Source organism: Rhipicephalus sanguineus, chromosome 1, assembly GCF_013339695.2.
Source record: "Rhipicephalus sanguineus isolate Rsan-2018 chromosome 1, BIME_Rsan_1.4, whole genome shotgun sequence".
Lineage (NCBI taxonomy): Eukaryota > Metazoa > Arthropoda > Arachnida > Ixodida > Ixodidae > Rhipicephalus > Rhipicephalus sanguineus.
In genome coordinates, this window is record NC_051176.1 from 5,807,067 (window position 1) to 6,078,590 (window position 271,524).

Here is a 271,524-nt window from a genome sequence, read left to right on the forward strand (position 1 = left end):
AGCCACACCTTCCACGACCAATTGTTGGGTCGTTGTTAAGTAGTCGTAAGGCGGCCTTTGCGGGACGCTGTGTGCACTGGTACTGGAAGTCGCTGTCTTCCTTCTGAGGATGAGACTGTATCAGTAAAATAGATGTTTGCATCCTACTGCCTTCTGTGCAGGGTGGCTTCTCAGGCTTGTGGCTGTTTTATTTGGAAGTACGGGTTCATGTGACATGGCACGAGGATTTTTGCTCCAACATCAGGTGGCATAAGTGTGGTTCCATTTTTACATACCTGAGGCATTGAGGGGTAACACAGTCATATTATATTCAATGGAAACATTTTTCCAGTGACTCTAAGTCTTATAAACACAGAGTGCCCTGGTGTGTTGCATCGAGTCCTTTGTGCTGGGCCATAAGTGTGGCCCCAGCAAGTTCCTCAAATGTGTTGATCATGCCTAGTTCGATGAGGCAGTCTGTGCTCATGTTTTTGGGCAGACCGAGTGCCACCTCGCAGGCAATCAAAATTATTCAATTTGCTTGGTAGATTTCAGTTTGTTGCGCATCTTGGAATGGGAGAGCGCAAGTTATTTTGCTCATGACGAAGGCGTGCCCTACTTTCATAGTGTCTATCTCCATTATTTCCTCTGTTGAGTGTGAAATTCTTAATAAAGTTAGTAACATTATACATTGTGTACTTCAGTTTGAAAAGGAATTTTTGAATTTTTTTCACATGCATTGCAAGCACTAGCAAGTGCAGACTCCTTGGATAAGTTCTCCATTGAGCAGTAGTAAATGTAGTGGTGGAGCTGTGTTGGTTTAGGGTTCTTGGTGGTCAAATATATTTTTATTTTGATTTTCTTGGAGTGCACTTCATAACAACCTCATCTGTGTATGATTCAACCTCGTCTAGGGCTCGTTGAATTCTGTCCTGTCTGTCACTGTACGAGCTTGTAGTGGCTTAGAGTGCAGATTGCCATGCTGAGGTCTCTGTCTTGCTACTGTACAGCAACTTGAACAGAGGCAGTATAAAGTTGCCTCGGGAAGTGAATACATATCCTTTTGCAGTAGCAGGTTTTGCGAACTGTTTGCTGGCATTAGCAAAACTGCTTCAAGTTCTTCAGCCGGACTATTCTTAAAGGCCAACTGCAACGAAATTTCGCACTCCGCAAAAAGTCAATGTATAGGTAGTCTAGCTGGAGATAATGCTACCTGCCAAATCTCACCATCGAAATACAAGTGCTTGTCTTAGAAAAAAGCTTGCAAACAACGCTATTTTTGAGACCGAAACTAGAAAAAACGACGCCATTACAGCTGGACGGAAGTGACGTAGATGACAGCCCGACCGATGCAGAGGAGTCGTCTGTTCTGCGCCTTCAAGCATGAGCATCGCGGCCGCGCCCGGTTTTTTTTTTATAGATGTTAATAGAAGAGAGCTGCGTGAACATGCACTGTGAAGGAAACACGGACGCATGCTCATAAGTTATTTGATATCGTTTCTCTCGCAGAACACACACCGGTGATCTGTCGTGTACAGCGGTTTCTCTGACGCTTGCGGCGCATACGAACTTGCAGGCTGTAGTTACAATCGGTACAACCAGTTCGGTTGCGCGGAATACGAAAAGTACGTTTTATTTACGATATGTAAGGCCCAAATAGCTTCATTGAAACCTCCGCACGCGACAGACAGCGAGTACTTCATGTGCCCTTGCTGTAGCAGTGCCCTTTCTGGCAAGAAGCTAAATAAATGAACGTCTTACACACAGAGACTTTATTCAATCTCGCCATTTGAACACCACCAGCTCTGGCTACTTTGTGTTCTTGCTCATTGTACAGGACTGGAGAGGGGGGGGGGTGAATCCTGCAAGGGTTGGGAAAATAGGAATAGAAAATTAGAACAACGCATGAATACACACAATGTTTCGCTGGCGCTATGTGCATATACTTGCCTAAAACCATTTGAATCCCTTGTACTCCAGCGACGGGAACGTTTTTCTTATTTTACGAACAACACAGCTGGGCAGGACGACGCGGTTTCCGGACCCAAGGCGGCCGTAGGCCCACCACACAAACTGCCTGTAGGCAGTGTACCTGTATCGTCTTGTAAAAAAACGAAGAGAACAGTCAGACAGGTCAACAGCTGATAAACATTTATGTGTAATAATTGAACTCTTACGCGTTTAATTCGACGACGTCATGAAAGCGCGGGTGATAATGCTGAAGTTTCCTATATTCAACCTCCAAAATGAAGGGAGTGAGGCAGTACGTCACGAACTCGGGGTTCTCCGTGACGCACACACGATTCTGCGGTATTTTGGCTGCGACGGCAGGTTTCTCGGCACAGCAGACGCACTCTGTACACGTTGCCATTACGGCGCAATGATAACAGCGGCACCTGAAAACAAATAAACGCAAAATTTAACTCGCCGGCGCGACGCACGTGTTGTTGTGCGTGCATACGTACCACTCTGTGTTCAGCAATCTGTTTCCGTCCGGATTTGGTTCCAGTGCCGAGTCTGGCGATTGCTCGGAATCAGCTGCTTCCCTCCTCGGCTCATAGAGATAAGGTTGCACGCCAAGCGAGATTGGCACGGTCTCATCATCACATGACTCATCTAAATCGGACAGGTTGGTGTCGGACATTGCCCTACCTCGTTGTCACGCACAAGCATCAGCGTAGTGTACACATGCGCGACTGACACGTGTCGACGCGTCCATGGAAGAAAGGAACGAAAAAAAAAGTGCTGCTTTGGGGGTTTGATTTAAAAGAAAATTAAATTTTCCCCTAGGAATTTCCCTCCAAAACTTGCTAAAACTTTGTTTACCGCCATGTCATCTCTTTTAGGACTTTTCAGTCTTGGCACAAGTGCTTGCAATGCCAGACAAAACAAGGTGATCATAATACTTTATTTCATGAAGTAAAAGCTTATAGCAGGCAGGGCCACAACTAGGGAGGGATTGAGGGGGTTCTGACACCTCCCCCCCCCAAATTTTTTCATGCTTTAATTTTTCGGGCGATACTAAAATATTTGCACGCCTTCAAAGCGAGCCCCCCCTTCCCCGAAAAAAAATCTGCGTAAGGCCGATTGCAGGTAAAAGAATTGCGTGGGTAAAGCTTAGTTTTACTAGTGCAAAATACTTGCGAAAAGCCTTTGCGACGGTAACAGTTCATAAAAAGTGAGGGCATTTTCACACAAGCAGAAGTTGCTAATAATGGCCTTTCAGTTCAAAAACTCAAAATATTACTTTCAATAACGAAAATGTAGCATTGCAAATGCCATCACAGGACACATGCCTTGCGCATTCAATATCAACAGAATGAATCCCCTTTGACATGCAAAACCAAATGACAAGCAGGTCAAAAACATGCTTGGTAGGATGGCCGAGGAATTGAACTAGCTAGCTGCACCAGCTACAGCACAGGAAAATTAGCAGTGGTTATCAGCAGTACCTGGGACTTATGAAATGTTGACTCTTCAGAATTAAAAGTCAGAGTTTTTTAATAGGTTTGCAAATATTATCTCATGACTATACGTGTCAGCATACATATATCAATTGCAGAAGATGTAACAATAAAGACATTTATTTATTTCAAAGTACATTTCGGGCCCCATGGGGAGCATAAGTAAGGAAGGCATCACCGTACAAATGATGTAAAGGAAACCCACAAATGAAAGCCAAAATTGTTTACAATGATTACATGCTTTAGCAGCAACAAATATTCACAGGTAGTACAGCGATTCAATAAACTGTGTTGTTGGGTGAGTTGGTCATACATTATTAAACAAGGTGCTGCGCAAAAAAAGAAACACTGACGAGAAGAGCCTGTCCTCATTCTCTTTTCATGTGCTTCTTTTTTGCACAGCCTCTTGTTTAATGTAGTACTGTGGCCATAAATATCACCACCAAACATTGGGCAATGAGGCACTAGCCTTCACTGGGAGTGATGACAAAGGGCCAGTTTGCACATACAAAACTTACTTTCATACATGGTGTTAAGATTTGACCCTGGATGGGATGCAGGAACATTGCACAGCACTGAGACCAGACAAGTTATGATAGACTCATGCACAGCATGAATCAAGGATATAATTTCAGCTTGAAGTTCAAGGCTTTGTCTAAAGGGCAGGAACACGGCACTATGATTAAATGGCCCCACTAGCAAAGCCAGTCATCCATTACGTGTATATAGGGCCACGGTCTTTTCTGAAACATAAGGTGACAAGTACGTTTATGTTGTAAACCACACAAACAAAAATGTTCCTCAAATGTATCAATGCCAAAGAAGTCGCTGTGTAAGTCGCTACATATGTTATATATAACAGCTGCTGGAGTTCCATGTCCCAAAACCATGCCATGATTATTAGGGACGTCGTAGTAGAGGGCTTCAGAAATTTAGACCATCTGGTGTTCTTTACGTGCGCCTAAATCCGAGTACACGGACCACCTCCATCTGAACTGCACGCAGTGCCTAAATTCAATCCCTTGACCTTCGGGTCAACAGTTCAGCACAACGACCACTAGACCACCATGGTGGGTAAGCTACACATGTAAGCAGCATTATTATGTACACCACAACATCTTCAGTCAGGCAGATTTCAAAGAACTCGACTCCAAGTAAATACGAGTCAAAGTAATGCTGCAGTTGATGAAAACAATGCAACAATGCTAGCCACAACATCACTAAGCTCTAGATACCATGTGCCATCATACAATGGGCAACGTTTCATCACAGCAACAGCACGCAAGGAATGAAGTCATGGCACTTGATCTCGCAAGGTGATATAGCGACTACCACAATTTGGTAAATACCCTAAATTGAAAGAATGGCTGTAAGTGGTGTATTAAATGTGTACCGTACCATAGATGTTTATGTTCTCCGATAATGGGACAACACTGCTTATTTTCTGCACATGGCACTGAAGCGAGGTGCACTGCACATGCAACACTATGCACTTGTGCTTCACAACAGTCATACCCAATCCACCCAAACAAAACAGTATGCTTTGTGCTACTAACAAAGTGCACTGCATCACATATCTGTGACAAAATATAAAATAGCTCCCTTTCATTGGTCCAAATAAATGTTAACCAGACTGCTTACAAATGACACTAAGCATGTACGGCCTTTGCAAATGCACATAAATATTAATTTGTTTCTGCATCATAAGCAGCAATGGAGGGTGCTTGAAATGCCGAGCCTTACAAGTTCTGACGCACAAGTTCTGAGATTTTCACCATAAAATGTTGCTGTTCAACGTAACTATTCAAGGCACTGCAAAAGAATTGTCACTTTCTCAAGTATTAGCTTCCAAGCAGCAGTCACTTGAAATAGCTTTGAGCTGCCATTTTGTGAGTGAACGTGCACCCAATGGGGATATGAGCAACCTTCAGACGTCCTCAACACGCCAGGCCCCCACCAGCGGCACAAAATCTTTTCTTCCATTTTATTTATTTTAAATACGAGGTGCGTTCAAAAAGAAACCAAACTTTTGAAATAGTGCGCCAACCACCAGAGGAAACGTGCTTCGGCTACTTAGCGCACACAGCGACAGGTTTAGACAAGAAACTGTGACTTGCCGCATTTCACTTCAACTGTTAGTTCACGAGCTACAGCCACTAAAGTGAGCACATAAACAAGCTGTTCTTCGGATTAGTGCTGAAGAGACATTGAAAAAGCTAGAAGAACAACATGTGGGTTTGAAATTTTGCTATAAACTTGAGAAAGCTTTCACAGAGATATTTCAATTACTTAGCCATGCATACAGGAAGGACTGCATGAGTCGCACGCAGTGCTATGAGTGGTTTAAGCATGTTGAACATGGCAGAATGTCGGTCTGTGATGACACCAAGCCTGGACGACCTTCCACATCAACAGATGATAACCACATCCAGCGTGTTTGTGCTGTGATTCATAGAAATCGTTTAACTGCTCGAGAAGTTGCTGATGGGAACGCATAGGATCATGTCATGGAATTTTGATTAACAAACTTGAGATGCGTCATATCATTGCAAAATTTGTGTGCATTTGTTGACCGACGATAAGAAACAGACCAGTGTTGAAATCAGCCAGGAACTGCTTGCCACTGTCAATGACAGTGAAAACTTCCTTACATCGTAACGGGAGATGAGACATGGCTTTATGGCTATGATGTTCAAACGAAGGCATAGTCGTCGCAGTGGGTGGGCAAAGGTTCTCCGTCCAAAAAAGCATGCATGAGTCTGTCAAAGATGAAGGTGATGTTCATTGTGTTTTTTGACTGCAAATGCATTGTCCATCAGGAATTGGTACCACATGATCAGATGGTAAACAAGGAAGTCTACCAGGGAATTCTAGTGCGTTAGAAATTCTTTGCACAGTAAGAGACCTGAATTGTGGGAAAACCAGACTCGGGTGTTGCATCATGACTACGTGCTGGCTCACGCGTTGTTCTTTGTCCGCATTTCCAAAACGTCATTTCCAAGCCATAGAGGAGACTCAGGATAGTGCAAGGAGGGACCTGCGCGCCATCACAGAAAGTGCGTTCCAGGAGGCTTTCCAAAAATGGAATGATATGAACAGTGCATTGTCAGTAGAGGGGGACAGTGCTTAAAATGTACAGTAAGCAGTAAAGGTGTTACAGAGAAGTAGCACAAGAGCATAATTTAGGAAAGATAGGTGTCGTCTGACATGTATTCCTATACTGCCTCCTCACACCTTTTGGTCTGCTCCTCTCTTGAATTCCTCCTCTTCTTTCATGTGTCCAATGGAGTCTGCTTCACTCTCTCCAGCTTTTTTGCTTACACCTTCTCGAGTAATGTTTGAACACATTTCGAATTGAGGTGCAGTCAGTTTGACCAGATGATCCCAGGTATGAAACAGTCTTGAGGATGCCATCCTGAGATGCCATTTTAACCACAGAATATGATCAATAAAACTGATCATTCGCAGTCCTAATTCCTTTCCAGATTAAAACATGGTCTTCAACTTGCATATCCGGTATACTGTATCTCTTGTTAAAATTCCTCTTCATGTGTTGTTGGTATGAGTCTCCTTGGCTCTCACTTTTCTTGACTTCCTTTAGAATGAGCGTCTCAAGTACGTCAAGCTTGTGCTAAGATAGGAGTGCAGGTACCACTCCTGAGGCAGGAAAAGGACTGCATCCAAAGCCACTGGTGTACAAGTGGTTGTCATGCCCAATTGCAGCCTCAATGCAGCATTTCCAGCCACCTGGATATGAACTGCAATAGGGTGCGTACTTGGGCCGGTTGGTACATGTTCAACGATACGAGAAACAGCGCGACACACGGGACAGTGAAAGAGACGGACCAAGCGCTGACTTACAACCAAGGTTTTATTCCGTACATGGGGGTATATATAGCACATGCACCGTGAAAGGAAGGAGAGGAGAACAGTGACGTGGAACTTTGTTCACGAATTCTATGAAAGCTTCTGAAAAAATAATAAAACAATCATCCACTAGACAGATAGGCAATTTCCCTGGTGAGGAGCGCTAACGAAGGCACGCTCACGCACATATCACCTTTTTTGTCAATGCAAAATGCCTCATAAATCTCACGTGCTCGTTGATCCCTGTATCGCCGAAGTATCTTACATTGATCGAACATTGCATGACAGCCGCATACGGAGCTGTGCGCAGCTAGGTGGCTGCCCACAGAACCCCGCATTAGATTGCGATGTTCCCTGAGGCGGTCATTAATACACCTACCAGTTTGGCCGATGTAGCAACGACCGCATGAGAGGGGGATTTCGTATACCGCGTTATGACGGCATTCAACAAACTTTTTGGCGTGTTTCTTGTCACACACGCGAGGCCCTCTGTCTTCTCTGTTCACCTTATTGCACATACCAGAGAACTTATTTTTTGCTGAAAAGACAACTCTGATGCCTGCTTTTTGAGCTACTTTTTTTAAACAATGAGACACCCTATGCAAATATGGAATTACCGCTGTTTTTGAAAGTGGGCTCTTTTCCTGACGACTAATCAGTTTTTTTGGCTGTTTTAAGCCTTCTAGAAGACCTTCGGCAATGGAACACAGTAGGTTGTCCGGGTCCGGGATGTGCACTAGCTTTGACTCGCAGGTGCGCAGACTGCGCATGGCAGGCTACCCGGACAACCTACTGTGTTCCATTGCCGAAGGTCTTCTAGAAGGCTTAAAACAGCCAAAAAAACTGATTAGTCGTCAGGAAAAGAGCCCACTTTCAAAAACAGCGGTAATCCATATTTGCATAGGGTGTCTCATTGTTTAAAAAAAGTAGCTCAAAAAGCAGGCATCAGAGTTGTCTTTTCAGCAAAAAATAAGTTCTCTGGTATGTGCAATAAGGTGAACAGAGAAGACAGAGGGCCTCGCGTGTGTGACAAGAAACACGCCAAAAAGTTTGTTGAATGCCGTCATAACGCGGTATACGAAATCCCCCTCTCATGCGGTCGTTGCTACATCGGCCAAACTGGTAGGTGTATTAATGACCGCCTCAGGGAACATCGCAATCTAATGCGGGGTTCTGTGGGCAGCCACCTAGCTGCGCACAGCTCCGTATGCGGCTGTCATGCAATGTTCGATCAATGTAAGATACTTCGGCCATACAGGGATCAACGAGCACGTGAGATTTATGAGGCATTTTGCATTGACAAAAAAGGTGATATGTGCGTGAGCGTGCCTTCGTTAGCGCTCCTCACCAGGGAAATTGCCTATCTGTCTAGTGGATGATTGTTTTATTATTTTTTCAGAAGCTTTCATAGAATTCGTGAACAAAGTTCCACGTCACTGTTCTCCTCTCCTTCCTTTCACGGTGCATGTGCTATATATACCCCCATGTACGGAATAAAACCTTGGTTGTAAGTCAGCGCTTGGTCCGTCTCTTTCACTGTCCCGTGTGTCGCGCTGTTTCTCGTATCGTTGCACCTGGATATCTGCGGTACATTTTTCAAGTATTGTTTGATGTCGCAAATGGCATGATCAGCAAGGCCACTTGCTGCAGGTTGATATGGCGAGGCAAATTCTATATGCATGCTCCAGTCTCATACCCGCTTAGCTAGCTTTGCACGAGAAGCCACCCTGCCCCCCTCCCGACTCTGGGCTATCGTGATACGCATGAATTATCTTGGACATTATTTTCAACAGCACACAGTATTTCCTATCAACATAGGTGCTTTTAGCGGTGCCTTCCCATAGCTTGATGCAATTCATTTCTTCAGGGAATTCGCTTGTCTCATGAACAAGTAATATGGACAATGTGTCTGCATCTCTTAGCAGTGGGCCAGGGCAACGATATATCTGTCTAATTGCTGCAGGTAGTTGACCCATCTAGCGATTCCACCCACTGGTTGTGCCATATTTAGGAGATTAATCAAAGCTTGATGACCAGTAAATAGGGTGAATTTAGCACTTCCCTGGTAGGCATCTGTCAATTTTCTTCCTTCGTTTCGTAGAACACCATAAAACACGAAATGTTGCAGTGAGAGTCCTAATCAACTTTTTGAGGAGAAGAAAAATCCATTCCCACAAGTGACCATAACTGCAAAAAGCTAAACATAGTTATGTAAACCAGTCTTTTGCACTTACACATATGGCAAAATCATCAATGTCCAATACAATATGACATACCAGCTGCATTGTGCAATGCTGTGCATTGTTCAATATGAATCAAGACTTGTAACGTACACCAATGAATGTAGAGAATGAAACACCAGCAACTATATTCAAAGTTGACAACCACACACCCTTGGTGCTTAGTGGTGTCATATACAAAACAACTCAAACTTCTGTAGATTCAATGAAGCCAGTGAGACAAATACACCAGCGTTATAAGAAACTGATTTTTTTAGAATAACAGAGCTGAGCTAGTTGGTAAGTATCCATTCTAAAAAGACAGGGCGTGCAAACACGGACACAAGAAAGAAGTCAGGACGGCGTTTGTGGTGTCCTGACTTCTTCCTTGTATCCGTGTTTGCACGCCCTGTCTTTTTAGAAAGAAACTGATGCGATAAAAACAAAGGAAGAGTTTTCACATGGTAAAAGTCTATGGTTTTTTTTTTCTGTCGTGCCTTCTCTAACAAACATTTTACGGCCGTCCTTTTGACGTTGCTACAGACCACCATGCTCTATGTTGGCTTTCTACCTTGAAAGACCCATCAAAACGCATGGGCCAGTGGGCACTTCGCCTGCAACATGTGATACTCGTGTCCAGGGGCGTAGCCAGATATTTTTTTCGGGGGGAGGGGGGGTGTGGCACCTCCTTGATCTGAAGTGGGTGTCGGGCAGGCAGATGTGATCGAGTGTCATTTTGAGCTCTGTATGCCATGGCAAAATTAAATTTTGGGGCGGGGGGAGGCGAGGACACGGGCCCGGTGTGCACCCCTCTGGCTACGCCACTGCTTTTGTCGTACATTTTTCCGGTTGCAAGAATGCAGACACTGATGCGCTCTCCCACTCACCAATAACACCAGATGTGGCTTCTCTATCACCCATTTAGCACCTCGTCACCGCTTAGCTCCCCGGACATGCTTTCGGAGCAGCACGGGTAGGTGTTTTTACCAAAAATAAATAATGAAAATACGTGTTTTTCTCAAATAGTCAAGGTTTTCAGCAAGTGCCCCCCCCCCCCCTCCACCCCCGAAAAATATTCCTGGCTACGGGCGTGCCCTTGTCATATGCGCTCAAACATCTCGTGAATTTCCATGCTCAAGCCGGCATACTAAAAGCTTGCGCACAAAGTTGCGTCAGCAATATTACTGGCGCGGAATGCACCGTTTTGCGCAGAAACGCGTCCAGCTTTGCGCTACATTTTAACAAGGCAAGACACCTCTACGACACCTTACTGGCACATTGCAGCCACTCCCCTGCTCAGCTCGCCCATTTAACTGTGTTGGTATTGACCTCTACGGCCCCCTTCCATGTAGTGGTTCTGGAAACCGGTGGATTATTGTCAGCGTCGATTACCTGACACTGTCCGCTAAGACTGCAGCTCTCTCCCAGTAGCGACTGCCCATGAAGTTGCTCTTTTCATCCTTCACACCTTCATTCTTTGCCATGGTGCTCCATGATAATTACTCAGTGATAGGGGTCGCGTGTTCCCGTCAGATGTCATTCAAGCCATTTTCGCTGAATGCAACATCATTCACCAAGTCGACCACCTACCATCCAAAGACAAATGATCTCACCGAGCGGTTCAATCACACACTCGGCGACATGTTGAGCATGTATACCTCCTCTGACCACACTAACTGGGACACCGTACTCCCTTTTACCTTTGCATACAAGACTGCAACACTAGCAACTACCAGCTTTCCCCCTTCTTTCTCTTGTATGGCCTGGAGCCTTCCCACCCACTGAATACCGTACTCCCGTACTGACCTGATGACTGTGAGCGCACTCAAATTTCTGAAGTTGCCCGACATGCCGAACACTGCCGTCAGTAGGCTCGTTCCCCCACTAGCGAAGCTCAAGGTCGACAAAAGACATGACATGACATGATGTTCATCACCCAGCTCCCACGTGTCCTGCTGGCTCCCTTGTTTGGCTACGGGTACCACCACACATCCCTGGCATCTCTTCTAAACTTCTGATGCAGCACTACGTTCCACACCGTGCCATTGGTGCCACCTTGCCAGTGAACTACATCATCGAGCCCCTCACACAATTGCCGAACTTGCGCTGTCATGGATTTGTGATCGTACACGTCAACCGACTAAGCCGTATTAGACCCCATCATTCTACCTACTCCATGAGTTGCCGGATTGCACGACAGCCTGTGCTGTTTTGCGAGCCTTGCAGTGTTTTACCGTGCAGTCATTCATCACGACCTCATCGTATCAATAAACCTCATCAATAATCCTCGTCGCACCAGGAGCAGATTGGTCATGCAATGACCACAAGGTTATAAAGATAGAACTACAACAGAATGCAATATTCATAAGGCAGACAACTTCTGATGGTTGACTAACTCCACCAGAGTGCTGTCTTTTCACAAGCCAGCTAACTGACCTAAAGAAGGAACGCTAACCATGGAGTTTCGTAACAGCTTCCCACAACGCAGCCAAGTGTGCACATAAGAGCGAATGGTTAACAAAGATCAGGAAATTTTTCATTTACAATTGTTTCTCCTAGCTCCAATTCTTTATCTTTTTGCATTAACCAATACACTTATTTTGCTACATAAGTTTGTACCACGAGAACTTCAGACTAGCGAAAATGAAATGCAAGCAAGGTGCTCAACATCTCGTTAGCCTCTCTTAATATAGCCGGTTGAAGCGGGAGCAATGCACTGCAATTAGGTCATCTTTCGAAGGCCTGTCACGTCCAGCAGTAACACATGGGGGAACAGATTCACCAATCCCACTGGCCTCAAGTGCTTCCTTGTAGCTGCTGTAGTTGGAGCAACGGTCCAGGACTTCTTGCAGGAGTGAGTGCACATAGCCTGCGGGTCCCAGATGAAAAAAAAAAATACCCGTTATTATGGCAACTTTCACACGTCATTTGCAGCTAAGCTGCCACTTGTGAAGTGAAAATCTGCATACAAAAATTGAGCGTTCACTCCATATGACCATATACAATAAATATAATTGTTGGGGCTTTACGTCCCAAAACCACGATATGATTGATGGACAGCATAGAGGAGGGCTTCGTAAATATTGACCATCTGGCCTTTTTAACGTACATCTAAATCTTAAGTAAAAACGGGCTTCTAACATTTCGATGGAGGCGAAATGCAGCCACCGCTGCTGGGATTCGATCTCGCGACCTTAGGGTCAGCAGTCAAGCACCAAGAGATGTCGTTGCGGGTGACTATGTACAATAAATAACCGCTTGCTTTCTTGAATATGAAATGTTACATAGCAGTAACCTTCAGTTGAGTGCCAACAGTGATTATGCAATCAAAAGTAACAGTAAAGTTAGGTAGAACCAGTAGTACCTAACATGTTACTATTCTCTATGTAGTTCCTTATGGGGGAGCAAACTCTTTTTAATATGCGCTCATGCATCAAATACTGTTCATGAATTCAGCTAATAAGAATAAATTTAAGCATTGTACGTCAATTCTTTCAATAATCATACTTTTACATTAGGGACAGCATTCAAACATATGACAACATATAGCCTCTCTATGTCATGACACCTATGGCAGTTCTGCAAGTAAGTTGTGAGAGTCTACTAACAGCTTAAAAGAACTTTTTGCTGGGCAAGTTGGTGTACATTCATATTTACAAAAGGTGCTTCTGCCATTAGAAGCTAGTAAAACGGCGTATTGCATAGCCACGTCTCGAATCCATCCTCAGGAAGTCATGCATACATACGATGCAGTCGAGTTTTGATAAAGGAAGTACTCGAGACAGAACAGAAAAGGGTGTTCTGTCTCGAGTCCTTTCTTGATGGTGACGAGTTTTTTTGGTATATCAGTAAGCATGTATGAACCACCCCAACAACAAGCGTTACTAATTAAATAAAAATGATCGCGCCCAAGCAAGCGCAATGTGGTACAGTCGAACTCGGATAAATCGAATCAGAAGCGGATCATACAAGAGTTGTATATACTAGGTAATTGAAAATATAAAATATTAACATTCACCATAGGATGGCTCTTCAATCACCGGAGAGAGGCTTGCCTCACCATGCCTGGCTTTTCGAAACCGTACTACCCATTTCCTATCACCACTAGCAGTCATTGCCTGCTTGCGCCCTCTGTTTTCGTTGTAGTGCATGGCAGCCATTTGCACTCTGCAAAAAAAAAGAAAGCAACATGATGAAGGAAAACACCTATATGTTACACAGTCGGAGTGCAAGCCTGAAAGATACCTGAGAGGCAGCAGCATATAACAAAATCACATTTAATTTGCGAGAAAAATATGATCAATGCTCAATTTTTTTATTATAATAAGGCGACTTTCAAAAAGTCTGAACAATCTGATGATTATGTGTGCAAGCATTTACCTGGCCTTCATTCCATTGTAGCTGTAATGGTATGTCTTGGGGGCAAACTGATTGATAAGACTATGAAAAGCCTCGCAGCTGTAGGTCTGCTTTCCTGTGGAAAGTTGCCCAATGTCCTTTTGAAGTGAAGGCGCATGCACGATTTCTGTCAGCTTTCGATGAGCATCACAACCTATTTAAAAAATTTTAAAAAGAAAGTTAATTGCTTCTGAAAATATTTGCCGAAGAATAAGGTCTCTACCTTCCTCCAGCCACAGTCTGTTCTCATCAGTGAGGTCATCGTGGGCACACCTTGGGAAAATAGGCGAGCGATGCTCATGGATATTAGCAACGTGGTTTGCAAGAGATAACCACTTGGGCAAAATTTGTTCCGCATGGTTGTCGCTCGATGCTGCACACCAGTACAAGTGGTTCACAACAGCCTGAGTTCATTTTGCAAGGATTTCCAGCCCACGACATTTAGAAGCGGCCAGGAGCGTCTTCTTTATTCCTGAAATGCAATGCAATGAAATTTGAAGGCTTTCTGGAAATAACCAACAGATGCTGGAAGACTGTGGAGTTGTGGTATGCTTGCCTTTTGCAACATGCCAGCAGTCAAAAAGATGATCAATTTCAGGATGCTCCCTTTTCAGATAAGCTCGTATGGAGCTGTGACGGTCAGTGACGATGCTGCTGATACATTGGTCCATGTCCAGCAGGAACTGTAGGCCTCTCTTCAGTCCTTCCAGCTCCATTCGGACACTGTTGCCCACTTCATTTACCTGCACAGCATGAATACGTATGAGTGGTATGTACATGAAATGACATTACTCAACTTGAGAAATGGCATTTACCTGCACAAGTTCTGTGTGGAGGATGACATCGCGGCTGGCATCGATGAAGGTGTATGTTAAGTATTTGGCACTGAATCCCGGGGAGTCACACCTCCCATCTCCTGCCAGGCTGAGGGGTTCTGATGCCTCAAGCAAATGCTTTTGTTGATCTGTCCAAAGCTGTTTTAACAAAAAGTTTAAGTAATTAGTACATCATACTTTCCATTGATTTGTGGTTCATGGTAAGTGCATACACTTTCCTACCTTGTACACTGATGGAAACAGCAAGGCAGATTGAATAACGAAGAAAAGGCGAAGCTTTGGCACCACCACACCAATGGTCGAAAGAAGGCGCAGCACCTTTTTTGGGTTTGAACCCGTGAACAAGATGGCACCTGAAAAGAGTCAACACGAGCAGGAGCATAAGAACTATGTCCAGACTGAGACTTCACTGAACAAGGGCGCTTTTTCATTTCACTACCATTGAAATGCCACTGCAGAAGCCAGGATATGATTCTGCCATCACATGCTCAGCAGCAGAGTGCTTCAGTCAACTGAGCCATCGTGATGAGTCATAGAGTTTCATACATTAATACCTAGAGGGGAATCTGGCGCTAGTGTCTACGCGGGCTCCTTGAGCGGTGCTTCAACCACCATGGGAATGATGGGAAGTACGGGCTTTGGATTTGGTTCGGATGGATTAGGTTCTTGAGATTCGCGACGCTTGTTTGCCGAGTGTAAAACAAAGCGATATGAATTTATTTCCAATGAAAACTTGCTTCATTCTTTTGTAAGTAAACTTATCGCAAAAAGTTTGCGTGACCGTGAGATGGAACTGAAACCTGGACAAATTCAACCACCAGGGTATGCATTGTTCTGCAATTGTGTTCCAGATTTGGCATCACAATATAATGAATTATTTTCTTTACAACACTTAAAACAAACACGCTTGTCTTTCCCTCGAAAGTACGTATTATCTATTTATGGAAATAACAGTACTGTATTGAGCGAGAAACACTTAACATGTCATCTGCTGCGATGCCAGGTGCGTCTGTCCAAGTGGTCAGACCCCCAACGCATCTCTCGTTTTGTTGTGAAGTCAGGTGAGGGTAACGGTGCGTCTACTTGGCTTCGCCGTCGTTTTGCAGTCGATTTGAAAGATTGCGCTTATAACAAAACGTGAACTCTATGCAATTTCCTGGACCGGCATGGGACGCTACATCTATGCGCAGCGGTGAGTGCACGACACTTTGCTAAAGCTTTGAAATACAACCTGTAAAGCTGCAACGTGGCAGCAAAGCAAGAACCCTAGCGGTCTTCAGCCTCTTTGAACAACAAATAATAATAATATCTGGGGTTTAACGTCCCAAAACCACGATATGATTATGAGAGACGCCGTAGTGGAGGGCTCCGGAAATTTCGACCACCTGGGGTTCTTTAACGTGCACCTAAATCTAAGTACACGGGCCTCAAACATTTTTCGCCTCCATCGAAAATGCAGCCGCCGCGGCCGGGATTCGATCCCGCGACCTTCGGGAGAGCAGCCGAGCGCCATCACCACTAGACCACCGTGGCGGGTCCCTTTGAACAACAAAGGCAATGCTTGAGTACTTTGCAACGCACCCCACTGCCCACGCCTCGCAAAGAACGAAACGGAAACTGTAGAAAATGATCCGTTGACAGTTCGCTAGCTAACGAAATCTAATCCGAAGCCTGTACTTCCCATCATTACCATGGTGTTCGCAGCGCCAGTTTCCTCTCTAGGTTATTGTATGAAACTCTATGTGATGAGTGAAATGAAGAAACAATGAACAAGGAAGAACCTGGAGCAAAAGTTTAGACAAGTGGGCTAGCTTTGTAAAATTTATAAAAATTTTGAAATGTTGGTTCTTCCTTCTTTTTAAGTGATTCCTTTTTTTTAACCTTACCATATTCTTGTAAAGCCTACGTCTAGCCATGAAAGGTACAACCTGCAGTTCATGCATGTAGTCACATACCCAGGCAACAACACTGGCTGTAACCATCGGCAAATTCATGCCTTAAGCATCGCAAAAAAAAAAACTAACCAGCAAGCAGAATGTTGCCCACAGCTTTCCTGTTCAACAATGGTTGGCTCTCCCACACCCACACGTTCTGCAGTGGGCATGTGGCAGTGATGCGCGGCAGGCTTCCATCAATTTCTTTCTGAACTCTGCAAACAGCCTGGCATGAACGGCACAGTTCAAAAAGAACCATAAGACAGCTGTCAAAGACAATGTATTTTGCCTCTGAGACTGGATCCACATTGAGAGGCTCTTCTGGGCTGCAGGAATGAAAAAAATTTGTTATGATTTAATGGAATCTGCACTGAAGACAAATGCTGATCAAAAGATCTGCCACATACATGCTTGATTCTGAGACAGCAAAAGTTGAGTCTGCTTCATTAACATCTGCATGTTGTATGATCTCATCATCCTCATCAGTGGCCATTTCGCTACACTCAGAGGCAGCCGATATGTCAGTTAGCGGCGTGGAGCAGCCGGGATATGTAGGCAGAAAGCTGGACTCCTCAGTCTGTACAGCTTCAAAAGTAAAGAAGTGAAATGTTGAGGTTGCATGCTGGAATGATTCCTGAAATATGATGCTTACCACAGCTTTTGAATAGGCCAGCTGTCATTGTTCCCTTATTTGCAGATGCACTTGGTACATACGCTTGGCTGAACTTCGAGGCAGTTTCAGCAATTCTGTGCCCACAGGTGGGGCATGCTGTGTCGCAAATGCCATCTGAAAGTATATGTATGAAACCACCAAACAGCAATTAGAGAAACCAGCAATAAGCCAACCTTTTAGGTGTACAAATTTTATTGCGTGCGGCTACCTGGTAATGTAATGACTTCGTAAAACGAAAAGTTCCAATACATACAACATTGCAAGAAAAATGTTGGTAGTAGACAGAGAAGGGTTGTACGCTTTACCGTGTACAAAGACAAAGTAGGCATTTACGAACGCCAACTTCAACTCCAGGCTCCGGGAAGCTGCTAAGCAGGGTGTCGGAACGGAACGAAAACCAAAAACGAAAAACGAAAAAAAAAACGATATTTTCGACCGGAACAAAAACGTAACCGAAACTTTATCTGTTATTTCGTTCCAGAGTGAAACCGAAATTTTTTCAATCGTTTTTCGGTTCACGAGAAAACTTCGCAATCCAGAGCAACTGAGCTCATGCAATGTGAGCATATCTCAGGGTACAGTATTAGCGCGTACCTCAGGCAGGAATTCCAAGGCAAAGATGTTGAGATTGTGCGAGAAACGAAAAGAGTGGCAACCAGAGATGTTTATATTAACGCAAGTGGACTTTTGCGCGCCTGTCACGCAGGCCAGCGTAGAGAGGGCTTTGTCGGCGCTGAAGTTTGTTACAGCGAAAGCTGTTATGAGATCACAACAGCTGATTTTGGCGCCATAGTTGTCCGCTGCCGCAGGTGTCCGTTATATAAGAAAAATATCGCTTGATATAATATATGGCGTGATATAAGAAAAAATTAACTGAGAAACAAATTTGTAGGATCGGATGTTTCAACCCGCGCCCTCTGCATGGCAGTTGGGTCTTCCACCACAGTGCCAAGCTGACGCTTGCAACTCCTTCGCGAAAATACTCTATACAGGCGTCATGTCGGGCAAGGAATCGTGTTAATATATGTAATACAGCGTGGCAGAAGAGTAAAATAACAACCACTCATCACACAATGCTAATCGCACAAAGAGTGTGTTGTTTAATGCTTCCCAACAGTGTTGCGGAGTTGCCCCACCATAATTGGAATGACTCCGGAATCATTCCGCATTTTCGCGACCCCGGAATGGAATGGGGACAACGCATGGAGGAATGGAATGAGAATGGAATTAAGCGCCTTTTGCACGGAATGAAATGGGAATGGAAGTACGTCTTTTTTCGAAAATAGAGCAGTTTTCGTCTATGTGCTGTTTTTCATACTTCAAACATTAGTAAGTTAGAGCCTCGAAATTAACGATAAAGCAGCATTTTTAAAATGGCTTGGCTGATCACAAGCACGGTACATTTATAAGCAACGCACCTACTAGAAACCGAGGCGTAAGTTAGTGTAAAAACAGATGCATTATCCCAGCAGATGCCGAAGGGAGAAACATCTTACCCCTGCGCGTTCGTTTCCATTGATACCCCCACATGAAAGTGGCGAATACTCTATACACAGCCTGATCTTTATCTCACGAGCAGTTTAGTACCTGACACACGTAAATACCCTTTGCGACAAGGAAGACATTGCATACCTGCGCACAGGCGAACACAGAAAGTTCTCCTTACCCCATCCATGCTTGCAAGGCGCGCTTGACAAGCGTGAGTGCTGACTAGCAGTGCGGCCCAGTGTTCCGTATTTGGTACAAAGGCACAAGGTGTCCGAGCGGTGTACTGTTCCAACTAATACCAGCAGATCTAGAGCGTCCTATTCCCCATTAACCAAATCTTAGTTTTCTCCATATTCACGACCGCTCCAGACGCGTGGTAAAACTGCTTAGTCTTCTTGAATACTACTTTTGTCAGCATAAAAATACGCTATCTCGCCATTTTAGCATTAACACATTTAAGCATAAACAATATTAAAACACCACCATTCGTTCAAACGCGCTGACCACGCAAATACTATAGGTAGCGGGAGAACTGCCCCTATGGGAATTAGTAGGGTGGTTGTACTGCGTGAGATATGTCACCAAGCTACTATCCCTCGACCTTGGTAACGTGTTTTGCGTACTATTGCAGTTCTTAATGCATCTGATGAGATCAGCTTTATGGGGCGTTCATTCTTAACTCGATAAAACTATCAAGATGCCTATCCTACATTGAGCAGTTACAGGAATGGAATTGAACTGCCCGGCCATTGTCAGAGTGCGATTGGGCTAAGTTTTTTCATTCCGAGAAATTGAAAAGAATGGAACTGCGGCAAGTTGTAATTCCCCGCAATGGTATTGAAATCCAATGGAGGCGCCTATTCCGAAACACTGCTTTCCCACCCACTGAAAAGTGCTCAGCCATAATTCTTTATCATCATCAGTCACAGCACAAAGTGCATATAGTGCCTTACAGATGTGCAGCGTGTACCACGAGACTCCGAAGAATGACGAAAAATGGCGTAGTGGGAACTTCTCTACTTCAGAAAAATTGGGATGATTTATGGCGTAGTAGGTACCTTGCATGTGTACTTGTATCAGTTGCTCCAAGAGCTCTACAGCGGGCTCTACGAAGTTCGCTCTTCCAGCTTTCGTGGTGACTGTGCTGCGTGTTCCGCGCAGGCCTGGCGATCTTTTTATCGGAACAGCGGTCTCGCACATCAGAGAGTACACTAAATGACGTGCTGCTTCTGAGATCGTGCTCACTCCCTTGACACAAAGCATTGAGCCCACCAAAAAAAAAATCGTATTTGTCTTTCGAGAAAATAAGTACTATGACTTTGAAATTATACTGGTTTGTGCTAATTGGTAGGAATTCGTGGTACAATTACTTCCCCTCCTCTGAAGAACGTGTTTTACCCTTGTCCCACTTTCCTAAGAGGAGGGCAAATAACTACATCACAAATCCAATGTTCTTTATGATTACCTTAACTTCGAATTTTTGCATACAAAAAAAAAAAAACGTTACGAACCGTTATGGAACATTTTTTTTTTGGTTCCGGAACAGAAATGCAACGGAACTTTTTGCGGTGGAACGAAACTAAAACCGAAACGAAAAACATTTCGTTCCGACACCCCGCTGCTAAGTAAACCGCCCATGGAAAGACTGACAGCCGCCTGCGGATCTTATTTCGAGCACAACGCCTTAGTACCGAAACTGCTAGAGGGTTCACACGCCGCTTACCGTCCACATCAGCCATCCCAAGGTCCGTGGCATTGAAATCACTGCTCACATTACTGTTTCCCACCTCGGCGTCGCTTGTGCTACTGTCCGTCAGCTCCGTCACCTCAGAATTCGTCATCGGCGAGCACATCGCACTGTCAGCCTGGTTGCCGTCAAGCGCCTCGGTACTCGTCGACGGCGTGCACTGTCCGTCCGAAGCGAGGGCAGCTTCGGAACTCACCAGTGCATTCCTTACGACCTAAGAATCGTTACGTACGTGCGAGTGTCACACAGTGATACTTTTAGTGTCGCTTAAAATAAATGAGGAAATACGAATACCTCTTGTCGCCGGCGCTTCTCGAACGCTGGTCGGGGCTTCCCGCTGTTGGGTTTGCAGTGGCTGAATCTTGAAGGCACTGCGTCAGGCTTCAATATTCTTTTCATATTTAGCGGCATTTGGGCGCAGAGGGACCGCTCGTACACAAAGTCGTCATCTTTGAAGTGTGCCGAGCAAAGCACGGCTCTCTTCGATGGCTCCCAATCCTTTCGCCTAATTGCGATAGTCCACAGCTTCCGGAGCTTTACGCCTTTAGGAAAAACGTGAAAGCTGGTCCCGGCCGTGGCATACGTGTTAAAGCAGCCCACGGCCACGCATTTCGTTGGCATCGTGCTTCAAAACTTTCTGAATCAGCCGGCTCGCGCACGGGCGTCACGCAGAAGAGAGATTCAGCCAATAGACCGATCTCACCGCGAGTTGCACTACGCCACCGCTGCCGCAGTGCATGCCGGTACCTAGAGTACTCGGTACGTTCAGCTGCATATAGCTAATGCATCGGCGAGCTGCATTATCAAGCTTTAGGGGCCGTATTTGGATGAATCGCGATGGTTGGGTTCACGTGCTGCAAGCTGAGATGTTACAACAGCAAACTGAAGCAAAAGGACTCGGATTTTACGTGTTTTCAAAGGATGTCAAGCTCCGACAGAAATGTGTGCGACAGTCAACGAAGTCGGACGGAGCGGCAACTACGGCGCACTTTCAACATGTTGTTCACCGTGTTTGTGAATTGTGTGTGTAATGCATAGTAATTTAGCAACAATCTATTGCGTCATAACAAGCTTTCTGCGCTACTGATGTGCCGGTCAGCGACAGCAAAACTTCATACAACGTGTGCTCGATCCCCTCGTCGGGGCGATCGCCGCCAGCGGCGACAGGTTGGATACAACGTGTTTTCCGGGCAAAACAGAGATCGCTCAAATATATAGCGACACCTAAACCGACATCTCATCAAAAGCGATCACGACTGTGAAGTGTCTAGCGTGAACGATACCTGTGATACAAGCCAAAGGTATGTTTACAGCTCGCGCCATGGAGTGCACGGCGAAAATTCGACCGTGCCGGCATCGCAGCCAACTTCGCCGCCGGGATTTTTCCATTCTTTTCGAAATGTGATATTATCGCGAACGCAGCGTAAAGAAGCAACAGCGGTAGCAAAGCTTAGCTTCTTATATAAGCGTAGACGGCTCTTAACGTACGTATACATACCTATACACTGCGGCTTCGACGCAGTATAGGCCTAGCGACGATATCGGCGCCGAGCAATCAGCTGAGGCTGCCGCCGCCGGCCTCGGGGGGCACTGCTCATCCGCCACATTGTGTGCGTCACCAAAGCCTCTTACTGACTTATCCATCCCTTCTGCAGCAGGAGATATTTTGCCGTGCAGAAGATTTCCGCGACGTTAAACTTTTACAAACGGCATGCGGCCAGTCGTCGCCCCGCGGGCGTGCTTCTAACCTGCTTCACGGTGACCATCTCATATTCATTCACGTTTAACGCATCACTGTGCTCGAAGTCCTGCGCTGACAACACAGTGTACGTACATTGAAAGTACTGCTTGAACAAAAAATAAGCGCAAAAAGCTTTCTTTTTTTTCCTCCCGTCGGTTTGTTTCTTTCCCGTCTTCGTAGTCGCGGAGAGCTCTACGTTTGGGCAAGTTGTTTTCCGTACACTGTAACTTGTATCGCTCGCGTGCTGACGTTCACTAAAGATGTTTGCTGTCATGACGACAGCAACATGATTTCTCGTCTTTTTTTTTTTTACCTTATACTTATTCAGCAAAGCGACGCGCGCCCATCAACATGAAGAGACCGACCTGGTCACATGTAAACGTTGTCTACTGTTCTTTTTTTTCCCTTAAAGCTAGGATATGCAGTGTAACCTGAAGTAAAATAACATACATGAGCGGTCCGGACACAGTTTAACACAGCGTTCAATTGTCTTCTGTGCCGAGGATTCATGCCAAACGACAATATACCTGAGACACACAGCAAGCAGCCGCACCAGCAGCGCTCAGAGTACTCCAGCTAAGATGGCGGCGGTGCCGCTGTCGGAAACTCGCGCATGCGCAGATCATCTGGTGAGATCGGTCTATTCAGCGGCAACAGCGACGGGCTCTAATGTACGTCATGTCCGGTTGTGTCCGATTTGCCTGGGCACACCGCTAGAGCTCCGCGTCGTCTGCAAGCTGGCAATTAGAGCACCGATTATAAATTAAATACGCGACTACAAGCTGTTTCACTGTCACTATCATAACTTGTCGTATATGTACTACGTTTTTCTGGCCGATTCCGCCCGAGCCAAATTTCGTTGCAGTTGGCCTTTAAGGGTAGGTGGACCTTTGCCGTGGTCGCAGTCATACATAGGATGTAGTGGTTGCTACATAGATTTCCTACAAGTTGCTCCAACTAACATTTGGTAATGGTGGAATCTGGCAGTGTCTGCAGCCACAGTGTTGCCCATCCTTGTGGGAATTCTTGGGGATTTAAGCAGCAGGAACTCATAGGCCTGGGTGGTTCCCTTGTTTATATCTCGCTTCCACCCCCCCCCCTTTGTTGTACTATGCATATGTCCTCAAGGAGAATTAGTCGGTCCCTCTGTGCCATCCAAACTAGCACAACTGTCTACAGGTGCTTCACTTAATTAGTGCAAATGCAAAGTAGTGCATGTTATGAAGCCACGTTACTCATGCGCTATTTATTTATTTATTTCTTCATTCGGTGGCTACCTTTCACCCGAGGGCATTGCAGAAAGAGGGTTCCAGCAATAATAACAACATTTGCACTGCACAAAGTGAAACAGTGCTTGGAATCGCAGTGTTATGAGTCGAAACGTTGCTTGCGGAACATAATACATGGTCTAAATGTTACTGACCACTTTGAAAAAGAAATATGTAGCATCCAAGTGATAACAAACACAAAGTACACACAGATACACTGTTGAATATGGTAGTGGATGCACACGATATACAGAAATATTCAGCCATAACATTATCTGCAGATAATTCACTGTAAACAAAATCTGTGTGACACGTAGCTTGTACAACTTCAATCAGTAGTTTATTCTGGTGATTTATAGCATGAAAGCACAATAAATTTGGCTAAGCCGTGACCACCTGGGTTTGTTGGTTTAACACAGCGGACGGCAACAAAAGCTATTCTTATTTAGTTAATCATTGCAGGGTGATGAGACATGCCTCAGAGTATAAAGTTATTGATCTCTTTTAACCCTTTCAGACGCCACCTATGAAGAACTGTCTGTAAATGTGTCAAATAGATACAATGTTATTTCAAGGCAATCGGTATTATATTGCAACAAAAATAATGCCGTAATACGTTCATTTATGTGTGTTATAGTAATCATTCCTAATTACTTTGTAATTAAATATCTGTTTATTCTGAACCCATTCATGCTTTGTTTTTGCATAGATAGAATGAAATCTCAGGCTAGAAATATAGTGCAAATTTGTTTTCGTACCATGTCCATGTTGAACAGAGAAAAATTATACTTTTGACGTTTCCCGCGACCCACGTCACCATCAACAGTCACTTTTGAAAACAATCTGTAAGACCATATAGCGATGAAAGAACATCAGTGGGCAACCAAGGAAAAATAGGTTGTGCAAAACTTTTCAAATTCCTTTTGAAAATTTTGTTGAATATGCAGTCGCCTTAAAATCTTTTACATCCAATGAGCAAAATTGTTAGCACTAATACTGGTGTCACACCACACAGTCACTTAATGGTCGCGGTCGGGCCTGATCTGGATCGAATTTCTTTATCGACGTGGCTGCTTTACGCTAACTGTAAAAGGAAGCCAATCACTTTTGAGAAATTTGACAGGGGCGTGCGAATAGTGAAATTTTATCTCGAATCGACTTGAAATCGAATAGTGCCGAATAGTAGCCAAAAATCTCCAATCGAATAAAGAATATTTTATTGAAAATTGCAAGAAAAAACCAAGAAATGAAATCTGCTGATGATCTCGAGCACCTAACGCGGTGAGTGACTGCTACCCAAAGGGTACAAATTGTCATGCAGAAGCACAAGCTGTTCCATGTGACCTGGCTTCAGGCTCTCTCACTGTGATGTTACAGTGTATTCTGTAGTTGAAAACACACGCTCACTGGGCACCTCAGTAGTAGGGATGGGAAGGTGTCGCAAAGCAATTTTGGAGATTCCTTGATAGCTCTTTCCAGTATTTCGAAGGATCATCCGTTCTTGTGATCAAGGACTCATTGGAGTATTTTTCAACCTCTTGACTGTAAGGTCTGAGCTCAGTGTGCTGGTTAGTTTTTTACACTAACAGTTCGACAGTCTCACAGACTGTTCCCTGGCCTTCTTTTGCTGGAGCCATTACGTGCGGAAATGACATAATCTCCTTTAAAATAAACAAGTGCTCGCTTATGAACCTGGATATCGGCAAAGGTGTTAACGAAAGGCCTACTGTAACGACGTTAGCGTTAGTTTTAGCCACCCCACCATAAGTTGGACCATTGGCCTTTGTTGTGTTAAAATATTCCTCCTGTCGAATCCTTAAAAACTTCGAATACTACCTATTCGAAAGCTGAATCAAATTATTCGTTTCGAATTCAAAACTCGAATATTCGCACACGCCAAAAATTTGATCCCAAGCGGGCTTAATAGCGATTGACCGTGTTACATGCTGGAACACCAACATGAGCTTACCGAGAAGCTTCTGCAATGATACTTCGGGCCCTATAATATACTCTAATATTGTGGTGCACTGAACTATGAGGTTTAGCCCAATGGCATGATGCAGTCATAACGGCACTGCACATGGCCTGAAATCCTCCATGTATTGCGGCTTAAACCTTACAGTGTATGCTCATGGACTATGGGTCGTTATTTCCAACTTCCTTTCTAAATTTATTTGATTGCATACAATCACACTATCGTGCTCTGTTAGCAGCAATGGGTCAATGCTTTTTCAAAGGGGAGTACTAACATGTGTACTTTTTTTTGCGTTTTTGATGGGACCACGTTTCACTAACTTGAAACTGCTGCACGTTTTCACTCGTCGCAAGCGACACCTTATGTATCGGAACATTCTTGAACGGTTTCCATATTTGAACCCTTTCCCTACCAAAGACGAGCCGAGCTCTTCGACACGGTTTGTACTGCTCCCACCAAAAACCAGGTGGGCTCGTCTACACTGAAAGATACGTTTGGGGCGCTGTAATTAAGCTACTCTGATTAATTTTGCTGAGTTCTCTGTGGCTTGAGGAAATAGTGCAATAAAAATATAGAAATGTGCTGCTAGAATGCATTTTGATCACGAAAGGACTGGATTCTGGAAACCGCAATTAGAAAATGGCATCCTCCTCTGTGCGCAAGCGGCGTGCGCATGCCGGCAACAGCTCTGTTAAGAAAAAAAAGAAGAAAACGCATGTTTGCCTAAGTTTTGTAAAAAGAATTTCAGTTCTTCTGTGAGTGTGGCGACGACTACACAGAGCAGCATACTTTTTTCTAAATTATCAGATTCAGACGACAACTGCTTCTCAACATGACTAAAACGTGTATCGGCAGTGGACGCCGACAGATGTAAACAAACCCCCACAGGTGCATCCATAGGTCAGCAAAAAAACCGGAGCTCACTCAGACTCACTCACGAAATATATTTTGTTCTGAGGGCTCACTCGGACTCAGACTCACCAAAAGTTTCCTCAACTGGACTCACTCAGACTCAAACTCACCAACATATTACTCAGCCTGAGTGAGCATGAGACGTCGACTCATGAGTCCGTTGGCATAAAATTAGCTTTATCAATCATGGTGTCAATCCTCTCTAACGCCAATATCTCGCATAATCAGTGCTCTGTGATACGCATTTTTATCTTGTACCTTAAAATACGAGTTATCATCATATATCATCATTGTCATATATTCATCCAGTAAGGACATTTTTAGAAAATACGCGACTCACACGAGATATTTTTATCAACTTCCCATGAAAGAGTTTGCGGAGGGAAGTCATGGCACCCCTTCCCCAACTCACCGCTCTGATCAATAAACATTGCCACGCCCACTTCTTGTTTTATTTTGATGCATTCGGGTTTCACCAGCAAGGACGGTTATCAACGCTCCACGCTGTCCGCGAAGCAGTGTTCGAGAAGCTTCCCGATTGTAGTAGATCGTTTTGTTAAGATTGCGCGCCGCACGCGAACGTTCCAGCTTTGTCTAGAGATAACGCCGCCACCAGCGATATCGCTGGAAAGTTCGATAGCGCCTGTATAAAAGCCGACGCGCTTGACCGCTTGTCAGTTGATCGACGGACGACGCCCTGTTCGCCGCTATCATTGTACAGCGTGTATTGCTGTAGTTCTAGTTCTCATTTTCCGGCCACAAGTTCGGCCAAATAAACAGTTTCACCCTGCAAAGGCCGACTGCTGTCTTCGTCGACGTCACGACCACGTGACATCTGGTGGAGGTGCTGGGTATTGATCCGGACGACACCGCGGAGTGCTGACCCAAGCCCAAGCCGCGAAGAAGACGACTCTAAGGACAACCCGGATCCTCGAACAAGCCGCCGGCAGAAAGGACTACCCCCCCAATACAGACCCCTACCGGATAAGCCAAAAGCCACGGTGACAAGAACAACAGGCACGATGACGGCCGCAGCGAACCCTGCCGCGATGGTGATGCAGCCGCCCAGGGAGCCGCCGACATTTCGTGGTTCACCATGTGAAGACCCCGAAACCTGGCTGGACACGTTCGAAAGGGTCGCAACATTTAGCTGGAACGCCGACGACAAGCTGCGCCACGTGTACTTCTACCTGGAAGAAGCAGCAAGGACATGGCTCGAGAACCGGGAGTCCACGCTTCGAACCTGGGATCTCTTTCGCAGTGCTTTTTTGGAGACGTTCACGAGCGTCGTTTGAAAGGAAAGGGCCGCAACCTTGCTGGAGACACGGGTTCAGCTCCCGAACGAAAACGTGACCATCTTCGCGGAGGAAATGACCCGGCTGTTCCGCCACGCTGACCCCAACATGCCTGAAGAAAAGAAGGTTCGTTTCCTCATGCGAGGAGTAAAGGAAGAGCTCTTCGCTGGCCTTATGAGGAATCCGCCGAATACCGTCCAAGAATTTGTCTCCGAAGCAACAACGATCGAGAAAACGCTTGAGATGCGAACACGGCAATACAACCGCAGCTTCTCGACAACAAGCTACGCCGACGTTCAAGCGCTAGGATCCGCCGACCCGCGTGAGACGATTCGAGCAATCGTGCAAGAGGAGCTGCGAAAACTTCTACCTTCGTCGCAACCTCAAGTAGAATCCATCGCCGACGCCGTGCGCCAGGAGATCCAGCATTCACTCGGTGAGCCTCAGCTAGTAGAGCCGCAGCCGCAAGCTATGAGCTATGCTGCTGCAGCCCGCCGTCATGCTCCTCCTCCACGCCCACGCCAAGACGACACACCGCCGCAGTACCGTCGCCAGACGCCGCCGCCGCCACCGACGCCCTACCGCCCACCTGTCGGCCAGCGCTACACCCCGAGGAAGACCGATGTCTGGCGCGCCCCTGACAACCGCCCGCTCTGCTACCACTGCGGGGAGGCCGGTCACACGTACCGCCGCTGCCAGTACCGTCAGATGGGGCTACGCGGATTCGCCGTCAACGCGCCGCGCCCGCAACCAGGGGAATGGCCTCGCGACATCGACGACTGCCTCACCGGAACACAGTGGCAAGAACGACGACCTTCCCGCTCGCCGTCGCCCGGCCGTTACATGTCACCGCACCGCCGGCAGTACACTGGCCCAAACCGGGGCCGGTCGCCTAGCCCGTACCGGAAAACTAAGGGCAGCAACCGATGGAGGTGCGGTTGCTGAACGACGAAATGCTGAAGATTCTCCGCCGTCGACGACGACGCCGCAACGAAGTTCCGAGCCCCCGCCACACGCCGAACGACGTCTTGAAGACAAAACTTTGCGACCGGAAGCAGACCTGACGACGCAACGCGGAATCAGCGGTGCAAACCGACGTAACCGTGACCCGACGCCGCGACGTAACCGCAAGGCAAGACGGCGGACTAGCGACCTCGACGTTCTGATCGACGGCCACAACGTCACCGCTCTCGTCGATACGGGAACCGACTATTCCGTCATCAGTGGGCCGTTCGCAGCACAGTTGAAGAAAGTTAGGACTGCTTGGGAAGGCCCCGAGATCCGGACCGCTGGAGGCCATCTGATAACGCCGATTGCTGTCTGCACGGCGCGAGTCACTATCAATAACCGGACTTATCCTGCGAGCTTTGTAATCCTACAAAACTGCTCCAGGGATGTGATACTAAGTGACCACGGCGCCGTTATCGACCTGAGGTCCGAGTCGATAACACTGACCTCAGACAAAGCGCTCCCGCCCCACGCGATGTCAGGCAACCATACATTGAATGTGATAGAAGAGCAGGTGACCATTTCGCCGCGCTCCAGCGTCATTATTTCCGTCGGCACCGAAAAACTTGCGAACCTTGAAGGCGTCATCGAGGGCGATCAGCACCTACTCCTGGACCGTCAAATTTCCGTCGCACGAGGTATAGCCGAGCTGCGTGACGGTAAAGCAAAGGTAGTGCTGACAAACTTCAGCCACGAATATAGGCACCTCAGCTTTGGTACGACGGTTGCCTACATCGACGAATATGTAACCGCCAGCGATGCTTTCGCCCTCTTCGATGCCGCCGATCCTGCTTCGACGAATAGTTCCCGAACCGGACTTCGACGTCAACCCGAGCCTTCCGAAGGCCAAGCAAGACCAGCTCAACACCCTGCTCCTGCAATACAAGGATTGTTTCTCGTCGTCATCGCGGGTCCGACAAACGCCCCCTGCGAAGCACCGCATTATAACAGAAGAAAATTCTCGACCACTCCGTCAGAGCCCCTACAGAGTTTCTACTCGAGAGCGCGACGCGATAAAGAAACAAGTCGACGAGATGCTACGCGACAACATCATCCAGCCGTCCAAGAGTCCGTGGGCGTCACCCGTGGTGTTAGTGAAGAAAAAGGACGGCACACTGCGCTTCTGCGTTGATTATCGGCGCCTGAACAAAATCACGAAGAAGGATGTGTGCCCTCTCCCACGAATAGACGACACCCTGGATCGACTTCACAACGCGACGTACTTTTCGTCGATGGACCTCAAGACCGGCTACTGGCAAATCGAAGTCGACGAGAGAGACCGAGAAAAGACTGCCTTTATAACACCCGACGGCTTCTTTGAGTTCAAGGTCATGCCTTTCGGTCTTTTCTCGGCACCTGCGACGTTCCAGCGTGTCATGGACACCGTACTAGCCGGATTGAAGTGGCAAACGTGCCTTGTGTATTTGGACGACGTCGTCGTGTTTTCCTCGACCTTCGACGAACATCTCCGGCGGCTTGAGGCAGCACTTCAAGCAATCAAGGCCTCTGGACTGACCCTGAAGCCAGAAAAGTGCCGATTCGCGTACGACGAGCTTTTGTTTCTGGGTCATGTGATCAGCAAGTCTGGAGTGCGCCCCGACCCGCGGAAAACAGCTGCCATCGCCGACTTCGCGCCACCCACCGACAAGAAGGCCGTGCGCCGATTTCTCGGCTTATGCGCCTATTACAGACGCTTCGTCAAAAACTTTTCACGTATCGCCGAACCACTGACGCTTCTCACAAAGAATAACGTGGAATTCAGGTGGGAAACGGCGCAAGTGCAAGCCTTTCAAGAACTTAAACGACGCCTGCAGACGCCACCCATACTTGCGCATTTCGACGATTGCGCCGATACGGAAATACACACCGACGCAAGCAGCGTAGGACTCGGTGCCGTCCTTGTGCAAAAGACTGACGGGCTTGAAAGGGCTGTCAGTTATGCTAGCCGGTCACTATCCAAGGCAGAAGCAAACTATTCTACAACAGAAAAGGAATGCCTTGCCATCCTCTGGGCAACGTCAAAATTTCGCCCCTACCTCTATGGCAGGCCCTTCAAAGTTGTCAGTGACCATCATGCCTTATGTTGGATAGCTAACTTGAAGGACCCTTCAGGTCGTCTCGCACGATGGAGTCTGAGGCTTCAAGAATTCGATATTACCGTCGTGTACATGTCCGGACGAAAACACTCTGACGCCGACTGCCTGTCTCGTGCCCCCGTCGACGCGCCGCCGCAAGACGACGACGATGACTGCTTCCTCGGAACTATAAGTGCCGACGAATTCGCCGAAAGGCAACGGGCCGACGCGGAACTGGGGGGCCTTATTGAGTACCTCGAGTGCAAGACCGCCGTTGTTCCGAAGGTATTCAAGCGAGGACTGCCGTCGTTTTTCTTACGGAACGGTGTTCTCCTGAAGAAGAACTTCTCGCCCCTTCGAACCGCCTACCTTCTCGTCGTGCCCTCATCATTGCGACCTGAAGTCCTCCAGGCTCTACACGACGACCTGACGGCTGGACACCTCGGTGTTTCCCGCACGCTCGCCAGAGTACAAGAAAAATACTACTGGCCACGCCTTGCTGCCGACGTCACCCACTACGTTAAGACTTGTCGAGATTGCCAGCGACGGAAGACGCCGCCGACTAGGCCAGCGGGATTTCTGCAGCCAATCGAACCACCTCACCGGCCGTTCCAGCAAATCGGGATGGACCTACTGGGGCCGTTCCCGACGTCGACTTCCGGCAACAAGTGGATCGTCGTAGCAACTGACTACCTCACCCGCTACGCCGAGACAAAGGCCTTGCCCAAAGGCAGTGCCGCCGAGGTAGCCAAGTTCTTCGTGGAGAACATCGTCTTGCGTCATGGCGCCCCAAAGGTCCTCATCACAGACAGAGGTACCGCCTTTACTGCGGACTTAACTAAGGCGATCTTCAAATACAGCGAGACGAGCCACCGCCGCACCACCGCCTACCAACCACAGACCAATGGCCTCACCGAACGTCTAAATAAGACCATCGCCGACATGCTGGCCAGTTACGTCGACGTTGAGCACAAGACGTGGGACGCCGTCCTTCCGTACGTGACCTTCGCCTACAACACGGCCGTCCAAGAAACAACGCAGATGACGCCGTACAAGTTGGTCTACGGAAGAAGCCCGGCGACGACGCTCGACGCCATGCTACCGAACGTCACCGACGAAGAAAACCTCTACGCCGCCGCTTACTTACAACGTGCCGAAGAAGCTCGACAGCTCGCCCGCCTACGCATCAAGACCCAGCAGTACACCGACAGCCGTCGCTACAATCTTCGACGACGGTTCGTGGAATACCAGCCCGGTGATCGTGTTTGGGTTTTGACGCCGATACGCCGACGTGGGCTTAGCGAAAAACTCCTTCGGCGATACTTCGGGCCGTACAAGGTTCTTCGACGTCTCGGCGCTGTTGACTACGAGGTCATCCCGGACGGCATTACAAACTCCCAGCGACGCCGCGCACGACCTGAAGTCGTTCATGTCGTGCGCCTTAAGCCGTTTTTTGCGCGTTAGCGAACCTGGGGACTCTTTTTTCTTTTGTTATTGTAATTTATTTATGTATGCACTTGTTTTTTTTCTCTTTGTTATTTCACAAGCATCGGGACGATGCTTCTTCAGTGGGGGACAATGCCACGCCCACTTCTTGTTTTATTTTGATGCATTCGGGTTTCACCAGCAAGGACGGTTATCAACGCTCCACGCTGTCCGCGAAGCAGTGTTCGAGAAGCTTCCCGATTGTAGTAGATCGTTTTGTCAAGATTGCGCGCCGCACGCGAATGTTCCAGCTTTGTCGAGAGATAACACCGCCACCAGCGATATCGCTGGAAAGTTCGATAGCGCCTGTATAAAAGGCGACGCGCTTGACCGCTTGTCAGTTGATCGACGGACGACGCCCTGTTCGCCGCTATCATTGTACAGCGTGTATTGCTATAATTCTAGTTCTCATTTTCCGGCCACAAGTTCGGCCAAATAAACAGTTTCACCCTGCAAAGGCCGACTGCTGTCTTCGTCGACGTCACGACCACGTGACAATATTGAGGTGGCCCATGAATGCTAGTGTGCTGAGATATGTGTGAATAGAGTTGAGTATAAACGTAAGCCGATATACGGCTGACAGTAAGGCTGAAGATGAGTAGATAGGACCATAAGCCGGCAACAAAAGGTTGAGCTCACTCAGACTCACTCAAGATCTATATTTTGCGCTTAGGGTTCACTCGGACACAGGATCACCAATATTTTCCTCAACTGGACTCACTCGAACTCAGACTCACTATAATTTTCTTCAACCGGACTCACTCGGACTCAAACTCACTAAAATATTACTCAGACTCACGGGTCGATCTGAGTCTGAATTTGTCTGAGTGAGTTGACTCATGAGTTTGCCGACATATAGGCGCGTCCAAGGCTTTTTCACCGGCTCGCTTGTCCCTGTACATTACTTTTTAAATTTCAAAAAGACATTTCCTGCATCGAAGGCTGGAGAGGTTGGGGCACTTTCTGCTGTGCAGTGCAGTGAAGCCAATCGTCTGCATATTCGCAAAAAATATTGTGGTTGTTGTATAAAGACACATATAATCAAATAGGCAAATAAAAGCGTCGGTAGTTTTGCATCGTTTTTGGCCAAAAGCTTGGAAGGGAAAGGGTGAAAAGATTACAAGCACGATGTAAATAGCATAGTACATTACCAAATACGAAAGCACGAGCGATCGTGCTGAAATGTAGTGCGACTCATTAATGAAAGCCTGGCACATTTGGTTGCTACATCATACTCTTGACAACTGTACTCATCACTGCAACGCGTCTTGGTAGCTTAGCAGGCAAAGTGTCACACTGCTAAGTTTGAGGAAACTAGTTTGATTGCTGGTGATGGCGGCTGCATTTCGATGGGGGCAGAGTTCAAGAGCACCAGTGTATTATCGTGAGCAGTATGAGAACAAAAGATTTGAAAGAGGCTAGGACTTTCTCATATATGGGTCATTTTTGAATTGCTGAAGGGGATTTGGCATCAGAGGATGCGAACATCATATCGATACCGATCTGCAGAATGACTAAAATCTGAATGCTGATCTGTATATAGAGTTTTTGTTGCGCTGCATGGGATGCCTTATGAAAAAAAAAAAACTTTTTGAGGCCAGTCACGTCTGCATAGCCATACCCGAACAAGGCGTTACTAATCGCAATAGATGAGAAAACAATGCGATTGCAATTTAGCAAAGTCACAAAAATTCAGTCACAAGTCATAAAAAATATGGGACAAAGACAGTCACGTGCGGGCCAGGTCTGCGGGCCGCAGGCCACGTGTTTGAGACCCATGGTTTAGAGGAACCATGGTGCCTTTTCCACATTGTTTCCGTCAGCTGCCGCTATGAATCGCCCAACAGCGGGTTCAAAGCTATTTGCCATGCGCTCATGTGGCAAATAGCGTTTCCTGTCACAGTGCTCACGATAGTCTATTCACAGTCTAACGATAGTCTGTTATACAGTGCTTATATTATTTTTAGGTGAATGTTAAAGAACCCCAAAGAATTAATCCAGACTACCCCTAACAGTATGCGTTATAATCATTATTGTGGCTTTTGCACGTAAGGTCACAGAAGATATCTTGCTTTGTTAGGCTCACATTTACCCAATAAAGACTTCATTTATAATTTACCGTAGTAAAATGCTTTGCTTGGCGCGTTGGTTCATATAGTCTAAAATAGATTTGAGTGCGAAAGGATGAGACACAAGAAGACAAGACGACTAAACGAGCGCCCACTACGAACTCATTTAGTCGTCTTGTCTTCTTGTGTCTCTTCCCTATGTGCTCAAATCTATTCTAGACTATACTTTACCGGTTTGGCTGCTGCATTGTTCACAGTCGCATCCTCATGACGATATAAAATTTTCGTGAAACTACAATCTGGATGGCACTCCCCTATGACTGTGATTATCTGAACACACCTTACTCTGTTCTCAAAACAAATAAGTGTGCACCAAGTCGCCCGGCAATTTCAATTACTGATTTTGATGCTTACACACATGTAGCCTTCTACGAGAACACGAATATATGTAAAACGTTAAAATTAGCTACACAGTCCTCACAAAATATGTGCTTATCTGTCATCTGCTCTCACAAATGCCTGCACTAACCACCTGCACATTTCGGGTCTGAACACAAAACCTTACACTTTGTTTAGTCATGAATATCTTGCGGTTCAAACTAACATCCCCGTAACAAAAATTAAGGCCACCCAAAATTCTCATTAAAAACACCTCCTACGGGTCGTGTCCAGACCTATCAGCACGTGTCCAGACCTATCAGCTCACTAAAAGATGTACCTGAACAAGTGCACAGGTAACTTTTCAGGCAGACAGTAAGTGTGAGAAGCAGATAAATCCATGTGATAAGCAGATAAATCCAGCTTTTATAGTTTGACACACAGGAACACGTGACTGATTGCTTGCATGGTTCACTTCGTAACACAAACACATTGCACGATGCACAACACATAAATCACTTAGCACCTAGAACCGTTGCAACACTGCAGATACACATCTAAGGGCGCCATTGTTCGCTCGAACGCTACACGGTCACCACAGAGCACAACAAACGGCAAAACAGCTCAGGCGCAATAGAACATGTACGACGGCGATGAAGAGGCAATGAAAATTGTAGCTACTGAGTGTATCATCACTCTCGCCCTTGCAGTTCGCTGAAAGTATCAACATACAGGTACGCATTTGGCTGCGAACACAGGACACACACAAATAACATGTGCTGGATGCAGCGAGCGAACACGTTTCATGCTAAAAAGACAGGGCGTGCAAACAAGGACACAAGAAAGAAGTCAGGACACCACAAACGCCGACTAACAACTGAAGAGACGCACAACGGCTGAAAAGGAAAGAAGGCACGAAAACTTATCTGCGCATGCCCATGCAACTGGCGAACCTATCAATCCGGCACGCGTGGCGGTCTACGTTGAAGATAACTGTTAAGGCATTTGATTTCATCTTTGTGCAAGTTAATCGACGGTTGGCTCCCGCATGCGCTACCACTATTCTCGATATGCCATGCTTCAATCATCAGGCGCGTTTCTTCATTTCTATGACGGTACAACACTGCGCATTCATCGAATTTTGGCGTGCACTTGCAATCTCGACTATGTAAAGATAGATTAGAAGGTAAGCCTCCTGTTAGCGATCTCTTATGTTCCAACAATCTCTGGTTAATGCATCGGCCCGTTTGTCCTACGTAGAAGCGACCGCAGCTGAAAGGGACCTTATACACCACACTTGTACGGCAATCAGTGAATTTGTTGGTGTGTTTTACGAAACAAATATCGGTCCGCTTCTTGTCTTTTACTCGCTCATTCTTCCTCTGCACAGCGGCACAAATCTTACCTAGCTTATTGGCAGCCGTGAAAACAACATTAACGCCGTATCTACTTCCTACTTTCTTTAGCCTGTGAGATACGCGATGAATGTACGGTATACCTAAGGCACGTTTCTTCCTATCGCTTTCTGCAACCATGCTCGGACTTAACACAATAGACTTCTTTAAACGTTCAGCGACCCTGGCCACTGCATCACGAGGATACCCTACATCTAAAAGACGTGTAACCTGTGCGTTAAAGCTATCACTCATTTTGTGCTCACACGGCTTGGTGAGGGCTGATTTAAGGCAAGACATGGCGTTACCGTTTTTTACAACCTTCGAGTGCTTCGACGAAAAATTTAAAAGCGGTTTCGAAGATCTAGGAGAATGCTGCCAGCACACGTGGTTCTTCTGGAGCGTTAAGGAAATGTCTAGAAATTGTATTCCATTATTCTGAGGCACCTCTTTAGTAAAGCTCAGCCCACCTCCATTAATTTCAAATTTTTCGCTCACGGAAGTTACCACCTTTTCAAAGTCCTCACCACTACAAATGATCAAGTAATCGTCCACATAACGAAAAACCGTAATAACCGAATTACCTAAGGCGCCTTCCAAAAGACTGTCAATCTTGCTAAGGTATAAATCACCAAGAACCGGAGCAACCTTAGAACCAATACATATCCCTGATTTCTGCACATAAACGCCTTCCTTCCAACCTACAAGCGTCGACTTTAAATACATGGAAAGGATTTCTAGAAATGCCCCGGTAGAAACACCACATTTATCGGTGAAAACCGTCTGGTGCGCTTGTTCGTTAATACATTCATTAACACAATTTAACAAGTCCTCATGTGGCAAAGAATAATACAGGTCTTCAATATCCATACTAAAAGCTTTACAACAGCCGGGGTTCTCCTCTGAGAGGAACTGAACGAGCGCCTGAGAATTACGCATACGAAAAGGGTCTGAAAAACTCAAAGAGGTTAAGCAGTTCTGCAAATAACTAGATACAGCGACTTGCCAGGTCCAAATAAACTCCTTTTATGCAGCTGGCGACTAGGCCACTGCTCCCACTTCGTCACTTCATGCAGGTGTCATGTTTACATCGAACAGACATGAAGACGTCAAATTGTCACTGCCTTTTTTTCAGCCAACCAGTGAAAGATACGTGTAACAGCACTAGCAAAATAGCTCACGTGAATGTTTTGCTGGTAAGAGTCGTTTTAAGACATTATCCAGCACCAGCTGCAGACAGAATTGGCGATCAAAGAGTACCTAAAGGAGCGTCTAGGCAGACTAATTGGGTAATGCGTGTCAATTTTGTTTGCACTAAAATGAAGGATCATAGAAAATAGGTATGCCACAAACGATAGAATGAACGAAGGCAGATCTGCAAGGTAGTGGAAAGCTTTGATTTGGGCAACTGCCAGCTTTTGTAACATGACCGCAGTTAGCCTGTGAGGGCAAACTGTCAGCAAAGTTTCGAGCAAGTTAGGGTGCCAGTTGTACGTCATCGAATTCTACATCGAACTCACAATTTTGGTTAGAGTATTGCTTTACCGTTCTCTTACATGCATAGGGCTTTTGATTTTAAAATTGAAATTTCTAGATAATTAAAGCATTTCTCCTCCACATGACCATCAGTAAGCAGTCTCTGTGGTTGGGCACCAGCAAGAAGTCGCTCGCATCACGACTTGCTTTATCTGAAATTTTGTTTGCATTATTTTTCACATGATAGAAATGAAGGCTACCTGAAGTTGTCATTCATAACTCAGCATTCTCGGGCATATCGAACGCAGCACTCTATGAAAGCAGAATGTTCAAAGTGCACAAAGAACTTTAAAGCATCTATACGCGAGCTAAACAGAAAATTCAAGTTTGATGGAGCTTCTGTATCGAGATGGCTGATACACAAGAAAACTGCACTGGCAGCGCACATGTACGGCACACTTCAGAGCACACACACGCCGCAGAGAACACTTTTACGTCTAGCACCGCAGCAGCAAATCGCAGGCTCATACCTCGACTTGTATCTTGTGAGCAGACTTCGTCAACTGAGGACACGATCGAGCACTTCGGACGCGACGCGCTCACCACAGCGCATCGCAAGCGGCAAAGCAGCGCACTCGTAGCAGAACATGTGCAATGACGGCAATAAAACTTATCGCTATTGAGTGCATCATCACTCCGTACTTCACACAGGACTGGCAATACACGTACGCATTTTGCGGGAATGAACCCCGAACACGGAGCACATACAAATCGCATACGCTGTTTGCGGCGATCTTGTACGTTCTTGTTTGTACGTTTGACGTTCTTGTACGATGAGCATGTGACACACAGATTACGCCTCCATATGATGACTTTCTAGTTCCCAAAGCAAAGCGAACGACGGCACGAAAGACACGAAATCGGTGGCCTCCGATCCTCGCGTAAACACAAGCACACTCCGTCGGTTTCCGTCGGCGATCGCAGGCACCGAGGAGGGCAGGAAGGTAGCGCCGGCTTGCTACCTTTCGATGAATATCTCCGTGGATGATGATTAACTCTAGCACTAATCACAATAACACCCAAATGAACTTTTTTTACGCGGCTGCTAGGCCTCGGTTCTCTTTCGTCGCTTCACCCGGGCGCCATGTTTCTCGACGTGCAGGCGTGAAGACGTCATAGGTCACCGTTTTTTTTTTCTGCCAATCAGCGACCGAGAAAGCGAGCGGGACCGGAGAGTTTGGCCGGTACGAAAACCGCCGCCGCCTCCGCACTGCGCGAGAGGCGGAACGGAACACGAAAAACGGAGCGGAAACGGACGTGCGGTGGCAGCGCGGTGAGGCCTTAAATTGAACGGGAGCATGACCGCCTGCCGTAGCTCAGTCGTATAACATCGGACGCGTTATTTGAAGGTGGCAGGTTCGGTCCCTGCCGGCGGTAAGTTATCTTTTCGTCCACTTTTTCTCTTCACATTTATATTCTATATACTACACATAATACCCCCTATACTTTCCTCGGCGTTATTGCCTGTTAGTTCTCATTAATATTGTTACTGAATAAGAGTGACTCGTTCCATAGAAGTGTTGTAGACGACACTGAGCGGAACATGATCTCCCGGTGCTTTTCATTTTTGCTTTGATTTCACTGGCACACTTCCTGATGGTGAACCAGCGCAATTTGAGGTATGGAGCCTCCGTACAATGCTCCGCGCATTCCTTGTCGCGCCTTCGTTTTTTACTGCGAAAGCTCTTATAAGATCATTTCAACGGCCGTTTTTGGCGCCGTAGTTGTCCGCTGCCGCCGGTGTCCGTAACCGCTATCGCACGAAATGAGAAAAAAAAGAATAAGAAAAAATATCCAGGATGGAACGAGGTTCGATCCTGGGCCCTCTGCGTCAGAGCCCAGTGATCTACCTCAGGGCCATGCCGGTGCTTGAAACTGCGTTGCAAAAGGACCCTATACAGGCTTCATGTCGGGAAGGAACCACATTAGCATATGCAATATAGCGTGGTTGAAGAGTAAAATAACAAGCAGGCGTCACACAAACGCGAATTCTGTAACCGGGCGTCATACAATGCGAATGCGCAACGAGTGGGTTGTTGAATGCTTCCAACCCATTACAAACGCCTCTGCGATAATTCTTCATCGTCATCAGCCACAGCATCAACAAAGTGCACATAATGCCTTACAGGTGTTTAGCAGGTACCACGGTGCTCCGCAGAATGACGAAAAATTGCATAGTGGCTGCTTCCCTGCTTCTCAAAAATTGTGATGATTTGTAGCGTAGAGGGTTCCTCGCAAGTTCACTTCTATTGGTTGCCAAGAAAGACCATAAGGCCCTCATGATCCATTTCCTCAGGCTCTCAATAAAGTTAATTCTCTCTCTCTCTCTCGCTCTCCGTTTCTCCGGTTAACGTATGTTATAAAGCGTGATGGGACAGTTAAATAACGACCGGGCGTCACACAATTTGAATTACGTAACTAGTGGGTTGTTTAAAACTTCCAACCCATTGCTTCCTACCCATTGCAACAAAGTGCTCAGCCATAATTCTTCATCGTTATCAACCGTCGCATCAACAAAATGCACATAATGCCTTAAAGAAGGTACCTCGCTTCTCCGCAGAATAACGAATAATGTCGTGGTGGCTGCTTCCCAACTTCCCAAAAGTTATGATTTGTGGCGTTGTGGGTACGTTGCTAATGTACTTGTATTAGTAGCCACAACAGAGTTTATAACGGGCTCTAGAAATGCCGCTCTTCCAGCTTTCGCTGTGACTGTGCTGCGCTTTCCGCGCAGGCCTGGCGTTTTTTGCACGCGATGAAGAAAATAACGCGCAAAAGAATAATCATCTGAGGTGTGAATACTGCGTCAATGGTGATTAAATCTTGGAAATTGCGTAAACAGTAAGCTTTACGTAATTTGCTGGCGCGAAAAGTCGTGCATATTTCTCGCGGACTCCTAAGGGCTTTTGTTGTATACATCGCCGCCACTCCTGCAATAGGCTGTAGTCGCGTGTGCATTTCGTGCTCGTCACTCGTGCCCTCTCTTGCCTTTATTTCGTGTTCGGCGAGTTGTGTGCTTCATAGAGACTACGAACGCAGCTCGGTCATTCCATGCCAAACATCCCAGTCTTTTTGGCGGCTATCTCAAGTGCAATTTAAAAGATCGTGCTGACTTATTGCACTGAAAACAGCAAATTGCTAGAATATTCAAGAGAGAAAAATATTTTTGGTCACGTCGGAGTCTTCCCAATTTCAGGGTGCTATTCTGTACTTCCGCCATTTTCTGTCGAATTTGACGTAGGCGTGACGTGTAGACAATGGTGATGCAAACACATCAATTTCTTGCGCAACATGACGCAAACAGGACATAAAGTACAAAGAAACGCGCAGTTAAGTAACATTTTGTTTCTGTAATTGTAAATACAACAACAAAAAAATACAAGGAAAGTGAAGCGCTTAGTTTTAAAGTCGTGAAGCACACGATATCGTCTGCAATTTAGCACCAATTTTGGAGATGAGCGACGAAGCCATAGTATCTTTTCTAACCAATAAGCGAGCCAGCCAAGCCAGCGTCGACATTGCCGGCATCGTTATTTCTCTGGTTGTTTTGTGTAGGTGTTCTGTGGTTATGTCGGCAGATCGCCGAACAGTGAGCCGCGACGTTGGATATTTTTACCGATCGTCCCCGTATGGGGAGGGTGATTTGCGACTTACTACCGAAGGTACGACAAGAGCCGTGACAGACGATGACAGAGCGCCTTTACTGGCTGGGCCCCAGCAGCAGGCCGCCGCAGCAGTGACGGCGGCTATGGCGAAATGAGGTGGCGGCAGCGCGAGCCCGAGGCGCGGAATCACAGCGCAATGAGGTAAACTTGCGTTTCACTCGGGTGGTGTTGACGTTTCAGCTATGCACATGCGTACTGCAGGACAACAGGCGGATGGCCGTTTGATTTGGCGACGCACGCTTCGGTGGACGACGCCCGCATCGTTACAATTAGGCCCGTCGACTCCGTGTTGGGCTGCAGCGGCCCTTCGTTCTGAAGCCCCGCGGCGTCCGGAAGCGGTGCCGATAGTATAGAGATAAGGAGCTGCACAGCATTGAAAGTATTAATAATGCCCCTTCTGTTTCTTCTGTCTTTTTTTGTTGCGGTTTCGGTTCCGTGTCTAGTTTATGTGAAGTAATACACCAACTAGCCCAACAGCCACTTGTGCTATTTATAACGTCTCCAATGCGCGAAGTATGTTCCTGAACTGTCGTAATCATTAAGATGATGCTATATGTTTTGCAAAGGATGCGTAAGGACTACTATAAATAAAAGTTACAATCACGTAAATATACAGAAGCAGAAGAAATAAGAGTTAAGTTTCAGGACCTCAAGTTGTGCACAATCAATTAAATCTCAAAGATAAAGTCTAGGCGACTCTCAATCGACAGAGGTGATGCATCCCCGAAGGTGTTAACGATGGAAGGTACTTCTACATTGCTTACAACATACGGATAAGAAGTGCGTAATGGCCACAGTTAAAGAAGAGGAATTGTATTATTTCACGCAGCTCATGTTACATTGGACTGGCAGCACTAAGAAGTGCGCAAACTGCATGCAAAGAGATGTCTTTTTTCTAATTGTCCTTGTTTCAAAGCTGGCTGGCACAATATTAGAGGCATCCTTTTTTGTTGGCAGCAGTGAATGATAAGACAATGATGTAAACAATGAAACAACTTGACTGTATTTTATTATTGCAAGGATGAACCATATATGGTTGCTCTAGAGCTATGAAAAAACAAGGCAATATCTGCAAAACAGTTGGAAAATTATTACAGAAGATGAATTGACTCACAATACATCCTGAAATATAAACTTGCATAGTCCACCAGAGAAACCAGGACAGAAAGGAGCAACGCAGCACTGTGTACACGTTGCCCCTTTCGGTACTGGTTCGTTTTGTGCACTGTAAGCGTTTACATATATTACCAACCACAGTAAGCTTGTGCTCTTGCATGTACGAGTGGCTACTACATGAACAGAGCTTTGTACAGCCCCTTCCAGACTCGTACAGTCATCACACAATGTGAAATGTCCTTCACTGGGTTCGCATTGTGAATAAAGCGCTGAAAACAGTGCCCTGGAATGGCATTCAAGGTTGCATGCACTGCTGCAAGATAACACAGGCTGTTTCCAGAGTTACCATGGTCTCAACAAACTAGTCCTGCTAGGATTGGCGGCAGAAGCTGAGCACACTTTTGTCTAACTGCCTGGTACAATTAGCATTGAACGAACACAATGAACGAACACTGAACGAACACAATGAAGCTTTTGTCCGAATACAATTCCTGCAAGAACACGAGTACAGGGGATAGGTATAGGATCGAGCACAATGCAAGTGGCTACTTTGCCAGGAGAAAAAAAAAGAAGAGCTTCTTGTGTTTCATGTTTCTGTGCACATTTCGCAGGAATGTAAACCCCATTACACCGAGTGGTGCCCAGCTGTGAACCATTGCAGAGCGTGATCCCGCCTTTGCCTACCCGCCTGGTACATGTCTACTGTTGCCAGACCGTCGCTATTGTTGTTGCAAAAGTCCGCATGTTCTCATGAGAGTTCTTCAGTGCAAGGGATGTCGTCTGGCTCAGCCAGCTGCTGACGAACACCGAGGCTGTGAAGCACCACCTGAACTGCGGCGATCTTCGACGTGAAGATTACAGTGCTCTGTACCTCTGCAGGCACTGAAAGCGGGCCTTGAGTGCTCCAATGCACAGTTATACGACGCACCGCAGTGACGAGTGGATGCGGTTGAATCGGGCATCAGGGGATCCTGGAGGATGCGCTCCAGGAATGGGGTTAGGCAGCGAAGGTTGCAGCGGGTGGGCACTATCACCTGCGGAGGACAGTGTTCCAATTAGCATAATATGAACATATACATGAATATGTACTATTCCTTTCTCACTTCTTTGAACTTATTCGAAGACATCGTGTCACTGATATGCAATGCTTTCCTTTTTTTACAGCTAGACATAATGACGAAATTGTTTTTTTGGTTAGGTCACCCAATTACGACTTTTGAAAGGCTCCAACGAAAAAAATTGGTTTATTTCCACGTCGTTTGGAACCAAGTCAATGCCTTCACCAGGAGGAATGACAACAAAGATATTTAACTGCAACCTCTAACTTCTTTCATTGAAAAGATGGGGCGAGTGACAGAAGGTGCGTCTTCTTTGGTGGTAAGGGTGTTGTGATTTCCTTTGTTTGCATGGGACTGATGTGCGGGGTGCGGCTGCAGACGGTCAGTACACTAAAGGCTTGGCTTACCTTAGTTTTTTTGTGATTAGGCCGTCAATGTAAAGTGACAGCAGGTTTCTTTTGCAATCGTTTCAGTTGTTTTTTTAGTGCTTTATATGAAGCATGACTGAAATACCACTGAGTTGCCAGCTGCATTATTTTATTGCTATGTAGCACTTGGCTGTGCTTGCTTAGTTGTATTTATTTTTTATACAAGTTGTCCTTTCTATACATAATTGTATTTATGAATGTACAACATTTAGGGCAGCTGCATTTGATGTATTCTTTTCATTAACATAGCCTCAGAGTGTAGCATTTTCTGTATCAACGCATGCTTACTATTTAATATTTGACCACTTGATAATAAAGGATCATGCAATGTCTTCATGAAAGTTTCTTTCATGCTTGCCCTTTCTATTGCACTAGTAGTCTTTCCCATGCACATAGAAACTCAAGTTGCAATTATACACTGAGAGCAAGTCTGTTTATACACTGAGAGCGTGCTGCCTCGGGTCTCAGAATGACTTGTTTTGTCATTTGTGTGCATGAGAGAACTTTCATTCAAGGGAACACCAGTGCCACTAAATTAGAGAGTGTTGAACCAAGGTATGCTGCCAGTAATAAAATATGGGGCAGAAATTTAGACAAAGAGACTTGAGTAGTTAAGAACCATGGAGCGTGTAATAAAATTACCATGAGTAGTGTCTTTGCTACACTAAGGCATCACACAAGTATTCTCACGCTTGCATACCAAGCAGCTATTCACCGCCCTGGCCACGGAGGCCTCGGCCCAAGTCGTGGCTCACGGTGAATATCCTCCACATGAAGGCGTCGTGCACAGGCCCCGGGTGCGAGGGCAGTGATCGGCAGGGTTGGCCGCATACCTGCAGAGTTTTTCCTTGGGAAGGAAGTCGGCAACAGCAGTACACCCAGCTGCATGCAGTACAACTGAAACTGTGTGTTGCAACGTACTTATTTCTCTCAAGTTGCTTTTGAAGCATAGCTTCCATAGCTTTATCTTTCAAATTATATGTAGCAGTTACTGCATGTCTGCATATCACTGTTTATGAAATTAGAGCGCAACCAGTACGTTTGATTTCCTTTCATGCATTACTTTTCTTAAAAGCTACCACGATCAAATGTGAAGCTCGATGAACTTTTTATGGTGTCGTCAAGTCACCCTGCTAAAACTAAATAGTGACGGAAACTCCATTTACCGCAACTACTGCGTTCTTTTTTATCACTGCAGTTGGAGCCACTGCAAATGTTAAATATTGGGGAGTGGCGAAAAGCTGTCTTTCACGTTCCTCCTCTGCATTCCACTAACAGCATGCGCGAGATTGAATAAGATGAAATTTGTTCTCACCACCATAACGCTGAGGGCGTGAAAGTTCTTGCGGCAAACGTAGGCAGCCTTGTTGCCGTCGTCCTTTTCATACGGCACACTTATGCACACAAACGTGTCGTCGACCACCTCGACACAGCCTTCAAGTCTTGCATCCATGTGGACAAAGCCTTCCTTTTGGCAGGGAGGGCGATCCACTCACTGCCGAGGCGCTCGACGATCGCTTCCATGATAGCATGAATCGTGAGACCTACATTGGTCGGGCTTGTCGCCACGTTCTCGTTGTTTGCGATCGCGCCCTGGTAACTGCCGGTGGCGAAGAAGCGAAGGGCGCAAAGTAATTATACATCAACAAGAACAACAACAATAACGGTAGGGGCTGTTCTCGTGTCCGTACGCCGCTTCTCCAGGTCCTGGCGAAGCTCCCCGCACAGCCATCGCACAATGTCTTTCGTCAGCCGGCACCAGAGTTGAAACAATTTATCGGTCATTGCAAAAGCATCGCGGTACTCGTGGAATTCTCTTCCTGCAGCTGCAGCCACTACACGACAAAGGGAAGCGCCGTTTTTCTTCGCTTATATAGCGTTCTCTTGCGTCGAGAACCGCAACTTCGAACAAGCCAAATTAAATAACAACCTTTTATTTTTACAAGCAAGCTTCATGTACAACACTTTATAATATTACTGACCGAAAACGTGCTTGTAAAGTAACTCACGGAATGACATCTACACATACGTATGTGAGGCTGCACATCGAACAAGCAACTCAATTTACAACAATATGGCGGCCAATTTTGGGCATTTCATTGTTCTCGCATTTTAAGCTGCAAATTTGTCAGGATGCAACGTCACGCAACGTCATATTGACGCTACAAAGAGTGTGGTCCTGTGACGCAATGGGCGCCATCAGTGCAATGTCCAATCGTGTTGCAGACATGGCGGCTCTTCGTCAAGCGAGAAGTAGTTTCGACAAACCGCAAGTTGACCGTAGGTACACCTTAGTACCATATTTCCGTTTCGTTGTTCAACCCAAACCTTTATTTCTACATGACAGAGTACGGCGAAGCGTTACTTCGGAAAAAAAATTAACTATTTTTTGTCACGTTACGTCATCGCGGATTCCTGTGTCGTAACGCCATTGCAGCGCCACAATGCGAACGATCTCGCGTGACCAATCAAATCAGCAACATGGCGGAATTTGACAACATGGCGGAATTCGACAGAGTCCAGAATAGCACCCTCACAGAATGTCGTCCAAGTGTACTCTGCCAGAAAAATTATTCTGAGAGTATCGTTTCTTGTTTCAGTGCCAAATTTGGTTTAGATATTGCCACGTGCGTTTCTTATTATCACTTTTGCTGTATTCGGTTTTCGCCCACAAAGAATGTCAGCAACGCTCAGCGCAAGGCGCACCTCATCGTTCGAGAAGCTTCGCGATTATTGTAGATCGTTTAGTTTCGATAGCGCGCCGCACGCGAATGTTCCAGTCGAGAGATAACGCCGCCACCAGCGATATCGCTGGAAAGTTCGATACCACCTGTATAAAAGCCGACGCGCTTGACCGCTTGTCAGTTGATCGACGGTCGACGCCCTGTTAGCCGCTATCCGTGTATACCTTGTGTATTGCTGTAAATTAACTTTCCGCTTCCCGGCCACAAGTTCGGCCAAATGAACAGTTTCATCTGAAAACGCCGACTGCTGTCTTCGTCGACGTCCCGACCACGTGACATCTGGTGGAGGTGCTTCCCCGTCCATGTACCGAACACCCCCCTCCAACCGTGAGCCAAGCCCACACCGTCAAGGGGGCTCCGGTGCCACCGCTGACCAGCGGGCCAGCCGCAGACAGCAAGGTCTCCCACCAGAATACGGACTCCTACCGGACAAGCCAAAAGCCACGGCAACGAAGACAACAGGGACGATGTGTCCCCAACGGTGTCCCCAACGATCGCCGCAGTGTCCCCAACGGCGATCGTGATGCAGCGACCCAGGGAGCCGCCGACCTTCCGTGGTTCGCCATGTGAAGACCCCGAGACTTGGCTCGAGACCTTCGAAAGGGTCTCAACATTTAATAACTGGAACTGCGAGGACAAAAGCTGCGCCACGTATACCTCTGCCTAGAAGACGCCGCGAGGATGGGGTTCGAGAACCGAGAATCCGCCCTACAAACATGGGATCTCTTTCGGACGACGTTCCTAAGCACGTTCATGAGCGTGGTCCGCAAGGAACAGGCCGCAGCTATGCTGGAGACCCGTGTGCAGCTGCCCAATGAAAATATTGCCATCTACACGGAAGAGATGAATTGCCTGTTTCGACACGCCGACCCAAGTATGCCTGAAGAGAAGAAAGTGAGGTTCCTCATGCGGGGTGTCAAACAGGAACTCTTCGCTGGATTGATAAGGAACCCGCCGAAGACGGTCGCTGAATTTGCTTCGGAGGCTTCGACAACCGAGAGAACGCTTGAGATGGGAACGCGGCAATACAACTGCACCTTCTCGGCCACAAGCTACGCCGACGTTCAAGCACTAGGATCCGCCGACCTACGCGAGACGATTCGAGCAATCGTGCAAGAGGAGCTGCGAAAAATTCTACCTTCGTTGCAACCTCAAGTAGATTCCATCGCCGACGTCGTGCGCCAGGAGATCCAGCATTCACTCGGCGCGGCTCAACTAGCAGAACCGCAGCCGCAAGCTATGACCTATGCTGCTGCAGCCCGCCGTCATGCTCATCCTCTACGCCCACGCCAAGACGCCACACCGCCGCAGTACCGTCGCCAGACGCCGCCGCCGCCACTGACGCCCTACCGTCCACCTGTCGGCCAGCGCTACACCCCGAGGAAGACCGATGTCTGGCGTGCCCCCGACAACCGCCCGCTCTGCTACAACTGCGGGGAAGCCGGACACACGTTCCGCCGCTGCCAGTATCGACAGATGCGGCTACGCGGATTCGCCGTCAACGCGGCGCGCCCGCAGCCAGGCGAGCGGCCTCTCGACATTGACGAATACCTCACCGGAACACAGTGGCAACCACAACGACCTTCCCGCTCGCCGTCGCCCGGCCGCTACATGTAACCGCACCGCCGGCAGTACACTGGCCCAAACCGGGGCAGGGCGGCTAGCCCGTATCCAGGAAACTAAGGGCAGCAACCGATGGAGGTGTGGTTGTTGTACGACGAAATGCCGAAGATCCTCCGCGGCCGCCGACGACTACAACGCGACGAGACCTGCAGAACACGACGCAATCCGGACGGAGCCCTCACGACGAAACTTCGCGGCCCGAAGGAAACCTCACGACGCAACGTCGAAACAGCGGGACAAATCGACGAAGCCGTGATCCGACGCCACGACCTAACCGCAACGCAAGACGACGAACTAGCGACCTCGATGTTCTTATCGACGGCCACAGCGCCACAGCTCTCGGCGACATCAGAGCCGACAATTCCGTCATCAGTGGGCCATTCGCCACCAAGATGAAGAAAGTAAAGACCGCTTGGAGTGGACCCGAAATCCGGACAGCTGGAGGCCACCTGATAACGCAGATTGGTGTCTGCACGGCGAGAGTCACAATCAATAACCGGACTTATCCTGCGAGCTTTGTAATCCTACAAAGCTGCTCCAGGGATGTGATACTTGGAATGGACTTCCTAAGTGACCGCGGCGCCATCATCGACCTGAGGTCTGAGTCGATAACACTAACCTCAGACAAAGCGCTCCCGCCGCACGCGACGCCAGGGAAGCATGCACTTGATGTGATAGAAGAGCAGGTGACCGTTCCGCCGTGCTCCAGCGTCATTATTTCCGTCGGCACCAAAAAACCTGCGAACCTTGAAGGCGTCATCAACGGCGATCAGCAGCTACTCCTGAACCGTCAAATTTGCGTCGCAAGAGGTATCGCCGAGCTGCGTTACGGTAAAGCTGATTGGTATTGCTGACAAACTTCAGCTACGAATACAAGCACATGAACTAGGGTATGACAGTCGCATTCATTGAAGAAATTGTGGAAGCCAGCAATGTCTTCACCCTCACAGATTAACCCGAAGCTTCCGCGAAAACGCCAGGGCCGCAATCTGCTTTTGACGTCAACCCAAGTCTTCCCCAGCGCAAGCAAGAACAGATCAAATCCCTGAGCCAACGATACAAGGACTGCTTCTCGTGGTCATCACGAATTCGGCAAAGTCCAGTGGCGAAACACCGAATTATAGCGGAAGAATGTGCGAGGGCCCTCCGTCAGGGCCCCTAGAGAGTTTCGACTCGACAGCGCGACGCGATAAAGAAAGAAGTCGACGAGATGCTACGCGACAACATCATCCAGCCGTCCAAGAGCCCGTGGGCGTCACCCGTGGTGTTAGTGAAGAAGAAGGACGGGACACTGCGCTTCTGCGTTGATTATCGGCACCTGAACAAAATCACGAAGAAGGACGTGTACCCCCTCCCACGGATAGACGACACCCTGGATCGACTTCATAACGAGACGTACTTTTCGTCAATGGACCTCAAGACCGGTTATTGGCAGATCGAAGTAGACGAAAGAGACCGAGAAAAGTTCGCTTTTATAACACCCGACGGCCTCTTTGAGTTCAAGGTCATGCCTTTCGGTCTTTGCTCGGCACCTGCGACGTTCCAGCGCGTCATGGACACCGTGCTGGCCGGAGTGAAGTGGCAGACGTGCCTTGTGTATTTGGACGACGTCGCCGTGTTTTCCTCGACCTTCGACGAGCATCTCCGGCGGCTTGACGCAGTACTTCAAGCAATCATGACCTCTGGACTAACCCTGAAGCCAGAAAAGTGCCGATTCGCGTACGACAAGCTCTTGTTTCGGGGTCATGTGATCAGCAAGTCTGGAGTGCGCCCAGACCCGCGAAAAACAGCTGCCATCGCCGACTTCGCGCCACCGACCGACAAGAAGGCCGTGCGCCGATTTCTCGGCCTGTGCGCCTATTACAGACGCTTCGACAAAAATTTTCACGGATCGCCGAACCACTGGCGCTTCTCACGAAGACTAACGTGGAATTCAGGTGGGAAACGGCGCAAGTGCAAGCCTTTCAAGAACTTAAACGACGCCTGCAGACGCCACCCATACTTGCGCATTTCAACGATTGCGCCGATACGGAAATACACACCGACGCAAGCAGCGTAGGATTCGGTGCCGTCCTTGTGCAAAAGACTGAAGGGCTTGAAATGGTTATCAGTTATGCTAGCCGGTCACTATCCAAGGCAGAAGCCAACTATTGCACAACAAAAAAGGAATGCCTTGCCATCATCTGCGTTACGTCAAAGTTTAGCCCCTACCTCTACGGCAAGCCCTTCAAAGTTGTCAGTGACCACCACACCTTATGTTGGCTAGCTAACTTGAAGGACCCTTCAGGTCATCTCGCACTATGGAGTCTGAGGCTTCAAGAATTCGACATTACCGTCGAGTACAAGTCCGGACGAAAACACTCTGACGCCGACTGCCTGTCTCGTGCCCCCGTCGATGCGCCGCCACAAGAGGACGACGACGACAGCTTCCTCGGAACTGTGCCGACGACTTCGCCGAAAGGCAACGAGCCGACGCGGAATCGGGGGGCCTTATGGAGTACCTCGAGTGCAAGACCGCCGTTGTTCCGAAGGTAATCAAGCGAGCACTGCCGTCGTTTTTCTTACGGAACGGCGTTCTCCTGAAGAAGAACTTGTCGCCACTTCGAACCGACCACCTTCTTGTCGTGTCCTAATCATCGCGACCAGAAGTCCTCCAGACCCTACACGACGACCCGACGGCTGGACACCTCTGTGTTTCCCGCACGCTCGCCAGAATACAGGAAAGATGCTACTGGCCACGCCTTGCTGCCGACGTCGCCCACTACGTTAAGACTTGCCGAGATTGCCAGCGACGGAAGACAGCGCCGACTAGGTGAGCGGGACTTCTACAGCCGATCGAACCACCTCACCGGCCGTTCCAGCAAATCGGGATGGATCTACTGGGGCCGTTCCCGACGTCGACTTCCGGTAACAAGTGGATCGTCGCAGCAACTGACTACCTCACCCGCTACGCCGAGACAAAGGCCTTGCCCAAAGGCAGTGCCGCTGAGGTAGCCAAATTCTTCGTGCAGAACATCGTCTTGCGTCATGGCGCCCCAGAGGTCCTCATCACAGACAGAGGTACCGCCTTTACTGCGGACCTAACTCAGACGATCTTCAAATACAGCGAGACGAGCCACCGCCGCACCACCGCCTACCACCCGCAGACCAATGGCCTCACCGAGCGTCTAAATAAGACGATCGCCGATATGCTGGCCATGTACGTCGACGTTGAGCACAAGACGTGGGACGGCGTCCTTCCGTACGTGACCTTCGCTTAGAACACGGCCGTCCAAGAAACGACGCAGATGACGCCGTACAAGTTGGTCTACGGAAGGAGCCCGGCAACGACACTCGACGCCATGTTACCAAACGTGACCGACGAGGAAAACATTGACGTGACCACCTACCTAGAGTGCGCCGAAGAAGCGCGACAGCTCGCCCGCCTACGCATCAACAACCAGCAGACGACTGACAGCCGCCGCTACAACCTTCGACGACGCCACATGGAATACCAACCCGGTGACCTTGTATGGGTATCGACGCCAATACGCCGACGGGGACTTGATGAGAAGCTTCTTTGACGACACTCCGGACCGACGATACTTCGACGCCTCGGCGCACTCGACTACGAGGTTGTTCCTGATGGCATTACGAACTCTTAGCGGTGCCGTGCTCGACCTGAAGTCGTCCATGTTGTGCGCCTCAAGCCATATTACGCGCGTTAGTGAATCTGAGGGCTGTACTTTTCCTTTATAATTGTACTTTCTTGCTTGTGCTTATTGTTTATTGTACTTTCTTGCTTTATTTTGCTATTTCTTCTTGCATGCGTTGCCCCCCCCCCCCCGGGTTCTGTTTTAAGCATCGGGACGATGCTTTTTCAGAGGGGGGCATTCCTGCGTGCGTTTCTTATTATCACTTTTGCTGTATTCGGTTTTCGCCCACAAATACTGTCAGCAACGCTCAGCGCCAACCGCACCTCATTGTTCGAGAAGCTTCGCGATTATTGCAGATCGTTGTAGATTGCGCGCCGCACGCGAATGTTCAATCTTTGTCGAGTGATGTCGCCGCCACCATCGATATCGCTCGAAAGTTCGATAGCACCTGTATAAAAGCCGACGCGCTTGACCGCTTGTCAGTTCATCGACGGTCGACGCTCTGTTCGCCGCTATCAGTGCATACCGTGTGTATTGCTGTAAATTAACTTGCCGTTTCCCGGCCACAAGTTCGGCCAAATAAGCAGTCTCATCTTGTAATAATAATATCTGGGGTTTAACGTCCCAAAACCACCATATGATTATGAGAGACGCCGTAGTGGAGGGCGCCGGAAATTTCGACCACCTGGGGTTCTTTAACGTGCACTTAAATCTAAGTACACGGGCCTCAGACATTTTCGCCTCCATCGAAAATGCAGCCGCCGCGGCCGGGATTCGATCCCGCGACCTTCGGGTCAAGCAGTCTCATCTTGAAAACGCCGACTGCTGTCTTCGTCTACGTCACGACCACGTGACAATATTTAGCAAATGCGTTTGTCTAATGTTTTCAAAACTCACTGATATTGCTGCAATTTTTGTGCCATATATGACCCCGGAAATTTCGCCAACATATTCTATGTTCGCATTTTTTCCCTTGTAATACTGTGCTAGGTGTGAATATCTGAGTAATGAATGGTTACTCTAGACGAGGTATATTTTGCGTTAAAAATGTTTTGAGAGCGCTGAATTTTCTAATTTTGCGAGGGAAAAATTACGAATTTGAGAAAATCATCATTTTCGGCCTACATCGTGGCGTAACCATCTGATGCTTCAATTAAAAATCAGCCTTATATCTCAGCCAAAAGAAACTAAGAAGGTCTTATATGACAAGTGTTATCACAATATTTATTGTTCTAAGGTAGAAAATAATTTTTGAAGTTCCCCACGGACGGCCATCTTCCCATTTGGTCATATGGTAGCTTCATGCGGACATACGAGCGCAATGGGACGAGGACATAGACAAGAGGCACACAGGACAGGCGCTCACCTGTGTGCCTCTTGAGCGCCTGTCCCGTGTGCCTCTTGTCTACGTCCCCCTCCCATAGCGCTCGTATGTCCGCATCAAGTATGAACCAACTTGCCCAAAAAACACAAGTCCTGGTAGCTTCATCGTTGAAGTTTCCCATTGCCGTCAAGTGGAAGTTGCAAAATTATTTTCTTCCTTAAGACGAAAGTTCTTATTATAAAACTTGCCATGTAAGAACCATTTATTCCCTTTCGAATGAGGTGTAAAGCTGAATTTGAACGGGAGCATCACATGGTTCAAATTACGTTACAATGTGGGCCCAAAGTAATGATTTTCTGAAATTCGTGATTTATTTGTTTGCGTAAACTTAAAAGCATCGGTGCTCTTAAGATACTCTTAACGCAAAACGTAGCTTCTGAAGAGTAAGTATCCATTACTCAGGTATTCATACATAACAGAGTATTATAAGGAAAAAATGCAAACAAATCATTTTGGCAAAATTTCTGGGGTCGTACACTCTAAGAAAAAAAAGAGTATGCGTGACCCTTTTCGGAGAGTTCCGACTTGCCACGTATAGGACTCTCTTTAAATAGTCACGGTGACTCTCTTGGTGGGTCAGGGTCGGCTCGCTCTAGGAGAGTCCCCTGATCCTCATGGAAGAGTGCAAAGACTCTCATCGGGATGATCACGTTACCACTTATAGGGAGTCAGACGACTCTTGCCGGTAACGCTCCTAGGGGGGTCAAGGGACCCACACCGAAGCATCAAGCGACTCCACAAGTATTTTAAGCTACTCATTTGATCCTTGCTCTATTTTTGTGCGACTACTGTTGAAAATAGTGGAGTATTCATTTTAAGCAAGTCCAATAATACTTGCCGTTCTGCCCAGCGACTGTAAAAAAAGAATAGTTCAGTTTTAGCATTATTTTAATAAAACTCGTCAAAACAACACATATTTTCCAGCAAAGTTATACAGAAAGCGCGAAAAGATGGTCTGTGATTTCCAATTAAGAAGTTTGGGTATTCCTCATTTACATGCTTCTATGAATATAGCGAACTAAAATGTGTGACTGTGATGTGCACAGTGTCATATGGTGCTAAATGAACAGCAGAAATCGCCATCATGTTTCCATATTTATTCCTTGTGATTAAGAATAAATCAAAAAGTGGTGACGGCTTGAGGCATCAGACTTGTGGCTTGCTAGGTTGTCGCTCCTGCCCAGCGTGAGCACCATGAAAAACGGTATCTGAAAAGCAGAACGTGATATTATGATGAGAAAATGAAATTGCAGTAAAGGTTTGCAAAACCTACACAATAAGTGGTTTACACAGACATAATAAAGGCTAACAACAAAACAACAAAGCACATCCTCCGGCAGCCAGGGGCATGCCGTGAGCGGTTATTGACCGCATGTTTTACAAACGTAAACCATCCTTAAATACTCAGATAAACAGATGCGAGTACTAGGGCCAGTACGACACTCAGCGCGTGCGTACGCCGTCTACGTCGAGATCAGACATGTCATATGCTAGAATTAGCGCACATAACTCCCCCAATCACGTACACTCACTCGATTCTGTAATAACGCCCAACGTCATCGCAGTGTATGCAAACCACGAAAACAGCAAACAGAAACGAGGGAAAAGAGTGCATGCCGGCGGCCGCAACAACGCGCGCCGTCGAAAGTCTAGAGCTTTTTCACTTTACCGGCGAGGCGTGTCCAACTTGAATGACTACCGCGTACGTTCTGGAAGCCACCGTACTATATCTGCACCTGAAACTACCGCCTTTAAGGCAACAAAAACCATTACATATAGTGCGTCTGAGCGTTCTGTACACAGGCTTTTTTTTTCACGTTCCCACGCGTGGAAGCACGCAGCACACTCAAGGTCGATGGAACTGTTATTATGAAGTAGACTAAAGTGCATCTCAAAACGACATCTTGCACCTTCAGTAGTGCAGACACGACGTGCGATCAGCAAGAAATGACCCTCGATTATTCTTTCCATCGCTCACTTTATGGGAGCTTGTACAGCAACGCGCATAACGGTGGCAGCTCGTTAACTGACAGCTTTAGTTGGGCATCCGCAACAGCCCCGCGGATACAAGCTACTGTTGGAAATGGCTGGCAGGTTTCGCAGAGCTGCTGCAGACGCCCAGCTAAAGCTGTATAATTAGTACCTACGAAAGCAGTACACTCACCGTTAACTGGCGCCCGTTGTCGGTGTCCGCAGTTCCATGAATATTCCGCCCTCCAAGCGTCACTTCGTGCACGGCTCGAGCCGGCGTCAACACCACCGAAGACGCGCAACCTACGCAACCACGCAACGCATTCCAATAGACCAGGAGACTGAGACGACTAAGAGAGGAGAGCGGCGCGCCACCCCGGCGCCAACCCCGTCTACGTTGCCGAGCAAGGCGCCACAACGGCGCCAAAGGGCGAGAGTGCGATATGTATGGCGTATACGGCGGCTGTTCCGTATACCGAAGCCAATCGAGACGCGCTTCAGGAGGGTCCAGTGACTCCTTCCCAAATACGAACTCTTTTTCTCTGCCTGTACCTTCCAAAAGGGGTCAGATGGACACCCGAAGAGAGTCACGATTCCATGACCCACTTTTGACTCTCTTTTTTCTTAGAGTGTATATGGCAGACAAATTGCAGCAATATTGTAACGCGGCGCTGAAATAAGGAGGAAGAAGGGCGCGAGGGATTGCTGACCGGCGGTTTGCGACCGTCTCGTGCAGCTCATACTTCGCATTGTAAATAAACCCATCACATCCGTAACAGCTTTGGTGGAGAGGTGCTGCGTAATCCGACGCCCTGGACAACCCATTCGCAGGAGACTTTCGAAGAAGCAGACGTCTAGCCGGTCTACCCCCGGAAATCGCCGACATGAGCGACACCGAAGCAGGCAGGCCGGCGAGCAACGCCGCTGCATCAACCAGGGCCACGGCCTTAGAACAAGTTGGCCGCAGACCAAGACAACCCAACTGCTGGGCGCCTGAACCACGCACATTCTCAGGTAAAGCAGATGAAGACGTGGCTGAAGCACTACGAAAGAGTGAGCCGCTATCACGAGTGGAGTACGCCGGCGAAACTCGTGAACGCAGCATTTTAACACGAAAGTGTTTTATGCCAGGGTCCACCAAGACTTCAGTGACGTGTTTCCGTCACGGAAATGACGTCGAAAAAATGTACACAATCAGATGGCAAAGAAAAAAGTTCCGTCAACGGGCATCGAATGCACGACCGCTCGGTCCGCAACAACAGATGCCGGGCACACTATCCACTGTGCCACGGTCACAGACTCTAGAGGCTTTACAAACGCGCCTTTTATATCTACGACTCTCCCGGTCGGCGGGGTGGAATTGCCCTTTGCGAGCGGCAAAGTAGAGTAATTCATCATTACTGTAGCTTCCGCGATTAGTACCTGCAACGCTTTACACGTTCGTCGCATTCAGCGCGTTTTCAATAGAAGTGCAATTTTGTCAATGCCTTAACGTACCGCGAGGTGACGCAAGCGTCGTAAAAGCGTCGGCCTCGCTCATAGCATCACGCTAATCAAACCAAAAAATCACAGCATATCCACGGAGTGAATGATGATGAGTGGGCGAAGCTGCGGAGGTTCATCGCTAAACCGTGAATCTTCCGTGAATTCTGCCCAGTACATCATCACCGACGTGAGATCGGGCGCGTTTATACTAAAGGTTCGATGAGTTATGACGACTTGCAGCTCACTTTAATTTTACATGTACGCTGTGAATTTTCATTGTTTAGAAAACCATTGCTTTAGAAAACATCTGGCGTCTTTCGTTAAGCAGCTGGCGTCTTTTCGTTTTGCTTTAGAAACATCTGGCGTCCTTTCGTTTTGCTTTTAGAAAACATCTGGCGTCTTTCGTTGGTTTATTTCATCAATCAACGGCGTTTTGAACAAAATTTTTATTGTTTAATCACGCACAGGAGAAATCTCACCAGGCACTACCTTGGAGGTAAACAATGGCTGCTAATGGGAATGAGAGACAGAAGAAGTCGGCTTTTAGCTAACACTTACACTTCTACTAACGTTGCCTACTGGAACATGCCCATGGCTGCTAATGGGGAATGAGAGACAGAAGAATTCGGCTTTTAGTTAACGCGCACGCTGCGAATTTTTTATTGTTCAACAACGCACAGGGAAAATCTCCCACCGGCACCACCTTGGAGGTCAAGATCTGGTACTAGTGTTACGACTGGTTACGCACTACTACGACTACGAGGGACGAACAGGTGCCGCCTTAAGGAGCTTGGCCCCTAAAACCTGAGCAAACGCTTTCGCGTAGAGCTCAGTTGCCGGGCGTAACATTCGCGACATACGCCGAAGAGATATTGAAGCTTTGCGGGATTTTAAACGCGAATATGCCTGACGAAAACAAAGTCGGACATTTGTTAAAAGGCATCGCCGGAGACGTGTACAATTTCCTGATCACGAAGGAAAACCTGAGCATTCCTTCCGAATTTATGCAGCAGTTTGGCGCATCCGAGGCACTGAAGACCCGAAGGATTATGCCCAAGTTCGGGCGCTTGGACAACGTTCCCAGCGTTGCAAGTAGGGACGTCGCCTCCTGCGAAGACACTCCCTTGATTGTCCGTCGGGTAGTTTGAGAGGAGCTAGGATGGCTCCAAGCGGCGGATGCCCACTACCAATGCTCGTTCGACGATTGCCCCAAACCACCATCATACTGGATGCGAGAGCGTCGCGTCGAGTGCAGACTGCATAGTGAAGAGGCATATTTCAACACGAGCCTCCAGTCTCTACTTGCAGATCACAGTCACCACCGTATATCACCATCTCGGTTGGTTGCTGCGGAATACCACTCATCACCAACAAGGCGTATTCCTGAAGAGTACTACCAGGCGTCACGACGTGCTTCTGCCAAGCACTACCCAACTTCGCGCACCTCTGCTCCCGCTAATGTAAGCCGAGAACTACCTGTGTGCTGCGCATGTGGCCTCCGAGGGCATATTTCGCGCTTCTGCCGCCGCCAGCCGCGAGCACCACGCTTTTCGACGTACCCTGCTTGTGTGCACGAAACCTCGACCTCTACACCTGTTAGCCACCCTCTACGACAGCAGTGGCCTAGCCGATTCCGCAACGAGTCCCCCGCCTCTAAGCGAAGCCTTACGCCGCCTCCGACGCGATCACGCCATTCGCCGTCCCCGCGTCGTCGGTTGCCTTCCCCGCCTCAGCTGAGAAACTAGCTGGTGCGACCGATGGAAGTGCGGTCGCAGGACGGTCAGATTCGCCACTTCGTCCTTCTGTTGTGATGCTAAAGAACAAAGTGAGTGTGCGTATAGACGGTGTAAATACCATCACCCTTGTAGACACTGGTGCTGCAATTTCGGTAATGAGCCTTCGTTTCAAAGATTGTTTTACAGCGAAAGCTGTTATGACATCATTTCTACGGCCGTTTTTGGCGCCGTAGTTGTCCGCCGCCGCCGCCGGTGTCCGTAACCGCTATCGCACGAAATAAGAAAAAAAAACAAAATAAGAAAAAATTTTCAGGATGGAACGAGGTTCGAACCTGGGCCCTCTGTGTGGGAGCCCAGTGATGCCGGTGCTTGAAGCTGCGTTGCAAAAGGACCCTATACAGGCTTCATGTCGGGAATGAACCACATTAACATATGTAATGTAGTGTGGTAGAAGGGTAAAGTAACAACCAGGCGTCACACAAACACGAATTCTGAAACCGGGCGTCACACAATGCTAATTGCCCAACGAGTGGCTTGTTGAAGGCTTCCAACCCATTACAAAGGCCTCTGCGATAATTCTTCATCGTCATCAGCCACAGCATCACCTAAGTGCACATAATGCCTTACAGGTGTTTAGCAGGTACCACGGTTCTCCGCAGAATGCCGAAAAATTGCATAGTGGCTGCTTCCCTACTTCACAAAAATTATGATGATTTATAGCCTAGAGGGTTCCTTGCAAGTGCACTTCTATTGGTTGCCAAGGAAGCCCATCAGGCTCCCATGATCAATCTCCTCAGGCTCTCAATAAAGTTAATTCCCTCTTTATCTCTCTCGCTCTCCGTTTCTCCGGTTAACGTATGTTATAAAGCTTGGTGGGGCAGTTAAATAATGACCGCGCGTCACACAATTTGAATTACGTAACTGGTGGGTTGTTTAAAGCTTCCAACCCATTACAAAGTGCTCAGCCATAATTCTTCATCGTCAACAACAGTCGCATCTACAAAATGCACATAATGCCTTACAGATGGTACTCGCTTCTCCTCAGAATAATGAATAATGTCGTGGCGGCTGCTTCCCAACTGCCCACAAATTATGATTTGTGGCGTAGTGGGTACGTTGCTAATGTACTTGTATTAGTAGCCGCAAGAGTGTTTATAACGGGCTCTAGAAATGCCGCTCTTCCAGCTTTCGCTATGACTGTGCTGGGCTTTCCGCGCAGGCCTGGCGTTTTGTTATGCCACAAAGTTATGTTCGCGTGGGACCGCAAAGAAACTTTTCGTGGAGTTGGAGATGAAATGCTGCGCCCTGTCGGTCTTTGTTCAGTTCTTCTTACTATTGGAGGACAAAGTTTCAGAGCCGAATTCATTGTGTTGTGACTTTGGAACTGGAGATGTTCTTCTGCAAAGCACGTTGCCAACTGCCGCCATTGATGGCTTTGCAAATCACCCAACTGACGTGCTTTCAATTTCTAAACATCTGTCGACCCCTGGTCAAACAGCAGTGGTTGTTCCCATATGCTCTTCTCGCGCCCGGTTGGGACCCTGCACCGGACTTGTACAGCCTGATCGCACCAGCGCTATGAAGAAGAATGCTCGGGTCCCGCGGTGTGTTATTCGAGCCATCGACGGACATGCTTTTTTTGGACGGTCAACGCCTCCCTAGAGCCTGTTGCTCTTCCAGCCGGACTTAAATTGGGAACATTTGAAGAGCAGACCGCAACTGACATCAGAATAGTTGTAGAGTCCCCAGGCATCAGTCGGACAACGCCCAAGTATACTCAGCCGAATTGCGACGCATGATTAACAAGTCGCTGTCTTCTTCCGAGCAGCATGTTCTCGAAGAAGTGCTTGCACGCTATGCGGCAGTCTTTGATTTTGCTCAAGGCGAGCGTTGTCTCACGTTGGCGAAATCCCGTATTCAACACCGAATCAACACGGGAGATGCTACGCCGAACGCCATAAACCCTATAGCGTACCCCCTTCGGAAAGGAAAGTGATCGCCGAACAAGTCGACAACATGCGGCAGAAGGGCGTTATTCAGCCGTTATGCAGCCCCTGGGCAGCTCCTGCTATACTCGTAAGAAAGAAAGACAACTTGTGGAGATTTTGTGTTGACTACCGCCGCGTTAGCGCCGTCACAACGAAAGATGTGTACCCTCTACCACGCATCGACGATGCTGTTGATTGCCTGCATTCCGCCGCATACTTTTCATCGGTTGAGCTAAGGCCTGGGTACTGGCAGATGCCAATGCATCCGTATGACAGAGAGAAGACTGCTTTCGTTACGCCCGATGTTTTTTTAAAGACGGTAGTCTTTCTTAGGATACTTAAACGGAGAAATTTTGGTCTGTCTGTCTTTCTGTTTGTCCGCACTTCACTCGTTTCAGCCACTCGGCAAAAGTTGAACCACTTGCCCAAGGGCCAGCCAACTTGAACGGCTGACTAGGTTCATACTTGTGTACATAGGCGATCAAAAAGCAAACATTACGCATATCTGAGGCGCAACATCACTAGGTAAGTATTAAGTGGTGCGTTCCTTTAATAGAAAATGCATACATACATAATTCTAAAGACCCTAGTGTCTTAAGCTGCGCTGAAAATGCGACTGCGTTGAAACTTGCCTTCCTCCGTGCCCTCTGCACGAGCTCATTGTTGTGTTTCGGTTTCTGTTCTGTATTGCACTGTACGAATGCCATGGGGCGCCGCTCTGGCATTCCTGTTTTACCCAGACGACGTGTAAATAAAAGAGTGTGTGGACAGTACTCGTTGAGTGCGGACGTTTCTTCTGCTTCAGCGCTTCGCGCCAAACCGCGTGTTCGGGCTGGCTGGCGTCCCCACCGGTCGCGTTGGTCACCGCCGGTCATCGCCTGCTGCTGCGCCGGGATCACGGTATATATCTTACACCGTGGCCGGGACTACCAGCCTGCAACACAGCACTCATGTTTCCCGACGTATTGCCAGATGGCGTCCATATATCACGCAGCGCCTCTTCTATCGTCTTTAGACGACATTTGCAGCGAAGCACGCAGATACGCGGCCATTTTTTTTTAATTGAACGTTATGCCGTTCGGCCTATGTAATGCCCCAGCAACCTTTGAGAAGTTTATGGATTCCATCCTTCCCGGTCTCAATTGGGAGACGTGTACGTGTTATCTGGATGATGTGATTATATTCGCACGGTCTTTCCACGAGCACAACCAGCGGCTCAGCGTTGTTGTGGATTGCGTCAAACAAGCTGGGCTCATCTTAAACGCAAAGAAGTGCCATTTTGGTGAGCGCCAAGCCCTAGTTCTCGGCTGTCTCGTCGACAAGTACGGCATACGACCAGATCCCCACAAGATTACTGCAGTCCGCAACTTTAAGCAGCCGACGACGGTGAAGGATCTTCGTAGCTTCCTGGGCCTGTGTTCTTATTTCCGCAGGTTTATTAAGGAATTCGCCCAGCTTGCTCATCCACTGACAAAGTTGCGCCGGAAGAACACCCCATACCAGTAGACCGTTCAGTGTGAGACTGCCTTGGAGCTGAAGGTTTTGCTCACTTCCGGGCCACTTTTACGTCATATTGACCCGGGGGCACTCACAGTACTGCACACAGATATCTGCTAGTGAATTCGAGAGTTCGACGGAAACCCGTCTGGTCGGGAGGAAACACGATAAAGGGAACGAAGTACACGGACCAAATAAAAGCTTAAAAGAAAACGACGTTTCGGCTTCCCTACGGAAGCCTTTTTCATGATTGTGAACAAGGCTTCCGCATGGAAGCCGAAACGTCGTTTTCTTTTAAGCTTTTGTTTGGTCGGTGTACTTCGTCCCCTTCATCACAGATGCTAGTGGTGTCGGCGTTGGCGCTGTGCTCGTTCAGTTTCATTACGGACGTCAACACGTCGTTGCGTATGCAAGTCGTACTTTGACGAAGGCTGAGAACAATTATATAGTCATGAAACTTGAATGCCTCGCGGTTGTTTTCGCCATCCAAAAATTCAGACCTTATTTGTACGGCCGACATTTCAAGATCGTCACAGATCACCATTCTCTGTGTTGGCTTGTCGGACTACGCGACCCAGCGTGTCGATTAACTCTGGACATATCTACTAGCGCGTAAAGCACAAAGGACGAGGTAAAGACGGCAGACAGGGCGCAGCGCTGTCTGCCGTCTTGTCTGCCGTCTTTACCTCTTGCTTTGTGTGTTTTTCGCGCTAGTAGATATCTCCACAGTTAATACGCACCAACTAGCCCAACTCGCTTCTATAATCGATTAACTCGTTTGGCATTGCGGCTTCAAGAATACAACTTTTCTGTTACAAGAGTTGTCGCTGCCACGCAGACGCCGACTGCTTATCTCGTCTTCCATCTCAGAATGTGGACACTGATGACGACGATTTCGACAACTACCTCGCTGCGATTTCCTCCAACTTCCCTAGTTTGGACGCCTTCGGTCACGAGCAACAGCGCGACCCTTCAGTGAGACAAATTATCAATGCGACCCGCAGCTCTGAACGCGCAACGCCATTTGTAATTCATGACGGCCTTCCATATCGCAAGAATTACTCCAGCGATGGCGCCCCACTGCTGCTGGTCGTCCCCGAATGTCTGCGTCTTGCGGTCTTCCGCGCAATGCATGACGACATCACGTCTGGGCACCTTGGATTTGCCCAGACGCTTCACCGTGTCCGACAACGTTTCTACTGGCCTCGACTGTGGAAGACGACCAAGCACTACGTCACGAGTTGTGATGTCTGCCAGCGCCACAAACAACCTAATACTCACCCGGCAGGCACACTGCAACCTGTTAAGCCACCGACTTCACCTTTTGAAAAAGTCGGTAAAGACTTACTCGGCCCCTTCTCCAAGTCTGCCACCGGCCGCCGCTGGTTTATCGTGTGCGTAGATTACCTAACGCGGTATACTGAAACGATGGCAGTTGCTTCAGCCACCTCATCATATGTGTCGTGGTTTCTGCTGCACTCGATTATCCTCCGTCACGGAGCCCCTCGTGTGGTGATCAGTGATCGCGGCCGGCATTTCACCGCTGATGTTAAAGAGTTGCTACAGCTCTGTGGGTGCCAATATCGGCATTCCTCAACTTATCATCCGCAAACCAACGGCCTAACAGAGCGCACCAATTCTACAATCATCAACATGCTTTCAATGTATGTCTCAGCGGACCATAAGAACTGGGATGCTGTATTACCTTTCGTTACATCCGCCTTCAATACCGCAAAACACAAGGTCACAGGATATACGCCTTTTTTTCTTCTCTATGCTCGTCATCCTCAAACCTTTCTCGACACCATACTTTCTTTCTCGACAAACGAAAATGCCAGCGTTGCGCAGACTTTGCGTCGCGCCGAAGACGCGCGTTGACTTACGCGACTTAGAACTCTCTACTCCCATGCTCGTGCCGTTACGACGCAATACCTGCCAGTCACCTTCGCCAAAGGTGATTTTGTCTGGCTATGGACGCGTGTTCGAAAGAAGGGACTCTGCCAGAAGCTCCTTTCCAAGTACTCCGGTCCCTTTGTCATTACCCAGTGCTAGAGTGACGTCACTTACGTCGTTGCGAAAGTGACAGCTGAGAACCGCCATGCGCGCAACACGCAGGTTGTGCATATTGCATGATTGAAGCCCTACAACAACCGATCACTCTCACTCGCTCGGAGCGCTTCGTCTTGGCCGGGGGAAAATGTAACGTGGCGCTAAAAGAAGGAGGAAGAAGAGGGACTGGCACGAGGGATTGCTGACCGGCGGTTTGCGATCGTCGCTTGTGTTTTTCTCCAGCTTTTACTTGTCATTGTAAATAAACCCATCACATTCGTAACAATATTATTGAGCTTCGAACACCTTAGACAAACGCTATTGCTTAATATCTAAACCGAATTTGGTTCAAATACTCAAATGTGTTTTTTTCCGACAGACAACATTCAGACGACATTTGCGGAATTCGAAAGGCTCCCACGTGTAGAAAAATTTTTTCTCTGCCAAATATTCTAGCAATTCGCTATTTTCTATGCAATAAATCCGCACGATATTTTAGTTAACTTAAGATGGCCGCAAAAATGGCTGGGACGTTTGGCGTGGAATGGCCCAGGTGTGCTGAAACTATTGCCACGCCCGCTTCTTCTTTTATTTTGATGTGTTCGAGTTTGACCAGCAAGGACGGTTATCAACGCTCGACGCTGGCCGCGAAGCAGTGTTCAAGAAGCTTCACGATTTTAGTAGATCGTTTTGTTAAGATTGCGCGCCGCACGCGAATGTTCCAGCTTTGTCGAGAGATAACGCCGCCACAAGCGATATTGCTGGAAAGTTCCATAGCGCCTGTATAAAAGCCGACGCGCTTGACCGCTTGTCAGTTGATCGACGGTCGACGCTCTGTTCGCCGCTATCAGTGTATTGCTGTAGCTTTCAGTTTCTCGGCCACAAGTTCGGCCTAATAAAGAGTTTCATCTCGACGTGCTGACTACTGCCTTCGTCGACGTCACGACCACGTGACATCTGGTGGAGGTCCTGCTTCTTCCATGATCCGGACGCCCCCGCGAAGCGCTGACCCAAGCCCAAGCCGAGACGAGGACTACGACAAAGAAAACCCGGATCGCCGAACAAGCCGCAGGCAGAAGGGACTACAGCCAGAGTGCGGGCTCCTTCCCGAAAAACCAGGCAGCCCCAAATCCCAACATCGACCGTAACGACGATGACCGATCCCGTGCAGCCTGCGCCGATCCTTCTCCGGCAGCCCAAGGAGCCGCCAACCTTCCGCGGATCATCACTCGAAGACCCGGAAAGCTTGCTTGAAGCCTACGACCAAGTCGCCCTTTTTAATGCCTGGACCAGCGAAGACAAGCTACGGCATGTGTATTTCGCTTTGGAAGACGCCGCTCGGACCTGGTTCGAGAACCAAGAGCGAAGCCTGACAACGTGGGACATTTTTCGCGCCAGGTTTCTCGCCACATTCACGAGCGTCGTCCGCAAAGAGAGGGCTGAGGCTCTGCTCGAGACCCGCGTGCAGATGCCGAACGAAAACGTGGCGCTCTTCACGGAAGAGACGACCAGGCCGTTTCGCCACGCAGACCCTACCATGCCCGAAGAAAAAAAAGTTCGCCTTCTTTAAGCAGGAGCTCTTCGCTGGGCTCATGCGGAACCCACCCAAGACCATCCAGGAATTTGTTTCCGAAGCCACAACCATCGAGAAAACGCTGGAAATGCGAACCCGGCAGTACAATCGCCGCGCATTCCAAGACAGCGCAGCAGTTCATGCCCTCGGCTCCGACGACTTGCGCGAAACGATCCGAGCCATCGTGCGAGAGGAGCTGCGAAAGCTCGCACCTTTTGCAAAGCCCGAAGTGACGTGGATTGCGGACGTTGTACGCGAGGAAATCCAACAGTCGCTGGGTGTTCCTCTGCCGGCACCGCCGCAGATGCAAGCAATGAGCTATGCTGCTGCAGCCCGACGCAACGCCCCCCCCCCTCCTCGCCCACGTCAAGACGCCGCGCCGCTCCAGCAGTTCCGCCGCCACCACCGACGTCATACCGCCCGCCAGCCGGCCAGCGATACACACCGAGGAAGACCGACATTTGGCGCGCCCTCGATCATCGTCCACTCTGCTACCGCTGCGGAGAAGCCTGCCACACCTACCGCCGCTGCCATTATCGACAGATGGCACTGCGTGGGTTCGCTGTCGACGCGCCGCGTCCACAGCAGGGTGAACGACCACGTGACATCGCCGACTATCTGGCAGGAGCGCAGTGGACCCCCCGAGAACCTTCCCGATCGCAGTCGCCAGGCCGCTACGCCTCTCCCCAGCGCCGACCATACACTGGCCCAACCCGGGGCCACCTAGCCGGTCACCTAGCCCGCATGCGGAAAACTAAGGGCAGCAACCGATGGACGACGAAATACCGAAGACCGAAGAAACTAAGGGCAGCAACCGATGTACGACGAAATACCGAAGACCCTCCGCCGCAACGCCGCCGCCACGACGAAGGCTTCAGGACACGACGCGAACTCCTGACGACGAAACCTCGCGGACCGAAGTACACCTGACGACGCAACGTGGAAGCAGCGGAACAAACCGACGTAGCCGTGACCCGACGCCACGACCTAACTGCAACGCAAGACGACGAACTAGCGACCTCGACGTTCTTATCGGCGGCCACAGCATCACAGCCCTCGTCGACACCGGAGCCGACTATTCTGTCATCAGTGCCCGTTCGCCACGAAGCTGAAGAAAGGACAGCCTGGGAAGGCCCCGAAATCCGGACAGCTGGAGGTCACCTCGTAACGCCGGAGGGAATCTGCACAGCGAGACTCACCATTAACAACCGGATTTATCCCGCGAACCTCGTAATCCTGCCGCGTTGCTCGAGAGATGTCATCCTTGGTATGGACTTTTTAGGCCTTCATGGTGCAATCATCGACCTGAGGTCTAAGTCAATAACACTGTCCACGGAAAAGGCACTACCGCCGCACACTCCACCAAGAAACACGCCTTGAATGTGCTGGAAGACCAGGTCACCATTCCCCCTAGCTCCAGCGTCATCATTTCCGTCGGTATCAGAAATCAGCAGACCTGGAAGGCGTTGTTGAAGACGACCAGCACCACTTGATTAACCGAAATATTTGCGTCGCAAGAGGAGTAGCAGAGCTGCGGGCAGGGAAAGCAACAGTTATGCTCACGAATTTCAGCAACGAGTACAAGCACGTAAGCAAAGGCACGACGGTCGCCTACATCGAAGAAATCGTAGAAGCCAGCAATGCTTTCGGCCTCACCGATTCTCCCGAGACTACTCCGACGAATAAAGCGCCGCAACCAGCTTTCGACATCAATCCCAGCCTTCAGAAGCACAAACAAGAACAGCTCAAAACACTGCTCTTGCAATACAAGGACTGCTTTTCGTCGTCGTCAAGAATTCGGCAGACTCCCGTGGCAAAACATCGCATCATAACAGAGGAAAGCGCCAGACCACTCCGTCAGAGCCCGTACAGAGTTTCGACGCGAGAACGCGAGGCCGTGAAGAAACAGGTCGACGAAGACCTTGTTGGTAAGCTTTCGCAAATCACGGGAATCCTTCATTCAATCTACTACCTTCTTCGTTTTATCAAATGCCTAGTACACAACTCACTTTTTATGAGCCATTTAAATTATTGTTGCCTAGTCTGGGGAACAACTTCCGAAACTAATATAAACAGGCTCTACGTTCAGCAAAAAAAGGCTCTTCGGGCTATTTGTAATAAACAATACGATTATCCATCCGCGCCTTTATTTCAGGATCTCAAGATACCAAGAGTAATGGCTGTGTTAAAGTATCGCTTACTACTTGCATACAAAACTGAGCAGAAAAAAAATGTTACACACATTGTTACTATGGCTAACCTGATACAGCATGAAGCCGCCTATAATACTAGGAAACCAGAATATTGGCGAGTACCACATTCTCGTACCAACTACGGATCTAAGATGTTGCGCTCAAGATTGCCTCGTTTGCTTAACGACCTGATTGTAGGCAATATTGATGTTTTGTTCTGTTCTTCTCAGGCCATTCTTGATTTTTTAACACGAAAGTGTTTTATGCCGGGGTCCACCAAGACTTCAGTGACGTATTTCCGTCACGGAAATGACGTAGAAAAAATTTACACGATCACATGTCAAAGAAAAAAAGTTCCGTCAACGGGCATCCAACCCACGACCGCTCGGTCCGCAACAACAGATGCCGGGCACGCTATCCACTGCGCCACGGCCACAGACTCTAGAGGCTATACAAACGCGCCTTTTATATCTACCACTTTCCCGGTCGGTGGGGCGGTGTTGCCCTCTGCGAGCGGTAATGTAAAGTAATTCGTCATTAATGTGGCCTCCAGGATTAGCACCTGCAACGCGTTACACGTCCGTCCCATTCGGCGCGTTTTCAATAGAAGTTCAATTTTGTCAATGCCTTAACATACCGCGAGGTGGCGATCTTAGACCAAGCGTCGCAAAAGCGTCGGCCTCGCTCATAGCTCTGTGACGCGCGCCTGCCTCACCAGGCTGTAACACAGCGTTCACCGCTAACGTGCTCGCCCCGAGCAAAATCGCGGCTGAGCTACCGGGGCAGCAGGACGCGCATTGCGTGTCCCTCTAGTCCGGCCGCGGTGTTCAGTAACATTTTAACATGCCGCGGGTAGGCGACCTAGTTCAGCGACCAATATGCGACGCTCTTCTGGCTATCACACCTCGTTCTCTGATTATGCTTTCACCGTTAACTACTACAGCTACCACAAGGGTTTGTTTACTCAGTTAACATGGACGTTAGTCGTCGGGATGGAGATGCACCACCAATCATCGAAGTGGGTGCATCCACGTTAAACGGTGCTATAATATCTGGGGTTTAAAGTCCCAAATCCACGATGTGATTATGAGGGACGCCGTAGTGGAGGGCTTCGGAAATTTCGACCACCTGGAGTTCATTAACGTGCACCTTAAGCTAAGTACACGGTAAACGGTGCTATAGCTGCCAGACATCAATATACATTGTGCAAACTCTCTTATATCAATTGAGTTACTTCTGTAAACATTCAGTCACTTCTGTAAGGGCACGCTTTACTTTCGTGTTATTCCGATTCCTATAAAGGAGGGATCAACCATCTTTTTTTATTTCGTGTAAGTAACATTCCTTTCATTTCTGTTATGCAGTTTAGTGACAAGCTTTCTTTGTATTATATATAATATGTGTAATGTATATCTATGTGTATTATGCAACCTGCTGAAAAAACTATATTCCGCTCTGCTGTTCCTGTATTTTTTTTTCCTGTATATTTTTGTAAGGGTTTTGGGGCTGGTCAAGCGGGTATGAGCCGCTTTTTCCCCACTCGCCCTCCACAAATCTGTAATGGTGTTGTGGAAAATAAATACAAATACAAAATATGAATACAAATGCTACGCGACGACATCATCCAGCCGTCGAAGAGTCCATGGGCATCCCCGGTGGTGCTAGTGAAGATGAAGGATGGGACTCTACGTTTTTGCATCGATTATCGTCGCCTGAACAAAGTCACGAAGAAGGACGTGTATCCCCTTCCCCGGATAGACGACACCCTGGATCGATTACACAACGCAAAGTACTTTTCGTCGATGGACCTCAAGATCGGTTACTGGCAAATAGAAGTCGACGAGAGAGACCGAGAAAAGACTGCTTTTATAACACCAGACGGCCTGTTCGAGTTCAAAGTCATGCCCTTTGGTCTCTGCTCGGCACCTGCGACTTTTCAACGGGTTGTGGATACAGTACTGGCCGGCTTGAAGTGGCAGACGTGCCTCGTGTACTTGGACGACGTCGTTGTGTTTTCCTCAAACTTCGACGAACACTTTCGGCGCCTTGAAGTTGTACTTCAAGCAATCAAGACCTCCGGACTCACCTTGAAGCCTGAAAAGTGCCGCTTCGCGTACGAGGAGCTCTTGTTCTTGGGTCACGTGATCAGCAAGGATGGTGATCGCCCGGACCCGCGGAAAACAGCTGCCATCGCTGACTTCCCGACGCCCACCGACAAGAAGGCCGTACGCCGTTTTCTCGGCTTGTGCGCCTATTACAGACGTTTCGTCAAGGACTTTTCACGGATCGCCGAGCCACTGAAGCAACTCACGAAGGCCGACGTCGAATTCAGGTGGGAAACGTCGCAAGTTCAAGCATTTCAAGAATTGAAACGACGCCTGCAGACGCCTCCGATACTTGCGCATTTCGACGAATACGCCGATACGGAAATCCACACCGACGCAAGCAGCGTAGGACTCGGCGCCGTCCTTGTGCAAAAGACCGACGGATTCGAAAGGGTCATCAGTTATGCTAGCCGGTCGCTATCAAAGGCAGAAATCAACTACTCCAGAACAGAAAAGGAGTGCCTGGCCATCATCTGGGCTACATCGAAGTTTCGCCCCTACGTCTACGGCCGGCCCTTCAAAGTTGTGAGTGACCACCACGCCTTGTGTTGGCTAGCTAACTTGAAGGACCCTTCAGGTCGCCTCGCACGGTGCAGCCTACGACTTCAAGAATTTGACATAACCGTCGTTTACAAGTCCGGAAGGAAACACTCCGACGCTGACTGCCTGTCCCGCGCCCCCGTCGACCCACCGCCGCAGGACGACATGGAGGATGGCTGCTTCTTGGGAACCATAAGTGCCGAAGACTTCGCCGAACGACAGCGAGAGGACCCAGAACTCAGGGGCCTTGTGGAATACCTCGAGGGCAGGACCACCGTTGTTCCCAAGGTATTCACGCGAGGGCTGACGTCGTTTTTCTTGCGCAACGGTGTTCTCCTTAAGAAGAACTTCTCGCCGCTTCGAGCCGATTCCCTTCTCGTAGTGCCCTCGACATTGCGACCAGAGGTCCTCCAGGCTCTCCATCACGACCCGACGTCTGGACACCTGGGTGCTCCTCGCACGCTCGCAAGAATACAGGAAAAGTACTACTGGCCACTCCTTGTCGCCGACGTAACTCGCTACGTCAAGACCTGCCGGGACTGTCAGCGACGCAAGACACCGCCGACTGGGCCAGCCGGACTCCTGCAGCCTATCGAGCCACCTCGACGGCCGTTCCAGCAAATTGGGATGGACTTACTGGGGCCGTTCCCGACGTCCAATACCGGACACAAATGGATCGTCGTAGCTACCGACTACCTCACCCGCTACGCCGAGACAGGGGCCCTACCCAGAGGCAGTGCCGCCGAGGTAGCGAAGTTCTTCGTTGAGAACATCCTCCTGCGTCATGGCGCCCCAGAGGTCCTCATCACCGACAGAGGTACGGCGTTTACTGCTGACCTAACTCAGGCAATACTGAGATACAGCCAAATTACAAGCCACCGCCGGACCACAGCGTACCACCCACAGACCAATGGCCTCACCGAGCGGCTAAACAAGACCATCGCCGACGTGCTGGCCATGTATGTCGACGTCGAACACAAGACGTGGGATGCCATCCTTCCGTATGTGACCTTCGCATACAACACGGCCATGCAAGAAACCACGCGAATGACGCCGTACAAGCTGGTCTACGGAAGGAGCCCGGCAACGACGCTCGACGCAATACTACCAACCGCCACCGACGAAGACGATCTCGACGTTGCCGCCTATTTGCAACGCGGCGAAGAAGCTCGACAGCTCGCCCGCCTGCGCATCAAGAACCAGCAGAGGGTCGACAGCCGTCACTATAATCTTCGACGACGCCACATGGAGTACCAACCCTGTGACCGTGTGTGGGTCTGGACGCCGATACGCCGACGTGGGCTCAGTGAAAAACTTCTTCGGCGATACTTCGGGCCATACAAGGTGCTTCGACGTCACGACGCTCTTGACTACGAGGTCGTCCCGGACGGCATTACGAACTCCACGCGACGCCGCGCACGACCTGAAGTCGTCCATATCGTGCGCCTTAAGCCGTTTCTTGCGCGTTAGCGAACCTGGGGACTCTACTTTTCCTTTTGTTATTGTAATTTATTTGTGTATGTAGTTGTTTTTTTTCCTTTCCATGTTCTGTTGCAAGCATCGGGACGATGCTTTTTCAGAGGGGGGCAATGCCACGCCCGATTCTTCTTTTATTTTTATGTGTTCGAGTTTGACCAGCAAGGACGGTTATCAACGCTCGACGCTGGCCGCGAAGCAGTGTTCGAGAAGCTTCGCGATTTTAGTAGATCGTTTTGTTAAGATCGCGCGCCGCACGCGAATGTTCCAGCTTTGTCGAGAGATAACGCCGCCACCAGCGATATTGCTGGAAAGTTCCATAGCGCCTGTGTAAAAGCCGACGCGCTTGACCGCTTGTCAGTTGATCGACGGTCGACGCTCTTTTCGCCGCTATCAGTGTATTGCTGTAGCTTTCAGTTTCTCGGCCACAAGTACGGCCTAATAAAGTTTCATCTCGACGTGCTGACTGCTGCCTTCGTCGACGTCACGACCACATGACACTATATATTTTTCTGCATGGGCTACAACTATGAAACTACGAGCGAGGTTATACCGCTTCCGTGACGCGGCTGTTGCGCTGAGCTGCAATGAGGCCTCGCCTTTTGTGTATGGCTCCCTCGCAACTTCATTTCTGCTAGGCTGCAGGATTTGCTCGTTCAGTAAACCACAGGCCCCTGTAGTCATTGAAGGTAAATCTATTTCGCCTTTCTCGCTTCACGATCGAGTTTTCGCCCATCTCACACTCTCCCTTTTAGTGTTATATATATATATATATATATATATATATATATATATATATATATATATATATATATATATATATATATATATATATATTATTCAAAGGTCGCAGGTTATCTTTGCGTCCACTTTACTTGCTTAAAATTTGTATCCTAATCACTACAAATAACATCCCTTGTACTTTCCTTGGCTTTATTGTATGTTAGTTCTCATTGATATTGTGTCTAACAAATAAAAACGAGCACTGAAAAGTCACCTTTTTTCCTACATTCATAGCGAGGGTCTCGTTATGGCAGACTTGATGCCTTCATGCCTTCAGATAGTATGCGAGCGTTTTGCAGCTGCCAGCTCGCAAAACGATCACGTGCTACGTGACGCCAACAGGCAGTAAAAGAGTGTTCCACACTCGCCGCCATGGCTGCGATCGGCGCTCACTAACACTCCTAGGTGTAAATCCACATATATACCCCATAAAGTGGACGGGAGGATAACCGCCGCCGTAGCTCAGCGGTAGAGCATCGGACGCGTTCTTCGAGAGTCGCAGGTTCGGTGCCTGCCGACGGCAAGTTAATTTTTCGTCCACTTTACTTTCTTCCCATTTATATCCTAGTTACTACAAATAACATCCCCAATACCTTCCTTGGCTTTATTGTCTGTCAGTTCTCATTAATATATATAAATATAAACACTGTTCCCTCCTATTCGTAGCAGGTGGGACTGAGCGTTGTTGTTCAGAAATACGCGCCACACTAAAGAGATGATAGCTTTCCTGTCTACTGGCAGGACGTCTTGCAGTTTTTCGTATAAACAGAGGCAAATGTCAACGTTTCCGCTTCACTTTTTTTTATTTCGGCCCATGAAACGACAATACGTTAAGTTCGGTTGCACCTCAAGCAACAGTTGACTACTTGCACTACTACATATGCGTGTTGCGTGTGTATGTCTGTCATTTATTGATTTATGTGCCCGCCGCGTCCCACCTTGTCTCGTTTCACCCAGTATGCCCCGTTCTCTCGTTTTGAAGTGCTTGCAAGAATTGAACGTCGGGACAATTTGTCAGCCCGCCTCGGGGCCGACAGTGACGAGGGTCCCAGGACAGGGCGTGGGCATATGTTACCCTTCTTCACTCAGCTGGCAGTGCAGAATGTTAATATATGCCACTGCCCCCCGCCGGCCCGCCTTGGGGTTTTCGACCACTAAGCGTGCTTCATTTCTAACGCTCATTTGGAGCGGCGTTACTTGACCTAGCGCCCATATATTAAGAGTGTTCCTAAACACCTCATTGCTTAGGGCGTTCCTAAACACCTTGGAAGAGTGTTGCCCATGCGACAAATGAAAAACACTTTTAAGGGTGTCAACATTTCCAGGGTGCATTGCACGTCAGCAAGCCACCCTTGTCCAGCCTTATTCACACCAGCGAACATCTGGAAAGCACACGTTGTGGCATATCTGATTTTAACACAGCCCGGGCAAGAATAATGCGCCGCTTCGATTGACGTGTTATTTCTCATTGCCTTTATTCGGTGGTCCGAGCGGCGCTCCACCTAGGTTATCACCGTGATTAGCCGTATGATAACAAACAATCAGAAACAATTTAACGAGAGACGCAGATAAACTACACGGAGATGTTCATGGGATAAAGTAATAACCAATTTGCTACCCTGCATGAATGAAGGGCTAACGGGACCAAGTGTAAGGGATCCTTGCATTATACCAATCCGCGTGTTCACAACTTCTTCTGCCCGAAGAGCGCCACCCTACCATGCAACACTCGGGAATAGGCGGTGGTAAATAAATGCACCCTAATAAAAGTCACGTTGCGAGATATCGATGTAGGCGCATTTTTCTGGCGCAAGGCCATGGAATATTTTGGGGCTTTACGGGGTCGTGATATAAGAAACACCGCAGTGGGGTACACCGGAATAATTTTGAATACCTTTGAAGCGTTCCTAAATCTAAAAGACATTTTACATTTCGCAATTCAAGGTGATGCATTATTGAAGTAACGTGTGTTAAGCGACAATCGAGAGTACACACTCATTTCTATGCGGTCACTCCCAAAGTGTGGTAACAACTACATTGGGGTTTCTGTAATCATTTCGTCAAAGATTAACTCACGATGCAGCACAAGGCGCAGTAAGAACGTCATTCCATTCTGTAAAGATGCTCAGTTTCGTTTGAAAACCATATTGGCTGGATTTGTTTAATTCACGGGTCATCCCACCCTCTACAACATGTGATGGCTCATTCTCGCGACGCTTATTTTCTCACTGATTCCTAAGAACCCTAGCTAGTGGCGACGCAGAGCGCTCCGACGGACAACGACACAGACAATGTCACACGAACAAAACCAAACCACAGCCACGCTTAGCTAGCGCGTAACTTTAACGAGGCTTGACGACTCGACAGCGCCCAGGCTGAAACAGCGAGAGAAACCTGGTTCCAGAATCATTTTATTACTTAAGCGAGGGTGTAAAATGCGCTTTATTTTCATCTTTAACACGTCTCGATTAATAAATACAGAAATGGCAGTAGGGCATCCTCGTAAATCTGTCAAAGTCAGCGAACACTGATTTCTTTAAAACAAAAACAAGCAGTCTATGCAGGGCGTGGATTCTTCAAGGGGTCAAAGCACACCATAAACGAGATTAACACGAAACAAAGCTACCAGCATATGCACTATTTTACTACCTCGTGTGTTGATTTGAACTGGCCGCCTTAACGACTCAAAATGGCAGTAAAGCCGCTCACAAAGGCTGGCTTTCCTTTAACACCGTAGGCAGTGACTCGAGATTCTAAAAAAATATACACATATATGTTCGGACTCAAGAACAGCCTTCCATATTGTAATGTTAGGAGAGTAGCACCATGCTACTTCCGACTTCATGTTCCAGCTCGTGGTTTCGCTCTCTACATTAACACAAAGCTGTACTGACACATACTGCTGAAAAGGAAGCAGAGTGATTATGGCAAGCATTCTAAATAGCCTTTATTTTTATATTCTGAAGTAGACTACAAAATTTGCACTCTCTGCACAACTGTGTAGCTCCTATGAGTCGGGCATTGCATCTCCATCAAAAGGCCAAATTACAGGAGGGAAGTTTGCGAAAAGCAACCAAGGGAGCTTGCCCATTTCGCTCAGGATGGAAAGCATTAGAGCTTATTTGGAAACACACGATAATGTGCAAGCAGCAGCGTGAAAAAAAATTATGCCAGTCAATACTGCTTTGTATTTTACAATAGTCGATGCGCTGTCGAATCATCATCAAGCAGTTGCGAAAAGCACCAAGGTAAAAAAGAAAGAAAAACCAGCGGTTAGTTGGCCGCGCCACTTTTAGTTCTGTCGTCATCATTCGCATTTGACTGTGCTGTTTGGATCTCCCCGGTCCGTGTTATGCAGCAGACACCAGTGCGGCACAGCACCACTCCTGAGAAAGGAAGTGGGTGGCAGTGGTGTGCACAAGGAGATCATCGCAGCCAGTCGTATATGTGTTGCTCGGTGATGGACTTGATCTCTTCCCTGCCGTCCATGCTGGGCGCCCTTTCCAGACCCGCCGTCCTGACGACCCTAAACGTCTGCATTCTCATGTGGTCCGAGGTGATCCTGCTCTGGCTACCTGGCAGGTCTTCCAAGTACTGCCGCGAAGAGCGCTCCACGAACGTGCGACTGGCACCCTGGGCCCCACCTGGTCCCAACCTCCCGCTGTCGAAAGTAGCGTCACTGCGAGCGTCCTCTGTGTCGACTGGTGGGGCGGCAATCATCCTCTCGACAACAGGCAGGTATCCTTCGATAGAAGCGCGGCCTTCCACGCTGGGAACGTCCTCGAGATACTCGGACGTGGCGCGGTCGGTGATGCTGAGACCCGTCCGCACAGTGTCATCACTGGAGATCGACTCACGTTCGAGACGCGAGAAGTCTACGTCGATCTCAGTCATCGACCTCATGTCGAAGTCGCCAATTGAAGTCGACCTATGCGACTCTGGCAAGGACCTCAGATCAGCTGGAATGCCAGCGCCCGAGAGCACGTGCGGTAGTGACGATTTTCGTCTCTGCTCTTGGTTCTTGCGATAGCGCGCTGGTTTCACCTCAGCTGGGGCGTGGATGGGCGGATGGTCTGGGTGCGTGAGGACGCGAATAATAACGTCCCACACGCGGCGTTCGAACATGGCCTCGTACCGGAAATCGTGGCTGATTCGGACGTACTCCTCCGTCGTCGTGGCCTCGTGCACGAGCGTCCGGAAGACGTCGTCGACGGTGACCAGCGTCCTCCACTTGGTCTTTACGTCAGGTGTAAGTTCTTCCACGCCTTGGACAGGCGGAGGCGTGATCACCCTGTTCAGTACGTCCCACTGGGGTGGTGATGTGGTGCGCGGGCTGCGAGGTGGTTTTGGCTCCGGTGAAAAGCTTGTTCGAAGATGGTGGTCAGCAGTGGTTGTGGCAGTGGCTCGAGTTATTTCTGTTGTATCTTCTTCCCAGGTTCGTCTATCTGTGTACAGAGGCTGTCCAGAAGGCGGAGTTGGTGATCTCGGTCCGGATGGTGCCTCGTCCTCCGGCGCGTAGTGCCTGATAGTCACATCCCAAGAGGGCGGAGTCGTCGGAGATTTCACAAGCTGTTCTGTGGTATCTTTTGTCGTCTTTACGACGTGCTCAGTAGCAATCGTCTCGTGTTCTGTGGTGACAAACACCTCGTCAATATTCTTTACGGTGATTTTCGGCTTACGCGGAGCCAGCGCCGTTTCCGGTATGGCAGTGATCTCCGACACAGAAGTATCTGGAGCCTGAGACGGAACTGCAAGCGAACGCAACGTGTCCTGGAGGCGCTTCGTCACTTCTTCACGAAGATCTGTGTCGTCCTGTTTGGTGACAAGATAGTCGGTGAGAACCTGTGTGGTGCGTTTGGGCTTGCGAATGAGTGGCTTCATGTCAGCCGCAAATTCCACTTCCGAGTGAGACCAGTCGTCGTTATCAGGGATGCTGCCATAGAGCGACGGCGGCCGATGCTCTTCCTTCTTACGAACCTTGGTGTACACTGGCGGCTCAACCTTGTAAGCGGTCGGCGGTGCAGCGACCACGCGCGACACAGCGGCGTAGCTCTTCTCTACAGTCTCTGTGTCAAGCTGGTCCTCGCTTTCTGTTATTGCCTGTAGTTGTTGTTGCTTCGCCGAAGCTGGCTTAAGAATCAACTGCGCCTGCTGCAGAGATGACACTGATTCGTCGCGTTCCTGATCCACTGGATAGGGCTTCGCTTTAGCCCTGGGTATAGACGGCTTGTAGACGGTCGCAATCTGTACCGAAGACAGTGACTCGGCCCTTTCGGCATCCACTGGGTATGGCTCGGCAGCAAAGGCAGCGTTATCGTACTGTTTCTGCACAGGGACAGCCGATACAACGACGTGCCGCTGCTCCACGACCTCTTCAGCGTCCGAAGCTGAGGACGGCGACTCACTCGGGTAATCTGATGGTATCGTCTCGGACCGCTGTGCTGAAAAAGGAGTAAGCAGAGCAGCTTCTGAACCAGAAGTGGAGGCGGCCATTGGCCTTGGTATGCGAATAGGATCGAACATGGACAGCGTCCCCATGGTTGAGCCGCTCAGTTTGGTAATCTCCGAAGCTGGTGCAGAAGAAATTCCCTTCTTCTTCTTCACCACCTTGATGTTGCGTTTCTTCAGGCAGTAGTAAGCGATTCCTATGCCCAGGAGTAGAAGCGTCAGGAACAGCAGAGCGCATATGATGAGCAGCAGTTCCACCTCGGACAGTTTCGGATGCTTGGTAGCCGGCAAAATTGGTGGTGCTTCGATACTGCAAGGAAAAAAATGAAAAACCAATGCTTGCACATTGCGAAGCAGACTATTCAAAGACGCTCGAAAGAGTGCACGCAACGCAGCAGAAACTTTTCAAAGTGGCGAAATGGTTGAGCTAACTCTTACTTTCACTTGAGCCTGTCCTCAGAAGTTGCACGCAGAGCAGGCTCAAATGAAAGCATAATTTTTATCGCATCTGCGAAGGGCAGAAATGTTAAGGCAGCGTGTAAACGATATTATTTGTAGAGACAAGCGTGCCTAGTTGCACAGAGTATTGTTGCACGGACTGTTGTTCCTTTTTATTCTGGGAGATACCGCTAAATAAAGGTACAGTTTAAGTCGCTTAAGGGAATGTTAGGAAGCTTGTTGACAATCAAGATCAGGCATCAGAAATTTTATGCGTTGAACTTTCAGCATTACTTACAACAGTGTTTCCCGACCTATTTTCATATTTTATACGTTAATGTCAATAATTGGTCACATACCGTTAGGAAATTATCAAAATTTCATACTCACATAGGTGCAATCACGTTGTGTGGCGGTGGCGCCAAGGGAGGCGGATAGCGGCAGATGATCGTCTTGATTTCGTCTTCTTCGAGCTCCAGAGACCGATGGAAGCGTACGATGATATTATTGATGAAAACTCTCGGGGCCTCCTGCAATTGAAAAGGAGTCGTGAAGCGATAGAAACATGAAGCCAGATAACAGAATTCGTCAAGGGAACTGCGAAGAGAACACGATTACACTCAAACAAGATTACATTTTAAGACTAAAATACAAGCGCTGTTTTATCGTTCCTAAAAATAGTGACGTCGCAGGGGTGTCGCACTGTTTCACGTGCAAAGTGATCTAGGCCATTTGCATCTGCATCCTATTTAAGAGCAACGCATTTCTCTTCAATTTGCAGGCAAAAATATTGCAGATGAGGTCATTCCAATCATGGAACTAAGGCCCGTATTCACAAACCAACCTTATGCTTACCTTTTGCCCTCCTTACCTTATCGGCACCTTGACGCGTTTCATAAACAAACCTTATGCCGCAATCCAACCTTTTCTTAACCTTATCGCCGTGAAAAGGTGGCGTTCGATAAGGGAGCCCGGCAGGTACATTAAGGCGCCACCTATGCGGCGCGTTATGGCTGATTACGCAAGAAACTTTACAAAATGATTAAAGCAAAGGTGACGTACGCTACCGGCCTCCATATGTGAAATTAACGCTGCGAGTGCTCGGGAACCGTCAGCATTCCATGGAAGATTTCAGCGGCGGTGTGTTGCTGAGCAGATTCCGCTTCTCGAAGCGAGCACTTCATGTCCCCGAGTTTGTCGCTCGAAACGAGCCCCCACTAGGTCGGTTTTCCCGTGTCACCTCTCCTTCAGCTGCTGGTGGCGCTCGGTTTCCACGGGGCAGGCACTTTTCAAGTTGTGAAAGGTGACTTCCACACTGCCCCGCATTATTAAACGTTTGAAAAAAAAATCAGTCAGGGTACAGCGCGGAAGCCGACGTGTTTCACTGCAGGATGGGATATTTTTACCCATTTTTGCACTCACGCAGCCGCTGCTCGGTGGGCAGCCGCATGGACGTCGCTTTTGCTGCTTTGAGCTGCTCCCACTTTCTCGTGGCGCCCTTCACTAACACCGCGTGCCATCACAATGCGACGCTGTCAAGTCGATGAGCAGCGATGTGAAATTTAATTTTCGCTTTTGTGTCGCACTCAATAGCAAGCGTATGCATGACCCACGCAAACAGCCACACACGCACGCAGGCAGACGGACAACAACTCGCAACTCCACGCGCAGCTGTCGGTGCCAGTGTTGCGAAGTTTCCACTCCGGATTTAGAATGACTCCGGAATCATTCCACATTTTCGCGATCCCGGAACGGAATGGGAATGAAATGGCGACCACGTTTGATGGAATGGAATGGGAATTGAATTATGCGCCTTTTGCACGGAATGGAATCGGAATGGAATGGCGCCCTTTTCCGAAAATATAGCACGTTTTCGCCTACGCGCTGTTTTTCAAACTTCAAACATTAGTAAGTCATAGCCTCTAATTTAACAATAAAGCAGTATTTTTTAAATAGCTTGGCTGATTACAAGCACGGCACATTTATAAGCAACGCGCCTACTACAAACCGAGGCATAAGTTAGTGTACAAACAAATGCATTATCCCAGCAGGTACCGAAGGGAGAAACAAACTACCCCTGCGCGTTGGTTCCCATTGATACCCACCCTCACGAAAGTGGCGAATACTCTATGCACAGCCTGATCTTTATCTCGCGACCAGTGAAGTACCTGACACACGTAAATAACATTTGCGACAAGGAAGGCATGCATACCTGCGCACGGGTGCACAGAAAGGCGCACAGGCGCACAGAAATACCTGCGCACAGGCGAACACACAAAGTTCTCCTCACCCCATCCACGCTTGCGAGGCGCGCTTGACAAGCGTGAGTGCCGCCCAGTGTTCCGTATTCCATGCAAAGGCACAAGGTGCCCGAGCGGTGCACTGTTCCAACTAATCCCAGCAGATCTAGAAAGTTTTGTTCCCCATTAACCAAATGTTAGTTTTCTGCATATTCACGACCGCTCCAGACGCGTGACAAAACTGCTTAGTCCTCTTGAACACTACTTTTGCCAGCAAAAAATACTCTATGTCGTAATTTTAGCATTAACACACTTAAGCCTAAACAATATTAAAACAACACCATTCGTTCAAACATGCTGACCATGCAAATACTATAGGCAGCAGGAGAACTGCCCCTATAGACCGGATGGATGGATGGATGCTATGAGCGTCCCCTTTATAACGGGGCGGTGACATGTCTGCCACCAGGCTCGAAGGATAAAAAAAAGAAAAAAAAAACTTCCTTGTTTCATGTCCTAATGCCTCATCTACATTGATTAAATCTATGTTATTATAACAAAAAATATAAATTCACAGTCCATCTCTCTGCCTCTTAAGGCAGAATAACCTTTTTTTCCCCCAATTATTTATTTCCCCCAATTATTTAGACCTTATGCAAAATCTGCTGCCATCTAGCGGCCGCCGTGCGCATTTCCGCCATGTTGAAGGCTAAGCTCATGTGCACTCACGGAGCGTACGTATCGACGTGTGGCGGCTGATAGGAACGGCCATGGAGACTTATTTTCGTGTGCCGTGTTGTTCAGATTAAAGAAACTGAGGTGAGGAAAGGTTTACAGGAAACTAACCTCCATGTTATTAGATTTCCTCGCGGCCGACGAGAAGCGGCAGATCATTCCGTTGCTCCGGCTACTTGCTTACGAGTAACGCCGTGTTTGCGTTCGCCGTTCGCTGCGTTATGTGACAGCATGGGCACTTAACGTTCTTTCGTGTCAGCCAGACAGCTCTCGCGCCGTGGGCTTGCAGGCACAGACAAACCACCTTCGTGCACGAGTTCAAAGCTGCATCGCGGTTACTGTTGACACTATTGCTTTGTTTATTGCATTGCGATTAACAGTTACACGCTAGACAGGTAGGTCGTGTTGTACTTGTCTCTTTTTGTTTTCATTTGTACTTCTTGAACGTCCCGTGCGCAGTCCAGACGCTTTTCCAGGAAAGCCCCACAACTCCTCGTCTGCCGGCATCGAGGGGCTGAAACCGTGAGACCGCGCCCCCCCTCCGCTGACATTGCCTCGGCGGGGCAACCTTTGACCGCGGTGTTGACAGAAGAAGAGCAGTGCGTCGCTCCGCGTGTGTTGTGCTCTGGTGAGGGTGGTGTGCGGTTACGTCTGCAGGAGGGGACGGACTGCGTGCCTGCGTGGGAGAGACGCTCATAGGATCTTGTAGAGAGCGGACGTGTGTCCAAAGGCTGAGATGTTTCGTACTCTTTCTTTGTTTAATCTCTAAGAAAATAAGTTTTTCATTTCTAGCCAAATTTGAGTTTTGTCTTTCTTCAATCGTTCACAGGTCGAGCGCCTCATCGATCCTTAGCGAACGGACCGATTGTGCTTTAGCGTGTTGTTTGTAGTTTGTTTTCGATTGTGGAGTTTAACAAGGTCGCATTTAGTGGGATGCTTTGCGCGCCTGTTGCTTCACTCTGCCTTTTTTTTTCAAGCATTTCATGCGCTATATCACAGCCAAATTCAGAGGGGCGGCCTGGATAACATGACCGCCCCCCCCCTTACTTTTTTTTGTAAATTTATACTCCAAGAAGAGCACATACCAGGCTCTCCCTGAAACTGATCTCCCTTCGGAAAAATCCTGTATCCACCCCTGTGTGCTATGCATTGTTAACAGATGCTTTTGTATGGCACTTTTCTTATGAAATTGAAAGAAATACTGTTACGGGAAGTGCGTTATACTCGACCGTGGGTGTGCTGACCCGAAGGTCACGCGATCGAAGCCCGGCCGCGGCGGCTGGATTTTCGAGGGAGGCGAAAATGTTTGAGGCCTGTGTACTTAGATTTGGGTGCACGTTGAAGAACCCCAGGTGGTCGAAATTTCCGGAGCCCTCCACTACGGCGTCTCTCATAATCATATCTTGGTTTTGGGACGTTAAACGCCAGATATTATCATTATTATTCGACCGTGGGTGCACTACTGTTTGTTACGCGCTGAGGTGGTTTCGCAAGAGTTTAGTCGGCGAAGCAAAACTGCCTTGCGGAAACGCGTTGAAATTGTAAGGCGCCAGTAGGCCCCGAAAGCGACGATGTGAACTAGAATATTCTTGTCGTTAACTGTAGAAACAGCTCTAAAAGACGGGACGAGGAAAGGACACAAAGCACGGCGCTGACTAACAACCAAATGTGTTTTATTCTTCCAGTCTGCATATATATACTCCGCCACAATCTCGAAGAAACAAAAAGCACAGCAACAAAGAAAAATGATTAGCCTGCGCAGAGGCCAAAAAATCCTCAATCGGACAGAAACGTTCACTCCTTCGGAAGGAGGGAGATCGAGGGGAGGCTGACACATGACTCTCCGCCATTATAGATATGATACACGCTTCAGAAATGACACGCGCTCGTTCATCATGGTACTTCGACAGGAAAATGGAATCTTTAAAAGATGGCTGGCAACCACATTCGTTACAGTGAAGCGACAATTGACTATCTCTGGCTTGTTTACGGACGTTGTTCGCATGCTCGCGCATGCGGTCATTAGCGCACCGCCCCGTTTGGCCAACATAGTAACGGCCGCAAGAAAGAGGTATCTTATACACAACACTATCAAAACATTCAACGTACTTCTGGCGATGCTTCTTGCTGCATCTTTTCGTCTTGGTCTCTCGATTTACTTGCTGACACAGGCTACCAAGCTTATTTTTGGCAGAAAACAACCGTCTAACGCCTGCCCTGCTGACCACTTTCTTCAGATTATGTGCCACCTTGTGCACATAAGGAATAACCACTACTTTTTTCTGCGGGTGTGTCACTGATTGAACAGTAGGTGAGCACTTGCTTTTAAAACCGGACACGAGGCTTTCTGAGTTACTGGTCAAAAGCCTCTGCGCAGGCTAATCATTTTTCTTTGTTGCTGTGCTTTTTGTTTCTTCGAGATTGTGGCGGAGTATATATAGGCAGACTGGAAGAATAAAACACATTTGGTTGTTAGTCAGCGCCGTGCTTTGTGTCCTTTCCTCGTCCCGTCTTTTAGAGCTGTTTCTACAGTTAATCATGAACCAACCAGCCCATATGCGTACCTTATTGCAATTCTTGTCGTATCGTGTTATTTACGAGCACATGTCGAAAGGATATTCAATAAAATATCAGCTAGCCGGTGCCTATTTCTTGGAACAACTAACCCTTTTCATGTTCACTTTTCACGTGCATGAGAAGTAGAAATTTTTTAGATTTTAATCGTGCGGTAATTGTATACATAACGTACATCGGTGACTATAGCAGCAAAATATTTTTTGCTTGAAAAATAAGGAACAACATTTTACTTAAAATATAGGCCGACATATCAAAGGTTGTCCCTTATGAACTCGGTCAACAGCACTTTCTTACTCTCATCGCTGTGCCTAGCCGTGTCGCGCGCTGAAGCCTACTCCCAACCATTCTACACTACACGCATGATATTGAGATAGTCCACAACGCTTTTATTCGTTACACCGAAAACAGAGAGACAAAATTTATAACCTAGGGCTATGCTTCACTCTCGACGACGGCGTGTGACTCGGTGACAAACTTGTTCTCGTTGTGAGGCAGTTCTTTGCAGGTAATAACTGTCAACGTGTACAGGTCCTTACACACTCGTCTGATGTTTTTGTGCCCCCGTTGCCCACTATCAAAGCAGATACAAGCAAGACGCTAAAGCAGCGACAGCAATACGATTCGGACACAAGCCTCCAACATGGCGCCGAATCGGTAGCTTCGTCAAACCTCCGACAGGTGGCAGCAATTTTGCATAAGGCTGTAAAGACAAATGAGGCTGTAAAGGGTGATATGGGATGGACAAACATTGAAGTGCGGGAAGCTCAGAGCAAAATGAGATTCGATGAGAGGCTGAGGAAAATGAAGAAGAGTAGATGGGCAGAGAAGGTTTTCAGGTATTTGTATAGAAAAAGCGTTGACACGCAGTGGAGAAAAAGAACTAGGAGGCTCACTAGTAAATATACGGCTAACAGTGCGGGCGATATGGCAACAAGGAGCATTAAGCGGAAGGTCAGAGAGGCGGAGAGGACTTATTGGATGGCAGTGATGGAAAAGAAGCCGGCTCTGAGTAACTACCGAAAGGGAAAAAACGAAATAAGGAGGGAAAGGTTTTATGATAATTCAAGGGGAAGCGCTTTACTGTTTGAAGCAAGGTCGGGCTGCCTTAGAACGCGTAGTTATAAAGCGAGATTCAGTAACGAAGAAGAACAATGTACATGCTGCGGGGGAACTAAGGAAACGATGGAACATGTACTGATTGAATGTGGCGATATTCACCCAGCTATACGTGTGGGCACGAGTCTACATGAAGCCTTGGGTTTTAGGGACAACAATGGAAAGCTGAACACGTCCGCGATAGAAATAAGTAAGAGACGGTTAGAGTATTGGTGGCAGAAAAGTAGAGATAAAGAACAAAAATAAATAATGGGGGGAAAAATAAGGTCATTCTGCCTTAAGAGGCAGAGAGATAGACCGTGAATTTATATTTTTTTTGGTATAATAACATAGATTTAATCTATGTAAATAAGGTATTAGGCCAACATAAAACAAGGAAGCTTTTTTTTTTCTTCTTCTTCGAGCCTGGTGGCAGACATGTCACCACCCCGTTACAAAGGGGACGCTCATAGCATCCATCCATCCATCCGTCTACATGGGAATCAGTAGGGTGGTTGTACTGCTCGAGATAGCAAATGTCATGAACCTACTATTCCTCGACCTTGGTAACGTGTTTTGCGTACTTTTGCAGTTCTTAATGGATCTGATGACATCGGCTTTACGGGTCGTGCATTCTTAACTCGATAAAACTATCAAGATGCCTTTCCTACGTTGAGAAATTACAGGAATGGAATTCAAGTGCCCGGCCATTCCCGGAGTGGGAATGGGCTAAGATTTTCATTCCGAGCAATTGAAAGGAATTGAATTGCGGCAACTTCTAATTACCCGGAACGGAACTGCGGCAACTTCTAGTTCCCCGGAATGGAATTCGAATGGAATGGAGGCGCCCATTCCGCAACACTGGTCGGCGCCCTCGTTGAAACCAGCGCTTCATGGACCGGCGCGTCTGTCTCCGCATGTGCCGGCGCGTCTACGCGAGCCGCCGGTTGCTATGACAACGCTAAAACGTTAACAAAGAGAAGGAGCAAACGGCGCGGCTAGACGAGGCGCGTTCTTACCGAAACTTGCACGGATATGCGTTCCTGCATTTTTCTTATTGTTTTGAGGAGCATACAGCTTTTTTTTCTTGCTAATAAACCAACAATGAGCCAGTAAATGTTCATAGCCTCGCTCCCATGCTTGTTCCTTATGAAGACAAAGCCGCCTTCCGTAAGGTTGCCTTAAAACCGAATAAGGCGAGTTTATGAAACGCACTGTGACCTTTTCTTGTCCTTACACTTTTCCCTTCCTTACGAAAGGCCGCCTTACAGCGTTAAGATAAGGTTGGTTTGTGAATACGGGCCTAAGACCTGTTTTAAACATGCAGCGCATGCGAAATACATAAAAGAGCCAAACTTTTAGCCAAGCTGTAACCATGACACTCGTTCGAGAGCATGTAAGTTCCATTGCTATACTGAATAGTTGGACTGAAATCGCAAAAAAGAAACTGGTACATGCTGAGCTAAGACATCGACGCAAGTGCTTGCGTTTTCTTCTCTAAGCCCACTAATGCTCACAGTATTGCGCGGCTTCCGGCTCTCACTCAAGAGTCTGAAGAGGTAGTCTAAATGAAACGAGGCTAAAATTAGTTGACGACGCAATCCAAAAAGGAACGACACGATACACGTTTTACGGCCGATATCACCAACTATGCCGATAGCTCTCGTAGCACATCTTAGACAATAATGCTCGGTCTTCGGTGCGGGGCGAAGTTATATGTAGACGCAAAAGTCAGATATATTCTTAGCCATTATCATTTTTCTCATCATTATTAGTCTTAACAGCTGCTGAGGTTACAAGTAGCGGTGGGCTCCGGATCGTTTCCACCACGTTACGTGAGGTCGCAGCACCGGTCGCTTTTCGCCTGCACCGAACTTTCGGGCAAGCAACGAGGCGCTATCCTCAGTAGATCACTGATCCACAACGAAATGTCTTCTTGTCTATCATTTAATATTTTAACGCGATAGCGTTAAAGAGCTCGTATCGCAGAAATTCCGACGTCGGCGTCGGCGCCGTTGGTTGTGAGCGAAAAATCATCTTGTCTGTGACCGAAAAATCGAAAAAGCCGCAAATAAAATAAATAATAAAAACGTTGGGTCCGAGTGAGAATCAAACCCAGGCCGTCTGCGTGGCAAGCAGGTGTTCTACCACACAGCCACGCCAGGGGCGTGGGTGTGTGCTCTTATACACCACCAATTTTTCGTGCTCTCATACACCACCGACCAGGGGCGTCACCCGGGGGGTGGATTTATTGGGCTTCAGCATCCTCGCCACCTCCCCCCCTTGAATTTTTTTTTTCATTCTATTATACACCGCCATCCGAAATAACCACCTTCGCCGCAAACCACCCAGGATGTCGTCTAAAATGTGTTGTTTCGAGCGCGACATTGCCGTGGACAGTTGAAAGGTTCCGGAAGGTGGCTTTTCTGCAAGATTTTTTTCCAACCGTGCAGTTTGTGAAACAGGGTATCACTCTTATTTCTTTCTTGAACAATAAAAAGAAAATTGACTCTGGTACGATTATTCCTATTTTTACCTTACTTTCACGCAGCCGGCGTCTGCCATTGTGTTCTTCCTAACCTAGAAGGTCTACAAGGCGACGCACGTTTAAGTACATTATTTTTTAAGGACTAACGTCCACGGGTCTAAGAGTTACTCTCCGTACAGTTACTTCTACAAAGCAAGGTGTGGGAGCGGGCTAGTTGGTATTCCATACTGCTAAAACTTAAGCGCAAAAAGTGCACAGCGGACAAAGAAACGACGAGTACAAGCGCTAACTTCTAACTATCGTTTATTAAAGCAACACGCAGATATATACTTGTCACATGTGATTACAACGATATCAGTCAACGCACAAGGGGAAAACCTAAACAAAAAACAGCAAAGCTACGCGGGACCAACAAGTGCGGGTGAATTTAAGTAATCTAGTTCCTTTTTTGTTAGTGCGATGGATGGCTTGCGAACGCAGCTTCCATTAGCAATCGCTGCCGCCTCAATGACGATCCTGGTGCTATCCTTAGGGTGAGTTGCCAACACTGTTGTACTGTCAAATAAAGGCACGCATTTGCATTCCGCGCAATGAGCCGCCAAGAAACCATCACAACCTTTTTTCACTGTCTGATTGTGTTCGAGCAATCTCCCATTCAGGCATCTGCCTGTCTGTCCGACGTAACTTTGACCGCAGGACAAAGGTATGTTATACACTACGCCCTTCACACATTCAACAAATTCATTTCGCTGCCTAACTTTACAGCTGTTGGAAGGCCTTCCTACCGGACTGGTTCTGGCACATAACTGCGACAACTTATTAGGCGCAGAAAACATAACTGCAATCCCCGCTCTTAGACCAATCTTTTTGAGATTGTGTGATATACCATGCAGGTATGGAATCACAGCCACCTTCTTACGAACTGTTGCCTGCGAATTAGTGCACGTGTCACTGATCTTCGAAAACTTGCGCAACTTCTCTGAAACAGATACCAGCAGGCGGCGTGGATATCCAGCTGCCTTCAGACGAGCAATTTGCCCGCAGAAGCTTTCTTGCATCGAATGGTAGTAAGACTTGGTCAATGCGTTGTGTAAACAGGCACGGGCAATTCCGCGCTGGACCAGCTTGCTGTGTGCAGAGGCAAAAGGCAACATAGGTTTTTTTGCACGAGGCTTATATCTCCAGCATACATGGTTACTCGAAAAGGTCTGAGCCTCAGGTCCAAGAACCTCAGGGATCCGTTCTTTTGTAGCTGTACTTCTACAAGACAACTTTTGGTCCTCACAGAACACCTCGCCAGACGAATAGTCGGTCCGCTCACACACTGCATGCGAATGATATTTTTATCCCCTGTTCAGACGTGCTCTTAATCCCCAGGGATTATTTTTCACATTTATTTAGCGCAAGGCGCGAATACTTTTTTTCGCGCGTTGTTTTCCGTGGTTACAAAAAATCGCGCGAAAAAGAACACGACAAAACAATATTTAGCATTCCGTGCCTCACTGTTTTCGCTGTCAGTGCGACAACTGAATACAAAACACTAAATACAACACGAATGGTGTTCAAGCTGCTGTTCGTGAGACATATCCAGCCGCACTCTACACTCACTGCACCAGTCACTCCCTTAATCTAATTCTGTGTGCGGCATGCTCCATCACTGACATCCGAAACTGTTCTGGGACTCTAAAGGCGACGTCAATCTTTTTCCGTAAATCTTCTAGCCGCTCACACGTTTTGCGAAAAATGATAAGTTTGAGCTGTACTGAGTCTACAAGGCAGCGCCTCTTGGGACTATGCGAAACGAGCTGCGTCGAGAAGCAGTGCTTTCATTTGTGAGCCTCTTTGAGCCGTTGATCGCAGCACTAGAGGAGATTAAGTTTAACGGAAATGGCTAAAGTCCAGTGCAGGCAAACAGTCTAATGTTGGCACTCTTGTCACCAGCGTTCCTTGTAAGCCTGCATGTGGCGGAGCACGTGTTAGCACTTACTTTGCCACTGTCCAAGAAGCTGCAGACGAGGAGTATCGACATCAGCGCTGCCATTGACGACATAGAAGCGGTACAGCAGTCAATTGAAAATGACCGCAAGAACGCGAATGCTTCTTTCTCAAAAATATTTGCACAAGTGCAGGCATTGGCAGAAACGCTGAATGTGGAGATCACCAGCCGTCGAGCCGGTCTCCGGAAGCAAAACCTTGGGAGTAGTTCATTCGATAGCGCGCAAGAATATTTTCGCGGAACCCTGTTCATTCCGTTCGTGGACCACCTACTAGCCTAGTTAGACCAACGGTTCGAAAAACACAGGGAACTTCTAAAGTAGGTTTCAGTAATTGTACCATCTCAATACCACCAATGCAAGATGATCGGGAGAAAGGAGCAGAAAATCTCCTGACAGTTTTTGCGCATGACGTCGACAAGAGGGCTCCTTTGGGAGAACTGCGACTATGGTGGACAAAGTGGGCGAACAAAGCAGCAAAGCATCGCCCCAGTACAGGAACCGATGCCCTATCTCATTGCGACAGCAGGTTCTATCCGAATGTGTACACGCTATTCCATATTCCAGTCACCCTTCCAGTGACCACTGCCAGCGCAGAGATAACGTTTTCAAGCATGAGGTTACTTAAGAACTACTTACGCTCCTCGATGTCTGAGGAACGCATGGTAGGCCTGGCACTTCTGTACGCCCACAGAAATGTCGATATCAGCGTGTCGGAAGTCATTGACCACTTCGCTAAGCTTCCTCGCCGGGTCATCTTTGTCCTCTGATACCGAGCAGGACAAAAATCAGCGCAAACGAAAGGAAAAGACACTGCTTTTCCAGAGTTCAGGTCAATGAGCCCGTAATTCTGACGCAATAATATTGTTCAACAACTTTTAAAGCTGTGAGGATTTTTTACCTTTTAGCAGTTAACACCGTGACCTAATATAAAAATACGAATACGGGCATCAGGTGGACATTAACAGCGAATCGACAGCTTCACCTTGTTCACTGAGAGGTCGGCATACGCGGCGTTACCAAACAAATACAGCTATTGGAAAGCCGTACTAGCGGCATTGTTTGTTACTTTCATTTGTCGGTTTTGTCCTTTCTTGCTTTTTGAACAAGACGCGACAACCCTCCTTGTATATTGAGTGCACAATAGCGGTTCGCACTTTTAAAACAGCTTTGAAATAGTTTCTTTCGTTATTTCTGCGCTCTTCCTTTATAGTTCTCTCCACATGGTGCGTCCGAGAGAGCAGCTTGGCCCAAGGACATATCAGTTTTTGTGATTGTGCAGCATGTTCTTTTGCCTCATTTTGGGCATTATGCATAGTGATCATTGCTTAGTTCTGTATAGTGATTGCATATTTAAATGTACATTTGTGATGTTTTGTGTAACCATACTGCCCACTGTTTCCGCTGACTTATGTTTTGCCCGTATTCGAGGTGTACTTTTCCATTCTTGTTTTTCCCTGGCCGCATCATTTGTGCCAAAAAAATGGACATTTTGCGTAAACAATCTACATTAAAGTATTTGATCTCGTCCTGGTTATTTTGTGGACTTCATTTTTTGTTATCAGGCGCCTCGTTAGTTTAAAACTGATGCAGTTCCAAAGTTGACGTGATATTTTCTGTACCTCTTACACACAAAAAATTAAAAATTTGGAAAGATTGAAGACAGTTATTCCTGAGAAGATTTTGCGGGCATGGTAACATAATATTTTTATGAAAAAACACATTTTTTTACTCGTTCTTGACAGTGCACACCATTCATGAAGTGATTTGCAGCATCTAATACAAATTGTCAACAAAAGGCACACACATTACTGCGCGTATTCCCTTAATACCACGGAGTGGGGGCATCGCAACTTGGAAAAATTGTCTCACGCATAATTGCTCCTGGTTTAAAGCATGCTACCCATTACATAAGACACACGCCTTAGTGCACGCATTCTGTAAAACACTCGTAGTGTTCGAAGTGCACACTAGGGGCAGGATATCGCTATCGCGTTCAACTCTTAAAGGCGAAGCTTAAGCGTCCCCCAATTTTCACTTTTCTCGCAGTCAACCGTCATAAAGGGATTGTTTAACAAAGCGGTAGTTTGAATGGTTTTTAAGCTTAGTGTACTAAGGAATCACCTTGAACAATAACCGCTTGTTTTTATACGAGTACTAACGGTAGTGCCTATATACACCGGGTACTCCTGGTGAAATCATTACCAGTGACAATATGCCGGCAGGTTGGGGAGGGCTGCGCAAATGGCTCTTCTGTTTAGGATGATTTGGCTGAAGTGATTCTTGCGCGCAGGTCTAGTCACCACAGACGCAACCGACAACTGAGCGAGTCGTCTTTGCTTGAGAGAAATTCAGGCTTCCCTGTCAAATTATTCGTACCTTCTATTTACGATAAACGTTTTCGACATTTTAAAAGGCATGCAAAAAGCCACGTGTGCCCACCTGCTTTGTGCCGCACCCCTTGAGCGGTATCCTGAGCTCGTAGTACTTCCTCCCGTCGCCGTAGAACTTGCAGGGACTGGTCTTGTCGTAGTCCACGTACGTGATGCCTCGGAAGGGCTCGCTGAAGTTGATTTTGACCACCATCTCGCCGGAGGCGCATGACAGGTACGCTGCAAAGGCCGAAGCATCGAGTGTGAAACGCGGAATCCGCCTTTTTCACGACGCTCCGGCGCATGCGCTCTCCCCTAGCGGACAAGTCGCGAAACGTCTCCTCATCTCGGAGGCTTTGCTTCTGGCAATACCAGTTCTCCCGGCCCCTACGAAACTCCTACCAGAACGGCAGAGGGCAGCACAAGAAAATGAAAGAGGCGGATTGTGCGGGTGGTACGCTCATTCGCCGAGATGTAATGGCAGCCGCGCATAACGCACGCCATGGCTCGCTGACGGCGCTACACTTGTGCGCGCTAAAACGTGAGCTTAATAGTTGCTAATCAGTAAGCGTTAAACTGTAACGTTACTTTAATTTGATTTAAATTAGGTAGTAGAGGCGCGTGGTAGGAAACCTGTAATGCCGACAAACCCGCACAAGTGAAAGAAAGCACAAGTCTCTCTCCTGAAATTTCTGCACCAGGTAGCCATGACATTTTGTATCTCTTGAGAACGTTCGCAAATGGGTTAGCCTGCTCTACAGCCTAAAGATACCACCGACTTAACAGCCAAGTTTCGAGATATTTGCACAGAGCTACGAGAACGAGGACGTATGAAAGGACGATTACAAATCACCAACTAGCCCAGGCTGCCGTTTTCTCAAGTTTCGAGAACATTTCTTGTGCTCAAAAGGCCAATTTACAAGAATATGCACGCATCAAAGCTCGTGCCATGGCGCTGACGTACCACCGCTTAGATTTCGGCGGTAAGCTTAACAATAAAAAAAGCCAACTCATCTTTTAAATTGACCTTCTTTTGCCAAATTACTAAGAAGTGTTTCTGTAGAGTAATCGGCGAGGGTAAAGCCGTTTATTGTGGCCTCTTTGATCTCTCGTTAAACTTGAAAACTCCCCTAAGGTCACTGAATAGATGAATGCTTACTGATCTCCGGTATAAACACGGATGCAGTACTTGCTGTTGCGGGGTGAGTTGGTGTTGAATCACACACCAGATATTTTTTTGCGCGGAATGAAAGAAGCATAAGAAATCGAAGAAGAACAGGGCAAGCGCTCAACAGCACCCTCTGAAAGGCAGCTGCCCCGTTCGTCTTTCGATGCCTTTATCTATTCAAGGCCAGGAGTTTAATGCTGTTAATGGCGTTCCGCCATCCGGCGAGAAGTGTTTCGTAGTTTGAGCAATGAGAGAGAAGTCAAACACAGAGCGGCGAAACCAAAAGCAGGTTTGCGGCTCTACGTGGTGGGATACACAACAGAAAGAAGGGCAGAGAGAAGAGCACTAACAAGCTACTCCACATGTCCTTCCTGTGGGCATAAGCAGCATTCGACAGTCGCGTGCATACATTTTGTCTTATCCAAAGCGCCAAGTGCTGCGCCTCCCTGCTGTTACGTATCTAGAATTTGCGTGTTTAGGAGAAGATGTGATGCGCCGCCCTCAAGCACCCCTTGCTGACATGTCCCTCACTCAAAGCGACATCCAAGCGTCGCCCTTCATGCTTTTATTGAGGGACCCCTACCTCTGGTGCGGTTGGTGAGGATCTCGCTGCTGAACTCGTCGGCGACGGCCTTGTGCACCACGTTCTCCACGTGGCTGTCGTCGCGGACGCCCTCCTGGCAGCGGCCGCATGGCGCCAGCTGAAAAGCAAGAATATATGAACACGAAACGCCGCTTCCAGCGGATTCACCATATGCAGCACAAGCAGGCCTGGTGCACTATGGGGGACTTAATAATAGTCCTGTTCTCTCATTGATTACTACATATTATACATCAATGACATAGTAAATATTGATGCATCTGCTAAGTGCGTAATTTACGCAGACGACACAAGCCTGTTTTTTGATGGTGACTCGGGCTTTGAAATGCCAAATCGAGCCAATTGGACGCTTGCAAGTATACACGCGTGGGCAACAAGTAATTATTCTAAGATTAAAGTAGAAAGAAAGAAAGGTAGTGCTGTTTCATCCACGTAACAAACAGTTTCAACTAACTCCCATTCAATTAAACAATACTGGGGTGCTATGCAGGATGGCCCGAGTTTGGCGAAACTCGGGATCTTTCTGAGCTCTGGCCACACCCTATTTTGAACGAGCCAAGAGTACGAGGAGGTGAAATTCATCCCTGAGCCATCCATGCCTGAGCCGTTCCATTGGTTACGATGGAACGCGGCGTCACGTCAAGGGCGGTCGAGAAGGTTGGGTGGTGTCTTCAAACTAGAGGGACCTTCTTTCATTCGTTTGTCGTTCCACTGAGTGCAGAAGTGAACCAATGCAAGAAAAGTGGCAGAAAGCCCTACTAACTATATTTTTTATGTGTGCGCGGGCCGTTTGAATTCACTTTCAAGCGTTTTATGTCTCCACAAAGTATCCTTTAGAATAATGAGCACTGTGGCCACTGAGATTCGTTCCGACTAAGCGCCTTACAACACCGCGGCTGGAGCTAATCGCCGAGGCCGCGTGTATAATCACCATGGTCGGCCTGTACATTCTAGCGCGTTGCTCGGTCGGCGCGCGCCTTCTTCGTCCTGTTCTTCGTCTGCTCGCTCTCCGAGCACGTGCGCCCGGCTAATTAGCTATTTGCCTGGGCTGTATACCTACCTAAGTAAGGACATGCTATGACGAAGCTGATTGAGCCAAATCATGCTAATGCCGAGCTAATTAGGCCACGTATTACTAAGACCACGCTAATGAAGCCGTCTAAAGCTAAGAACGAGCTAATTAAGATCATGCCAATTAACACGACGCTAACTAGGAGCGTGTAATTAAAACCAAGATAATCAAGACGTAACTCATCGAGATCGTGTTAAGATCGTGCTAATTACGACTACACTAAGTAAATCTGTACTATTCAGAAGCTTACGAATTAAACCTGAATAATTAATGTCGTTATATTTAAAACATTAACTGTTAAAGGGGTCATGAAGCACCCCTTGGGCTTGTTGAAAAAACACATCCTGCGGAAAGCTGACACGGCTATGAACTGCTCAGCCAAATATTGCAGTCGTGCGCGCCGCGTAAAGGCTACAAGCGCAACGCGAAGTTGCTGTTTTCTCAGGAGCCCTCTTTTCAAACAGAGGCCGGTTCTCACTCTCGGCGGTGCGCGGGGCGTCTGCCAGGAGACGTCGTGATCTGCATGGACGCGTCGCAAAAAAACATAGCATCCTCATTAGCCGATAGCCGACGTAAATCGAGAGCGGCGTTCGGATCAGATGCGCTTCTTGCCACGGGTTGCCGCCACTTGCCGGCGCCGCACTCCTCAGTACATGGTAGCCGCACTCGCGCAAGCGAATCACAGCGGGAGAGCGATCGCGTTTCGTGACGCGCGCTGACGTAACTTCTTTCCCCCGTGCCATCCCTCCCTATCTAGCTTCCAGTGCGCTCGTCGGCACGAGAAAAGAGAGAAAGCGCTGAGAGCGTGCGCCAAACCCCCGAAACTCCGCTAATTCTTGACGGATTCGAGAAATTCTTGCGGCAATCGATTCGGGAGGCAGTAAACTCCGATACTGAGGTCATTAGATCATTACTTGGAAAAGTGGTTTATGACCCCTTTAAGACAGAACTATTCAATATCATGTTAGTTAAGACCTGCCTAATCAATAGCACCAATATTGAGACCGAACTAACACGGTCATTACTGCGAAGCAGACCAAGCATACTGAGTAGACGAGCCACGTAAAAAGCTGGAAGAAGCTAAGTGGTCAGAAGTTCATCCGATGCCCCCAGCCTTGCACAAGTAGTGCAAGTTGACCAAATATTTTATACGCAAAGGAGCTGTTTATTAGCGTCAACCGCATGAAACACTTCACAGGCAGACTGGCACTATGACAGTCACGAGTTGAACTGGGGCCTTTTCATGATCAACGAGTTTGTGCCCGAGTTCGCGCGTCAATAAATTTGACTGACAGACGCCCGCGGCGAACATCGGGTCCGCCCACCACGTTTGCTCTTGCCGTGGAGCAGTGATCACGCCGCAGCGCCAGCGAGCGGCACGATTCATCTATGAGCTTAATCGCACAGACTATGCACACACACGCACGAAGAACTAAAGGTTATATCATCACGTGGCTACGATGTCTCGCATTCAGTTTCACCTCGCTCACGACGTACCACTCACCGCCATGAAGCAAGCACCCCTGGTGGGATTTGCGGCGAGAAATGTTACTATTTACTTGTTTGTGGAGACATTGTTTCTATCGATTCGTTACCACAGAAAAATCTTCACACGTGTAATGTAAGCATAGCAGTAACCTGTCCATTTATTTATCTGTAATATTCCAGAGAAGTGAAACGAGCTGCACCAGAGTGCTGCGTGTGCGCCCTTGTTGTCTTCGAGAGTGGAAATTTCCATGTTGCAGGTGGAACGAAAGAACTTTCCGAAAGAAGACAAACGCCCACGAACGCGCCCGTGGGACGCGCGATGATCAGTTGGCAAAAAGATAGCGCGACAATCACGCTGACATCGCTGCACTGTCAAAATGCTGACTGAGTGGCGGCCCTGACGCGTTCGCACGCGGTGTTCCTTTGAAAACCGCCGCAAATGCCGCACATCCGTTTGTGACGCCCATGCTCGTTTTTGTAGCCGTTTTTATTAACGATGCTATCGCGTGCTCCGCACCGTCTTCCTGTCATGACCGCCGTAGTGCGAGCTCGGAGCAAACTCGTGTGCCCGAGAAGCTCGGGCCATCCCGCATAGCACCCCTGAAATAGAAATACTACCGTCTTTCAAATCGCTTGGCGTATATTTCTCTGAAGCTATGTCATGGGATTGCCAAGTGAATCACATAGTAAATTATCTAGAGCAATAGGTACTATGCGTCGCCATTGTAACTATATTCCTACATCCATTAATATGCTTTTATACAATTCAATGTTTCTTTTTTTAAGTTCAATACGGAATTCTAGCCTGAAGGAAGACTTCAGCAGAAAACATTCAGAAATTGATGGTACTGCAAAAAAAGAGCAAGACGGCTTGCCTCCAGGTCGCCATATCTTTGCCATACTGCTCCTTTGTTTGCAAGGCTTAGAACTATGAAAATATGATCCTTGTGCAGATATAGGCTTTGTCGCATGTATATAATTGGAAAATTAGGAATAATGATTCTTTAACACAACTTGAATCCTTACAGCAACATAATTCCCTGTATAAATTACGTCAATTAAAACCTTGGATTCTTAACAAGAACACAACTAAATACGTTGACCAAATGCTACAGTTCTGTTTACCAATTTTTCTAAACGAATTACACAACCAATTACTTTTGTGCGGGAAGCGTTATGTAAGACAAACCGGGCGTTGTATTAATAACAGGCTGTTGGATCATAAAGCTTCACTGAAGAGACAGCCATGCTCTAAGCTTTCCTTGCACTGCAGAGAATGCGGCTGCGCACCTCAGTTTGCCGAGACGACGGTGGTTCAAAGAGAGGGTAGCGAGTGAAATTCGGGAAGCTGGCGATGCATGTGTCGCGAAGCCCTCCGTCACATTACTTGCTGCGGAGATAAGTTTTGCGGAAGCGTGTCGTTGAGACAATCGATGTGTGTACACGGGTTCATCTAACCGCATGTATATATGTTTTGTGTTTCAATAAAGTTTCAGTTGATAGTTTGCGCCGTGTTTCGTTTGCCTTCCTTCGTGTTTTCGTTCTTTCGCGCACCACAGCATTAAGAGGAGTTACCACCTCGCCCAGCAGTCCGTACTTCTCAAAGGAAATGGCTCCAGTGTATCTATTCTCTCGCTAAAAATGCTGCACCACATATTTATGTGACTGCTTGCGCTGCTATAAGTCCTTCTGCCTTTACTTTTCCTCTGTCTTCATCACTACGTTTTTTTTCGTTCAAGTGTGCGAAATGTTTCCATGATAACCTTGCTGATTAATTTCTGACCGTGGTTGTTCACTCATTTAGTTCACGTATTATGTATACCGTGTGCTTCTGTTTGACCTCTGTGAAGCCGCTCAGTGTGTGAGGTGGCCAGGTTCCCCTCAAGCTGCTCAATTCAGCCTCTTTGCCTGGTCGTCCTCGCAACCTTGTTGCAAATAAACTCAATTCAATTCAATACATTCTGTTTATTACGTTTTACGTTTATTACGTATTACGTGTTTATTACTGCGGAGCCTAGCGAGACTTGTTGATGCTGCGGTGCCACCAGCAAACAGTTGCGTGTTTTTACTATAAAATATGTGAAAATTGCTGTTTGCATAGACGCAGTAATAGATGAAACGCTTTCGCACCTTAAACATCCGCAAAACTTTGGTGTACTACCAATGATACGTTACTTTAGATCGCTTTCGGCGTTTTCCATTTGCAGACCATTGCGGCATCGCATGCGCTCGCTCGCGTTGCTCATCTCGCGCGGCGAAAGGTGACGACGAAACGCGGACGGCTGTACATATTGATAACCGAAATTCTTGCGCAGTTCCTACAACGTTGCCCGCTATCTGTGAAGAAATTGTCATCATTGTCTAACGTAGAAGGATTCATTGTTGGGCGAGTTGGTAATTCATGATGAAAGTAAATAGCACGAAAAAACGTAAGACAAGACGAAGAAGGCTACAGCACAAGCGCATACTAACAACTGAACTTTTATTAGAAAGACGAAAATATACAGGAAGCCCAAACCACATGTTGACCACGAACACAACCGAAAACCTCAGATGTGCGCATCCAGGTACGTTATCTCTGCCTTATTTAACGCAAGCGAAGGCTTTGCCACACAGTCATCTCCAGCTTTCAAAATGAAAAAAGCCTCAACGAGGCCGTCTGGTCCCTGTGACGTGCGAGCACTTTCGCATCAGACAAGCGAGGAGTACTCATGGCAGTGCAGGGCCAAATTAGACGACGGCTGCCCATTCAAAGATACTCCTCGCTGGTCTGATGAGAAAGTGCTCGCACGTCATAGGGACCAGACGGCCTCGTTGAGGCTTTTTTCATTTTGAAAGCTGGAGATGACTGTGTGGCAAAGCCTTCGCTTGCGTTAAATAAGGCAGAGATAACGTACCTGGATGCGCACATCTGAGGTTTTCGGTTGTGTTCGTGGTGAACATGTGGTTTGGGCTTCCTGTATATTTTCGTCTTTCTAATAAAAGTTCAGTTGTTAGTATGCGCTTGTGCTGTAGCCTTCTTCGTCTTGTCTTACGTTTTTTCGTGCTATTTACTTTCATCATTGTCAAACGTGTTGCTCACTTTCCATTCAGGTTGTTGCAGCAATCAGACGGATAAAGCAACCACCTTACTGACATTAAATGACAACGCATCGGCGCTGTTGGTTCCTGTCGGATTGGTGTTCAGCGGGACAGAACAGTTGGCTTGGGAACGCCTCATTTCTACTTTGCACAACATGAAGTTAATGGCGACAGTAACTGTAAACAAAAAGTAAGGTGCAAACAACTTAGTATATCAGTTTGAAATACACCTATGACGTATATAAGTACACGGAGATGTAGTACAAACAGCATTGCGAAAGCAGGCGGTTACGCAGCCAGCTGAGGTAAGCGAAAAAAAAATCCATGAATTCAGAAACAAGCGACTCATTCGTAAGCGTTATGCAAGCGAAAAAAAAATAAACTGGAATATTGAAAGTGCAATAACAGCGATAGTTGAAATTTATTTTACAAGTGCGAAGTATTTGTTATCATTTACTCTCCAGGGGCGGAAATGACTGGCTTGCAGCTGGACGCTTTTGCGACTCAAACGTGAGCTTACACATCTGCAATTCAGTACCAAGAAAAACATGAGCGAGAGAAATCGGTTCTTCAAATAAACAGAGGACAGACAAATAAGAGATGTAGGGAATGCTCTGGAGCGTCGAACAACGTGTGTCTAACCGAGAGTGTGCAGGGAATATACCGTGGACCTTTCTCTGCCTAACTGAAGGCGATGCTCATCGTTCACTTTCCAGATCTACGTACCTGAATTAGACAAGCTGCTACAACTTATGCTGTCTTTATTCATCTACAGTATCAAAACATTTCTGCACAAGAATCAACGTTTGGGCAAGTTAGAATTCGTAATGCATTTTTGAAATGGGCAGCGCGAAAACGTCTGGCGTGTTGTACTTCTGCTCGTGTTCTCGTTTTCGCGCTGCCCATTTCGAAAATGCATATTCAATACACATCTCATGGTAACGGTGACCTGTCTTGCACAGTAAAGCTTCGTTTCCATTCTCTTGATACATATAACTGATTGAATAAGTTTGGACTCTTAAATGGCTGCAAGCAAAACATGGGTCAATTTTTCCGATTTTTTGCAACCAGCTCGGGTATTCTTTAGCCCTCTATTGCATGGCGTGCCCAGCGCCTCCTCTATCCTTCTGTGCCTGGGCTAAGGAGCGGAGCGCTATGGGAACCGACCGTCGGCGTTAGTGCGGCTTTAAGCCGCCGGGCGCCGCCACCTTAGTAGACCTGCCGGCGCGTCGTCGCCCGCGGAAACGAATGCCGTGGCTGCATTCGAAGCTGCTATATGGTTCCGTTTTCGGCTGCATTCGCGTTGTTTAATGAACACTTGTAAACGGGAATTATGAAGCACTTGTCGTTCTGGGCAACTACCCATTTCGAAGGCATGTGTCTTTCGCAGCTATTTGATCGTCGTCTGCTAGCCCGATACCAGAGAGCGCATGCCAGTGATGCTCGGAAAACTGTTTTGTCACCGTTACGTTCGTTGACTGAGATTCGTTTTTTGACTGTCTGAAAGTCGATTTTCGAAAGCAGTATTTGCGAAGAGCTAATACTGAAAGCTTGGGCGCTTAAAGTTATCCGATGAGTGCTACCGTCTACTGGTGTAGCACACTATACGCAAGCCTGGAGTACGTGCGCTAAATAACACGAAATGTCACTAGACTGCTTCCAGGGATATACATGATCGGCCGTTTGCTTCGTAAAGCTTTTGAGAATTACATTTGTTGCCACCGGGAGAAAGCAACAGCTGGTGCCAGAAAAAGAGGAACTATGCCAAGTGATTCCACCATTTCAGAGCTTAAACCAGTTAAATCGTGGTGGTACGAGAAACAGACAAAAACAGCTGCATATGCCGCGCGCTTCCTGCAGCACTGACCGATGTGTGTGAACAGACGCTGTCGTTCAAGTATAAAGTGCCGACTCTCAACGAGGGGTAGCCAGAAATTTTTTTTCGGGGGGGGGGGGGGGCACCTCCTTGATCTGAAGTGGCGGTCGGGCTGGGAAATGTGATCGAGTGTCATTTTGAGCTTGTATGCCATGGCAAAAAAAATTTCGGGGGTATCACGGGCCCGGTGTGCCTCCTCCCCCCCGCCCCCTCCCGGCTGTCAACGCCACTGCTCTCAACTTGAGCCAATGTGAAAGGCGTGAAAAATCGCGCGGCCTGCTGTCAGTTGCTTCAGCTTGTCTTTGTATTTGTCGACGGTTTGTTGTAGCCTCAGTATCTGGTTCCTCAGGCATCTTTCTTTTCTCCTCCATTTGGCCTTTTCGGTAGTGAGCAAAGTAGAGGCCGAATAGCTGTCGACCTGGACGCTGAACAGGCTGCATGGAGCAGCCTGCTCAGCCTTGTGCACTCATTTATTGTAACACTGTACATAATGATTGTCGGTTGTTTCGCCGGTAGCCCATGTAGTGTCCATGGGCTCCGATTCTTCAGCTTCGGGACCTAATGTCAGCGCTGAATGCACATGGCGGCGATCGCGAGGCAGCGTTGCTACTGGTACTACATGTATTCGTTGACTGTTCGAACGCAACACGGTCACGTTTAGGTATACTTGATATGCTTGGTTCAGTTGTTATCTTGGGCTGCAAACGTGAAGGGTAGTCTGCAAAGAGTGACGCTACTGCATCCTTCTTAAGCCGTCCCTTCTTATATTCTATGATATATTCGGGTCGTAAACGACGGCTGCATATTCTAGTGTACATTGTAGATGCATTAGGAGACCAATTATCCCACCTAATTACTGCAAGCCACCTCTACCGAACACCAGCGGCAGCTCGAATTTCATGGAAAGACAACCGAACAGTGTGTTAAGGCGAAAGCATTAGATGCTTCATCAAACGCGAAAATTGACCGTCGGCGGCGTCAGCACGAGTGATGCAAAAAATAATTACGTGATGACGTCATCATATGACGCCACAGATCATAAAATTTTGTGACATCATCGTGACGTCACACAACCTGTCGTCGCCATATTACATGGTCAAAATGGGCCGATCACGGAGGCAGTGCATGCCTCCGCTGATGTGCAGAAAGCTTGCATTGCCTCCGATCCTTGAGGCGGCAAGAAAACCACGTTAGGCTCAGAAATATCTCGGAGGGGGGCAGGGAATGTTCAATACATTGACTGGAAGAAAAAGAAGAAGATGGCTTTCGCCTTTCGGTCGTCTTAGATGAATGCATAAGGGACCCTGTGAGATTTTTTTTCTTTATCAATAAAGGGAAATAAAAAAAGAAGACAATCGCGATTTCTTTCATTTCCATTTGCAGAGTGGAACACAACAGTATGACATTCTAAGGCATTGGCGTAGTTGCAATAGCCTGAAATAGAAAACAAAACGCGAATACTATCAAACTGGAGTGCAAGTATCGAACCGGCAGCACGGCCTGACAGACTGCCTGCGGAATACGTACAGCGAGAATGGAAAGACACGCGAGCATGCGGTATCTGCATCCTTTGCTGTTTCGCATTTATTTTCAAGTGGTTATAGCCTGGATGATTACTGAAAATACGACGTCATCCATGACACAATAAAAGACCATCTAGCATCTTTTTATTGCCACCACGATTAGAGCATGATCAAAACTGCACGCCGCTATGTTCGCGTACCTATAAAAGCCTGCGAGAAGCACAAATGCAATTAAACTCGGATGCAAACACGAATTCGTGAGCTTCTTAATACGCGCGGTCGTTAAGCGCCAGCTTTCCGTTGTCTACTTGCACAGCGCCACCACGCGGCAGCGGCGAGTGGACGCGGAGCGCGCGCTCGACGGCCCGAGGAGAGCGTTCGCCCAGGCACTGAAAAAATAGAGGAGGCGCTGGGCGTGCCATATTTGGCACATACCGTTTACCACTTTTTTTCGGTTGTGGGCTGCCTAGTTTTCTATGAACATTTTCACCGCACAAACGTTGAACAATTATTTCGTACTATTTTACGGTCTCATAAATTCAAGCCCATTAGTTTTCTCAAGTTTCACCGCAACTACAGCAGAGAACCCGAAATCGGTGTGTGCCAAATTTGGCACAGTATGAACTTGAAAGACAAAATTGGTATCGTGCTGCCATCTGTTCAGTGAAACGCAAGACATATATAAGCAATGCGTAGCCTCCGAGCTTGGGTCCGACCAATTCAAGCTCATATTGAGTTTATTCGATTTCCTTCGCAACTGCGGCTCAGCACCGTAAACTAGCATTTACCACGCTGGAATTTGCGCGGGAAAGGATATAGGTGTTCTGTGGTGAAGGTGTAGCACGGCAGCGCCATGAACGCGTCCACATTCTACGGCCCTCGCAAAGCTCGGGAGAAGACCACGGCCTGTGATATTCCATCAGGCAGTGAAGACTCGGATCTATCCGACTCAGATGATGACTACCCACCCGGTAAGTACTAATATTTCCCTTATCAGCCACTATCAGTGTGTTACAGGCTGCTAACAGCAGCCTGTAACACACAGCCTGTTTGCATCTGCAAAATCACTGCTCGTCTTGATTTTAGAGGTGTCTCTAGCCACTAACGATTGGGCTACGGCGTGTCTAATGTAGCAGTACAACAGTGGAGTAGCCGCGTCGGTTGGTAGGCACGTGCCCATCGACTGGACACGACGGTTGTTAGAAAGCATCAATACAGTCACGCATTTCTCTTCGTTCAAAATATTCTGACATTTTCGTGCTCTCATAACTGGGTACCATTGTTATATTTTAGTCGCCACTCTAACTGCCGTAGCGTCTCTTCGGTAACGCTGGTTTCCTATAGATTATTTTTGTTTCTTACAGATGTACAAAGCACGACAAGTGCTGCTTGTGGCGAAGACCATTCGGACACAGAAAGCGAAGACCGATTCTGACTCGGATACGGCCCCTAACGTGACGACTAAGAGAAATGAAAGCAAGGTTTGTAGACCAATTTGGAAGCATAAGGACATGCCATTGAATGATGTGGCATCTTAGTTTAGAGGGAACAGCTATGCCCCTACTTTGGCGCTGGAAACGCCGTATGATTTTTTCCGTCATATATTCACACCGGACTTCATTTCCACCATGACGGAACAGACGCGTCTGTATTCCACGCAGTCACGTCCACATAAGCCCCTTTCGGTTACGGAAGGAGAAATGTAGAAGGTCGTGGGATCCCTACTCTGGATGTCCCTGATTCGTCTGCCGAGTTCCCGGATGTACTGGAACCCGGAATTCTACGTACGTCAAATTGCAAGCCTGATGCCAGTGAATAAATGGGAAGAGCTGAAGTCATTTCTTCACTTTTCTTACAATACCACTGCGGTTCCGAAAGGACAGTTATGACCGACAGCACAAGATTCGGCCCTTGCTGACGACCATTAGAGAGCGCTGTCTCACAGTTCCATTTGACGAAAATCTCTCCGTTGACGAACAAATTTGTGCTTTTAAAGGCAGAAGTTGCCTGAAGCAGTATAACTCAAAGGAGCCACATCGGTGGGGCTGCAATTTTTTTGTTTTTTCGGGCGTCAGCGGATTTCCATATAATTTTGAGCTATACAGCGGGCAAGAAAATGTCGTCAGAGACGGCACACCTGATTGTGGCGCTAGTGGCAACGTTGTTGTAAGGCTCTGCGACCCTGTTCCCCGCAACGTGAGACACAAGGTCTACTTTGACAATTACTTCAATAGCCCGAAGGTCACTATATCACAAGACCGAATTTTGTCGCTTGGTACGGTGAGGGCAAATCGTCTACCAAACTGTCGCCTGAAAAGCGAAAATGAACTGAAATGTAAAGGACGTGGTGCTTCAGAGGAACTCGCAACCACGACAGATGATGTGGAGTTATCGTGTGCGTGCGTTGGCACGATAACCGCGCCGTGACATTCCTGTCGAGCTTTGTTGGGGGAGATCCAGTCGAAAAGACTGGTTTACCTCAGCCAAGGAGTTTCGCGAAATTTATTGCCCCAGCGTAGTAAAAGTCTACAACAGACAGATGGGCGGGGTCGACCTGCTGGACTCACTGCTTGGACTTTACCGCGTACATATCAGGTCGAAGAAATGGCACTTTCGAATTTTTACGCATATGCTAGACTTGTCGGTAGTAGCAGCATGGCTATTGCACAGGAGGGTGCAGGAGCAGCTTGGTAAGAAAGAAGTACTACCGCTGGCTCAATGCCTCACCTCGCACAACAAGTGCCTACCCAAAAAGCGACCAGGAAGGACTTCTAGTGAAGACATCCAATTCCAGGTTCAAGCCAAAAAAGCACGGGGACCGGCTGCCACAATCCCCCCAAAGACGTCCGATCTGACCAAGTCGGCCACTGGCCAGAATTTGATGAGAAGAGACAAAGATGTAAGCGGCCATCTTGCACAAAGTCGTCAGTAAGATGCAGGAAGTGCAACATTCACCTGTGCCTGAACGCAGCAAAAACCTGAGTTATGTTTTTCCTTGTTCGTTTTCTCCTTGATATGAATTGAAGTCCCGTCAAGGAGATGATCGACGTCGATGAAGCAGGAGGCAGGTTGGAGGTAATAAAAACTCGAAGGTATATTGCAGCAAAATATTTACAGTCATATGTACATCTTGCCGAAGCACACTGATGATAACATAGACATCAACAGTATCTTACTCTTCTACTGAACTTTTCTTAAGTTAGAGCCTAGAACACTGTTACTACATACGAAGAACCGAGTCTCACTGTTCGACCACCGAGTGGTTACGGCCCAGACAAAAGTTGCATCGTACGGAGTCTTACTGATCGATCAGTTAAGTGATTACAGCCTAGAGTGAAGGGAAACGAATTCCGTCCAGCTTTAAGTACCTTGCGGTAAACAAAGAAAAGGGGAGGTGGCCACTGGTGGTCCTCCTCGACATTCCCTTATCCAATCCGTTTATCCTCAGATTAAGCCACTCCCTACTGGGCTGTCCCTAATATCCACAGCAGTGTCTTTACAGTGCAGACAGGCGTTTTGGCACTCTTTCCCATCATGGCTCTCCCTCTCCTTATCCCACGCTCTCAGGGATTCTCACGGTCGAAATACCTGTATCGTAGCAGCCCTGCGGCGTTCGCGCCATCTTCCACGCTCATCGAGTCGAACCCCCGGTGACGGTCGTAAAGACGGTTCCGGGAAACCATTTGCGTGTCCTCGCCTTTCCCGCATTCGGACCGTGCATTGCTGCGACTCAACCCTGCTTTACAGTCGGCGCGCCGAAAGCGCATGCCGGTCGTTATTGGGGTCAAGCATACTGTCGCCTCGAGCGACGGCATACAGCAGAAGATGTTTGCCCTGCTCATTTTCCCACACGTTCGGGCTGCTTTTCCCGAAGCCGACCTCTGAGAACGGTCGCGTACCCGGAACCCCTGGGGGCCATCGTGGGATCGAGCTGCTCCCTGCAGTTTGCTTTCCGTTCATAATTGCACAGCCAAAGACCAGGCAGGGGGAGAGCCGAGAAAGAAGCTTTGTACGACGTACAGTGCCGCGCCGTCCCGTCTGCACGATCGACTTATGAGCGGCAAACATAACAAACTGTTTCATTTATTTTCAGACATCGCGCTAAGAAGACCGCCTTCCATGATGCTATGTTTTTCGCCCATGGCAGCAAGACTGCTCGGCCATCTTCATGGTGTGCCATATTTGGCACAAAGCTGTATCTTTATTATTATAGCCGTTATAACTCTGAAACTTTTTGTATACGTATAGGTTCATGCAATCAACAATAAAAGCTGAAAAAATAATTTTGAAATTGACTTTTTCTCAATTCATGCAGTAGAGGTTCAGGAAGAAGTGACGACGGAGGTAGCGAGGTGCAACTTTTAAACGTACTTCATGGTCTAGGTGGTTTGAGCTTCTGCACTGGCGACGCGTTAGGCTTGGGGAAGGTGGCCGGAGATGGCTCACCATTCGCTTCAAGCACGCTTTCCATCACTTTCTCGCCGCTAAAATCGTCAGTGTGGAGCCAGGGTAACTCAGGTTATGACGTGCTCAATTAGTTCGTTTACGCTTTTTGTTTTGGCACTGTACGGTGCCTCACAGTAGGAATATTTCGTTTTATAGGCGATCTACTGAGCTCTCTCTTGGTGCAGGGTAGCTGGTTTTGGATCGAAGGTTTCTCGTCACGGTTTGCGCACGACTTCCGTGCGATTTTCATTCAAGCGACAATTTCTCCTTGCACGCACGTAATCTTTGACTAACAAGCGTCGAAAGCTGGTCGAGTTGGTAAGGTTTCATCTTCTAGCAAACTGCGCGGCAGACGGGACACAAAGAAGGAACGAAAGAGACAGACGAGCGCAGACTCACAACTGATTTTATTGTAAACGTAGTCGACCTATATAGTGTCCAGCAAAAGGCAACGTGTCACAGTCAAAGTTTATCAGCGTACCGCAACGCCACACCAAACCCCCCCCCCCCAAAAAAAAAAGTAAATCTAAAAGGTGCACGTGCAAGGCCACGCAAGTCAACAGTAGCATGTAGAACTGAGATATGCGTACTCCTTATCCAGCAGGCTTATATATGGTTCACTGACGCACCCTTCTCCCTTTCTTCTAATGTGGAAAGCCTCTATTATTCTTCGCCCTATGTATCTACTATCTCTAGACATGATATTCGCATCTTGAAAAACAGGCTCGCAACAGCACTCCCTGCTATGCGCTGGCAAATGCAAACCCGGACTTTTGGATAGTGAACGCTCGTGTTCCCTTATTCTCATGTTAATGCACCTGCCGCTTTCACCGATATAAGACTTCCCGCAAGTCACGGGCACCTGATACACAACACCCACAGCGCATGGCACATGCTGGTCTTCTTCCTTATGTTGAACATGACACTTATTTCTTAGTGCCATGCTAGCAGGTTCTTTCCTTTCACTAACCATCCTGCAAACTTTTGACATCTTGCCTGGTGCTCAGAATGCTACGCGTACACCATACTTCATTCCTATCTTTTTCAGACCGTGCGAAAGGCCGTGAACATAGGGGAGGACTGCAAGTGAATGCTTGTGAACGCTTGTGCATGCTTGTGCCAGTGAATGCAAGTGCTGCAAGTGAATGCCTTATTACTATCCTCCTATGTCGTCCTTCCTTTCTCCTTAACAACACGCAACAGTTTGTTGCAGACCGTGGCTATCACATGGTCAGGATACCCTGAGATGTTGAGAGTGGGTGTTGTGTATCAGGTGCCCTTGACTTGCGGGAAGTCTTATATCGGTGAAAGCGGCAGGTGCATTAACATGAGAATAAGGGAATACGAGCGTTCACTATCCAAAATCTGGGTTTGCATTTGCCAGCGCCCTGCAGGGAGTGCTGTTGCGAGCCTCTTTTTCAAGATGCGAATGTCATATCTAGAGATAGTAGATACATAGGGCGAAGAATAATAGAGGCTTTCCATATTAGAAGAAAGGGAGAAGGGTGCGTCAGTGAACCCTCTATAAGCCTGTCGGATAAGGAGTACGCATATCTCAGTTCTACATGCTACTGTTGACTTACGTGGCCTTGCACGTGCACCTTTTAGAATTTTTTTTTGTGGGTTTTTGGTGTGGCGTTGCGGCACGCTGATAAACTTTGACTGTGACACGTTGTCTTTTGCTGGACACTATATAGGTCGACTACGTTTACAATAAAATCAGTTGTGAGTCTGCGCTCGTCTGTCTCTTTCGTTCCTTCTTTGTGTCCCGTCTGCCGCGCAGTTTGCTAGAAGATGTAATCTTTGACTCTCCAGCATAGGTCGGCAAAAAAATTGGAGCTCACTGACACTCACTCAAGAAGTATATTTTGCTCTGAGGGCTCACTCAGACTCACCCAAAATTTTCCTCAATCGGACTTACTCGGACTCTGTGTCACTAAACTTTTTCTGAGCCGGGCTCACTAAGACTCAATCTCACCAAGATATTACCCAACCGGACTCACTCAGACTCAGACTCACGGCTTCCCCTCAGCCTGAGTGAGTCGACTCATGAGTCCGTTGGCGTAAAATCAGCTTTTTCGATCATGGCGTCAATCCTCTTTAACGCCAATGTCTCACACAATCAGTGCTCTACGGTACGCCTTTTCATCTTTTATCTTCAAATACGAGTTATCATATATCGCATATTATTATATATCGATCCAGTTAGGACACTTTTATGAAATAAGCGACTCACACGAGATATTTTTATCAAGAACATCCCATGAAAGAGTTTGTGGGGGGAGGTCATGGCATCCGTTGCCCTAACTCACGCCTCTGATCAATAAATATTGAGGTGGCACGTGAATACCAGTGTGCTGAGATATGTGTGAATAGACTTGCGTATAAACATAAGCCGATATAAGGCTGATAGTAATGCTGACGTAGAGTAGATCGGACCATAAGTCGGCAACAAAAGGTGGAGTTCCCTCGGACTCCCACTCTCGAAACTATTACTCACCCGGACTCACTCAGACTCATTTGAGTCTGAGTGAGTCGACTCATGAGTGAGTTTGCCTGCCTATGCTCTCCAGTACAGAGCAAATTAGCCCTGCCAAGTTCACATGCACACACAATGAGCCCCCCGCTAGCTTCCTTTTTGTAAAAAGTTGCCTCGCTTTGTCACTCTCGGCGTGGACAGACGCGAGGAACGAAAGTACATTCCCTCAATTTCTCTGTTAATAACCTTGCCAGGAATGCGAGGCCAAAGGAAAGACAAGCTAAACGACGCGCCCGCTTTCGATCATTCTTCGTCCGCCTTCCCGACCGTGTGCAGTCTTTCACACGCAACAATTTGAGCTTGCTCTTTTATTTTTTTGCACCGCGTTGCGCTTTTCTCTCTCGCACATGCGGCTCTGATGGCAGATGCACAACAAAGCTACACGCGAGGGACAAGACATTGCGTGCCCGCGTGGGGCGCGCAAGCGCGAACATCATCTGTCATCGCCGACTCGCAACTCGCCGACCACGAAAGAAAATGGCCTCTTCTCGAGATTTTGTTTTTACCGCTTTGGTCAGGAACAGAACGGATCCGTCGGCGTACGATAAAGACGTCCGCGACTTTCACGCTGGGGCTCGCGGCACGAAGAGTGTCCCTGGCCATGCTCGGAGCCGCCGGCAGCGAGGGCGATGAGAAGACCAGCGCGGGACGCCGCAAATGTCGGTTACGCAGACGCTCGGGACGAGCGACGCTCGACCGGTCTCCCGTGAGGTTAGCGGTTTGGTCCGCGAGAGGTCGCGCGTTACCTCCCATCTTCTGCCCCCCCCCCCCCCTTATTCGCCTTCCTCTCGCAGCACGTCGTGACGGACACTGACCGTGCGCTACGGAACTGAGCTCAAGCAATTGTGCGCGCTGCCGGGAGCCAGCCAAATCTTGTCGGTTGTATCACCCATACCCCATCAGACACACAGTGAGCGCTTACATGAGATTTACTTTTTCCCCTTGCTGGGGTGGCGAAGTAACTTAAGTAAGCGGACTAAGACAGTTGCAGTATTCTCTTTCGTTTCAAAACACGGACCACAGCTGTGCCCCTCGAAGAATTCGTCGCCCTAACGCACACGCTCAGGTTTGGTTGTGTTAGCCCTCCCAAGAGGCTTGTCCCAGCATTTGGCCTCACACGAGACAGAGCGACGGGTGCCTGAAGGTCAAGTGTCGTGCGCGTGTGTGCTTCGTCTGACCGCGGCTGTCGCTTTCTTCGCATCAGTGCGGAACGTGTAATTGCGAGGCGTCCGCCCTCCAGTGACAGCGGTAAATTTAATCGTCAGCGCCATGTGGCATGCGATAGCGGTCTCCCACTTCTAGCGAGGGAACGCCGGATGACATTCTGCTTGAGTAGAAAGTGGTTGTTACTGTGCATCACAAATAACGGAGGCGTCGGGCTTCCGGCTTGGTTGCCTTGGGTGCCTTTGTTCTTCGCGATTCAAAGCTTAAGGACACATAACAGTGCCCCGCGGGTTGCTGTCCGAGGTCACCACTGTCGGCCACGGCTCCCTATGTTTTCGTACCTCCCCTCGGGTAAAGAATAATTAAAACACACACACACACACGCGAAAGAGAAACAGAAAACTGTCGTGCCTTAGCCTAACCCGCACGTCTACTCCGGCTGTCATCTCCGCTGAAACGTTTTCCCTGAAAAAAAAGTACTTGTTCTGCTGTGGGAGGAAGGAAAGAAAAACGGAAAAGACTCGGCTAACGATGTGTCGAGCTCGCGTATTTTTCGTCAACAGGTATGTGTCATTATGCGGATCAGCTGTTTTGTTTTTCGACCTGTTTTGTCCTGCCGAAGTCATACGAAAGAATGCTTCCTCACTGTGTTTTATATTAATGTAATGGGAAGAACATACTATAGGCGCCGAAAATTTACGGTTCTCGCTGTGCTCCGCATGAGCTCAATTTTCTCTGAGGTCGCGGGCTTCGTTTCTGTATGAATGAAACACTGCGTTCGCGACACATGATTAACAAGCTCTACCTTGGTATATCATTTATTAATCCAGATCAGGCGGGAATAAAAAGCTAATGATCTCAGGCGATGCTTCACTAAGTTGCCCTGTCATAGTAAAAAAAAAACAGCGCGAAAACACAAGGACGGGACAGATGAAACAGGACTAGCGCTGACTACCAACAAATGCGTTTATTTTTGCAGTGCAAATATATACGCTTCTGGAACAGGAAAAAGACGGAGGGAAAGGAGAGGATTTTTCCTAGCACCTCCAGGGCTTCAACTGTTCGCGCGCTTATATAGTTGCCCTGTATTACTGCTTCAAAAAAAAAAAACCTTTTTTATGCGCTTTATTTTTTATCAAATCACAGGCGTAAGATTTTACTACTCCTTGACCCTCATGGCGTCCATTTAGCGACAATAGCGCTTGCATGCACAGTGACGTGAAAACAGTTTATTTATCGGCTCTTACTCTGTCTTTAGTTCCTTTTGTCTTGCACGCTTGTACTTTAGGAGGTCGGTATAAAACGCAAAAAGACAAAAAGTCATTACATTAGTGCTGCATAATGTTAACTTTCCTGCAATATTTGCGGCGTATAAATCCCGTAAATAGTCGTGTTATGATTAGAAATACGTCCAACACAAAGCGTGTACTGAGTTTTTTGGTTTTATATGCAGGGTGTTTTCCTTTAGGCAATACAGATTTTTTTATAAAAATCTTATGAGAGAAAGGGTCCTGGCGTTTTCGCACACGAACTCCACGTCGAGGTGGAAATACTTTGCCGCAGTTAAAATGATACTGCTGCGACTACATAACAAAAACTCGTCAAATAACTTTTAAATTATGACTTGAGGGCAGGTGTTTATATCACAAAGTTGTAGTGCGTGCCAATTTATGGCGTACCTATCCTTTAGAGATCACAAAAGTTGCACGTAGTTCGATATATTCATCATTGAATTTCAACGGCGAAAGCCAAACTCATGTCGCCCTTGTGTGTCAATTCGTGTCATTGCTTGATTTCGTGGCATGCCGGTGTTTCGCCGGAATGATTCCCGGAATTCAAATTTCATCACTTCCCGGAACAGATAAGTGATGAAATTTGAATGAAGGCGCGCAAAAGGAGAACCTGGTCAGAAAAATGGGCAAGCATTCTGTGATGCACGAGTAGACAGCTTAATGTTTGCGCGCGGCGGGTGGTTTCGTTCTTAAACTGTAAAGAGGCGCGAAAAACTATTTCGCCGGTCTGCAAGAAGAAGCGCCGCAGTGGCCGCCCCTCAGTTTTATGATTCGCAGACAAACAAGAGGTTGCGCTTTTCTTGTGCACACTTCGAAATAAACGGATAAGGGGTGCTATGCAGGATGGCCAGATCTTCTCGGGAAGACGCGTTTGCTCCAAGATCGTACTACGGCGGTCATGATAAGAAGACAGTGCGGAGCGCGCGATATCAGCGTTGATAAAAACGGCTACAAGAATGAGCATGGCGTCACAAACGCATGAACGGCATTTGCGGCGATTTCCAAAGGAACACCGCGTGCAAACGCGTCTGCGCCGCCACTCAGTCAACATTTCAACAGTGCAGCGACATCAGCATGATTGACGCGCTTTTTGCTAACTGAACATCGAGCCTCCCACGGGAATGTTCGTGGGCGTTTGTTCACATTGGGGCACGTTCTTTCGTTCCACCTGCAGCACGGAAATTTCCACTCTCGAATGCAACAAGGGCGCACACGCAGCACTCTCGTGCAGCCCGTTTAGCTTCTCTCGAATATTAGATACATAAATGAACAGGTTACTGCGACTTACACGTCTCCAGATTTTTCTGCAGTAACGAATCGGTAGAACAATGCCTCCACAAACAATAGTAACATTTCTCGCCGCACATTTTTCAGCACGTCCTGAGCGCGGTGAAATCGAATGTGAAACATTGTAACCACGTCATGATATAACCTTAAGTTCTCCATGCGTGCGTGTGCATAGTCTGTGCGATTAAGCTCATAAATGAATCGTGCCGCTCGCTGGCGTTGTGGCGTGAGCACTGCTCCTCGGCAAGAGCAAACGTGATGGGCGGACCCCATCCTCGCCGCGGGCGTCTGTCAATAAAATTGATTGACGCGCGAACTGGGGTACAAACTCGTTGACTCTGAAAATGCCCCAGTTCAACTCCTGACTGTCATAGTGCCGGTGTGCCTGTCAAGTGTTTCATGCGGTGCATGAAACACTCGATAGCTTGCTTTGCATACAAATAGCATGCTTTGCATGCTGTTTATATGCAAATGACAGCAGGCTTTGCATATAAAATAACTTGGTCAGCTTGCTCTACTTGTGCAGGGCTGGAGGCATCAGAGGATCTTGTGATCACCCTGCTTCTTCCAGCTTTTTGCGTGGCTCGCCTACTCAGTCTGCTCGGTCTGCTTCGGAGTGAAGACCACGTCAGTTGAGTCTCAGTTTTTATGGTATTAGTTAGCTAGGTCTTAATTTACATGATATTGATTACTTCCATCTGAATTTGTAATGTTTTAATTAACGCGACATTAGTCACGCACGATTCATTAGCATTGTTCTAATCAGTGTGAAGCTAATTAACATTATCACACTTAGCGTGATCTCAAATAGCTCGGTCTTAGCTTTACACGGCTTCATTAGCTTGGTCTCAGTCAGATGTGGCTTAGTTAGCTCGGTCTTAGCATGAAACATCTTAATTAGCTTCGTTATAGCATGTGTCACAAATTAGCGGGTTATAAAGCGCGCGCGAGGCCGCTTTCAAACTGCTACGAGACAGAACGGCGCGAACCGCTCGCCAAGAAGCGCGAAAAGACGAAAAAAACAAGCATCAAAAGACGCCGGCGCGCCGCATCCTCCTCACCCAATCGAGCCAGGCGCAGACGACGCGATCAAACGCCTGGCAAATCCTGGATGTTTCTAGAAGGAAGGGGGGACGCATCCGTGCGCGATGCCGCCGCGATTCGAACATACGAGAAAGCTCTCGCCCTTTCCCCAGGCTTAGCTGTACTGCACGCAGAAGAAACATCCCGACGCTTCTAGAACCCGGGGGAGAAGAGATAAAAGCGTGCAATCGGCGGTAGGGACAGGGGTGAGGGAGTAGTGAGGCCAGACAGGAGTCGAGAAGTCAGTGAGCGAGTGAGTCGGCCCGGTGATGGTGAAGTTATGCGAAGTGTGGCTCCGTTAGCCAAAGAAGACGTGTTTATGATGGTGTGTGGTCAGTCGCTCGTCGATCTGGAAGAATCCGATGGCGACACCGTGTAAGCCGTGACAAGTCACGACGACGGTTGAGCTACGACGATCAACGCTGGAGCTGGCGTGAGTGTTTCCTTGAAGAGAAGCATTCGATTACCGTCCAAGTATTGCGGACTGGATACGCCATTGTATATTCAGGACTTTAACGGTCGTTGAATAGTTTTAATGCATGCGATTGCATTTGTAGCGTGTGATCTGTTTGTTTAGCTCCCGTTGTGTAAACACCATCTGAATTATATCGTGAAGTTGTAACTGGTACCAGCCGAGTGTGCATGTGTTTGTATTATTTGTATTGCCTTAACTGAGAATATATTTCGTTTTCGTTTGTGTTGTCGACTCTCGGCTCTGACTCGGTCTTTGGACCACAACCGGCGTTCGCTGGCGCACCAAAGGACCAACTCTAAATTGTCCGCGCTTTCGTGGTGCGTTTTCGGAGGGCCTTGACGCCAGCCCTTAGAATCCGCCCGGCGATTGCAGTCCCCATTAACGGGATTAGGGACAATTATTCTGGCGTCCGCGACAGGACCTTTTTGGTGCAAAAGTGTGTCCAAAGTAGGGAGAAAGAGCCTTGAGACGTTGATAGTGCTTGCGAACGATTTTTGAGTGTTGCACCGCGTCCTCGCTAACCTGTGTGCAGAGAGTGTACTGGTATTCGAAGTTAGGCAGAGGTATTGTGCATGCGGCTAGGTTTTGTTTGACGGGCATCATGGATCTCGAGAAGTTAGTTGCCCTTGGTGAGAAGATGGGTCTTTCTGGGGCCGAACTACGAAAGTGGGTGAGCCAAAGGAAAAGGAGGCGGTTGAGAGGGCTAACAAAGAGAGAGAAGCAGAACTAGAGAAAGAGAGGTTGGCAGCTGAGAGGGTCAAGGAAGAGAAAGCAGCAGAGCTCGAAAGAGAGAGGTTGGCGGCTGAGAGGGCGAAGGAAGAAAGAGAACAACAATTGAAACTAGAGCTGGAGAGAGAGAGGCTAGCAGCTGAGAGGGATAGAGAAGAAAGAGAGGCGCAGATGGCTGAGAGAGAAAGGCAACGGCAGCACGAATTGGAACTCGAACGGCTCCGTTTGCAACAGCGCATAGAGACTCCCGTGCAAGCTAGAGTGGAGAGCAGCGAAAGGGAAGATCATAGCTTCCGTTTGAACCCAAGCAAACTGCTTGTGGCGTTTGATGAGAGGAAAGATGACCTTGATGCATACCTGCACAGGTTTGAGACAATAGCTAGAAGCCAAAATTGGCCGGAGCAGCAATGGGCAACAGCTTTGAGCACTTGTTTGAGTGGCGAAGCGCTCAGTGTGTACGGTAGGCTGACACCTACCGATGCAGCTAATTACACGAAAGTGAAAGCTGCTTTGCTGAAGCGATTCCGATTCACCGTGGAAGGCTTCCGTGATCGGTTCCGTACGGGAAAGCCAGCTGATGGCGAGACGGCAACGCAGTATGCTGCGCGGCTCAGCCATTATTTTGACAGGTGGATCGAACTTTCAGAGACGGCGCAGGTGTACGGTGAGCTTAGAGAGCTTCTAATCAGAGAGCAATTTCTCACCAGTTGCCACCCGAGCCTGTCGCTGTATCTGAAAGAGAGGAAAGCTAAATCGCTTGACGACATGCTTGAGTTGGCCGATCAGTTCTTGGAAGCGCAAGGTGGCACGAATTTGGCCAAAGTAAAAAAGGAGGCTCACGAGGAGTCGAAGAAATCGGCACCTGAAGCAAACAAGCGTGCACCGGAGAGTGTTCCGCGATGCTTTCTGTGTAACCGCGTGGGTCATCGCGCTAACAGCTGTCGGACCAACTTCTCACGCCCCAGTGTGATGAAGTGTTTTAAATGTGGTCAGACTGGGCACAAAGCAGACGCATGTCGAAGTGATGTGAGTAAAGTCCACCAAGCAGCTTGTGCGTATGGCCCGCCAAACGAGGAAACAGAAGAGATCAAAGATGAATTGGCCGAGGTGAAAAGCGGGAAGAAGATGGATTTCATTGGTGCTGCGGTGACAACAGACAGAAAGAAAGAAATGCCGACAGTTAAGGGGAAAGTTGGTGGAAAGGAAGCCACGGTATTAAGAGATAGTGGATGCACTACTGTGATCGTACGAAAGAAATTGGTCCGAGAGAGTGACTTCACAGGCAATTCCACCCCGGTTCGCTTGCTTGATAGTTCCATTCGAATGCTTCCCGAAGCCAAGATTGAGGTTGAGACCCCTTACTTCAGCGGGAGAGTTACTGCCCTGTGCATGAATAACCCCCTGTTCGACCTAATCGTGGGAAACATCGACGGAGCTCGAGGGCCATACGATCCTGAACGTTTGGGAGAAGCCCCGAAGATGGAGCCCTCGTCAGTTCAGGAACCGCGACAAAAAGGAAGCGCGGAAGGGAATCCCATGAAGGATGCCGCCCGAGCTCAAATTGAGGCCGAGGTATCACGGAATATCAGTGAGGAGGCACCAACGGTCGCTGTACCGCCTGTGAAGACGCGCCGAGCAGGTGATGTTGCAACTGAGCGGCCACCATCATCTGCGGCTCAAAAGATGACGAAGGTGGTCGTCCAAGCAAAACACCACGGCGCGCAGAAGTTGGCGAAGCACCGCGAACGTTCTAACGAACGCGACCACGTCTTGCTAGTGTCGAATGTGTCGACGGCGGCAGAGACGCCCCCTCCGGCACTGTCAAATGGAACGGCTCGCAAGAAAAAGAAGAGAAACAAAAAGAGAGCGAGCGAGCACCGAAAGAAGGGGCGCAAGCGCGGCACGATTTAAACATTACAGGGTGTTGGAATTGAATTTGTTTGAGTGTTTTGAGTTTGAAAGTGTTTGAAGTGTTATTATTCCCTGTGTCATGTGTGTATGGCTAGTGAGCCCGAGTGTCGTTTACTTATTTTATGTGTACGAGGCTATTGATATAACTGTATAAGCGTTGTAAATGAAGAGCTTTGTTTTGTGCGTTCGCATTGTTTTATACGAAATGTATGATGGCGTTTTGTACTTATGTACTTGTGTTTATCTTTCATAGGTTGTGACATTGAAATGCCCTGGAATTGTATTGAGAGTTCTATTATGAATGTGACGCGCATTTTGTGTGGACTGAGTTATGGACTCTGTATGTGGGACATTTTTGGATGTGTATGTGCGCGCTAATTTGTGTTGTTTGAATATTATGTGATAATATTCTTGAAGTGGGGGGCAGTGTCACAAATTAGCGGGTTATAAAGCGCGCGCGAGGCCGCTTTCAAACTGCTACGAGACAGAACGGCGCGAACCGCTCGCCAAGAAGCGCGAAAAGACGAAAAAAACAAGCATCAAAAGACGCCGGCGCGCCGCATCCTCCTCACCCAATCGAGCCAGGCGCAGACGACGCGATCAAACGCCTGGCAAATCCTGGATGTTTCAAGAAGGAAGGGGGGACGCATCCGTGCGCGATGCCGCCGCGATTCGAACATACGAGAAAGCTCTCGCCCTTTCCCCAGGCTTAGCTGTACTGCACGCAGAAGAAACATCCCGACGCTTCTAGAACCCGGGGGAGAAGAGATAAAAGCGTGCAATCGGCGGTAGGGACAGGGGTGAGGGAGTAGTGAGGCCAGACAGGAGTCGAGAAGTCAGTGAGCGAGTGAGTCGGCCCGGTGATGGTGAAGTTATGCGAAGTGTGGCTCCGTTAGCCAAAGAAGACGTGTTTATGATGGTGTGTGGTCAGTCGCTCGTCGATCTGGAAGAATCCGATGGCGACACCGTGTAAGCCGTGACAAGTCACGACGACGGTTGAGCTACGACGACCAACGCTGGAGCTGGCGTGAGTGTTTCCTTGAAGAGAAGCATTCGATTACCGTCCAAGTATTGCGGACTGGATACGCCATTGTATATTCAGGACTTTAACGGTCGTTGAATAGTTTTAATGCATGCGATTGCATTTGTAGCGTGTGATCTGTTTGTTTAGCTCCCGTTGTGTAAACACCATCTGAATTATATCGTGAAGTTGTAACTGGTACCAGCCGAGTGTGCATGTGTGTGTATTATTTGTATTGCCTTAACTGAGAATATATTTCGTTTTCGTTTGTGTTGTCGACTCTCGGCTCTGACTCGGTCTTTGGACCACAACCGGCGTTCGCTGGCGCACCAAAGGACCAACTCTAAATTGTCCGCGCTTTCGTGGTGCGTTTTCGGAGGGCCTTGACGCCAGCCCTTAGAATCCGCCCGGCGATTGCAGTCCCCATTAACGGGATTAGGGACAGCATGTCCTGACTTAACTACATAGGTATACCACCCAGCAAATTGGCTAATCAGCCGGACGCCCGTCCTCGGGGAGCGAGCCGACGATGAACAGGAGGACGAAGAGGCCGAGCAACGCGCTAGAATGTATACAGGCCGACCGTGATGATTAGACGCATGACCTCGGCGATTAGCTTCGGCCGCGGCGTTGTAAGGCGCTCGGCCGGAAAATCTCAAAGGCCTCGGTGTTCATTATCCTAAATGATATTTAGCGCAGACATTAAACGCTTGAAGAGGAGCCTATACAGCCCGTATCTCTAAAAAATATCGTTAGCAAAAGTTTCTGACACTTTTCTTGGATGGGTGCACCTTCTGCACTTAGTGGAACGACAAACAAATGCCTCTGGTTTGAACCCGCCCTTGTTGACCGCCTTTAACGTGACGCCTCTTTTCATCGTATTCAGTGGAACGCAGCGGGCGCTGAGGGATAGACGCTGTTAGCGCGTTCAAAAGGCGGTGCCGCCAGAGCTCGGAAAGGTGTTTCGAGGCCAAACATCTTGCATAGCACCCAAGCACCAAGCACTACGCGTAAAAGTAAAGCGATGCGCCGGCGGCACAAGTGCAGCTTTTCACGGAGACATACTCAATCAAATTCGTCACTCCTATGTGACGGCGGGTAGTTCCGGTCTGGCGTAGCAGACCAGTCGCGCTTTGAGCGCGCCGGGTTCGATCATTTTCGATTTCGACCTTGAAATTCGATGATGAATATCTCGAACTACGTACAACTTTTGTGATTTTGTGATTACTTTGCTATTCGTATCTCAGAACCAACCTTTCAGATGTGTTGCGTATTTGGATGTTGCACAATGTGCGCATAATGGGCACAGCAGAAATACGGAAAACAAGGAACGCGGTATGAGCATGCGTGCTTTGACAATGAAGTTTCACTTACCACGCACGCCAGGGTAATTGTCGCTGCTAGAAATCTTGTTTTCATCGTCGTTGAGAAATCACCTGAAATGACAACCGACGTTACGTAAATCGCACAAGCACATCTCGTTCACACTTTGCGTTCGCATATCGGAAAATGGACGTCTGAGAAAAAAGCCCGTCGTAATGTGCACACTTACAGAACGCAGTGCACAAGAACGAGATGCCGACAACTGCCTTTTGATTGTTGTTTGACTTCATCTTTCCCAGAAATTAGCAGGACTGATTGTATAAGGTGCGTATGTTCTGGCGCATACGATACGAATCCATGAGGGTCGTCAACAAACTATACGCTCCCATCAGTTTTTTAATGACATGACCGTAAACAACAACAACGCTGTTCATACCGACGCATACAGCGACGCAGCTTATCATGAAAATGAGAGAAGCGCTTAAAGGGGTACTGACACAAAATTTCGCGGCCGAGATAGTCTGCTGGATCGATTTCCGTGTACGTGTGTGTACCATCTGCAAAATGCCGACAGCGAATAAAGCTTGGAAGGTATTTTATATGAATTTTGAAGTTCGCATGCGCGATCCAGCATTCTAGGCCGCACCTGTTGCATTGACACCCCCGGAGGTGACCCGAGGTGACCCCCCTACTTCCCCTACGTAACCGTTGTAGCCGGTACAACAAGTTATGATGACGTCGTAGCCGCCATTTCTGTTTTGACGCGCTCGCCGCTGCGCTGTTGGTGTCTCAAGGAAATCGTCGCCAACAGACGACGATGAGGAGGACGACGACAACGAGGACGATGATGGCGACGACATCGCGCAGCACGTGCGGCAAGCGTGCGAATGCGAGGAGACGACGCGAACAGCGCGGAAGTGTGCCACACTTCTGTGTGCTGACGTGATCGAGCGTTGTAGCCGCTAGGTGGTGATAGTTGCACCCGGAGGCTTGTCGTTTTTGAAACCGAAACTGACACTGGTCGGCAATGAGGAGCCTGCAATTAATTATCTGTCGCGCGCTGCAGCAAACGATGTGCCGTGTTATGACTAACAGGCCCCCAGCAACACATTGCAGCAAAAAAACGCGAGGCCAAAATTTTTGTGTCAGTACCCCTTTAAGAATCGTGTTGTGCTTGCAATGAAAACTTAACCACATCTTGTTGTCGTACCTGCAGTGCTTTTCCTGACTCTCTCAAAAATTGGGACGGTAGTGAATTAATTTCCTCATCGCTGGAAGTAATATTCCTATTTTAACGCGCTCGCTTCGTTCCGGTGTCGGTGGTTGTGGGAGAAAAATCAGCGTTGTTCGAGATAGATGGCAAATAAATAAGCAATAAAAAACTTGGGTTCAAGTGGGAATCGCACCCGGGACTTCCGCGTGGCGAGCATATGTTCTACCACAGAGCAATACCACCTTCTTTTTTTCTTCTCCACAGAGCGACGCCAGTGCTTGAAACTATTTCGGGAAAAAACCCTAAAGAATGTCACGTAGTGTGAGGCGTGTCCGTGCAACCAGGCGTGAAAACATGCGCGCCGAGTGGTTGCTTTAAAGGCACACCAATTACAAAGCGCACAGGCATAATTATTCATCAGCATCAATAAAGTGCGCGTTACGGACGGGTACTTGGCCCATTCGCAGAAGCAGGAACTTGGCGACTGTACTTGCAACAGTATAGCGAAGCCGATTGAAAAGGGCGCCAAACTTGGAAGGGTGGCACATCCGGCTAGTCCATCATCCCAATCCGAATAGCGCGGACAAGACAAACCAAACTTTATTGTGTATATATGCAGGCAGTGGGTGAAATGACAAACAGCCGATTCACTGTTGAAGCGGCTCAGATGAAGCGGGAGGGCTGCTCATGCGTGAGCAAGCCGTCCATATCACTTTCTCACAAAGTTTGGAAGGTTCACGCATGCAGTGAAACCACCCGGGTTATTTTCGGGTTTTTTTGTGTGTTTATTTAGGGGTGGGGAGGGGCGATGGTTTTGCTTTTCCGCACTTGCCATGTTCGTACAGGCGCCGTTCGTTCTGTTGATGCTTGGTTGACACGTGACTGCCTTTACTCTTTCTCATTTCACCCGCAGCCTGCATCCTTTCGCTTCACAATAAAGTTCAAAGTTAGCGCTTGTCTGCGTCCCTTCTTGTCCTTTGTGTTGATTCCGCGCTATTACGATTCTCATTATTAGGCTATCGCGTTTTACTCTTGAACGCTCACGCTTCCTCCAATTTTTAAATAACTAGACGCACATTTTCATGACACCAGCACACTTGAACGGGCCCTGAAACACTTTTTCAGCAAGGTCAGCAAATCCTGCCGGGTAGCAGTCGAGGTTCCTGAGAACACGTGAGCGAAACGTTATAGCGCATCACGCGGCCTGGAATTTGCAAAATAATTCTCGAAGACAGCTAGAAATCGCTCACGCTTCTCTCGCCATATGATGCGATAAATCCAAAGGCCTCGACCATTGGCTGATTTGAGCATCGTGGCTAATTTGAACATCAACTAGGGACACGCTCACGAGCGTCTCCCCAGTTGATGGCTTGCTCTGCTCGGCTAACGAATCCTCGAGCTATAGAATGGGGGGCCTCGTTCCCAGGGTGACCTGCATGGGGGGGGGGGGGGGGGGACTCGTATGATTTAGATCGGCCTCGTAAGGGTGGGGATTCGAGCTAGAAGGCCGGGCCCGATCGGCCTCGAGCCCCACCACTGGAAACGCCAGCGCCACCGTCGGCGTGACGTGCTTGGCAGGATCACGTGGTCTCAGCGGCCGCGTCGGCTGCTTGTGGAGCGCTGCCGCGTGCTTTGAAAACGAGTTTCAAGTACCACATGCGCTGCGGTCTGTTAAATACGGAAGTTTTCTCGCATTTTCTGCTCAATTAAAACGATTGTAATAGAGTGGCTGCCTCCGAAGGTGACGCACATGGGGCTCTACCGCTCGGTGCCGCAGTGCAGTGCTTACGCAACGGAGCCCACTGTCAGTCTGCACCGGTACCCGTGGGAAAGAGTGAAGCGTGGGTTGTGAAGCTTAGAGCCGACAAGCAGCCATCGGCTACGAGTCGTGCGTGCAACAAGCACTTCCGAGACGAAGACTTTCGCTACTGCGTCGGGGCTGCGATGTTCGATGAGTAGCAGAAAGCGCGCACTGAGACGATCGTTCGCGCGCGCTTCCCGCCGGCTAATGGGGCTTATCTCCCGCGGAATGGAAAAGGCGCTACCTTTTAGCAGGTGCGATACCATCTCAGAACCCTCCCGTGCAACCTCTTGATCGTTGGCCCCGTGCTCAGCGTCCACAAAGTCAGCTGCAGATGCGCAAGTCATTGTTTAGATACGTCGAATTAAAAACGCAAGGGTCTCTTTTGCATTCGCTAAAGATCACTAGAAGGCGAAAGCCGTCTTCTTCTTCTTGACAGTCGATGTACTGATTCTCCCGCGCCCCCCTCCAAAAGCGTTCTGCACCTAACGCGGTTGTGCACGGCCTCCGTGACCGATCACGGAGGCAATGCAAAGCGACCATAACGTGCGAATACGTCATCATGTGACGTCACGTTATGTGACGTCATAATGACGCTCATGTTTTGGCGATCTGTGACGTCATTATCACGTCGTATGGTGACACCATCACGTGACGATTATTTTTTGCATCACTCGTGTTGACGTCGCCGACGCGGGACGCCGACGGGCAACTTCCCATTTCATGAGGCATCTAGGGCTTTCGCCTTCATAAGCTACATAAGTTTTGCATTGCTTCATAAGCTACATAGGCTTTGCATTCCCTCCGTCATCGGCCCACCGATCACGGAGCAATGCAAATGGACCATGTCGTGTGAATACGCCATCATGTACGTTACATCAGGTTATGTCACGTCATGGTGATGTCATAATGAAGTCACAAATTTAGGAGGTCTGTGACGTCATGATGACGTCATGACGTTATCACGTCACCTTATGCTTCACTCGTCTTGACGCCGCTGACGGTCAATCTTCCCGTTGAAGAGGCATCTAACCCTTTCGCCTTCATAAGCTACGCGACGTTTCCTGGTGGATTAGCGAGAGTCAAGTGCTGCTGCTGCTTAAAGGGTGCCTCGACTGAAAGTGGCATCACACGGGAGCAGTACAGGGAGCCCCAACAAACGAACGACCTTTTAACGAAGTGCGTATTTCGTGCAGAGCGCCCGTCACCGATTTACGTCGGTAACCGAGGGTCTACGCCTAGTCTCCCTGCCAGGTCACGCTGCGTCAGGGAATCATTCAACTGACTATTGGAAAGAACCTGCCGGACCACCGAATGCATCTGCGCCTCCTCATGAGCTCTGACGTCGCCAGCCGGGTACTTAAAGGGTGCCTCGACTGAAAGTGCCATCACACGGGAGCATTCCAGGCAGCCACGACAAACGAACGGCCTTTTAACGAAGTGCTTATATTGTGCAGAGCGTCCGTCACCGATTTATTTCGGTAACCGAGGGTCTACGCCTAGTCGCCCTGCCAGGTCACGCTGCGTCAGGGGGATCATCCAACTGACTATTGAGAAGAACCTGCCGGACTACCGAATGCATCTGCGCCTCCTCATGAGCTCTGACGTCGCCAGCCGGGTACTTAAAGGGTGCCTCGACTGAAAGTGGCATCACACGGGAGCATTCCAGGCAGCCACGATAAACGAACGGCCTTTTAACGAAGTGCTTATATCGTGCAGAGCGCCCGTCACCGATTTACGTCGGCGACCGAGGGTCTACGCCTAGTCGCCCTGCCAGGTCACGCTACGTCAGGGGGATCATCCAACTGACTATTGAAAAGAACCTGCCGGACTACCGAATGCATCTGCGCCTCCTCATGAGCTCTGACGTCGCCAGCCGGGTACTTAAAGGTGCCTCGACTGAAAGTGGCATCACACGGGAGCATTCCAGGCAGCCACGATAAACGAACGGCCTTTTAAAGAAGTGCTTATATCGTGCAGAGCGCCCGTCACCGATTTACGTCGGGAATCGAGGGCTACGCCTAGTCGGCCTGCCAGGACACGTTGCGTCAGGGGGATCATTCAACTGACTATTGGAGAGAACCCGCCGGACTACCGAATGCATCTGCGCCTCCTCATAATCTCTGACGTCACCAGCCGGGTACTTAAAGGTTGCCTCGACTGAAAGTGGCATCACACGGGAGCAGTCCAGGCAGCCACAACAAAAGAACGGCCTTTTAACGAAGTGCGTATTTCGTGCAGTGCGCCCGACACCGATTTACGTCGGTAACCGAGGGTCTACGCCTAGTCGCCCTGCCAGGTCACGCTGCGTCAGGGGGATCATCCAACTGACTATTGAAAAGAACTTGCCGGACTACCGAATGCATCTGTGCCTCGTCATGAGCTCTGACGTCGCTAGCCGGGTACCTAAAGGGTGCCTCGACTGAAAGTGGCATCACACGGGAGCATTCCAGGCAGCCACGACAAACGAACGACCTTTTAACAAAGTGCGTATTTCGTGCAGAGCGCCTGTCACCGATTTACGTCGGTAACCGCGGGTCTACGCCTAGTCGCCCTGCCAGGTCACGCTGCGTCAGGGGGATCATCCAACTGACTATTGAAAAGAACTTGCCGGACTACCGAATGCATCTGCGCCTCGTCATGAGCTCTGACGTCGCCAGCCGGGTACCTAAAGGGTGCCTCGACTGAAAGTGGCATCACACGGGAGCATTCCAGGCAGCCACGACAAACGAACGGCCTTTTAAAGAAGTGCTTATATCGTGCAGAGCGCCCGTCACCGATTGATGTCGGGAACCCAAGGTCTACGCCTAGCCGCCCTGCCAGGTCACGCTGCGTCAGGGGGATCATTCAACTGACTATTGAAAGGAACCTGCCGGGCTACCGAATGCATCTGCGCCTCCTCATGAGCAACGATACGAGAAACAGCGCGACACATGGGACATTGAAAGAAATGGACCGTGTGTCGCGCTGTTTCTCTTATCGTTGAACATGTACCAACCGGCCCAAATACGCACCTTAGTGCTCGTCATGAGCTCTGACGTCGCCAGCCGGGTACTTAAAGGGTGCCTCGTCTGAAAGTGGCATAACACGGGAGCATTTCAGGCAGCCACGACGAACGAACGATCTTTTAACGAAGTGCTTATATTGTGCAAACCGCCCGTCACCGATTTACGTCAGGAACCGAGGGTCTACGCCTAGTCCCCCCGCCAGGTCACGCTGCGTCAGGGGGATCATTCAACTGAGTATTGGAGAGAACCCACCGGACTACCGAATGCATTTGCGCATCCTCATGAGCTCTGACGTCGCCAGCCGGGTACTTAAAAGGTGCCTCGACTGAAAGTGGCATCACACGGGAGCATTCCAGGCAGCCACGACAAACGAACGACCTTTTAACGAATTGCGTATTTCGTGCAGAGCGCCCGTCACCGATTTACGTCGCGAACCAAGGGTCTACGCCTAGTCGCCCTACCAGGTCACGTTGCGTCAGGGGGATCATTCAACTGACTATTGGAGAGAAGCCGCCGGACTACCGAATGCATCTGCGCATCCTCATGAGCTCTGACGTCACCAGCCGGGTATTTAAAGGGTGCCTCGACTGAAAGTGGCATCACACGGGAGCATTCCAGGCAGCCACGACAAACGAACGGCCTTTTAACGAAGTGTTTATATCGTGCAGAGCGCCCGTCACCGATTTACGTCGGGAACCGAGGGTCCACGCCTAGTCGCCCCGCCAGGTCACGCTGCGTCAGGGGGATCATTCAACTGAGTATTGGAGAGAACCCGCCGGACTACCGAATGCTCCTGTGCCTCCTCATGAGCTCTGACGTCGCCAGCCGGGTACTTAAAGGGTGCCTCGACTGGAAGTGGCATCACACGGGAGCAGTCAAGGCAGCCACAACAAACGAACGACCTTTTAACGAAGTGCGTATTTCGTGCAGAGCGCCCGTCACCGATTTACGTCGGGAACCGAGGGTCTACGCTAGTCGCCCTGCCAGGTCAGGCTGCGTCAGGGGGATCATTACACTGACTATTGGAGAGAACCCACCGGACTACCGAATGCATTTGCCCATCTTCATGAGCTCTCACGTCGCAAGCCGGGTACTTAAAGGGTGCCTCGACTGAAAGTGGCATCACACGGGAGCAGTCCAGGCAGCCACAACAAACGAACGACCTTTTAACGAAGTGCGTATTTCGTGCAGAGCGCCCGTCACCGATTTATGTCGGCGACCGATGGTCTACGCCTAGTCGCCCTGCCAGGTCACGCTGCGTCAGGGGGATCATCCAACTGACTATTGAAAAGAACCTGCCGGACTACCGAATGCATCTGCGCCTCCTCATGAGCTCTGACGTCGCCAGCCGGGTACTTAAAGGGTGCCTCGACTGAAAGTGGCATCACACGGGAGCAGTCCAGGCAGCCACAACAAACGAACGACCTTTTAACGAAGTGCGCATTTAGTGCAGAGCGCCCGTCACCGATTTATGTCGGCGACCGATGGTCTACGCCTAGTGGCCCTGCCAGGTCACGCTGCGTCAGGGGGATCATCCAACTGACTATTGAAAAGAACCTGCCGGACTACCGAATGCATCTGCGCCTCCTCATGAGCTCTGACGTCGCCAGCCGGGTACTTAAAGGGTGCCTCGACTGAAAGTGGCGTCACACGGGAGCAGTCCAGGCAGCCACAACAAACGAACGACCTTTTAACGAAGTGCGTATTTCGTGCAGAGCGCCCGACACCGATTTACGTCGGTAACCGCAGGTCTACGCCTAGTCGCCCTGCCAGGTCACGCTGCGTCAGGGGGATCATCCAACTGACTATTGAAAAGAACTTGCCGGACTACCGAATGCATCTGCGCCTCGTCATGAGCTCTGACGTCGCCAGCCGGGTACCTAAAGGGTGCCTCGACTGAAAGTGGCATCAAACGGGAGCATTCCAGGCAGCCACGACAAACGAACGGCCTTTTAAAGAAGTGCTTATATCGCGCAGAGCGCCTGTCACCGATTGATGTCGGGAACACAGGGTCTACGCCTAGCCGCCCTGCCAAGTCACGCTGCGTCAGGGGGATCATTCAACTGACTATTGGAGAGAACCCGCCGGAAAACCGAATGCATCTGCGCCTCCTGATGAGCTCTGACGTCGCCAGGCGGGTACTTAAAGGGTGCCTCGACTGAAAGTGGCGTCACACGGGAGCAGTCCAGGCAGCCACAACAAACGAACGGCCTTTTAACGAAGTGCTTATATTGTGCAGATCGCCCGTCACCGATTTACATTGGGAAGCAAGGGTCTACGCTAGTCGCCCTGCCAGGTCACGCTGCGTCAGCGGGATCATTCAACTGACTATTGGACAGAACCCACCGGACTACCGAATGCATTTGCGCATCCTCATGAGCTCTGACGTCGCCAGCCGGGTGCTTAAAGGGTGCCTCGACTGAAAGTGGCGTCACACGGGAGCAGTCCAGGCAGCCACAACAAACGAACGACCTTTTAACGAAGTGCGTATTTCGTGCAGAGCGCCCGACACCGATTTACGTCGGTAACCGCGGGTCTACGCCTAGTCGCCCTGCCAGGACACGCTGCGTCAGGGGGATCATCCAACTGACTATTGAAAAGAACTTGCCGGACTACCGAATGCATCTGCGTCTCGTCATGAGCTCTGACGTCGCCAGCCGGGTACCTAAAGGGCGCCTCGACTGAAAGTGGCATCACACGGGAGCATTCCAGGCAGCCACGACAAACGAACGGCCTTTTAAAGAAGTGCTTATATCGTGCAGAGCGCCCGTCACCGATTGATGTCGGGAACCCAAGGTCTACGCCTAGCCGCCCTGCCAGGTCACGCTGCGTCAGGGGGATCATTCAACTGACTATTGAAAGGAACCTGCCGGGCTACCGAATGCATCTGCGCCTCCTCATCAGCAACGATACGAGAAACAGCGCGACACACGGGACATTGAAAGAAATGGACCGTGTGTCGCGCTGTTTCTCTTATCGTTGAACATGTACCAACCGGCCCAAATACGCACCTTAGTGCTCGTCATGAGCTCTGACGTTGCCAGCCGGGTACTTAAAGGGTGCCTCGTCGGAAAGTGGCATCACACGGGAGCATTTCAGGCAGCCAGGACGAACGAACGACCTTTTAACGAAGTCCTCATATTGTGCAAAGCGCCCGTCACCGATTTACGTCAGGAACCGAGGGTCTACGCCTAGTCGCCCTGCCAGGTCACGCTGCGTCAGGGGGATCATTCAACTGAGTATTGGAGAGAACCCACCGGACTACCGAATGCATTTGCGCATCCTCATGAGCTCTGTCGTCGCCAGCCGGGTACTTAAAAGGTGCCTCGACTGAAAGTGGCATCACACGGGAGCATTCCAGGCAGCCACGACAAACGAACGACCTTTTAACGAATTGCGTATTTCGTGCAGAGCGCCCGTCACCGATTTACGTCGCGAACCAAGGGTCTACGCCTAGTCGCCCTACCAGGTCATGTTGCGTCAGGGGGATCATTCAACTGACTATTGGAGAGAAGCCGCCGGACTACCGAATGCATCTGCGCATCCTCATGAGCTCTGACGTCGCCAGCCGGGTATTTAAATGGTGCCTCGACTGAAAGTGGCATCACACGGGAGCATTCCAGGCAGCCACGACAAACGAACGGCCTTTTAACGAAGTGTTTATATCGTGCAGAGCGCCCGTCACCGATTTACGTCGGGAACCGAGGATCTACGCCTAGTCGCCCTGCCAAGTCACGTTCCGTCACGGGGATCATTAAACTGACTATTGGAGAGAACCCGCCGGACTACCGAATGCATCTGCGCATCCTCATGAGCTCTGACGTCGCCAGCCGGGTATTTAAAGGGTGCCTCGACTGAAAGTGGCATCACACGGGAGCATTCCAGGCAGCCACGACAAACGAACGACCTTTTAACGAAGTGCGTATTTCGTGCAGAGCGCCCGTCACCGATTTACGTCGGGAACCGAGGGTCTACGCTAGTCGCCCTGCCAGGTCAGGCTGCGTCAGCGGGATCATTCAACTGACTATTGGAGAGCACCCACCGGACTACCGAATGCATCTGCGCCTCGTCATGAGCTCTGACGTCGCCAGCCGGGTACCTAAAGGGTGCCTCGACTGAAAGTGGCATCACACGGGAGCAGTCCAGGCAGCCACAACAAACGAACGACCTTTTAACGAAGTGCGTATTTCGTGCAGAGCGCCCGTCACCGATTTACGTCGGTAACCGCACGTCTACGCCTAGTCGCCCTGCCAGGTCACGCTGCGTCGGGGGGATCATCCAACTGACTATTGAAAAGAACCTGCCGGACTACCGAATGCATCTGCGCCTCCTCATGAGCTCTCACGTCGCCAGCCGTTTACTTAAAGGGTGCCTCGACTGAAAGTGGCGTCACACGGGAGCAGTCCAGGCAGCCACAACAAACGAACGACCTTTTCACGAAGTGCGTATTTCGTGCAGAGCGCCCGTCACCGATTTATGTCGGCGACCGATGGTCTACGCCTAGTCGCCCTGCCAGGTCACGCTGCGTCAGGGGGATCATCCAACTGACTATTGAAAAGAACCTGCCGGACTACCGAATGCATCTGTGCCTCCTCATGAGCTCTCACGTCGCCAGCCGGGTACTTAAAGGGTGCCTCGACTGAAAGTGGCATCACACGGGAGCAGTCCAGGCAGCCACAACAAACGAACGACCTTTTAACGAAGTGCGTATTTCGTGCAGAGCGCCCGTCACCGATTTATGTCGGCGACCGATGGTCTACGCCTAGTCGCCCTCCCAGGTCACGCTGCGTCAGGGGGATCATCCAACTGACTATTGAAAAGAACCTGCCGGACTACCGAATGCATCTGCGCCTCCTCATGAGCTCTCACGTCGCCAGCCGGGTATTTAAAGGGTGCCTCGACTGAAAGTGGCGTCACACGGGAGCAGTCCAGGCAGCCACAACAAACGAACGACCTTTTAACGAAGTGCGTATTTCGTGCAGAGCGCCCGAAACCGATTTACGTCGGTAACCGCAGGTCTACGCCTAGTCGCCCTGCCAGGTCACGCTGCGTCAGGGGGATCATCCAACTGACTATTGAAAAGAACTTGCCGGACTACCGAATGCATCTGCGCCTCGTCATGAGCTCTGACGTCGCCAGCCGGGTACCTAAAGGGTGCCTCGACTGAAAGTGGCATCACACGGGAGCAGTCCAGGCAGCCACAACAAATGAACGACCTTTTAACGAAGTGCGTATTTCGTGCAGAGCGCCCGACACCGATTTACGTCGGTAACCGCAGGTCTACGCCTAGTCGCCCTGCCAGGTCACGCTGCGTCAGGGGGATCATCCAACTGACTATTGAAAAGAACTTGCCGGACTACCGAATGCATCTGCGCCTCGTCATGAGCTCTGACGTCGCCAGCCGGGTACCTAAAGGGTGCCTCGACTGAAAGTGGCATCACACGGGAGCAGTCCAGGCAGCCACAACAAACGAACGACATTTTAACGAAGTGCGTATTTCGTGCAGAGCGCCCGACACCGATTTACGTCGGTAACCGCAGGTCTACGCCTAGTCGCCCTGCCAGGTCACGCTGCGTCAGGGGGATCATCCAACTGACTATTGAAAAGAACCTGCCGGACTACCGAATGCATCTGCGCCTCCTCATGAGCTCTCACGTCGCCAGCGGGGTACTTAAAGGGTGCCTCGACTGAAAGTGGCGTCACACGGGAGCAGTCCAGGCAGCCACAACAAACGAACGACCTTTTAACGAAGTGCGTATTTCGTGCAGAGCGCCCGACACCGATTTACGTCGGTAACCGCAGGTCTACGCCTAGTCGCCCTGCCAGGTCACGCTGCGTCAGGGGGATCATCCAACTGACTATTGAAAAGAACTTGCCGGACTACCGAATGCATCTGCGCCTCGTCATGAGCTCTGACGTCGCCAGCCGGGTACCTAAAGGGTGCCTCGACTGAAAGTGGCATCACACGGGAGCATTCCAGGCAGCGACGACAAACGAACGGCCTTTTAAAGAAGTGCTTATATCGTGCAGAGCGCCCGTCACCGATTGATGTCGGGAACCCAGGGTCTACGCCTAGCCGCCCTGCCAGGTCACGCTGCGTCAGGGGGATCATTCAAATGACTATTGAAAGGAACCTGCCGGGCTACCGAATCCATCTGCGCCTCCTCATGAGCAACAATACGAGACACAGCGCGACACACGGGACATTGAAAGAAATGGACCGTGTGTCGCGCTGTTTCTCGTATCGTTGAACATGTACCAACCGGCCCAAATACGCACCTTAGTGCTCCTCATGAGCTCTGACGTCGCCAGCCGGGTACTTAAGGGGTGCCTCGACTGAAAGTGGCATCACACGGGAGCATTCCAGGCAGCCACGAGAAACAAACGACCTTTTAACGAAGTGCGTATTTCGTGCAGAGCGCCTGTCACCGATTTATGTCGGGAACCAAGGGTCTACGCCTAGTGGCCCTGCCAGGTCACGTTGCGTCAGGGGCATCATTCAACTGACTATTGGAGAGAAGCCGCCGGACTACCGAATGCATCTGCGCATCCTCATGAGCTCTGACGTCGCCAGCCGGGTACTTAAAGGCTGCCTCGACTGAAAGTGGCATAACACGGGAGCATTCCAGGCAGCCACGACAAACGAACGGCCTTTTAACGAAGTGTTTATATCGTGCAGAGCGCCCGTCATGATTTACGTCGGTAACCGAGGGTCTACGCCTAGTCGCCCTGCCATGTCAGGCTGTGTCAGGGGGATCATCCAACTGACTATTCGAGACAACCCGCCGGACTACCGAATGCATCTGCGCATCCTCATGAGCTCTGACGTCGCCAGCCGGGTGCTTAAAGGGTGCCTCGACTGAAAGTGGCATCACACGGGAGCATTCCAGGCAGCCACGACAAACGAACGGCCTTTTAACGAAGTGTTTATGTCGTGCAGAGCGCCCGTAACCGATTTACGTCGGGAACCGAGGGTCTACGCTAGTCGCCCTGCCAGGTCACGTTGCGTCAGGGGGATCATTAAACTGACTATTGGAGAGAACCCGCCGGACTACCGAATACTACTGTGCCTCCTCATGAGCTCTGACGTCGCCAGCCGGGTACTTAAAGGGTGCCTCGACTGGAAGTGGCATCACACGGGAGCAGTCAAGGCAGCCACAACAAACGAACGACCTTTTAACGAAGTGCGTATTTCGTGCAGAGCGCCCGTAACCGATTTACGTCGGGAACCGAGGGTCTACGCTAGTCGCCCTGCCAGGTCACGTTGCGTCAGGGGGATCATTAAACTGACTATTGGAGAGAACCCGCCGGACTACTGAATGCTACTGTGCCTCCTCATGAGCTCTGACGTCGCCAGCCGGGTACTTAAAGGGTGCCTCGACTGGAAGTGGCATCACACGGGAGCAGTCAAGGCAGCCACAACAAACGAACGACCTTTTAACGAAGTGCGTATTTCGTGCAGAGCGCCCGTCACCGATTTACGTCAGGAACCGAGGGTCTACGCTAGTCGCCCTGCCAGGTCACGCTGCGTCAGCGGGATCATTCAACTGACTATTGGAGAGAACCCACCGGACTACTGAATGCATTTTCCCATCCTCATGAGCTCTCACGTCGCCAGCCGGGTACTTAAAGTGTGCCTCGACTGAAAGTGGCATCACACGGGAGCAGTCCAGGCAGCCACAACAAACGAACGACCTTTTAAAGAAGTGCGTATTTCGTGCAGAGCGCCCGTCACCGATTTACGTCGGCGACCGAGGGTCTACGCCTAGTCGCCCTGCCAGGTCACGCTGCGTCAGGGGGATCATCCAACTGACTATTGAAAAGAACCTGCCGGACTACCGAATGCATCTGCGCCTCCTCATGAGCTCTGACGTCGCCAGCCGGGTACTTAAAGGGTGCCTCGACAGAAAGTGGCATCACACGGGAGCATTCCAGGCAGCCACGATAAACGAACGGCCTTTTAACGAAGTGCTTATATAGTGCAAACCGCCCGTCACCGATTTACTTCGGGAACCGAGGGTCTACGCCTAGTCACCCTGCCAGGTCACGCTGGGTCAGGGGGATCATTCAACTGACTATTCGAGACAACCCGCCGGACTACCGAATGCATATGTGCCTCCTCAGAAGCTCTGACGTCGCCAGCCGGGTACTTAAAGGGTGCCTCGGCTGAAAGTGGCATCACACGGGAACAGTCCAGGCAGACACAACAAACGAGCGGCCTTTTAACGAAGTGCGTATTTCGTGCAGAGCGCCCGTCACCGATTTACGTCGGTAACCGAGGGTCTACGCCTAGTCGCCCTGCCAGGTCACGTTGCGTCAGGGGGATCATCCAACTGACTATTCGAGACAACATGCTGGACTACCGAATACATCTGCGCCTCCTCATGAGCTCTGACGTCGCGAGCCGGGTACTTAAAGGGTGCCTCGGCCGAAAGTGCCATCACACGGGAGCAGTCCAGGCAGCCACAACAAACGAACGACCTTTCAACGAAGTGCGTATTTCGTGCAGAGCGCCCGTCACCGATTTACGTCGGTAACCGAGGGTCTACACCTAGTCGCCCTGCCAGGTCACGCTGCGTCAGGGGGATCATCCAACTGACTATTTGAAAGAACCTGCTGGATTACCGAATGCATCTGCTCCTCCTCATGAGCTCTGACTTCGCCAGCCTGGTACTTAAAGGGTGCCTCGACTGAAAGTGGCATCACACGGGAGCATTCCAGGCAGCCACGACAAACGAACTTCCTTTTAACGAAGTGCTTATATCGTGCAGGGCGCCCGTCACCGATTTACGTGGGGAACCAAGGGTCTACGCCTAGTCGCCCTGCCAGGTCACGCTGCGTCAGGGGGATCATCCAACTGACTATTGAAAAGAACCTGCCGGACTTCCGAATGCATCTGCGCCTCCTCATGAGCTCTGACGTCGCCAGCCGGGTACTTCTTAAAGGGTGCCTCGACTGAAAGTGGCATCACACGGGAGCATTCCAGGCAGCCACGACAAACGAACGGCCTTTTAACGAAGTGCCTATATCGTGCAGGGCGCCCGTCACCGATTTACGTGGGGAACCAAGGGTCTACGCCTAGTCGCCCTGCCAGGTCACGCTGCGTCAGGGGGATCATTCAACTGACTATTGGAGAGAACCCGCCGGATTACCGAATGCATCTGCGCCTCCTCATGAGCTCTGACTTCGCCAGCCTGGTACTTAAAAGGTGCCTCGACTGAAAGTGGCATCACACGGGAGCAGTCCATGCAGCCACAACAAACGAACGACCTTTTAACGAAGTGCGTATTTCGTGCACAGCGCCCGTCACCGATTTACGTCGGTAACCGCGAGTCTACGTCTAGTCGTCCTGCCAGGTCACGCTGCGTCAGGGGGTCATCCACTATTGGAAAGAACCCGCCGGACTACCGAATGCATCTGCTCCTCCTCATGAGCTCTGACTTCGCCAGCCTGGTACTTAAAAGGTGCCTCGACTGAAAGTGGCATCACACGGGAGCATTCCCTGCAGCCACGACAAACGAACGGCGTTTTAACGAAGTGCTTATATCGTGCAGAACGCCCGTCACCGATTTACGTGGGGAACCAAGGGTCTACGCCTAGTCGCCCTGCCAGGTCACGCTGCGTCAGGGGGATCATCCAACTGACTATTGGAGAGAACCCGCCGGACTACCGAATGCATCTGCGCCTCCTCATGAGCTCTGACGTCGCCACCCGGGTACCTAAAGGGTGCCTCGACTGAGAGTGGCATCACACGGGAGCATTCCAGGCAGCCACGACAAACGAACGGCCTTTAACGAAGAGCTTATATCGTGCAGAGCCCCCGTCACCGATTTACGTCGGTAACCGCGGGTATACGTCTAGTCGCCCTGCCAGGTCACGCTGCGTCAGGGGGTCATCCAACTGACCATTGGAAAGAACCCGCCGGACTACCGAATGCAGCTGCGCATCCTCATGAGCTGTGACGTCACGTCACCATCCGGGTACTTAAAGGGTGCCTCGACTGAAAGTGGCATCACACGGGAGCAGTCCAGGCAGCCACAACCAACGAACGGCCTTTTAACGAAGTGCTTGTTTCGTGCAGGTACGTTCTTCTAATATTGCTGCTTAGGTAAACATTATATAGGGTGCTGGACTGCTGCCCTACTGTGGGCGCAAGATGGGCGAAAAGGCTCCAACGACCGGTAAAGAGCTTGCCGAGGCTTTGACAGACTTGCCAAGTAAAGGTGATGTGAAATATGACGAAGTGAAACGCGAGTTTGATAAGGACTGAGCTGCACCCTGTAAAACAAGCAATGAACTTCAATGAAAACTATGAAGTCTTGCGGGCAGAAGTGCACACACTAAAGGGTGAAATAGCTAAAGTTGGCGATGATAACAGAGAAATACCAAACGACAATTTGCGGCTTGCAAATGAACTCAGAGACATTAAGAAGTAGTTAACTGACATTCAGCAATACAGTCTTAAGAGCAACCTGGTAATAAAAGGAATACCTTGATTCCGAGATGAAAATCTAACTTTGACAATGAAAACAATTTCAACTTGCATAGGCTCTGAAACTGCTGAGTCTGATATCAAAATAATTCATCTGGTTCAGTTGTAGGACAAAGAAAAACCTAACATCACAGTGAAATTCGACTCTTGCAAAGTGCGGGACCGGGTTTTGAAAGCGGCGAAAAAGCAGAGGCTCAACATGTCGACCTTGGGATTTAATAGTTCGCCATTGTTCGTGAATGAACACCTTTGTCCAGCAAACAAGATACTTCTGGCAATAGTACTGAACGCAAAACACGAAAAAAATTGGAAGTTCGCTTGGGTGTGAGACGGCAAAGTGTTAATGCGCAAGACCAAAAATTCGTGGGCTCTGCACATGATATGCGCTTCGATAAAGTGCAGTAGTCGATCGAGATGATTAATAATAACACAGAGGTTGAACGGCCAAGCATAAAAACATATTGTTTCATTGCTGCAGCATAAAGAAAAACATTTACCAGCTACTAATCTATTTATCCCAACATTAATTTCAATACGACGTCATCGCAATAGCAGAGACATGGCTTAAAGAAGATGAGGGCGTAAGTATACCTGGATATGCGATGCTGTCGCAGGTAAGACCGCATGCGGCACGTGGCGGTGGAGTAGCCATGTTTATCAGAAACAAACTCAGTTTCCAGTGTATAAATAATATCTTGAGCACTCAGAAATCTCTGCCATCTCCCGCTAAAGGGGACCATGAGGCGATGCGAAGCAGCATTTCGGCATGTAGAGCCCGCGTTTCAGAGGGGGAGAGGAGAGGGGGAGAAGGGGAAGGGGAGAGGGGAATGGGGAGGGGACTGGAGAGGAATATGAGGTTGTGGAGAGGGCTTGCGCATGCGCAGTCAGGGTGGTCACGCCGCACACCACCACCACCACCACCGGATTGAACTCCGCTATAAGATGGTTCACATCTAAAATCTGCTGAAATGCTATTTGCAAGGATTGAATGTGGTGTTGTAGCTGGTGTAGATTATCGCCCCTCACATGACTTCATATCCGTCGTGGAAAGTGCGCTGATTTACTGTGTAACCTCGCATTCCCAAATAATAATGTGTGGTGATTTCAATATAGATCTGCTTAGAGACCACTCTCGTGACTACTTGTTCCTGCTACAATAATTTAATCTGAAAAATGTCATATCAGAACAAACACGTTTCTTGGAATGTTCTGGCTCACTTATAGATCACATGCTGTGCAATCTGGACACTAACGTAGAAGCTGGTGTTTATGAGTATGCAATTGCTGATCGCCACCCGACTTTTCTTTTCATGCCACAATCGTACTTACTCTCGTTCTGGCAGACTTGATGCTTTCAGGTAGTATGCGAGGGATTATTGGCCAGCTGCCAGCTCGTAATAAGTCCACGTGCTACGTGACGTCAACAGGCAGAAAAAGAGTGTTCCACGCTCGCCGTCATGGCTACTGGCGGCGCTGACTGACGCTCCCACGTTTAAATACGCATATATACCCCATAAAGTAGACGGGGGGATGGCCGCCGCGGTAGCTCAGTTAGTACAGCATCGGAGGCGTTATTCGAAGGTCGCAGGTTCGGTCCCTGCCCGCGGCAAGCTATGTTTTCGTCCACTTTTCTTTCTTTACATTTACATTACATTTACCACTAATAACGTCTCCTATGCTTTCCTTGGCATTATTGTCTGTCAGTTCTCATTAGTATTGTGTATAACAAAAAAAAAACGAGCCCTTAAAATTTCCACTTCTTTCCTCCATTACATCATACTTGTAATACCAAAAAATTGGTCCCGAGATATAACACACGCGTTAATTATTCGGAAGTAAGCACACTCTTGCAACACACTGTGTTCGAAACACTGTATAACGACGATGTGCAAGTAGAATGTGATAACATTATGTGCAGTATCACACATGCGATTAGGCTTCTAGCACTACCGAAGAAAAAAGACTTCTATTACAATAAGCTAAAATCAAACAAAACAAATGAATATTACAAGGCTCAATTTAAATACTTCAGAAATCAGTCAGTTGGGCTAATGCGTAAATCTAAAAGGGCATACTACCAGACACGCCTCTTTAACCGTTGCGATACAAAACAAACATGGAAAATAATCAGGGAAGTGACAGGGCTCGATAGCCGAAAGAAAATTCTTCCTGACAACGCAACAACCAGCCTTACAAATGATTTCAATGATTACTTTGCCATGGTTGGCGAAATTGTTTCGAAGCAATTTCGTGCTGCACGACCCACCACCTACTAGGCATGTGCGCCGGACCCAAAATCACCGGCGGCGGCGCGCCGGTGTTTCCACCTCCGGCGGCGGCGCGCGAACGGCGCGGGGTTTATCGGACCGGCGGCGGCGCTGCGGAGGGGGGGGGGGACGAGGTCGAAGCAGTGAATGCGATAAGTACACGCCGTAATGTTACATGAACGACGGCTAGCAGGTAACTCTTTTAGGGGCGTAGCTCCTCTTAGTCTAACCTTGTCACGTCTCCATTGTCCGGCGTATCTCCCGGCAGCCGGCAGTAAACGGCAGTATCTGTCCGGTGGTGGTGGTGGTGTGCGGCATGACCACCCTTACTGCGCATGCGCATACCCTCTCAACACACCTCCTCTCCACTCCCCCTCACCATTCCCCATGCCCTCTATCCCTCTCCCCTTTCCCTCTCCACTCACCCTCTCACCTTCCCCTCTCCCGTGCCCCTCTTCACTCTTCCTCTGAAACGCGGGCTAGACATGCCGAAATTCTCTCCTGCGCAACGCCGCGACGAGCTTGAGCGCGTCCTCTCCCCTTTGTCTCTCCTCTCCTACGTGCCAGCGCTCTCGACCGCGCCCTTATAGTCAAAGTTCACAGCTGCCGCTCGAGTTACGCAGTCCCTCTCCACAGACATCCCTTCCTGCTGCTTTGCCCAGCAAATGACGGGCGGGGCGTTACCTTCTGCTTGAGGAGCAATCGACGGCAGGCCTCACACGCAGGTTGATGTTATTCCGTGTGACGGAGTTGGCCAGCTTCTTTCATCTCTGCTTTAGCCACGTCCTTTGCCAACGCTCGCGAGCTTTTACTCCCGGGTAGAACATACAATGCGCGGAGCGATGTTATCGATTTAGAGTTTATACGGAACATGACGGCGACGGTGAAAACCTGTCCGGAGTGTCCATACAATTGCTAACGCAATAAAAATAGGCAAAAAAACCGTCGAAGCGGGCTCGCCTTTTTCCTGGAAAGCTGCATCGTCTCCGCGGTAAAGAGTGCGTCCGTTGGAAGAATAATATAATCCGGCTTCTTTTCCATTGGTTTCGTTCTCGCCTTCAATGCCCTTCTTACAGGGGCATCTGCTCGCCACTTATTTCTTCATGTAGCACGCGTATAATGTCAGCACTTAGCGTTGAACCTATCATGATTTCGCGCTTGTCGGCTACAGTCTGTTACCTCTGCATGCGCGGTCGCAAACGCACAAAATGGAGCGAAATCAGTTAGCCGCGCACGATATTCGTGCGAGAGTAGCAAGAGCGGATGGGCGGCTGCATAGCAAAGCACTATGGGAGACAATTCACAACTGTTATTTCTCGTAAATGGACCAGTCGACAGTATGTACCCTGATGATGTCGCGTGAATCACTGTTCTGGCATCACGAAGTGCACCAAAAGTCAAGAAACGCCAAGAGAGAATAACGCGCTCGTTGTTTTTATTTTTTGTTGTATTCTCAAGAGTCTCTTAGGGGCCCTTTATAAAAACAGGGCGTGCAAACACGGACACAGGAGAGTAGTCAAGACACCAGAAACGCCGCTAACTGAAAAATCACACAGCGTCGGAACCGAAGGTAGACAAAAATATTTATCTGCGCATTACCACGTAAGAGGCCATACCTATCAATCAAGTGCGAGTAGTGGTCTACGTGAGAGATAGCTGCTCACTCTCCCGACTTTTATGCCCGTGTTTCCACGTCATGTCTTCTTAACATGAAGACCTACCAACTACCTCAGCTATATTCTAAGTTTGCCATTCTCTTTACTTCTGTATTTATTTATCAATTTACTCGAGTAAGAATGAAAGGAAAAAGTGTACTAACGCACCGATATATATATATATATATATATATATATATATATATATATATATATATATATATATATATATATATATATATATATGCCCCGCCACGGTGGTCTAGTGGTTATGGCGCTCGACTGCTGACCCGAAGGTCGCGGGATCGAATCCCGGCCGCGGCGGCTGCATTTTCGATGGAGGCGAAAATGTCTGAGGCCCGTGTACTTAGATTTAGGTGCACGTTAAAGAACCCCAGGTGGTCGAAATTTCCGGAGCCCTCCACTACGGCGTCTCTCATAATCATATCGTGGTTTTGGGACGTTAAACCCCAGATATTATTATTATTATATATATATATTACTTACCTGATTTATTTATGCACAGTTTACTAAGTCCAAGACTCCAAGAATATGCTATCCAGCGAGTTGGGTCGTCGCCCTTTAAGGCTGGAGGACGCGGCGGCGTTATGGTCAGGCAATACTCGTGATATTTCTGGAGAAGAAAAAGGTACTAGTACAAGTTCTGGGGAGCTATTCTCAATGCGTTCATCCAAAGGAGATGTCCACAGTCCATTTCGGCACAGCGCATTCAGTGATTCGAAAAAGCGGTGAGCCGTGATGTCACCTCGCTCTTGACCACGTCGCCGCACCGAACCCGCCAGCAGATTCCTGGCGTAAGAAGAGAGTAGACGAAATGCACAGAAACAGGAACTTTTCAAGTCTGAATTTGCATATAAATGTGTGTCAGATGTTTGAGAACGATGCAGGGAATGCGTACCGACCTTACAGCTGCGTTAGACGAGCGGCCGCATTAAATCTAAATCGATGGCTAACACAATCAAAAGACATGTGCACCGAAAATCGGATCTCTGAGGGCTGCGTTCGTTGCATTGAAGCGCATTCCGTCCCTATCATTTGTGTCGAGAGTGTTTGAAAGCATCGTGATGTCATGATGGCGCTGCAGAACAAGAACCGGAAACAGGGGGCGCGCCTCTCGCTGAGCTCCCGCTATTCAGCGGCCGCTGAAATGGACTGTTCATTACATGGACACATCGAGAAGAGCTCCTCCGGCGAAGTGCTGTATTTTATTTCCAGATTCCCCATTCGAATTAAAAGAAAAGACTAACGGCAGCGCGCCGCAATTATCGCGCGTCGGCGGCGGCGTGACCGCTCTTGGGACTTTTGCGGCGGCTCGAGTGGCGTGACCATAAACAGGCGGCGGCGGCGGCGCACACCTCTACCACCTACGTTGAAAAAAAAAATGAAAACAAATTTTTGCTTTCAGGTAAACAGAAGAGGAAGCGATGTCTGCTATAAATAATCTACAGGTGAACAAAGCCACAGGGATTGATGGTATACGAGCTAGGGTCCTGAAAGACAATTAAGATGTTTTGAGTACTCGACTTTGTCACTTATTCAACCATTCGTTACATGCCAAACCTATCCAGATGCATTAAAATGTCCAAAATTGTACCAGTATAGAAAACGAGAAACCACAACATTCCCGGCATCTACAGACCAGTATCCCCGTTGAGCATTGTAAACAATATATTTGAAAAGTTAATCGCCCAACAACTGAAGTGTTTCCTCAGAAGGAAGTGGAAGATGGAAGCTTGCGAAAAAATCCGTAAACAGGGGGTGGGTGCTCGAGCCGACGTTTGGAAAAGTGGACTTGTCTTCTTCGAGGCTGCAACTGATTTCCTTAGCTCTCGTGTGTATATGCTTCGTGCCCTCTCCACCACAAGATAGAGGGGGAGGGCAACTGCCAGAGTTGGGGTGGGGAAGGTGGGGGGAGGCCACCGTGACGAACTCGGTGAGTCACAAGGAAGGCGGGAAAAAAAGGAAAAAAAAAGAAAGAAAAAGGAACAGAAAGCGGGAGGTAGAGGGGACGGTATACGTTTCGCTGAATGATTGTCAGTGGAAGCACGTGGCACTTTAACAATAGTACGTTCGAAATTCCTGGAAGAAGGGCTTAACTCTCGTTGTTTTCCGTTGTGTATGTACCATAGCGAATAGATTCAAGAGCCCCCTTAGAAACGTACCTGCTGGCTGGAGTGTATTGAACTTCTCAATAATGTATGACTGTATATTTTCTGCCCTTTGGGGACCGGAAGTTTGACTGAAGTATGTAAAGTTTGAGATCTTCGAAGTTGTGACGTGCTACAATAAAATGCTGTGCCACTGCTTTGGGTAACTTCGTTGCCGTGTTCGCGCGATGCCCGTTTAATCTAACATTAACAGGTTGTCCCGTTTCGCCAATGTACCGTTTTTGACAATATGAACATTCGACCATGTTCGACCACCATTCGACCACCATTCGACCTTCGGCGTTTGTGGTGTCCTGACTTCTTTCTTGTGTCCGTGTTTGCACGCCCTGTCTTTTTAGAACGACCATGTAGATAACGTTTGAACTAGTGCAGGTAAAACTAGATTTTATATGATGGACGTAATCACTTCCGGTGCTTTTAACTATAACCTCATCTTGAAGGTGTTTACCAGTCTTACATCTTCGACGAGAAGAAGGTGTTATGTGGGCATTAAAATTAGGGTTTACTTTTGCATGCACTAACGTGTCCCTAAAATTCCTATTGCGGCGATACACGACCTTTGGTACTCCGGGAAACGCTTTTCTAAGGCGCTCGTTGCTTGCCAGTATCGGGTAGTACTTACGGAGGATTCATTCTAAAGAGACAGGCCGTGCAAACACGGACACAAGAAAGAAGTCAGGACACCACAAACGCCGACTAACAACTGAAGAGACGCACAACGGCTGAAAAGGAAGAAGGCACGAAAACTTATCTGCGCATGCCCATGCAACAGGCGAACCTATCAATCAATACTTACCAACTAGCTCAGCTCTCTGTTATTCTAAGCTTCATTACGGAGGATATTATTTATGTTTGGTAGGGCATTCAAGTATTTGGTTATAAATGCTGGTTGAGCTTTGCTACGGGGTACCTTTGAGCTAGTGATGATTTCCTATCTAGTTGACATGCTTCGTTGAAGACTTTGTTTAGAGCATCATGCGGGTAATTTCTTTTGACTAATGTTTCCTTTAGGTTGCTTAAGTGGTGAACGTAGTCACTGTCATCGCTACAGATCCTTCTTATACGCCTCGCCTGTCCTACAAATATCCCTTGTTTGCGGTGTCGCGGGTGATGACTAGTGTAATCTAGGTATTGCTGGCTGTCTGATGGTTTTCTGTAAAGCGTCGTCTTTAATTTTCCTGCTTCAATAGATACCGTCGTGTCTAGGAAGTTAATTTCACCGAAAGGATGCTGCATGGTGAATTTAATACTAGAGTGAAACTTGTTGCAGTGGTCAATGAATGCGTTTAGTGTACTTACGCCATGTTCCCATATGACAAATATGTCGTCTATGTAACGGAGATAGGTGGAAGGCTTCACTGGACATGACTCCAACAGCTCTGATTCTACGCGTCCCATAAAAATGTTGGCGTATGTTGGCGCAAACGGGGTTCCCATACTAGTGCCGAAAGTTTGCAGGTAGTAGGACGAATCAAATTCAAAATAATTTAGCGTCAGGACTAATTTCGGTAACGATAGCAAACACATAATGCTGAATTTACCTACCGTTAATTGGAGGAATGGAATTAAGTGCTTTCTGCAGGTAATGGAACGGGAATGGAATTACGTCTTTTTCCGAAAATAGAGCACGTTCTCGTCTACGCGCTGTTTTTAATCTTCAAACATTAGTAAGTCAGAGTCTCTAATTTAACAATAAAGAAGCATTTTTAAAATGGCTTGGCTGATTGCAAGCACGGTCCATTTATAAGCAACGCACCTACGCGCGTTGCTTATAAATGGACCATGCTATAAATTTCCGCTGTTGTGCATCTATTCAGTTGTTAGTTGGCGTTTGTGGTGTCCTGACTTCTTCCTTGTGTCCGTGTTTGCACGCCTTGTCTTTTTATAACGACAATCCGCCGTTTTCACGACGCCCCTGCGCATGCGGGCATCCCTAGAGGAAAAGTCGCGAAACGTAACTTCATCTCGGAGGCTTTGCTTCTGGCAATACCGGTTGTCCCTGCCCCTACAAAACCCCTACCAAAACGGCAGAGGGCAGCACAGGAAAGAGGCGGATTCTGTCCTTGTATAGACTATTTTACGGACGGGTTTCGGTGCCGCCTTGCTGGGCTGTTAACCTTGCCGTGTTTTATCTTGAACAACTAAGCGAACAGCGTTGCGGTGGGTATGAAAACTGTTGGGTTGGCGCATTCGGCGTTTCCTTCAGACTTTATCAGTTCGCGCCAGGGGATAAAGAGATAAGAAAACATTCGCTTAACAGCCCAAGATAACGGCGCCCAGATGCCTTACGTAACGTAGTCGACAGACTGTGTTGCTCGGAAGTTTGTCTCTACTCTTCGCGTAACCGAGGACCTATGCCATTGGCATCCGTCGTGCAGAACTACGGCATGCAGCGGCATAACGTCCCCCCCCCCCCTTACGCCTTGTTATATTTTTTTTCCCTAGGCGGCGCCCCAGCGGCCTGCTGTCTCCCCACCCTTCACTTCTTTGTTTTTGCTTCTGACGCCGTCGGCAACTCGGACGCAGATTTCAAAAACCGCTTCTCTAAGTTGCAAAGGCACAAGATGCAAAGGCACAAGGTATCCGAGCGGTGCACTGTTCCAACTAATACCAGCAGATCTAGATGGTGTTATTCCCCATTAACCAAATATTAGTTTTTTTCCATATTCACGACCGCTCCAGACGCGTGGCAAAACTGCTTAGTCTTCTTGAATACTACTTTTGTTAGCACAAAAATACGCTATGTCATCAGTTTAGAATTAACACATTTAAGCTTAAAGAATATTAAAACACCACCATTCGTTGAAACATGCTGACCATGCAAATACTATAGGTAGCGGGAGAACTTCCCCTATGGGAATTAGTAGGGTGGCTGTACTGCACGAGGTTGTCACCAAGCTGCTATGTCTCGATCTTGGTAACGTGTTTTGCGTACTTTTGCAGTTCTTAATACACCTTATAACACCAGGTAAAACTATCAAGATGCCTTTCCTACGTTGAGGAATTACAGGAATGAAATTGAACTGCCCGGCCATTTCCGGAGTGGGCTAAGTCGTTTCAATCCGAGGAATTGAAGGGAATGGAATTGCGGCTAGCTCTAATTCTCTGGAATGGAATTCGAATGGAATGGAGGTGCCCATTCCGCAACACTGGTAAGGATAACCACTACTCGGACGACTCCTGTCGAAGCCTACATAATTGGAATAGAGTGGTTGGAATGTCTCGGTGTTGATTCACACTCTTAATCAGGTCCTGGTTGAAGGCTGGCTATATCCAGGAAACTAGACGCAAAATGGCCGATTTCCTGGCTATATCTAGCCCTTTGAGCGCCACCTGATTAGGAGTGTAGTGTGGGATCTGCATTGCGTTGGGAAATCATTCTATGAAGTGGGCGGCACACCTGAGCGCTTTGGTGGCGTCTGAAGCGAAGGGTGGCCGCGTATGAACGAGGCATTCGTTTGAGAACAATTGGGAAGGTTCGCCGTCCAACAAAAGCGCGCTAGTCTTGAGTCCCCGAGCCATCTGACCTCTAGCCGCCGATGTGGACAATGCACCTATGGAAGTTACAACTTTGATTCCCTGAGATATGCGCTGTGTCTGTGCCTTCATACTATACAACCAAGCGCTGCATGAAAGTGGCGGTGATGGACAACTGAAACGTTCTAGTGTCTGCTCCTGCAAATCAGGGGCTCTCTCCAACTGCAAAGTCTGTCCTGTAATTTACTGAGCGTAAGCATTACCTTACTGACCTGCCTTTATTTCTTCATCTGCTTTCGCCAACAAACACACTTTTTACCATTTCTGAATGCGCAGCAGTGTAGAGATTTCGCACAACACTTTGCAGCACGTTCTATTCTTACGACAGGCTATAGGCGATAAAAACACTGTGTCGCCAGTGAACCACCTTGGGCGTTTGGAACCTTTGTGATACCGGTGAATGAAGTGATTCTGCGCCCAAGTAGATTGTTCAGTAGCTATGCCGATCTCGCACTGAGTGTCAAGAAGTGTGCGCGGTGTTAGCTGGCGGTGCTATCATTCGAACGAAGACGAAATGGAAAAAAAAATGACCCAGTGCAATTCTTGGAGTGCACGTCAGACTGCCTCAGGTTCTCAAAGTTATTCCGAAGCCATTTAACAGTGTCCCTTAGTATCAGCTGCGCCATGCCGGGGCACTTCGCATCCCCATTTGGAGGTTTGATTTAAAGTGACATTCAGCTCAGTGGCACATACTTATTTCATATTTCCTTCTGAGCTTCTGCATCGTGTTTTGTAACTCTGGAGTAGCGAGCGTTCTTTTCCTGATACCTTCTTTAGTCCCGAAGAATGGGACGACGTCGGGGGGTTTTGCGAGGTAATGGGCATGCATTCAAGCAGGCGTTTGTAAGGTTGGGTTCATTTCCAAAGGAAGCGTTACGCGTGGAAAAAGGCCCATTGGAGTGCACACATTCTTAGTAAAGCTCGCTATGGCGTTTTGCAGCATCCATATCTGTAGACAATACAGGTTCGACTTTGCCAAAATCCTTCCGCATTTTCAGGCATGCCGGCGTGCTCAAGAATTCAGCAGGACACAACAGTAGTGAAGGGCAGCAGTAAAGAGATGCGCCAGGAAACACCGAAGGCGCACAGTCATCACTGCCGCCTGATAGCGCTACATTTAACGATGCACGGCAAGCTACGCTCTCAGCTTTCAATGATGTTCAGCCGCAGTTATAGAAATGGCGTGCTGCCATCGCCGAAGACGCTCAATGCTTCTTTGGGGCACGCGAAAATATATAGCAAGAAAGAAGAAAAGCACAGTGTTCCAGTGTGAACAAACTTTGTGCAAGTTTTGTGTTATCCTCCTCACGCGTGCCGACTGGTCATGCATACTACTTCACTTCATACGTGCCCGACGGTTTGTCGCTGCTCCAATGCGTCTGAACCGATGCCAAGGCGAGCAGGAGCCTACACTCTTTTTTTTTTTCTCACAATCAGGTTTGCAAAACCACCCGGAGCGCATCCAGGAGCAAAGGATGAACAGGAAAACAAACAAAAGAAGAACAAAAGCAGGCCAGGCCTGCGCGGAAAGCGCAGCACAGTCGCAGCGAAAGCTGGAAGAGCGGCATTTCTAGAGCCCGTTATAAACTCTCTTGTGGCTACTAATACAAGTACATTAGCAACATATACCCACTACGCCACAAATCATAATTTTTGGGAAGTTGGGAAGCACCCACCAGGACATTATTCGTTATTCTGCGGAGAAGCGAGGTATCATCTGTGAGGCATTATGTGCACTTTTATTACGGTGGTTGATGACGATGAAGAATTATGGCTGAGCCCTTTGTAGTGGGTTGCAAGCTTTAAACGACCGACTAGTTACGTAATTCATATTGTGTGACGCCCGGTCGTTATTTAACTGTCCCACCACGCTTTATAACACACTTTAACCGGAGAAACAGAGAGCGAGAGAGAGAGAGAGAGAGAGAGAGGGAATTAACTTTATTGAGAGCCTGAGGAGATGGATCATGAGAGCCTTATGGGCTTCCTTGGCAACCAATAGAAGTGCACTTGCCAGGAACCCACTACGCTATAAATCATCATAATTCTTGTGAAGTAGGGAAGCAGCCACTATGCAATTTTTCGTCATTCTACGAAGAGCTGTGGTACCTGCTAAACGCCTGTCAGGCATTATGTGCACTTTGTTGATGCTGTGGCTGACGACGATGAAGAATTATCGTAGAGGCCTTTGTAATGGGTTGGAAGCATTCAACAACCCACTCGTTGCGCAATTCGCATTGTGTGACGCCCGGTTACAGAATTCGCGTTTCTGTGACGCCTGGTTGTTATTTTCTTCTTCTTCCACACTAAATAACATATGTTAATGTGGTTCCTTCCCGAGATGAAGCCTGTATAGGGTCTTTTCGCAACGCAGTTTCAAGCACCGGCATGGCCCTGAGGTAGAACACTGGGCTCCCACGCAGAGGACCCAGGTTCGAACCTCGTTCCATACTGGAAATTTTTTCTTATTTCGTGCGATAGTGGGTACGGCCAACTACGGCGCCAAAAACGGCCGTTGAAATGATCTCATAACAGCTTTCGCTGTAAAATTGACGAACGTAGCAGTAGCCAGCGAAGGTGACCACGCTTCCAGCTTCACGGCGAGGCTCCCCTCATCCATGCATGAGACACCTCTCTCTCGCCACGTGAGTGAGCTGCCCTCACTGCTGTGCCGACTCTGCACAGTTTTCGCACGGGGGCGTCGTGTACGCAGATACGACCACGTCTCCACACATCTGCGCGCAAAAGCAGCAGCGCCCAAGGTTAGACCGCCGCGAGTGTCGGCGTCAAGGGGGTGCGCGCTGCGTCGCCATCGGCGCTGGAGGGGAGGCACCGCGCTATATAAGGCCGAGTGCGTGGGTCGGGTCCTTGCACACTGGGCGACCTTGGCGAGCTACGCCGACGAGCGCGGCCAGCCCGGCTGTTCGCGTGGGGATATGTATCCTCCTTTACTTATTTATTTATTCACGCTGCCGTCTCCGATGTATTCCACGCTACTCACCCGTCGCTGCTTGCAACGCGGCCGACTGCTACTTTTCGCGCGAAAGGCGTTTCCGCACTGACGCTTCTTGCAGCTGTTTCAATAGAACAGTTCCTTGGCCTAGTTAGCAATTGCTGAAGCAAATATTTCGCCGCAACTTAAGACACACACGAAAAGAAGGCACATGGGCGAAGGCCCGAGTGGCCCGTTGCACTCTTTTTTGTGTATGTCCTAATGTGCAGCGAAACATGTGTTACAGGTGTCATTTGGCTGCGTCGCGCGTGCGATGCCTATTCAAAGCGCGCCTAAAGTGCGCGCAATTATTGTAGACGTGCATGAGCACAATAATTCTCTCAAAGGCCAAGCCAGCTCGCACTTGTCGCTACACTGTCGTGAATGCGCATGTTTTCTTTTGTTTCAAAACACCACCATTTTGTACCGTCACGGGGGGCAGACGCAGCGGGAAATTGTGGAGGCTGCCCACATCCGTGCTCTGTGAGATACATGCGTCGCTCAGGCCTTGATTGCCTTACTTGACAAAGAGCTGGATTATCTGAGAGTACGAAGATAGCAATCGTCTTGCTCTTTTTTATAACTGGTTTTATCTTGTTTTTCTAACCGGACCCTCTGGTGCACGTGGTATGCATCAGTTGGCAGTCAGCGTTCGTCCCGTGTTGTTCTTCCCTTTTGTATCTAGTTTTTTGCACTGTTTATCACTATGAATACATACCAACTAGCCCAGCCTACCGCACTCTTTAGGCGGGTAGCACGAGGGATTCACTTGCCGGCAGTACAACCATATGCTCTCTCTGCAAGGACGAACGGTATCAAGGCCACATTGATTTTCCCACAAACGTTAGCATTGCAGCTCTGGTGCTTTACTGCATCTGTGAGTTTCAAGCATGGTGTTTCAGCAAACATGGTAATGACCATGGCCAATGGATGGGATCGTATAGACATTGTCTTCCTGGCTACAAACTGACTCTGTGGTTTTGCCAGTTGATCTTCTGTAACAATTTTTTTTTACAAACGCAATATGATCCAGTGTCATAAATTGCAAGCAGAGCCTTCTGTGCCTTATGTGTTAAGTAAACTATGATCGCTTCTAAATGTTGGCCAATCAGAAGATATACTTCGCAGTAAACAAAACCACAAGAAGCCTTTAGGTAACTAGCGATAATATCGGAAAAATGGCGTTGAAGTTGCACAACTACCATGAGAATCTCACTGGACGCTGAAGCTTCCGCTACCTTAGAAGAGAAAGTTTTCTGGCACTGCATTATATAATCGCAGATCTCAGCTGCCCACATCAAGAATGTGACGTAACAACGAGTTAACTGTTTTTTACGTTTCATTTCATTCATTTATTTGTTTGACAATACATGATTGTCGTGGTGCAGGAGACTAAAGGAGACTATGAGTCGCCTGACTAGGCCTCAAGCACCACCCTGTACATTCGTCACACAACGCAACTGCATTGGAAAAAAAAAGAAGTGCATGAGCACAACATTTTGATTAAAGGGGAAAGAAAACTTATAGAAACATAGTGTAACAAGACAAGGAAAATGGATAACAGAATCACTTGTATCACTACAAAGCACATGCAGACAAAAGAGAGCAGTAGTTATACAAATATAAATATAAATACCGGCGTTCTAATGGAAACATATATGCAGGCATTCATACATGAAAAAACCAGGCATATAATACTATCATACAATATAAAATAGCCACGTAAATTGAAGGGTTCAAGTTATGTGGAATATAAAGCAACTAATTATGTCCAAGGAAGTACATCTTCGATTTCTTTCTGAAAGTGGACACGGAAGAGGAATCTGTTACTAAGTTTAGTACTTGCTGATGGATGTCAAACAGATGAGGGATTTGCCATTTTAACCGTTGCTGACCATAGGCAGTCCTCGTCTTTGGTTTAAAAAAGGCAGAATGCCTGAAGTTGTAGTTTCGGATGCTGTTTGTATAGGTTGCAAAAAAAAACGCTCAGTGTCATTTTTGTACTCCATAAATATAAGCTCAGCGAGACGCTGCTGTATATCTCACGAACGCCAAGAATGTGGTCAGATGAAAAACAGGAGGATACATGTTCATCGTATGACAGGTTGTGAATGAAACGAACAGCTCTTTTTTGCATAAGATACAGGCTATTAAGATTAGATTGCGACGTAACTCCCCAAATCAGAACACAGTAGTGCAAACGCCAATGACTTAAAGAAAAGCATAATTGACGCTTTAACTACTTCGGTAACAAAGCCCGGTATCTGTATAGCATACCTATTGATTTGGCTATGTTGCTCGCTAGAAATTCTACGTGTGGTGTCCGTCGCAAATTTTCCTGAAATTGCACTCCAAGAAACTTATATTGAGAGACACGTTCCAATACCTGCGTCTTGAATAAAAGCGGAGGGGATGAAGGAAGTGGTTTGTTGGTAGCATGAAATATTATAAACTTCGCTTTGGTGACATTTAAATTCAACTGGTTATGTTCAACCATTCTTCTGAGTATTGTAACCACATGTTGGCGGAATCCATGAGGCGCGGTAAATTAGAAGACGAAAACAAAACACTCGTGTCATCTGCATAAAGCACTATTTCGGGGGTGTGAGGGATAAAAAGAATATCATTACTATATAGAAGAAACAAGGTAGGCCCTAAAATGGAGCCTTGTGGTACAGCATGCATAATGGTTTCTAGGTCCGAATTGACATTGTTGATTAAAACAAATTGGCTTCGGTTAGATAAATAGCTCCGTATGATTCAACGTTAAACCCCTGATTCTATGTCCTGGTAACTTTGCAAAGAGAATTTCGTGTTTAATTGAGTCAAATGCCTTCTTAAAGTCTAAAAAAATACCAACAGTGAATAATTGGTTTTCTATATTTGCTAAAAATTTCTCCCTAATATTAGGTAATGCGTTTTCTGTAGATTTTTTTTCTGAAACACGTATTGATGTTCTAATAACAAGTTATGCTTATGCAAGTAATTCACTAATCTAGAGTTAATCACTTTTTCCACAATTTTCGAAAAACATGGAAGAATTGATATAGGCCTATAATTGCTGATATTATTAATAGAGCCCCTCTTATGTAAAACAGTAATTCTAGCTATTTTCATTTTGTCAGGAAATATTCCCGTAGACAATTTAGAATTGGTTATTTCACAGAATACTTCCGATATCAGATCGGTGACTTCTTTAATTGGTAAGGCCTTAATGTTATCAAAACCTGCCGAGCAGTTATTTTTAAGCTCATGTATAATGCTGAAGGTCTCTGAGGGAGAAGTTGGATGAAGGAACACAGTATTCGTCATATTAAAGTCGATGAAACGGCTGGCATTACTGGAATCCCTAGGGCAGTCGAACTGGCCAGCAGTCACAAAATATCGATTTAATTCATTCGCAAGGTCTTCACCTGTGACAGTCTTGTCAGCTAAACTGATTTGAGTGAGTGTGTTACAACTTTTTCTTTGGAGAAGATCTTTGACAGTGCACCAAGTTTTCCGGGGGTCAAAGTAAATTTGGGCAAATTTGTTTGAGTAAAACTGGTTTCTGGCCTTTTTTATATCTGCAGTTAAACCGTTTCTGAATTTTTTGTATTCATTCCAGTCTTCTACATCTCTGGTATTTAAAAACTTATTGAAGAGTTTATTACGCTTAGAGACGCGCCTTAAAAGAGAGCGGGTCATCCAAGGCTTCTTAGCCTTTTTGCACATCCGTCGTACTATCACCGGGAACGCTCGATCATAAAGTTCTATTATCTTGCTTAAGAAGGCGTTATACAGCAAATTAGGGTCAGTGTTTGTCTCTCTTAATAGTTTATTCCAATCTACGCGAGACACTAGCTCGCGAAAGAACTGAATGCGATCCTGCTTTATGATACGCATATTTATAATATTGTTAGAAATGTATTCTGAATGGATAGATGTCTTTGGGATCATGCAATAAAGGGACAAGTGGTCACTTATGTCACAGGTTAAAAGCCCAGCATTATAAGTATTTTCCATGGATATTAAGCGTAAATCAATGAGAGATTCACCAGAACTTGTGATTAGAGTTGGAATGTTAATAAGATTGGAAAAGCCACCTGAATGCAGTATGTTAGTGAACTGAGCTTCTAATGGGCAGGATTGTAAAAGGTTGATGTTAAAATCACCCAAAATAACAACAGGCACTTTTACCGAAACAAGATCATGCAGCATAAATTTCAGAAAGCAGAAAAAATCTGCAATAGACCCAGAAGGAGGGCGATAGACAACGCCCAGAACAAAATGTCTCGTTTTAACGAATAACGTTTCATAGCTTGGATGCATGACTGAGAAGTGCGGCATAACGCCATACATAAAAGATCTCTTGATATAGAGCGCTACACCACCTCCCTTTTTATCATCACGGTACAATGCCTCGCAGTTGTATCCAATGAGTGGTACAACGTCAGAGCTCTTTGCATACCAGGTTTCACAAAACGCGAGCGCATCAAATTCGTGGTTTAGAGAGGAGAGAAACATTTCCACTTCTTTCTTGTTTCTTAAACTGCGAGTGTTTAAATAGAAAAACGTGAAATAATTTGACGGTTTCTTATCTTGGAAGGCGGTACTGAGGAATGACTCGGGGTCTAGATCAGGTGTGTTCGCCATAATGTATGCAGATCAGTGCGGCTGCGCACTGTAGTAGCAAGCCAAATCAGAAAGTCAGACCACTTGGTCGAGGTCGGTCTCATCGCGAATCCGAATTACGCTCTCGCCATCGGCTTTCTGTACGAAAAGTGTCCGTTTTTCTGCCACACGTAGCGATAATTCTTTTCAAAACTTCTTGATCGGGCAAGCCTCAAGAGCCGCTTGTTCATGGGTGTCAAATTGTCGTAAATCTTAACCCTTGGTTCCTTGTTTCTGAGAACAGAGTGGCTTTGCATCCATTTTTCCTTTAAAGAATAGGATGAAAAACAGGCGATTACAACGGCTTCTTTGCCAGCACGAGACGGTAGTCTGTGAATAGCTTCCACATCGCTTTCTGCAAGGGCGGGTAGCTCAAGGTTCCGGGCGAGATAGTTCATTTTTGAGAGAAGGTTTTCATTTTCTTCCTGAATCAAGCCGTGTACTTCAATGTTCAGGCGCCGGCTGTACTTTTCCAGTTCATTAAGCTGATGTTTCACTTCATTGCTCCCATTTGATGAACCCGATTCGATCACCTCAACACGTTTCGTTAAGGCAATCATGTCATTGTTTTGCTTTTCCAGCTTTTCAAGTATGGTGTCATACCTCTCAGCCATATGTTGGATTGATTTTTCAATCGCACTCACGGTTTTCATTCCTTCAGTGAGGGCATCAACTTTAGCTACAAGCGGTGGAATCAATACAAGTTTCTCATGCAGCTCGCTTAGTTTAGTATCAATGTTTGTAATCTGAGGATTACTTGGTGTCAAGCGCCCTTTTTTTTAGCCACAGAGCAGGTTGTGCAATTCCAGTTGGTTTTAACTGAGTCACCCTTACTGCCCGTTCTCAGGATGTGGCCCACATTTTTACCTGCGTGCTTGTCTTTGCCAAGTCGCCTGGACAAAATGCAGGCCCCGGTCTAACACGTGCCATTTCTTATGATCAGTTCAAGCCTTTGTATGCATGCGAACTTCTGGTTTGTCTTGGATACAAATAGGAACAGTACAACAAATAGGGTGCCAAGTGATTGAAGTTTCTTCACAGCTGACGACAGACATGCGTACGTTGTCCTCCAACCGACGCTCGTGTCTCAGACAGCAGGGCAGCGTAGATGGCGTCTCGCGCAGGTGTTGCCTAGAGTCACTGGAAAAATTTGAGAGTATCGCATCTGTTTTCCGCGCGCCGCCGCCGACGCGATTGGCTTACTCGCATCACGTGACCTCTCGCCGCCGTATCCCTTCCAAGCGCTTAGGCTGCAGGCGCGTTCAATACAGAGCATGGCCAGACATTTAGCAGTATCACGGTCCCCAGAAGTACTTCGTCGCTTTTTTAAACGCGTCATGCAGACAGGGGCGTAAGCAGACATTTTTTTCGGGGGGGGGCACGGGCCCTGTGTGCCACCCCCTGGCTACGCCACTGCATGCAGGTTGCAGAAGAGAGTAGCTCACCATCAATCGAACGTTTCTGGTGAGCTACTCTGGCAATCTCGTTTGCCGTGTCGGAAAAATAATGTCAAAGAGTGCCGCTCTGCGTGGCTGCATAGTTGGCCTGAACAAGTTCGCCCCCCTCGAATAACATTCCTGCAGTGGACTACACTAACTTTGCTGGAAAAGATCTTATGCGACAGGATACTTCACCTTTTCGGTTCGCTATGGTCAGCGATATTGAAAACTACATACATTTCTATTTGCTCGGCTGTTTATATCTCGATCTGTTGAACAGATTACGCATGCTATCCGAGTTATAAGCGTGTCACGCACGAGAGCAAAATCGAAGATTTAATAAAATAATAACTGTTTACTGGTATACCTTGAAGGCAATTGTGGCATGATCTTTGGCATTGCACAAAACAGAAGCGTGGAACTCTGTTGATAAACTTGGTATAAGGCAATGTTATGAAGCGTATTTTTACATTTGTTGCAAAAAAATGCTGCTAATGCTGCATTGCACCGAGCGTACCCTTAAAATACTGTGTAGTTGGTGAAAAATGGACACAGCAAAAAAAAAAAAAGCAGATCCCACGCATTTAGGGAGTAGATTTTATGCGCGCCCTAGGTCTATATATATACTGTGTTGCAGTAGCATGCGCTTTAAAAATTCCGGGATGTGCTATTTCGGATCAAAAGAACATAAAGCACCGTGCCGAGGAAGTTTTAATAAGAGTGCATTATGAAAAAAAAAAGAAGTGCAGCAGTGCAGAAGCCGAACCCCAGCTGTTTACGCGTTGGCAAGGCCAAAAAGAGAACTGTTCGTCGGAACACAGCAAAATATTTGCAGATTCATTGCAACGTTGGGAATATTAAGGAGACAAGAAATATGAAATGAAACAATTAAGTAGTGATGTCAATGATTTTTGATGGCCTATTTCCTACGTATCGTAAGATAAGATGCACCTTACCTACCGCACGCCGATGCGCGCGTGCGTTCGGCTGCTGGCGTTCCGAATCAAGACGTCGCGCACAACTTCCAATTACCGTACACACACAACTTCTATTACACATATCAACCAGTTGAACAGCAAGCACGGTGCGCAAGCAAGCTATGCGTCAGCGATCAGTCGAAGGACGCAATGTTGAATGTTCTCGATGTTGTTCGATAACGTTCTCGAGTGCAGTGAACCTGAATACCGACTGCAAAGCTAGCGCAAACAGTAAAGATTCACCAAATGTCGAAGTAAATGCCATCTCGCACGATGTCACTGCGCTAATGCAACTATGTTTACAGACCCGGACCTAGCGAACACGCCCGGGCGTGACACGAAAAGAGACCGATGAAGCCATGAAGAGAGTTCGCGAGCACATGGCAACATTCGCCGTACGTTTCATTAGTTACACCGCTAACCGCGCTGTCGATCCGTACCTGTCGATGACTCGAAATCACTTCTAATGTCCTTTTGAAGAAATACACACACATAATGATGTTCTGCCGAGCGTAACACGGCACTGAGGCTAAAAGATTGGTCACTTCTCAACACAAGCTAGCAGCGCGCCGGGCGGTCTGGAAGGGACATGGCCGCCGCCACCCAATGTTGCCCGCGTGCAGCCTACCTTTGCGGTACTCTGATTTTCCAGTGACTCTAGTGTTGCCCTCTTTGATCGTGTTGGGGATGCGAAACAACAAGCTACTGTCTCTGCAGAAACACGCATTATTTTGACCCCTTCTTGGTCTGCGTGTTTCCTTAAGTTCCTTCTTTAAAGAGGATACAATGACAGGTTTGTTTGTTTTTATTAAATTGTAGGCATACTTTGTATTTTCTGCAAACAGACCGATCATAGAATGCAGTTAAGAACCCATGATGTACTGCTTACTATCTAAAGAAAGGCAATGTTGAATTAATGAAGCTTTTCCTTCGTATTATACGGCAGTGTAGCCCAAGTTTCATTTCGGGGAAGGCGGTTCGTAACAGCCGTTTGCGACAGGCCGGCCGGTCGCCTTCGCTAGTAGGGATATGCTGAAATTTCCTCAGAAGAAGAATTTTACGCTTGGCGGCTTTTCTGTATACGTAAACGTGAAGGGACGAGATTGGGGAAGCTTTATTAAAGATATGCATCTTTAATAACACTTTTCGTCACTGCCACACTGTGTTCGTGTGCCGCGCTGTCAGAGCAAGGGAAGCAAATGTTTTTCCTTTCTTAAATGGCTTCATCAATTACATAAGTAAGTTCGTCGCATAAATTCACGTGTTCTTTTGAAATTGTTGCTTTTGTGTGTTTTCTCGGGCCTTTTCAGGGGCAGTATATAGCGGCGCTCCTCAGCTCCACGAAGCATTGTCTAACAATGAGAGTATTAAGCATGCGCCATAACAAATTTGTGGACTGTACAAGCAGACAGGGTGACGCTTGTATGTGTTGGTTGGCAAGTGTGAACGTATGTTACTTTAAAACGACGCTACGCCCGTGATGAATAACGCAAAAGAAGTCCACAAGTTTCACGGAGTCGTTAGTGGCCGCAAACATTGGCTAAATTTTCTTGAAGATGTGTGAGCATTTCTCTCATTGAAGGAAGAGTTCGGTCATCAATCGTATCATACGATCATGCTGAAAGACTACAAGGTTATATCGACGGATGGGTGGATGCTATCAGCGTCGCCTCTCAGCTACGAGCTGCCGAAGGGTTGATAGGCGGGCTAGTCATTATGGAAACTTGGCAGCGCAAACAAATGAGAAACAGAAAGAGTGGGACGCCTGTGTCCCACTCTTTCTGTGTTCTGTTTCTTTGCGCTGCTAAGTTTCCACAAGGAGTGTGTGAGTGCATTTGGCGATGACCTGTGAGCCACCAGGCTCTACTTTCTTTTTTTTTTTTCATTCAGCATATTGTCTTGCCTGTTTGAACCAAATATTGTATTATAAAAAAAAGGAACCCTATCAATTCATAGATCAAGCTCCTGCAGTGGAGTATCACTTGTTGTCGTGTCGTTCCTCCCTACTTTTCCGCCACCAATCCTATGACCGCCTTCCACTGGTCTTTATCGCGGGCATGTTCTTCTTTCTAAGCCAATGCTTCAGGTAGGCTAGTTTCCAAACATACGCCAGGGGAAATATCTTCACATTAAATTAAAACGTGCTCCATTGTTTCAGGAACAGAACACCTCGAATAATCTCACTTCGTAAGTCCGCTCTCAACCCGGCCTGGCTACAAACAGCTTTTCCCTTTGAATTCCCATCAATTTATTCCCTTCTGAATTCGTCCTGTCGGAAGTCACTCAGAGCAGTCTTTTTTTTCATCGTTGCTATCCGATAAATCTTGTAACGGCAACTGCAAGGTCTTCTTGCAGTATGTGAGCTATATTTTCGCCAGCAGGCAATACCTTTAGTGATTCGCGAACATTTAGCGAGTTGACGCTCCGCTGCTCGCGTCTGACCTGGCATTAACTAAGGTCAATAAAAAGGGCACACATGTTTTGTCAGTTGTTCGTATCGCAGGGAGGAGCTTGGCAAATATTTATAGGCCATCTCGGATGGTTGTCCATCTACTTCTCAGTTCTAGCATGTCTACATTCAAATACAGACAATATCGTTTGTCCAGTATTGTAGAAACACTGCTGGGGAAATGTAGTGTTTCAAATCTTGGGTCTGTATTTTTTAACGTTCCGTTTCACGAGTGTGAAATGCAACATTAGATCATTTTCTAACTTTCCATTTCACGCTGATTTTAACCACCCGCGCCAGGCCACGTGGTAAAAGCCGGCGACCACTGCGGTATGGCGGAGTGTGTTTTCTTTGTTGATGAAGAGAATATTCTACAAGATGTTGAGCCATTGAAACGGCTACCTATCCTGTAATGTTAGGTAAGAAAACTGTATGAAATTCAGGGATTTTACGTGCTACGCCCATGATATGGCTATGAGACACGCCGTAGTGGAGGACTCCCTATAAACTTGGATCACCTGAAAGCAAAGAAAACTAAGAGAAATCGGAAACTTTTCTCAAAACAGATCCGCAGGAAAATTTTAAAAAACTCTGTAGTCTTAAAATCACGAATAAAAAAAGAATATTAAAATCAAGGCAGCTTCGCACTAGGGATGCCGAGCGTCCTCCTCTCTTTCTTTTTTATTTATTTCTTCCCCCCTCTCTTTTTTTCGTCTCCCGTTCTTTATTTCTCGTTTGCTTCCTCTTTTCTTCTATGTTGATACGTAGTTTTGCCTGCGTTACGCGAAGCGACGACAGCATACGCACCCCCTGAGTGCTCCGCATTTATCGTCATTAAGGCGCTCGAAGAACAAGAAGAAGAAGACTTCTCCTTGGCGCGAGCGCGCGCTCAATATGCCACAGATGGCTACGCTATTCGTTGTTTTGCCTGCGTTACGCCAAGGTACGACAGGATACGATGACAGCACACGACAGGCCGGGCCCCTAATGTGGTCCGCAGTTAAAAAAACCGCTGAAAAGAATAAAAGAATGATGCATCCATGAAAAAGAAATCATGAGCACTTAAGGCGACAGAAAAAACACGAGAGGCGGCTTTGCATTGCTTCTTAGAGAGGGTGCACGATGGTCAGGCCCTGCAGTGCGGGTTTTCCGTTTGCTGACTACGAATATTAAGAACCCTCAGGAATCAATGTTCGAGCTAAGGGCGTAAATAATTTCAATTTGTGCTTAAAAAATGTCCCCTCCTGTCTTTCCCCCTAATGCATCGCGGTATGCGCCGCCATGTAACAAGGTCACGTGACTCGCTAATCCCGTTTTGGAATGGCTATGAGCGAGCACGGCTGTTCGTGTCACGCGTTATACCCACTCAGACAATGCCGTGTGGGTTCAGATGGTCGTTGGCGGCTGCTGGCGTTTCACAAAAGGAGCCATAATGGTGCACGTGCATTTCGGTGCCTTTCGTCGAGACAGCGGTGCCAACAACCGCATACGAGAAAGGAATGTCAAAGCGCGGGAACCATAGTCACAGATAAGCCGCGTGGCACCGTTTTGCTCGCGACGCGATACCTGCAAGCCCACGCGCGAACGTCTTAACGTCAGCGCTCGTCCAGTCTACTGTGTTCCTGCATCCTCGCCTTTTATTGCGCTGTCTTTCCCCAGCTAAACCCCAGCTAAGGTTGGCAGAATCGCACTTGCACCAAGCCATTCAAGCCGTCGTTCTCGGCACTGCTTTAAGGCGAACAGAATACCAACTTTTGAAAGGAGCGAGAGAAGGCGCAGAGGCAGTTAATCGGATGTAGTCCCGGTTGGCTACCCTGCATGGGCTATGTGGACAAATATCGAGGAAGGGCAGAGAGTAACGTACGGTAAGAGCGTAAAGTGAGCAGCGAAAGGCGTTGCTAAATTTTCTCAAGTGAAATCCACTAACCCCCGTATCCTCGAACAAAGCTCAACTCGAATTTTACCCTTCACTTGACCGAGCTGAGCACGCCTCACCGCTCGACTGAAAATGACTCGGCTCAGGAAATGATGCCGGCTGTCGCTCATATGCACTGAACATTCCTGCCATCGATTTTCTCGAGTCAAGGCGGATCGCCGAGGGAAGGTACGTTTTAGAGTCTGAGTAACCTGGATAAAGGTGACACTCTTTTCTTTTACCGACAGCATTTCCAGGAGGCTTGAAGCAGTGCGTAAAGATCGTCGTCGCCTCAGCTGATTGTAAGGAAATGTGCGACTGAGGCCAGGCAGTCCCTACAGGGCTCTCCTCGCCCCTTAGCGGAGACGGCACGTTCTGCACCCGAGCTAAGTTTTCAGAGCGCGATTTCCCCCGGTAGTGGTGCATCGTTCGCGCACAGGCAAGCTGTCGTAACACAAAAGCGCAAGGACGCACAGTACCATCTCTGAGGCTTTCAATAGTGCTGGTTTCGGAAATGTCAGATACAGCGTCCCATTACTGCGATGCCACGAAAATTGCTGTCGCCCATGAAAGAACCTCGCTGCGAAGAAACCCCTAACGGGAAAGGTGAGCTACACTTGACGTAGAGGTGGCCACATCAATATTTGGAGACTCCAGTAAAAGCCCTTCTCCGTAATATGTGCCGGCTAAATAGACTAAATAGTCTCCACGTAAGTTTCCGTTTCCAACAGCGCGTGCGCACTGGCAGGCAGATGCAGCGACTATCCCAAGAACGCTTCATGTGTCGAGAATAAATTAGGGAGCACTCTGCTTTAGGTCAATCGATACCTGACAGCAAACGTTGACGAGACGTGGGCTCCGCTGCAAATTAATTACGAGTCAGTTATCGCTGAAAACGCACAGTGCATAAATATACAGGCTGTTTCAAGACATGTGTCCGAAAATCCTCAAAAATAAGTAAAATGTGATATTTGCTCGCTGTCTCCAGAATAACTTTTTCTGTGGCGACAGACATCCTAAAGTGACTAGAGGCATCAATTACGGCAGTAATAAAAGAAGTTAAATTAACTTTTTAATACAGGCGGTCCGGTGAAATCGGAGAATTGGAGCCCTTCCCGCGAACAGGTCGCCTAGAGATATTTAAAAAGCGGCCGCTGGTAATTTTAGCAAAGTGATGAAATGTGACCAATTGAGACGGCGAAACCGAAACAGTAACAGAGCGCAACATGATATTCTTCCGAGACGTCCAGAATGAGCGACCGTTCTTTTATCAGTCATCGATGGACTTTGTTTCGTGTGTGTGTGTGGGCTGCGCTTGGTGTTATGGGATGCATGGCGCACGTAGGTTAACGACCGCGGAATAATTAACACCACTACGTTCGTTGTCACGAACAGTGACGTCGTCGTCTGCTAGTTGCGCTCATCGGTTTCGCCGGTGAATTTGGCCGAATTAGATTACTCCGCAGTGGTTACCAGCGGCCGCTCTTTCGAAATATAACAGCGGCAATGGGCCAGCAAGGACATTTGCCTTTCACCACTAATTAAAAAGTTATTTAAATAATGTCGTAATTGATGTCACCTTAACATGTCTGCCGCCACAGAAAAAGTAATTATGAAGGCGCTGAGCAAATTTCCATTATTTTGGAGGGTTTAGGACCCATTTATTGAGACACCCTGTACAGCTCTAAACTTCCAGACACGCCGCTGCACTTTCGGTCAGACGCTAGGTGCGAGTGCAGCGTGCGTCGGCAACATACCGTATTTACTCGAATCTAGGCCGGCCCCTATTCTAAGCCGACCCCCGAAATTCGCAAGGCCAGAAACAAAAGAAAACCTAATCATTGTACTCGAATCTAAGCCGACCCCCCCACTTTCGCAAGTCGTTTTTTCGAAAAAAACATCGGCTTAGATTCGAATAAATACGGTATTCGCTCATGAAATCACATGCACGTTGCTCGTTTAGTCCTTCTAGCGTAGCATGGGATAGGAGCTGCGATGTTTACCTGCTGCTGATATCACTAACCCCAACATTCTGTTCAACCCCAAATATATTAATGCGGACATACAGCAAGGCAGACGATGAGCTTTCCGCTTGAACACTGTGTGTTGTGTCATTAGGCCTTGCCGGCACAGTTTCCCGACTTTTCAATAACAAATAACCAGAACAGATCTACCTTAAAGGGACACTTATCAATGCAGTAAGCATGCAACGTAATTCGCTATATCGGCCATCAAGATGTCAAACTATGGTTCTCCCGTTTGTGAACTCTCCCTGACAAGCTCTTGTTTTTCGTGGTTAAAAATTGCGGAACAGGAATATCCTTGGAGAAAAATTTCGGTCAACTGGCCGCAAGCACTTGCTCATTCTTCTTGCGTCCACAGCCATAAACCCTACCGTGAAGCTACGGTTCCTGTCCGACGGTGATAGACTGCAACATGTACGCGTTGGTTAAAAGTGAGCTGGCGTATCATACGGAAGCTTGACTGTGAGATGCGACTCCTGCACAGGAGGCAGCGTCGCGAATTATCTCGCATGCTGAAGGCATCCACGTGACGTAAAAACACTGCCTTGATAGGAGCATAGCTTTACGAGAAAGAAAACAAAATACCAGGGCTTCGCAGTGCAGCTTACCCATGCATTACCGACGTTGCTTTATTAACAGCAGCGCCTGGGTACTCTCCTCGGCAGAGCCAGCGCGCCTTGAACTTCCGCCCTTTATATCGGCGTACTTCTCTGCAATGCTGAGCGGGACTGAATTCGAGTAGGGCAGGTTCTGGACAGAAGCTGTGCAGGCTAACGGGTCTTCAATTTACGCTCGCGTGATCAGCCTATTAGCGGCGCCTCGAACGAGAAAGCGTATGCAGCTTTTCTGGACACCAGCGGTTTAGTTCGCGTGAACGGCACGACGTGGCGTATCGACCTTAAAGAATCCAAAAGTTCCGCCATGACGTATGCAGTGCGGTGGCACTAAATTAAAGAGAAAATAAAAAAAAAGTACACGCAACCTGGCAGGTTGCCGCTTCATATCAGTACGCAGAAATGAAAGCGTTGCGTATCGTGTTATCTCGAAGGCGACGGCTGGCAATGAAGTGACAATTTTGCTAGACATACTGCGCCATACAGCTCGCACCATTCAGCACGAGATGTCTGGCTGTGATAACTGCGCCCCCGATGCTTCCAGTGAATCATTTCTTTATTTGTGATTCTTTCTTGGCATCTGCACTGCCGTAGCAGTGGGATATATCTGCAAAGTGCTGCTTCCCGAGTCTTTTCGCGGAGCCGGCGTGAAACATTATGTTAGGGCAGGGGGCGGAAACTCCCTATACCTACCATATGGGACATGCTATCGCATGCTCATAAGCTGCGGCAGCGCCGCTTTCACCACTGGCGGCTGCCGGGTATCCACCTAGAAATAATTCACAAACAAAACATTTCTTTCATGACGTCACTGGTGAAGTCACCAAATAGAGGGAAAGGGCGCGAAACCGATGGAAGGAGGGGTGCCGCGAAAGCCTCCTTTCCCGCTTCGCATACAAGCGGAACCTCTTGCAGGGTGTTGGGTATCGGGTGTCTCAGCTTGCGGCTGCATCTGCGCAGAGCTGATAGACGGAGCGGACAAGGCGACGGTGAGTTAGGTCAAATTTATATACATATAAACAGAGGCGTTACATATTCGGCACTGGGGCCAACAGCTTATGGGGCTCGCACGGAGGTGCGACGACGACCCGGGATTTCTTCGTTCGCTGTCCCCCTCTCCGCGCAGCTTGCTTCTTTTATAGCCCTGGCCGATTACTTGCATCAGCCAGTAGTTCGAAGCCTCCAATGAGGAACCGCCGATGGTCGCTGGCTGGAATCGGATCCGTGGATGTGAGGGCTTGTCGCACGTTGCCTGAGAAATTTCCGTCGGTTGCGTCAGACGCATCGCAGGAGTTGTCGGGGGTTGCATGGCACCTCGCTGGTGTTGACGTTGGTTGCATCAGCCAGTCTATCGATGTTGACACCACTTGAGTCAGACGTTCTACCAGCTTGAATGCCTTGCCGAAGCAAGGAAGTTTGAGTTGGGAGCCCTGGCATAACAGCACCCCCGCCGCCAGACAATGCGCCGGAAAGACGAGCTGCTTCCACGTGGCTCGGATGCCGGGTGCGCTCGTTCGCCAGGTCCATCCAGGTTCACCTCCAGTGCCATGGGGGACATGTGGCTCCACGCTTCGTTCCGTGAAAATATCCCGTTCGCCAGGCCGGATCTCGACTCCAGTGGCTTGTCGCCAAGATGTGTGGACTAGGTTTGTTCGTTTCTTCTGACGATCTTTGATATCCGCACTGGTCGATCGTTCTGAAACTTGACAAGAACGGTCCGACAACAGACAACCCACGACACAAGCAAGTGTCCTCGGTCACCCGACGAGCTGGGTGACGGGATGGGCTATCTGCGGCCGCGAGCGGACGCAACGCTTATATTGAGCCCGGTGTCTACTGGCGCGAAAATGCCTCGAGCGGACGCAACGCTTATATAGAGACCCTTCTTTTTCGCGAGGAATTGAGATCGGCGCCGCGGCAAGAAGCGAGAGAGAAACTTAGAGCAACAGCGCCGAGCGAGCGTATTCAAGGCTCGAAGGCCACGTTGACGTCGTGTAGTGTTTCCTGTGATGGCGCCGAATGCGGCCGGTGAACTCGAGCTACAGCCAGCGCCTCCCTGACCTTGGCCGATCGTCTCTGTTTACGCGCCAAGCACGGGCGTTGGAAACACAGTGGCCGTGCCATAGTTACGTCAGTGGCGAGTCGCATTGTCGCTGCTTCCTCGTTCGCCTCGCAACGTTTTTGGTTAAAATATACATGTTAGTAGTGTAGACGTGCCTGTGTTTCTGTTTACTCATGAATACGCAAAATTATCGCGCAAACAACGCCCGTGACGTCTACAAACTCAACGTGCGAAGGAGGTTTTCACCTTTGATCGCGTTCTCTCTCTGCTCACGCTGCTGACTTCTTCCCCGTATACAGTTCTCTCTCCCATGCGCGTCGAGCGGTGTCTGTCTCTCTTGCGCCCGCTCCTTGCGTGGTCTCTTTGTTTTCGTTGAGAATTCGGTCCCACGATCATCTTGGCGTGCTTCAGCGTTTCGGCAGCGCCGATCAGGCCCTTTTACCCAGACCGACGTCAAAGGCATTCAGAGAGGTGCGTGCAGTTATGATGGCACGTGTGACTGCAATGTGTGTGAGTGCGATGTAAGTGAGTGCGATGTGTGAGTGCATCACATTGCTCGCGGACAGCCGCCAGCCATGGCAACCAGGCGTGCCACATAAAGTTGCCTGGTGCTCCTACTTCGGGCACAGCCCCGTGAACTATCTCCTGAGTTTATTTCGATGCTCCCAATCCTGCGTTGTGCTGTTAGAAACAAAGCACCGCTCCTAACCAGTTCCTGGATCTGTGAAAGGAGCATCGGAAGAGCCCCTCGCTCGGACCTTCTCTTCGAAATGCATGAAGGTCGCAAATTGTCAGAAAGCGAAACACTGTTGTTCACTATTCTTTGGTTAGCGAATGAAGAACGATGTCAAGCAGCATCTATAATGGCGCACCTGAAGTGGATCTCTTTCTCATGTATTGGTCAAAAACGGAATCAGTATTATACGTGCATGACTGCCGTAAAACGTTCGTAAGCAATATAACTATTTATCTGCGTTTAGGTACTGCAACAGATATAGCTTAGATATTTGTTTTCGGTGCAGAGTTGCTAAATTATAATTAAGTCTATAGCTAGCTCATTCCATTGAAGAATTTTCTTTCGCACGAGAATTTTGTCAGAATTATGCAGCAATCTTCGACGCAGCATATGAAACTTAAAAAAAAGCTAGTTTATGTCTGACCAGACGACAAATACATGTTTGTCACGACCAACTTGAAAGGAGATATTCAGGGTAATTTTAAGCCCAATTAAATATGATATATGCAAACACAAAATACTTTTGAATACAAACATGTTTTTCTGCAAAAGAGCTTTAATTGCAATGAAAGAAAGACTATATTCAAGAAGCAGGTGGTGGCACCACTCTCAGACGCGTGCATTGACAGCCAAAAGGATCTGCAAAGTTGTGATATTAGTCTATATACAACATCACCATTCACTGCATGCATCTTTGTACACAAAGTGGGCCCTTGAGTCTGCTAAAGTACTCTGACATTGACTTTTAATGTAATTTGTATCATTCACTCAGCAAAAGATTATGCGTCAAATTGCACTATTAGAACATCCCTGTAGATTGAAGTTTGTTTCCTTGGTGCTGCAAAGAATATTTATACGAGCCTATGCGTAGCCACCTTACATGTCTAGCCACCTTACATGGTGACTGGAAACTGCTATGTATCCTTGTGTAGACATGGCCTTTAGTTTTTTCTATGTGGACTCTGTCGCTACGTCCACCTTGTTTGTTGCAGAGTGCCTTTACTGCCATTTAATAGGGCCCAGTCAATTCCTTCAAAAGCTGCATTAGTAAGATATTTCAAGCACATCTGTACGCGCAAAGGCGTACACACATAAGCAATCATGTAAGTCAATTAGATAATCCATTCGGGCCTTTTTGATTGTCCTGTGATGCTTCCATTTCAAAACAGAAACAGAAACCAGGTATTTCCAGCTTTGCCCTGTGAGCGTGAAACTACAGCATTCAAGTTTAGTGCTAAAGGACATGCCCAACACACATGCCATCTGTCGCCACCTGTGATATGTCATCATTAAGAGGCGGCTTCAGCCTACTATTGAAGCAAGCCAAGGCTCTGCTTTCGATAACTTATGATCTCAGTACACTCAGTTGGCTGCTGTTTTTACCCATTTTCATGGAACAGATAGATGACATGAACATTGCGTACGAAACACAAAGAAACGCTTCCTTATACACTTGTGACATCTGACTTTGTACTTGTGGCTGCTTTGAATGCATTGGCACCTATAGCTGCGTGTCGGGGTTGCTGAAACTGCTTTATTTACTGTGGCATACACCACGCCCATAACAATCTCAATTTATTCACGGTTTTGCATCTAAAGCTTGAAATATATTAGTGCTGGCATTCATCCATTCACTACCTCTGAATCGTTAGCTTTTTGTATAAAGGTGTGCTATGCAAAACATGAAACATATATTAGTTTTTGTTACTTTTTTTTCCATGTCAAGGACCCAGATTGTTTGGAGCTCGGCAACAAAGCTTATTTTTGTGCCGAGGAAGAGCGCGTTACCCTGAAAGATGACAGCACGCTTGAAAAGGGACTTTTCTTGTGTTTGACCGTATATTACATAAAAGATGTTACCTACCCGTCTGCTTTCGCCCAAATATTGGGACTAATTCAAAGTTTGCTGCACAAGGAAGAGTTTTCCATGCTGCTGGGAAAGCAGTAAACTGCTGAAAATTCTCGACAAGCTCAATGACAACGCCTAACTTATGTTCCTTTTTGTGCAGTTTTATTTCGTTTGTGTGTTTTTGTTACATTATTAGGCTAGGTGGATAGGCTGCTGGCTAGCTGAACTTTCACAAACTTTAGGGACATTTAAGCTTGTTTTATGTCCATGCACTTTTCAATGCGCTTTCTTTTGAGGACACCTGAGTAGCAGGTACACTAGCAGTGGAATCTGTGATAGACATCATGTGCAATAATAACTGTGTGTGTGTGTGTGTGTGTGTGTGTGTGTGTGTTCATATATATATATATATATTCATTGTTCATTTTGTAGTTTTCCTCGGAGTATAACACACACAGTCATCGTATTATTTCTGATGCATTTATTATGAAAAGGTCTATTTATTAAGGCATTATATTAGCATATCACTTGTCGTTCATGCACAGCTGATACTCATGCTGATACCCATTTTATTAGCCACTACCTAGAGAAAAGCTGCGCCCTCAGACTTCAGACCTACTAATATACAGGGCATCTAGTTTAGTTATACATTTGTGATAAATCACAGTACCTTAGTGCACTACATAGCTCATGATATAGAACAGAATTTTTTCGCTGTGTATTCTCGTGATATATTGCAAATTAAGTGCCAGAAACAGGCAGGAAGCACACCTCAAGCCCTTCGTCTGTTTCCAAGGCTACATATTTGACGTCGATCAAGGCCCACTTACTTGCAATGCATCTTTGTTACTCTAGTAAATTCTGCGTCATCCTATTGTGTTTAAGTAAAGTGATTATGATTGAAGGCATTTAGGTAGCTCCTGCCAATTGTGTGGTGCAATTTTCTATGTATGTACTGACTTGCACTCTGCAAGAAACTAGAGTTGTTTCTACGTATAGGCGTGTAAAACTCAGTCTAGGCCATTATCAATTAATTCTAGTCAAATGAGAAGGCCTGAAACCCCTAAAGCGCAGAAAAACAACAATCGTTCTGTTCAATTATTCGAACACCTTTTTCGCGGTTGTTGTTTTTTTACCTTGTTTCTCTAAAAGTGTAAGATTCACTTATTAGTCTACAAACTGTATTGGTGTATACATTGTTGTACAGTTTTGTGGGCAATTGAAAATAAAATATGACAGACTGCAAAATTGTACAATGTGTGTTCAGGCTTACGACTGTGCAAATAGAGGTAAGTCATGCTGTTTGGAAAGAAAACTAGTTAAGTTATTCAAAATATTTATAGCTGTTACTGTCCAGAAAAGGACACAGGTAACTTGCGAGATCACAGGGCTAGTGATAAGATGCATGATTAAAGCATTGCAGAATGCATCAATCCGTGCATCTAGATGATGCTACCGAGATTTGCATAGCAACTGTGGTCATTACTGATAGGGAAACTGGTTAGGAATTTCAGCTGAAGAGTTTGGAATGCATAAACTATATGTCAGAATGATACATGCATTACAATGCTGCATTACTGAACATGTAAGGCTGTTCATAAAGTAATTATTTACTTATAACAGATAGGTCACTGACTGCTATCACCAGACTTAGAATGATGTGTCTTGTAGTTCATATATTTTGGGACACAATTGCAAGGAAAGTGCACACGTTCAAGACCAAATTGCTAAGGTGGCTTGCTAGAAAATAACAAGTGGACTGCCCCCTTATTTGTTTTGAAAGGATAACTTCATGAGATTCGGTTAGCTTAATCTGATACAATAACAGCTTTGCAAACCAATTCAGGGAAACTACTGCCGAGATCCTTTAGGGGGCCATTATGTGCACAGGTGCTGAAGGGGAACACGTGGAGGTTGAGAATTGAGCAATAATGAATATGGCATACATTTTAGGGTGATTTTATTTTTACAATGATTATTTTGTGCACAAAATGCCCTATTACTCCAACAATAGAGCATATAGGTGAAGAACCTTTACAATGCATCCTACTGTATATGTATTGACGCGTGGGCTCTGCATGCGAGAAAGACAATGGGGAAATCAATGAACATCAATGTCTAGTGGGTCTCCGGGATTTTGCCGAAGACATCATGTTTGTCATTCACGATGAATCGGCATTGCAACCACACACGAACATAGGAAAGAAGGTACACAACACAGTGCTGTGTTTCGTGTACCTTTCCTCTGTCCGTGTGTGGTTGTGCTGCCGGTTCATCATGTGCGTTTTAACCACGCGGCCATAGATGCCAATGTTTCCTTCTCATCATCACAATCAGCGTGACTGCGCCCACTGCAGGGCAAAGGCCTCTCCCATGTTCCGCCCATGGACCCTGTTTCTGCTGCCACGTTCTAGCCGCACACTTCTTAGTCCCCCTCGCGCGTTTTCCTACTCTTGGAATCCAGTCAGTTATTGACCAGCGGTTATCTTGACTACGCGCAACATGTCCTGCCCATGTCCATTTCTTCTTCATTGCGACTAAGATGTCCTTAACACCCGTTTGGTCCCTGACCCACTCTGCTCTCTTCTTGTCCCTTAAGGTTACACCTATCATTTTCCTTTCTATTGCTCCCTGCGTCGTCCTGAGTTTCAGTTGAACCCTCTTTGTAAGCCTCCAGGTTTCTGCTCCGTAGGTCAGTACCGGTAAGTGTAGTGTCGGGAGTCATCACGGCTTCGGCGTGCTTACAAGCGCCATCTCTGATGCTCGACAGAAACAGCGAACGGCCTTCAACTCTACAGCGGTTCACTATAGAACAGTAAGATGCACCTGCTATACACTTTGGCAGCCTCGAGGTGAGGGCCAGTTGGTGATGGAGCATACTTGGTAAAACTTAAGCGCGAGGGACGGGACAAAACAAGGAACACAGGACGAAGAGCTTCGTCCTGTCCATCGCGCTTAATTTTCACCAAGAATGATGTTATAAACCTTCCTCTTGAGTGATAGTGGTAAACTACCATTCATGATTTGAGAGTGCCTGCCGAATGTGCTCCATCCCATACTTATTCCCCTAGTTACTTCATTCTCATGGTTCCGCTCGAGGCAGCGATGGCGTACAGGTCAGCCTCGCGTGCATGGCGTCCGTGCTTCGAATGCCGGTGCTTCCCCACCGGATTGAAAAAAATCCGCCTGGTGATGGAAGTGCATTAAAAAAAGGAGGGCTGGGTAGGTCCTAACCGGTGACCACAGCCGGTAATGCACTCCCTCACCAGAGAAAGATTGGCCACTCTGGTGCTCTATTCGGCCACCACCTCCCACATGAATACACCAATCATTTTTGATACGTAAGGGTTCGTCAATATATCACATATATTTGTAGGATCGTGTTTCAAAAAACGCTTTAGGGGACAAACAAAGAAGGGAATCGGCTCATTTCTGACACAACCTTATCGAAAACCAGCAGAAGCCACTGTTTTAAGTGTATCATTGCACTAATTGTGATATAGACATGAAGCAAGTAAAGTTGACGAATAGATAACTTGCCGCCTGCAGGGACCGAACCTGCGACCTTCGGATGTCACAATGTAACGCAATGTTACGCCAATTGCAGCAAGTTGAGCATGGCTTCAATCGAGAGCTGAAAGTCAGGACTATACGTGGTCCACTGACGATAAAGATAACTGTCTAAGTTTTATCAAGGTCAGCGTTCTTGTTTAGAAAAACAGGCCAAAAGTTTGATCGTTTCCATAGACTCCCATTGTAGGATCTTTAAAGGGACACTAAAAGCAAATAACAATTTATGTCAGAGTGAAAATTCAATGTGTGAGAACGTCTAAAACGTCAATAGTATCAACAGCAGTGCTCTAGTAATCGAGAAATTAAGGTAAATGTAGAAGACGATGGGCGCCACGAGTGGGACATTTTGGAAATGACCCCGATGACGTCGAAGAGTTCGGAGTACAATTAACCACTGCTAATAAAACTAGTTGCAATAAAAAAGAACCTTCCGTGCAACACAAGACGTAATAAAATACTGCTTGTTCGTTTCTGTTTGATTCATGGAAAAAAAGAACCTCTTGGCGCTACCATGGGGAACGGCGCGAGTGGTTCAAAAGTTCCGTTTTCGCCGAGCTGCGCGTCTCAGTGGTAGTTTTTGTATCGCGTACTGCTGCGTGTGCTTGGCTCTCGCTATTTTCGCCTTGTCGATACTCTACTTCTGCTGCTGTTGGCCAAGCTAAGCTCCGTTACAGTGAACTATGCAGTTTCGGAGTGGCCCGTGGCTGCGTCTTGGCAAGGTTGACGGCCGCTGTAGAGCAAGAAACCGTAGCTTCGGCGGCCGGACAGTAAAGGCCGGCAACGTTGGGCACGGCAACTGTTACTTCGGAAGCTCCGTTCAGGCGGGTGATCTGAAGTGCGCTGACGTCGTGCGGACCACTAAAACGTGATTTTCTTTTAAAATAAGCATTTCCTTAGCACGAAACAAGCACTACGAGGTTTCTGCAACGCTATTGCAACAATCAACGTCGACATAATATTTGCCTTTAGTGTCCCTTTAAGTGCTCTGCGAACAAAATTGACGCTTACTACAACATGATCGCTGCAGTCGTCTCGTGTGTTTGGGCTAGGGCTCTGCGGTCTGCGTTTTTCACCATTCACCCTGTACGCCTAATTATTCGCGAGAATCGTGTCATTAAAAAGCTTCGCGCCGCAAGCGGTGCTGATTGTCCACAACATATGCTGCCTCGGCCGGCGATGATCTCCGAAGCTGCTGCTTCCACTTGCGCTACTATGCAATCCAAGCAACTACAGGTGATTTTTTTACTGCTGTGTCCATGGTTATCCGTCGTAGACAGGATTTATAAACCATGCAAGAATGTCGGGTATGATTAGAGCATGGTTCTATCAACCCAGGTCAGCGTTAGAAAAAAAGCGAACTTGCTCAGAAGGGAAACGTTTGCTTTTACCTTCTGGCGATAAATCGGCCTTAATCTCTCGATCTTTCGCATAGTATCTTGGAATAGGAGCCAGATAACACAGTCAAATCTCTTAATTTTATGTAGGGCGATTTGCAACGACAAATTGGAAGAAAGTGGAATAGCGGTTGAGTGTCCTTGAGATCGCTGCACCCAATCTCCTTCCATTATATGCAGAGGTATGTTCACTTTACACTTTCTTATACTATATGGCTCGCAGGAAAGCGTGCTATCAAGGCCGATTCAAATTACGAGCAGTAAAGCATTCTTCACCGAACAGTATACTGTGCGGCGAAGTGTAGTGCTTTGGTGCTTCATAGTTGTAAACGGATTTATTAAATTTGTGTAACACCGTTTCTGCTTCCACATGTTCATGCATTTGCAAGATACAGTGCGAGTACGACACATTTCCACCTACAACTTAAGAGTACGAGAGCGAAATTTATTCGTTTATTGATTCTAAAATAATGTAGGTCTATTCAGGCCTATACCTCAGAGGGCACACAAGATACTGTTGCACCATATGCCCCCATTTGCGCGAAGCACACGTTTCTGCACACGATTATCGCGTCGAGAGTCACCTAATGGAACACTTTGTTCTTTTCTCATTCTGGGAAAACAAGCAGCAACACTATAACAGCCAATACGCAATTGCTCGTGCGGATTACGTAGGTTGGCGCAGGCTGCGCTCACTCGGGCATGCACCACCACAGAAGGACATATTTTGCTCTTCCATGTGGTTATCTCCGGTTTAAACTAATGTGAAATGATCTGAAATAAAGGAAATGTGTTTCACATTACCTTCAGAGGAGGGGAAATCAGATAGCTCTAATATACACGAAAAAAATCACAGCATATCCACGGAGTGAATGATGATGAGTGGGCGAAGCTGCGGAGGTTCATCGGTAAACCGTGAATCTTCCGTGAATTCTGCCCAGTACATCATCACCGACGTGAGATCGGGCGCGTTTATACTAAAGGTTCGATGAGTTATGACGGCTTGCAGCTCACTTTAATTTTACATGTAGGCTGTGAATTTTCATTGTTTAGAAAACCATTGCTTTAGAAAACATCTGGCGTCTTTCGTTAAGCAGCTGGCGTCTTTTCGTTTTGCTTTAGAAACATCTGGCGTTCTTTCGTTTTGCTTTTACAAAACATCTGGCGTCTTTCGTTGGTTTATTTCATCAATCAATGGCGTTTTGAACAAAATTTTTATTGTTTAATCACGCACAGGAGAAATCTCACCAGGCACTACCATGGAGGTAAACAATGGCTGCTAATGGGAATGATAGACAGAAGAAGTCGGCTTTTAGCTAACACTTACACTTCTACTTCTACTAACGTTTCCTACTGGAACATGCCAATGGCTGCTAATGGGGAATGAGAGACAGAAGAATTAGGCTTTTAGTTAACGCGCACGCTGCGAATTTTTTATTGTTCAACAACGCACAGGAAAAATCTCCCACCGGCACCACCTTGGAGGTCAAAGCGTAAGACTGGTTACGCACTGCGACTACTACAAGTACGACTACGAGGGACGAACGGGTGCCGCCTTAAGGAGCTTCGCCCCTAAAAAAAACGTTTGAAGCCATAACGGTTCGTCAGCATTTGCACAAGCCAGTGCGTGCCATCTCATTAGAGAAAATTTATAATGGACAAGCCTCTTGACTGTGCTTAAGACTCGCACAATGTCCGCCTAAGGTCTGTTTGCCTAAACCGTAAGCAAGTGGTCCTCGTTTCGTGGCTCAACTAAATCATCTACATCACCACCTCCTCTGCCTGAGATGATAGAAAATAATGCTACCGTTGCCTTTTTGTTTTCCCTCAATTTTCTTGCTTTTTGTCTCGCATGTCTTATGTCCACTTACCTCTCTTTACGTCGTCATCCTTGGCGAACTTCCGCTCTCCTCAACGGTGCACCTGCATAGGTAAGAAGCAGACAAACTAAATGACCAAGTATGCGATATATATACATACACCGCGTAATTTGAAACTTGTTGCCGTCATGTTACAAAGTACTGAAAGGAATCCATACAAACTGCAAATTATACGCAAGCAGCGGGCAAAACAGCGCTCAGACAATTTACTTTTAAGTTGAATACGCAGCTTCACCTCAGCGCAGTACAAAGCAAGCTCCTGAGGCCCCTATAGGCAAGCGGAATGGGAAACGTACGCTTCTTTTGTTCTAGTTGCATGCAAGGGATCCTCCCCCAGTGTTCTAAAATATCCGCAGAGTTATCGAGCGAGTTACCACTCAAGAAAGTGATAATAACAGTGATTGCTGGGGTTCTACGTCCCATAACCATGAGACGCTGTAGTGAAGGGTTTCGGAAATTTTGACCATCTGGTATTCCTTAACGTGCACTGACATGGCACAGTACATGGGCTTCTAGCATTTCGCCCCCATCGAAATGCGACCGCCGCGGCCGGGATCGAACCCGCGACATTCGGGTCAACAGCCGAGTACCGTAACCGCTATACCACAGCGGCGGATGCAAGAAAAGTTAGGGAACTGTAGACAGAGCACCCCTGAAAGACGCTGGGCTACCATCCACTCGTCCACGTGGTCCGCAACTTCGACCACGGGGATTATGCAAAAACCGGGGTCAATGCTTCCTATAGTAACACTGCCGAGAGGACCATGTACCTCATGATTACCGGTGACTTCAGCATTCATTTATGAAACCCAACAACGCGTGGTTCTTAGATGGCATAAAAGACGGCTTGGATGTGGACAGTGCATCACAAGACCTCGGTGCAACGTCCAGGACAGGAGGCATCATAGATCACTTCTTCGCAAGAGCCATCTGCGTTTCAACTAGCTCTACTATACCTCGCATTTCACTACACTTAGACCGTTCGTAGCCGCGATCACGTACGGATCCGATAACAAGTCCTGTCCAGCTGCTGGTGCTCCCTGATCAGGGTGATGATGACCTCATTCAAGAACTGCCAAGGACCCCTTCCACACACACATACAAGTTCGTGAAACGCGCGTGCGTTCTCCGTCATAACGGATAAGTATAAGCATATAAGAACTGTAACGCAACTGTAACAACTGCAACTGTGACTGTAACGTACGTGCAGTGTGCCTGCTCGTGCCACTCGGCTGTGTATATATCTAGGGAAACTTTTCTGAATAAATCTTAGTTGCGAGTAGCGCCTGTCCTGTGCATCTGTGTTCCTTCATTGTCCTATTCGAATTAGCGATATCGAGTATTGAAGAATATAAACACTACATATCAGCTTACTGCGTCAGGTGTTGGTAACACCTATGTTGCTGTTGGAATCGTTAAGATACTGTAAACATCTGGTTATATAACACATGTTCGACTCTTCAAAATATGTGTCTGCGTATACCATTTGCACATTTCTCTAGCGTCATTCCGTAACCTCTCGCTCAATGTGAAAAATTTCGACACAGCCACCTTCGTGCCCATGCTTCGCATAACATCGATTCCTACGGTAGGTGGGATCTGCCGAATTTTTTTTTTTTTACTTTCAGCCAAACGTTAATAGGCGGACGGGCGCGTGGACACATGACGGTAACTGCGCAACAGCATCAGTGGCACGTAATATCTTGCAATCCCTCAGAGACACTGGTCATGTAGGACGAGTCGCAGGGATGGCGCTGTCATAGGGAAACTAGGTCATTCGCTCTTGTGCACGGGCAAAGGTTTACAGCAGAAAAGTTCAGGCCTCAATGCAGGATTTTCCAGCCCTGTAACGATGTAAATGATCGTAGAATTCGGCAGCACCGTTTCAGACTAGACGCGGCAACCTTGCTTGATGCGTTGACCTTGTACTAATGTAAGAAATATTAAACGACGACAGCGGCGCATGGTGACCGCCGCGCATGCATTTTCGGACTTTGCCGCTCGGCACCAGAGAAAGCTGCGAAGTCGAATGTGTTAGTTACATTCATTTTTCCTCGATCGTCCCATTCCCGTCCGCTCGTTGGATGCGCACCGCCTTTCTCTGGTAATCGAGTGGCCTCTACTCCCACTTTAGATGGAGTAGTCGTGTGCGCTGCACGAGCTCAGGAGCGTGACTACGCCTTGACGTAACCAACAGTTGTGCAGTCGGTCTTGGTTTTATTCAAGTAAATACGGCCCAGAAAATATCTCTCTAATTGTAAGTCTGTAGTGATGTTTTGCAACAAAATAGGGTCATTATTACAGGAATTCCTCAAGTGGTTCCTTAAGAATATGCCTGCATTTTCGGCACGTCTGCAATCGCTTCTTAAAGGGGGTTTCACAAAGACAGCACAAACAACTACGTCGCTAGCTCCGCGTGGAAATGACACTCGTTCTAGCGTGAGTTCGCTGACGCTCAATCGACCTCAATCTTTCATGTAGTTCACGAGCTTTTAATGAAAAAGCAGCTCCGTGCATCCTGATCCTGATGCAACAATGTAGTGCACGCATACAACAGTGTAATATTTTTGCTCAACCATCTGCCGTGAGAATCATATAAGCACCAGAAGCTACACGGCCCAGTGTCATTGGATGTACCAGGCCCTTGGTGATGCTCTACCGAAGATTAAACCACGCCTGACAAAGGATGAACCAAAGCTTGAAGAATACAGGAAGCCAGGTATGTATACGCATGCTTAGAGCAGCGAATGAGGCAGCGCTTTCGCATGTCATATGTCCTACAAGTCTATGAGGTACCAGCAGTGTATATACATGTTGAATGTTGTGTATTCCAGAGTGGACTCATAAGGAGGCGATAAGTTGCAAGAAAGGTTCGCAAGAACCGTGCAAGAATAAGCAGGGGCTCCGGAACAGAGGGGGGGGGGGGGGGCGTCGCCACCACAGGTTAAAAACCAGTGGGGGCATGCTCCCACACTCATAGCTGTACCACCCGTAAGGCTATTTCCTCATTTGACCAGTTAAAGGGTGCTCCCTTCCTTCAACAAACGAAACAAAATATCCTGGAAGCCTGTGACATCTGACAATATTTGTGAGTTATTTTCCTGCGTAAAGAGCACCTGCCTGTTTTCGTATGGCTCAACGTATCTTCCGTCCTGAAGTGATTATCGAGGAGGTGAAGGCTGACGCTCTATTCAGCAGCCCTTACAGGAGCACGTCTCAACGCCACGACTTGAGGATACCACTCTTTCTCCGCCTCTTTACATGCTCCTATTCAATCCCATGAAAAGCAAAAAGATTTAAAAAAAACACGTTGGTGTAAGCCTGTTTCCACATAAGCACCATTTTAAACATATACCTATCCAGGGGCACAGCCAGAAACTTTTTTTCTGCGGGGTCTGGCCTCCCTTTAATCATGTTCTTCCTTGTGTTTGTATGTGTGCGCGTATATATGCACATACAAAATGTAATAGTTTCGGGCAGTAAGGGCTGAACCCCCCAAACCTCCTATCGGCTTCGCCACAGAACTTATCGGTTGATCTTGGTAGGAAGCGCACACCTTTTACAAGAGGACAAGAAAGACACAATCGCTTGAGTCTTTCGTGTCGTCTTTCGTGTTCTCTTGTAAAAGGTGTGCGCTTGCTACCACGATGGATCCATACCAACTAGCCCGATATAATTGATTATCGGTTGAAATGTTCGTTTTCTTCCGCTTCAGCAGACCAGCTTCGTTCCTCCGCACAAAATGACCGTAGTGAAAATCGGAAAGTGGAAGCGCGGTCTTGTTGCTGAACGGTTAAGATCGAGAAGCTCTTTATCCTCAGGCATGTCACTCTCCAGGCATACGGTTTACGATTTCACAAAAAATTTAAGGATGGCTTTTTTATGTAGGGTCTTAAATCTTTTTTCAAATCACAGAGTCGTTCACAGGCTGCTATTTTCTATCAAGGTACGTTCCCCTCTGCTCATTTTTCTCTGTGTATCAGAACTTTCCCAACGCCTTGTTCCCCGATCAGCGTGCGTAGGATGGGGGTTGGCTGTAACACCTGACATTCCCGAAGAAATTTTTCAAAAGACTTTGAGGCTCAGTTTTTTCTTTGAGTTTTTATTTTCAACATCAAAATACAGCATACAGTGATGCTGTGGACAGTGGACAAAAATGAGCTTGAAAACGTCCACTGACCATAGCATTTGACAGACGGCAGTACAATAAATGATAAGAATACACAAGTTACATAATGCAGTACAACAGTGCAAAAAGTAGTACAAAAATAACAATGTGCAAAAAGAAATTAAATACTCACGATTCAACGTGTTACCACGTTTTGACAAAAGCCCAGATGTAGTCATTTTATTTTCAATACTGTCGACCCAAGTCATGGAGTCATTACAGATGGCATATTGTACATTGTATTCATTCATAAAGAGCAAACAATAACATTCCAAGTAACATACGGGTTCACTTACACTATTGGCAAACAACAACAAAATACAAGGAACAATGAATTCTCTATACAATGAAAAACAAGGATATATTCGTGCCAAAATTTGTTATGCACTGTTTTAAAAATATATAAATATCTAGCGCATCTTTATTATCGGCACAACCATCACTATCTACAACAAGTCCGTCCGGCAAACCATTCCGCATTTTATTTGCGCAAGGAAAAAAGAGACTGAAACGAGAGGCATCAATTTGAAACGCGCCAAATTTTTCGGTATGCATATCAGAGAGCAGGACACATGGCGGTGACAAAATCAACAATATGCGCAGTTTTCTAGCAGCAAACTCAGGAAACTGCTGACTTGGGCATACGAAGCCAGGTGTTTGAGCGATGGATTGAATGAAATAAAAAAAATAATTTTTTTTCCATCCCTTCATTTTACCAGACAGAGGCGAAAAGTTAAGCCTGGCCAAGTACTGACTGGCCTGCCACAGTGCACTGTGCCAAAAAAAAAAGAAAGAAAAAAGGAAAGAGGAAAATAACAAAGTATGCGAAGCATTGACACAGGTTACGCATATATCGTACACTGCGGTGAATGCGGATAGTGTGTCGGGCATTAGTAACATTTGCCTTCAGTTTATTCCATTCGTCTGTTGCTAGTGGGAAAAACAATTGTCCAAAGACATCGCTGTTTGAGGAACATTCTTTCAGACTGTATTTGTGGTTATGACGAGTAGGGCGCGGCTATGAAAATGTGACGTACACATCTACCTTGTAGTGGCCATGTAACAACTGGTGCAAGAAACTCAGGTGCGCCTCTTTTGCCCTAGTAGCTAGTTTATCAATGCCACAAGAAGCAGAAGGTTAGTGAGAGAATCTGTACGTTTGAACATCTTGTGTACAAACCATATGGCTTTGCGTTGTACTGCATCTAATTTACTAATACTACTCAGTGAATAAGGAAACCAAACTACGTTGGCATATTCTAATACTGGTCTTACGAACATGGTGTAAGCCAAGAGTTTTGTGGGCGCTAGTGCAGTTCTAAGTCTTCTTTTTAGGTACAAAAGTTTACGCAGTGCGACCGCAGTGACGTTAGCTATGTGTGTATCCCATCTCAAGTGAGCTGTTAATGTAATGCGTAAGTACTTATGCTGCACAACATTAGTCAGTGGTGAACCATGAATGGTGTAAATGAATTGTGATGGATTCTGCTTACGTGTTACCGTCACAGCTGGGGATTTCTTCACATTAATGGACATTTGCCACTTAGCGCAGCAATCCGCTAGCTTGATCAGACATTCAGTGAGGTTAACGTGGTCTGTGAAGCTGGTTACCTCGTTATAAATAATGCAGTCGTCTGCAACAGCTTGATATTAGAGTCAATGTTTGACGCGAGGTCATTTATGAAAATTAAAAATAATAGTGGCCCCAAGACGGAAACTTGAGGGACCCCAGAAGTTACGGGGACTATGTTTAATATATGACCTTCATACAGCACGGACTTTTGTAAGAACATTTTATATTCAAGACAACAATAACCCCTCTCCAATCGCACTTTTCATTTTTATTAGTAATTTGCTGTGACATACGCAATCGGAAGCTTTAGATAAATCAAGTAAAATTATGTCTGTTCCGCCGCGATTATTTGTGATAAAATCTAGATCATGAACTACCTCCGTTAGCTCCGTAACAGTGGACAGGCCACTACGAAATCCGTGTTGATTAGGAGACACAAATTTTATTTTCTCTGGAAAAACAGTTATGTGTTTCAGGTTGATATGCTCTAGTAGCCTATACCAAATGCTAGTGAGGGATATCGGTCGGTAATTTGACACCAATGACTGTTCTCCTGATATATGAATAGGTATTATTTTTGCAATCTTCCACTCATCTGGCAGCTGGGATGAGGTAAGCGACTATTAGCCCAGGAAACTTGCTACACCATTCCACGTACCTTTTAAGAAACTCGTCAGGAATATTGTCTGGGCCACTCGATTTTTTATGGTCTAAGTTAAGAAGCAAGTTCAGTACTCCTGCATCTGTGACTTCTAGGTGATCGAGGATTGGCGAATCGAGGGATAATACTGGAGGAATGGTACCACCGCCAGTCGCGAACCTTGATTGGAAAAAATTGTTGTATTCGTTAGCCTTTTCCGTTCTTTCCCTTGGACCCGTGTGCGACTATGTATTATTGCTGGTGCGAAGCTATCTCCCAAATTTGCTTGGATTGCTTTTAATAAAGCTTGGAAGGGTAACACTAAATTAATCTTGTCTGGCACTTTTCGTTTTTTGCTTAAACTCTGATTTTGCGCGCTGCAGCTTCTGCTGAATGGATGCTTTGCACTTTTGGTTTTTCGAAGCCACACGCAATCTTTTTAATCTGCGCTTTGCATGGATAATGTTATCCAATGATTATTCCCTGGCGCTTTCTTGTGTTTCTTTGGCATGGAGTTAGTGACAAAGTACATAACAGTAGATTGGAAACTTAGCCAAAGTCGATTAGTGTCACTGCATGTGTCAAAACCTAGCTGCAAAAAGTTTTCCAACTCATGTGCGAGATAACGCAAGAAGTGTTCTAAACAAAATAGATGCTCTCGAAGATTTTCTACTAGAATACAGTCCTGATTTAGTAGATGTCACAGAAACATGACTTTCTTCTGAGATATTCGATAGTGAAGTTGTTCCTCCAAATTATTCCGTTATCCGTAAAGATAGACCTTCTCGTCGCGGGGGCGTCGCTCTACTCACAAAGAAATGCCATTCATATGTGTCGCTTCCAGCTGTAACAGATGCTGAGGCAATTTTCTGCCGGATTCTTTGCGATAGCACTCCTATATTCGTTGGATGCGTTTATCGAAGCCCGTCATCTGGACGGTGTCATGATACAGGAAGTGTTGAGTGAAGTGTACAATCTGAAGAAATGATACTACCTAAGCGTTAGCGCAAATTCCGCAGCACCTAATGTAAGCAATATCTGAGAAAACAAAACAAAACAAACACAACATGAAGCACAGAAATTGAAATCGATATGATGTGCACGCAAGGTAACTTACTTATTTAGAAGACGTGGTCACTGCATGCACATATCTTTGTTCCCCATAGTGAGTTCTGCAACGTAGAACCCCCCACATTTCGCGAAATTGTGTGTCACATGTACTTACGTTAAAAGACAAATAGGCAATCGTCTTAAGGAAATGGTTTTTTTTTCTGGGTTCTATTTCATAGCGTCTAATGAGGATACGCTCATAAAGGTTTGGAAGTCAAACCAAATGCAAGTCGCGGAAAAATGGTTTGAATGGCTTTCGTATGAAGCATTTGCAATCGCTCGAACGGCTTCTTTGTGTGTAATTATGTGTAATTTACTAATGTCAGAAGCAGTTGTAGTACCCCATACTAGGTAGCTGGCATAAATAAAGAGTTATAAATAAGACTTGTGGGAACGGCATAACGTATGCCAATTTAACCCGCACGAAAAACGATACGAATGGCACTGGTCCTGTTGGTACATATGTCTTTCGTCTTGTCTTTCGTGCTGGTTAGCTTCGCAAATGTCGCACCAACTTGCCCAGACCAAGGCACTCCTTAATGAATAACGCACCTTACACAATATACCTACAATTCAAGCTAAATTAGTTGCCGTAGCTTCTACGTGAGGGTCCCATGGCATGTGCTCTTCAAAAAGAACACCCAAGTACTTAAGTGTAAGTACTAAATGAATGTGAATCCCAAAGACTGCCTGTGAAGTTATGAGTGTGCGTGTGTGTTCCCCTCTCTTTCTTTCTCTCCTTTCGATCTCCCCCATCCCTTCCCCTGTACAGGGTAGCATACCGGTTATGCCAAACTGGTTAACATCCCTGTCTTTCCTCTCTCTCGTCTTCCTTTCTTCCTGAAACTTGAGCTCAACTTCTTTATCGATTTTACGAATCCTCGGTCTAAAAAGAACGTCTTTTGTCTTAGTAGCATTAATTACAAAAGAACTGGCAGTATACCAGGCGGATATCGATTCCTCTGGTCCCGCAGATAACTACACTCTAAGAAAAAAAAGAGTCTCTTTTCGGAGAGTTCTTACTTGCCACGTACACGACTCTCTTTAAAGAGTCATGGTGACTCTCCTGGTGGGTCAAAGTCGGCGCACTCTAGGAGAGTTCCCTGACCCTGTAGGAAGAGTGGAAGGACTCTTATCCGAAGGATCACGTTACCATTTATGAGGGAGTCAGACGACTCTTGCCGGTAACACTCCTACGGGGGTCAAATGACCCACACCGAAGCGTCAAGCGACTCCACAACTATTTTAAGCTACTCATTTGACGCTTGCTCTACTTTTGCGCGACTAATGTTGGAAATACTGAAAGACGTGAGTTGGGCTAGTTGGTGCGTATTAACTGCAGACATGACTGAATAGCGCAATAAAAACCACAGACAATGTATAGACGACAGACAGGACGGAGCGCGAACTTCAACTGAGCGTTTATTGACAGAAAAAACAGGAAACCACAAGCTGCGCAGGAGGATGCGCAACACACAAGAAATCACCCAAGCACGCCCCCAAAAAACGTCACTAATTTTTAACACGTCCCATGCCTACACAACCCACACGTGCCACACCTAGCCAAACGGTTCCATGCGCAGATTTCTTTCTAAGAATATGCATTCTTTATTGCTGAGAGCCAGCGACGGTGGACTCACACACCGATCACCCGCTTTTCTTATGCAAAAGGCCTCGAAAATTTCTCTGTCTGCTTGCCCTCTCAACCGCCTGAGCACACGGGTGCTCAGGCGGTTGACAATTTTCTGGAATTGCTCAGATTTTACCTATCATCTACACTGGTTGATTTTAGCGGTGATGCGTTCATTCAAAAGGACGGTGTTTGTATCGGCTCACGCATCGCGCCAATTTTAAGTTATTTGTTTTTATCTATTTTGACAAGAAAGTGAACGCCTGTGTTGACAAGACTTGTGTTGCAAAAATATTTATATATGTAGATGATTTTCTGATTTTTATGAAAGGCGTGGCTAATGATGGAAAGGGTGTTGCTGTGAAAAGTGTTCTGGAAGCTTTCAAAGCTAATTCGTGCGGGCCAAGGTTCACACATGAGATGCCAGTAGACGGGTGCTTGCAATTCCTCGATCTCCGCATTAGGTTTATTGAATGTAAATTTTGCTGGGCATATTGCCCCCGCAGTAAGAAACCCATCCTCAAATATATTTCGGCCCACTCGAAGACAGTCAAAAGGGGTATAGCCGCGAATTGCCTTCGAGCCGCCCTGCAGAAAACCTGTGAGCACCAGGTGGCCTGGAGTGTCATGCACCAGGTTAGTAGACTGCGAAGTGCGGGGTTCCCTGACGGCACCATAGTGTCTGTAGAGGAAAGCCTCATTTCCGAGGTGAAGCATGCTCGACCAAGCACGGGGCTCAGTGAGCAGTGCAGTCAGGTGCGTCATGTACCGGTGACCGTACATGCACAAAGTTTCGCACCGTCTCAAAAAGGCAGCACTGAAGTGTGGCGTTTCAGTAGTTTTTACTGCGCCGAAAAAACTCTCCAGGATGTGCCGCATGGTGAATGCCGCGGAGGGTGTTCGCGCCTGTGCGAAAAAGCATGCCGCGCTGTTCGTAGAATGCTCCGTTGCAGTGGTTTACATGATTCCACTGTCATGCGGTAAGGTCTACATTGGACAGACGGGTCTTTGCTTAAACGACCGTTTGAGGGAACACCGTGCAGCTGTCGGTGCAGTAGCTGCTGCCGGACCTCTCGCGGACCATTGCCGAAGCTGTATGTGCACAGCACAGTTTAAATGCACCCGTGTGCTCAGGCGGTTGAGAGGGCAAGCAGACAGAGAAATTTTCGAGGCCTTTTGCATAAGAAAAGCGGGTGATCGGTGTGTGAGTGCACCGTCGCTGGCTCTCAGCAATAAAGAATGCATATTCTTAGAAAGAAATCTGCGCATGGAACCGTTTGGCTAGGTGTGGCACGTGTGGGTTGTGTAGGCATGGGACGTGTTAAAAATTAGTGACGTTTTTTGGGGGCGTGCTTGAGTGATTTCTTGCGTGTTGCGCATCCTCCTGCGCAGCTTGTGGTTTCCTGTTTTTTCTGTCAATAAACGCTCAGTTGAAGTTTGCGCTCCGTCCTGTCTGTCGTCTATACATTGTATGTGGTTTTTATTGCGCTATTCAGTCATGTCTGCAGTGAAATAGTGAAGTATTCATTTTAAGCATGTCCAATAAAACTTGCCGTCCTGCCCAGCGACTGAAAAGAAAAAATAGTTCAATTTTAGCATTATTTTATAGAACTTGTAAAAAGAACGCACCTGTTATTTCCAGCAAAGTAATATAGAGAATGCGAAAAGATGGTCTGTGATTTCCAATTAAGTAGTTTAGGTATTCCTCATTTACATGCTTGTATGAGTATAGCCAACTAAATGTGTGACTGATGTGCAGTGTCATATGGTGCAAAATAAACTGCAGAAATCTGCATCATGATTCAATCTTTATTCCTTCAATCAAAAAGTGGTGACGGCTGGAGGCATCAGACTTGTGAATTGCTAGGCTGTCGCTCCTGTTCAGCGTGAGCACCATAAAAACGGTATCTGAAAAGCGGAACGTGATATTATGCTGAGAAAATGAAATTGCAGCAAAAGTTTGCAAAATATACACAATCAGTAGTTCACACGGACATCATGAAGGCTCCCAACAAAACAACAAATGCAAACAAGCATGGTAAGGAACCAAGTTTTTTGCCGTTATCGTGTAAAACACAACTTGCAAATATTGTTTCTAACAAAGAAAAACGAGCCCTTAAGAGTCATCTCCTTTCCTACAACTTGCAAAGAGTAGCTTTTGTAACACGTCACTTGGCGACAAACTTGCAGCACAAGATCATGTGAGTCTCTTTTAAACAACAAACAAAATTGGTTTAAGCTAGTTTGCGTGGGTGCCACTCACCTCTTTTCCTACGTCGTCTAGTCCAACCAAAGGAAATGTAGGACTGACTGCCTCGTTCGGTTGACAGGGCGAACGCCGCTGTTGATTTTCCCATCACGAACGGTGAGGCGCCAGACCAAGCGACACCTTCGTTTTCTCGAGTGTGGCTATCAACTGGAGTGAAGAGGCGGAAGAAGTGATCCGGGATTCTTGGAATAACCAAAACATACACACTGGTTATTTGTATTTAAAACCACCCTTAGTTCAACACACCTTTACTGTACACACATCTGACACGAGTGTTTGGTTCGAAATAATTTCCCAACGAGAACGAATTTTCATGTAAAAGGCATCGGGAACCTCTTTTCGCAAAAGGCACTGGCTATGCATGAATGAAAGCACTTCTTTTTCTGAGAAATCGATTTGGTTTCAGAATAAGCACGGCTTTGCGCCAGCATATTCCGACACCCAGTCAGGGGCAAGCCGTGAGCGGTTACTGACCGCATGTTTTACAAACGTAACCCGTCCTTAAATACTCAGCAAACACATTCGAATACGAGCGCCCGAACGACACCCAGCGCGCGCGGACGCCGTCTACGTCGAGATCAGACATGTCATATGCGAAAATTACCGCACATAGCTCCCGCACTCCCGTACACTCTTTCGATTCTTTTGCAACGTCGAACGTCATCGAAGTGTAGGCAAACCACGAACACAGGAAACAGAAACGAGGGACAAGAGTGCACGGCGGCGGCCCCAACAACGCGCGCCGTCGAAAGTCTCGAGCTTTTTCACCATTCACAATGCCCACGAACTGTAGGTGGCGCGATGTGCGATTCAAGATGGCGCCCGGAGGAGGGTCAACCCGTTTATTAACACATGAACAGATAGGAAATGCGGACGTATGGCCGTACCACTTTCACCGAATGAAGTCATGAGCTGCACTGAAACGGATATGTGACCAAAATACTTTCCCAAACCATGGAAAGTGCCAAGTAATCGCCACCCAAGTACCTGCTGCTGCGTGAAAGGTTAGATTTCAGCTCCGTTACGGTGCATAAACAGTGCTTTGCGAAATCCTGTGCGTGCTACAGAAAACTGCATGAACTAGAATTGACGTAGGAACTGAACGGCTCTCCGAGGTAGTACGTACCGAGCCTGCCTGACGGATTTGCCGTAGTAGTAGGCCGCTAGCGAGTAGCGCCGTCGCTGTTGCACGGGACCGCATGTTTAACGTGGTGATGGTTTCCAAGCATATTACGCCGTCGTTATTACTTCCGCAGTCAGGAAGGCGGAGTTACCTCTTCAACGAACACAAGTATTTAACATCCCATGCTGTAGCGCTTGTGTCACAGCCATGCTCAGACTCTAGCCGTGTGCAATTCACTTCACTCGGATGTTGCAGGTTCGATCAGCACGATGGAAACATGAATATCGAAAAGAATGCACACGTATGTTTTTCGCAACGTCGAAGAATTCGACGTTGCGAAAAATTTGTCGAACAACAATGCCGTTCGGGATGTACTGGTGAAGTGCAGGAGAAGTTAGCCGAGATTCGTGGATTGTGGCCGTGACTGCACGTTTTATCGCTCTAACCATTTCGTTTCGCTGGTCGAGCTCGAGCGTGTTGGGAGCATGCGGCGCTCCATAATATCCACAATAACTGCGCTACATGCAATGCACAAGAAAATCTATGCCTTCATTTTGATCTCGCTCAAGGATATTATAGATTAAATGCAATCAAAGTGACTTACGAGCGTGTAAAACCATTAACGCACGAGGGGACGTGAAGTGCAACTCGCCCCTCGTGAGTTAGCAGCTGATCGTTCATCGTCGCTGTCACTCTCGGTGCTTTCACAGCCTTCTACGTCAGTGAAAAATCCTCGTCCTCAAGCTGGTTTCGTTCAACATCACTGCTGAAAGCAATCTGAAGAATTCCCTCCGCCGAACGACTTCGACCACTCCGCGTCACCATGTTTACAATTAGAGAGACGTCTGGGAGCGGAGAACATTTTGCTCTCAAACCGGTCAACAAGCAAACCGCTTGCAGTGTGCTGCCACCTATCAAAAAACGTACAAAAACAAACGGCGCAGCGCTGGCTATGAAACCAACACATGGGTGAAGGACGGCGTTGAGAGCGTTCGCTCCACGAAAGGCGTGGAACGGACGCGTTCTCGAATGACTGAAACGTCGCTCGCACAATTTGTAACAGCGCTTTCCTGACAAACGATAGAGGCCCTATTTTAATGTATCGCTAACTTGAGATTGCTCAGTTATAGAATAGACCCTTTTCGAAAAAGGGCGCCCCTAGCGCCGCGCACGCAAACTACAGTCTGCCGCCATTGTGAGGGCACCGCAGCAGACGACGCAGGCTTCGGCAACGTGCCAGCGCGTGACAATTCAGCACCGCCTAATCGTGAACTGTCATCAACGTTTTTCGTAGAGACGGCGTGCTGCAATGGTGCAGACGTGCTGCGTTCCCATGTGCCACCATCGAGGATATCGCGACGAGAACAGCGATAAGGTACGCGATAAAACTTGAACAACAAACGCACGTGCTCTCTCTCCGTACGTGATGTCAAACGGACGTGCGGAAGGGCACCGTTTTGTAAACACGCTACAGAAACGGACGTGCTTATTTCACAGCGCCATGCGTAGCCTTGCTTTTACGAATGAATAGTCTTCTCCCGAGTGCCTGCATGCGGTGAATTGCGATAGATTGTTTGTGCAGAAATACTGCGAGGGTTCGTAAGGCCAGCCAGAAAAATAAAAATGAAGTTGCGTACCGTTCATTTAGTAGCGACAGTACTCGCATATCGTAAGCCACGTGTCAACATTTTTGAGTACACACAAACAGGGGCGTAGGCAGAAATATTTTTCGGGAAGGGGGGGGGGCACCTTGATCTGAAGTGGGGGCCGGGCAGGCAGATGTGGTCTAGTGTCATTTTGTGCTCTGTGTGCCGTGGCAAAAAAATTTCGGGGGGGGGGGGGGGCACGGGCCCGGTACTGCATACAAATGTACACAACGCGTGGCGCCCGGAAAATAGTTTCGTGGTGTGGCTTGCGGCAGACAGGATTTTCACCGGTTGCGGTCTCATAGTTCCGCGACAGTGACGTCCTTCCTTTCCTTCGGTGAGAAGTTTGTAGCTTCGGCGAGCCATTTTTTCCCGGTCCGGGAGCGCACGCGAGTTGGCTGTGATCACGGTCCCGCAACCGCGGCAGTCGAGCCAAACTGCTCGTCCAACCCGTTGAAGGGTACAAAATGTTGCTCATTGTGCAGCGGAAGCACCTCAGAAAGACCAACGGAGAGTACGAAGAGCTCGTTCAAGCACGCAAACGGTGAGATTTCAGCGGATGACACGGAGAACTAGCCGCCAACACAAACATCACAGCACTCACGCATTTGACGGCTCGCTTTCCATGCCCTCACGATGGCGCTGGCTATCCCACGCTCCTTTGCGAAGCGAAACTGACGAAAAGCCCACCGTCAGGTGGCGTATTTATGAAAAGGGTTGGATGGCAGCGATGGAAAAGAAGCCGGCTCTGAGTAACTACCGAAAGGGAAAAAAACGAAATAAGGAGAGAAAGGTTTTATGATAATTCAAGGGGAAGCGCTTTACTGTTTGAAGCAAGGTCGGGCTGCCTTAGAACGCGTAGTTGTAAAGCGAGATTCAGTAACGAAGAAGAACAATGTACATACATGCTTCGGGGGAACTAAGGAAACGATGGAACATGTACTGATTGAATGTGGCGATATTCACCCAGGTATACGTGTGGGGACGAGTCTACATGAAGCCTTGGGTTTTAGGGACAACAATGGAAAGCTGAACACGTCCGCGATAGAAATAAGTAAGAGCCGGTTAGAGTATTGGTGGCAGAAGTAGAGATAAAGAACAAAAATAAATAATGGGGGAAAAATAAGGTCATTCTGCCTTAAGAGGTAGCGAGATAGACCGTGAATTTATATTTTTTGGTATAATAACATAGATTTAATCAATGTAGATAAGGTATTAGGCCAACATGAAACAAGGAAGCTCTTCCTTTTTTTTTTCTTCGAACCTGGTGGCAGACATGTCACCGCCCCGTTACAAAGGGGACGCTCATAGCATCCATCTGTGTGCAGAACCCTCGCAGTCTGCGAGGGTTCTGCTAGAGGACGGACGTGTTTTTCGTGGGCTCCGGAATGACAGCGTCAGATAAGTTTTTTTTTTGCATGATTCGAGCTTGCTTTTTTAGTTATATAAGTACATAAGCCACTAGATTGAAGCTTTGAAGCATAATAGGGCTTACAATTTTGTACTGTTTCCTGTGTGACAGTCGCCTGGGTTTTTTTTTTCCGTTCGGTCACCACGTGTCTGAAAGGCACACATGTGCTTTGAAGTATAGCATACTTGCGGAGTTTTGTGATACCATTTGACTTTAAGTGTATCGAATCCGCCGTGTGAACGATCTAGCCATGGTGAAAAAGACCGTAAAGTGTTCAGGGTGCGGAATGGGATGGAAAATAGAGGTTTGTACGGATGAGAAGACAGAGGGAGCTGACGCCAAGTGTAAGCAATGCGAGTTAGAGGCGAAAATGGAAATAATGATGGCTGCCCAGAATAAGCTCATGGTAAGAATCGCGGAGCTGGAGATTGCGTTGGCGACAGAGCGGGAGAAAACGATGGCTGTGGGGGAAAGGCATAAGTCAGCCGAGGAGGGGTTAGCAAAGGTAGTCATGGTGAGCAAAGAAGCAAGCGACAGCGGGAATAGCGGGGCATCGACCCCCACAGTGGTAGACTCGAAGGTGGAAACAGGTTTGGAAAAGACAGGTGCAAGGGTCACAGGACCCAGCTTCCGCGAAGTAGTTTTGGGAAGGGGAGGGGACAAAGCAGAAGTGGCACGCGCTAGTAACCGAGGCAGTGGTCAGGTGCGGGACGGTCCAGCAGAAGAGTCGGAGCACGTGATAATCGCCGGGGACTCGAATTTAGTTAGATGCGAAGAAGCAGTCAAGGAAAGGGTGAGAGACGACAAAGGAGCTTTAATAGGGAAGTTCCCGGGGCATAGGCTGGGATCAGTGATGAGACAAGCTAGCGCAAAACTCGCAACTAAGGCTAATGGACGTAACCTCGTGATAATCGCGGGAGGTCTAAACGACGTCTTGAATGAAGAATCAGCCGAACTAGCGACCACATTGGCGAAAGGGGTCGAGGACATGCGCGCCATTTCCTCTCAGGTGAAGATAGTGGTATGCACAATACCGGAAGTACCAGTGAGAAATATCAACTTGCAAAGAGCGGTTGTCGACGCAAACAAAGAGATATGGCGAATTTGTCGAGAGAAGGGCTTCGAGGTAGTGGATATAAGCAGGGAGGTGCACAGGTGGGGCGGTTTCCAAAAAGACAGAATTCACTTCGATAAGAGGCTTGGTCAGGAGGTGGGCTGGCGACTGGCAGGACGCGCAGTAGCTTTTTTGGGGGGCACGCGGGCCCTTCGGTGCCCACGGTAGCTTGTAATGAGGAAAACAACCAGGGGGACTCTTTGACAGGCAGTATAGCGAAAAACCAGAGAAAAGGTAAAAGAAGGGAGAAGGCGCGTGTTGCAATTTGTTACATAAACATGCAGGGTGGCAGAAAAAAGGCAAAATGGTTAGAGATTGAGGAGCAGTTAAGCAAGGAATAGATAGGTGTTTATGCGGTTACAGAAACACACCTTAGAGACTTGGAAGAGCCACCACATACTGATAATTATATTTGGGAAGGATGTAACAGGATCACCTCAGAAAGGAGAGGTGGGGGTGTTATAATGCTCATTCATAGCAGAACAAAATTGGACAGAGTGAAACAAACGTGTTCAGAGCACATGTGGGTTTCGGGCACAGTAGGTGGAAAGAAAACGTGGCTAGGTGTAGCTTACTTGTGGACAGGCAATAACTGCAGAGAAAAGAATCTGGAGATAGTGAAATGCATAAGCACCGATATTAAAGAATTTGGTCATGATGCCGAAATAATCCTTCTAGGGGACATGAACGCTCACATTCATGACCTTGACGGATATTCAGACACCAATGGCAAGTTATTGCTAGATCTCTGCGAGAAACGTAGTCTTGAGATAGTTAATGTGGGGCCTAAGTGTGAGGGGCAGATCACGTGGGAAGTCGGAAACCGGCAATCGAGCATTGATTATTGTCTCATGACAGAAGGAATATATGACAAACTTAGAGAGATGAGAATAGACGAGGAAGGCATTAACAGCTTGGGTAGGGATCATAAACGCATAATATTACAAATGGGATATAAAACTGAAAATAAGAACATAGAATCAAAGTTTGGCGGCTTGTATCTAAATGACAAACAAATAACAAATATAGCCGCAAGAGTCGAGGAAAAAGTAGACGAACTACCAGGCAAAGACTGGAAGTATAGTGAGCTGCTACATGTAATCACGATAGAAATGGAAAAAGAGAAGAAAACTACTTGTTGGAAAGGAAAGAGAAAGCCAAAAAGTTGGTGGAACAAAGAAATCCGGGAGGCGATCGAGAAGCGACGTGAGGCATCACGGGAGCACAGACAAGCAAAAAAGGAGAAGCGGCCACAGGACGAAATCAACCAAATATGGGAAATATATTTAGAGCAAAAATCCATTGTGCAGAAATTAGTCGAGGCAAAAATTAAAGGTGAGAGTGAACGCTGGATGACAGAGATTCGCGAAAAGAAGTCGGCCGCGCCTAGGATATTTTGGAGCCACCTAAAAGCGCTGGGTAGGAAGTCTGTCACAATGCAACAACATATGGTAGATGAAGGAGGAAATCAATTGGAAGGGTATGAAGCGCTAGGATACATCCGAAAGATAACAGCTGATTCGTTTAAAAAGATCGCCCAGGGGATTCCCCCAGTGAGTAAAAGTACGCAAAGGAGTGCAACCGACGAAGATGTAGTACTAGAGAATTTCAATTGGAAGAAGGCCGAAGGAAAAATTCCTAAGCGCACTACTCCGGGCTTAGATGGGGTTCCCGTCAGCCTCATTAACGAACTCGGACATAAAACTAAAGAAGCACTGCTGAAAGCCGTAGAAAAGTGCGTACAGGAGAGGGAAATACCAGACAGTTTTCGAAAAAGTAGAATGAACTTAATCTATAAAGGCAAGGGAGAAAAGGATAACATTCGCTCGTATAGACCGCTAACCATTACATCGGTGCTATACAGGTTGGCGATGCAGGCAGTAAAATTAAAAATAGAAGCGTGGGTAGAACAAAATGACATTTCGGGAGAACTTCAGAATGGATTTCGAATTGACAGGCGGTTAGACGATAATCTGTTTGTTCTTACCCAGTGTATAGAAATATCGAAAATAGAAAACAGGCCCTTATACGTAGCTTATCTAGATATTACCGGGGCGTATGACAACGTTAATCAGGAAATTTTGTGGGATATACTGAAAGAAGTGGGCATAGGTGAAGACTGTATACAGCTTTTGAGGGAAATATACCGAGAAAATACAGTTTGTATAGAATGGGAAGGAATAAGTAGCAAGGACAGCGTTGAAATTAGCAAGGGGCTGAGACAGGGATGTCCTTTGTCCCCGCTGTTATTCATGCTGTACATGGTGAGGATGGAAAAAGCGCTAGAAGGTGGCAACATTGGATTTAATTTGTCACACAAGCAGGTCGGCACGATGGTTGAGCAGAAGCTTCCAGGTCTATTTTATGCTGATGATATTGACTTATTTGCGGACAGTCAAGATGATATACAGCGACTGGCAGATATATGCGGAAGGGAATGTGAGGCTCTAGGACTAGGATTTAGTGCAACAAAATGTGGACTGATGGTATTCAATGATCACGAAGACCATGCGGTCTTTATACAGGGCCAAAAAATTCCGAGGGTAAGCGAGTACAAGTACCTCGGAGTATGGGTAAATGAGGGGGATAGATATATGGAGGTACAAGAGAAAGCATCGGTAGCAAAGGGAAAGAGGAATGCTGCAATTATGAAACACAGAGCTTTATGGGGATACAATAGGTACGAGGTGCTTCGAGGGCTGTGGAAGGGTGTGATGGTCCCGGGGCTTACATTTGGGAACTCAGTAGTGTGCATGAAGTCAGAGGTACAATCAGGAATGGATGTAAATCAAAGGACGGTGGGCCGCCTCGCGTTGGGCGCTCACGGGAAGACGACAAATGAGGCTGTAAAGGGTGATATGGGTGATATGGGTAAAGGGTGACAGGCTTTGAAGTGAGCGAAGCTCAGAGCAAAATGAGATTCGAAGAGAGGCTGAGGAAAATGAAGAACAGTAGATGGGCAGAGAAGGTTTTCAGGTATTTGTATAGAAAAAGCGTTGACACGCAGTGGAGAAAAAAGAACTAGGAGGCTCACCAGTAAATATACGGCTAGCAGTGCGGGCGATATGGCAACAAGAAGCAATAAGCGGAAGGTCAGAGAGGCGGAGAGGACTTATTGGATGGCAGCGATGGAAAAGAAGCCGGCTCTGAGTAACTACCGAAAGGGAAAAAACGAAATAAGGAGGGAAAGGTTTTATGATAATTCAAGGGGAAGCGCTTTACTGTTTGAAGCAAGGTCGGGCTGCCTTAGAACGCGTAGTTATAAAGCGAGATTCAGTAACGGAGAAGAACAATGTACATGCTGCGGGGGAACTAAGGAAACGATGGAACATGTACTGATTGAATGTGGCGATATTCACCCAGGTGTACGTGTGGGCACGAGTCTACATGAAGCCTTGGGTTTTAGGGACAACAATGGAAAGCTGCACACGTCCGCGATAGAAATAAGTAAGAGACGGTTAGAGTATTGGTGGCAGAAAAGTAGAGATAAAGAACAAAAATAAATAATGGGGGAAAAATAAGGTCATTCTGCCTTAAGAGGCAGAGAGATGGACCGTGAATTTGTTTTTTGGTATAACATAGATTTAATCAATGTAGATAAGGTATTAGGCCAACATGAAACAAGGAAGCTTTTTTTTTTCTTCTTCGAGCCTGGTGGCAGACATGTCACCGCCCCGTTTTAAAGGGGACGCTCATAGCATCCATCCATCCATCCATCCATCTATAGCACAGCGGGAGCCCGCGTGACCTCCCGTGTACAATGTGATGGGATTCATGCACTACAAAAACAGTGACAAATGCTATGTGCAAGTAAAACAGGGTGAATTTCAACTCAAAATGTCAGACGATAACATGGAACTAATGTACGTGGTTACAGAAAATCTCGCGAAGCTCATATGTGTACGCTGTGGGCTATAATTGAAAGCGCGAGCTGCGGCGTATTTTCACGAAAACTTCGCGTCTCGCAAGACAGAATCAGATTTTTCGTTTTACGGAGGGCCCGGTTTGTTCACTGATGCAGGAAATATGCAAAGTCGTAGTGTTCCCTTCTTGCCAACGCGTTAACACCGAGGCTAGCACAACTGAAAAAGGGAGCGACTGCATAGTGCTGGCATTTTTTCGTCTACTAACCATCCTCGAGAGGATGCCCCTCAATTCCGCTTGGCGGCGCGACACTCTATGGGCATTGCGAATACCAGCGAGGCGCGTCCAGCTTTAGTGACTACCGCGTACGTGCTGCAAGCATCGTACTATACCTGCACCTCGAACTACCGTCTTTAAGCCAACAAAAACCATCATATATAGTGCATCTAAGCGTTCTGTAAACGGGCTTTTTTAAAACGAAAGTGTTTTATGCCGGGGTCCACCACGGCTCCACTGACATATTTCCGTCACGGATATGACGTTGTAAAATATAAAGACTAACAGTGGGCAAAGAAAAAAAAACAAGAATAAAAAAGTTCCGTCACTGGGAATCGAACTTACGACCCCTCGCTCCGCAGCGCATAGCGCGATACGATTCGGTCACGGACGCACGACCTTCGCAAAGCTAACGGCGAACTCTTTATTCACATCATTTGCCGCTGGCGATAATCAGAGATCCGTGTTACAGCGTGTTCTCGTTATCAGTAGCGAGATGGCGTGAAGGGCTCGAAGAGCGCGCTTTAAAAGTCGCCGCCGTTGCGACGAGCGCCCGCGTGTACAGGGCGTGGTACACGCGGCCGCTCGTGCCGGCTGCACGGGCCGGATTTTACGGCCCGGGTCCGGTTTATGAAGCCCGAGCCCAGCCCGGGCCCATGGTTCCAAGCGCGGGCCCGGCCCGCCCCGTGGTTCCAAGCCCGGGCCGGGACCGGGCGTACTTGACCGTACCCAGTCATGGGTACGGTCAAGACCTGGTCATGACCAGGCTTGGTCATGACCAGGCCCGACCCGGGCCCGCTAGAGGATATTAATGATGCCGTGCGCTTTGTAGCGCGCGATCGGACGGAAAATCCGGTGTGTACATGCATCGAAATGTTGCTTTGCCCGCGGTGGTAGCTCAGCGGTTAAGCTGTTTCGCTCTTAAGTCCTAGGACGCGGGTGCGATTCCCGCGGCCACGGCGGCCGCAATTTGATGAGGGCGAAATACAAGAACACCCGTGTATATACTTACCTTTAGGTGCACGTTAGAGAACTCGAGGTGGTCGAAATTGATCCGGTGCCACTACGGCGTGCCTCGTAATCATATCGTGGTTTTGGCACGTAATACCAAGGAATATGAATGAAATATACCGTATGTGTCAACCTCGAAAATCTTTATTCCTCCCATGGGAACAACCGTGATCTGGGCCATTGTTAGCGCTGTTATTATATATATATATATATATATATATATATATATATATATATATATATATATATATATATATATATATATATATATATATATATATATATATACAGGGTGTCCCAGCTATCACGCAGCACGATTTAAGAAAAGAGGAACGGCGTTACGCGAATCAAACCTACAGCATATTGTTCCTAGTACACTAAAGTATTCATTCTAAAAAGACAGGGCGTGCAAACACGGACACAAGAAAGAAGTCAGGACACCACAAACGCCGACTAACAACTGAAGAGACGCACAACGGCTGAAAAGAAAGAAGGCACGAAAACTTATCTGCGCATGCCCATGCAACATGCGAACCTATCAATCCGGCACGCGTGGCGGTCTACGTGAAAGATAACTGTTAAGGCATTTGATTTCATCTTTATGCAAGTTAATCGACGGTTGGCTCACGCATGCGCTACCACTATTCTCGATATGCCATGCTTCAATCATCAGGCGCGTTTCTTCATTTCTGTGCCGGTACAACACTGTGCATTCATCAAATTTTGGCGTGCACTTACAATCTCGACAATGTAAAGATAGATTAGAAGGTGAGCCTCCTGTTAGCGATCTCTTATGTTCCAGCAATCTCTGGTTGATGCATCGGCCCGTCTGTCCTACGTAGAAGCGGCCGCAGCTGAAAGGGATCTTATACACCACACTCGTACGGCAATCAGTGAATTTGTTGGTGTGTTTTACTAAACAAATATCGGTCCGCTTCTTGCCTTTTACTCCCTCATTCTTCCTCTGCACAGCGGCACAAATCTTACCTAGCTTATTCGCAGCCGTGAAAACAACATTAACGCCGTATCTAGTTCCTACTTTCTTTAGCCTGTGAGATACGCGATGAATGTACGGTATACCTACGACACGTTTCTTCCTATCGCTTTCTGCAACCATGCTCGGGCTTAACACAATAGACTTCTTTAAACGTTCAGCGACCGTGGCCACTGCATCACGAGGATACCCTACATCTAAAAGACGTGTAACCTGTGCGTTAAAGCTATCACTCATTTTGTGCTCACACGACTTGGTGAGGGCCGACTTAAGGCAAGACATGGCGATGCCGTTTTTTACAACCTTAGAGTGCTTCGACGAAAAATTTAACAGCGGTTTCGAAGATCTAGGAGAATACTGCCAACACACGTGGTTCTTCTGGAACGTTAAGGAAATGTCTAGAAATTGTATTCCATTATTCTGAGGCACCTCTTTAGTGAAGCTCAGCCCTCCTCCATTTAATTCAAATTTTTCGCTCACGGAAGTTACCACCTTTTCAAAGTCCTCATCACTACAAAAAATCAAGTAGTCGTCCACATAACGAAAAACCTTAATAACCGAATTACCTAAGGCGCCTTCCAAAAGATTGTCAATCTTGCTAAGGTATAAATCACTAAGAACCGGAGCAACTTTAGAACCAATACATATCCCTGATTTCTGCACATAAACGCCTTCCTTCCAACCTACCAGCGTCGACTTTAAATACATGGATAGGATTTCTAGAAATGCCCCGGTAGAAACACCACATTTTTCGGTGAAAACCGTCTGGCGCTCTTGTTCGTTAATACAATCATTAACGCATTTTAACAAGTCATCATGCGGCAAAGAATAATACAGGTCTTCAATATCCATACTAAAGGCCTTACAACAGCCGGGGTTCTCCTCTGAGAGGAACTGAACTAGCGCCTGAGAATTACGCATACGAAAAGGGTCTGAAAAACTCAAAGAGGTTAAGCAGTTCTGCAAATAACTAGATACAGCGACTTGCCAGGTGCCTTGCTCTGAGACGATTGCTCGAAACGGAATCTCGTTCTTATGTGTTTTGGCTCAGGCCAGTAGTTTCAGATTTACTGGCCTGATTTCAGAATTACTGGCCTGAGAAACTCAGGCCAGTAATTTCAGATAAGGAAGGGTATTTTGTAATTATGCCGGACAGTTTGTTCTCAGAAAAAGCATTAACAGCCATAGAAAAGAATTTTAGGGCGGTAAAACTTAAGCCATCGGTAGTCAGGCAACGTGCTGTCGACCTTTTGTTAAGACATAATCTTGAGAGAATAGCTTGTAATGTCAAGAAGGCTAAATCGCTTACTTTAGAATTGTTTTTTTCAGCCAAAACACATAAGAACGAGATTCCGTTTCGAGCAATCGTCTCAGAGCAAGGCACCTGGCAAGTCGCTGTATCTAGTTATTTGCAGAACTGCTTAACCTCTTTGAGTTTTTCAGACCCTTTTCGTATGCGTAATTCTCAGGCGCTAGTTCAGTTCCTCTCAGAGGAGAACCCCGGCTGTTGTAAGGCCTTTAGTATGGATATTGAAGACCTGTATTATTCTTTGCCGCATGATGACTTGTTAAAATGCGTTAATGATTGTATTAACGAACAAGAGCGCCAGACGGTTTTCACCGAAAAATGTGGTGTTTCTACCGGGGCATTTCTAGAAATCCTATCCATGTATTTAAAGTCGACGCTGGTAGGTTGGAAGGAAGGCGTTTATGTGCAGAAATCAGGGATATGTATTGGTTCTAAAGTTGCTCCGGTTCTTAGTGATTTATACCTTAGCAAGATTGACAATCTCTTGGAAGGCGCCTTAGGTAATTCGGTTATTAAGGTTTTTCGTTATGTGGACGACTACTTGATTTTTTGTAGTGATGAGGACTTTGAAAAGGTGGTAACTTCCGTCAGCGAAAAATTTGAATTAAATGGAGGAGGGCTGAGCTTCACTAAAGAGGTGCCTCAGAATAATGGAATACAATTTCTAGACATTTCCTTAACGTTCCAGAAGAACCACGTGTGTTGGCAGTATTCTCCTAGATCTTCGAAACCGCTGTTAAATTTTTCGTCGAAGCACTCTAAGGTTGTAAAAAACGGCATCGCCATGTCTTGCCTTAAGTCGGCCCTCACCAAGTCGTGTGAGCACAAAATGAGTGATAGCTTTAACGCACAGGTTACACGTCTTTTAGATGTAGGGTATCCTCGTGATGCAGTGGCCACGGTCGCTGAACGTTTAAAGAAGTCTATTGTGTTAAGCCCGAGCATGGTTGCAGAAAGCGATAGGAAGAAACGTGTCGTAGGTATACCGTACATTCATCGCGTATCTCACAGGCTAAAGAAAGTAGGAACTAGATACGGAGTTAATGTTGTTTTCACGGCTGCGAATAAGCTAGGTAAGATTTGTGCCGCTGTGCAGAGGAAGAATGAGGGAGTAAAAGGCAAGAAGCGGACCGATATTTGTTTAGTAAAACACACCAACAAATTCACTGATTGCCGTACGAGTGTGGTGTATAAGATCCCTTTCAGCTGCGGCCGCTTCTACGTAGGACAGACGGGCCGATGCATCAACCAGAGATTGCTGGAACATAAGAGATCGCTAACAGGAGGCTCACCTTCTAATCTATCTTTACATTGTCGAGATTGTAAGTGCACGCCAAAATTTGATGAATGCACAGTGTTGTACCGGCACAGAAATGAAGAAACGCGCCTGATGATTGAAGCATGGCATATCGAGAATAGTGGTAGCGCATGCGTGAGCCAACCGTCGATTAACTTGCATAAAGATGAAATCAAATGCCTTAACAGTTATCTTTCACGTAGACCGCCACGCGTGCCGGATTGATAGGTTCGCATGTTGCATGGGCATGCGCAGATAAGTTTTCGTGCCTTCTTTCTTTTCAGCCGTTGTGCGTCTCTTCAGTTGTTAGTCGGCGTCTGTGGTGTCCTGACTTCTTTCTTGTGTCCGTGTTTGCACGCCCTGTCTTTTTAGAATGAATACTTACCAACTAGCTCAGCTCTCTGTTATTCTAAACACTAAAGTAGCCACTGCTATTTTTTTCGTTAATGAGGTTTAATTAATTAGTCATAATTATATTTCTAACTCGACAAGTACTCGCCTAATTGTCAAAATGTCAATAAGGCGTATGTAGGCATGTTCAAATGGCATCTAACTGCGCTACTTTCAACAACGTGCTAATTGCGCGCTAATTTTTTTCCGGCTGATAAAGAAAGAAGAAAAAGGTAGGTTGAAATTGCTAATCTTTCAGGGAAGGCAAAACTGGTTGAGCAGGGCGCAGCGTATTGGCTAAGAAGCCAACATTGTGGACAGCCTTGCAAAGGCAAGTTCCTCTCTTAAACTTTGGCTCCTTAGCTTCGGCATTGCCCTTCAACCTATCGTCTGTTGTTACTTGTGCCATTTTATGGATGGAGCACCTTGCAAGGCGCTGCCGATTTATTTCTCTTAAAAAATCTTATTGATGCTTAAAGTGCACGTTTTATGAAAGGATACATATCAAGGCAGAGGGTCTCCATTAGAACGGCAAAAGAATGAGAGACAAAAGAATGAGAGAATGAGAGAATGAGGTTAACAGCTATCACTCAACTTTTCATATGCTAGCTATTTCTTGTCAGGAGTTATTGTGAAATAAATATGCAAAAAAGTTTTCGTGAAATTTGTAAGTGAACTTTAGAAATATGTTAATTAAAAATGGGTCATTAAATCCTACGGCAGTGTTAATACTGACGATTGCTTAATAGTTTTCGGCGTATGAGCCAATTCACTTTATTATCGATAGTATTCACACATGTACAGCTGATGTTTATGATGTCAAACATCATTTGAACCTTGTTTTGGTAAATGTTATAGTTCCTAATTTTCTAAGTTGCCCTCTTGCAGTTGTGCATTAAGGTGGAACTGCGGTTTGGAGCTAAAATAGCAGCACTTGCTGACTGTTGCGGCAGAAGTAGGCTACTGTGGAAACAAGCTCACTGCTGTATGGAACAGGAGTGCAGTGCCTGCTTTTGTGCAAAACTTGTGCTGACAGGGTATCAAAATGTCTGTTTTCTGCCCGTCGGAATCACCTATTGGTGATTGTAAGCAAGAAGAATGTAATTTGGGTATAGCGATTTCCTCCCTCCTTTCTTTGTTTCTCCGGGATAGGAGTGAAGTGTGACACATGTGACTTCAAAATATTCCTGGGTGTGTTGAGATAAGAACGTCGGTGCATGTCCGCAGACCCCCTTTAATTTCACTGAAAAAATATACATATATTTTGCTGTCCAAGTCGCCAAGGCCACGAAACGAATCATAGTTTCGCTAATAGGCCTTAGTCAGAAAACTTCGGAAGTCTTCACTCAGCCGAACTGCTTTTTGCGAATTGCGTGAAAATGGGATTTTTACAAGGTCCTACAAAAGAACTGTTGTATGTGTGAGTCCCAAAATTTTTATTGGCATACTATGAGCAACATGCGTTTACAAAATGTAACTTTGCCATTTCGTACCCCACATTTCATTTTAAAAATCGCAAATACGGCACATTGCTCAATAATATTCTTATTTCAGATTTTTTTCTCCGCGTCTATAAGACTAATAATTTCTGCAATTGCCTAGAGTGTTGCCACACATTCGTTTAACAGTTGTGCTAAATATGATAGCTGAGAATATCGCCAAACGCAAACCAGAAATGCATACGTGAAGGCATGTATCTAAAAGTGCAATATTTTGAAATGCAATTAAAACATCTTCGATTTTCTTTAAGCTCCCCAGAATTAAAGCCAAGCGCGTACTCTAACTTAATCCACAAAAACATGTTGCAGTATTTTTGTCTTCAACAATCAGCGCGGAACAGACAAGAGCGCTGATTGTTGAAGATTGATTACCAACTAGCCCAATCTTAAACTTTGCTTCATTATTTTTGTGACGTCGGAGTTACAAAGCCACCAAAGTGTCCAAATTGACGTTCACGCGCAACAACTTGAGTGAGCTGCAGCAGGCAATGTTATAATTTGTAGGTCCTAAGCACATTCTCTCGTGTTCACGAAAGTTCGGAAACATCAAAATGACAGAAAAAGACAAAGAGTTGCTTTAGAGTGCAAATTTTGTACATGTGGGTGTTTGTACTCGTCGTAGTATTGTTCCTGGAGAAAGCAATCATCGGAAAACGTTGGTCTATATGCACACTCCAGTCGTCTTATCGCATGTAACAGTTTCTTCAGGCCTAGTGGACACAGGACGCCGGACAGACGCTGAAGGAAGACTGGATCCACGCAGAAAGGGTCCTGGAGACGGCACCCACGTTCTCCGCCTTCTTGGGCCTCGCGTAGGACGTCCGGAAATGATGCTTCCCTTCACCGCCATCTTCAGAGGAGAAATGTCAGTTGATTAAATGACTAAGTTTACCTGCTCAGCAGAATTCTGCTCAGGAACAAAATGTTTGACAGACGCAGATGCATGTGTACATTTTACGACGATCTGTTTGAAGAGGCTGAAGCAGTTTCCAAGACGGAGAGAGTTTCTTCCGGCATGAAGCTCATGAACAAGGCGTTATCCATATCTTTTCGTCATCATCATCATCATCAGCCTGTCTACGCCCGCTGCAGGGCAAAGGCCTCTCCCATGTTCTGCCAATCAACCCGGTCCTGTGCTTTCTGCTGCCATGTTATACCTACAAACTTCTTAATTAATATCATCTACCCACCTAATTTTCTGTCTCCCCCGCACGCGTTTGCCATCTCTTGGAATCCAGTCAGTTACCCTTAATGACCACCGGGTATCCTGCCGACGTGCTACGTGCCCGGCCCATATCCATTTCTTCTTCTTGATTTCAACTATGATATCGTTAACCCCCGTTTGTCTGCGCGTCTGCGGAAACATGCGCGCGGATTTTATGGAGGGGTGGAGCGTCATTATCGACGAGCGGGCATGAACATCCCACCATCCAGGAAGAAAGTTCAAGGTCAGGCCGAAAAAGGAAGGCCCTGCATCTACACCTGCGCTTCAGTTGGCGTACGCGGACAAACTCTCGTTTGCTTCTTTCATTGGGAGTTTGCGCCAAGTGCCCGACTTCCGCCACGGCTCCATAATTTCAGGTTGTCTCCCTTTTTTCCATGCTTTTGTTTCCAACACACTTGCGTTGTTCTTAAGCTGACTTAAGTGAAATTCTAATCGTAAAGAAACTGCCCACGGAGGTTTGAAGAAGGAAAAAAAAAAGCTTAGCAAATAAGCCCACCTCGGGCCCTGACCTTACTCGATAGGACAGCAGGAGGGTAAGCCAGAGCATGCTTTGCTCGCATGCTTGTTATTTGCTCCCCCGCACACTGCTGCTCCGTAAGCTGTCCCCCAAAAAGAACTGCTTTGGGACGACGCAGTTCTCTCTCTCTTTGTTTTCGCTACACTTGTGCCCACTGTGCTTCACGGAATACATGCATAGAGGCTACCGAGTCTGCGTGAAGGCCGAGCACAGACTTCCACGCGCCATTGTGGCGCCATAGCTCGGCGGTTCCTTCGTACAGTTCCTTGTAGCTTGCTTTGCCGATATGAGACTAGTGGGATCCCACGCGACAATACTTCATGCAGTTCTGTGAAGATCTGATTCTTGTCGTAATGTCGTAAGCAGGGGATGAGGGATTATATTCGGTGCTGCACGACGACGGTGCAGTGGAAAGGATTGGCGGGCACAACAGGCACAGTTGAGAGCTTTGAACTTCTGTTGCTATAAAAGACACACGTGGCTGCTTAAAAATGCCGTCGCCAAAAAGAATAATAACCAATGCGCCGTACGCGAACTGTAAGAGCATAGGTATAGCGTTTACAGTATGTGTTAGAGGTGTGCACGGGCCCCGGGTAGCCCGAAAGCCCGAGCCCGACCCGGCCCGCGGGCCGGGCTCGGGCGGGCCGACGTATTTTCACCTCGGGCCCGGGCCGGGCTCGGGCTACTTGGAGTTTTATCGGGCCGGGCTCGGGCCCGGCGCAAAGCCCGACTCAAGCCCGAAATGTAGAGAAAGAGCGGGAATTGTTTTCCAGCACGCATACAGCGCCTTTTCCGTGACCGCCCTTTGCCGCTTTTCCTTTCCATTCGCTACTTTAAACAAAAGGGGAGCAGGTAAAACACTGCCTCTGTTGCACTGCGACAAACAGAGAAGTAACACCACCTGAGCTAGTCACGGCGCCACACGACTGTTCCGCGTTAGATTTCCGGTCAAATCCCATATGAGTGAAAATGCACGCGACGAGCGACCCGACGTAGATCGCCTTCGTGCAAGCTGACGCTTGCATGGGCATACCCCATACACGTGACGGCTTTGGCGAGCGAACTCCATTGTTGCTGGCATGAGGCCGTCTACTTGTACAGCAAAAGTGCCGCGAACAGTCTCTATTAGAGACTGTTCGTGGTGTGTCGTTTGATGATATTTGATATGCTCAATAAAATGCCAAATTACCGGAAAACGATGTTTTGTTTTCGCAGCGAACCTTCAAAAAGCCGGGCCGGGCCCGGGATTGTGTTTTCGTACGTCGGGCCGGGCCGGGTGGGCTCGCAGCCCTTTGCCGTCGGGCTCGGGCGGGCCTTCGACAGTCAGCGGGCCCGGGCCGGGCTTGGGCTCTGAAATACGGCCCGTGCACAGCTCTAGTATGTGTTCCCAATCCTCCTGAAAAGCTCAAAGAGCTGAAGAAAAAAGCTGAAAACTATCAAAGCGCGGTGCAACTACCTACGTTCTCCCGGAATATGCAGCCTGTGTACTAATCACACACACACACACACACCGCAATACACGGGAGCTCGTCGAGGCTTACGCGATAAAGAAAACACGGGCATGCGTCAGCGATGCGTGGGTGATGCCTGCTGACTGTGACGTGCAAGAACTATGGGCTAGCTTGTGATTGAAATGATCGAAGCGGTCATGTGACCATGTCAGGCGAATGAGTTTATGCTGTCTTTTCATGCTGACTCTATTAAAGGCGAAGCATTTCTTAGCGAATCTTTGACACTTTGAGCGCTTCTATCTACGTATATATTTAGCCGCCTACGTCCTGGGTATCCTCATGATCGCTTCCTTAACTTGGTGTAGACGAAAATTGGCATGAGAGGGTAAGAGGACTTGACGAATATGACTGTCGGGTTATGACATCAATAACGTGAAAATCATGTCGCGTACGTCGTCAAACCCTTTCCCACAGGCACACCACGGGCCGCGGTGTACGGGTATGCGCCACAGGTGATCGATACCCAGGAACGGCGAGAACAGACATTGGTAATTTAAATGCGAGAGCGTTAACAAAACCGACATCGGCAGCGTTGACCCGACGAATGCAAAGAATGAAAATTGGCAACCGAGCAGGAATCGAACCCAAGAATTCTGCGTGGCAATCAGGTATTGTACCACAGAGGCACGCCAGGTCTATTAAATGGCTTGGGAATACAGCCTATGTAGGCGTAATGTTGTTGCAACGTCAATTGTGGTTGTGGTGCTGGCTATCTAATTTTACAAGAAAGCAATAAACGCAACATACGCAACATACCAACTCCTACGATACTCGAGTCATATCACATTCACGTCTCTGGTTCCAGTGTGGGCTCCGCCTTTATACCAGTTTAATTAACATTACATTTGTGTTCCTATGACTCAGCAAGCTATGCTGAAGCATTGCTCGAACCCGGACGAATACATAACGAAAGTTACGCATGATATCCACAAGATTGCACCATAAAGTGCACTTAGTTTCGATAATACCGACGTATGTACTCTAACGTTAGGGCTGACGTTACGTCGCACCATTAGTTACCCTTTAAACGCAAGTGTTGTCGATGTGCCTGGTGGGCCCACGATGTGCACACAGCTACTAACAAAAACACGTCGATCCACCTCGTAACGCTTGGACCAAAGCCATAAAATACAGGATAGAAGCACTCGCTGACTGCTTCGCATGAAACCGATTCCCACAACGCGTGGGATCTGCCGAATTTTATATGTAATCTTTCGCCCAATAAAATTTTAGTTGTGAGCCTGCGCACGTGCTGTCTTCAGTTCCCCTGTTGTCCGTGTCTTAGCGCAGGATTACGGAATCACTGTCACGTGTACGACAAAAAAGAGCTAGCACAAAAAAAAAAATATTATGCCAGCGTCGCACTAGTTGTGTTAAGCCTGAAGGAAGAGCGCAGCTGGATGGCGTTCCTAGTTTCTCTTTATTGAGGCGACAGCCTTATATGCCTCACTAAACACGAAATTGGACCGTCGGCGTCTCGTGTCCTGCGGCGTCGGGGACGTGTGTTGCAAAAAAGCACCATCACGTCATGACGCCACCATATGACGTCATCATGACGTCACAGATCAAAAAATTTAGGACGTCATGATGACGTTTCAAATTCTGGCGTGACGTCATGTGACGTAACACCACCTAATGCCGTTTTAGCGCGCTCCTTTGGGCGGCGAACAAAACCGGAGAGCGCGCGACCTCAAAAGAAGAAAATAAAGACGGCGCTTCGCAGTGGCACGTGAAGCCATGGCTCGTGTTCCCTGCTGGCGTCTATTCTGGTTCAGCCATCTCGTTGCTTCGCTCCTGTGGTATAAGCCTACACCGTCATCGCATGACATCTTAGCTTGGCCAAAGGTGGGCTGATCACGAAGGCAGTGCAAAACAAGATGAGGTGCCTCCGATCCTGGAGGCAGTGCCAAACCACGTTAGGTGCACAAAGCTTTCGGAGGGTGCTGGGCATTAGGGAGCCTACATGTCCGGTCGTTCATATAGGCTCCCTAATACACCGACAGAGAAGAAAAAGAAGATGGCTTTCACTTCAGAGCCATCTTAGGTGAATGCACAAAGAACCCTGAGATTTTTAACATGAAATCGTTTTATGCCGGGGTTCCCCACGGCTCCACTGACGTATTTTCGTCAGGGATATGACGTTGAAGAATATACACTAACAGATAGCAAGTAAAAGAAAAACTTTGAACAAGTTTCGTTGCTGAAAGTCGAACCTACGACCCCTCGCTCCGCAGCCGGCGGCGCGAAACCACTCGGCCACAGATGGCACGTCCTTCACTTTACTAACGGCGAGCCATTTATATACACCATTTACCGTTGGCGGTACTCTGAGCTCGGTGGCTTCTGCGTGTTCTTGTTATCACTAGCGAGATGGCGCGAAGAGTGGCGGAGGGAGTGCTTTAACACTGAAAGAATAAGGGCTAAAATTGACGAGCACAAAACATAGAACTGACAAAGGACTGGCGCTACTAACAACTGTTTATTTTCGTCACACCCACCGCGTTTAAATACATATAATCATGGGGTTGCGCGTGTGCAGCGTCGCATTGGAAACATGGAGAAAGAAGAATCAAGTATAATACAAAAAACATGGTTGATCCCTCCGTCATAGAAATTGGAATAACACGAAAGTAAAGCGTTCCCTTACAGAAGTAACTGAATGTTTACTGTACATTGATGTAAGAGAGTTTGCACAATCTATATTGATGTCTGGCAGCTATAGCACCGTTAAACGTGGATGTGCCCACTTTGATTATTGGTGATACATCTCCATCTTGACGACTAACGGCCCTGCTAAATGATTAAACAAATCTTGTGGTAGCTGTAGTAGTTAACGGTGAAAGCCTAATCAGAGAACTAGGTGTGATAGTCAGAAGAGCGTCGCATATTAGACGCAGAACTTGGTCGTCATCCCGCGGCATGTTAAAATGTGATTGAACACCACGCCCGAACTACAGGGAAACGCAAAGCGCGTCGCGCCACCCCGGTAGCCCGGCCGCGATTTTTCTACGGGTGAGGGCGTGAGGGGGCAACGCGGTGTTACAACCAGGTGAGGCAGGAGCGCGTCGCAGAGCTATGAGCGAGGCCGACGCTTTTACAACGCTTGGCTAAGGTCGCCACCTCGCGTTGTGTTAAGGCATTGACAAAATTAAACTTCTATTGAAAACGCGCCGAATGGGACGGATGTCTAACGCGTTGCAGGTGCTAATCGCGCAGGCCACAGTAATGCACGAATTACTTTACTCTACCGCTCCCAGAGGGCAACACCGCCCCGCCGACCGGAAGAGTGGTAGATATAAAAGGCGCGTTTGTAAAGCCTTAGAGTATGTGACTGTGTCGTAGTGGATAGCTTGCCCGGCATCTGTTGTTGCAGACCGAGCGGTCGTGGGTTCGATGCCCGTTGACGGAACTTTTTTCTTTGCCATCTAATCGTGCATATTTTTTCGACGTCATTTCCGTGACGGAAATACGTCACTGAAATCTTGGTGGACCTCGGCATCAAACAGTTTCGTGTTTAAAAAAACAATATGCGATAACGCCTGCCATATACCAAGGCGCGAGTTACAGCTGCGCATGTCAAAGGGAGCCTTGCAGAAATTCAAATTCGGAAGCATGCAAAGATACCGAAGCCTCACTTATACATGGACCAACATTCTTTTTGATAAAAGACGCTTCTAAAGCGAGCCGAGATGACATGCGCTTGCTTTTGTCCAGTATTCTAGTGTCTCGGAAAATTGCTTCTCATCCACATGCAGAAATGTGCGCGACCAGATGCGCATACTTGTCCTCTCTCTTTTTTGCACTTACAGCGTGCTCCCTAAGCCGGTCATTGACGCATGTTTCAGACTGGCCGATGCACATTTTCCCACAGGACATGGAAATGTAGTAAACAACTCCAACAGAACATTCGACGAAAGGGTTTGCATGCCTGGTGCTGCATCCTTGTTTGCTTTGAGCGCAAATTCGAGGGCAAAGTTTCTGCAGTTTATCAGGGGCAGAAAACACCAGAGGCACTTCATGCCGGTTTGCCACCTTCTCGAGACCGTGCGACAGGGTGTGCACGTACGGCATGACGAGTAGGCGGTACAGGGGGTGTTTCTCGCTTATCTCTCGCTTATGTCTCTCGCTTATCTCGTGATGGGGGTCGTTTGTACGTTTTCTGCTTTTACCGCAAGTTTCCGTTGACGTTATAGAGAGCACGAAGGTCACTTCGCTCGCTGCAGGGGCCGCGTTTCCGAAAGGAGCGCGCTGCTCACAAACAAAGAAGTAACAATTGTGAAGTAACAAGCTCGTGCAGGTTTTTATAACCTTTCCCATCGTCGCAAACTCGCCCGTTTCCTATTGGAAAACCCTGTGGTTTGTGGTTCTGTGTCCCTTGTGTCTTTTTCGCGCTACATGATGTCTATTAGCGAGCACCAACTAGCCCTTCTGCGGAAAACCCAGTGGCACTGTCCCACTGCCATACATGATTATTGGACCAGTGTGGCACTGTGTACTGGGACGCTGGCACGCTGCACGAGGCACGCTGGACGCTGGCGCGCTGCACACTGGGACACCCGTTACGGGCCGAGGTCGGGCTTTTAAATTGTTTTAAAAAAAACGAGTTGATTTATCAACGCCGGCAAGCAAGAGAACTCAGGCCGTCATTTCTACCACCTGTTGCTGACTTAGCGGCCTATATGGGCAATCCGCTGTCTGTCTTGCCACCTTCAATAGTAAGCCTTCCACTGTGGGATCACCGGCAACTAACGGATAACAAACCGAACGGCCACCTCCGAAATCCAGTCCCTCGTCCAACGACTACCTTCCAGCATCACATTGAAGAAGCAGATGCCGCACTCCCGACAGGCTCACTGGTGGCCTATACTGATGCGAGCTGCACGGACACGCAGGTGGTTACGTCAATCGTGGTGCCAGGGCACGAAAACCTGTGTGTCAATCAATTGTACCTGCTGAGAGCTCCGGTTCCATCGGTCAGTGCTGAACTTCTGGCAATACGAGACGCAACAAAGTTGGTGAGCGCGGCTTCCGCATCGTCGTCATCCTTTACTATAATACGCACACACTCTACATCAGCCATAAAGGAGCTCCGCAAGGTATATAACGCGCACACTTTCGCAGGCGATATACAGCGTATAACTGCACAGATGCCTGGCCAGATAAGGATACAGTGGATACCACGGGACACAATTTCTGCTCACATACAAGCTGACACCGCCACCCACAGTGAGCTGCCACGTACTCTAGAAGCGCCTTTCCCGAGTGATCCCCGGGGTGAGTTCCTCCACCACAAGGAGATTCTCCGCCGCGCCACACGAGATTTAATTCCACCGCGTGGTTTGCGGAGACTTCGTGTGGGGGCGGCACTTTCTCCGTCGGTCACATATGCCTTGCCACAACATCTGCATGGACCATTTGGGGGTACTTGCCCATTCTGCACCACTGAAGCGCCCGCGGCTACAATCAAGCACCTATTGTGGGTCTGCCCTGGCCTGAATCAGATGCGGTGGCGCTACATGAGAACAGTGGGCCTTCATCCGACAAGACTACCGGATTATGATCTGTGGCTCTATGGGCCCCACCACAGAGCACTGTTGATGTATATAGCGGAAGCCGGCCTCTATCTGTATATTTAACTATGTATGCCATTGGGCAAACTCTCGAAATTAAAAAAAAAAAACTGTGGTCATGCCCAGATCGTAATTAGGTCTGAAACACGAGCACTGCGACAAAAAAAAGAACAAAAACCGGCGAGCGCGAGTCGAACCTACCACCTCTCCGCACCAAGCATCCTGAGTCCGACACCTTACCGCTACGCCACACCTGCAAAACGAGGACGAGTGTCCTTTCTTCATCATGTTATAACTACTTCCGGTACTTGAACTGGTATAGCGCATTACGGGGAAGAAGAAACGGCCGAGCAGTCTGACACAAGAGGATAGAGCGCTAACTTCCAACTGAGCTTTATTGTCAAAATGCATCAAATATGTAGACTTGCGCAAGCATACAAAAAACACCCTAACGCAACGCCTAGATTTGACAATTTGACAATTTGACAGATTTGGCATTTTGACAATAAAGCTCAGTTGGAATTTAGCGCTCTGTCCTCTTGTGTCGGTCTGTTCGGCCGTTTCTTCTTCCCCGTAATGCGCTATACCAGTTCAAGTACGACGAACCAACTCGCCCAGTCGTCAACACTTGTGCACTTCCGGTAGCCAGTATTTTCATTTTTCTCGTTTAAAACAGAGATTTGAGTCTTTCCGTGCGCGCGAGAACTTAACAGATGATAGTTAATTTGTTTATGTGCTGCCTAGGATCAGAACATCTATCTGGCACGTTTTGCCGCAAAAAATATTAGCGTAACCGCTGTGTGTTGCGGCGATCGCACTGAGTGGCTAAGCGGTTAGTCATATCTATATAGAAGACAATGTTTATCTGAACTGCACACTGAAGACTTTAGTTTTCGTCACCTGTTTGAACATATTTTCTGTCCTTTTTGTTCACGTTCCGCGTAATATACAGCCGCTGTAGTTCACCCTAGCCAAACCAACCGTTAGGCTTAGAGTTGTACTCCGTACGCCACGATCGCTGTGAAGAAAGTGGATACTCAATTACGAAGAATCTAATAACGCTCAACATGTTCAGCGCAAAAAAGGAACACGAAGACACAAGGAAGTACACAACACAAGCGGCGCTTGTCATCCCTTGTGTTTTCGTGTTCCCTTTTTGCGCTGAACATGTTGAGTATGTTCCAAGTAGCCCAATTTGCCAACTTACTTCAATGTAATAACCGTTCAAATGTAGTTTCGATCATACCTGACTGAAGCGAGGTCATATTTGCACCTTCGATTACATGAATCAGAAGCTAAAAATGCCGAGACTGAGCGTTACATTGGCTCATTGTTGCCGGTGACGTGCGGCCGTGGTGCGGCTTTGAGCGGTACGAGCCCATATGGAAGGAGTGGCTGGTAGAGTAGGTTGATGTTATTATCTGACTAATACTAATGTCACATTGTGTTGCGAATGATAAATTCTCTCGAAGCAGTTATACGAACTACATTAACGACTCTCGATCACACACTTCAGAGAAAGCGCGCCCGTTCGCCAGATGATTGCTTTAGCGTATATACGCACGTCCCTTGCTTAAATAAAGCTAAAGCTAGATATGTGTAGGACACAGAATAGAATAACATTTCGAAAATTTTCGATAAGCTTTTCGTTCGACTTCTCGCAACCCAATACCAAATTTTATACGAATTCCACCCAGCGCGCCCAGTTTTTTCCAATGTGCTGCCAGTGTTCCCAGTGCGCGGGCAGACACTGTACAGCGTGGCCAGTGCCTCCCAGTGCTCTGTAAGACACTGGGCCACACTGTACAGTATTCCCAGCGTCTTTCAGAGCACTGGCCACGCTGTACAGTCGGTCTCCCAGCGCGCTGTAGTACACTGGGACACACTGTACAGCATTTGCAGTGCCACCCAGTGCGCTGAAAGGCACTGGGAGGCACTGGAAAGTTGAAACGCTCTTTTTTCCGATAGGGTTTATCTCTTTTTCATAGAATATACCATCATCCGCTGCTTCATGACGGCTTTTTTTCAGTCACCCTTAGCCATCTCTCCACACCGTGATTACCCTCTCAAGATCACATGCCGTACTTCATCTTTTGCTCATTCCTTCATTCAAAGAACCATCATTGAATGGAACGAGCTGCTTCCAAATATTGCAGTAAAAAGCAACATTTCAAAATTTAATGAAATTTTAAAAAGTGATAACCAAGTTTATTGTTCTGCTCTGTTGTGAATAACGCTTTTTTGTGTGTGTGTTCTATTATTTTGCGTCGCGTTTTTAAATATCTCTTTGAATATTTTCAATATGTGTTGCGTTATTACGTTGCCTTTTTCGTTATACTTAGGGAAGTCCTGTTTAGTTTGCAATTTTTAATGCTTGCTGTGTCTCTATTGCATTGTATTTTATTTCCCTACCCCCCTATGTAATACCCTCCCACTGAGAACATTTAGGGGTTTCTTGAAATCAAAAAGAGAGAGCTGTTCGCGTTCGTCCTGTGTTTTCGTGCGCCCTTTCTGCTTGTGAGCGCGCTGCAAGTTTCGAGCTGCTTGCTGTTATTCGCGTGAAATTACAATTTATTGCTATAGCATTCATTCCTCCACCCTTGTGACGAAATAATGCACAATAAACGCTCAGCTACCCTTGTGAAGACACGTTTCCCTTTCTTGTTATACCGATTCCTATAAAAGGGGGATCAGGCATTCTTTTAGCACGAAAGTGTTTTATGCCGGGGTCCACCACGGCTCCACTGACGCATTTCCGTCACGGATATGACGTTGTAAAATATAAATACTAACGGATGGGAACGAAAAAGCTAGAAGAAGAAGTTCCACTACCTGGAGTCGAACTTACGACCCCTCGCTTCGCAGCCCGCGGCGCCAAACGATTCGGCCGCAGACGGCACGCTGTCTGCCATAATAACGGCGAGCTATTTATATACACCATTTGCCGGTGGCGGTACTCGGAGATCAGTGGTACGTCAACGTGTTTTCGTTACCAATAGCGAGATGACGCGAATGGCTCGAATGGCCTAAAGTCACTGTAACGGGAAAAGTACCGCATTCGTTTTCTCTTCGCCGCCGCGCGCTTTCGGCGGTTCGCCACATAAAAGCTCCAGCTCGCTCGCCTCGCTAGTGTCTCCCGGCCGCCGACGCACGGCGCTTTGGAGGGCGATTGTTTTTATAGCCTCAGAAAAGCATGCAGCAACATTACGACATCCCATATCATTTTGACACTTCATCGCAAGCCTGTCGAGGCATCGAAAAAGGCCTGGGCACGGCGCTTTTAGGTGCAGCAACCGGCGGGCAACGGGCAAAGCCGTCTTTGCTATTCCAAGCGGGAAAACAGGAAGCCAAGCGACGGGCTGTGTGGCTGAACAGAATACGGCAGGAAGAATTTGTTCCCATGACCGATACCCACCTTTGTGAGGTAAGCGTTTCATTGAGAATTCGGGAATGTCGTTTCGGGGAACGTTTGCGTCTCCCCTGCACTAGTGCAGCTTGTTTCGCGTGGTTGCTGCAGAAGGTTTGTGCACAACAACATTGCCGGGCAGCTCTTAATTATGTTTGGTGTAAAATTGACGCCTTTGTGCTCACATATAACGATCAGCGCGCCATGAAAACTGACTGCTACAGATTGGTATTGCGTGACGTGACTGTATGACGAACATAAATAACACATGGTAACATGAAAATAATGGCACGCACGTCGTGTAAGGCATGAATTACATGTTACCACCTGTCACTAACGTTCGTCATACATAAATATCTCGTCATATCAATTTTGCTATAAACGCATTTCATGAAACGACCGCGAGCGTCCGAGACCATGTCATGTAAAGCATGTTTTATATGGCATGCCTGTCATGGTTTGCACGTTATAACCAGTAATCTGTGTTCGTCATACACTCCTGTCACACCATACCAATTTTGCTGTGTGTCAAGCAAGCGAAGCGGCCGCGAGCGCACCATGAGCGTGGCATGTAAATGATGCCGTATATGGCATGCACAGTGCTGGGCAGTATCGAAGATACATGTATCTTCGATACTATCTAAGATACTTTTTGGGTATCTTGTATCTGTATCGCGATACGTCTCGCAAAACAAGTATCTGTATCTGTATTTCGATACATTGAAGAATGTATCGTGTATCTTAAGATACAAGATACTGCGATTGCACCACCACCGTGCTAAGCCGTAAACGTTGGCTGAGCTCGAGCTTCTCAAGCTGATACTGCTGCCACTAAGTCACCGGAATAAAACTAAAGGCAGTGACATTATTTTGTCTTTCCGCAAGAGTTTTCCAGTGAGGATACGCGATAACCTCCGAGTCTCCCTATATATTGGTTGAGCAGAGTTACGAGGTGGCGCTCGCGTCGTCTCGACAGACAAGCGCGCAAACGTCTGCGCCCAGCCGAATTTTTGTTTAATTGTTTCTTTAGTTTTGTCAGTGTCATGACACTCGGCACTTAGCCACTCTCCTTTGCCGCGTACTACAATGCGTGCGGCGTCTTTCGCACACATGCTGGTGCCGCTCTAAAGTCATTATCGAAGTTCCCCTTGTGTAGTGCTTCGTTACGAAGTCTGAAGAATGCAAGAATGGCGGGTTGCTTTGCCTGTCGTGGCTTTCACACTTCGGCGATTTGAAGGATCTCGTGAATGTAAGTTTGCATTAAATGCAATGAGATTGACTTATATGCAAATAAGATCCTAACAGCTATAGCACCAACGGTACCGATGCTGGATTTAACAGAACAAGCATTCACCTAACAGACGCTATCTTGGCGTACGTCTGTTTTTCTTTTATTCAAAGAGTTTTTAAAATCTTAATTTGATTGTTAGCAGAAGTTATTTCTTAGCTGTCCTTCTTCTCCATCCCGTACATTACCTATGTCTCTATATTGTTTTTTTTTTGTGGCGGTCTGCTTACTGCAATATGCCTTTAACGTGCTGCCAATGTAAGCTCTCTGCTTTATTCCTAGTTTTAACTGTCTGCGTAATTTCTGCTTCTGTTCTTCTTCAAATGGAATATAAGTTTATATACTTGTATTCCACTTGAATTTACTGTTATGTAAAGGTGATGTTGAGAACAATGTATAATAATCTGGGCGTGCCTGGAGTATACAGTAACGATAATCCTGCTTACTTCTAAGTAAATTAGCAAATTTGAGGTTGCATTATAATAACGTAAATTATTAGGCGCCATCTTAAATACGTTGGCAAAGATATTCGAGATACACTGTTATACCACATGCTCCGTTTTTCTCATGAGCGTCCCAAAGAGTCGTTTTACGCCATTTTTCATAGGCACCGAATTTAGTTGTAGCTGTTATGGGTTAGCCGCCGCGGGGGTCCAGTGCTTATGGCGCTTGACTGCTGGCCCGAAGGTCGCGGTAGCCGGATTTCGATGGAGGGAAAATGGTAGAGGCTCGTGTGCTTATATGTAGGTTTTAGAACCCCTAGTGGTCAAAATTTCCGGAGCCCTCCATACAGCGTCTTCCATAATCATATCGCGGTTTTTCGACGTAAAACTCAACAATTATTATTAGCTCTTGGGGGTACCTCCTGTATCGTGTTTCTATACTTATTCTATGTGTTTGATACAGAACCGCTTTTGTATTTTACTTGGATATATTTGTTTTCGTAGTTTAGGCTTCCCTGAATCCTTTTACTGTTGCTATCACCAGGTAATCGGATCTATAAGTGTCAATAACGTGAATAGTGGCGGTGTCCAGCAGCGCTTTGCGCAACTGTACAATTCGTCTGAAACGTTTCTGGGCTGTATATGTTCTTGGTGACGTACGTACACCTGTCCGGTGATCCGCTATTGCGAAAACTGTAATATGCTTACCGGCAAGGTAAAACTCCACAGCGGTATTTGCACCATCGTACGGAGGCTTCATATTGAAGTTCATATGGTTACTTGCGAACCCGCTTGCTAGTCAGCAAGCAGAGCAGCGACTAGCGCCCATCAGTTACAAAAGCTACAAGCATGAACCGCTATCAGCGAAATGTATAAAGAGCTGTCATGTTAAGCAGCTAAAACAGCGCCAATAAGTTGTTTCAGAATGGAACACATATGCCTTGAACAAGAAGTACAAAACTTTTGAGATACTAACAGAGTTTTCATTCAAATGAAACACAATTGGTCGCAGTTAATTTTCAAGGGAACATCTATGTGCATAGGCGTTTAATGCAGCATTATATAGATATACAGGGTGTCCCAGCTATCACGCAGCACGATTTAAAAAAAGAGGAACGGCGTTACGCAAATCAAACCTACAGCATATTGTTCCTAGTACACTAGAGTAGCCACTGCTATTTTTCGTTAATGAGGTTTAATTAATTAGTCATAATTACATTTCTAACTCGACAAGTAGTCGCCTAACTGTCAAAATGTGAATGAGGCCTATGTAGGCATGTTCAAATGGCATCTAACTGCGCTACTTTCAACAACGTGCTAATTGCGCGCTCATTTTTTCCGGCTGATAAAGAAAGCCCGCTAAATATGAAAAATAACACGTGACTACGCTCCCACCCGCAAAGGAAACCAGCGCCCTCAAATAAGCTTACTGCAAACAACCGCTTTGCCTGTTGCCTGTTGTGAAAGACAGCGTTCCGCATTTTGGCAAGGGTACAGGTCGGGCGCCAGCGATATGCGTGCAATTTCGCTGGGATTCAATCCGTTCGATAGTACGCCGCAATCATCCATATCTCACGGCCGGCTATTCTCATTGATAACGCGGCAGGTGTTCTGATTAGGGCCTGACTCTGTAAAACCAAGCGGTGCGTTTCTAGTCCGGGGAGTGGCAGATAGGGCAATGCGTTTTTTTTTTCTTTCTGCATTTTTTCCTTGATACTGTCTACCTCACAAGGAGCCTGTTTGACGGCGCTGGTTCCCGACGCGCGCAACACTCTAGTCACGTGTCACTTTTCATATTTCGCGGGCTTTCTTGATCAAGCGGAAAAAATGAGCGCGCAATTAGCACGTTGTTGAAAGTAGCGTAGTTAGACGCCATTTGAACATGCCTACATACGCCTCATTGACATTTTGACAATTAGGCGAGTACTGGTCGAGTTAGAAATATAATTATGACTAATTAATTAAACCTTATTAACGAAAAAAATAGCAGTGGCTACTCTAGTGTACTAGGAACAATATGCTGTAGGTTTGATTCGCGTAACGCCGTTCGTCTTTTTTTAAATCGTGCCGCGTGATAGCTGGGACACCCTGTATATTAACACATTTGAGAATGTATCGAAGTATCTTAAGATACAATTGGAATGTATCGTATCGGATACAATCAGTGTTGCAGTATCTTGTATCTGTATCTCAAATACTTCTTGCCTGAGTATCTTGTATCGTATCTCGATACAATTTCAAAGTATCTTTGCCCAGCCCTGGGCATGCATGTCATTATTTTCATGTTATCACCTGTGTCACCTGTCAGACAGTCATGTTATGCCATAATAAATTTGGTGTACATCCCATTAACGAAGCGGCCATGAGAGCACAAAGTCGTGGGCAGATAGATAGATAGATAGATAGATAGATAGATAGATAGATAGATAGATAGATAGATAGATAGATAGATAGATAGATAGATAGATAGATAGATAGATAGATAGATAGATGCGTTCAATGTCGCAGAAGTTCGCTAAGAAATTAATAAATGCCGGCAGCCGAGCGCGTAAATGCCGCGCAGTTCGCATTTCTTTATCGCGTTAGTACGCGTGCGTGTACGTGTAGGCAAGTGAAAATCGCCGCTATTTCTTTCCTAATCAGTTAGAGAACAACGGTATGCTTCATTTGGGGCTGCAAAAGCGCGCGCAATGCGTACAGCATGCGTTACTACGCGTGAAAACAGCACCGCGCCGCCGCAGCTTCGGCCGCGCTGGACCAAATATGGCGGCGGGAAGGACGGTCGCGGTACTTTTCCCGTTCCAGTGACTTTAGAAGGTCCGCTTTAAAGATCGTCGCCCCACGCCTTGCGATGAGCGCGCGCCTCTACAGGGCGTGGTCGCTCATGCGCGCAAGCTTATTTTGCGATGAAGAAGGACTTGTTTCTGGGCTAGTTTGTGCTTGCTAATAGACATCATGTAGCGCGAAAAAGACACAACGGACACATAGAACCACAAACCACAGGCGCTACTAACAACTGTAATACAAGTTCAAAATACACAGAATATATTGCCACGGGCGTTTCCGGTTATCACTTTTGCTTTATTCGGTTTTCGCCCACAAAGACTGTCAGCAACGCTCAGCGCGAACCGCGCCTCATTGTTCGAGAAGCTTCCCGATCATTGTAGATCGTTTTTGTTAAGATTGCGCGCAAGACGCGCACACTCGAGCTCATTCTAGAATTTGCACGACAGCCAGCGATAACGCTGGAATATTCGACGGCACATGTTTAAATGCCGACGCGCTTCACCGCTTGTCAGTTGTTCGACGGACGACGCCCTGTTCGCCGCTATCATTGTACAGCGTGTATTGCTGTAGTTCTAGTTCTCAGTTTCTCGGCCACAAGTTCGGCCAAATAAACAGTTTCATCTCGGACGTGCTGACTGTTGTCTTCGTCGACGTCACGACCACGTGACATCTGGTGGAGGCACTGCTTCTTCCATGATCCGGACGACCCCGCGAAGCGCTGACCCAAGCCCAAGCCGCGAGGAGGACGACGGCAAAGAAAACCCGGATCGTCGAGCAAGCCGCAGGCAACAAGGTCTACCGCCAGAGCACGGGCCTCTACCTGAAAAGACCCGGCAAAGATCCTGACCTCGACCACAGCGACGATGACAGACGCTGTGCCGCCCGCACCGATCCTTCTCCGGACACCCAAGGAGCCGCCAACCTTCCGCGGATCGTCGTTCGAAGACCCGGAAAGCTGGCTCGAGGCCTACGACCGAGTCGCCGTTTTTAATGCCTGGACCAGCGAAGACAAGCTACGGCATGTCTATTTCGCTTTGGAAGACGCCGCTCGGACCTGGTTCGAGAACCAAGAGCAAAGCCTCACAACGTGGGATATCTTTCGCACCAGGTTCCTTGCGACATTCACGAGCGTCGTCAGGAAAGAGCGTGCTGACGCTCTGCTCGAGACCCGCGTGCAGATGCCGAACGAAAACGTGGCGCTCTTCACGGAAGAGATGACAAGGCTCTTCCGTCATGCAGACCCTGTCATGCCCGAGGACAGGAAGGTCCGCTTTCTTATGCGAGGAGTCAAACAGGAGCTCTTCGCCGGGCTGATGCGGAACCCCCCATCGACAGTTCAAGAATTCGTTTCGGAAGCAACGACCATCGAGAAGACGCTCGAGATGCGCACCCGGCAGTACAATCGCCGCGCATTTCAAGACAGCGCAGCTGTTCATGGCCTCGGCTCCGACGACTTCCGCGAAACGATCCGAGCCATCGTGCGAGAGGAGCTGCGAAAGCTTGCGCCGTTTGCACAGCCGGAAGTTACGTCGATTGCTGACGTTGTACGCGAGGAAATAACACACTCACTGGGTGTTCCTCAGCCGACACCGCCGCAGCTGCAAGCCATGAGCTATGCTGCTGCAGCCCGACGCAACGCCTCCCCTCCTAGCCCACGTCAAGACGCCCCGCCACCCCAGCAGTTCCGCCGCCAGGCACCACCGCCGCCACCACCGACATCATACCGCCCTCCAACCGGCCAGCGATGCACGCCGAGGAAGACCGACGTCTGGCGCGCCCCTGACAACCGCCCGCTCTGCTACCACTGCGGGGAGGCCGGTCACACGTACCGCCGCTGTCAGTACCGACAGATGGGGCTACGAGGATTCGCCGTCAACGCGCCACGCCCGTAGCCAGGCGAACGGCCTCGCGACATCGACGACTACCTCAACGGAACACAGTAGCAAGAACGACGACCTTCCCGCTCGCCGTCGCCGGGCCGCTACAGGTCACCGCACCGCCGGCAGAACACTGGCCCAAGCCGGGGCCGGTCGCCTAGCCCGTATCCGGGAAACTAAGGGCAGCAACCGATGGAGGTGCGGTTGCTGTACGACGAAATGCCGAAGATCCTCTGTCGTCGACGACGACACCGCGACGAAGTTCCGAGCCCCCGCCGCACGCCGAACGACGTCCTGAAGACGAAACTTTGCGACCGGAAGCAGACCTGACGACGCAACGTGGAAGCAGCGGTGCAAACCGACGCAGCCGTGACCCGACGCCGCGACGTAACCGCAACGCAAGACGGCGGACTAGCGACATCGACGTTCAGATCGACGGCCACAACGTCACCGCTCTCGTCGATACTGGAGCCGACTATTCCGTCATCAGTGGGCCGTTCGCAGCAAAGTTGAAGAAAGTTAGGACTGCTTGGGAAGGCCCCGAGATCCGGACCGCTGGAGGCCATCTCATAACGCCGATTGGTGTCTGCACGGCGAGAGTCACCATCAACAACCGGACTTATCCTGCGAGCTTAGTAATCCTACAAAACTGCTCCAGGGATGTGATACTTGGAATGGACTTCCTAAGTGACCACGGCGCCGTCATCGACTTAAGAACCAAGTCGATAACCCTATCGTCGGAGAAAGCGACACCGCCGGATACGAACCCGTGCCAATATGCCCTGAACGTGCTCGAGGATCAAGTCACCATTCCACCTAGATCCAGCATCATAATTCCCGTCGGCACCGAAACGGCTGAATGTGAATGCATCGAAGGTGTCATCGAGAGCGATCAGCGTTTGCTGCTAGACCGCGACATTTGCGTCGCAAGAGGCATTGCTCGGCTGTATGAAGGGAAAGGAAGCGTGATGCTAACGAATTTCAGCCAAGAATACAGACACCTGAGCAGGGGCACGACGATTGCGTACATCGAAGAAATCTTGGCTGTCAGCGATGCGTTTGCCTTTTCAGATTCTGACGAAGCTACAACGACAACCGCAATGCCTGAGCCATCCTTCGACGTAAACCCAAGCCTTCCCGCCCGCCAACAACAACAGCTCCGAGGCCTTCTGAAGAAATACAAGGACTGTTTCTCGTCGTCATCACGGGTCCGGCAAACGCCCCTTGCTAAACACCGTATCATAACGGAAGAAAATGCTCGACCACTCCGTCAGAGTCCCTACCGGGTTTCGACGCAAGAAAGGGACGCCGTTAAGAAGCAAGTCGACGAAATGCTACGCGACGACATCATCCAGCCGTCCAAGAGTCCGTGGGCGTCTCCCGTAGTGCTAGTGAAGAAGAAGGATGGGTCTGTACGTTTTTGCGTCGATTATCGTCGCCTGAACAAAGTCACGAAGAAGGACGTGTATCCCCTTCCCCGGATAGACGACACCCTGGATCGATTACACAACGCGAAGTACTTTTCGTCGATGGACCTCAAGACCGGCTACTGGCAAATCGAAGTCGACGAGAGAGACCGAGAAAAGACGGCCTTTATAACACCAGACGGCCTCTTCGAGTTCAAGGTCATGCCCTTCGGTCTTTGTTCGGCAACTGCGACATTCCAACGAGTTATGGACACAGTGCTGGCTGGCTTGAAGTGGCAGACGTGCCTCGTATACTTGGACGACGTCGTTGTGTTTGCCTCAAGCTTCGACGAACACCTCCGGCGCCTTGAAGCCGTACTTGAAGCAATCAAGACCTCCGGCCTCACCTTGAAGCCTGAAAAGTGCCGATTCGCGTACGAGGAGCTCTTGTTTTTGGGTCATGTTATCAGCAGGGATGGTGTTCGCCCAGATCCGCGGAAAACAGCTGCCATCGCTGGCTTCCCGCCACCCACCGACACCAAAGCCGTGCGCCGTTTTCTAGGCTTGTGCGCCTACTACAGGCGCTTCGTCAAGGAATTTTCACGAATCGCCGAGCCGCTAACTCACCTTACGAAGACGGACGTGCAATTCAAGTGGGAAACGGCGCAAATCGAAGCGTTTGAAGAACTGAAACGACGCCTTCAGATGCCTCCGACACTAGCGCATTTCGATGAATACGCCGATACAGAAATCCACACCGACGCAAGCAGCGTAGGACTCGGCGCCGTCCTTGTGCAGAAGACTGCCGGGCAGGAAAGGGTCATCAGTTATGCTAACCGGTCGCTAAAAGGCAGAAACGAACTATTCTACAACGGAAAAGGAGTGCCTAGCGATCATCTGGGCTACATCCAAGTTTCGCCCCTACCTCTACGGCAGGCCCTTCAAAGTTGTGAGCGACCACCACGCATTGTGGGCTAGCTAACTTGAAGGACCCTTCAGGTCGGCTCGCACGGTGGAGCCTACGACTTCAAGAATTCGACATTACCGTCGTTTACAAGTCCGGAAGAAAACATTCCGACGCTGACTGCCTGTCTCGCGCCCCCGTCGACCCACCGCCGCAGGACGACAAGGAGGACGGCTGCTTCTTAGGAACCATACGTGCCGACGACTTCGCCGAACGACAGCGAGCGGACCCAGAACTCAGGGGCCTTGTGAAATACCTCGAGGGCAGGACCACCATTGTTCCGAAGGTATTCGCGCGCGGACTGACGTCGTTTTTCTTGCGCAATGGTGTTCTCCTAAAGAAGAACTTCTCACCGCTTCGAGCCGATTGCCTTCTCGTGGTACCCTCGACATTGCGGCCAGAGGTCCTCCAGGCTCTGCACGACGACCCGACGTCTGGACACCTGGGTGTTTCTCGCACGCTAGCAAGAATACAGGAGAAGTACTACTGGCCGCGCCTTTCCGCCGACGTCACCCGTTACGTAAAGACCTGCCGGGACTGTCAGCGACGCAAGACACCGCCCACTAGGCCAGCCGGACTTCTGCAGCCTCTCGAGCCACCACGGCGGCCGTTCCAGCAAATCGGGATGGACTTACTGGGGCCGTTCCCGACGTCCAATACCGGAAACAAGTGGATCGTCGTGGCAACTGACTACCTCACCCGCTACGCCGAGACAAAGGCCTTGCCCAAAGGCAGTGCCGCCGAGGTAGCCAAGTTCTTCGTGGAGCACATCGTCTTGCGTCATGGCGCCCCAGAGGTTCTCATCACCGACAGAGGTACGGCGTTTACGGCTGTCCTAACTTAAGCGATCTTGGAATACAGCCACACAAGCCACCGCCGGACCACCGCGTACCACCCACAGACCAACGGCCTGACCGAGCGTCTCAATAAGACCATCGCCGACATGCTGGCTATGTACGTCGACGTCGAACACAAGACGTGGGACGCCATCCTTCCATATGTGACCTTCGCGTACAACACGGCCGTACAAGAAACCACGCAGATGACTCCATACAAGTTGGTCTACGGACGGAGCCCGGCAACAACGCTCGACGCCATGTTACCAAACGTGACCGACGAGGAAAATATCGACGTGACCACCTACCTACAGCGCGCCGAAGAAGCACGACAGCTGGCCCGCCTGCGAATCAAAACCCAGCAGCACACCGACAGCCGTCGCTACAATCTTCGACGACGCTTCATTGAGTACCAGCACGGCGACCGTGTATGGGTCTGGACGCCAATCCGACGACGCGGACTGAGCGAGAAGCTTCTTCGCCGATACTTCGGACCGTACAGGGTACTTCGGCGCCTGGGCGCACTCGACTACGAGGTTGTCCCTGACGGCATTACGAACTCTCAGCGGCGCCGTGCACGACCTGAAGTCGTCCATGTCGTGCGCCTCAAACCATATTACGCGCGTTAGCGAATCTGAGGACTGTCATTTTGCTTTATTATTGTACTTTCTTGCTTGTGCTTATTCATAACGTAGTTCAGCGCAAAAAACACGCAACAGCCTGTTTTTTGCGCTGAACTACGTTATGACTGACTCGTTCCAACTCGCCCAACAAGCAACGTTGCTAAATTGTGCTTATTGTTTATTGTACTTTGTTGCTTTATTCTTGTTATTTATTACTGCATGCATTGGCCTGTTCTGTTTTAAGCATCGGGACGATGCTTTTTCAGAGGGGGGCATTGCCATGGGCGTTTCCTATTATCACTTTTTGCTTTATTCGGTTTTCGCCCACAAAGACTGTCAGCAACGCTCAGCGCGAACCGCGCCTCATTGTTCGAGAAGCTTCCCGATCATTGTAGATCGTTTTTGTTAAGATTGCGCGCAAGACGCGCACACTCGAGCTCATTCTAGAATTTGCACGACAGCCAGCGATAACGCTGGAAATATTCGACGGCACATGTTTAAATGCCGACACGCTTCACCGCTTGTCAGTTGTTCGACGGACGACGCCCTGTTCGCCGCTATCATTGTACAGCGTGTATTGCTGTAGTTCTAGTTCTCAGTTTCTCGGCCACAAGTTCGGCCAAATAAACAGTTTCATCTCGGACGTGCTGACTGTTGTCTTCGTCGACGTCACGACCACGTGACAATATATGCGTTCCAAACGCGCAAGCGCAAATGTGACATCCGGCAGGCTACATGGGGCGCTACGCAGAATACACAACAGCACGACTGAAAAACGCATGGTCCGCGGTAAACAAGGCAACAACCGTCTGACTAACGCAATCAGAATCAGAATCATTTTTATTTCAACATCAGATTTTGACAAATGCAGATGTTGAGCGCCGTGAGCTAAAAGCTCACGGCCCCTCAACATGGACAAGCTCACGGCCCTCAACATTAAAATCACTACCACTTTCCTTGATAAAAATCGCTTCTAAGAGTTGTGGTGCAGTTCTACCTCTACTCTTACCAACGATCTTGACATCGTGAAACCTTGGGGCACATGCGCAGGCTTTGCAATGCGCAGAAAGGTGCGCGTTCATGTCCTTGTTCAAGTTATTCGCGTGCTCCATCATTCTAGGATTGACGCAGCGACCGATTTGCCCTACGTAGCACTTGCCGCAAGACAGGGGGATTTTATATACAACCCCGGTGGCGCAACGCACATAAGGCTTGGCATGTTTTACATGGCAGCCTTTCAAACGTCTGCTCATGATGCGGGGACACAATTGGGCGAGCCTGTTGGGAGCAGAAAAGACGATGGGTACACTGTACCTACTGGCCACTATTTTGTAATTGTGGCTAATTTGTGCACATAGGGCACAAAATGAGCCACAATTACAATGGCCAGTAGGTGCAGTGTAACCATCGTCTTTTCTGCTCCCAACAGACTCACGCAATTGTGTCCCTGCATCATGAGCAGCCATTTGAAAGGCTGCCATGCAAAACATGCCAAGCCATATGTGCGTTGCGCCACCGGGGTTGTATATAAAATCCCCCTGTCTTGCGGCAAGTGCTACGTAGGGCAAACCGGTTGCTGCGTCAATCCTAGAATGATGGAGCACGCGAGTAACTTGAACAAGGACATGAACGCGCACCTTTCTGCGCATTGCAAAGCCTGCGCATGTGCCCCAAGGTTTCACGATGTCAAGATCGTTGGTAAGAGTAGAGATAGAACGGCGCGACAACTCTTACAAGCGTTTTTTATCAAGGAAAGTGGTAGTAATTGCGTTAGTCAGACGTCTGTTGCCTTGTTTGCCGCGGAACATGCGTTTTTCAGTCGTAGTGTTGTGCATTCTGCCTAGCGCCCCCTGTAGCCTGCCGGATATCACATTTGCGCTTGCGCGTTTGGAACGCATATATATTCTGTGTATCTTGAACTTCCATTAAAGTTGTTAGTAGCGCCTGTGGTTTGTGGTTCTATGTGTCAGTGGTGTCTTTGTCGCTACGTGATCTCTCTGTTATCTTGTGATGACGGTCTTGTGCTCTCACCGCAAGTTTGCCTTGAAAGCATGAAGGTCACTTCGCTTACTGCAGCGGCCGTTTTTGCGAAAGGAGCGCGCAGCTCACACAGAAATAAGTTACAACTGTAACAGTTAGTTTGCGCTCATCCTGTTATCTTCGTTCCGTGCGTCCTTTGTGCTTGAGCAGCGCGTTGCAAGTTTCGAGCTGCTTGCCGTTCTTCGCGTGACATTACAATTTGTTGCTATAGCATTCATACCTTCGCACTTGGGGCGAAGGAATGCGCAACAAACGCTCAACTACGTCTGCGAAGACATGTTCCACTTTCGTCTTATACCGATTCCTATGGCAGAGGGATCAGCCATGCTTTTTTTTTTCTTCCTCTTTCTCTGTGTTTCTTGTATCTCTTTCTATTTATTTATATCTATTTTTTTTCTATCTCTCTCTCCCTCTATGTTTGTCTTCCTGTCCTATTCTCTGTTTGTTCTACCACTTTTTCGTTCCTGTTTGTTTCTATATCTTTATCTCCTTTCTGTGTCTTTCTCTGTCTTTTTTATTATCTTTTTATGTCTTTAACACCTTTATTTCTCTGTATCTTTTCCCTTTCTCTTTCTTTCACGTATTTCGCGTGGTCCACTTCGCCGAACAGAGTTCGTTTAACGCTCGCACCTGCTGTACACGATAGTGGGGCTTGTCCAGTGCAACCTGTCGTGGTCCACAACAAAGAAGGCACGCACTCATTATCCCGCTTTGGCGCAGCGACCAGCCAAAAGACGCTAATTACACAGCAGCGAACCGCTCAACCAGACTGGTCGCCTTCGCGATGGGTGCCCGAAGTCTGGAGGGAGCGCGCTCCTTGTGCGGCGCCCTGGCCACACCTGGCGAAATGCTACAGGCGTGAACGAAATTATATTGTTGCCGACCTACTTCGTTGAGCACTCCACTGACGCGTGGTGTAGCCGCCGGACGGAAAAATACACTGTGTTTACAAATAATACAAAATACAAGGTAGCGCTTTCTTTCATGCACGGCACAATGTTCCAGAAAACGAGTTAATCAGTTCGACAGTGAGTTCTTCTTAAGGGGCAGTTTAGATAGATAGATAGATAGATAGATAGATAGATAGATAGATAGATAGATAGATAGATAGATAGATAGATAGATAGATAGATAGATAGATTTGGTTGGTTGGTTGGTCGGTCGGTTGATTGATTGATTGATTGATTGATTGATTGATTGATTGATTGATTGATTGATTGATTGATTGATTGACTGATTGATTGATTGATTGCCTGAATGACAGCGTTTTACCTGCTCGTTGTGTTTACATCTGCTTCTCTGACCCGGAGGCGCAGTGACTAGCACGTAAGTTGCATAGCCAGCTTGCCTCAAATGATATGCGCTAAAATATGTACCTAAAAGGCCCACGGAAAGAACACGGCAGACGAACCGATCGGTCCTCACTTGAAACCCCAAGCCCTGTGCCCATATTATGTGTCGCAGCTACCACAATCGCTCAGTGATTCGTGACTGCGATGTCAGATAGCCGGTAGACAGTTTTAGTTGGACGGCTGCAGTAACTCTGCGGAGGCAGGCCGCCAGTCATTTCAAATGGCAGCTTGCGTCCGCAGAGCTGCTGCGGACGCCCAATTAAAACTGTCTAGTGTCATTCATGATTATCGCTACGTAGACAACACGTCTCGTTATTCCAAACTTTTATTAGAACGAATATGAGGCAACAGGCACGGGAAGTTACAAGCAATCCAAACCATTTCTCCCACTCCCTCGTCTCGCTCCAGATTTCTACATGTTTCACCGTGCACTTCTTAAGCAGTATCCGTTATTTTGTTCTTTACCTAAGCATGCGTTAGGTGAAACACTAGTAAATCAAGCTACCCTTTGTTCTCACTTGGTCGCAGTTTCACTCATATATATCCATCGCACAGTAGAATATATTCTGCATATATATCCATCGTATAGCACAATTCCTGTAATGCAGCGTGCACGCAAGCGAATCAAATTATGCCTTGTCACATTTAATGCTGACATTTTCGTTATCTTCCAGAAGCCATTTTCCCTTGCGCGACAACAACGCCTGTCAGGGGAAAAATTGTCAGAATGCGTGTAGTGCTGAGATACCATTAATGCATCCTAGGATAACGTTTGATATGCTTTAATATAGCTCACCACAAAATTGCATACCAGGCGGTTATGAAGCTTATGACTGGTAATCTTTCTGGTAGAAGATACCACCTTTATCTGCTATGTAAAACTGTTTATCGTATTAAATGGCAATGTACGCATTTTGCGGATATTGCGACAGGGTTTTCAATATATAAATAACTGCCGAGAGCTAACGAATATGGGAAATACATTTTTTTTTGGCGCCACAGCACAAGTGCATAACGAAACTGGGCACCAGCGAATCAAGCCGTGCGAACCTTACCCCAGCAAACTCGACCTGAGGATGCTTACAGGGAACATCCAAATACCAACCAATTTATTAAACACGATCTTTTAGCTATTTCACATCCTTTTCAAGGAATAACCCTGCGATGAAGGCAGATTCAGAATGGTCAGTCAATTTGTAACCCGAATGTTAACCATGCCGGCGTGCTTATTTCCTCGGGAGCATTTCCGCTCAGCGCTTCATCATTCACCACTGGTGTTCCAGCGCCCGTTACCCCTGACAGCGACCGTCGTGGTAACAAGACAGCTGTCGATATTTGCAAGGGGCTCATTTGTGTAGAATGTTCTTGGACGGTCAACTTGTAGGCATAATTCATGAGCAAGGCTCCGTAGGCTAAAGTGAGCACTCGCACATTGCTGGTTAGCAGCCTTCTTGGTAAGTGCGCTTCTCCACTCCAGCTTCGCCGATGTCCCACACTGCAATTAGCTGGAATATTCTCGTACGAAAGTTTCTGGTGTAAGACGCCTTTGTGAATACGGGCCCTGCACGCGGATAATTGGAGAGTTCGGAAGAGTTTATTAGAAAGTGCACGAGTAAAAAAACCAAAAAGAAATGCCTGAGCAATCAAAGCAAGCTGACTCATTTTAACATCAGTTTCCATAATTGAGATGTCTTTGCCACGTTGAAGGAAAATATTGGCTCCTTTCGGTTAGCGTCTTAGCTCTGATGCAACCTTCACATAAGCTCTGCTCAATAACACTGCCGACGGTAGCTGAGTCTCAACACGCACGCACTGGAGCGAACTGCTGGCAACGGGCAAAAAAGAAAGTCCGAGCACCCTGCAGCCTCCGCTGTTGCTTGTGCCATGTCTGAGAAAACAGCCGCCACAGGAGGGCAAAGGAATGATTTATTATTTTTTTTTTCCGGTAAGACGCGTTCCCACTTGGAGTGGTTCCATTCAAAGATAGACAAAATAAAGTGGGCAACAAAATTGGAGAAAGCCAGTGGCGTACAAACTGGTTGCGAGCAACACGAGCAACGACGATTCCCTCGCCACGAGCATCGCGAAAACAGTAGCGGTATGAGGAACACCTTTCGCTCAAAGGGCTCGGCAGTGAGGAAAGGGCCGCTGGAATGGAGGCTCCTGCGGAGAGGCCGATGGCGAAGCAGCACAATACGCCGTGCGATCGTAATTCCCACTTTCACTGCGCCTGAAGAAACATGAGGCTTAGTCCGACGGGAAAAAACAACTTTTCGGCACCTCGTCGAACGCCTTCTCTATCGCTTGTCGATGCTTTTTGTTGTTGTTGTTGTTTTCTCCGCCACGCAGGAAACTTGCGACGGGACAAACAGCTGGAGTCCTGTCGTTGAAAGAGTCGGCAGGAGAGGAAGAAACGGGCGAACCATTTGCTCCCACCGCAGCTTTTCGGGAAGGAACATTAGTTAACCAAGACTCGGATAGCAGCAAAGGGTGCCGGCAAATTCAAGAGGAATGCAGAGAAAGTTTCCCGACCCTCGGTAGACGTTTTTCTTCTTCATCTTTCTTCCATACACGCAGCGTGAGTTGACAAATGGAAGCCAAACAAGGGAGTGGCGTTTACATTGCCACCTTCGCAGAAAGCACGGTTCGACTTCTTAATCAGGACTGCTGTTGCAAATTCACCCTTGAAAGATGAAACCAAGAGGACGTCGCAGTTTTCAGAGCTCCCTCTACGACAGGCGTCGCTGAACTTTTGTCTTTAAATTTTCCCGAGTTGTTTACACAGGTTTCATTTTAGTTTTGTTTAAACCACCTTTATGCAGGGCCTCTATACACTCCTCGATGCCGGAAGCACTGGCTTCCTTCCACGAACTGTATGCGAAGACGTGAAATCTTGGAAAGTTCGGGAAAACCCATTATGGTAAGCACGGTAGACCCTAAGAAGAACTCGTTGTTATCGAAATTGACTGTCAGGAATACTGTGAAGAAATATGTGAACAAAAGCTGTAACCGAAGAAAGCGAAATAGCTTTTTCACCTTCCGTGGTTGTATCAATACATATCACATTTGTTAGCACAAAACTACACTCTATGCAACTGGCGAAGCGTACAGTATAAGGACGTTTTCTTTTTTGTTTTTTTTTTTTACAAGGCCCGTTGCGTTTCCATTCATGGCCTGCAGTGTGTGTGAAAGTGTCTCAGCTTCGCCTCAATGTAGGCGCAGAAATAAAAGTGATGCATGCATAGGATTTGCACTAAAGAGACGAGGCCTCGCACCCCGATGCCAGGTGCAGCTTGCTGCAGCGTTGAAACACGCGTTTGTCTCACAGTAAACGCAAAACAGGGTAGTTCAAAGCTGAGACTTTTCGACAAACAGCTCGGCGATTTGCGACACAGTCGAGAGGTGTTGCCCCTTTTCGAAATGCCCGAGTCGCCCGAAAGCGTACTTAATGCGAAAACGTCAGATTACGCAGTAGACAGTTGGCACACTTTTGAAGCGTTTGTAAGTGAAAAACGTGCGGTCCATCTTTTTCTACGCCGCGGTGGGAGCTACATGCACATTTTTCGTGTATTATATCTGAATGAAATCGGGGGAGGGCCCTTTCCTACTTCTTTAGCGGCTGGTCAGGAACCTCGCTGCGGTGGCGCAATGCGAGCAGTGGGGGCATTTCGAATATTTGGGCAGGCTGGCATGCTTTGCGGACAGTTCTTCCACATGAACGCTGCTAAATATATTCGCGCAGGCACGTTATGAAAGGTTCATCAAGTCTGAGTCTCGAAAGTAGGCATTCAACAAGCACATAACTCCTTTTTAACACGAAAGTGTTTTATGCAGGGGTCCACCAAGACATCACTGACGTGTTTCCGTCACGAATATCAGGTTCTAAAATGCACATTAACAGATGACAAAAGAAAAAAGAAGAAAAAGTTCCGTCGCTGGGAATTCAAGCCACAACGCCTCCCTCCACAGCGCGCAGTGTTAAACGGCTCTGCCACAGAGCGTACATTCTTCAGTACACTAACGGCAGAGCTGTTTATATACACCCTTTACCGCTGGTGGTACTCATAGCTCGGTGGCACTTCAGCGTGTTCTTGTTATCACCAGAGAGAAGGCGCGAAGGGCGCGCTTTAAAGGTCGTCGCCCCGCTCACTGCCATGCCCGCATGCCTCGCACTGGTCAGTAATTTGCCCTACAGGGCGTGACTGCCCATAGGCCTCCAACGCTCAAGTTTGCGCAGCGCCGTCCGCCGCCCCAGCGGAGAGAGGGGAAAACTCCGGTAGCTGGGACGGGTCGCTCTTGCTTGGTTTTCCCATCGCGCGCGCGGAGAGCGTGCTCCCCGGTGCTTTTATCTCGCATTTTTCACGCTATGGGTGCCGTTCCTTCGTCGTACTCGAAAGCAGGCACGCAGTCCTGCTGCATTGTGAACTGTCACAAAAGTTTAAAAATGTCGAAGAGCCGAAAACTTCCTGTCATGTTCTACCGTTTCCGATGCAAGCAGTGCGAGGAGCAGAGGCGTCAAGAGTGGGTTATGGCAGTTCGCCGCGATGCTTTCGCGGTCTTGTCACCTTGAAGCAGTTTTTGTCGTACACAGTATTACGAACTATTAACGGGGAGAAACGCGATGATCGTGCTCATTTGAAAGGGAAGTGCGTTTGTGAACCGAAGTTACAACAAATAGACAGCCGCTGTACGTTTCGAGATTGCGCGCTGGCTTTCCGAGTCAACCATTTGTAATGTTACAGCAGCGGAGCATTTGGGCTTATTACACCACAGTTTAAATAACGTACCGTGAGTACTAAGTGTTTAATTCAGCTGATTGCGGTAGATTTCCCGTCGCGGCTCCCTGTAAACAGAATTAAGCTGTATATGTTTGCACTGAGCGTTTATATTGGCCTTGCATGCGACACGTCGTGATTGCTTAGAAGGCTGAAGTGTTGCGCTGCTAAAATCGTGGTCATGGGTTCGATTCACGCATACAGCAGCTGCATTTCGATGGGAGCGAAATGCACTAACACCGGCGTACTTAGATTTACGTACACGTTAAAGAAACCCAGGTGGCCGAAATTAATCCGAATTAATCCACCACGGCGTGCCTCGTATTAAGGTCATGCGTTCGGCACGTAATAAAAAGCCTTGCATGCCGTTTTGGAAACGAGCTGAAAAAAGAACCAAGGTGGCAATTAAATTTTCGATGGCTTCGCGAATTCAGATGCGCTTATTATTGGGCACAGATCTCGGCATAATCATAAACATGCGCGATCCCAGTGGGTATTGTAAGTACCAGGGGCGTAGCCAGAAATTTTTTCGGGGGGGGGGGGGGGGTCCAACCATACTTTATGTATGTTTGCGCGTGCGTTTGTATGTGTGCGTGTACATATACGCAAGCAAAATTGAAAAGTTTCGGGGAGGGTTTGAACCCCCCCCCCTGGCTACGCCCCTGTACAGTATGATGCTGACCAAGCGAGCTGTCGAAACAACCAAAGCGACATTCGAATAAGCGAACACGGTGCGTGATCAGGCGTCGATATTATTCGAAATGAAACACGCCTCTGCAAGAAACATGCATCGTCGAAGTGGGCATGAAATATTTATTTATTTTTTGTTTGCGTATATCATTATGCTGTCAAAGGGAGCTCTAAAAAATCGAAGGCGACATTAAACTTGCGATCCGACGTTGTTATCATTCGATGCAAACCTCGGCAAAAGTGAAACTCCCACGAAACTGAACACTGCGCATTGCGATGCAGCCAGTGACTCAACAGGGCAGATGTAAATTTATGCTCTTCACACTGAGCTCATAATAAATTTAAAGCCGCACGACAAACTTGGCATCCAAGCAATTGAAAAGTTATCAATAGAAAACGCACGCGAAAGCGTGCTGGATGGTTGCTGACAGCTCCGAGTAGACACGACTGCCGCAACGAATGTGCGTTTTACCGGTAACATAATTACAGAACTCGCGCAGTCACCTCCCTACTCATGTCAAAGAAATGTGCCCGTTCAGCATCTGCACGCACGCGCTCGCACAAACAGCATCGCCCTTGACGACCTGCTCGGTCCCGAAAAGGTGGTCGATCAACCGTCCTCCTCTGGTAAGATTCCCACCGTTAAAACGTTTTTTTCCATCTCTGGGATCTTTCTAAACCTTCAGAGCAAGCGACACGTGAAGCTGCACGTGCACGGCGAGCAGAGAACAGCGCGTGCAGGGTGCCTGAACGTGCGGAGACAGCGCAGTCAAAAGGCTGGTGTGGGGACAGGAGCGACCGGTTTTCGCAAGAAAGGCGGCGAAACGCGTGCGACGCAGCGCCCCCTGGCCGAGCTTGGGAAGCCTATGTGCGCGCGCTTATCTCGTGATGGAGGCAGGTTGTACATCCTGTGCGTTCACCGCAAAGGTTGCGACGAAGTTACACAGCTACGAAGGTCACGTCGCCCGCTGAAGCGGCCGCGTTTGCGAAAGGAGCACGCTGCTCAAACAAGAAAAAGTAACAGCTGTGACAGTTGCAGTTCGCACTCGTTCTGGGTTACTTGTGCGTTCGTCTCGTGCGTCCTTCTTTGTGTTTGACGGTGCTGTAGCTGCCAAACACCAGTAGACATTGCACAAGCTCTCGTATATCAATGCACGAGAAACGTTCAACTACCTCTGTGAAGACACGTTCCACATTCGTGCTATACCGATTCCTATGACATAGGGATCAGCCATGTTTTTATGGCTATTCCAAGGCAGGGATGTGGAGACTCGATGTGGAGACGATAGACACTGTAGCGGCGAATCAAGGAGCATGCGATATTAAGAATCTTAATAAATATCGCCCCACACCAATGAATCGGTGATGGTTCTTAAAAATATGTTTGTCATATTAGTACGAAGCCGAACTGCTTCAATCGTCAAGGCTTAACGTCCTCGTTGCTAAGGTCATTGTTAAATTGAGCTGCATTTTCTGGGTGCTCGTAGAGACACCAAGAGGTACAGTTAATAAGAAATGCGTCGTTCAGTCAAAGATGAGTAGCGAGCACGCCTTCTGTAAATCCAGTCGTTTGGCTGCAGCTCTTGCTAGGCTATAACGGACCGTGGACTAGAAGGTGTGCATGATGCTGGAGAAGTTAACACATTCTGTTCGTATGTGCGTGTATTTCTCGCGTGGTTATTTATTCGAACTTTAAATGCCTCCATCCCTCTTCAAATGAGTGCAGGGCAGTTCCTTGTTCTCACACGTTTCTCGATTTAACACATAGTGCCCATATATCACGAGCCTTTACCCGCAACATCGTATGCGACGTTTGCCGTGCCTCTCTTGGAGGTAGACCGGTGCGCCGGCGCGTGAAGGGCGCGGGGTCGATCGGATCGGCGGCGGCGTGGCGAGGGGGGGGGGGTTAGGTTCTAGAGTTGGTGGGGAGAGAAAAATAGATTGGCCCTCGAATTTGAAAAAAAAAAAAACGGTTTCAACGAAAAAGCGAAGCTGTGAATGCGATAGCAACACGTCATAATGTTATACTAACTATAATAATAATAATAATAATAATAATAATAATAATAATAATAATAATAATAATAATAATAATAAACTTCTTTATTTCCATCAGCGATGGAGGAGACCGCGGGTAAAAGTATGGCGAGCAGCTAACATTTTTTATCCGATCTCGCGTAACCCTTAAAACACTGGCGTATTGGAATACGGCCGCTCCTGAGAGAGAAGCGATTTTCGTGCAGTTTGTCGTATCAGTGGTCACAGCACGAGGCGGTGATATGACAGCGCGTAGAAGGGTATACGAGAGTTTTGCTGATGTCTGCCGTGTAGCCCGCGCGCCAGCTCTACCGACCAATACGCTCAAACTGCCTGCATTTTTTATACTTTCAGAGGCCACATTGGGGCCTTTTAAAAAGACAGGGCGTGCAAACACGGACATAAGAGAGCACTCAAGACACCACAAGCGCCGCTCACAACTGAAGAATCATACAACGGCGGAAAAGAAGGTAGACAAAAATACTTATCTGTGCATTCCCAGGCAAGAGGCGACACCTATGGATCAGGTGCGCGTGGCGGTGAGAAATACCACTCTCTTGCCTTCTCTCTTGTTTGCACGTGCTCTCTTTTTAACATGAATACTTAACAAGTAGCTGTTCTTTTTCCTCTATGGTGGAAGCGCACTGCGTCCCTCTCAATCGGCGTCGGCTGAAAGGGATAGTTAATTACATTGCACATCGTGAACAACTCCCCCGTCGAAGTGATGTATTTTTTGCCCGTTCGGTTTTAAAGGAAAGACTAACGGCGGCGGCGTGATCACAACCGGGACTTGGGCGGCGGCGCCAGCGGCGTGAGAGCAAACAGGCCGCGGCGCACAGGTCTGTAATGGAGGCCAACAGCCTGGCACTCGCAAACAGGCGGAAGGGAAAAGCAACAACGGCGGAGCAAAATAAAACGCGCAAGGCCTCGCACGTGTGGCAGAACAACTGCAAGTTCCTTCACGGGGCGAGCTGTAAACAGTGCTCGATACGTGGTCATCGCGACGTCGAGCGCCACAGCTTATAAAATCAGCCGCTTTTGTTCTTTCCACTTGCCTGCCTCCCCGTCGTCTCGGCTAAACAGTTATGGAAGGCATTTGCTGAAAACCCCTACGCCTCCTTAATGCCGCCGCTGGCCTTACGATCCTGTCGGTGTGCGCTCACAGCTTTTCGCACGTGGTCGACCGAGGGCGCGGAAGCCAGTTCTATTCTGTGCCAGGCACCTGCGAATCGCCGCTGGGTTCGCGCTAATGGACAGCGCCGGTGGTAGGGAGCGCGACAAACGAAGCGCGTCTGCCAGCGTTTCGTCCGCACTTTCGCGATTTGGGCGCACCTGGCCGTGGTCGGCCGACGCGCTTCGATGCCGCTCCACAGCCACACGGCGGTAAAGGCGGACACGGGCCAGAGCCGTGGGCCTTTGTAGCTTCGACATACTGGCAGTGCATGTCGCACTACGCAGAAACGCATCTTGAGTGTGCGACAGTGGTACGCCTTTCAGGTCAGAATCCGGGAACCCGGAAATTGTTTGTCATCACATCATTACCAGCGTCGAAGCATGTCTATATCAATGTCGCGCACGTGAATGTGGGGTAGCTGCTGGAAGGCAAAGGAGTTCGTGCCAAGTTACGCAAAAGCTCGCATCAAGCTAACGCAAGGAATCATCCTTTTCGTTTAGGCCTATCAAGCTATGGCACGAGTGGCTGTATGCGCTCGCGGTTTTACCTGCATTTCAAATCAATATGACGCTGCCGAGATGAAGCAGAGCGCTGCCCAATGGCGGCTTGTCTTGAAACTGAAACAACTCGAGTGGTCTAATTCGGTTGTGTAATGTAATCTGTTGTACCCCAGGCAAAGCTTTGCGCAAATGAGCCAAACGACGTACTTTGCAATCTAAAAAAAAAAAAAAACATTCTAGGACTCTGTCGGTACGGGGACTCTTGCACCAGATGTCTCGTTCGCCTCGTAAAGCCCTCCACCTTTCCAGAGTAATCGGTTTCTTCACTTGGACTCGTCACGTCGCATCGGATCACAGTTGATCTCTGCTGATACGACACCATCTTGCTTTGTTGGCTGCGAATAGAATTGGCCCTGACGAAGTGTTGTGCTGTTTCCAACGAAGTGAACAACAAATCTGCGTGCGATGACCGGTCGTAAGGACACCGTTGAACACGTTCGCGGCGTGGCTTCTTGTTTTGCAGGCGCTATCACTCGAAACTGTGACCGTCGACCATTATGAAACCAAGCCATTCTGGAATTCCAAATTTATATAAATATTTAATATTTGTCGATAACAGACGCCGACAAAGGCTTTACTAGAGCTTTTGAAGGACAACTGAAATTGTACAAGTGGCTCTATCCAACACTGATGTTCATTACGTTGTCATAGTGTGCCGTTATCTCGATCGCCTGCGATAGCAGTGTATGTAGTACGTATCCGTTTTTTCGCTCTCTATTTAGATGAACCTATGTCCCACTGTAGCCTGTCTCCCAACCTGCTTTTTTCTTCCTTTCAGCAGCCAAGCTAGCCGTATTGCACGGCCTGTCGGGAAACTATATCGTCATCGTGAACGGGCATGCGCCACACAATTTGGGCACTACTCACCGCTACGCCTGTAATAACCCCGAGAACGAGCAGAGACGGAAAGAAAGATGTAAAGGAAGGCGCGCGTCCTAACCACTCGGCTATCCGGGCACACTAGCAGAGTATAGCATAGCCCTGTATAGTATAGTAGTGCAGCAAGGGCGTGGGAAAGGCAAGTGAGGAGGAGGAAACCCCACCAGTGGTTCTCTAAGAGAGACATATAGAAAGAAAGAGAGGGAGAAAGGCACAGACTAATAATGGGAATAAAGACACAAACAGACAGAATTAATGGGAATGAAGGCGTAAAAAGAGAGAAGTAGTGACTAGTGCGATGTTGCCATACTAGGGAACGGGAAATGCAACGGCAAAGGCTGCGAGAAGAGCCCGAAGCGATGGCGGCCCTACGCCAACGACGGCGTGCCCGTAGATCTATGAGAGATGTGAGCGCTCGGTTCTGGAATTTGGGACATCCGTGTCGTGACTCACCAAGCTAAAGCCTAGCGACAACCTAGAAGCAAATAAATTATACTTTAGAATCGCCCAGTTTCGCTGTTTCAAGCCTTGCGCGGCTTCGTGCAAGCTTCGCCAGTTTTTTAAATGCGAAGCATTTCTTAGCGAACCTCTGGCACTTTGAGCGTTTCTATCTACGTATCTATCTATCTATCTATCTATCTATCTATCTAGCCGCCTACGTCTGGGTGCTCTCATGATGGCCTCCTTAACTTGGTGTAGAGCAAAATTTGCATGGGAGGGTAAACGAATTTGACGAATATGATTGCCGGGTCGTGACATGAATAACGTTAAAATCTTGTCGCGTACGTCGTCAAACAGTTTCCACTGGGCACGTGTGGCACATACCCGTTTACCACGGGCCGCGGTGTACAGGTATGCGCCACAGGTGATTGACAGTTTATATCTACCCAGGAACGGCGAGAACAGACATTAGTAACTTAAATGCTAGAGCGTTAAGGAAAACCAACATCGGCAGCGTTGACTCAACGAATGGAAAGAATGAAAATTAGGATCCCAGCAGGAATCGAACCCAAGCATTCTGCGTGGCATTCAGGTATTCTACCACTGAGCCACGGCAGGTCTATAAACTGGTTTGGAAAAACAGCCTACGCAGGCGTAATATTGGTGCAACGTCAATTGTGGTTGTGGTGCTGGCTATGTAATTTTGCAAGAAAGCAATAAACACTACATGATAGTGCTACGATGCGTACTCCTACGATACAGGCGTGATATGAGATTAACGTCTGTAGTTCCAATGTTGGCTCCGCTTTTATAGCAGTCTATTCAACATTACATTTGTATTCCTATGATTCAGCAAGCTATATTGAGGCATTGCTCGACCCCGGAGGAATGCACTAACAAAAGTTACGGATGATATCCACATCACCGCACCGTAAGCTGCACTTCGTCCACCAGAACGACGCAGCGTCCTCTTCATTTCTTACGAGGCTGAGCGATGGCCTCATGCTGACCGAGAATGATGCCAGATTGATTGGCAGCCGCTTTGTAGACTAGGCTACGTAGGCTACATACGCTCGGGTAGTCTACGAATACGACAAACACCATCCACTGATGTTGGTCTATGTAGCACTATCCAGGCCTACCAGCCTCGACGGCCTATACCTCACCAACGCGAAGGGTGACTTCAGATTCCGACATCTCGCCGGCTCTGTCGACAGACAATTTGTCGACGAAATGACCGAGGCATCCACGAATTCCAACATCTCTACTATACGACATACTTCACTACACATGGACCCCTCGTCACCACGATCACGACCGGATCCTATAAGAAGTCATGACCAGCTGCTGGTGCTCACTGATCACGGTGATGGTGCCCTTGTTCAAGAACTGTCAAGAACTTCTTGCACACATGCACACGGGTTTCTGAAACGTGCATGCGTTCTCGGGACACGTATAACCACTACATATCAACTTACCGCTTCTGGTGTTGGTAATACCCACGTTGCCATTGGCAGCGTTACCCAACCGTAAACAGCTGGTTATGTAACACATATGCGGCTCTTCAACATATATATGTGTGCGTATAAAATTTATACAAATCTTTAGCGACATTTTGTAACGTGTCGCTCAGTAAAAAAAAGTTACGCCACAGTCACCTACCCGCCGCATGCTTCGCATAACATCGACTCCCACGGTACGTGGGATCTGCCGAATTTTTTTATTATTTTTTTTTCGATTTACGCAATGCATCAGACGCGGCCCCATATACACAAAAGGCGCACTGTTGTTGTTGATTAACCACGCAAAACGCGAAATTTGGATACTAATGAGCCTCCGATCAGGACAATGTAGCTAAAAACAATTCACCACAGAACGCATAAGTATATAAACCAACATTTTGCGATTGCTTTTCATAATACATACTAAGAACGCAACGCACAGTTTGATGCACGTATGGCGCGTATAACAGAAATGCTTGTAACAACATCTGCCGCGGTATACTATATCTTAGCGGCGATTGCATTGCGCTGCTGAGCTCGACGACGTGGCTTCGATATTTCGATTGGCGTCGAAATACCAAACCGGTTTCAAGCTTTGATTCGTGTGAACATCACTCAAACCACTGTGGTCACAATCAAGGCGGAGGCCCCCACTCATACCGTGGTTTCGGCACGTAAAACCCCGTAATTTATTTAATTTTCTGACAGGCATAAGAAGCCCGTAATTGCGCTGAAATAGTCCCCTGCATAGCTGAGAACCAATCGCAGTGTTTTGCGAGCCCGTGTCTAAAGCAATGGAGCGCTTCCGAAGTGAACATGTTACGAAGGCTGAGGATCACCAACACAAACGTGTGGTGCTTCGTGCTTAAAGCTATAAGCTTCACTGGTCCTTTGAGCTTTCAAAACAAGTGGGTCCCGAGACTTGAAGGCATTTCTTGGCGCGCGAACGCGATTAAACAGAGCCATACAGGCAGTCTTCGAGACAACATTGCTCTGATGTCTCGTCCCGTCATGCAAAGCATTTCCAATGCACTTTATTCGATGCCTCAGAAGACAGCGTGCAACGCATCTGTTCTAACGCGTTCACAATGTTGATGTGAGCTCTTGAAAGCAATCACCGAAGCGTAGAGGTCGCGTGTGCCATATTGCAGGCCGCACTTGCGTCGACGAAGCGCAAACGTCGGCGGCTACGCGAGCATGGCTCTCGCCCCATTCAACCCGAACGTCGTGCTGCACGAGCTTGGTTTTCATTTCTTTAATATATATCGAGGCTCTCAATCCAAAAACGGCGTGTCATACAACACAATAACGCAGTTATTGATATTGTGTTCGTTCAATGCTTCAAGGACACGAGAAACAAAATTCGCAATATGTGAAGAATAATATTGCGAAGGAGGTCACTTGCAATATTGTTCTTCGTGCAACTACATTTAAAACGGCAGAGCTACAGATATGCACTGAGAAGTTACTGCCCAGAATGACGAAAATACCTCAGGTACTAGCTTTAGTTTGATTAACACGCACTGCAATAACTTGAATTTTGCTAATTGTTAAATATTTATTTTCACCAATGACATATCAAAATTCTCTCTGAATTATGTCGTCATTTTTATGAACTTTCTTCTCCGTCATTTAATTTGATTTTGAGCTGCGGTTGTGCATCAATTTGGTCTATAGCATAGCTCTGATACGTTCGATGTCACGACTCCGCATGGAATTATCACGCTTGCGCATTTTTGCGCGGCAGTGTGTTTCGGGCTTCCTTCCCCGCGTAATATTATCTCTATTCTCACAAATGCTATTCACCAATCCGCATTCGCGACCGCCCCATAACGAGCCGACAACAGGCCTACGGTGAGAGCGAATGAAAATGAAATTATTCCTTACTTCTTGCCTTCATTTATCGACTCGCGCCACGTCCAGCCCTGTCGGATTGGTGAATCCGTGGGACGGATGACTGGTCGATTCTGGCAGGGGCGGTGCCTCGCAACTTGGAGAAATCGCGGCTAATTTGCGCGTGTTGGGAAGTTAATTATTCCACGAAACCTCCACGTAGGCGTTGGAACAATTGAAAGTAGATACATCACGATAGTGAAAGAGAGCACAATTAAATGCGCAATTCAAAACGCAAGGTGAAGCCCAAATGCCGGTGTTTTATTAGTTCTGACTGAGTTAACTCAACGAGAACTCCCCCTTCTTATAAGTTTTTTTTTGTTATTGAATTGACCGAGCCATGGACGCTGAATATTCCGCATTTCTTATCAAGTGACGGTCCAGCTTTTATTCCGCGGATGATGAGAGCTGCGCTGCGGGAAGCTCTTCCAAGCACGAAACACCGACAGGTTTATGCGCCTAAGCCTCGTTCCGACCGATGCTGCGTTTGCCATTGGTTAGCCGGCTTCACTAATGATATGTCCCGCATCGTGATCTGCTGAAATATTCTCTTACGAGAAGATTCAGCGTAAGACGTTTTTGTGAATATGGGCCCTGTTTTTTACCTGCCATGAGAGAGAAGCAATCCTATTTTCCAGAAGGCCAATGCATGACGCATGTGTGCATTGTGAACATCTTGGCTTTCTTGTGAAAAACCGGTAATATTTGACTGTATTAGACGAACGCAAACGAAACGGTGCGCCGGCGCTGACTGTACAAAGAATACTGGTGCAGGATGAGCCGTTTGAAGAAGTCATGCTAGAGTTTATACGAATTTCTATGAAAGTGGATTTTTTGTCGCGCACTAAAAGAAGCGTGATGCGCCCTGACCCCAAGCTTAGTCAAGGTCAGAGCACAACGCACAGCCACACTGCGTGAGAAAACACGTCTGAGCAACACGGCAGACGTTCGAAATTTGCTTCGATTCGCTACCACAGCGCGTCTAAACAAGACATCGCACAGAGGAACAAGCCGCGTAGACAGCACGCCAAGCGGCGAAAAAGACACTCACGTCTTGGGCGTCTTCTCCGCTCGCAGCGACGACAGCCTTCGAGAGTGCTCGTTAGGGTCGCGCCGGCCGTACTCCTCAGGTTCAGGCAAGGACAACAAGCGCGCGATAACACCAACTCAAGCCATCGAAAGTAACGGCGAGTCAAGACAAACCAGTGTGCAAGCACAGGGGGGAGGACAAAGAAATAACCTTTGCTCCTTCTCAATCGCAAACTCTAGCGTCGCTTCCCCGTCTCACTAGCGCGGTATTCCACACGAGGGATTCCGTGGCCGACGGTGGAGTGTTCGAAAAAGACACACACCTGCTTCGCGCGTCCTAAGGAGCCTCGGTTTGGCGGCGTCGCTCGGTCGGTCGGCAAGCGCGCGGTGCACCTCCTCCGGCGACGGCCGGCGCGAAAGTGAAATCGCGGCACCGGTGGCCGGCCTCCAGCGCTCCTACGAAAGAAAAACGCGCCCCCACGCCGTGCGATCCCGTTTTCGGCCGCCTCCCCTTCTCTCTCACTAGCTGCACTTAACGGGCGCGAGGAAAATACCAGCCGTCTTTGGTCTCGGAGCCAGCTTCCCACGTTGCACTCACCGTTGGAGCGGCCAGACGACGAGCCCCTAATTATGCGTTACATTTTGTCGCCCAATATTTTAGCAATCCGTCCGCCTTGTTCAAATGAATGCCGCCAATAGAAATGCATCGTGGTTTCCACTGTGTTGTGCCCTAAATGCTGGCTCTATTTGAATCATAGCGAGAGCGCTCGTACGCTTAAACTGAATCAGTTTACAAAAGTGTCGAAACCTGAACACCAAGTGGGAACGAAATATTGCATTCTTTGTTTGCACAGTGACTATTAAGGAGAGGCAGATGGAGATTTCCGCTCTTACTCGTCTGCGACGAAATAATTGTGCTCGAAACGGTGATCAAAGTAGAAGAAACGATTAGGACAAAATGCGCTTGTTGCTGACAGTTCTTCTTTTCGCAAACGATGTCTAGATTTTCGCATTGCAAGTACTACGCTCCCCAAGGCAGAGAGGCACAAAAGTAATCGGAGCCACTTGAAAAGAAATGGTGTGGCAGCCACATACATAGACCTCTCTTGTGTTTCTAGTGTCGACAGAAACTGTTCATTCTCCTTAGCACAAACGAAAGAGGACTCATGTGCAGAGAGCAGAACACTGTTTTCTGCGTCTTCCTACGCGCGCGCTTGCGTCATGCTAGCGGCTGCTGCCCCCACGATCCACGAGCGTCCTGTAGGATCAGATCAATATTGAGTCCATCGAGAAAGACAAAGGCTGGTCCGAGCAGTGGAGACCCGATGTCCCACTGCACCTAAACGGCTTCCGACCGGAACGCGCAGTGTCGACACGCTCGATTGGCACCCCCTCGGCAGACTCGCTGCCCGAGAGCGGGCTTCGCACTGGATCGACGACGTCCAATTACTCGCGCGCACTTGCAGCGCCGCCGGTATCACTGTCCTGGATCGAACGGCGATGACGAAAGTGATTGCCGACGTCTTGATATGTGTGTGTTCGAGGTAGTTGGTACTTGACCACCGTTAAGGGCAAAAGACACGGACGGGCGCTGACTTCCAACTGAAAACGTATTTCCAGGCATGCCACAAAAACAAACAAATACCAGATCAAGTATGGCACACAACTCCACAGTGACAGGCACGCATCCACTAATCAGTCACCTCTATCAGGTGCCCCTTCAAGAAAGCTTCCTGGTAAAAGATTGGGAGGTCATGCAACTACTGCGCTCGCGTTCGAGCTGTGTCAACAATCTCTCGGGCAAACTGGTCATCGACTGCGCGAACATGCTAACACAGTGGGAAAGGGCAGTGATGGAAACTCACTGCCACGAGCGTAAACCACTGTTTCAGCAGTGTTCCATGGTGAGCGCACGCTGGAGGTTGTCAAGGCAGCTCACATGCTATCAAGTGCGTAAGTATGAGCTCCCTACCTTCGACCACGAAGGAGATGGAGGAGCGGCTGACATAGGTGACTGATTAGTGTGCCTGTGCAGTGTGCACTTGTGGGCCGATCTAGTATTTGTTTGTTTTTGTGATATGCCTCGGAAATAAATGTTCATTTGGGAAGTTAGCACCTGTCCTTTCGCCCAAATGTTTTGCGCTTAACGGTGGCCAAGTTCTTCCGATGCTTTGTTCTGGTGGATCGAAGACTGTGCGCTGCGCCAGACCTCGGGGGCACAGAATATCGCCAATTTGCTGCTGCTGCTGCTGCTGCTGCAACAGGAATACGCGCACGCAGAAATAAGAATAATAATGGGATGGTCACAAAAAAAAAATGCGGAAATCGACAAGTGCCGTTATGTGCTTATGTGTGTGTGTGTGGAATCAGTGAGCTGATGCATATTTATTGGAGCGCGTGAAAAATTGTGCGTGCGCGATCGTTTATGGCTTTTTGTATGTCTACGTTTGTGGGATAATAATAGTAATATCTGGTACTCTACGTGCGAAAACCACGATATGATTATCAGGCATGCCGTAGTGGAGGGCATTTCGACCAGCTGGGCTTCTTTAACGTGCATAAGCGCACGGGCCTCTAGCCATTCGTCTCCGTGGAAATGCTAGCGCAGCGGCCGGTAGCATCCGATCCCGCGGCCAGGAAACAGGCACCGTAAGGAAACTTGTGTTGATGCGTTGCAGCGAACACTCACAGAAATGTGGTAGTGATCAGCATTGAAACACCGATTTCCAATCTAGGTGTGTGATGACGGGACATTTTAAAGCCTTAAAGATAATAACACGCAAACAGGTGCCGGAAATATCACCACCAAGATATCAAGATATCATGGGCGTGTGTGTGCTTTTATGTGTACTTGTACATTTTATTGTCTTTTATTTCTTGGTTCTTCCACCAGATGTAGAGTTGAAATCTATAATTGTTTAGAGTAGTCTGTGTTGTTCTTTCTTTATTTTTTTTTAATTTTTTATTTTGTTTATTATTTTTTGTTCTGTGGTCTAATGTGAAGATGTCAATCTGTATCCTTTTTTCACACTCCTGTAAGAGGCTGTTAAGGCTTACAGTATCAATGAAATGAAATAAATAAATAAATAAAATTTATAAATTTTCTGAGCAAGAAAAAGTACAAGCAAGAAAGAATGCAGGCCAATTTTTTGTGACCGTCCATAATGCAGCATCCTGTCGTTTCAGAAACACAGTATCTCAGCCCCCTAAGCCACTTGGAGAAGTGAAATATGCATTCTCAACGCCATTCACAGAAAGAACAAATGCCGCGTGTTGCACTTTAAGCGAGATTATGGGAAATTCTTTTTTCATGGTAGTGTAAAAAACAACAATGAACCGAGGCACACCGGACGTCGGACGTGGATACTTTTTCCGTGCATCGCCAGCAAATAGTCATCCCTGCTGTTACTTGGCAGGAGGGACACGATTGGTGAAGAAGCAAAAGGGTCTGGCAACGCTAGTGTCTCGCCCAGTGCGCAGTCCTTCCTCGAAAGCAGTGTCGGTGCCTGGCGCCACTTAATGGCAATGGCGCCTCAACTGCTTCACATGCTTTATTGCGATGTGCGTATATGTGCATCACATGTGCACAGTAAGGCCCGCGTGGCTGTCTTGCGGAATCTCTTGCCAGCGGTCATTGCTGGTCGTGGCAGATTAGACCTGAGTATGGATACACCCAGTGCGACCACGTTGACATCCTTCCTCCGCCGGGTTGGCCAGATGGCTTCGGTGAAATATGATGCACCGCATCATGACGCACCCGAAACACGGGCGTCCTGTTCTGCAACCGTACATTCACTCACATGCGTGGACGACTGGCGTCACTGAAAACCTCTCTTGCGCACCCCTATATGTGCATGCGCGTGTGTGTGCTTTTATGTGTTCTTGTAGCTACGCTGTAAGCAAAAAAAAAAAAAAAACAGCCGAGATGGGAGTAAATAGACTTGTCCTCTAGCGCACGTCCCAATGGGGTTTTATATCGGCCTCGAGGCCCACCACTGGAAACGCCAGCGCCACCGTCGGCGTGACGTGCTTGGCAGGATCACGTGGTCTCAGAGGCCGCGTCGGCTGCTTGTGGAGCGCTACCGCGTTCTTTGAAAACGACTTTCAAGTACCACATGCGCTGCGGTCTGTTCAAATACGGAAGTTTTCTCGCATTTTCTGCTCAATTGAAACGATTGTAATAGAGTGGCTGCCTCCGAAGGTGACGAACATAGGGCTCTACCGCTCGGTGCCGCAGTGCCGTGCTTACGCAACGGAGCCCATGGTGTCAGTCTGCACCGGTACCCGTGGGAAAGAGTGAAGCGTGGGTTGTGAAGCTTAGAGCCGGCAAGCAGCCATCGGCTACGAGTCGTGCGTGCAACAAGCACTTCCGAGACGAAGACTTTCGCTACTGCGTCGGGGCTGCGATGTTCGATGAGTAGCAGACAGCGCGCACTGAGACGATCGTTCGCGCGCGCTTCCCGCCGGCTAATGGGGCTTATCTCCCGCGGAATGGAAAATGCGCTACCTTTTAGCAGGTGCGATACCATCTCAGAACGCTCCCGTGCAACCTCTTGATCGTTGGCCCCGTGCTCAGCGTCCACAAAATCGGCTGTAGATGCGCAACTCATTGTTTACATACGTTGAATTAAAAAACTCACAGCGTCCCTTATGCATTCGCCAAAGATGACTTCTTCTTCTTCTTGTCAGTCGATGTATTGATTCTCCCGCGCCCCCCTCTAAAAGTGTTCTGCCCCGGACGCGGTTTTGCACGGCCTCCGTTACCGATCACGGAGGCATTGCAAAGCGACCATGTCGTGTGAATACGACATCATGTTACATCACGTTATGTCACGTCATGGTGATGTCATAATGAAGTTACAAATTTAGGAGATTTGTGACGTCATATGATGACGTCATCACGTGACGATTATTTTTTGCATCACTCGTCTTGACGCCGCCGACGGTCAATCTTCCCGTTTTAAGAGGCATCTAAGGCTTTCGCCTTCGTAAGCTACGCGACGTTTGTTGGTGGATGTACATAACGAAAGAGTCAAATACTGCGGCTGTGTGCTTCATTTATGTTGCCAATAACATTTTTTCAGTCAAGCTTACGTTCCCCTGGCGCAAACACTATGTGCTAAAAAGCCCAAATTTATTTGTGCCACTCTCAAACCCACGTTGGGCTTCTCCAACCCCATGTATTTTCTTCCAGCCTCATTTATTTTCGTGGGAAAGATATGCCACCCTGTTGGCGTAAGCCACGACACTGCTGCCAAAGTTGCTGGGGTACTCGCCAAATAATTACTATCCTGTTTTGCGGCTGCTGGTTGCCGCAATAACTTCTATTTTATTCACCGCTATTTCAAGCTTATGTGGGTCCTAGTTCACAGCCGACGTTTGCAGAACATGTCCGGCGAAAGTTACTGTATTTTCTTTCTTTTCCTTGGCGTTGCATGCTACTATACATGCTCGGTCTCGTAGACTGCTTCTCCTTCCACCAGCAATGTCGAAGTGGTGAAGCTTTGGTCTATGCATATGTTGATGACAGAGAGCGGCATGTTAACTGGAATGCAAAGGGAACGATAATTAATGAGTATTAAAAATGGAGTCGCATTTGCTCACGTTTTGTGTGAGCACGAAACGAAACGAATGCACTGAATAAAGAAACTGAAGCAGCGGCATTTGCCCGCTGAGAAGACCGATCAATATGCAGTGCGAGACAACTTGCCAAATGAGATTGAAACGCACACGAATTTAGACCGACAAAAAAAAAAAAACACTGAATCCTCGGGACGGCACATCACAAAGTTGTCATGCGCACCGAAGCCGTAGTTGTAACGAAATTGTCTCCGAACTGCTTTGATAGCGTCCGCGCAACAGTAGTTGTTTGTGTACTCAAAAATTCTCATATTTTGCGGCCTAAAGTTCACAGCGCGGTGCCAAAACGTGCTCGTAGCAAAAGCGAAAACATCAGTACGAACATACATGCAGACGCTCATACATGCAGAGGCACCGTCAGTCGTCGCGAACCCGTGCGAGGCTTGTTGCTGTTATGCTCCGTTTGGTTATACGAAATATTTCACATCGTTTGCACTCAGCGAGTGACTATCTTTCCCGCAAGAAGCCGGTTCAGGGGTCCCCAACGCGGTGACAGCGTGAAGCGGGTGCTCGGTTTTCTGCAGAGATACAGCGACTGTAGACTATCTTGTGCTTTCTGTTCGTCGAAAATTATTCCTTTGACAGGAAAGAACACAGTTCCTTTCGGAAGTACTTACAGAAATGCCCTGGAGGGCTTCCGCGAGGTCTTTTTGTAGAGCGCCGACAGCAAAGCCTATGGGGAGCGCGCCGGCGGTATCCTACCTAGCAGCGCTGGGCAGAGATACTCAGAAGAGTATCTCAGAATACAGATATCGAAATACATGAACTGGAAGCCTAAAATACAGATACTGAGATACATTTTCTTTAACGTAACGGGATATTTCGGAGATACTTTTGCAATAAGACGAAAAAAGTATTCCGGAATACAGTTGCAGGGATACAGATACTGGAATACTTTTTTTTTTCAAGGATGCTCATACTACGCAAAGACACCTATTAGTGCAGCATAATGTTGTAATTAAAGTTACAGCGCATCAAAACGTTCAGTTCATTTATTTATATATTACAGTACCTTCAGCGATATTAAGACATTGCAGGGGACGGGGGTGGAGAAAGTACATATTTAGTAATAATGACATAATTACAAGTATCAACTGCAATAAAAATGCACTATTTCACAGCAACAGTAACAAGGATTGGACACCGAAATCGACATACTTGGCGAACAAACTAAGCTATGCTAGACATAGCACACTTTAAGCAAATCACTCGAATCACTAATGAACACCAGTGAATTGAGAAAAAGCACACATTTATTTTGAAGATCTGCTTTGCGGAGAAGGTTGCTGTGTAGGCTTCTCAAATAGGCTGTCTTCTAACAGCGTCGGTTCAGCCTCAGCAGAAGACTCACGAAAGAAAAAAGTCTGTCTCCCGCTGAAGGCGAGCACAAATTCGTGTTATAGTGAATAAATATCGCCTTCATAGCCGTATTGCCCTGCAGCGTGGCGATATCTCTTCTCGGGTCATCTAGATACCCAAACACTTCCGCCCTCACTTGGGTTGTTCTGACTGTTCAGAATCCGAAGTCTGTCCCCATTTTCGGAATCCTCAGCCGTCTGACCCTGTCGGCTTCAATGAAGCCGTCACCACCACCGACGCTACCAGCACCCATTTCAGAACGCCGCAACAGGCGAAGTCGGCTCCGGCGGTGGGGGAGCCTGCTACCACAAAAGACCGTTTCACGCATGTAATCAATTAGGAACGCACCCTGACATTGGAGAGGTGGCTGAAAGCGCGTCAAAGATAACCGTCTTCTAGTCACTTCCGCCGCGACTACGGGAACTGCTTTTGGAAGTGCCGCCGTTTTGAAAACTGAACGCACGCGAAGCATTGCAAAGCCTGTTCCAAGGCGGTCTCCGCGCGTGGGGTCGCGAAGTAATCGCTTGCCATCCGAAAAAAATTAGGCGTGCTGCACTGACCTTGAGAGACAGCGACTTTCGTCGGCAGAGGCCGACAACACTGCCCCCGCGATTCTGCCGTTTGCGGCGTCGCGCGCTTTACCGCATGGACTATTCTGTGCTTGAGGGGAAACCATCGCCGCCCTATCTGTCGGCGACCGGCGGCGCGCCTTTGTTTGTCTTGGCACAAAAAAGAAAAACGCCATTCCCATATTGGAAACACGCCTCAACTCATTTTCGACACAATAAAACAATGTAACGAGATACCCGTGTCCTGCATAGTATCGCGATACAGGCTATACATCGTAAATGTATTTCACTACTGAGATACAAATACATTGTATTCGATACAGAAATACAGATACTCAAAAGTATCTCTGAAATACTATCGCGATACTGCCCAGCCCTGCTACCTAGCACGCAATCGAGGCGCGTCCGATAGAGGGCGACTCCGTAACTCTTCGCCGCCAGTGCTCCGTCCAGGCGGGGTAAAAAAGTTACCCCCCTTAAGGACGGAGGTTGTGGATGGAGTGAGGGGAGTATTTATTTACGTCCATCGGGGAGCTTTCCCAGGTAAGTATGGGAGTAAATTTTTATAGCCATCGAAAGAAAAATGCTTTTCGCTGTCGCACCATGCGCCAGAGAATCTTTAATTAAATTAGCATCGAAGCGCGCAAAGTCGAACACACGTACACAAACATGCCCACAACATTCGCAAAGTAATACAGCACTCACACTGACAACCACTCGCCACTCGCGCTTCGCAACCAAACTCTAGTCACCGGGTATATATAGGCACCACATCTTGACCTCCAATGTAGCTCGGATGGGGCACTCCTTTTCCGCGTAATTATGCACCAAACATTCATGGCGTACGTGTAAAGTTGCGGTGGGCTTATGATACTACTGAGGTACACCCGTCTTTTACTATAAACCCGCCTAACATTCAACGCCTTTTTAATTAGCGAATTTTGATTATCAGCTGGCACTCTGTCTCATGGGATGTATCCGCCTTGGCAGTACTGTGCGTGAGTCTGTAAAATGCACCTAATCGTGCACGAACAACGAGCGGCCGTGCACGAACGCTTCAGCGGCACACATTCAGCAACACCGGCGAAGAACCGCGCCGCCCCGCCGGTATACCGCGTTGTTGCCGACGGCGTCGCTAGGCCTCTCGCAGGAGTACGGCACGGCTATACGACGAACGACAGCTCGTGATCACAAAATGCTTGCTGCTGTGCAGTTTTCGTCGCCGTTATTTTACACACACATTAAAAAAAACAGGTGTCCGCTATCCACGTTAAGCTACGGAGCGATGCACTTACAACGAACGAGACGGCTCGTAGTCGCGGTTCCTGTTGCTCGCAGTGCAGCGGCGGCCGCATGTTGGTTCAATCTATCTCGTATCGGCGTTCGCCTTCCCGCTATACGGTTGACAACGGTGGCTGCATGGCACAAAAGAGACAATTTAAACTTACTCATTCCAGCAGCTTTTATTTTCTGTGAAACGTATTCTTTGCTTCACCGGTGGCCGGTGCGAGCTCGTATATAGAACTCGCCATGGCGACCGGTGTGGCTGTGCCAGTTTGCTACGCGCCGCCGGCTTGGTACCGACGACGTAGCGAAGCCTTCTTACCGCTTTGAAGTTGCAGCCGATGAAACATCGGTTCGGTGACACTCCGAGAAGCAAGCGTTGCCGGTGGTCGGGGCGAGCGCGTCGCCGGCGCAGCTGTCGCACCGGCCGCCGGCCGGCTTGATGCCGACGACGTAGCGAAGCCTACTTCTTACTGCTTCGAAGTTTTAGCCGGTGAAACTCCAGAAACAACCCGCTGACGATCGCAACAGCTTACTTTTGTTACCGATGAAATTATTCTTCGCACTTCTTCGTAACTCGGCACGTTGAAGCGAGGTATCCTGGCGTGTCGGAGGCTTGCACTCGTGTGCATGGGCACTGCCGCTCGACGGGAGAATAAACACGGGATAGCCAGCTCGATGTGTTCGCGGTCGGACGCTGGCGCGAGTTGAACTTGTCTCTGACCAGAACGGTTCAGCGGAGAAAATAGTCCTACACGTCTACACAAAGCACTAATCGGCAGTTCGTTGCAAGACCTCGGTGCACTAGAGGTACACAGGGACGCGGTAAACAGACGCGGACACGCATACACACACGCGCGCACGTCGCTGCCAAAAGTGGTTTTTGGAGCCCCCATGGGGAGTTTATAAACGTGAGCAATTACTCCGTGGGGAGTATAAAAGTTCATGTCGTTTATGTACTCCCTCACTTCGCAACGGGAGCATAACGACGACATGTGCCGCATTAACTCCGCTATGAGGGAGTAAATGATGGGGACATGGGAGTTTTCGGGGCTGATAAGCTGATAAAACTCCCATCTGGGCTAATTTTTGCTTACAGTGTATGTACATACAGACAGAAAAATTGGGGAATTCCTTCAGCTTCGCCGATGGTTTATTGGTCTGACTCAAACTCTCCACTTGGGCCACTTGAAAAAATTAATCAGCGATATGATATTCACATCGCGCTAGGACACAGAAGGCGAAAAGAACCATCACATTTGAAAAATGTAGCCGAAAGTATTCGCCAATGGGCTCAGGATTGGCGACGTCCAGCGACCAGCCGACTGCCTGGAAAGTACTCTGTGCAGCAGCGAAACTGATTGACGGGAAAGAGGATTGAACTTTTGCCTTCCACCCATAGGTCGGCAAAAAATGTGCAGCTCACTCACGAAACGTATCTTACCCTAGGGCTCACTCGGACTGAGATTCACCAAACTTTTCCTCATCCGGACTCACTCGGACTCAGGCTCACTATAATCTTTCTCAACCGGACTCACTCGGGCTCAGACTCACCAAAATATAATTCACTCGAACTTACCCAGACTCAGACTCACGGCTCGATCCGAGTCTGAGTGAGTCGACTCATGAGTCCGTTAGCTTATATTCAGCCTTTTTCTACCATAATGTCAACGCCCTTTAACGCCAATATCTCGCATAATCGGTGCGCTACTTAGCATCTTTTGATCTCGTATACCTTCAAATACGAGTTATCTGAGTTTGCAGTTCAGTAAGGACCTTTTTATTGAAAGGGATGACTCACGCGAGATATCTTTATCAGTAACTTTCCGTGAAAAAGTTTCCGGGGGAGGTCAAGGCACTTCCTCCCCCTCTTCCTCCTCAACTCACGCCTCTGATCAATAAATATTGAGCTGACGTATGAACGGTAGCGCGTTGAAGTATGTGGGACTATACGTGAGTATAAACATGAGCCCACATAAGGCCCATAGCAGTGTTGTACGGAACGGCGTTCCAAGGAACGACGTTCCGGGAACTAGTTCCTTTTGGGAGGAACGGAGGAACGCCACCGTTCCATTCAGGATTGGTGGAACTGTAACGGTAACTCGTTACGTTTACGAGGAACCGACAGAGGGAACGGCGTTCCTCCTATAAACGTTCCACCTCATCAAACAGGCGCACGCATGCAGTGCATCATGCCGAACAGGGCGGATGGGCGACCGCGTGAGGCGCAAAAATCTACCGCTTGCCTGTCACGTGACTATGAAGCATCCTGGTTTGCACTTCAAGGCACTTCCCGAGGCAGCGCGCGACGCCGACACCGACCATGTGCGGGAGAAACAGCGTCGCGCAACGTTAAGACGACCACACAGCGGTATGGGATTCGCGCCGTCTTCTTGGCACCTTGCAAGCTTAAAAAAGTGTGCCGACTTCTGAAAAGAACAAAGCAAGAGATGTCATGATAGAAGAACCATCAAATGAAGTTTACCGATTACGTTTCTAACGTTATATACGAGATGCCCTATTTGTGCGGTCGGTCTTTCATAGGCCAAACCGTCCGATGTTTCAATGAGCGTGCACAGGAGCACAACCGATCCTTGCGCACGGGCAGCAATCCGGCCTAGATGCATTGCAAGAAATGCGATAGTATAATCTGTTTGCCTGATCTGAAAAAGCCAAAATTCCTATCGAAGGCTATGTCTAGAGCTGAAAATGAAGTAATCGAGGCGTTTTACATTGCAAAAAAGGCGAGATAGCTGTGTCAGCTCTCCTTCCATATGACTATCAAGAGATGAAATGGAATTGTTATATGCACACATCAGGCAAGACAGCAGTTGTGCTATGCGCAACACTAAAGCGCTGTAGGCGTTCTTGAGGAACACTCAGTTTAACCAAAGCTTGCGAATGACTCTTTTTATGTATATATGTGCGTTTGCGACTGTACGTAGTATTTGTGGTATATGGTGTTTATGTGATCATTTTATATACCATAGTCATCACCCGACACCTGGAGTAGCAAGCCAGGTGAAAAACCTGGCTAACCTCTCCGGAAATTTCATTAAAGAATATTATCTCTCTCTCTCTCTCAGGACACTCATGCGAACGTAACGCGCACACGTTCTCGTTATCGTTTTTAACATTGTCATTGCGCTGTTCTTCCTTGCTTTTATGTTTTGTTATTTTGAAGAACCCATAAATTACCTGCTTTCCGTAAATAAAGTCAGTTGGAAGTTCTGCGCTTGTGTGTGCGTATGTGTTCCTGTTGTCGTCCGGTCTTCTTGTTAAGGGCGTTCCTTCAACATGCGAGTTATCTCCGCTGCTATCGGTCTACAATATTATTAGCGTTCAGTTCGACAGCCGTCGCACTGGAAACGTCTCTGTCATGCAATAAACAATAGGCGTACATCCAGCGCTATATTCTTGTTGCGCCCGCTGAGCCTGCCCTCGCCCCTACGACCTCGATTGACTGTGTTCTGATTTGTGTACAACACGGCTGTATCCTCAAGCACTTCTATGGAATGGCTTTTCAACATTGCCGACAAAGTAGATACAGGTTCGTCTGTCGGATACCAACATCGAGATGCAACTGTTGATGAGTGCGAACAAGGAACTTTACTAAGTTGCGAATATGTATTGTGGACATTATTTTCTACTCACACAGCAATATTGAATCAGCATTCATCAAGCGCCTATGCATTGTCCCTTTTAATGAGGTTTTTCGCGCAGGAAAGTTAATTATATTGGTGCATGTGTGGAAATTTCTATTTGACTATCTGAAGTGCAGCATCCTGACTGTGCACTTGAAGACCTACGTGGAGTGTGCCACGTCTGTTGCATTTGTATAGACGAGCACGGAAGTTGCAGTTAAATATGTGAGTAGTATTGCCGGTGGTCTCTAAACAAATTCGTCTAGGCGCGTTTCTTTAGATTCCTTTTATGTATACATATAACCTGCTTCCGACGTTGTCAAATTCGTATTATATATGTAGCTCGATGTGAGCTCTAGATTGCTCTTTATTTCACCTCAGGATTATCCGACACTATATTTTGATGAAAAAGTCAAATGTAACACTAATGTATCGACACGTTCCAATTTTCGAATTGTAACTGGAACGCTTTCCTTTCGCGGGAACTTGTAACGGGAACTCGTTTCAAAATTAAGAAGGAACGAGCTGTCGTTCCTGTTTTAGAGGAACGTGTACAACATTGGCCCACAGTAATGCTCAAGTAGAGTAGATAGGGTCGGCAAAAAGTGTGAAGCTCACTCAGGCTCAGTCATGCAAGATAGTTTGCCCTTAGGGCTCACTCGGACTCACAAAAACTTCACTCAGACTCACGTCTCGATATGAGTCTGAGTGAGTCGACTCATGAGTGAGTTTGCCGACCTATGCTTGTACGTCAACACATATCCGTAACCTCCCTTCTTCAATGCAACAGCAGGGTCCTTCATCGTGGCGTGATAGCAATACACGAACGCCGGATCGGTCGCTATTCAGCCAGCGGCTTCCTCGGATGACGGGCACCTTAAAACGCACGGACACATAGCTGCTCATATCCGGATTCCTAAGGACAGAGCACGTGTTGCGTTTGCACGCCAGCTTCCCGACAGGCGCCGCAGAGGAATGCTCAGCAGCCGAATCGAAGCTCCCTTTCTCCGAGCCAATAGAGCCAGTTGGCCAAAGGGCCCGCACTTCACGCACACTGAGAAGCCAAGACAAGAACAAGCAGTCTACTTTCAAGAGCCACCACTCGCGCGGCGATGCTAACCTCTTGGCCCACAGCGCTCCACGAACGTGTTCAAAAGCTGCCCTAGGTTCTATGTGCACACGTTTGAGCGCGCGTCCCCCGTGTTCGGTCGGAAAATTACGCCGCCAACGACAGCCGCAGATGATCTAAAGAAAGCCTGCCCGTCGATAGGGACCGAGCAACCCACAGAGCCGTCAGACGCTGCCAATAGGTCGGAAGGAGTGTGTTTTTATCCGGGTTGTTTTCTTGTTTCGTTTTATTTCTATTCTAGCCTTTCCGTCCTGCCCCCGGAAAGAGTAGAAACATCTTTGTCGGCGGCGCGAGACGATACGCCTCTCCTGATGGCGGGCATGGATGCTACTGCGTGAGAGAAATGTGGAACCCATTGCAGATGTCAACTGGACGCACTCTTCGCGTCTACGATGCCCGAAGAAATGCGGCGTCACTTAAGTAGCCGCCGCTATTGTAGCCGCACTTTTGACGGACACACGGCGTTCGGCGCGCACTTGGTTCTCGCCTTTTCATCGGTCCGGGCCAATTTTCGTTTCGGGAGCGGCTTCTCCTGCAGGGCGATCTCGTAACCTATAGGCCCCGCTGCTGCACCGTGGGACCGGCTGACACGTGCCCTGTCTGCACACAAAGAACGGTGGAAGGAGGCGTGAGATGTTGCGTGCCGGGCAGCGGTGGTTCTTTTGCGACAGCGCGTTTGGGGCACCTTGTTTCCAACTGCGTCTTTGATGGCGCGAGTCCTTCGAGGCTTTGTTTTGCTACCCAGCGGGGCTCGAGCGAGTCGTGTCAAAGTGGAGGAGCTATACAAGGGCGCCCCTTGATGGAATGCTTCGCGAGCACGTCGGGCCTTGTGTAACACCTCAAGCCATGGAAGCGGCAATTGCACGAAACCGCAGCAGCTGCCCGCAGTGGAACCTTTTCGACGGCGGGAAATAACGAAAGGGAGACGGCGCACACGGGAACGAAAAAGAAAGGGCCCCAAATAAATCATCGTCGCCGGCGCTGCGAAATGGCGTCTGCTTCTTTAGCGACGAGGGGTGCACTTTGGGGTGGCCATTAAAAAGCCGGAGGACTCCCGCTCTATTCGAGACCACTTCGGGTCGAGTCCATATCCAGGCACTTGGGAATGTGCGGGGCCAGGCAGATGCTGTTCTCCCGGCGGCATTTTGATTTTCCTCTTTCATTTTGTTCGGTCACAATGTTCGGCCCAGCGTGATCAATGCTGAGCCCAGCTGGCTTTTTTTTCGAGTGATTGCACCCGGCCTGGAGTGGCGGATATTTTCGTCCGTGAACTGAGCACCCGCAGTGCCCGCGCCCTAACTTAACTAGAAACGTTGCCTCCGAAGTGATGAAGCTCAAGGCGTTTAAGGTGAACATTACGCGCTCTTCTTGCGTCGAGAACAAAGTCACTGCGGGGAGATGCTCAAATAGTCAGGCATCTCTGTACAGGTAAAATCAGACCGAATTATTTCTACAGTAACACGATTATGCTGACTCTCCCTAGGTATGTGGGAAAAAGTAGACAATTCCACTGAACATGAGAAGCGGCTGCCGGACAGGTCTGATTAACGTCAACGTTGGCTGACCAAAGAAAACATAGTCTGGAACGTAAGCGTACTTAACTTTGTCTCATACGGGAAAGAGTAGAAAAAGAAAAGGAGGAAGGGCGTAATAAGTGGTTGTGGCCAAAATCAGCTGAGACGCTTGATAAGGTGTAGGACACGGGGACCTTTTCCCCGACAGGACAAACGATCCCCCGGCGGTGGGAGATAGAGCGGAATTTCGGGCTCTTGTTTGGCCACATTGTTGCACTTGCTCCTGCAGAGAGCGGCGGTGGGTGTCCAGTCTGCAGCTCGTCGTCAGCAGCTCGTGAGACGTCCAGTGTAAGCCACCAGAGTAGTCTGGCAACACTGGTCCTCGTCCGTGGGAGTGGAGGTCATTTGTGGGTCTGATCGCGAGCTGACGTCACTAGGCTTCTCCTTCATCCCCCGAGGATTTGTCCCCTGTGTGAATACCACTGCATGGGCAGCTGCTTAGAGAATGCGCAGACGGCGACAGCCAAGAGGTTCTCTGTTCTCGCTTCCTTCCATATATGCGTCGCCCCCTGTGTATCGCGCACGACTGCGTGTTCCTATGCTGCGGCTGCGCGCGCGCAGTTCGTGGGCGGCGAGAAGTACGTACGGGTTGCACATGAAGATGAGCCCGCTACAGCGCCGATGCGAATGCCGCACCTCACGTGGGTTGCCAACAAGCGGCCATCGCGTTGCCAACACTGGTATCACCCAAGGTTCATGCCCGTGAAAATCTTTCTTTCGCGTAAAGGGCTCACACTCGAGCATGCGACGACAGCCACGCATGTATAAATGCATGCATCCATGCTTGAAAGTTGCGTACGCGATCAATTTTTGAATGTTCGAGCCGCGGGTCGCGTAATCATGTTAATATTAATTGTTGGGGTTTAACGTCCCAAATCCACGGCATGCTTATGAGGGACGCCATAGCTCCGGAAACTTGGACTGCCTGGGGTTCTTAACGTGCACCGAAATCTAAGCACACGGCCTTCAAGCATTTTCGCCTCCATCGAAAGCGCAGCCGCTGCGAGTGGAATTCGATCCCGCGATTTTCAGGTGAGCAGTCGATCTCCATGACCACTAGACCAGCGTCGCGGGTGCGAGTGGGAGGTTGAAAGCTGCCAACCCATTTAAAAGAGCTGAGGTTTAAATCACCGTCATCCAGAGCATCCACAAAGTGGGGAACCACGGAGGTGCCTGCCGACGCGTAGTGGGTACTCTCGGCACTCAAGTCATCGCTTAAATATATATATATATATATATATATATATATATATATATATATATATATATATATATATATATATATATATATATATATTGTTACAGTGGGTCCAATCCATTGAAGCAGCAGCAGCGACAACGATAGAGGTGTGAGGAAGAGAAGAACGGCGCGCAGTACCGGCACGCATTTGCCGTCCATCCTCTGTGAATAAACCTCTATTAACCTCGTTTACGAGTCCGTAACAGAGTTTTGGAGGAGCGGGGTAACCTGAGTACCTAACAACGGAATTACCACACCTTGGCCCTCGTCGGAGTCGTCGCCTTGCGCGACTACCACCACCCTCAACAGGAGACATGCCTCGTGAAGCCGAAGTTCTGAGGACGATGCTTATTCTCATCTCTACAAGGAGCCACCCAGCTTTGACGGGACTGGCGAGGAGGACGTGGACAAGTGGCTGAAGCAGTACAAGCGGGCGAGCAAACTTAACGGATGTTACTCCACCGCTCAGCGGTCGCATGTCGTGCTTTCGCTCACCAACACTGACCTCCTGTGGTACGACAACCACGAGGATACGTTGACGACATGGGAAACGTTTGTCGAGGAAATAAAGAAGTGCTTCGGGGACTCCATCAGGAAGAAGAAGCGAGCTCAACACACCCTGTCCCAAAAGGCTCAGCTCCCTGGCCAGACTTGTACTATGTACATTGAAGAGATTTTAAAACATTGTAAACTGGTGAACCCCAGTATGTCCGAAGAAGATAAAGTGGGTCATCTTCTTAAAGGCATAGCGGAAGATGTGTACCAGTTCTTGATTGCCAAGGAGCACCTGACATCTGTGGCCGACGTCATGAAGCACTGCCGGACGTTCGAAGCACTCAAGATGCGTCGTATAGCGCCGCAGTTTGGCCGTTTGGCTAATGTGCCCACAGTAGCCAGCGTCGATGCTAGCCCGCTGTCCGACCTGTCTTCGACAATACGACAGATAGTACCGGAACAGCTGCTCCGATGCCACGAAATGGGTCGTTGCGGCCGTGATGACTCCCGAAGCACCGAGCCCGGACTACCTCCAGTCTCATCACCACCATCTATTCACCGCGAACATGGACAATTACCGAGCTGTGCTTCGGCCCGAGTCGGCAAACCAACCTCGCTTCACCAACGAGGAGCAGCGACAGAACACCTGTCTGACGCAGAGGTTCGACACTACTTTTTCGACGACAACGGGATACATATATTACAACGATCAGGAGAGATATCCCATGCCAGCTGACGGAAATGAAGGGTTCGAGCTGCACCGCACAATTCGGCCTCCTCGTGTGTGCTACAGTTGCGGCGTCCCAGGCCACATCTCCAGACTGTGTGACCGTCGGCGGCAATTCCGAGAAGTGCCTTCACTGGTGTCCTACCAGTCTAAGGGTCGACCCTTTTCAAAGTCATGGCCAACACGTCAAACGTCCAGTCGTCGATTTCGTCAAGGCAACTTCCGGAACTCGTCAGCAGCCTCCGACCGCAGCTTAACGCCACCGCCTGCTTCACGTGCTCCGCGATCGCCATCGCCGCGGCGTCGCCTTCCATCATCACCACCGGAAAACTAGGCAGCGCGGCCGATGGGGGTGAGGTCGCTGGATACTGTGCGCTGCCAACCGATATACTTCCGTCAGCCTTCATGCTGAAAAACAAAGTTCACGTGTGTGTTGACTGTTCCTACTATGGCTCTTGTAGACACTGGGGCAACAATTTCCGTGATGAGCCTTAGTTTTAAAGCTCTACTGGGACAAAAAGTTATGCTTTTGTGGAACGAAATGTCGACGTTTTGTAGTGTTTTGCGGTGACACACTGTGCCCGGTCGGTGTTTGTACTGCAGATGTATGTTTGTGTGGCACAGTATTTACCACTGAATTCACCGTAATTCCTGGCTCTACGCACGACGTTATTTTAGGTATAGATTTCTTGCGGGGGTGTGGTGCTTCTGTTGACTGTCGAAGTGGGGAGCTTTCGGTACATCCCGAGGTTATGACCGGACTCGTGGAGAACTCGCCGCGTCAAGAAAGTGTCTTTTGTGTTGCCAAGGATGTCGTTGTTCCAGCGTGGTGTACCGTGTGTGTTCCGGTAATTTGCTCCGGCACAGCTCCTACGACATTTGACGCTGCAACAGAACCTCTCCACTCAGCCTGTGTAAAGAAGAACGTGCTGGTGCCACATTGCTTGGTGTCGGTAGTTGACGGACGCTCTGGATTGTGGACGACGAATTACACGGCCTAGCCCATACTTCTACCTTCTGGCATGAAGCTCGCACTCTTCACAGAAGAAACACCGGCTTTACTGGCTGTACTCGAGGCTGCCGCAGACGAGTCCTTCCATTCGGGCCCCTCGGACTCGCAACTACTACAGATGGTAAGCAAGTCTCTTAGCACGAGTGAGCGCCACAAGTTACTGGCCATTTTATCCAAGCACTCCCAAGTCTTCGACTTCTCGCAGAACGATAAGGCATCCTCTATTCCAGCGTCCCGAATACGCCATCGTATCAACACCGGATCAAGAACCCTATACGACAGAAGGCGTACCGGGTATCACTGACTGAACGCAAGATAATTAGCGAGCAAGTTGAAGAAATGCTGCAAAAGGGAGTAATTCAGGAGTCTGCGAGTCCTTGGGCCGCACCTGTCATTCTCGTCAAAAAGGAGGACGGAAGTTGGCGATATTGTGTCGATTACCGTCGCCTCAGTGTCATTACTAAGAAAGATGTCTGCCCGCTTCCGCGTATAGACGATGCGTTGGATTGTCTTCATTCGGCTTCTTACTTTTCTTCCGTCGACTTGAGATCTGGCTATTGGCAAATCCCGATGCATACCGAGGATAAAGAAAAAAACGGCGTTCGTAACACCCGATGGGCTTTTTGAATTCAACGTTATGCCATTCGGCTTGTGCAACGTGCCCGCCACCTTCGAACGATGCATAATGCCATTCTGCGGGGTTTAAAATGGGATATATGCATGTGCTATCTCGATTATGTTATTATCTTTGGACGCACATTTGACGAGCACAACGAGCGTCTTGGCAATGTGCTCAGCTGCATACAAAAGGCTTCTCTTGTGCTCAACTCCAAGAAATGCCATTTCGGTGAACGCCAAGCCTTGGTGCTGGGACATCTCGTGGACAAAGACGGCATCAGGCCCGACCCTGCAAAGACAGAGGCTGTTGAAGCATTTGAGCCACCTCAGTCTGTCAAAGAACTCCGGACCTTCTTGGGGCTATGCTCCTACTTTAGGCGATTCATTGCTCGTTTTGCTGATGTCGCTTATCCCTTGACAAGCCTCCTGCACAAGAATGCCCCATTCGAGTGGACGCCCGAGTGGTCAGCTACATTTCGGCAGCTGAAGTTCTTGCTGACGTCACAGCCGATACTCCGACACTTCAATCCTACCGCGCCAACAGAGGTCCACACTGATGCGAGTGGTGTCGGTTTTGGTGCTGTGCTGGTCTAACGCTTGGATAACAGGGAACACGTCATCGCCTACGCAAGTCGGTCATCAAGCAAACCCGAGCGCAACTACACGGTAACTGAACAAGAATTCCTCGCTGTTATTTTCGCTGTTTAGCGGTTTCGGTCATACTTGTGCGGGTGTCAGTTTACGATCGTCACGGACCATCACTCTCCGTGCTGGCTCGTCAATCTTCGGGATCCGTCAGGACGCCTTGCACGATGGGCTCTGCGTCTGCAAGAGTACAACTTCACTGTCTCATACAAGAGCGGGCGACGACATGCTGACGCTGACTGTCTTTCCAGGATGCCTCTCCGTACAACGGAATGCAATGCAGATAGCTTCGACCACGTAATCGCAACCGTACGCCGAGATTTCTCACACGTCGCAACCTTTGCGAGACGGCAAAGTGATGATCCGACTCTAGAGCCTCTTTTCTCTACCGCGAAAGACTCATCAGCAGGTCGCTTTTGTGTCCGGGATGGGCTGCTTTATAAGAAGCATTTCTCCGCGACAGGTGCACGCTACCTTGTTCTGGTGCCAGAAGCCCTTCGCTCTTACGTGTCGTGCACGATGACCCAACTGCATGTCATTTAGGATCCATGCGGACACTCCATCGTGCCAAACAAAGATTTTACTGGCCTCAAATGCGCAAGACAACGGAGAAATACATAGCCAGTTGCGCTGAGTGTCAGAGTCACAAAAGACCTACCAACGCTCCCTCCGGTTGCCTAAAGCCTGTAGCACTTCCCAGCTCACCTTTCCAACAAGTAGGCATCGACCTGATCGGACCGTTTCCACGCTCATCCAAAGGCAACCGCTGGATGCGCCGACTACCTGACTCGGTTCTGCGAGACGGCAGCACTACCCTCTGCAACTGCTGGCCAAGTGTCGCAGTTCATGCTGCATTACATAACACTTCGTCATGGTCCCCCTCGTGCGATAATTAGTGACCGTGGCCGTCAGTCCACGGCCGATGTGGTTGAAGAACTTCTACGTCTGTGTGCCTCCAACCTGCGACATTCAACGCCTTATCACCCCCAGACCAATGGCTTGACTGAGCGCACAAATAGAACACTTGTGAACATGATATCTATGTACGTTCGCTCGGACCACAAGAACTGGGACGAAGTGCTTCCATTCGTCACATACACCATAACACCGCGCAACACGAGACCACTGGATACAGCCCGTTTGTCCTTCTTTACGCTCGTCCAGCGAGGTACACTTTGGATACTATATTTCCTTTCCGTAGCCATGACGACGCTTGTATCGCGGAAGCCCTTTTCCGGGCGGAGGAGGAGGCTCGGCGACTCGCTCGACTGCGTACTCTGGCTTCGCAAGAACGGTAGAAATCGCGATACGATAGCAGACACCCGGAAGTAACTTACCAGCCTGGCGACTTACTGTGGTTATGGACTCCTGTACGTAAACGTGGACTGTGCCAAAAACTACTCGCCGACTATGTTGGACCGTTTGTCGTGACTGAGCGTCTTAGTGAAGTGAATTTTAAAGTTGCACGCCTCACTGCCAGTGGAAGACGGTCATCAAAGACCGAAGTCACGCATGTAGCCCGTCTAAAGCCGTTCACTCAGCGACTACCTCGCTGACTTCTCGCCCGGAGGGCTTCGTCTACGAGAGGAGAAATGTTACAGTGGGTCCAATCCAGTGAAGCAGCAGCAGCGACGATAGAGGTGTGAGGAAGAGAAGAACGACGCGCAGTACCGGCACGCATTCGAATTAGCGACCATTCGGCTGTTGTTGCGACAGTCAAAAGCAAAAGTCAACGATTTACTTCTTGCGAGAATAGAAAGATTTTTTTTTATGATGAAGGGGATTATAAAAGTATAAACCAAAAACTGCTTCAATACCTGCCTACTTGTGAATGCTTAGCGGACGAATGTGACATTCATGAACTGTGGAATACGTTCAAAGTGAAATTGGGTGAGCTTGCAAACGAACATATACCAAACGTACATTCTTCCAAACTTAAAAAACGTAAAAAACCTTCGGTTATACCATCCCTTGTACGAATTATACAAAAAGGAAACGGATCTTTGCACAGTATAAGAAAACGAAGAGCAAGGCTCATTATGTGAGGTTGGCACAAATGACGCTTGATTATAAGCTCAGTTGTAAGATCGCAAAAGAAAACTATTTCAAAGGACTAAATGAAAGGTTGAAAACCAATGCTAAGCTTTTTTGGAAGAATTTAAAGGGGTGCGGATCAAGTGATCTGGGCATTCCAGGAATCGTTTCCAATAACCAAGTCGTCGCGGATGACGAAGCTAAGGCAACGTATTTAAATAAGTTCTTCCGTTCAGTATTTCTTCCAGCGAAATCCGACAGTTCAACGACCCCAGTTAGCAATGTGCCGCCTATGGCGCTTATGGGACTCAGAGTGCCAGGTATCAAAAAGTTGTTGGAACGATTGGATGAATACAAGACAGTTGGTCCTGACGGTACCTGACCTCGCGTGCTAAAGCGCTGCGCTGCGATCGTCTCCCTTTATCTTTTTGTTATCTTTACGCAGTCGCTCTGCGTCAGTGAACTGCCTTACCACAGGAAGAAAGCACACGTTGTGCCAATTCATAAAGGGGGTTCGAGAAAAGATGTACAAAATTATAGGCCCGTTTCCCTGACATGTATTATATGCAGATTATTGGAACACATATGAATCACCTCGCACAGAACAATATAATAATTAAAGAACATCATGGCTTTCGTAAGGGCTTGTCCTGCACTACACAACTTTTAGAGTTCTATCGCGATTCAGGGTGTGAAATTGATGCTGAGGGTCAGATAGACTGTTCTTTTTTTTAGATTTTCGAAAAGCTTTCGACACGGTTACCCACTCACTTCTTGTTTACAATCTTCAGCGAATAGGTATGCATAGTGATGTTATCAAATGGATTGGAAATTTCTTATCGGAGCGCAGCCAGTATGTTGTTGTTAATGGCAAAAAATCGAGTTACGTAAATGTCACCTCAGGAGTCCCACAGGGCTCTGTATTGGGACCTATATTATTTCTGATATATATTAACCACATAAATTTGGGTATTACGTCCACGTTACGACTGTTTGCAGATCATTGCGTGGTGTACCGAAATATATCTTGTGATCAGGACGCGACAGCACTTCAGGGAGACTTGAATAGAATACGTGGCTGGTGTAAACAGTGGACCATGTGTCTAAACGCTTAAAAGCGCATCCATACGTGTTTCACTAAAAACCAAAAACCACTCATAAATAACTACTGTATAAACAAGGAGTTGGTTAACACAGTTGATGTTTCTAAGTACTTAGGCGTCGTGTTTTCAGCCGATTGTTCATGAAATGTGCATATTAGTGAGATGGTAAGGATGGACGGGCGCTGAACTTTGTTCAACGAAATCTAAGATGTCGCGAGATTGAATTAAAACGGAATGCGTTTACTACATGTGTAAAACCAATATTAGAGTATGTGTGCCCACTATGGCATCCATCGGAAGCCAATCGCACTTTTCAAATTGAAAGTATTCAGAACAAAGCGGCCAGGTACGTCCTGGGCAGGTACCGTAGAACAGACAGTGTCACAATGATGAAACAGGAATTGAATTGGGCGTTGTTGTCTTCGCGCCGACGGACGTTAAGGCTGAAACTGTTTTTTTTAAATACATAACAACAAGGTAGGCACAAACAAGGATACTTACTTAAAGACACCTTTTTATCTTTCTAAACGTAACGCTCACAAACTCAAAATCCGTGAATACCGACGCAGGACGTGCATGTTCGCCAATTCTTTTTTTTCCGAAGTGTGTAGCAGACTGGAACAAGCTTTCTGAAAAACAAGTAAGTTGTGCAAACGAAGACTTATTTGTATCTCTGTTGTAAGCCCTCCCCCCCCCCTGCTGTAACGCCCAACGCGATGCGGGGCAATTCTCGAATAAAGAAAAACAATATAAAGGCACAGATATCACGTGAACGCGTGAGCTACGCGTTCCCTTCGTCTTTGCGGCGTGAATGCGCAGAATATCACGTGATCCCGCGAAGTTGATCAAGAAGTTCACTAATCTCGATGAAGTGGATGCGCTTGAAAGACGAGGACGAAGAAGAGACGGGACACACAGTGCGCAACTTACAACTTGTTTATTGGAAAAAAGGGGATAGCGTCACTTATGTACACTTAAGCACGTGACACAGGGCCTGCGCGTTACACGTTACTGAGCACTCAAAAATGCTATCTCTTTCTTAGATAATGCCAATGAAGCTATGCTGACACACGATTCTGCGCATTCTAAAATATATTTGGCTTCAACTACGAGCCTCGTCGATTGATTACGGTTGCGAGATATGACTGTGCACTGCTCAAATTTCGGGGTGCAGGAGCACTTTTGGCAGTGAGTTGCGAGATGACCGTTGTTACCGTTCCTGACATTATTGCTGTGTTCTCTTAGACGCTCGTTTAGGCAGCGCCCAGTTTGTCCTATATATACCTTTCCACATGAAAGTGGAATGTTGTACACAACAACCTTCTGGCACTGAACGAATTTAACCCTGTGTTTAACGTCGCAGAACCAACTGGCCCAACTAAGTGCACTGACAAGTTCACTAATGTATCGGTCTGGGCTTGTCGGTGTGATCAGCCACAGGGTATAGGCGCAGAAGAGTAGGACAGAGGCTCGACACGTGTGCGTCAATCCTCTTCTCTCTCTTCTGCGCATCCACCCTGTGTCTTGATCAAGAAGACGATGCATGCGGGCAAGGACGTCGAAAAGACCCTGATGTCTCTTGGGAAGCACCTAAGGAGACCGACAGTTTCTTAGTCTGCCAGAAATCCGTCAGGTGTGCAATGCAATAAATCGGCCGGCGCGCGCTCTCCACCTCCTCTTCACCTTCTGCTTCGCTCCCCGAACACGTGCGCACGGCGCGCCCTCCCGCTGCGCCAATTAGTCCAGCACTGGATGCAATAACTCGGCTGGGAGGGAGAACGAGCACAGAAAGAGAGAGAGAGAGGGAAGAAAGAGAAAAATATAGAAATATAGAAAAAGATAGAGAGAGAGAAGGAGATACAAAAGAAACAGGCGCAAGAAAAGAGAATGAAAGGACAGCAAGAGAGGAAGTGAAAGAAAGAGAGAGAAACAAAGAAATAGAAAGCAATACAGAGAGAGAGATGCAAAGAAAAACCAAACGATAAATATAGAGAGAACGAGAAAGAAAGGGAAGAAAGAGAAAAATATAGAAATATAGAAAAAGATACAGGAGAGAAGGAGATACAAAAGAAACAGGTGCAAGAAAAGAGAATGAAAGGACAGCAAGAGAGGAAGTGAAAGAAAGAGAGAGAAACAAAGAAATAGAAAGCAATACAGAGAGAGAGATGGAAAGAAAAACCAAACGATAAATATAGAGAGAACGAGAAAGAAAGGGAAGAAAGAGAAAAATATAGAAATATAGAAAAAGATACAGGAGAGAAGGAGATACAAAAGAAACAGGCTGCAAGAAAAGAGAATGAAAGGACAGCAAGAGAGGAAGTGAAAGAAAGAGAGAGAAACAAAGAAATAGAAAGCAATACAGAGAGAGAGATGGAAAGAAAAACCAAACGATAAATATAGAGAGAACGAGAAAGAAAGGGAAGAAAGAGAAAAATATAGAAATATAGAAAAAGATACAGGGAGAGAAGGAGATACAAAAGAAACAGGTGCAAGAAAAGAGAATGAAAGGACAGCAAGAGAGGAAGTGAAAGAAAGAGAGAGAAACAAAGAAATAGAAAGCAATACAGAGAGAGAGATGCAAAGAAAGCGCAAACGATAAATATAGAGAGAACGAGAAAGAAAGGGAAGAAAGAGAAAAATATAGAAATATAGAAAAAGATACAGGGAGAGAAGGAGATACAAAAGAAACAGGTGCAAGAAAAGAGAATGAAAGGACAGCAAGAGAGGAAGTGAAAGAAAGAGAGAGAAACAAAGAAATAGAAAGCAATACAGAGAGAGAGATGCAAAGAAAGCGCAAACGATAAATATAGAGAGAACGAGAAAGAAAGGGAAGAAAGAGAAAAATATAGAAATATAGAAAAAGATAGAGAGAGAGAAGGAGATACAAAAGAAACAGGCGCAAGAAAAGAGAATGAAAGGACAGCAAGAGAGGAAGTTAAAGAAAGAGAGAGAAACAAAGAAATAGAAAGCAATACAGAGAGAGAGATGGCAAAGAAAACGCAAACGATAAATATAGAGAGAACGAGAAAGAAAGGGAAGAAAGAGAAAAATATAGAAATATAGAAAAAGATAGAGAGAGAGAAGGAGATACAAAAGAAACAGGCGCAAGAAAAGAGAATGAAAGGACAGCAAGAGAGGAAGTGAAAGAAAGAGAGAGAAACAAAGAAATAGAAAGCAATACAGAGAGAGAGATGGAAAGAAAAAGCAAACGATAAATATAGAGAGAACGAGAAAGAAAGGGAAGAAAGAGAAAAATATAGAAATATAGAAAAAGATAGAAGAGAGAAGGAGATACAAAAGAAACAGGCGCAAGAAAAGAGAATGAAAGGACAGCAAGAGAGGAAGTGAAAGAAAGAGAGAGAAACAAAGAAATAGAAAGCAATACAGAGAGAGAGATGGCAAAGAAAAGCGCAAACGATAAATATAGAGAGAACGAGAAAGAAAGGGAAGAAAGAGAAAAATATAGAAATATAGAAAAAGATAGAGAGAGAGAAGGAGATACAAAAGAAACAGGTGCAAGAAAAGAGAATGAAAGGACAGCAAGAGAGGAAGTGAAAGAAAGAGAGAGAAACAAAGAAATAGAAAGCAATACAGAGAGAGAGATGGAAAGAAAGCGCAAACGATAAATATAGAGAGAACGAGAAAGAAAGGGAAGAAAGAGAAAAATATAGAAATATAGAAAAAGATACGAGAGAGAGAAGGAGATACAAAAGAAACAGGCGCAAGAAAAGAGAATGAAAGGACAGCAAGAGAGGAAGTGAAAGAAAGAGAGAGAAACAAAGAAATAGAAAGCAATACAGAGAGAGAGATGGAAAGAAAAGCGCAAACGATAAATATAGAGAGAACGAGAAAGAAAGGGAAGAAAGAGAAAAATATAGAAATATAGAAAAAGATACAGAGAGAGAAGGAGATACAAAAGAAACAGGCGCAAGAAAAGAGAATGAAAGGACAGCAAGAGAGGAAGTGAAAGAAAGAGAGAGAAACAAAGAAATAGAAAGCAATACAGAGAGAGAGATGCAAAGAAAGCGCAAACGATAAATATAGAGAGAACGAGAAAGAAAGGGAAGAAAGAGAAAAATATAGAAATATAGAAAAAGATACGAGAGAGAGAAGGAGATACAAAAGAAACAGGCGCAAGAAAAGAGAATGAAAGGACAGCAAGAGAGGAAGTGAAAGAAAGAGAGAGAAACAAAGAAATAGAAAGCAATACAGAGAGAGAGATGGAAAGAAAAGCGCAAACGATAAATATAGAGAGAACGAGAAAGAAAGGGAAGAAAGAGAAAAATATAGAAATATAGAAAAAGATACAGGGAGAGAAGGAGATACAAAAGAAACAGGCGCAAGAAAAGAGAATGAAAGGACAGCAAGAGAGGAAGTGAAAGAAAGAGAGAGAAACAAAGAAATAGAAAGCAATACAGAGAGAGAGATGGAAAGAAAAAGCAAACGATAAATATAGAGAGAACGAGAAAGAAAGGGAAGAAAGAGAAAAATATAGAAATATAGAAAAAGATACAGGGAGAGAAGGAGATACAAAAGAAACAGGCGCAAGAAAAGAGAATGAAAGGACAGCAAGAGAGGAAGTGAAAGAAAGAGAGAGAAACAAAGAAATAGAAAGCAATACAGAGAGAGAGATGGAAAGAAAAAGCAAACGATAAATATAGAGAGAACGAGAAAGAAAGGGAAGAAAGAGAAAAATATAGAAATATAGAAAAAGATAGAGAGAGAGAAGGAGATACAAAGAAACAGGCGCAAGAAAAGAGAATGAAAGGACAGCAAGAGAGGAAGTGAAAGAAAGAGAGAGAAACAAAGAAATAGAAAGCAATACAGAGAGAGAGATGGAAAGAAAGCGCAAACGATAAATATAGAGAGAACGAGAAAGAAAGGGAAGAAAGAGAAAAATATAGAAATATAGAAAAAGATACAGGGAGAGAAGGAGATACAAAAGAAACAGGTGCAAGAAAAGAGAATGAAAGGACAGCAAGAGAGGAAGTGAAAGAAAGAGAGAGAAACAAAGAAATAGAAAGCAATACAGAGAGAGAGATGGAAAGAAAAAGCAAACGATAAATATAGAGAGAACGAGAAAGAAAGGGAAGAAAGAGAAAAATATAGAAATATAGAAAAAGATAGAGAGAGAGAAGGAGATACAAAAGAAACAGGCGCAAGAAAGAGAATGAAAGGACAGCAAGAGAGGAAGTGAAAGAAAGAGAGAGAAACAAAGAAATAGAAAGCAATACAGAGAGAGAGATGGAAAGAAAGCCAAACGATAAATATAGAGAGAACGAGAAAGAAAGGAAGAAAGAGAAAAATATAGAAATACATAAAAAAAGG

At 47.8% G+C, this 271,524-nt stretch overlaps 1 protein-coding gene across 1 annotated transcript; it reads right to left on the reverse strand.

Moving 5' to 3' along the window:
* Positions 1-75,216: 75,216 nt before the first annotated feature.
* LOC119389329 (uncharacterized) lies at positions 75,217-243,164 on the reverse strand. Its single transcript, XM_037656537.2, has 7 exons — positions 243,146-243,164; positions 174,966-175,017; positions 120,307-120,368; positions 93,928-94,045; positions 92,247-92,416; positions 79,066-79,205; positions 75,217-78,547 (listed from the first exon to the last, which is right to left on the reverse strand). Exons 3-7 carry the CDS (start codon positions 120,349-120,351, stop codon positions 76,216-76,218), a joined length of 2,805 nt encoding a protein of 934 aa, XP_037512465.1. The 5' UTR covers positions 120,352-120,368; positions 174,966-175,017; positions 243,146-243,164; the 3' UTR covers positions 75,217-76,215.
* Positions 243,165-271,524: the final 28,360 nt, after the last annotated feature.

Excerpts from the sequence above, each read along its gene's own strand:
- LOC119389329 (XM_037656537.2), bottom strand. The coding sequence starts at position 120,351 with ATGAAAACAAGATTTCTAGCAGCGACAATTACCCTGGCGTGCGTG. Across the intron at positions 92,417-93,927 it reads CCTCACCAACCGCACCAGAG|CGTACCTGTCATGCGCCTCC; the intron begins GTAGGGGTCCCT and ends CGGCCTTTGCAG. Across the intron at positions 79,206-92,246 it reads AGGGGTGCGGCACAAAGCAG|GAGGCCCCGAGAGTTTTCAT; the intron begins GTGGGCACACGT and ends TTTCAATTGCAG.